General features: G+C 42.9%; 10 protein-coding genes across 24 annotated transcripts in view; 9 read left to right on the forward strand and 1 right to left on the reverse strand.

Moving 5' to 3' along the window:
* Positions 1 to 43,664, forward strand: part of arhgap32b (Rho GTPase activating protein 32b) — a 166,336-nt gene extending 122,672 nt beyond the window's left edge. For 9 of the 10 annotated variants that reach the window (XM_079508347.1, XM_079508349.1, XM_079508350.1 and 6 more), the window contains 12 exons: positions 16,707 to 16,856; positions 24,538 to 24,640; positions 28,283 to 28,427; positions 31,502 to 31,584; positions 32,385 to 32,492; positions 32,664 to 32,809; positions 34,382 to 34,583; positions 35,755 to 35,900; positions 36,471 to 36,545; positions 37,108 to 37,977; positions 38,431 to 39,089; positions 40,066 to 43,664. In XM_079508347.1, coding sequence (XP_079364473.1) covers positions 16,707 to 16,856; positions 24,538 to 24,640; positions 28,283 to 28,427; positions 31,502 to 31,584; positions 32,385 to 32,492; positions 32,664 to 32,809; positions 34,382 to 34,583; positions 35,755 to 35,900; positions 36,471 to 36,545; positions 37,108 to 37,977; positions 38,431 to 39,089; positions 40,066 to 42,573 — 5,195 coding nt within the window. In that variant the 3' untranslated portion in view covers positions 42,574 to 43,664. Of the gene's footprint in view, positions 1 to 6,121; positions 6,298 to 16,706; positions 16,857 to 24,537; positions 24,641 to 28,282; positions 28,428 to 31,501; positions 31,585 to 32,384; positions 32,493 to 32,663; positions 32,810 to 34,381; positions 34,584 to 35,754; positions 35,901 to 36,470; positions 36,546 to 37,107; positions 37,978 to 38,430; positions 39,090 to 40,065 lie in introns of those variants that run through there. The other variant, XM_079508355.1, reaches the window with a different exon arrangement.
* An 8,123-nt stretch (positions 43,665 to 51,787) lies between these two features.
* Positions 51,788 to 58,220, forward strand: h3f3c (H3 histone, family 3C). Of its 2 annotated transcripts, none has more exons than XM_079508369.1 (5): positions 51,788 to 51,945; positions 54,391 to 54,536; positions 55,348 to 55,501; positions 56,404 to 57,817; positions 58,066 to 58,220. In XM_079508369.1, the coding sequence occupies exons 2-4, from the start codon at positions 54,409 to 54,411 to the stop codon at positions 56,530 to 56,532; spliced, it is 411 nt and encodes a 136-aa protein (XP_079364495.1). In that variant the 5' UTR covers positions 51,788 to 51,945; positions 54,391 to 54,408; the 3' UTR covers positions 56,533 to 57,817; positions 58,066 to 58,220. The 2 variants fall into 2 exon arrangements, with proteins under 2 accessions (XP_079364495.1, XP_079364496.1); XM_079508370.1 differs by having other exon boundaries at positions 56,404 to 57,775; positions 58,023 to 58,220.
* A 20,499-nt stretch (positions 58,221 to 78,719) lies between these two features.
* On the reverse strand, positions 78,720 to 82,537 carry LOC306928500 (homeobox protein otx5-like). The gene is made up of 3 exons (XM_079508670.1): positions 82,051 to 82,537; positions 80,759 to 80,910; positions 78,720 to 79,591 (listed from the first exon to the last, which is right to left on the reverse strand). The coding sequence occupies exons 1-3, from the start codon at positions 82,142 to 82,144 to the stop codon at positions 78,965 to 78,967; spliced, it is 873 nt and encodes a 290-aa protein (XP_079364796.1). The 5' UTR covers positions 82,145 to 82,537; the 3' UTR covers positions 78,720 to 78,964.
* Positions 82,538 to 96,422: 13,885 nt separating this feature from the next.
* kptn (kaptin (actin binding protein)) lies at positions 96,423 to 109,966 on the forward strand. The gene is made up of 12 exons (XM_079508669.1): positions 96,423 to 96,748; positions 98,040 to 98,122; positions 98,272 to 98,356; positions 98,594 to 98,648; positions 101,909 to 101,987; positions 102,494 to 102,567; positions 102,743 to 102,849; positions 104,581 to 104,685; positions 104,774 to 104,837; positions 105,727 to 105,862; positions 106,087 to 106,263; positions 109,469 to 109,966. The coding sequence occupies exons 1-12, from the start codon at positions 96,538 to 96,540 to the stop codon at positions 109,643 to 109,645; spliced, it is 1,353 nt and encodes a 450-aa protein (XP_079364795.1). The 5' UTR covers positions 96,423 to 96,537; the 3' UTR covers positions 109,646 to 109,966.
* Positions 109,967 to 112,517: 2,551 nt separating this feature from the next.
* Positions 112,518 to 154,005, forward strand: nova1 (NOVA alternative splicing regulator 1). The gene is made up of 4 exons (XM_079508668.1): positions 112,518 to 113,336; positions 125,755 to 125,898; positions 146,707 to 146,873; positions 148,409 to 154,005. The coding sequence occupies exons 1-4, from the start codon at positions 113,141 to 113,143 to the stop codon at positions 149,429 to 149,431; spliced, it is 1,530 nt and encodes a 509-aa protein (XP_079364794.1). The 5' UTR covers positions 112,518 to 113,140; the 3' UTR covers positions 149,432 to 154,005.
* Positions 154,006 to 160,704: 6,699 nt separating this feature from the next.
* Positions 160,705 to 174,433, forward strand: capns1a (calpain, small subunit 1 a). The gene is made up of 11 exons (XM_079508671.1): positions 160,705 to 160,863; positions 162,591 to 162,646; positions 162,971 to 163,007; positions 164,640 to 164,732; positions 164,848 to 164,905; positions 165,181 to 165,245; positions 166,209 to 166,281; positions 167,176 to 167,250; positions 172,156 to 172,272; positions 172,399 to 172,457; positions 173,026 to 174,433. Exons 2-11 carry the CDS (start codon positions 162,600 to 162,602, stop codon positions 173,050 to 173,052), a joined length of 651 nt encoding a protein of 216 aa, XP_079364797.1. The 5' UTR covers positions 160,705 to 160,863; positions 162,591 to 162,599; the 3' UTR covers positions 173,053 to 174,433.
* Positions 174,434 to 175,114: 681 nt separating this feature from the next.
* On the forward strand, positions 175,115 to 180,926 carry LOC306927525 (uncharacterized protein). Of its 5 annotated transcripts, none has more exons than XM_079507293.1 (5): positions 175,115 to 175,271; positions 176,407 to 176,782; positions 177,320 to 177,769; positions 177,897 to 177,950; positions 180,244 to 180,926. In XM_079507293.1, the coding sequence occupies exons 2-5, from the start codon at positions 176,659 to 176,661 to the stop codon at positions 180,684 to 180,686; spliced, it is 1,071 nt and encodes a 356-aa protein (XP_079363419.1). In that variant the 5' UTR covers positions 175,115 to 175,271; positions 176,407 to 176,658; the 3' UTR covers positions 180,687 to 180,926. The 5 variants fall into 5 exon arrangements, with proteins under 5 accessions (XP_079363419.1, XP_079363418.1, XP_079363422.1 ...); XM_079507292.1 differs by having other exon boundaries at positions 175,204 to 175,346; XM_079507296.1 differs by having other exon boundaries at positions 175,207 to 175,346; positions 176,503 to 176,782.
* An 11,088-nt stretch (positions 180,927 to 192,014) lies between these two features.
* dlb (deltaB) lies at positions 192,015 to 198,364 on the forward strand (the record flags this gene model as incomplete). Its single annotated transcript, XM_079508967.1, has 7 exons — positions 192,015 to 192,102; positions 192,241 to 192,480; positions 192,627 to 192,684; positions 192,818 to 193,075; positions 194,104 to 194,465; positions 195,334 to 195,550; positions 197,625 to 198,364. Exons 1-7 carry the CDS (start codon positions 192,052 to 192,054, stop codon positions 198,362 to 198,364), a joined length of 1,926 nt encoding a protein of 641 aa, XP_079365093.1. The 5' UTR covers positions 192,015 to 192,051.
* Positions 198,365 to 199,674: 1,310 nt separating this feature from the next.
* ppp1r14aa (protein phosphatase 1, regulatory (inhibitor) subunit 14Aa) lies at positions 199,675 to 207,329 on the forward strand. Its single transcript, XM_079508082.1, has 4 exons — positions 199,675 to 200,366; positions 202,593 to 202,673; positions 203,435 to 203,467; positions 206,179 to 207,329. The coding sequence occupies exons 1-4, from the start codon at positions 200,166 to 200,168 to the stop codon at positions 206,362 to 206,364; spliced, it is 501 nt and encodes a 166-aa protein (XP_079364208.1). The 5' UTR covers positions 199,675 to 200,165; the 3' UTR covers positions 206,365 to 207,329.
* Positions 207,330 to 212,361: 5,032 nt separating this feature from the next.
* Positions 212,362 to 236,326, forward strand: exoc3l2a (exocyst complex component 3-like 2a). The gene is made up of 14 exons (XM_079508076.1): positions 212,362 to 212,476; positions 213,877 to 214,172; positions 217,898 to 218,456; positions 219,082 to 219,296; positions 220,342 to 221,107; positions 221,739 to 221,850; positions 221,973 to 222,083; positions 222,736 to 222,836; positions 224,058 to 224,168; positions 228,198 to 228,333; positions 229,774 to 229,896; positions 231,343 to 231,498; positions 233,033 to 233,154; positions 235,146 to 236,326. The coding sequence occupies exons 3-14, from the start codon at positions 217,924 to 217,926 to the stop codon at positions 235,498 to 235,500; spliced, it is 2,841 nt and encodes a 946-aa protein (XP_079364202.1). The 5' UTR covers positions 212,362 to 212,476; positions 213,877 to 214,172; positions 217,898 to 217,923; the 3' UTR covers positions 235,501 to 236,326.
* The last annotated feature ends 7,467 nt before the right edge of the window (positions 236,327 to 243,793 follow it).

The following is a 243,793-nucleotide window of genomic DNA, read 5'->3' on the forward strand; positions in this document are numbered from 1 at the left end:
GTGTTGTTTTTGGCAGCAAATTTTTATTTTAGTTTTTAGTCATTAGTCTCTTGAATAGCTTTCATTTAGTTTTAGTCACATTTTAGTCACCCGGAATGTTTTAGTGTTAGTCTAGTTTTAGTCGACTAAATATCATAAGATTTTAGTCGACTAAATCTACAGTTGATTTAGTCAATTAAAATGTATTTTGGCGGGCCTGGATGCCGTCGTAATGACTGATTTTACACTTGCAACCAAGTGTAAAATGACTTATACTTGTCCACTAGTCCCTTCCTAACATTTTAGTCTAGTTTTTAGCTGTTGACGAAATTGTCAATACATTTAGTCTTAGTTTTAGTCATCATAGCTTTAGTTTTCGTCAGTGAAAAAAGGTATAGTCGACGAACATTTTCCGTCTTAAAGGACCACTTCACCACTTTTCAACATCTCTTCATATAATTGGTCCTCACTAATGTTCATGATAAAACACCACAATTTTTTCCTACTCAGTCTGTGTCTCATAGGAGGGCTTTGGGCAGTTCGGACACCCGTCCACCAGTGACATCATCATTAGGCAGATTTTATTTTTAAACAAGATTTGTTTTAAAATATATTTAGATTTTTATTATCGTGAGAACGATGGCTTCAACTTTTCAGGAAAATAAAGCCTGCCGTTTCTATTAGCTTGGATTCACCATCGATGATGTCACTGGTGGACGGGTTTCTGAACTGCCCACAGCCTTCCTATGAGACACAGACTGAGTAGGAAAAAATGGTGGTATTTTATCATGAACATTAGTTAGGACCAATTTGAAGTGGTGAAGTGGTCCTTTAAGTTTTAGTCGACAAAAACAACACTGCTAGCATGTAATGGTCATGTCAGTCTACTGTACTACAGTAGAGTAAACGACTAAACATGTTAATTTAAGTTGGTGTGATGGATGGACACAGAGTCTACATCCATCAATAAGAGTGCTGGTCATTGCTTCTCCAGCTGGCCCTTATGAAACCTGCCAGGTGTTTTTACCCACATGTTGACTGACTGTCCACCTCTTTCCATCCTTTCCCTCCAAACTAAAGCCCGGACCACCTCGGTCAGTGTCTGGGGATAAAGTGATTTGGACAGCTGTGAGCGTATATGAGCCAAGACAGCTGGTTATGTGTGCAGGAGAGAAGAGAGACAGAGTGTGATTTGTCCCTCCTGTCCCTCGGGTGCTTAGACAATTTCCTGGTGCATATGGTCTGGGCTGTGAAACTATGCTAGGCACTGGGAGGAACTCGTGTGAAGTTGGTACTCCAGAGTGCAATAGTAGATGAGATTGTGGTTGAAAATGACAATTTATTTTCTCTCCTCTTTTGAAGCAGACAGGGCTACTTTTGTTTATGTGCATTCACCTGGTTGACTTCCCCCTGTTGTGAACACTTGCAGTATGTACTGTAGGACTTGTTACAAAATAATGCAAATTAGTATGTACACTTTAGCCTTTAGTGTAATGATGATACATTATGCAGAGTGAATCGAGAGGTGATATACTTTATTGTCCCACGGGGGGGGGGGATTTGTCTTGGGCAAAGTGCACTAGTACATCAACGTTTTAAAAAACACACACAGACGATACACAGATAGCAGCATTGTATAGACATTGCAGAGAGAGACAGACAACCCAAGCATAAGCCGTCTCCATAATAGGTATACTGTAATACATTAAGTAGAATGCAATTTAGCAATCAAGAGAAGTGTATGAATATAAAAATACCAAAGAGTATTCACAAGGTATAAATATTCACAAGGTATAGTAAGTGTGTAGTGTATAGTAAGTGTGTCACATGATAAAAAAAAAACGGTGCAAATTAGCAATCAAAAGTATACAAGAATAAGAACGATAAGTAATAGACAAAGTCAGGAGTCCCTATCCACTACGAGCTATATGAACTATGTGTTGGTTGTTCAGTAGAACAATTGAAGTTGTAAGATGTCACTCACTATCTTCACTGGTATCGCCACGCCCACAGCTGTGTGGCAGTATTGCAATGGTGTCCAATTACTATTAACGCACACTTGGCACAAACACCCCAAAGGGTTTAGTGGGACTTAAATCCATTTAATTTTCAATCTGCTTTGTATATAATATTATACCACCAGTGATGCAAATATCCTGCATTCTTCGACGCACTACATTGAGAGAGGACGCAATCATGTCACCCTCCGGGGGTCCTGGGTCACAATCGGTACTGTACTGTAATATAATTCCCGTTTTAAAAAAAGGGAATCGCGGTAAAACATATTTACCAAATCAAACATAGGGTTTTGACTGAGCCCACACCACAGTACACTACAGTACATTTAGATTTAGACCTAATTTAGACCTAATTTGATGGCTACAGTTTTAACTTCATGCGTAACTGAAGAAGCGTGAAACCCCTTTTGGTGTTAGCATTATGTTATGCTTTAGCTATTGAAAAATACCAGATCTACAAGCGCATAGCGCGCCACCGAGTAGCGCACTACGAGCTTGTAGGTCTGCTATTTTTGAAAAATCGAAGAACCACTGACATAGAAACATAGCTTTTTCAGAAAACTGTCAGGATTTAGAAGACATTTTTAGAATCTGATCTCAGGTCAAAATGGGTTAAATTAGAGAACCATGCGTCATGGTGTCTAAAATGACAGGTATTGAAATAGAAGACAGCAGAAGACATAAAAAAAGAATCATTCCACTCTTTCATAATAGTGCCATTAAATTTGAGTTGCAGTTGAGCCATTTCCAGACATAATATCCACATCCTTCCCATTTCTAAATGAATCATCCAGATCACAGTTAAAGTTCTATGTCAAGGGTCCTCAATAGGCGGACCGCGGTCCACGACCGGACCGCGGACCACCTCTCTGTGGACCCTGGGCAAAAAAATAATAATAACTTGACAAAATAAAAGTGTTCTTTGTGCCTCAACACAATACCTCTCATTTGCTGTGAATTTTTGGAGGGGAATATTTGTGAAACATTTTATTTCCATACTCTGCACCCCAGTATTGGTTGGTTGGGAGGGGATCCGATTTGTATAAGCTTGTCTTGGTGTGACTGTACTAAAACATATAGAGCCCTGCTCTCCGCTGGCCGCTGCCTGGCCCGCGCTGCGTGGCATGGGACCGGAACTTAGTCTTTCTCAAAAATGATTAGTGGACCTTCAGCATTTCTAGTTGAGGACCCCTGTTCTATGTAGATGCAAAGAAAAATGAGCAGACCATGCCTAGAGCAGAGCCTGTGGGGGACCCTGGCCCCACTAAGTAGACTATATAGTTTAACCCATTTAGGCCTAAAGAAAATGCCTTCTAAATCCTGACAGTTTTCTGAAAAACCTCTCTGTCAGTAGTTCTCAAACATATTCATGTCAAGGACCCCAAATATATTATGACATATGACATTGGCCCCCATCTGAAAATATGTTGTTCCAGGGACCCTCCCAGTAGCAAAGATATGAAATAAAAACTTGCTCTGTAACAATATATATTCAAAGATTCCAGGCGCTATGAGCTTGTAGATCTGCTATTTTTCAACATGGGGTTGGGGTAGCTGTCGCCCCGCTCCCCCCATCTCTATCCCCATTTCCTGTCAGACTACTTTCAACCTATCAATAAAGGCAGAAAAAGGCAAAAGAATATCTTAAAATAATAATTATTATTATGGTTGGTAAAGTCGCTCATGGCCACTCCCTAACTTACCATTTTCTTTTATTTTCTTTTAAGCTTAAAATGAGTTAGGCCTGCATCTTAAAATGAAAGCTCAATGGCATTACTCTGATCAAAGCCAAATAGATATCATGATAATATACATTAAAGTTAAAAGTTATCTTTGTACTGTATAAATGATGATGGTATATTAATATTGACCTTTTATCATCACACAATCACTCGAGCTCAATCACACAATTGATCGAGCTTGTCGTCCTGTCAAAAGTTCCACAACAGAAATGCCAAATGTACTTCCAGTGAAAACAGATGGGGGTCTAATCTATGGTGTGCCCGTTTGTCATCTACCTATGACTTGTGTGCGTGGCGTGCATGCAGCCGTTCACACGCGTGCAAAGCGAAGCCTACTTATTTGGCCTGGTCTGTGCACAAGAAATGTGTCGCTTTGATTGATTGATTGAAATATTTATTAACAGTTTGCAGAATTACAGTACATTTCAAGCACAAACTCAATACAAAGACTGTTAACTGTGAGTGGACAACCCAATTAAGCATTACACTTGTTTACAAGAGGGTCCACCTTGTTCAATTCATCAAAGATATGCCCAGCGGCCCCATGCAGCCCCAGGACAACCTCGTGTCACCAGGGTTTCCATGCCCGCCAGGGCCGCCAGACTGGGTACAGCCTGGGTTTGCGAAGGAGATTAGCTGCCCAGACAAGACAGTCCAATTTACAGAGAGAACTAGCATCAGACCCATAGACTGGATCAGACCTCACCTAATAAATGAGAGACTGACTTCCTTCAGCTCGCGGCTCACCTCTTTTCAGAAGCCATGCCATGCACACCGTGAGGTTCCAAACGGAGCTATAGCCGCTACTTGGGTTTACGAGGCTAGCCGACGTGACTTGAATTACTTCCATAGAATCAAACCATTGCTTTTCACTGCGTGTAAAGAAACGATCTTGATGAACTCAACAATCGAATAGAGATCTTGTGTTAACTTTGGATCTGTCACACGTACGTAGGTATAGGCCTATACGCCTGATTTATTGTCTCCACCAGGCCGAAGGCATGGGGAGAGAGTATGTTTTGCACTGTGTCCGTGTGTCCGTCCGTCCGTGTGTCCGTCCGTCTGTGAACAGCTAATCTCTGACACCGTTGGCTTGATCGCAGCCATACTCTGCACACACACTCCCTGAATGCCAGAGCTGAACCTCTGCTCCAATGTTTTCACATTGGCCTGTTATAGCGCCACCAGGAGGCCGCTTTGTGCAAAACAAATGTTTTGACAGTAAACCTACAGATTTTGTCCAAACATTACGCAAATTGGTACACAGTCTCTCTAGAGCCATTCAACGAAACGGATCTTTCAGATTTTTCAGACTCCATCCTGATTGGCTACGATTGGCTTCCAAAGTTCGCAGGAGTGCTCCATTTTAAACAAAATGCTGCAACATCGTGTGATTTCCGTGAAATCTTGCACGCACATTTCCACTAGGCCGAGGAAGAAATGCCATTTGAATATTTTCAACTCAGCCTCTTGGTGGCGCTATAACTGGCCGATTTGTGTTTTTACCTATAACTGCACCGATCTGTGTAAAACCATGTATGCACACTCCCTAGAGGCCAAGGAAAAACCTTTGCCTGGAATTTTTCACATCTGCTCTTTATAGCGCCACCAGGAGGCCGACATGTGTAAAAAACATTTTCTAATATTACTCCTTCAGATTTTATCCAAATTTCACGCAAATTGGTACACATGCTCTCCATAGTCATGTGATCATGTGATTTGTTTGATTTCTCATAATTATCCATCCTGATTGGCTAACTCCTCAACGCAGTGTCCGATTGCGGTGAAACTGTGCATGCCTATTCCCACTACTAGGCTGAGGAAGAAATGCCACTTGACAGTTTTCAAATCAGCCTCATGGTGGCGCTACAACAGGCCAAGTCGCGTCTCACACACACACACCCACACACACACACACACACACACACACACACACAAAACCCCAAATAAACATGTTTATATTACTCCTAAAGATTTTGCCAAACATCACACACACTCCTATCCTCCTGGTGGAGACCTGTGCCCAGAAGGGCACTTTTTCTAGTTGTAGTTGCGCTCCGTACGTCTCACGCCGAAAATAGACGATCTGCAAGCTCACAGGCGCGTTGCGATGCGACGCTTTATGAGCTTGTAGATCTGCGGTTTTCGGTGCGAGGCTTTTAGTTAATAGAGGCAGAGCCAAAGTGGTCAGACAGACAGACAGACAGAGCACAGTCAGCGAGGCGCGGCGGGGCTGCATTCATTTTCCACTGTGTGTGATAGTTAGAGATAGAGATACATGCTGGTCTGGACTCTAGTCGGGCTGTAAAACGATCCACCAGGGATCCACTAGCTGACAAGGCAAAGGGGAAAGATATTTCAATCTCTCTCTCTCTCTCTGAACGATAACGTTCACTTTCTATCTTCCAATAATTATCATCGGCGATTCTCGACTCGGAAGTTTCGGCGCTCTATTCTTATAGTTAGAGACAGACAGGACCTTATTGGCACGATAATATAAATTCACTTTGGATGTATTATTTCGAATCATTTAGCCGCAACGTTACCATGGGCCGAAGGTAAGGAAATGCGTTTGGAAAAAATGTTTAATCCCAGGCTATGTTTTCTTTGCGAGGAGGAAGACATCTCTTGTCTTTGCCTGCCTGCATCTTTCTACTAAAAAAATGTTTGAAATGTTGACCACATATTGCAAAGATCTCGAGGAATATGAAAATGCTATTTAGATTATTGCAATTAACATCTGCGCACAGTATACTTATTTGACAATTCAAAGTATGGGAAAAAGTAAGAAACTGTTTTGGCCAAATATAACTTTAGGCTATCATTTTACTATCAAAAGAGAATCATATTTTATATTGAATTGAGTTAAGTTTAATCTATTCATTAGGCTATGACTTGATTTATTATGACGCAGAGGATTGTTAGTTAGTTGTTAGTTTAAACCACCGCTTTGTTTTGATTGATTTAAGTATGTATCAACAGATTGGAGAATTACAGTACATTTCAATTTAAGCACAACTCAATACAAAAACTGTTAACTGTGAGTGGACGACACCATAAAGCATTTATACACTTGTTTACAATAGGGTGCAGCAATAGGGTGTTATGGCAACCCTGAATGGTGTGATAGCCTCCCTGAGTTAGTAACTGTATGCTAGTGTGTTGACGTTCGTTGTTAAACACAACAACAATAGTTCGGGGGTGCTTTCAATTCAAGCTTTTGTGTTTTCTATCTTCATTCATTTGTTGTTGCTTTCACCAAGCCACGCCCCCTGCTCTCCTCACAGACAGTACAGAGCATAGGGGGGGGGGGGCGGGGCGGGGTACAGAGCATAGAGGGGGGGGGGGTACAGAGCATAGAGGGGGGGGGGGGGGGGTAATGGTAGACTAGGCTAGAGGCTGATTACACATTACTGCTATATATGAAAGTTACTCATTACAGAGTTGAAAATAAACAGTTACTGATTACTTTTAAGATTACCCCACTTCTAGTCAGCTTGAAAATCATTTGATTAGTGAGTGGCTCTGATATATATATATATATGTGTATGTGTATGTGTGTGTGTATGTGTGTGTGTGTGTGTGTCTCATGTTGTCATGATTGAAAACATTATGCTCCCCATGATGTACATCTTAAAAAAACATTTGTGAAAATATAGGGCTATGATGATCCTTGTCTTTGATGTTTGATTTTAGCATTTGACATCAAGGTTTGTCCTATGTTGATTAATTTGACATCAAGGTTTGTCCTATGTTGATTAATTTGACATCAAGGTTTGTCCTATGTTGATTAATTTGACATCAAGGTTTGTCCTATGTTGATTAATTTGACATCAAGGTTTGTCCTATGTTGATTAATTTGATCAGGACTAACATTAGTATGAATGTGTGAATTGGACAAAGACATTGTGACGTGTCTTTTATTTGCCATAGTCATTATTAGGTGCGGTCCGGTGTTGATTTTGGCAGCACATTTAGATTTTAGTTTTAGTCATAGTCTCTTGGAATAGCTTTCATTTAGTTTTAGTTACATTTTAGTCACCTGGAATGTTTTAGTGTTAGTCTAGTTTTAGTCGACTAAATATCATAAGATTTTAGTCGACTAAATCTACAGTTGATTTAGTCGACTAAAATGTATTTTGGCGGGCCTTGATGCCGTTGTAATGATTTTACACTTGCTGAAAATAGCCACGTTGTGAGATTGTAGATCGGTTGTTTTCAGCATGCAACCAAGTGTAAAATGACTTACACTGGATCTCTTGTCCACTAGTCCCTTCCTAACATTTTAGTCTAGTTTGTATTTGTTGACGAAACTGTCAGTATATTTAGTCTTATAGTTTTAGTCATCGTAGCTTAGTTTTCATTTAGTTTCCATTTAGTTTTTGTCAGTAAAAACATGTAGTCGACGAACATTTTTCATCTTAGTTTTAGTCGACGAAGTCAACACTGGTGCGGCCACACACACACACACACACACACACACACACACAACAAACTGACGTAGTTGCTTTTGCTTTTGTTCCCTCACTTGCAGATGCGTTTAGAGAAGCAATCAAAGATGGAACAATAAGCCATTTTTCTCCTGGTACTACAACCACACCACTTGTGCTCTGTTGAGTTAACAAGGACCACTGTCTGTCACTCATGATGATCACATTTAGCAGGGAGACACTGTTCTGTTGTTTACTATGCGCTACTACTACACTAATTGGCACCTCTACAGATGCCAACGAGAGGTAGTTATGACAGCTAAACCTAACACATGTGTTGTGTTGGACACTGTTTACCCTGGTTCCACTGGCAGGGGAGCTTTACCCTGGTTCCACTGGCAGGGGAGCTTTACCCTGGTTCCACTGGCAGGGGAGCTTTACCCTGGTTCCACTGGCAGGGGAGCTTTACCCTGGTTCCACTGGCAGGGGAGCTTTACCCTGGTTCCACTGGCAGGGGAGCTTTACCCTGGTTCCACTGGCAGGGGAGCTTTACCCTGGTTCCACTGGCAGGGGAGCTTTACCCTGGTTCCACTGGCAGGGGAGCTTTACCCTGGTTCCACTGGCAGGGGAGCTTTACCCTGGTTCCACTGGCAGGGGAGCTTTACCCTGGTTCCACTGGCAGGGGAGCTTTACCCTGGTTCCACTGGCAGGGGAGCTTTACCCTGGTTCCACTGGCAGGGGAGCTTTACCCTGGTTCCACTGGCAGGGGAGCTTTACCCTGGTTCCACTGGCAGGGGAGCTTTACCCTGGTTCCACTGGCAGGGGAGCTTTACCCTGGTTCCACTGGCAGGGGAGCTTTACCCTGGTTCCACTGGCAGGGGAGCTTTACCCTGGTTCCACTGGCAGGGGAGGGTTTGTAAACATAGTGGTGGTGTAGTGGTGACCTCCCATTAACCTGTTTAGACCGGGGTGCATACTTAGTTTAGACTAGTCATTGGTTAGACATGGGTTAACCCATTTTGGACTGAGTTTGATTAAAAAAAAGGCTTCTAAATCCTAACATCTTTCTGAAAAACCTATGTTTCTATGTCAGTGGTGCTCAACCTTTTTCATGTCAAGGACCCCCAGAATTATCTCTATTGGGCCACACGGACCCCCATCTCAAAACATGTAGTTCCAGGGACCCCCCCAGAAGCAAATATTTTAGTTAAAAATGTTCGCTCTGAAATATATATTCAATGATTTGCGCCACATTTTAACGATTTTTCAATAGCTAAAGTATAACATAATGCTTAAAACACCAACAGGGGTTCCCGCCCAAAATGGGTTAAGGTTAGGTTTAGGTGTGCTGCCCCGTGGGAGGTTAGGTTTAGGGTGAGGGTTTGAGATAGGTTGTAGTTGTTGGACTAATGACTGGTCTAACCAATGACTAGTCTAAACTAAGTACTGCACCCGTTTAGACCTGAGGCAGATTCTAAAAAGAAATGTCTTCTAAATCCTAAAAGTTTTCTGGAAAAAAAATCTATGTTTCTATGTCAGTGGTTCTCAAACTATTTCATGTCAAGGACCCCCAGAATTATCTGTAATTGGCCACCGACCCCCATCTGAAAATATGTTGTTCCAGGGACCTCCCTTTGAGTTAAAAACGTTCGCTCTGAAAGAATATATATTCAAAGATTTGCGTCACATTTTCACGATTTAAAAAAAAATAGCAGATCTACAAGCTCGTAGCGCGGCACTCGGTTTTATGACTCATGTATTTTTGCCCCACAACACAGAGGTACATTGGAACTTAGTAACTTACAGCTGTATATACAATTGTTTGCTGAAATTAGCAGATCTAACAAGCTTGTAGATCTTGTTGTAGAGTAGACTGCTATTTTCGATTGATCGATTCGACACCATCGTATGAGTATAATCAGGCTTAAATTGGTCAGTTATTTATCAGTCACTTGGTAGAACTTTATTCTATCTGCTTTTCTTTATTTCTTAAATGAAGCCTGGTGGTGCACTCTTTGAACGTTGAGGGCAATTCAAAATATTAACACACATCTTTTAAATGAGCCATTTGCATTGAATTTGAACAACGCATTATCGTGCTGTCACGTGCGTAGTGGTTATCACTGTCCCTTTTTTGGGCATGTCATAATTAAGCACGAATTTACAAAAATGTCAGAATTTAGTGGTTAACCCATTTTGGGCGGGAACCCCTTTTGGTGTTTTAAACATTGTTATAATTTAGCTATTGAAAAATAGCAGATCTACAAGCTCATAGCGCGCCACCGAGTGGCGCGCTACGAGCTTGTAGGTCTGCTATTTTTTTTAAATTGTGAAAATATTTATTTCAGAAAACTGGAGGATTTAGAAGATTTATTTTTAAGGATTGGGCCTGTCTCTCTTTTCTCTTCATCCTCCTTCTCACTCTGGCTCATCCTTGACCTCCACACAGCCCTGTTGGTTTTCCCAGGCTGACACTGTCTGTTAAAGGGCCACTTCACCCCTTTTGCAACCAGATCTTATTTTAATGATGTTTGGGAGACAAGAAACACTTTCCTGGGGGTTTTTATGTGGGTAAAATGTGTTTTTAGATATTTCAGTATTTCAAAGTGTCCAGTGTCCATTTCCATTATTTCCTGGACTACATGTTGACAGCCCTCCCCCTATCCACAAGGAGGAGCAGTGGACCAAAGCAGTATGGGAATTGTAGTCCAGGAAGGAAGTGAGCCCAGTGTCCATGACATCATGGAGCCCATGGCCACTTTGAAATACTAAAATATCTAAAAACACATATTACCCACGTAAAAACCCCAGGAAAGTGTTTCTTGTCTCCCGAACATCATTCAAATAAGATCTGGTTGCAAAAGGGGTGAAGTGGCCCTTTAAAGAGGGAGGAATATGATAGGGACTGGACTGGAAGCAAGAAACAATTAAGATTTTCATAATAAGAATATTCAAATGTGTATAATTTGTGCCTACAGCAAAGACGAACAAACCCATTTGAGGTCATTTGCAATGCCAGCGTCAACACAGTGGAAAGCTGTCAGAATTCCCATAAACAGGACCTATAGTTGATTTATAGTTTTATGACTTCTGATAAGCATACAAATACCAGGCGGAGACAATAGGCCCTTCTTTCACTATCTGTGAACATTATGGCTGTCATTTCGCCGACAGAAGAGCCTTGAACAAGACGACCTGTTCTCACAATATGGTGCAAAGCTACTGTACATGTGTATGAAATACTGTTATACCAGTTCAAAGCTACTGTACAGGTGTATGAAATAATGTTATACCAGTTCAAAGCTACTGTACAGGTGTATGAAATAATGGTATACCAGTTCAAAGCTACTGTACATGTGTATGAAATAATGTTATACCAGTTCAAAGCTACTGTACAGGTGTATGAAATAATGTTATACCAGTTCAAAGCTACTGTACAGGTGTATGAAATAATGTTATACCAGTTCAAAGCTACTGTACAGGTGTATGAAATAATGTTATACCAGTTCAAAGCTACTGTACAGGTGTATGAAATAATGTTATACCAGTTCAAAGCTACTGTACAGGTGTATGAAATAATGTTATACCAGTTCAAAGCTACTGTACATGTGTATGAAATAATGGTATACCAGTTCAAAGCTACTGTACATGTGTATGAAATAATGTTATACCAGTTCAAAGCTACTGTACAGGTGTATGAAATAATGTTATACCAGTTCAAAGCTACTGTACAGGTGTATGAAATAATGGTATACCAGTTCAAAGCTACTGTACAGGTGTATGAAATAATGTTATACCAGTTCAAAGCTACTGTACAGGTGTATGAAATAATGTTATACCAGTTCAAAGCTACTGTACAGGTGTATGAAATAATGTTATACCAGTTCAAAGCTACTGTACAGGTGTATGAAATAATGGTATACCAGTTCAAAGCTACTGGACATGTGTATGAAATAATGGTATACCAGTTCAAAGCTACTGTACAGGTGTATGAAATAATGTTATACCAGTTCGATTTAAGAATGCACAGATAATTATCAGCCAGATAATTATCGGCCCGATATCAGACATTATGACATCGCCCCGATAAATTCGATAACATTATTAATAGCCCCGGTAATATATGGTAAATATATTCTTTATTTTATATATTTTCATATGCTTACAGACTGTTCTTTGTTTTATCTGCTGATTGTTTGTATCTGCTGACAAAGCACCCGCAGAGGTGTGTGTGTGTGTGTGTGTGTGTGTGTGTGTGTGTGTGTGTGTGTGTGTGTGTGTGTGTGTGTGTGTGTGTGTGTGTGTGTGTGTGTGTGTGTGTGTGTGTGTGTGTGTGTGTGTGTGTGTGTGTGTGTGTGTGTGTGTGTGTGTGTGTGTGTGTGTGTGTTTGTGTTTATTTGTATCGGTATCAATATCGTGATCACATCCCTGGTCCGATTAGTACTCTTTTATTACCAAACCCTTTTTTCTTTTCTTTTTTTAATTTTAATTTTTCTTTTTTTAATCATTTTCAGCAACGCCCTGCACATAGAAACACACACACATTAAAACCTGGGAGCTGACCAGTACAACCACAGTCTTATACTGTTACTCCAGGGGGAGCAATTGGGGGTTCAGTGCCTTGCTCAAGGGCACTTCAGCGCTGTTGGGTGAGTGATGACAATCACTTCCCCACCCAAATTTTTCCTGCCCGTCCGGGGAATCGAACCGGCAACAAGGGCGCTCCTCTAACCCTTAGGCCACTGCTGCCCTTCCTGATGTCTAGATGATACAGTCCCACCCTGCTTCAGAAATCCAAATGACTTGTGGAATGGTTGAAGAATGTGTTCTTCAACCATTCCACAAGTCATTTGGATTTCTGAAGCAGAGCAATAAGAGTCTGCCTCCCGGCTGTAGTCCTCGTTGACACTGAGCAGATCCACAGCCTGAGTCAGTTCTTCACAAACTGGTATTTGCTGTCAGCCCCATTACATCCAACGTGAGCTGATTTGTGTTTCTGAATAAAAGTGACAAGTCAGTGTAATCCAATATAGTTGCACAGTCAGACCCTACATGATATGGAAGGGCCTTTAGATACCTGCACATTTGGTAAACAAAACCTCAGCCTTCTTTCTGTCTGACGGAATGGAAGCACAAAGGAATTCACTCCAGAGGGGAAACAAAGTGAAGCTCCAGTTCTCTTGGAACACGAACAATGAATCTTATTGGTGAATGCTGTCCTGGGGGCAGCTTCTGGATTCTAAATGGATTTAGCTGCAGTCCATCCATTCTCTCATAACAAACTGGAACCGACGCAACAGAAACTCCCAAATGAAAGTTGTTTTGTGGACACATTGTTTACTTGGAATACTAAGAGCTATAGGTTTCCTGCTGCCGTGTGTGTGTGCCATTGAGACAATAAAATGTGTCTTTATTTGTCCGTCAGAAATTCAGTCCATACTAGTGACAACTGACAACAAGTGATCAACTTGACCACTTTCAGTTGGATATGTCAGTGGTTCATTTGTAGATAAATAAGGTTCCTAATCCAACAAAGAAATTGTTTTCATGGTGTTTGGATGCTGTTGCCAAAAGCTGTTGATAATTATAGTTTGGATTGACAAAGGGCTAATAGATCATAAAGATAATCGAGGGGCTTCTCACAGGGGAAAACGGAAAGCATTGTAGACCAAAACCAAGTTGAGGGGGCCTGCTTACAATGAGTAATACTTAAATTGTACAACTCATGAGGCTGTTTTTTCTCTTTGTTGATTGACAGCATGTACCCGTGCCGCGCTCGGGAATCATTTGATTAGTAGATTTGACCCCCGATCCAACCCATTGATGCTGAGTGCCAAGCAGGGAGGCATTGGGTCCCATTTTTACAGTCTTTGGTATGACCCGGCCGGGGATCGAACCCCGACCTCCCAGTTTCAGGGCGGACACTCTAACCACAAGGCCACTGACTGATATATAATATATTTTTTGTAACTGTTAGAATATGAAGTATTGTTTTGTCTTGACGTCTCCATGCATGCCCCAACAGCAAAACTATCTACAAAGAGTAATTTCCCATATTAAAGGACCACTTTTCAACCTATCTTCATATAATAGGTCCTCACTAATAATCATGAAAAAATGGCACGATTTTTTTCTACTCAGTCTGTGTCTCATAGGAGGGCTGGCGGGCAGTTCAGAAACCGTCTTCCAGTGACATCATCATTAGGCAGACCTTTTTTTTTAAACTAGATTTTCATTATCGTGAGAACGATGGCTTCCATTTTCGCATTGCAACTTTTCAGGACTAGAAAGCCTGCAGTTTCTATTAGCTTGTATTCCCCATCGATGATGTCACTGGAGGACGGTTTCTAAACTGCCCACAGCCGTCCTATGAGACACAGACCGAGTAGAAAAAAATGATGCCATTTTTCATGATTATTAGTGAGGACCTATTATATGAAGATAGGTTGAAAAGTGGTGAAGTGGTCCTTTAAGGAATAGAGAACATTTGTGGAGAAAGATGAGATTCTCTGGCCAGAGGAGGGATGGAAACTGTCGATTCAGAAAATATGTGGATAAATGAGTGCAACAGATGGTCTGAAAGTACAAAGAAAATGGAGATTCATAATGAGGCATCGCATGGAGTTTTATCGTACTCTGTTGGATTGACTGTTGTGGAGAAGAATGTGGGGCAATAAATAGTCTTTCTTTTTTCCAATAATCTAATGAATTTAGGGCAGTGATGTAAATAGGTTTTCAATGTAATGAGTCCCGGGATGCAGGGATGGTCTTTTAGATGAGTCCCAGGGACATTTTATGAGTCCCACTTCAACGACGTTAGGAGTCATATTTTTGCCATTTTTACAAATTGCAGCATTTAACTCCCATTTCATTTTATATGCTTATAATGTGGTTATATTCATGTAGAAAACAGAAGAAGAAATTATTATTATAACTAAAGCGATCAAAATAAACTAGAATCAAGTAGTAGTGCATCCCGTGGGTGCAGAGGTCATTGTTTTATTGCGTCCCTTAACTATAAACTGCATTTTGGGATGCAAAATGCACCCTATTTTAATCTCCGTTAGGGTAATACAAAAGCGCATGTTGCAGTGCATTTAGATTAGCCAATATCTCTACATTTGCAATGAATCAGGAAATGAATAAAATATGTTGGTCTGAAACATGATCATTGTTTATGTATTTTTTTTTTGTACAATTTCAGTGATGAAGAATCCTCAGTTGATGTTTGTAATTTTAATAGATTCCTTACAGAGCAAGGTAGCTAGGGGAAAACATCTCCTGCCTCTTTCTGAAACTTTCTGAAAGTTTTGCTTTTCCACATCATTCCAAAATGTCATATAAGCCTAAGAGGCTTGTATGACCTTTTCTCAGGCAGACACATTATCTGATTTATGCGGTTTTGGTTTTCAAATGGGTCTGGTTGGTATTGAATGAGGAAGATGCCTTTGCAGTTGCCAGGGAGGTCGTATTTAGGAGGGAAGCGTGTATATAATGGAAGGGTTTGCATTAGAATCACTGTTGTTTTTGGCAGCAAATTTTAGTTTTAGTCATAGTCTTTTGACAGTCACATTTTAGTCACCTGGAATGTGTTAAAGTGTTAGTCTAGTTTTAGTCGACTAAATGTCATGAGCTTTCATTCGACTAAGATTTCATTGTCCACTAGTCCCTTCCTAACATTTTAGTCTAGTTTTTATTTGTTGACGAAATCGTCAGTATATTTAGTCTTAGTTTTAGTCATCATAGTTTTTTCATGTAGTTTCCATTTAGTTTTCGTCAGTGGAAAAAGGTAGTCGACGAACATTTTTCGTCTTAGTTTTAGTCGACGAAAACAACACTGATTAGAATGAGGTTGAAATCCACTTTGGCACCAACTTGAGTAGCTTTTCGGAGGTTTCATACATTACAAGCTCATGGATAGAGGTATTCTCTGAGGTTTCGTACTAAGCTCATGGATAGAGGTATTCTCTGAGGTTTCATACTAAGCTCATGGATAGAGGTATTCTCTGAGGTTTCGTACTAAGCTCATGGATAGAGGTATTCTCTGAGGTTTCGTACTAAGCTCATGGATAGAGGTATTCTCTGAGGTTTCGTACTAAGCTCATGGATAGAGGTATTCTCTGAGGTTTCGTACTAAGCTCATGGATAGAGGTATACTCTGAGGTTTTGTACTAAGCTCATGGATAGAGGTATTCTCTGAGGTTTCGTACTAAGCTCATGGATAGAGGTATTCTCTGAGGTTTCGTACTAAGCTCATGGATAGAGGTATACTCTGAGGTTTTGTACTAAGCTCATGGATAGAGGTATTCTCTGAGGTTTCGTACTAAGCTCATGGATAGAGGTATTCTCTGAGGTTTCGTACTAAGCTCATGGATAGAGGTATACTCTGAGGTTTCATACAAGCTCATGGATAGAGGTATTCTCTGAGGTTTCATACAAGCTCATGGATAGAGGTATTCTCTGTTACGGAACATTGGGCAACAAATATGCAGGACATCTGAGATGATCACTAACATTTCTATGCGTTGTTTCCACAGTGTCTAAAAAGCACGGGAAGCTGATCACATTCTTGCGCACCTTCATGAAGTCGAGGCCCACCAAACAGAAGTTGAAGCAGAGGGGCATCCTCCGTGAGAGGGTGTTTGGCTGTGACCTAGGAGAACACCTCCTCAACTCAGGCCATGACGGTGAGTGTGACCTATTTGGAACATTTGTGACTACATTTGACTGAGGGACTGCCATTGGATTTTCTTTTCGTTTTTTCATGTCATATGAAAGCAGGGACTCATAGCTTCAAATTGACATATTGGTTGTTCAGTTTGGCCCACCAGTTTTGGAGATATGGCTTATAGAGTAATGTCTTGCAGAAAACTGCGAGTTGAGAAAACAAGCTTGAAAGGTTCACTTCAGTGGTCTCTAACATTACACCTAGCTACATGTTTAAGCATTTATTTCATATTTACATGTCGATTTCAGCTCTGACATTTATTTCAGACATGCTCTAGTATGTAAAGAGTCTGTCTGTGCTATTAACTCTTTAAAAAAAAAAAAGTTTTTCTTCTCTGGTGAAAAGCTGGAATTTGCGCGATGGCAGTCTCTCAGTCAAATCTGGTCACATTTGGTTCCATTTGTACATTATCTGAGTTACAGACCCATAAGGGTCCATTTGGTTCCTTATATCTCTAATTGAGCTAGGTACCCCCTGGAACTCCCTCAAGTACCCCTAGGGGTCCCCGGACCCCACTTTGGGAACCCATGTGCTACAGGTCTGCTCAAGAGGGGCGCGACAACGCAAGCGTAAAAAAAAAAGCGAAACAGAATCCAGGTCTGGTGAGTCGCGGGCGTGTGCATGTAACAAGCAACAAATTCACCGGACCGCGCTCACGTAAATACGCTTGCGTTGTTCTCCGCGCAAAAACGCAGGTCTCATTGAAAATGAACTATAGGCGCGTTCTATCGCTTCACGTTTGAAAGGCCCTTTAGTCTGACAAGGCTGACATCAGAGGCAGCCTAAAACCACCACAACTTGAACCAAACTTGAACAACAACATGCACATTTTTAAAGGGGCTAAAGTTTATTTCCTGTTGCAATGGATGACAGGAAATAAACGTGGGGGAAAGCTGCCCCGTAGCGACGCAATTCCACACATTCCTCCACACTGAAAGGGTCTCTATAAACCAAAAGATACAATATGTAAGAAATAATACTCTGAAGTGTATGTTATATAATGGAATTTGTACTGAGCCTCTGTGTCAACCATTCTGCACTTTGAAATGTACCTATACCATATAGTACAGGAAATCTATGGAAAATACAGGATCAACCTCTAACCAATTGCAAAAAAAACAAACTCAGCTGATTTTGCATCTTCAATATATCCTGAATAACAGAAAAAGAGTTGCCTGGAATTGTCTGAGGGGAAAGTGTTGAAAATGGCCTGTACAGTATGGCCACCATTGACATCCTATTATAAGGCAATATTTTCTAAATGTCCTTATGCTTTAAGTAGCATGTGACATATCAAACTAGGGGGTTTTCATGGTGCTGAATCCATTCCAAGCATTAGTTTTGCATAAAAACACTCATTGGGCTAAATTTGCCATAGCAACTTGCCCAAATGTGCTGACATCACATTTTGGATTTCTGGAAACTCATTCAGGAAATAAATATATTTTCCGCCTTTGTTTTTGCCTCTGAGGTTGGGTTGGGGCAACACTTATTTTGTTTAGAAACAGGAACTCTGTTTTGCTCCTCCACTTTCTTAGTCCACTTCCTCCCAGGTGCTTCTGTGTTATTTATTTTGGTATTTTTTTTATACCATATTACAGTCAATTGTCAAAGAGTAATAGTAAAGTATTTCATCATATTTACTTTTTTTTTTTTTTTTTTTTTTAATATTTACTATTTATGCTCATAGCCTTGTAGAAAGACACATCCCTTCAGGGGGGGGGGGGGGGGGGGGGGGCTTACAGAGTAAAAGCGGCCATATCTTACCGGCACCCCAAGCTTCTATAAAATAAGTGGAGCCGGGACAACGCTCCACACGTCCCAAACTCTTCTCCCTTCTGGCCCCAAAACTGTGGAATGCACTCCCCGTTGCAATCAGAACTGCAGCATCACTCCCAATCTTCCGCCGTAGTCTGAAGACCCACCTTTTCAAACTCCATCATGGCCCATAGCACTTATCCTACCCCCTTAGATAGCACTTTTTAGACTTAGATGGCATTTGAAACAGACTTATAGCATGTCATGTAGACAGCACAATAATTGCATTGTATGTAGTCATAGCACATCATAGAACATATGTATAGCATAGTATAGTATATATGTATAGTTAATATGTATAGTGTCATTATATAGTTATGTTCTAGTTACGTTCTTAGCTTACGCATGTTTCTTGATAAATGCATTTTATATATGTGATGTATTCCCATACTTTTGTTCTTGCTTAATGTAAATCGCTCTGGATTAAGAGCGTCTGCTAAATGCCTAAATTGTAAATTGTCTATTTTGAAAGAAATCCCAGCACTGATTGTGTTAAAAGGGCCAGAGTTGGGGCCCATTTAACAGCCCTGTTGCAACAGGTCTTACACAGGTCAAGGTCTTGGTATTGGCCTTTTCTCATTGGGCAGCTCACAGCCTCACACGTTCATGTTGAAAGAAGGCAGCCCTTCTCTGTAAACGTTGTCTTACAGTACCGTACAGTACCCTGACAGTTCTGGTTGTCTTACAGTACCCTGACAGTTCTGGTTGTCTTACAGTACCCTGACAGTTCTGGTTGTCTTACAGTACCCTGACAGTTCTGGTTGTCTTACAGTACCGTACAGTACCCTGACAGTTCTGGTTGTCTTACAGTACCCTGACAGTTCTGGTTGTCTTACAGTACCCTGACAGTTCTGGTTGGCTTACAGTACCCTGACAGTTATGGTTGTCTTACAGTACCCTGACAGTTATGGTTGTCTTACAGAACCCTGACAGTTATGGTTGTCTTACAGTACCGTACAGTACCCTGACAGTTATGGTTGTCTTACAGTACCCTGACAGTTCTGGTTGTCTTACAGTACCGTACAGTACCCTGACAGTTATGGTTGTCTTACAGTACCCTGACAGTTCTGGTTGTCTTACAGTACCCTGACAGTTCTGGTTGTCTTACAGTACCGTACAGTACCCTGACAGTTCTGGTTGTCTTACAGTACCCTGACAGTTCTGGTTGTCTTACAGTACCCTGACAGTTCTGGTTGTCTTACAGTACCGTACAGTACCCTGACAGTTATGGTTGTCGTACAGTACCCTGACAGTTCTGGTTGTCTTACAGTACCCTGACAGTTCTGGTTGTCTTACAGTACCCTGACAGTTCTGGTTGTCTTACAGTACCGTACAGTACCCTGACAGTTCTGGTTGTCTTACAGTACCCTGACAGTTCTGGTTGTCTTACAGTACCCTGACAGTTCTGGTTGGCTTACAGTACCCTGACAGTTCTGGTTGTCTTACAGTACCCTGACAGTTCTGGTTGTCTTACAGTACCCTGACAGTTCTGGTTGTCTTACAGTACCCTGACAGTTCTGGTTGTCGTACAGTACCCTGACAGTTCTGGTTGTCTTACAGTACGCTGACAGTTCTGGTTGTCTTACAGTACCCTGACAGTTCTGGTTGTCTTACAGTACCGTACAGTACCCTGACAGTTCTGGTTGACACAGAGATAAAGCATTCTGTCACACTTTCCTCGGGTCAAAGGGTCAGTTCTCTAGCTCCGTGCTCTTTTAACCCATTTAGGCCTGACCTCGAAATTAAAAAGAAATCTTCTAAATCCTCCATTTTCACGATTTTTCAAAAATAGCAGACCTACAAGCTCATAGCGCGCCACTCGGTGGCGCGCTATGAGCTTGTAGGTCTGTTATTTTTCAATAGCTAAATTATAACATAATGTTTAAAACACCAAAAGGGGTTCCCGTCCAGAATGGGTTAACCCATTTAGACCTGAGGACGATTCTACAAATGTCTTCTAATCATGACAATTTTCTGGAAAAACCCTATGTTTCTATATTAGTGGTTCTCAAATTATTTCATGTCAAGGACCCCAGACATTTTATGAAATTGGCTGCCGATCTAAAAATATGTTGTTCCAGGGACTCCCCAGAAGCAAGGATTTGAGTTAAAAAAGTTCGCTCTGAAAGAATATATATTCAAAGATTTGCACCAGATTTTCAGGATAAAAAGAAAATAGCAGACCTACAAGCTCGTAGCGCGGCACTCGGTGCCGCGCTATGAGCTTGTAGATCTGCTATTTTTCAATAGCTTAATTATAACATAATGTTTAAAACACCAAAAGGGGTTCCCGCCCAAACTGGGATAAACTGTAACACGTAGCTGAGAGGAGCGGTTTCAAACAAAACTTACGAATAATTCATAACTATGAAAACTACTTAGATCTTTAGAATATTGACATTTGAATAAGGCATGGAGGCACATCCTGGGGCACCGGTGTGACACGGGGGTATACAGTCTCCTGTCCACCACCACAGAGACGAGGGCTTTAATGAATCATCCGTGGTGGTGCCTCTGGCTCACCAGAGTGTACAGTATATATACGAGCACTGTTGAGTTTGTGGGAGGGAAGCCGGGGCGAGGAGGGCATTCTCTGTTGATATTATATACCAGCGATTGGGCGGTGCCTGCCTGGCAGTGGGGGGATGTTGAACAGGGAGGAGTAGGGTGGAGGCACCACACACTCCTGGTGAGGGCACCCAGCAGTGACAAGACTATTATATAATACAGAACAAAATGTGTGGGGAATTCATGAATTGGCATAACTATTCTAAATTTATGGTAATGCAGGAAAAATGTGTTTCATCATCAAACACGTCATTATTATTATTTTTATTCAAACAATGACCCTATTTCCCTGTACAGAATTAAAGCTGTAGACATTAAAAAAAAACATTGGCCAGAAATGTCAGTTGCCTGTAAGGCACGTTTTTAAAGGAATGTAGTTGTACAAGGATTTGTTTTATAATGCAGAGTAAAGAGGGTTTCAAAATAAGTATAGAGCATCTTACAAATGAAACCTACGTGTTTCTACTTTGTAACTCAGAGTACGGTATTCCAAATCTTGGATTTGGTTACATTTGTACACTATCAGAGTTAAATGAACCAGCTCAGTGGCCTTGTGGTTAGAGTGTCCGTCCTGAGACTGGGAGGTCGGGGTTCGATCCCCGGCCGGGTCATACCAAAGACTCTAAAAATGGGACCCAGTGCCTCCCTGCTTGACACTCAGCATCAAGGGTTGGATTGGGGGTAAGTCCCTGCGACATACTAGCGTCATGTCCAGGGGGTGTACTTGTACATCAAGATGCCTCACGCTACAGAAACAGGAGATAGGCTCCTGCCCTGTGGGCCTCATGGCTCTGCAGGGCTACTTACTTAGAGTTAAATGAACTGGGCACGGTGCAGGTCTGCTCTGTCAATGGATGCCAACAGATTAGCCTGTATTTGCTTCTCTCTCTCTCTCCCTCTCTCTCTCTCTCTCTCTCTCTCTCTCTCTCTCTCTCTCTCTCCCTCCTGTGTGCTTCTGCTATGCATGGAATGTGTCTGAACAGCTGCTTCGGCATGGGTCCCACTCTCTGTCATTTCTGTGAATGATGTGTGCAGAGGGGGGGGGGGGGGGGGGGGAGGAGGTATGAGAAACTCCTGGTACACATAGACATTCATTGTCTCTAATATACACACACGCACACTTTGTCAAGCACACCCACACACACCCACACACTACGAAATATGTTTCTTTAAATCAGTTTCTGAAGTCTAACGAGGAGGCTGTTTTTTCTAGGGGGCATTCTCTAGACCACAGAACAGAATAAGGCACTGTGCGGTAGATAGCTCCCTGGCCATGTTTATTTATGCCATTGCCACAGAGTACGCTCCATTCGTGCGACTGTGACTCAAGAGGTAGAGCAGGTCGTCCAATGATCCATGGGTCGGCGGTTCGAATCCTGGCTCCTCCTGGCTACATGTCGAAGTGCCCTTGGGCAAGACACTGAACCCCAAATTGCTCCCGATGTGCTGGTTGGTACCTTGCATGGCTTCCGCCGCAATCGGTGTATGAATGTGTGAATGTAATGCACAATATGTAAAGCGCCTTGGATAAAGGCGCTATATAAATGCACCATTTACCATTCGTATTGCCCATGGGATGTGCATTATTTTCAGATCACTGCTCTACACGAATGTACATAGTACGAAATGTACTGTATTAACTTATATTTTAGGCTAACAGTCTCATGTTGCCAGATGATCAGGGATATCCGTATACTGATACATCTTCTGGGGACATCTAATTTAACCCATTTTGACCTGGGATCAGATTCTAAAAATGTCTTCTACATCCTGACAGTTTTCTGAAAAAGCTATGTTTCTATGTCAGTCGTTCTTCGATTTTTCAAAAATAGCAGACCTACAAGCTCGTAGCGCGCCACTCGGTGGCGCGCTACTTTCTAGGTTATCCCATTTTGGGCGGGAACCCCTTTTGGTGTTAGCATTATGTTACGCTTTAGCTATTGAAAAATAGCAGATCTACAAGCTCATAGCGCTACGAGCTTGTAGGTCTGCTATTTTTGAAGACAAATCGAAGAACGACTGACATAGAAACATAGCTTTTTCAGAAAACTGTCAGGAGGATGTAGAAGACATTTTTAGATCTGATCTCAGGTCAAAATGGGTTAATTACTGTGGCTTCTCCCACTACTCTAGAGTAGTTAGATACCATTTATTCTGAGGGTAATGAAGATAGTACCGACACAACATTTCTATTCAAAGAGCATATTGACCCAAAATATGAATAAACAACGTTTATATTTCAATTGTGGGTAAGTTACTATACTAGGGTCGGCAACCGTTTTGACATGAAGTGCCAAGAAAATGAAAAAATTTTCTTGATATCCAGTGTGTCATATAATCAATTAAGTTGAGTTATTACACCACTTCACATCAAGATGTAATGATCATTGGACTTGAGAGAAGAGTTTGAATGAATGTCCTGCAGGATGTCATTTGTATATTATATAGATGTAAGGGGACTTAATTTAACTGACTAAACCTTGGAATATTCACTAGCATGTCTGAGAGGTCATTTTGACTGTTTTTTTGAGATCTTGAAGTTTATTATCTTTGCCCATGAAGCTTTCAGAAGGTTCCCCTTCCATGACCATCATCATCTATCACCATTCTATCATCTCAGACATTTTCTAAATATGAATTTAAGCACATGCTACTTGTGTCTCATTTTACTTCAGTCATGCTAGTGTTAAAGAAAAATAACCTCTCTCACACTTATGCCATGTGCGCCAGTGATCACCCTCCCCTGTGCCAATGTTGGCACCCGTACCTAAGGTGGCCTACCCTGCATAAGGAGCATAATCCAACTGTGAGCTGTGCAGTTATTGTAAAATTATGCACTTTGCGGAGGCGACGTTAATTAGCCTCCAGTGCATTAGGTTTTATATTAACTGCACGGCTCTCAGTTGATCATCCCTTACAGATCTGAGGCAGTGTGCATTTTAGATCCTGCTCATCAACGTGTGTCTGCTCTACTTTTAAACTGGGTGTCTTTAATAAAACTGTGAGTCCATAAACCAGCTTGCTGTTAAAGAAATACTATTACACTAATATAATAAAATGGTTTGTGGGACACGGCGCCTACAGACACCTTTCTGACCTTGTGCAATCAATGCTATTTGAACTCTGAGAGTGTGTCAGGGTTCAGTTAACTCTCCAGATTTCTACCGCGTAGCATTTAGTTTTGTGCAAACATTGACTGAAGGAGAAGATGTGATGTGATGTGATGACATGTTGTTGTGTGTCTGGTCCTGTAGTTCCTCAGGTCCTCAAGAGCTGCACGGAGTTCCTTGAGAAGCACGGAGTGGTGGACGGAATCTATCGCCTCTCTGGAATAGCCTCGAACATTCAGAAGTTACGGTGAGACCCACGGAAGCTCACAGACTCATACACGCACGCGCACATACGCATGAGGGAAGGTACTGTACTATAGGTGGGCTCTCGCTAGGGCATTCACTTCTAGTCATTTTTACTAGTTGCCTAGTTTCGACTAGTTGTTTAACCCATTTTAGGCGGGAACCCCTCTTGGTGTTTTAAGCATTATGTTACACTTTAGCTATTGAAAAATAGCAGATCTACAAGCTCGTAGGCTTGTAGGTCTGCTATTTTTGAAAAATCGTGAAAATGCGGCACAAATCTTTGAATATATATTCTTTCAGAGGACTTTTTTTTTTTTTTTTGTGCATCAGGCCTAAATGGGTTAACTACCTATTATTATGTAAAAAAAAAAACTTAAATAAATATTTGTACATTTAAAAACTGTGTACATTGGTGACTATAACTATAATCTACCTGATCTTGAGGCCTACAAAATCGGGAAAAAAATGGGAAAAAAAATACTTTTTATTTATTTTTTTCTTTTCAAATAGTCAACTAGTACCAGCAAGGTCGACTAGTGGATTTACTAGTCGACTAGTAAACTAGGTTCGACTAGTAAAGTAGTCGACTAGTTGCTTAATGCCCTAGCTCTCGCAAGCCTAATCTATTGTTTTTGTTATCATTTACGGACTGATAGCATGTGAAGTCTACACTGTATTACTGCCATTATAAAAACAAGACAATAGTTCCTGTTATCTTTGGCAATAAAGCATGACAGGGGGTTTCCACCTGTGTCCAAAAGGACAACATGGCATTCCTTGTAAAGATTGTTCTTCACCTTTATGTTTTTATCATACCTGAACAAGAACCTTCAACCTTGATAATCTGAATATTTAGCTGAAGAAAGGGGACAGACTGCCTTTTTTTTGTTTTGTTTGTATAAAACATTAACATTAAGCTTCATTCATCTGTCTAACTAATTCACCTTTAGCTAAGCCCCGCCCTCTCCCACTTAGACACTCCCACTTGGACACTTTCCAGCCGGGCTCATTCATTCCAATGTAAATATCATGGATTTTACACATTAAATACTGGCTCATTTTTGGAACCAGACTCTTCCAAATCTCTTCCAAATCCATCAATAAGGCCTGCCATTTGCACTGGAAAAATGTGTGTTTAATTTATTTTTTTTAAACAATGTTTTATCATAATTATAGGAAAACTATTGGTGAAGAGGTTTGTCTAACCAATGTTAGGCAGCGGTGGCCGAACGGATAGCGGCGCGGTCTTGATACCGGAAGGTTCCTAGTTCGAATCAGCCGTCCGACACGTTAAAATTACCACCGCTGAAGTGCCCTTGAACAAGGCATTGAACCACTACGATGAAATGTGTTCTATGAGCAGGGCCTGGCTGGAAACAAGTTCTTGAGCTTAGCCCAGATACCCTGGGTAAATATAGATTTCATTTCATTTGTTATGCTTAGCTGTGATTGGACCATAGCAGTTTGGGGAGGGGCTTAGCTATAGGTCAATTATAAATGCAGTCCACCAAGTCTCTCTGTGTGTGTGTGTGTGTGTGTGTGTGTGTGTGTGTGTGTGTGTGTGTGTGTGTGTGTGTGTGTGTGTGTGTGTGTGTGTGTGTGTGTGTGTGTGTGTGTGTGTGTGTGTGTGTGTGTGTGTGTGTGTGTGTGTGTGTACTGTTGTTATCTGCGTAACTTGAGAACCGTTCGCCCCACCGACTTCAAATTCAACACACGCGTTCCACACACAAGGGATTGTTTATATATGTAAAAGACTACACAATCCCCAGGGCCCAAGAGTTCAAGACTTTTAAGTGGATCAGAAGTTTGATTTTGGGTTAGCTCAACCCCCCCCCCCCCCCCCCCCCCCCCGCCCATTATGTCAATAAGAATATATATAAGTTTGATTAATCAAGTAACACCCCCCGAATTCAAATGTGATCTACTCGGATAGGGATTAAAAGTTTTGGGCCTCGAGGATTGTAAGGATTTAAGAGGCTTAAAAACTTCATTTATATTGGTTGTTTAGAAATGCATGTCCGACCGCATCTGCATAATTCCTTTCAGAGAGGGGGTATTACGACCCGGTCTAGGGCATAACAGGGGCTACACAGTCTCTCAAACTTACTGAAAATAGGCTGCAGTTATTCAATAGGTCGTGTAGGGGAACTTTGTGTAACAGTGGTTCTTAACCCATTTTGACCTGAGATCAGATTCTAAAAATGTCTTCTACATCCTGACAGTTTTCTGAAAAAGCTATGTTTCTATGTCAGTCGTTCTTCGATTTTTCAAAAATAGCAGATCTACAAGCTCGTAGCGTGCCACTCGGTGGCGCGCTATGAGCTTGTAGATCTTCTATTTTTCAACAGCCTAAAGCATAACGTAATGCTAACACCAAAAGGGGTTCCCTCCCAAAATGGGTTAAAGGAGAATGCCATGCTAAAAAGGCTTTCTTACCTTTATTTGTAGTGGTTACGTCCCCACCAAAGAGGTCCAGGTGTTGTTTTGTGCAAAAGCGCATTATTGGCTATTTCCCCTAGCATAAGCCCTCCTCAATGAATTTAATTGAATTGCATTGAATTGAATGGGGCATTGGGTTGTTTAGCTTATTTCCATCGCTCAAAAATCTCTGTTCAGCTCCCACTGAACAGGCACCCGGACCAACCTGTAGGTGGTGCTAATACCTACCGTCCGTGACAGCCAGAGATCACCCTCCCCACCTTGGAACATGACCAGTAGACTATAGTTCCGAATAAGTCCTGACTTTACAGTTCATCCATCAGCTTATCAATATAAGCCACCGAGTGGCGCGCTACGAGCTTGTAGGTCTGATATTTTTGAAAAATCGAAGAACGACTGACATAGAAACATAGCTTTTCTCAGAAAACTGTCAGGATGTAGAAGACATTTTTAGAATCTGATCTCAGGTCAAAATGGGTTAAGCATTGCAACACACACATTCTATTGCCACTTAGCATTCAAGCAGCGCAACTTGTATTATTGTATAAATAAACACAGTTCCTGAGCAATCAGGTATGTTGTAAGAATCGTGTAGCCATCCATCCATCCTGTGGAAGATGGGACCAGGACATGACATAAGCCATATCACGGGCCACGCTGGCAATTGTTTTGTCTTGCTTTAGACTTTTTGTTTGTTGTTGTTTTTTTGGTTTGTTTTAACCCATTTAGACCTATGTCAATGGTTCTCAAACATTTTCATGTCAAGGACCCCCAAGATTATGTATGATGTATTTGGCCGCCGACCCCCATCTGAAAATATGTTGTTCCAGGGACCTCCCAGAAGCAAAGATTTGAGTTAAAAAACGTTCGCTCGGAAAGAATATACGAGCGAACGTTATCGTGATATACGAATATATCACGATTTTTCAAAAATAGCAGACCTACAAGCTCGTAGCGCGGCACTCGGTGCCGTGCTATGAGCTTGTAGATCTGCTATTTTTCGATAGCTAAAGTATAACATAATGCTTAAAACACCAAAAGGGGTTCCCGCCCAAAATGGGTTAATCAAATTGTATCATAAAATATATCACACACATTTGTATTTGAGTGTATTGCACCACATTTCTGCGTCCAACACCTGCACTAGTTCATAATTTTCTGGTCTTTTAATGTATTTTTGCCGCCATTCCTTCTCTCTGTACAGGCACGAGTTTGACTCGGAGCAGATTCCTGACCTGACCAAAGATGTGTACATCCAGGACATCCACTGTGTGGGTTCACTGTGCAAGCTCTACTTCAGGGAGCTGCCCAACCCGCTGCTCACCTACCAGCTCTACGAGAAGTTCTCTGTAAGTATAGAGCGCCCAAGTCCTGACGTCACTCTCTCGTCCCCTCCATTCCCCTGGTTCACGGAAGTCATTTCTCTATGGAGAATAACATGGGCTCATCTTAAAATCGTCTACTATAGAGCGTCGCAGTCCCGCCCCCTTTCATGACGACGCCTGGCCCAGGAAATGAATCACAATGCATTTTTCCCATAGACATTTCAAAAAGTATTTATTTAAAGACCTTTTAAGCGTCGTACGAAGCCAACTCGAGTCGTGACAAATCATGACAACACACACAATATTTTGGACCAAACAAATAATTACATAGAAGAAAAACAACAAAAAAAGTGTTGTAACCTGCCGTTTTTTTCTACTTTCTAATTCTTTGTTTGGCCCGAAAAATTGTGTTTGTTGTCATGATTTGTCACAACAAGAGTTGGCTTTGTCCGCGGCGTAAACGTCTTTAAATACTTTCTGAAATGTCTATGAGGAAAATGAACGGAGAATAATTTCCTGGGCCATGGTAGGGGGCGGGACTGCGACGCTCTAAAAATAAAGGAGCTGTCTCAGCGTTATTGTCAGGGAGGTGTGTCTCTGTATGGTTTACGACCGTCAGGGACTCATATATGATACAGTCTGCTTCTAGCGGAAATGTAACTAATTCAGTAGCAGTAACAATAGCGTCTTCTCAGTTGATAAACCACTCCTTATTCTTAATTCTCTAGTACGAGTGTCAAACACAAGGGATTGTTTATATATGTAAAAGACAATCCCCAGGGCCCAAGAGTTCAAGACTTTCATTTTAATCCCTTGATACTGCTAATTCAGTAGCAGTAACAATAGCGTCTTCTCTCAGTCAGTTGATTCTTCATATCCATATGTACGTATACCGTCTACAACAAATGTCTTCGCCAATTAAGTAGCCGATCTACAAGATCACAACGTGTGCTCACAACACGATGCATTGTGAGCTCACAACACGATGCATTGTGAGCTCACAACACGATGCATTGTGAGCTCACAACACGATGCATTGTGAGCTCACAACACGATGCATTGTGAGCTCACAACACGATGCATTGTGAGCTTGTACATCTGCTATTTTGGTGAATGTTCCCCCCTCAGCCCAGAGTAGGGATGCTGGGGTTATACTTAGTTGCACGGCGGTGTTGCGCAACCCCACCATAGCCGATCTACAAGCTCACAATGTGTCACACAGCACTTCTCACCACGTGACCACGCCCCAACCAAGTATAAACTCATACTTTTTGACAAGGTCAAACGTACTTGGACAGAAGAGATCTGGAGCAAACCAAAATTACGCACGTACATATAGGGGAATCAAACATGACTATTATACCGAAAACTATGTTTTATTTAATCTGCCAAAGAAAAAAAGATCACTTTGTGCCCAGATTAGAGGAGGTATACTGCCACTTTATATTGAAACGGGTCGTTATGTTGTGCTAGAATGATGAGCTTGTAGACCTGCTATTTTTCAATAGCTAAAGTATAAATATACTACTTAAAACACCAGAAGGGGTTCCCCTGTCCTGAATTGGTTATGTTCCGTGGGTCGACACCCCTAAAATCATAGCATTGTGCTGAGCGAGCGCACCCTGTCATTAGAAACACAGCAGACCAACCACTCTAGCACGCCACACAGTGACATGGAATAGAAATCTCCTCCAAGCATAACAGAATGGCCCCTGAGGATCAAGTACATGTTTGCTGGTCGTTATGGCAACATAGCTGACAAGAGAGAGAGAAGAAATGGAGGAAAGGAGAGAAGCAAGCGTGTGGCTGCACAGTTAAAAACCCATTATTATTATATATTAAAAACCCCATTCATACTCATTCCTCTTCAGAAATCTCTCTCGCTCGTCAAAAATAGCTAACAAACAAACTCGCAAATGCTCGCACCCTTTTTGGTGTTTTAAGCATTATGTTATACTTTAGCTATTGAAAAATAGCAGATCTACAAGCTCATAGCGTGAATGGGGGCGCAAATCTGAATATATATTCTTTCAGAGTTCAAATCTTTGCTTCTGGGCGGGTCCCCTGGAACAACATATTTTCAGATGAGGGGGGGGGGGGGGGGGGGGGGGGTCCGGTCCGGTCCGCAGCCAAATTCACATAATTCTGGCTGTCCTTGGCGTGATAAAGGTTGAGCACCACTGACATAGGTTTTTCACATCAACACATCTGTATGGAGAGGAACAGCAGCACCTGAGTGTAGTAGACACACACTGATGCATACCGACCTCTCACTCTCTCTCTCTGTCTCTCTCTCTGTCTCTCTCTCTGTCTCTCTCTTTCTGTGCCTCTCTCTGTCTCTCTGTCTCTCTCTCTCTCTGTCTCTCTCTCTGTCTCTCTCTCTCTCTCTCTGTCTCTCTCTTTCTGTGCCTCTCTCTGTCTCTCTCTCTCTTTCTGTGCCTCTCTCTGTCTCTCTCTCTGTCTCTCTCTCTGTCTCTCTCTCTCTGTCTCTCTCTTTCTGTGCCTCTCTCTGTCTCTCTCTCTCTTTCTGTGCCTCTCTCTCTCTCTCTCTTTCTGTACCTCTCTCTGTCTCTCTCTCTGTCTCTCTCTCTGTCTCTCTCTTTCTGTGCCTCTCTCTCTGTCTCTCTCTTTCTGTGCCTCTCTCTCTGTCTCTCTTTCTGTGCCTCTCTCTGTCTCTCTCTCTGTCTCTCTCTTTCTGTGCCTCTCTCTGTCTCTCTCTCTGTCTCTCTTTCTGTGCCTCTCTCTGTCTCTCTCTCTCTGTCTCTCTCTCTGTCTCTCTCTTTCTGTGCCTCTCTCTGTCTATCTCTTTCTGTGCCCCTCTCTGTCTCGCTCTCTCTGTCTCGATCTCTCTGTCTCTCTTTCTGTCTCTCTTTCTGTGCCTCTCTCTGTCTCGCTCTCTCTGTCTGTCTCTCTCTCTGTCTCTCTCTTTCTGTGCCTCTCTCTGTCTCTCTCTTTCTGTGCCTCTCTCTGTCTATCTCTTTCTGTGCCTCTCTCTCTCTGTCTCTCTGTCTCTCTCTTTCTGTGCCTCACTCTGTCTCGCTCTCTCTGTCTCGATCTCTCCGTCTCTCTCCATTCTTCCCTTCTTTCTGCTCCTGAAGGACGCTGTATCAGCAGCGACAGACGAAGAGCGACTCATCAAGATCCATGATGTCATCCAACAGCTGCCTCCTCCGCATTACAGGTCAGTGTGGAACAACACTGCCCCCTGGTGGAGGTCCCAAGCTATGCCTACATAGAGCCACACAGTGCTATTATCTCTTCTATATTAATGTGTGTTCAGCGTTCTTGGTTTATTGTCAGTTCCATAGGATAGGACACACTCGGCATACGCAGTTGCAAAAGTACTGTTCTCCCCCGTGCAACATGCATGTAAACAACATCATTAAAATGCAAAAACAACATTATTATTATTACTTCTTCATTTTGATTTGATTGATTTGATTGATTTGACTTGATTTTGATTTTAAAATAACATTATTATTATTCATTTTGAGAACCTAGAGCAAGGCACAGGTGTGAGAACTCTTAAATACTGAACAAGTCACAGGATACAACCCGACTCCTAAGGTTACCATTTCCAACCGAATAGAGCTATTGGATTATCTAATGTTGCCTTTAAAAAATAAGCAATTTCAGCTGTGGTTCATTTAATGTCCTGTATTTTGTCATGTTTGTCATATTGGATGGAGCCCGCACACCACAGGTATAAGAAAGACGTTCTTTATTGAGAATTCTCAATAAAGAACGTCTTTCTTGTACCTGTGGTGTGCAACAGGGCTCCATCCAATATCTACTGAAGTTTCTTTAGCCCAGCACCCAGCCTGTCGATGTGCGTATTCTACGTCCGCTCATGTTTGCTCATAGTAACATATTAATGGTCTAAAGAGTCAGCCTCAGAAATATCATTATACCAAAGCCAATGAAAGAAAGCTGAATAAATGGATGTTTGATGAAGCGCCTTCCCTTCCTTTCCATTCCCAGGACGCTGGAGTTCCTCATGAGGCATCTGTCCCATCTGGCCACGTTCAGCTACGTCACCAACATGCACAGCAAGAACATTGCTATTGTTTGGGCTCCTAATTTACTACGGTGAGTTTGGGAATTATAACCACTTGAAAGTATAGATGGTTTACGTGGTTAATGTTTGACTCAGTCTCAATGTCTGTCTCAATAGGTAATTTCTCATAGACATAAGTTACATTTGATTTTCAAAGAAGCCATATTTATTTTTCCTCGTGTTGTGTGTCTCACTCTCACCAGGTCTAAACAAATCGAGTCTGCGTGCTTCAGTGGTACGGCAGCCTTCATGGAAGTGCGGATCCAGTCCGTGGTGGTGGAGTTTATTCTCAATCATGTGGATGTTCTCTTCAGTACCAAGCTCAGCACTCTCATCAGAGAGGGAGGAGGCACGTACCATGATATTGTTGCTGTATAGCTGGGAACTTGATCCTCTTATGAATCAAGGTGTAGGAGCCATAATGTGATCTATATGTGTTGAGTATGTCACGTTAGTGGACAGATTGGGCACTGCACTGGTAGTGGTGGTGGGCGTGATCACTGGGGCTGGGCGCTGTCACGCTAATAACTACACAGCGTTTACCTGGCACTAGAGTTGAGGAACTTGGGACGGAGAGGGGGTGAGCTGGGAGTCGGCATTTTCTGTTGACTATGTTGCGGCTGTAGGCTGTTCAAAAGCCGCGAGCCGAGGAGCTAAGCATGAATAAATGGTCAAACTGACAGCTTGGAGTGGACCTGAATTCCTTTGCGTGTGCGTCATACAAGTGTCGTATACTCTCATGCTTAGCTCCTCGGCTCACGGCTTTTGAACAGCCTACAGCCGCAACACAAGGTTTTATAAAAATTCACAAAATAAGATTTAACTCTTCCACAAATCCACAAATTTCTGATTTTTATTGAAGGGACAGCCCCTTGAGATGCAGCATCTCATTTTCAAGAGGGACCCATAAACAAACAAATACACAAAACATACAGTACACAGATACAAACGGATATACAAACACATACATATATACACAAATAGCTTGCTCACTAGGGCTGTGAAGTGGGTGTCCCACGATTCGATTCGATTCCGATTCTTGGGGTCACTCACGATTCGATTAAAAATTAAAAATGATTCTCGATTCAATACATAGGATTTCATCACAATCTACTCCAGCCAACTGAAGTACTATACTACAGTAACTTGAACATGACTGAAGACATGATGTTTACTGTGATTAGGGTGAGCTTACATTTCATATCACAAACACCATGTAGTGAAAACTCCTGTAACTGTAACCAAAAAATAATAATTATGAATCGATTTTGAATCGTTCATAACGGGAATCGCGATTCTAATTTACACCCCTATTGCTCGCCCTCTTCCACCAACCCCACCAACCACCACATCATCAGCAGCTGTTACACAATGGAGATAAGGTCACAGTGCAAATACTTCAGTGTCATTACTGGTTACCGTAAAGGTTAGAAGCATAGAGACAAGTTGAGTCTAGATGTGAATATAAGGAAGTCCTGAAGCTACTGAATGATGAGATGGATCTAAGGCTTCACTCACACCTTTTGATCTAGCATACAACATTGACGCATGCTATGATAGATGTAAACAAAGGTTAAGTGTCATGGCTGCCCCAATGCATTTCCAATGGAAGTCACATGGTTTGACACAACATTTTTGTTGTACGGCTTTCGGCTGTGTTTCGACTGCCCCCCACCCCCTCATACAACAAAAATGTTGTGTCAAACCATGTGACTCCCATTGGAAATGCATTGCGAGCTTGCATCAGTAAACAAGTCTCATGCATCAGCTATACATCAATCTGTTGTGAAGGTGTGAGTCAGGCCTAAGAGATCGAGGGAGATTGTTCCAATCAAATTTGGGGTCTCACAACATGCCTCCTGTGGGGGCCCTGCATCACTCATAATCATTAATTTCATATACCCCTCCCCACAATCCCCAGGTCACAACTCATTGTCGAGGCCCAAGTCGCTGCTGGTGTCGTCTCCCTCTACCAAACTGCTGAGCTTGGAGGAGGCCCAGGCCAGAACCCAGGCTCAGATCAACTCTCCTGTTACTGAGGACAGCAAGTACATTGAAGTGGGCGAAGGTCCGGCCGCCCTCCAGGGGAAATTCCACACGGTCATCGAGTTCCCCACTGAGAGGTGTGTTGTACTCCTAATCCTGTCCCTGCTTGTAACAAAAAGGAGATTGAATGTCAGCCATTTAACCCATTTTGGGGCGGGAACCCCTTTTGGTGTTGTAAGCATTATGTTATACTTTAGCTATTGAAAAAGATCAGATCTACAAGCTCATAGCGCGCCACCGAGTGGCGCGCTACGAGCTTGTAGGCCTGCTATTTTTGAAAAATCGAAGAACGACTGACATAGAAACATAGCTTTTTCAGAAAACTGTCAGGATGTAGAAGACATTTTTTAAATTTCGACGTCAGGCCTAAATGGGTTAAACCTGCAAAGAGGTGTAAAGAGTTATAAACCTACTTCTTCTTCTCACAAGGCCAAACGTGAAGAGATCATTTGTATTGGGTTTATACAGCTTCTTTACCGACATGAGGCAAAGTGTTGGACTATGACGCATACAAATCCTCGTTATGAATTTAACTTAAATGGAACAAAATCAAGCCATTCGTGGTCAGTTTGGTTCCATTTGTACACTCAGGGCTCCATTTTCGTCACCGCTAAACCCCTTATCCCTAAACTTCTTTGCCTTTTTTTACTATTTTGCAAAACATTTTTAATAGTTAAAATGGCCAGTCTACAAGCTCACAACGTGTCAATGTAGATTGGCTAGTTGAACTATTCAATAATGCTTTTCAAAATGGTAAAAAAAAAAAAAAGGCAAATAAGTTTAGGGATAAGGGGTTTAGCGGTGACGAAAATGGAGCCCTCAGTGTACATATGTAGTAAAGTAATTCAGTGTGAATACACTGAATACAGAGTACTTGTCTCACAAGCCACATGAGTTACAAGAGTGTCATTTACTACTTGCTCAGGCCAGTAATGAGACAAACTATGAGCTGACTGATGATATAATAGCATTGTTGTGCCATAGCTTTTCTTGCACCAAAGCCTGCAGATGTTGAAATGGAGAACTGTGATTAATGACCGTACCGTTTTAAGTAACCATAACTCTTTTCTTCCTCTGTTTCAAACACAATGAGCAGACAGAAATATGGCATAAGTATCTTGGATTCAGTCAGCCTTTAAATGAAATGTGTGAATATCTTACTAAGCCTCTGTGTTGTTGTGGTCACAGGAAGAGGCCTCCTATTAAATGATATATCTTACTAAGCCTCTGTTGTTGTGTTGGTCACAGGAAGAGGCCTCCTATTAAATCCAAGAAGTCTCCAGTGGGAAGCTGGCGTTCTTTCTTCAACTTGGGGAAATCATCGTCCATGTCGAAGCGCAAGTTGCATCGCAACCCCAGTGAGCCCAATGAGCTCAAGACTATGGCTCTAGCTGGTAAGACTTTTATTATGGCAGACATTTTGACAATAACCTCTTGGGTCTAAGTCAATGGTTCATCAACGGTGGGCTGTAGTTTTTTTTTTTATTATTACATTTTTATCCCTCGATTTTGTAACCCATTTTTTCACCCCTGTGCCAATTATCTAATGTGATCCTGGGCTCTCTACACACCCTCCGCCAGCCTAGTCCCCATATATGGGGGACATGGGGAGAGCAACGGACTTGAACTCTTGCTTCTTTCCTGCCTGAGTGTCCAAGTTGCTCCTTTACACGTGACAGGGGGGAGTTTCCCTGGTTGGACGTAGCGCGTGGAAGGAACACGTTATTCCAACCAGTTCCTTTCCCCTCCATCAGGCGCCCCGGCTGGCCAGGGGGAGGCAGTTTGTTTAGAGACCAGGATTGGGCTGTAGTTTTTTGAAAGATTTTTATTTGACTACGCATGTTTCATGATTACTACTTTTTATGTATGTGATGGATTGCCATGCTTTTTGTTCTTGCTTAATGTAAATCGCTCTGGATTAAGAGCGTCTGCTAAATTGTAATTGTAAATTGTGCTCGTTCCAGGCGGGAGAGGAGACACGGCTACATTGAGATCAGCCAAGAGTGAAGAATCGCTGACCTCCCTGCATAATGTTGAAGGTAATGTTTAAGTGCTTCTCTCTTTGTTTTGTACATCATAAGCAGCACAAAGGACTTCTTTAATTGGAACATAGAGATTACTCTTAAAAACTCTTAAAATTACTCTTAAGAAATAAATACATGGTCCCCAACCCTGGTTGTTGTACATTTGAGTTTAACCCATTCTGGACAGGAACCCCTTTTGGTGTTTAAAGCATTGTGTTGTGCTTTAGCTATTGAGAAATAGCAGACCTACAAGCTCATAGTGCGCCACCGAGTGCCGCGCTACGAGCTTGTAGGTCTGCTATTTTTGAAAAATTGTGAAAATGCGGTGCAAATCTTTGAATATATATTATTTCAGAGCGAACATTTTTAACTCAATTCTTTGCGTCTGGGGGGTCCCTGCATGGAACAACATATTTTCAGATGGGAGTCGGCGGCCAATTACATATATTTTTGTCATCCTTGACATGAAAATGTCTGAGAACCACTGACACAGAAACATGGGATTTAGAAGGCATTTGTAGAATCGTCCTCAGATCTAAATGGGTTTAAGCTGACGTGTCTCCGTCTCTCCGTGTAGGAGAGTCCAAGGTGTACCGCCCGCGGCGACCACGCTCCAGCAGCGACGCGCTGTCGGCTTCCTTCAACGGCGAGCTGCTGGACAGCCGGCATCATCAGCACTGCAATCCCTACCACCACCAGCAGGACGCCGGCGCGGAGGACAGCGACGGAGACAACGGACCCATCTGCGTGCCCGCCCTCATCTCCCCGCCCCGCTCGGCCGGCGAGGACGTGGACCTCAGCCCGCCGGACATCGGCATGGCCTCGCTGGACTTCGACCCCATGTCTTTCCAGTGCAGCCTCCCCGACAACCCCTACAACGCCTTTCCCCTAGACGACTCCTCCTCTCCGGCCGCCGGCGCCGAGGGGCTCAGCCTAAAGAGGAGCTCCGGTAGTGCTACCGGTAAAACCAGTTGCTCCGAGCACATCTCGCCGTGCTTCCTGGGCGACGTAACCGCACCGTTGCTGCCTCCTGATCTGGGCTGCGTGACCGCGGGGACGGAGAAGGTCGGAAACAAGAAGCTGACCACCTCCTACTCCTACACGGATAAGCCCACGCAGGCCGTGTCGCCTATTAAATGCCTGAAGTCGGCCAGTCTGGCCCCGCTGAACATCTTAGAGATGTTCCCCGCAGATGTACTACAAGACAAAGGTGTCCCTCCCAAGCCTTCGTCCCCTCCTCCCTCAGGACACAGGGGGGGGGACCCTCTCCCCTCAATGGGCGGCGTGCTGCCGAGGGTCAGCTCTCGCACCTCTCTGTGCGAAGCGTTCCAGATGGAACTGCACTGCAAGCTGGCCGCCCTGGACAGCGCAGAGAGCCGAGAGCAGGCGGGAGAGCAGGAGAACGCACAGCCGCGAGGAGCGCCCACTGGAAGTGAAGAACACAGAGGTGAGGCGGCGGCCGTATGGTGCCAATGCAGACGTATTCAAACTGTTCACGGTTCTCTTTCATTTCATTTGGCTTCTCAATTATCATATTCTGTCATGCTACCTATAATATCTATATATTTTTCTCACTTGAAATTAAAATGGATGCCTGCTTTTCCCCTAGGTTTAGTGTCCCAGCAGGTTCATGCCTTTAACAACTTGCATGGAGCCCAAAGAGATCTTATCGCGTGATGCCCGGCCGCCATGCTTAACGTTTCCCTCTCTTTCCTCCTCCTGAAGAGATGCCCGGCCGCCATGCTTAACGTTTCCCTCTCTTTCCTCCTCCTGAAGAGCCTTGACCTCCGCCTTGCCTTGCCTGCCTGCTCCTGTCTTGTCTTGTTGTGCACCACGTTGCCCTTTTCTCACTCGATCATTCTTCAAATGCAGTTCCCATGTCTTTGTCGCCCCTTCCCAGGAGCCGTAGCTCTGGACTCGTCAAAGGACCTCACCCCCGCTCACCCCCCCGTATCTGCCCCGCCCCCTCCCCCTCCCAAGAATGCTGCCCGCATGCTGGCCTTGGCCTTAGCGGAGTCTGCCCAGCAGCAGGTGTCTGTTCAGGCCCAGAGGAGGTCCTCCGGGCCCCCCACCCCGGTGTCCCCCGTCCGGCCGCAGGAGGACCCCTGGGATGCCGTGGACTCTCCCCCCTGTCCTCCTCCGGTGCTGCTGCAGCTACGCGTACACATCCAGGAGGTCGCAGGGGAGGAAAACCCCCCAATGGGAAACGCCACCACGACCCCGACCGCCGTCGCGGCCTCTTACCCGCCGCTGTCCCTCATCCCCCCGTTGAAGCAACCGCAGCCAGACTCCACCGGCCTCGGCAGCAAATGTTCCCCATCCACCCCTCCTGGAAGTAGGCAGGACCACATCACCCCACCCGCCACTCCTCTTTACCAGAGTGCTGCCTCCCGCTCCAGATCCCCCAGCCTGGTGGCTCTGACCCAGAAGAGAGCAGAGAGCCAGCAGCCTGCCATGGGTCAGGTAGCTCTCTCTACTAGCAAGTCCAGTCCTGCTCTGGTCAATATGTGCAGTAACGGCTGCAAGGCGACAGGAGGCTCACCGCAACCCGTTGCTGAGGTAAACGGCACAAGTTTTATGAATAAATGATTAGGTGTGATTATGTTGAACTGAAGTGAGTTCTATTTAATGAATACATTTCTTATACAACTATTTACATGTCCATATAACGTTACAGCCGTTATAGTCAAGAGTGACTTATACAAAGTGCAACAATAGAATACTATGTTCAGACTCGGAGGCATAGTGCTCTTAAAACATGTTCCTGTGATCCTAAAAATGAGAATAATGGAGAAGTGCCAATATAAGCAAAGACGAGAGACAATTCATGTTTTCTTGAGATCTGGATAAATAACCTTCCCTCAGGCAGAGAGGGGGATGTGAGCCAAACGGTGCCCGGTAGGCTTTAATACATAACCTTCCCTCAGGCAGAGAGGGGGATGTGAGCCAAACGGTGCCCGGTAGGCTTTAATAAATAATGGTGCTTGCTTACCTCGCTATGATAAAAGTCGCTCGATAATCCCTCCCGTTCATATTTGAAAACGAGAGGCATGTTGAAGTCAGAAATGAAGAGCTTAGTATATCCATCTGGTCAAAACCACGGAGAGCTCCCTAGATTAGGAGATACGAGCCTTTCTTTGTGAACGGTAAACAGGGAAGTGAACGACAACGCGCATGCGCAAACAGCAAGGAGTATGGTGCCGAAGGAGAGGCCAACCCCCCCCCAAAAAAGAAAAACAATCTGAATATTTTTCTCTTGTTTGATATCAATGGATTGCGAGGACGTGTGTAATCCATCGGTTGGATTTAGCTAGGACGGCTCCACACGTCCTATGGTCAAAATGGGTAAACAATCCCCTCCCTATCAGTAATGTGATCTATTAATGTAATGTGATCTATCACAAATCTTTGAATATATATTCTTTCAGAGGGAACGTTTTTTTTTAGTTCGACGTCAGGTCTAAATAGGTTAAAGAAATATGGTCAAGTTAATCTGAAATAATGGTTTACTAACAATATACTGTTTAATTTCCAGGTCAAGGCGGAGGAGACGGTATCACCCCCAACCTTTCCCAAACCGTCGCCCCAGCAGCCGCAAGCAGCTCAACAACAACAAGCTAGAAAGCAGGCACTGCCACAAACACAACCTCAACTACAGCCTCAACCTCACATTCTGGCTGATCCTCCAACACAGACTAACCCTCAAATAGAGTCCCGTTCACAGCCGCAGCCCCAGACACAGTTCCACCCTCAGCTGCAGGCCCAGGCCTCATCACAGCCGCAGCCCCAGACACAGTTCCACCCTCAGCCGCAGGCCCAGGCCTCAACACAACCTCAGCCCCAGACACAGTTCCACCCTCAGCCGCAAGCCCAGGCCTCAACACAACCTCAGTTGCACGCAAAGGCTAGTGCTAGAGTAGCCCCTAACTCAGCAGAGCCCGTTGAGAAGCCCTGGGAGGCCATTGAGAAGCCCTGGGAGCCCATTGAGAAGCCCTGGGAGCCCATTGAGAAGCCCTGGGAGGCCATTAAGCCAGTACAGCCCTGCGTTGAGCCTGTGAAACACAAGGACTCGTATGGACCCACGCCCCCGACCCCTCCCATCCGCTCCATCGAAAGCAAACTGGCCACAGCAGCACTCAGCCAGGCCAGCGAGGCCTCTTTCTACATCCAGTCTGATGCCTCTACGCCCGCGGATGCTCTGCCATCTCACCATCCTCCTTCTCCTCGCAAACCCTCTGCCCAGCAGCCAGCCTACCTGTACCACTCTAAAGGAGAGGGGGTTTCACTAGAGCCCCCAGGCGTTGCCTACTACCACCAGCAGCAGCGGCCCCTTCCTGTGGGTCCACAGTCTGTGCCACACCACTACCGGCCGGACAGTGTGCCCCCGCACCTCTCCTACGTGTCAACGTCTGAGCCTCAGATACCCTACACTAGCGCCCGTGCCGACAACCGCTACTGCACTCTGGGGCCCAGGTCCTACCACCACTCCATGAAGTCCCGGAGCAGGGGAGGGTACGTTTCTCCTGGGCTAGGGCACCAGGGTCAGGGAGGTTACGCCACTATGGACAGAGTCCAAGGATATCCCACCATCCGCAGAGTGCACTCGTTCCATGTCCCTCCCACTATCCGCCCGGTGCCCCTCCAGCGGACGGAGGTCCCCCCGCCTGAAGACGACATGTTCTTCTACCACCGGCCCATGTATCAGTGCAAAGCCTACCAGCAGCCGCCCCAGCAGCCGCCCCCGTCGCAACAGCAGTCCTCACAAAACGACTATCATGTCACCCAGCTGCAGCCTTTCTTTGAAAACGGACGGGTCCAGTACCGCTACAGTCCCTACTCGGGTGGCAGCCCTCTAGAAGCACCCTACTATGACGTGGACCCTTATGGGACCATACGCGTCCGGCACTTTCATTCCTACGGCAGAGATTCGGGATCCAATGGAAGCCGGCCAGCAGCAGCAGGCAAGGCGAGTGGGTACCACTACCTCTCTCGCCACGTCCTCCTACCCGGGAAGGAGCACAGTTTTGTCAGCAGGGACATGCCCCCCGGGCACGGCTCCAAGGGAGCTCCCGTCTACCTTTCTTGGGACCCCGAGGAATCGGAGAGACTTCGCATGCACTCCATCCGCAGGGAGAGCAGGGCGAGGCAGAAGATCAAGGGTCCAGTCCTCTCTCAGTACGACAACGTGGGCCTGTTCGCGCCTGCAGATATATCGGGTTATGACACCCTGCACCTGCGCAGCAAATCCGACCCCGGCAAAGCTCTCCTGATCGCAGCCGAGAGCAAAGACGGGAGGTACCACGCCAGACACTTGGACCCCGACGTCCTCCTGTATATGGATACTGACAAGCACAGTCAGCTCAATACGCTGAGTGACAAGTTGGACGGACCGGCCAAGCAAAGCTCCAAGAAATGCCAATCCTCACACTCCCTTCCAGCTGTCATCGTGAGCCACAACCTTTCCTACCAGCAGGAGAGCGGCCGGCACGAGACCAAATACGACCCTGGAGACGACAAGCTCAGTGGTGGAGGAGGAGGAGGAGGTGGTGGCTCCAAGCACTGGCAGCAGCAAGGGTACCCCAATAAAAGGAACTTCCAAACGCGGTACGAATGCCCCGATCACGACCACCACCAGAACAAGGTCAAAGCATCCAGTGGCTACCACAGCACAGATGAACAGGCACCGCTTCCCAGGGAGCCGGCCGCCCATTCCAAGCCTGAGAGATCACACAGTGTCCGACTGCAGCAGCAGCAGCACTACATCCAGGCCAACCCCGAGCTGGAGAGAGACTACTCCTCCTACCAGACACAACACGGCACCACCGCGGTGCCGTCCCACTACGACAACCTGGATGACTTCCACCCAGTACCTCAGCCTCAGGCCCCCCCGGGTCAGAACCGTGGAAGCTCTGGTTCCTTCCCCAACCCTGGTTTTACAGTGACCCACAACAACAGAGCGTACTCCACAGCCTTGGGACAGGGAGCCTTTCTTCAGACTGACCTGGGCCTCCAGAGGCCGGACACACAGATACACACAGAATGAAGAAGAGTGGTCAGTTAGTTTTGGTCGTTTAGCTACGTTAAAGAAAGCAAATAATAAGACTCCACTGAGCTAACTACGCAGCCTCTGCTGGACAGTGGACTGACGTTAAGACCATTATTTTTGTTCCTATGTATTTTTAATGAATTGTAAAGAAAATCTTAAAGAGACTTTATAGGGAAAGTACTGAATGTACCAGAGATTATGGTCTGGGGGATAGATGTTGTTCTGAATGATTGAGACGGTACCGAGTCATAAAGGTATATGATATTAAAGACATGGGGTACATTAAAACCAGGACCGCAAAAATGTAAAATATATGTATATGAATAGAATCACTAGTAAGAATGGATTTTTTTTTGTTTTTTGGGGGGGTTTTCTTTAGGAGCGGCGCAGGGTATGAGCATTAATGGGGATTAAGGTTTTGCATTTTAGAAATGCATGTTCTCTCTTTCTCACTTACAGAACAGTTCTGTGTACTTTGATATCCATTGTGTTCTATTGTGGATGTTGCAGCACAAGTCATTGAAGGAGGTAATGTATGTAAGTCATCACGGCCACCCTTATGCCCGGTTATACTTGGTTTTCGCGCCCAATATCGCGCACCAGAAATAGCCCGTCTACAAGCTCACAATACATCATGGCGCTTGTAGATCGGCCATTTTCAGCATAAGTCAGGTTTTACATACATAGCATACCGTATCGTGCAGTGTGTCCAGTCCACCTGTATGGGGTTGAGGGACTCCAGATTTGGATGTTTTGTCAAATAACTGCAATGGGTTACTTTAAATTAATATAGTGGGGTTATTAATATCTCATTTACTCTGTGACTGTGCCATTTTTATGTAACTTTGCTATAAACAAATTTAATTGAAATCCAATGGGATGTTTTGGTACTTTGTTTGTTCTTCATTGTAAGAGGGACCAAACAATATGGCGGTCACTCTGGACTCGTGGAAATATTCAGTACAGTATCTGAGTTGGAGAGAGGACGGACGAATGCCTGTTATACTTCTTTTGTGTAAGAGGGGTTTCCAGCTATTTCAAAGAACCAATGTGAACTGGAATAAATGAATAAAGTTAGCTGAAAATGTCATTGGCGTTAAGCACACCGTTGTTGACTTTTTGGGTTGGAAAATGAAAAAAAGCCTTTGTTTTTGTTCCTAGAAGTGGTATTTTTTCTACTTTTAAGTAAATGAGAAAGGTACTGCCTTCTCATTGCATAAACACCATGAACTTTTGATGAGACTCTTACTCTTGAGATAATTATTCTTGATGGTTAAGTTAAAACACTTTATTATAAGCTCATACTGTAGTATGCATATTATAACATTACAGGTCTTGTATGAGCTGTTATACCGATAGACATGACATTTATCACAGTATATGTATTTTCTTCATAAGCCATCTGAATGAAACCAAAAAGCACAAGTATATGTTTAATCAGGCATGAAGTACAGTAGTGTATCGGCTTGTTTTTCCCTCGTTTCCAATATTTTTTGCTTTTTGTTAACTGCTCAAGAACTATGAAACTCTCATACTTAATTCATAAACGTTATTATTTAAAGTAATATAACAGGGAAGTTAATATTAAGGGATTCACGATACCTCACAAAAAATACATAATCACTCAATATGATACCCTGCTAGTGTGGCAAAATAGAACTTAAACATTTCAGGTCATATATGAGTCATGATACCTCATAAATATGTCATGCACTTTTTTGCAAGTATAACAGCAATAGAAGACAATGACATGAATGTATTTATTATTTGTGTGATCAAAGTATCAAACCTGTGTGGCAGCTCAAAGAGTAGCTGCCTAGCCCCAAAAGGAGGAAGAGTTTGGTAACAATAGAATAGGAATCGAGACAAGCTTTCAAGTCCTGTGTATTGAAAATGCATATTTCCTCTATACTGACACACTACACACATCTACACTCCACATTAAAGACAGAACCAAGCAAACCTGTCGACTCAACATTTCTAATATTTCCAACATGCGCTGCAATTTATTGCATACAGTAATATTTTCTGCACTATATATATCGTCTGTCGGGTGGAAACCGCATATGTGACCAAATTTGACAGACTGCCATTGGATTTCTTTTGATTTTTTGTTTTTTCCATGTCATATGAAAGCAGGGAATCATAGCTTCAAATTGACATATTGGTTGTTCAGTTTGTCCCAGCAGTTTTGGAGATATGGCTTATAGAGTAATGTCTTGCAGAGAAACAGCGAGTTGAGAAAACAGGCTTGAAAGGTTCAGTTCTGTGGTCTCTAACATTACACCTAGCTACATGTTTAAGTATTTATTTCATATTTACATGTCGATTCCAGCTCTATTCTTCTCATTTTGAAGTTTTTCTCCTGGTGAAAAGCTGGAATTTGCGATGACAGGCTCTCAGTCAAATCTGGTCACATTATGTCCAAAACGTACTTTTCAAGATTCAAATTCAAAAATGGCAATGGCAGCAGATCTACAAGCTCAAAATGTGTTGCTAAGCCCCCGCGTTTGAAGCTTGTATATCTGATCATACTGCAGCTGTAGTATGATCAGGTAGGAGCATAATTCACGAAAAAACGAAAGGTTATAATATGGAGATATTATCTCCATATTCTAACCTTTAAAGTGGTTCCTGCCCGACAGCAACGATATGCTTTCCAACTATAACACCTTTCCATTTGTCACATAATTCTCAAAATGTTCTAAATCAGCATCAGCTGTATAAGTGCATTTTGTTCGGTATTGATGGCTTGTATTGTCTTAAAATATTGTAAATATATCTTCTGTATTAGTGGCGGGTCGTACTTGCCTCATGATATGGTTTATATTAGTCTTAAGACTGATGCAGTTACTACGCTGATAATACACTTACAAATTGTGCTTATAATAGGCTACAAATATGATGCATTACAATTCCTCATTCACGGGATCACAGCTATTCAAGTAATGTTACCAAATCTTAAAGGTGTTGCAAGTTTGTTTGTTTTTGTTCTGAGAAAGATAACTCCTTAAACAAGTTATTGATTCATTCGTTCTTCCACTATTGCACATGCCAGGAAGGTTGTGCAGCCTCCTGACAATACCTTTCATTGTCTAAAAAGAAAATGTATTCTGCTTCAGTTATATCTTCTATAGGCCTAGCTGCTGGCAGGTCTTTATATTGCATCATCTATACTATAGATGATGCAATATGAAAACCTGCCAGCAGTAGATTCTATAGGCCTGGCATTTTCATGGATGTTGAAATAAGGATCCGTGCTTGAATGAAAACAAGACTAGACTGCAAACTGGAGGTTTCTCAGAATAGTTCAAATAAAATTGTTAAGTAATAGCTATACTGTACAATCCTTGTCTATTAATATGTACTCTTGCTACAGATGCACTGTTGTAAATTGACTACTGCAACACCCATATATATCAGACTCACAGCAGAAGAACTTTGACGTTATCTGAATACCTTGTTTGGGGGGAGGTCATTGTTTTTAACAATAGATAAACATTCCTCAAGCTGTAATTTTAAAGGCTTTGTAGTTCAGAGCAAAAGGACGTTATTTGTCCAGTTAGGCGATGTTTACAATGGATCATTTCTGGTGGTTGGTCTGGCTTTTAGTTTCTCTATGAAAATATGGCCACCCCTACAGTAGGCCTACTTATAGCAATGGAATGGATGAACACAGTAACTAACTAAACTTTACCTGGTGAACATTAAGTCTACTAACTAGTGCCATTAACCATTATTAAAGGTGATGCAAGTGATTTATCTATAAAATCTATGATATAAAAAAAAATATATATATATTATTTTATTTTTTTTATTTACACTTAAAAATAAGAGTTCTTGCTTGTCATTTTTGTTGGACTGTCATGTTGAACTCTCAGCAACCTTAACCTTTTGTTCATCACACTTGCGGTGCAAGAAGACACAGATGAGGCATCTTGTATGTATAAGAACACGCACATCCACTCAGTGTTGGGCCGAGGTTAATATGATAGACAAAAGGTAAGGTCTGCACACTGGAATAATAATAAAAATATTTATTAAGGTTCCTTACCCATTTAGTCCTCAACACATATGCTGTCCACTATGGTGTAAAGAACCTTAATAAATAGTGTTAAGCTTTGGAGCTTATTCCAGTGTGCACAATAATCTGCACTGTGCACATCTTGTATGTCATGTGGAGCAGATTACTGAAACGATCGTTCACTTGATCATACAAGCACCAAATTTGTCACACAGGTGCTTCAGAACCTACTCTCTCAGAAAAGTACGTTGTCCACTTGAAAAAACAAAATGGCCACAATTTTTCAAGATGGCCACCTTTCAAAATGGTTTTAAACAGTGTTTGAACTATAGTTTGATTGAATAATCCTATTGTGATGGCCTATACATCGAAATGTATGTTTCTGAGTATGAGAAATCCAATTCCGCATTTAGCAAATCAAAATTATTGAATATTATGATGATACAATGGGAATTAAACGAAAAGCTGGGGCAGATTAAGTCAATATTTCATAAGAATCTTTCACTTGGTGGTACAAGCACCAGAATTGGCACACATTGGGCAGTATTATGCGTGTCTTAAGTACCAGGTCTTATGACTTAACTTAAGACCTGGAGGCGTGGTCAATGCTGTTTGGCCACTCAGAATAGCCAAATGGCATTGATCACGCCTCCAGGTCTTAAGTTAAGTAATAAGACCTGATACTTAAGACACGCATAATACTGCCCATTATGTCCAGGATGTACTTTCTATGAAAAGCACATTATCCAGCTGATAATCCAAGATGGCTGCCAGTTTTCAAGATGGCTGCCTCGTCAAATGCAAAAAACAAAACAAAAAGGTTTTCAAAGTAGAATTTAAATGTGTTAATGATTCAAACATCAAAATGAATTTATTCTGACTGTAAGAACTCAATGGTGTTCCAATATGGCCGCCAGTTTGCAAGATGCAGCTATTACGTGACTCAAAATTTGCGTTTTCGGAAGCTGTCTGACCACAGATATTGTTGAAGGGCAACATCATCATGCATTGAAATGCTGTGATCAAGCTCTATTGGTTTGTAATTTTGTTTTATAAGAGTGATGTCAAAGCACAACCAGGACACACTGGTTACATCACTGCTGTGAGACTCAGCATGGGGTTCAGTGTCTGCTTGTAGCGTATAGCTGTAGTTGTGGTTTACTAACTGTTGTAGTGGTGTACTCACTGTAGTTTGTAGTATACTATGCTAATTAGCCCCTGTATATATCTCCACTAGAAGTTTAGTTAGTTGTAGCATTGTAGTTGATAGCCGCACCTGAATTGACAAGATGTGCCAGCGTGGGAGAGCTGAGACAAGGGTAACAGGGCTTCAGTTACCTGGATGGTGTACAGATCGCACAGGACTTAAATGGCACTGGATGAACGGTCGTGCTAGGTGTAGGGCACCAGATGCTTGAACCTAGATCAAGGTTCAAGGTTGGACTTTATTGTTACATCTTGTGTACAGGTACATATGAGTAAAACCTATTTTTGTTTGGCCTCCTTACAGACGATGCAGCAGCATAGATAGCATAATATTCAAACAACAAAAAACACTGCACGCACAGCAAACAAAGGGATAGAATAAAGAATACTAGAAAAATAGTAACACATGTGCATGTTTCCCTGTAGTAGCAAAGTTAGGTAAACTTTCGCCCTAGCTGGTTCTTATCAGTTCGTTCATGTATCTGATTGTTTGGGGAAAGAAGCTGTCTGTTTCCAGTGGCTTTGAGACTGTGAAAACGTTTTCCATGTGGCAGCATCTCAAACAGTCTGTGGTTGGGATGGCTTGGGTCCCTCATAATTCCACGAGCTTTGCCGACACAACGATCGTCATACAGGGCTTTGATGGGGGGGAGATCACATCCGCTGCACTGCACTCTTTTAATTTTTGCGTGTCCTTCACCAGGATCATCATCATCGTGGAACGCTGGAGTTTCAGTTGCTAAACATTTGCCCGACAATTTTGGTGATACTTTGTACTGTTTTGCCTCAATGTATCCTCACTGCCACCTCCATCATCCAATCTGGATGAGTCTAACATGATGGGCAACAGGTGCATTGCCTCAAATACGGGGAGACTTCAACTCCTCTTTCGTATCTGTTTGACAGAGGAAACACTTCCTCCAATCAGTTTTAGTAGCAGAACATCTTGTGTTATACGGTTAAAGGCCAAGGGCTATATCCTTTTACCACCCAACCATACAAAACATCAAAGCACATTGAAATATGTTCAAGCATCTGGTGCCCTACACCTAGCCCGACCATTCATCCATTGCAAGTCCTGTGTTTGGATCAATGTGTGGATCACACATTTCTGTTCATTAAAGTTTTACTTATTCATTTGACGAGGTGGCCATCTTGAAAACTGGCAGCCATCTTGGATTTTCAGCTGTATAATGTACTTTTCTTAGAAAGTACATCCTGGACATCATTTGTGCCAAATATGGTGCTTGTACCACCAAGTGAAGGTTTATAATGGAATATGGACTTAATCTGCCCCACCTTATCGTTTAATTCCCATTGTATCATCATAATATAATAATTTTGATGTTCTAAATTCAGAATTGGATTTCTCATACTCAGAAACATATATTTTGATGTATAGGCCATCAAAATAGGATTTTAAAGCTCAATATAGCTCAAACACTGTTTAAAACCACCTCAAATGGCGGCCATCTTGAAAAATGGTGTCCATTTTGTTTTTTCAAGTGGACAACGTACTTTTCTGAGAGAGTAGGTTCCGAAGCACTTGTGTGCCAATTTTGGTGCTTGTATGATCAAGTGAACGATTCTTATGATATATTGACTTAATCTGCTCCACTACTGGAGAGAATACCTGGACTGGACACTTGTGAGAGATTGTTAATCACCAGAGGATGCCTTCTGCCACAGGTAGAAAATAAATCCATGTCTTGTGACTCTTGTCTGAAGTAAATTTAAAATATGCAACGTATTAAAGGACCACTTCACCACTTTTCAACTTCTCTTCCTATAATTGGTCCTAACGAATGTTCATGATAAAATACCACCATTTTTTCCTACTCAGTCTGTGTCTGTGTAGGAAGGCTGTGGGCAGTTCAGAAACCCGTCCACCAGTGACATCATCAAAGTGGAATCCAATCCAATAGAAACTGCAGGCTTTCTAGTCCTGAAAAGTTGCAATGCGAAAATGGAAGCCATCGTTCTCACGATAATAAGAATCTAAACATTTTTTTGTAAAAATGTAAAAAATAATCTGCCTAACGATGTCACTGGTGGAGGGGTTTCTGAACTGCCCACAGGCCACAGCCCTCCTATGAGACACAGACTGAGTAGAAAAAATGGTGCCATTTTATAATGATTATTAGCGAGGACCTATTATATGAAGATAGGTTGAAAAGTGGTGAAGTGGTCCTTTAAGTTTAAAGCACATGCTTTAATAAAACCATGTGCTTTTATTGTGTGCTTTTAACCATTAAAACCCTATTCGGCTATTCTCTGGAAATTGTGAAAATATTTGACCCCAAACCAACACAAACAGTGACGCCGGGGTTAATGTTGTTATAAGGCATCGTGTTATTTACGTTCCCAAAGTGGGGTCCGGGGACCTCTCGGGGTCCTTGAGAGTTCCAGGGGGTCCCCAGCTTTAGGAACCAAATGGACCCTTATGGTCTGTAACTCAGAGTATACAAATGGAACCTAACATTGATTCTACAATATAAATGTGGGTGCCAGAGATATAAACGCCATTAAATGGGGGTCCGTAGACTAATGCATGTCAAACTGGGGGGGTCCTTGAAATGAAAATGGTTGAGAATCACTGTTTAGACACGTAACAAAAATCTTCTCTTTCTGGGGTCCTTGGCATATATTTTCTAATGGGGGGTCCTTGGCATATATTTTCTAATGGGGGGTCCTTGGCATACATTTTCTAATGGGGGGTCCTTGGCATACATTTTCTAATGGGGGGTCCTTGGCATATATATTCTAATGGGGGTCCTTGGCATACATTTTCTAATGGGGGGTCCTTGGCATATATTTTCTAATGGGGGTCCTTGGCATATATTTTCTAATGGGGGGTCCTTGGCATATATATTCTAATGGGGGTCCTTGGCATACATTTTCTAATGGGGGGTCCTTGGCATACATTTTCTAATGGGGGTCCTTGGCATACATTTTCTAATGGGGGGTCCTTGGCATACATTTTCTAATGGGGGGTCCTTGGCATATATTTTCTAATGGGGGTCCTTGGCATACATTTTCTAATGGGGGTCCTTGGCATACATTTTCTAATGGGGGGTCCTTGGCATATATTTTCTAATGGGGGTCCTTGGCATATATTTTCTAATGGGGGTCCTTGGCATATATTTTCTAATGGGGGTCCTTGGTATATATTTTCTAATGGGGGTCCTTGGCATATATTTTCTAATGGGGGTCCTTGGCATATATTTTCTAATGAGGGTCCTTGGCATATATTTTCTAATGGGGGTCCTTGGCATACATTTTCTAATGGGGGTCCTTGGCATACATTTTCTAATGGGGGTCCTTGGCATACATTTTCTAATGGGGGTCCTTGGCATACATTTTCTAATGGGGGGTCCTTGGCATATATTTTCTAATGGGGGTCCTTGGCATATATTTTCTAATGGGGGTCCTTGGCATATATTTTCTAATGGGGGTCCTTGGTATATATTTTCTAATGGGGGTCCTTGGCATATATTTTCTAATGGGGGTCCTTGGCATATATTTTCTAATGGGGGTCCTTGGCATATATTTTCTAATGGGGGTCCTTGGCATATATTTTCTAATGAGGGTCCTTGGCATATATTTTCTAATGGGGGGTCCTTGGCATATATTTTCTAATGAGGGGGTCCGCGGGCTATTAAATTAATGTCAATTTGGGGGTCCTTGACATGAAATAATTTGGGAACCACTGAAAATTGATTGATTGAAATATGTATTAACAGTTTGCAGAATTACAGTACATTTCAAGCACAACTCAATACAAAGAGTGACAAGTTGTTAACTGTGAGTGGACGACACCAATAAAGCATTACACTTGCTTACAAGAGGGTCCACCTTGTTCAATTAATCAAAACATTTAGAGACGTACAAATAGACACTTCAAAATAAATGGTGTGTGTATTTAAAGATTAAAGAAAACGTCTTCTCTTCTTTCTTGTTGACAAAACGTTTTCACACACAGTTGCATTGTGGGAGACAGAAATGATTGACACCGGCAGCCATTTTCCTGCTGAACGCCCATTGTGTGATCATAGTAAACACTGAAACTAGCCACACGAAACCATAACACTTCATTTCCCCCCAGCGAACGAACCAAAAATCCTTTAAGTTCACCCCTGGTAAGTTCCAATTTTCTAACGGATTCGTCTGCGTGAAGCGACTAACGACCGTTTTAGCCAAAGAATGGACTGTCTAAAGTTCATTTTTTAATAGCCGTTTTATTTCGACGGTTGTAGAAATGGAGAATCCACTGAGCCGCGTGAAAACTGCCTCTCTCTCTATCTGTAGCAGCCACTGCAGGGCAGACAGACATATTCTCCACTTCCATGTTCATTTTCACCTCGGTTCTTTGCCCACATCTAACGCCTCTCGGCACAATGTGTGCAGCTCTCCCGGTAGACACGCTTGTCCTCTACCGTCTTTTGATAGCCGCGTGTGTACAGTACAACATTAGCCCGGTTTTTAGTTGAAATGTTTGAAAGTTTAATGTCCCGCCTTTGCCTTGCATATTTGGTAGGTTCATTTGGGTGCTTCTCGGTCTCGTCTGCGGCCATAATCCTGCGCTATGAGGCGGGGCGGGGCCTGTGATGTGACGGAGGAGTCATCGTCCCGCCCCCCTTTCTCTCTAGCTCAGTGGGTCCCAAAGTGGGGTCCGGGGACCCCCTAGGGGGCCCTTGAGGGAGTTCCAGGGGCGTCCCCCCCAGCTAAATGATAGTCTGGAACCAAATGGACCCTTATATGGGTCTGTAACTCTTGAGAGTGTACACAAAGGTTCCATTCGTACACTCTCAGAGTTAAATTAACATTGATTTTACAATATAAATTGGGGGTCCCAGAGATAGAAATGCCATTAAATGGGGGGTCCGTAGACTAATGCAATTTACAATTTACTAAATTGTAATTTACAATTTACAACTGAATACTAATGCATGTCAAACTGGGGGGGGGGGGGGATGGTTGAAAATCACTGCTAGAGCTGTAAAAAGCTTCTCTTATGGGGGGTCCTTTCCTTGGTATATATTTTCAAATAGGGGGTCCGAGGGCTAATGAGTATCATTTTGGGGATCCTTGCTTGACATGAAAAAGTTTGGGAACCACTGATGTGTGCGATTATGAATGTGATTGGTCTGGTTGGTACTTAGTCCTAGCCTGGTGAAACCACTCCCCCTGCTGGACAACATTTGCATTCTGTCCAGCATTGGCATGGCTCTGTTTGTTGGTGCTGCTGCTGCCAGATAACCTGACTCCGCCAGATGGGGCAGCAGAGAGTACATTGGGTTCCCCCCTCCTGCCAGACCCTTCCCTGGAGAAAAGGTTTCACCAGGTGGCCAGTGTTGTTTTTGGCAGCTAATTTTGATTTTTTTGTTTTAGTCATTAGTCTCTTGAATAGTTTTCATTTAGTTTTAGTCACATTTTAGTCACCCGGCCGGAATGTTTTAGTGTTGGTCTAGTTTTAGTCGACTAAACATCATAAGATTTTAGTCGACTAAAAAAATGTATTTTGCCAGGCCTTGATGGCGTCGTAATGACTGTTTTTACACTTGCTGAAAATAACGTGTCGCACTGCGACGCGTTGTGAGCTTGTAGATTGGCTATTTTCAGCATGCAACCAAGTGTAAAATGACTTATACTGGATCTCTTGTCCACTAGTCCCTTCCTAGCATTTTAGTCTAGTTTTTATTTGTTGACGAAATTGTCAATATATTTAGTCAATATATTCGTCAGTGGAAAAAAATAGTCGACAGACATTTTTCGTCTTAGTTCTTTTTTTAAATGTTTTTTTTTTGTGGCTTTCGCCTTTATTTTATATCTTTTATGGAGGGACAGACAGTAGGCTGACAGGAAATGGGGAGAGAGATGGGGGGAAGACATGCAGTAAAGGCCGTCGGGATCGGGAGTCGAACCCGCGGCACACTGCCAGACTGGATTACCAGCCAAGGTGCCTGGACCACTGAGCCATGGCCCAGGCCTTCGTCTTAGTTTTAGTCGACAAAATCAGCACTGCAGGACAGGTGGCCAACCATAACTTTAATGACTATCTTTAGAGTTTCACTGTGTGATAAATAATAATTCAACATTGGCAATTGGTTTTGTTTAATAAAATAAAACAATCCTACAATTACTTAAAATACATTAATTATTAGCTTTTGCCCTGATCATCATCAGCACACACATATACTCAGTGATGTAAATAGGTTTTCAATGTAATGAGTCCCGGGATGCAGGGATGGTCTTTTAGAATAGATGAGTCCCAGGGACATTTTATGAGTCCCACTTCAACGACGTTAGGAGTCATATTTTGCCATTTTTTACAAATTGCAGCCTTTAACTCCCATTTCATTTTACATGGTTATAATGTGGTTATATTCATGTAGAAAACAGAAGAAGAAATGATTAATATAACTAAAGCTAGCAAAATAAACTAGAATAAAAAAACAGTACAGTAGTGCATCCCGTGGATGCAGAGGTCGTTGTTTTATTGCGTCCCTTAACTATAAACTGCGTTTTGGGATGCAAAATGTACCCTATTTTAAATCTCTGAATACCACTACTTCTGTCTCTAGGTGTGATACCCTGTCGTCATGGCTCGTACAAAGCAGACTGCCCGTAAGTCCACTGGAGGCAAAGCTCCACGTAAGCAGCTGGCTACTAAGGCTGCCCGTAAGAGTGCCCCCTCTACTGGTGGTGTGAAGAAGCCCCATCGTTACAGGTAAAGTATTGATTGATCCACAAAACACCAATTTAATCCTTCCTGTTCAACTGTGACCCTCAGTTATAAATCCCATTTTGGGCGGGAACCCCTTTTGGTGTTTTAAACATTATGTTATAATTTAGCTATTGAAAAATAGCAGACCTACAAGCTCATAGCGCGCCACCGAGTGGCGCGCTATGAGCTTGTAGGTCTGCTATTTTTGAAAAATCGTAAAAATGCGGCACAAATCTTTGAGAAGACTTTTTTTTCCTTTTTTTTACGTCGGGTCAAAATGAGTTATCCTTTAAAAGCTAATAATATGTCAAAAAAAAGTAGTCTGTGACACATCTAGGGTGATACAAAGATGTTCCCAGAAGCTTTGTCATTGGTTGAAAAATTGGTCGAAATGACTAACCAATCAGCAAATCGACCAATGACAAAGCTTCTAGGAAAAAATCTTTGAATGCAGATTGTGGCCCCTAGATGTGTCACAGAGACTACATTTATTTGGGAGCGTTTTACCCATTGCTGGCTGTCTGAATACCATACAAAAAGAAAAAGGTCATTAAAGATTTGACATATTATTGCTTATAGCAGCTTAAAACCTCTGGAGTTTGAACCTTGGTGATGATGGTCACATGGATGGCATATAACTAACTTGTCATTTGGTCAATTGATTATTTTCTTTGGTTTAAAACAAAATAACGTTAATCTTGATAAATGAGTGATGGTTAGTCTAATTTATTCATTATTGAGATTCTATGAAAGCACCGTGCAGTAATAAGCTAGTAGGTATTGCTGGTAATGTATGTGGTTGTTGTTGTTTCAGGCCCGGTACTGTGGCTCTGAGGGAGATCCGTCGGTACCAGAAGTCCACTGAGCTGCTGATCCGTAAACTGCCCTTCCAGCGCTTAGTGAGGGAGATCGCTCAAGACTTCAAGACCGACCTCCGTTTCCAGAGTGCTGCCATTGGAGCCCTGCAGGTGGGTTTGTGTGCATGTCAGAGTGTAGAGTAGGAGAGTGCCTATGGTCTATAGTTCCAAACATTGCTCCTATGGCTGGAACTATCCCATTGAGATAGAATGAGCACTTCCGCATTCAATTGTTACAATGGGAGTGTTGCCACTCTCTTACTATGTTACATTAACCACTTAAAAACCCATTTTGGGTGGGAACCCCTTTTGGTGTTTGAAGCATTATGTTATACTTTAGCTATTGAAAAATACCAGATCTACATGCTCATAGCGCGGCACTCGGTGCCGCTACGACCACATCATGACATGGCCCCTAGAAATATATAATATAAATGTTTTTGGCCTCTGCGACTTCAATTAAGGTGACTTGATTGATTGACATCAAAAAGCGCCTGTCCGTCCGCTCAAACCCACAATGCAATACTTTCCACTTTCAAGAGAGTCGGTAGCATTACAAAGTTACTGTATATAAAAAAAATCTACCAATTCCTTTTTCCCCATCCATTTCCCATACCAAGTGCGTTTGTCTAATACGTCAACGACAGCGCTGTTATTCCTAAACTCCCTCGGTTAAATTTTTTAACTATTTTCAGCAATTGGATAAGTTCTTTAGTGGGTCGATCTTGTTGAGCTGGTCATTTTGAAAGTAGCTCTAATTTAGAAGTCAAAAAGGTGTGGGCACCCCTGACTTGAACCCTCTATACTTGGTCAAATAATACAGAGTTGCTTGGGGCCCTCCCTGGCCAGTTTCTTCCCCCTACAAGCCCAGAAGAGCTTGTAGCTCTGCTATTACTGGTGAATGTTACCCCCAGAATAGGAATGCTAGGGTTCAAGTGGTTTAAGATACCAATCTCCAATGTTGCATCACGCATCAATTCTATCGTTCACGGATATTTGCTTTCCCTCAACAGGAGGCTAGTGAGGCATACTTGGTGGGTCTCTTTGAGGACACCAACCTGTGTGCCATCCATGCCAAACGTGTCACCATCATGCCCAAAGACATCCAGCTGGCCCGTCGCATCCGTGGCGAACGTGCTTAGGCGGCCTGGACTCCTCTGTGTTTTACTTTTTCCATGTTTCAACCTCTGTACACTTTTCTTCTTTACTTGTCCAGTCCCCCTTTTTTCCTTCATTGTACCCCCACTTACCCCAGCCAAACTCCCTGCTTACTTGGTAGAATTTAGAGTAATCCTAATTATAAAGAGATTAGAAATATAGTTTTGTCTTCACAAGATGTTTTTAGGGTACCTTTATACCATGCATGTAATGGGGTTTTTGCTGATCAGACTTGTGCAAACACACACACACACACACACACACACACACACACACACACACACACACACACACACACACACACACACACACACACAAACAACGTTTGCTGTGTTTGGATTGCACTTCTTCAAAACACATTTAAGCTCTGACGACAAAGATCGGCGCTGGTTCTCTCTTGGGACTCGCTATATGTTCTTTATGTCACAAGAAGAGTGTGGTACCGAACACGACGACCTGTTAGACAGACAAAATGGAGGGGTGTGGCCCAGAGGCTAGTCTGCTTAAGGGGAGCAGCAACTTCCACAGCAGGGTGCTATTTAAAACTAGCCTCGAGGCCTCCTGTTGCCCTGTCCGAACACACTCCAAGCCTCTCGCCCACTCCGTCCCTCTACCCTTCAATACTAATACTACTTTTAATAGTTTATAGAGTGTCTCTCCCTGTGTCCATGTATGATCTCATCTATGATCGCTCTTTCGGCTACATCGATGGTGGAGCAGTGTGTTTGGAACTCCATTAGTCTCGTTGGCCCTGTTTGTGTTGTGTATCTGATCTGCTGAACCATTTGTATTCAACAAAGTATCTTTATGGCTGCTTATGAATATTCTCATTGTGGATATGGTGTTTTTTTTGTTTTTGTTTTGTTTCTATTTCCCCCCCAAGTATATAATTCACATGAATGTCTCTTTTCAAAAAAAAAAGTTGTCAAAAAATAAGTAAAATTAACACAAACACATGATGATCAATGCTTTATTATTTACAGTCAATCTATTTTAAAAATCGGAAAGGGCTTCTGAATATTTCCTAGAAGACAGCTAGCTCACAGTTCCAACGGCAGCCACACGGGGGCAGCGATTTACCAGCGCCGCCTCCTATTCAGTCTCTTACTTTGGATCATGTCATATTATTATAAAACTCTGGCTATCTATATCTCTTTAGTTTAGATAGACATTAGACACATAACGGTAGGAAGTGACATAACGAGAGTTATTACTCTGCATGCTTAGGTTCTGTCTCCTACTTCATGTATAGATATGATCATAGAATGAGTCTTAGGTTCTGTCTCCTACTTCATGTATAGATATGATCATAGAATGAGTCTTAGGTTCTGTCTCCTACTTCATGTATAGATATGATCATAGAATGAGTCTTAGGTTCTGTCTCCTACTTCATGTATAGATATGATCATAGAATGAGTCTCTTAGGTTCTGTCTCCTACTTCATGTATAGATATGATCATAGAATGAGTCTTAGGTTCTGTCTCCTACTTCATGTATAGATATGATCATAGAATGAGTCTCAAAAAAGTTGTGATATACACGAATATGACTTAATTTACTTTCTTTTATATTTTTTCTTATATTCCTCAATTTTTTCAGACGTATTATAAATAAGCTGATCTTTGTATTTTCCAAATTTCTTATTTTATGGTGGTAATAAATAGGTGTTAAAAACACATGTCTGGTTGATTTTGTTGAACGGCTGGGGTTCTTTTAACCGGCGCATAAGGTCATAGACGAGAATATGTGTATGTCTTTTTGGGGAATCAAGACTATACACTTGTTGTGTACAGGCAGTGGTGGAAGGAATATTTTTGCGACCACTGGTCTATGGAATCTAGCATTTCCCGTCGGTGTGTGTGTGTGTGTGTGTGTGTTTTGGTTGGTAATGGTCACCCCAGGCAAGCCCCCTATCCATCATTCCTCTTCGATGTCTCCCTTTTGACTGATACCAGTCCATTCAAACTAGACGGGCCTGCCCCAAAGTTATTAGTGCAGCCGCAGCCGGCGAAAACTAGAGTTCTCAACAGGCCGAATATTAAGGCCCGGCCCTACCCTGGGCCCTCATCAAACCCTGTACACTCAAGACATGCTCCTTATATGGCCAGTACAGAATTCATTCCATGTTGATCTGACCCCCCCATGCCAAAGTGCCAGCACTCGCCATGCAGTCTGCCGTCAACGAGGCGGATGCGTGCACGTGACCTGGTCGCTTCTCGCCCTCAGGCGTCTTACTTAACCATGTAGCACTCTGGGATTCCCTGTGAATGAAAAGTGCAATGCAAATACAATTCATTCTCTGGTGCAACGCACAAGTCCTGGGCCTCGTGAGAGCAGGAGTGGACCTGGTGAGACGTAGGAGGGTCCCGGACAGGAGTCAACCCACAGAGCCTAGTCCTTCCATGTGCCAGAAGCGTACCTCCCAGCCCTGGCAGAGTAGTTCTGGAGTATTTCCAACGGATTGTGTGGCCCTGTCTTTCCTATAATGGGACTGATCGAGGGTAGCTACTAGGACGTAAGTCGGCACTTGATCACCCCGGCTGGGTCACCTGATGACCTTGGGATACATCACTGAGGATACGTCCCAGGTGCATCTATGCAATGTTTTTTTTGTTATTATTATTTTATTACTGGTACGTAAGTAAAAGTAGCAATATAAAACGCAATTTCAACTTAAAGAGATTTCACTACACAGGACTGAATGAATGACGTTTATTACGAGAAGGGGATTACATTGAGAATGAATCAATGAATGAATGGAACATGATAAAGTCAAGAATGAATACAGTCCCGACCAGCAAAGGATCTGGTCGGGAGCCTCGGGAAGGCATAGGTGAGACAAGGAAGTAGGAGGCACCCTTTTAAGGGGCCCAGACGTGAGATGTACTGATCTGGTTGGAGCAGGGCCGAGGGTCGATTAGGGGAACTGAGTTGGGTGGTGGCTGTTCGTTCGTTCTTTCGTTTATAACTTACATATAAAATATAAAAAATACTTTGTTACAAGTAAGAGGCCTGTGTTCAAAATGTTAGTAAAAAAATTGGCATCAAAATACATTTCAATACCAAAAGTAAAATTATGATGATAACCCTTCCACAGTAGTAGCTTTTTCATATTTTCGATTATTTAGCATATTTTCCTACATAATGCCTAATTTGCATATTTAAAAATGTAAAATTTGTAATGGAATAAATCATTGTCTTCGTGTAAGTACTCAATTGGGGAAGTTTCATGGTGATAACAATCTAATATAGGTATGGTTTTGCTCCACTCAATTCATAATTAACGTTCCAATTTTGGAGCTCTGGCTCATGGACTAAGAACCACAAAGGACTGAACCGGTTCCCATTGGGAACCAACCGGTGGAAAAGGGGCCTCACAGTCACTGCACTACCTAAGAACGTTTTAAGTTGTCTCTCTTGCCCATGCACACCCCTGGTCATATTGGGCTCAAAACTATTATCGCTGTGTTGTGCTAATGCAGGGGCGTATCGGTTAATATCCTATTTACCTGATGTTGATAACAGTAGCAATGGAAAAACGACTGTTACATCACTGTCGATCCACAGGCAAATTAGAGCCTAATTAGTCAGACCACAGAAAACCCACTGCATGTTCGAAGTTCAGGTTCTTTGGGTGCAATTGAGGTCAGAAAACCTATAAAAAAGTAATAATAAAAAAAAAGATGTCACCAAACCACTTCGATATATTAAACTGAAATTGGTATGTACAGTATTTTAAATGTCTCTCCACATGACAGTAACATATTAATGCAGTCATAAATTGCTTTCACCAGAAAAGCAACAATAAACAAGGCATAACTACGAGTTTGGTATAAGTAAGAAAAATACATAAACATTTATTTCTTACTTTGAGTAAAATCGAATATATATATATTTAAACATATTGACATATATAATTAAGAGTCACAGTAAACAGCTTTTTTTTTATTGATTGAAATATTTATTAACAGTTTGCAGAATTACAGTACATTTCGAGCACAAACTCAATACAAAGACTGTTAACTGTGAGTGGACGACCCAATTAAGCATTGCAATTGTTTCCAAAAGGGTCCACCATGTTCAATTCATCAAAACATTTAGAGACGTACAAATAGACACTTCTATATAGACAAAGAACAGAACAGGAATTCATCATAATGGAGGTAAAAAGGGAAAATAAACATATACAGTGAGGGAAAAAGGGGGGGCGGGGGGGGGGGATTCAGATTTTACGGGGGCCAGTTTCGAATTGCAGCCATCCGTAGGTGCCCTTTGAGAGCGGTTTTGAAGGAGTCAAGGGATTCACATGTCTTAATTACTGTTGGTATGGCGTTCCACATTTTGGTGGCATAGGAGCGAAAATAATTTAGTCCCTTGTTTGTGCCGAATCTGGGTTGTACATGGTTCGTTGCACTCCCTCTGGTGTTGTGGGTGTGGACTTCGTTAACATTAAGGAAGTATCTAGACAGGTACATGGGTATCTTGGTGGTGTATCGAATCTTGTGGACCAGACCCATTGCAAGATGCTGTACTCTGTCGTCGACCCTAAGCCATTCCAGCCTGTCGAAGTGGGCAGGGGTGAGGTTGGTTCGGGGGGCGAGGCCAAGTAGGAGCCTGACCAGTTTGTTTTGGGAAGTCTGGAGCCTAGTTTTAAGGGCCTTTGAGGTGCTGTGGTACCAGGAGGTGCATGCATAGTTCAACCTGCAGTTTGTTCCTGTCCGAGTCTAGCAGTGCCGAGTCATCTGCGAACAGGAACAAGTTGCAGTCACAAGCTGAAGTCTTGTCGTTGACATATATTAGGAACAGTAAAGGCCCTAGTATGCTTCCTTGTGGAACGCCACAGCTCACTGGGAGGGGGGGGGGGGACAGTGTTCCATTCACCTCCACCATCTGTTCTCTCCCCTCCAGGTAGGATTGCATCCAGCTCACTGATGTGCTATCGAAACCAATTGCTTTAAGCTTGTTAACCAGTATGGAGTGGTCCAGCATGACCATGCCACAGTATTTGCCAGCATCCACCTCATGTTTGATGTGGTCGCTCAAATAGAGACGGCATGTGTCAGTGGAGTGGGATGTTCTGAAGCCAGATTGGAACTCGTACATTAATTTATTTGTGGCAAGATACTTTTCAACCTGTTCATAGACAATTTTTTCCATCACTTTCGAGATGGAGCTTAGAATAGAAATAGGGCGGTAGTTGCCGGGGTCTAATTTACTCCCTTTCTTGTGCAAGGGGGTTACTTTGGCCAGTTTGAAATCTTGGGGGACCTGTCCTTGTTTGATGGAGAGGTTTACTATGTGGGTGATAATAGCTATAGAGATGGCTGAGTCTCTGAGAAATTTGGAGGGAATATTGTCATGGCCAGTGGCCTTGTGGGGTTGGAGGGCACTCAGTTTCTTAAGTACCTCATCAGTTGTTACCATAACTAGTTTAAAATCATCTTTACAAACACCCAGGTTTCTGTAGAAGGTTTTAATGTGCTCTACACCAAAGAGCCCAGAGTGGGAGGGCAGTTTGTTAACCAGAGTTGTTGCTATGTTTGTAAAGAAGATGTTCAAGTAGTTGGCTACATCAAGCTGGTCAGTGATGAGAGTGTCGTTCGATTTGATGTTTATGTTTGAAAACCTGGTTTTTAGTTTCTGACCACAGCATAGTTGATTGTTTAGTAGCTTCCAGAGCTCACAAGGATTTTTTTTTTTTTCCTCTGCTTTATCATTGATAAAGTTAATTTTAGCTGATTTAGTCATGGAAGTTACAATGTTTCTTAGCTTGTTTTGTTGGGTTTTTAGGATGCCCAGTTTGGTTTGGAGATCACTGTCGAAGCGCTTGGCTAACTTGGACTTGCATTTAAGAAGTTCAGAGCATTTTTTGTCTCTGGCTTTCATTGCAGTCAGTATGTCCGAATTCATCCATGGCTCCGAGCGGGTTTTGGCCCTGATGGTACTCAAGGGAGCCATGGTGTTTAGTACTGATGTAAATTTGGTTTTGAAGCCAAGCCATGCTTCCTCGACTAGTGAACTCCTGAGTTCCTCGGACCAGCTGTGTTAGATATGGACTTCAGTATTGTTTAAACTTTGTTGAAATAGCCATGGCATTATGCACAGTGCGCTCAGTGGGCTATTTCCGAACGCGCCCGCGGTGTATACGACCTGGATTTCTAAACAAATTTGTTCAACGCAAAATGCTGTGTTCAAGTTCAGGAGACTCCGGGAAAAAAAGCCATTTTCCTGAATGCTGCCTTCATGGCATGGCATGGAAAGGAGAGAGGAGGGCATTTGCATTTCTTTCACCATGTAGTAAATGCTGCATTCGTGGTCTGGAAAGGGCAGTTGTTTTACAGACAGGGTAAAAGGGCAGGGGCTGAAGCCCCCTTTGATGTCTATGTGTGCACGTCCCTGCTGGCATATAGTTTGGATCAGGAGTATTTAACTAGCACGGGGGCCACAGCACGGGGGCCACAGTTGTCATATTACTAGGAGTATTTAACTAGCACGGGGGCCACAGTTGTCATATTACTAGGAGTATTTAACTAGCACGGGGGCCACAGTTGTCATATTACTAGGAGTATTTAACTAGCACGGGGGCCACAGTTGTCATATTACTAGGAGTATTTAACTAGCACGGGGGCCACAGTTGTCATATTACTAGGAGTATTTAACTAGCACGGGGGCCACAGCACGGGGGCCACAGTTGTCATATTACTAGGAGTATTTAACTAGCACGGGGGCCACAGTTGTCATATTACTAGGAGTATTTAACTAGCACGGGGGCCACAGTTGTCATATTACTAGGAGTATTTAACTAGCACGGGGGCCACAGTTGTCATATTACTAGGAGTATTTAACTAGCACGGGGGCCACAGTTGTCATATTACTAGGAGTATTTAACTAGCACGGGGGCCACAGTTGTCATATTACTAGGAGTATTTAACTAGCACGGGGGCCACAGTTGTCATATTACTAGGAGTATTTAACTAGCACGGGGGCCACAGTTGTCATATTACTAGGAGTATTTAACTAGCACGGGGGCCACAGTTGTCATATTACTAGGAGTATTTAACTAGCACGGGGGCCACAGTTGTCATATTACTAGGAGTATTTAACTAGCACGGGGGCCACAGTTGTCATATTACTAGGAGTATTTAACTAGCACGGGGGCCACAGTTGTCATATTACTAGGAGTATCTAACTAGCACGGGGGCCACAGTTGTCATATTACTAGGAGTATCTAACTAGCACGGGGGCCACAGTTGTCATATTACTAGGAGTATTTAACTAGCACGGGGGCCACAGTTGTCATATTACTAGGAGTATTTAACTATAGCACGGGGGCCACAGTTGTCATATTACTAGGAGTATTTAACTAGCACGGGGGCCACAGTTGTCATATTACTAGGAGTATTTAACTAGCACGGGGGCCACAGTTGTCATATTACTAGGAGTATTTAACTAGCACGGGGGCCACAGTTGTCATATTACTAGGAGTATTTAACTAGCACGGGGGCCACAGTTGTCATATTACTAGGAGTATTTAACTAGCACGGGGGCCACAGGAGTATTTAACTAGCACGGGGGCCACAGTTGTCATATTACTAGGAGTATTCAACTAGCACGGGGGCCACAGTTGTCATATTACTAGGAGTATTTAACTAGCACGGGGGCCACAGGAGTATTTAACTAGCACGGGGGCCACAGTTGTCATATTACTAGGAGTATTCAACTAGCACAGGGGCCACAGTTGTCATATTACTAGGAGTATTCAACTAGCACGGGGGCCACAGTTGTCATATTACTAGGAGTATTTAACTAGCACGGGGGCCACAGTTGTCATATTACTAGGAGTATTTAACTAGCACGGGGGCCACAGTTGTCATATTACTAGGAGTATTTAACTAGCACGGGGGGCACAGTTGTCATATTACTAGGAGTATTTAACTAGCACGGGGGCCACAGTTGTCATATTACTAGGAGTATTTAACTAGCACGGGGGCCACAGTTGTCATATTACTAGGAGTATTTAACTAGCACGGGGGCCACAGTTGTCATATTACTAGGAGTATTTAACTAGCACGGGGGCCACAGTTGTCATATTACTAGGAGTATTTAACTAGCACGGGGGCCACAGTTGTCATATTACTAGGAGTATTTAACTAGCACGGGGGCCACGGTTGTCATATTACTAGGAGTATTTAACTAGCACGGGGGCCACGGTTGTCATATTACTAGGAGTATCTAACTAGCACGGGGGCCACAGTTGTCATATTACTAGGAGTATTTAACTAGCACGGGGGCCACAGTTGTCATATTACTAGGAGTATTTAACTAGCACGGGGGCCACAGTTGTCATATTACTAGGAGTATTTAACTAGCACGGGGGCCACAGTTGTCATATTACTAGGAGTATTTAACTAGCACGGGGGCCACAGTTGTCATATTACTAGGAGTATTTAACTAGCACGGGGGCCACAGTTGTCATATTACTAGGAGTATTTAACTAGCACGGGGGCCACAGTTGTCATATTACTAGGAGTATTTAACTAGCACGGGGGCCACAGTTGTCATATTACTAGGAGTATTTAACTAGCACGGGGGCCACAGCACGGGGGCCACAGTTGTCATATTACTAGGAGTATTTAACTAGCACGGGGGCCACAGTTGTCATATTACTAGGAGTATTTAACTAGCACGGGGGCCACAGTTGTCATATTACTAGGAGTATTTAACTAGCACGGGGGCCACAGTTGTCATATTACTAGGAGTATTTAACTAGCACGGGGGCCACAGTTGTCATATTACTAGGAGTATTTAACTAGCACGGGGGCCACAGTTGTCATATTACTAGGAGTATTTAACTAGCACGGGGGCCACAGTTGTCATATTACTAGGAGTATTTAACTAGCACGGGGGCCACAGTTGTCATATTACTAGGAGTATTTAACTAGCACGGGGGCCACAGGAGTATTTAACTAGCACGGGGGCCACAGTTGTCATATTACTAGGAGTATTCAACTAGCACGGGGGCCACAGTTGTCATATTACTAGGAGTATTTAACTAGCACGGGGGCCACAGGAGTATTTAACTAGCACGGGGGCCACAGTTGTCATATTACTAGGAGTATTCAACTAGCACGGGGGCCACAGTTGTCATATTACTAGGAGTATTCAACTAGCACGGGGGCCACAGTTGTCATATTACTAGGAGTATTTAACTAGCACGGGGGCCACAGTTGTCATATTACTAGGAGTATTTAACTAGCACGGGGGCCACAGTTGTCATATTACTAGGAGTATTTAACTAGCACGGGGGGCACAGTTGTCATATTACTAGGAGTATTTAACTAGCACGGGGGCCACAGTTGTCATATTACTAGGAGTATTTAACTAGCACGGGGGCCACAGTTGTCATATTACTAGGAGTATTTAACTAGCACGGGGGCCACAGTTGTCATATTACTAGGAGTATTTAACTAGCACGGGGGCCACAGTTGTCATATTACTAGGAGTATTTAACTAGCACGGGGGCCACAGTTGTCATATTACTAGGAGTATTTAACTAGCACGGGGGCCACAGTTGTCATATTACTAGGAGTATTTAACTAGCACGGGGGCCACGGTTGTCATATTACTAGGAGTATTTAACTAGCACAGGGGCCACGGTTGTCATATTACTAGGAGTATCTAACTAGCACGGGGGCCACAGTTGTCATATTACTAGGAGTATTTAACTAGCACGGGGGCCACAGTTGTCATATTACTAGGAGTATTTAACTAGCACGGGGGCCACAGTTGTCATACTACTAGGAGTATTTAACTAGCACGGGGGCCACAGTTGTCATATTACTAGGAGTATTTAACTAGCACGGGGGCCACAGTTGTCATATTACTAGGAGTATTTAACTAGCACGGGGGCCACAGTTGGATCAGGAGTATTTAACTAGCACGGGGGCCACAGTTGTCATATTACTAGGAGTATTTAACTAGCACGGGGGCCACAGTTGTCATATTACTAGGAGTATTTAACTAGCACGGGGGCCACAGTTGGATCAGGAGTATTTAACTAGCACGGGGGCCACAGTTGTCATATTACTAGCACGGGGGCCACAGTTGTCATATTACTTGGGCCACAAGACAAGAACATTTACCATTTTACCAGAAACCTTTTTCATTGTATACATCTTCAATGGCACATCAACATAAAAGAGCACACCAGTTGTTTTGAGTACAGTTCGTACATTAGCATTAGCTCTATTTATAGCTACCTATATTTCTTAGTCACAACAAATAATTCTCCATCACATCCATTAGCTTTTACACCATTGTGTGTTTCACCCAATCACTAAATACTTTCCAGGGCTGAATGTGATGATGCCCTAATTAACTCATAACTAATGGTTCAAGAAATACAAGAGCCTGTGGCTGTGGCCACAGGCCAAATTGTTTTGTTGTTGTTTTTTTTTACAAAAAAAGACATTCATTGAAACACCTACTTCCTATTTTCTTCAAACTCAAAATCAAAGCCTGGGCAGTATAAAGGTCTGGCACAGAGTCCTTTCGTTTGTGTTCCAGGGCTGCAAGAAAACCCCCCAGGGGCTGAATTTGGCCCGCAGGCCGCCACTTGAATATCACTGATTTAGATAGTAGTCCATTGAAAAACGTTGTGATCCATTTGAGCAATGTGATTTGACATGCAGGGATCATATAGTCTTTATTTGGCCAGATGTATCAGTTGTGGGTGCGTTTTGATTCTCTAAAATAATTTAATGTGCTCACTTTTGAGCATTTTTAATCCGTTAAAACCGGGAACTGGTTGGCTATTCAAAAATAGCAGATACTTGTTTTATGCTGTTCTTGTCTTTTTTTTCTCAATACAAATTAATTGAAAAAAAAATCACACCGTGTGACGTGAGTGGTGCAACTCTGTGTGGGGGTCCCCGGAAGTTCCCTGGAACATCCAGACCCACATGACCACAGCCAGGGGGCCGGGCCGATTCCGGCGAGCCGCCCCACGTCTGAAACTGTTGAGAAATGACAGCGTTACCGTGTGGGGGTCCCTCTACTGTACTGTCACTGTACTGTACTGTCACTGTACTGTACTGGCACACCCAAAATCATCATATATACAGTTAATATGTGCGTGTGTGTTTGTTAGGTTGCGCACAGGTGGTGAAAAACAACCATGCTATTTTCGTGCTCATACCCAGCCAGCCACCCAGCCAGGCACCCAGCCACATACACATAGCTCCGTAAGGGGAAAAAATAGCAGATACAAGTTGGAGCTTGTACATGTGCTATTTTTGAACATTTTGAAACATCTTGAAAGTGTTTGTAAAATGTTGAATAATTTTGATTTTGTTTTTCTGGGGGAAAATGCGGCACAAATCTTTGAATATATTCTTTCAGAGCGAACGTTTTTAACTCAAATCTTTGCTTCTGAGGCCGGGGTTCCTGGAACAACATATTTTCAGATGGGTGTCGGCGGCCAATTACATATATTTTTGGGGGTCCTTGACATGAAATATTGAGCACCAGTGATACAGAAACAGAGGTATTTCAGAAAACTGTCAGGATAAATGGGTTAAAGGTTTCCTTCCTCAAAGAACTGGAGGCCTGGATGTTTTTGTGTTCAGTTCACCTTCCTCAAGGTCTGGCGGCCACCGGCCCTCCCCTCCCCCACCACACTGGCCCTCCCCCAGCACACCGTCCCTCCCCTCCCCTCCCCCACCACACCGTCCCTCCCCCACCACACCGTCCCTCCCCTCCCCCACCACACCGGCCCTCCCCCACCACACCGGCCCTCCCCACCACACCGTCCCTCCCCCACCACACCGGCCCTCCCCCACCACACCGTCCCTCCCCCACCACACCGGCCCTCCCCACCACACCGTCCCTCCCCACCACACCGGCCCTCCCCCACCACACCGGCCCTCCCCACCACACCGGCCCTCCCCCACCACAGCTGCTCCTCCCAAGGGATTACGTCTGACACTCTGTGCCCATGAGGAGGATTACAAAAACACTGCCCCCCCCAGGAGAGATTAACCAATCGGGGTACAGCGAGGCAGGGATTAACCAATCACAGCACAGAAAGGGAGGGCAAAGGGGATTAAAACTGGTGCACAGTGGGATTAGGTCAATGTGGAAATGGAATGCACAAAAATGTGCTTTGAAATGGCTTTTTTTCTTTTTACTTCTCAGAATGATGTTCAATGTAGCATCGGTATGACGTACGTGGGTTCAGGACAGCCATCAAATGGTTTATACAAGCCAAGCAAGAAGCATGTTTTTGTTATAATATGTTGGGTTAACAGGTGTATTATCTATTTTATTCCAACCATTTAAAGCATGTAGCTGACAACAACAATACCATAACATTTTTCCATTTCACCTTTTGGCCAAACCTAAATGCCAGTCACTACTGTATGCACGTACAGTACAGTACGGTACAGTACGGTACGGTACAGTACAGTACAGTACGGTACGGTACGGTACAGTACGGTACGGTACGGTACAGTACGGTACGGTACGGTACGGTATGGTACAGTACGGTACAGTACAGTACGGTACAGTACGGTACAGTACAGTACGGTGCGGTACGGTACGGTACGGTACGGTACGGTACGGTACGGTACGGTACATGGAGATTTGTAAAGACCTCTTGCCAAATACAGTTCTACCCACAGTACCGTGTGTGTCTACAACCAGGTCATGTAGGGATTAGCAAGTCATCAGAAGAGGTTGTGGAGAGATGCAATAATGTTGTGGCTGTGTGTGTGTGACGTGTGTGTGTGTGCGTGTGCGTGTGTGTGTGTGTGCGTGTGTGTGTGCGTGCGCGCGTGTGCATGCACACGTGCGCGAGGGGGGAGGTTACAGGGTGCATAAAGAGAAACTGTGAGCTAGTAGAAACATTCTGTCTATAAACTGATACTTTGAAAAACAATTGGGAGAAAATGTGGGCTAATTTGAGATGACTGTATGAGTTCCTGTTTATGGACACATCATGAAAGAAACTGACATTGTAAATATTATTTTAAAAGTCCTAACCAAATGGACCCATAATGGTCCATTTAGATTTGACTGTGCAGACACAGCAAGATATAGGTGAGGTTGAGAGACGGTTTGGACGTGTGAAAAGGAGGGCTGAGGGAGACAATTAGCCAAATTCCAATACCCAAAATCTGGGCCACTCGCTCACTCACACTCGCTCACTCACACTCGCTCGCTCACTCACACTCGCTCACTCACACTCGCTCGCTCACTCACACTCGATCGCTCACACTCGCTCGCTCACTCATACTCGCTCACTCACACTCGCTCACTCACACTCGATCACTCACACTCGCTCACTCACACTCGATCACTCACACTCGCTCGCTCACTCATACTCGCTCACTCACACTCGCTCACTCACACTCGGTCACTCACACTCGCTCACTCACACTCGATCACTCATACTCGCTCGCTCACTCTTACTCACTCACTCACACTCGCTCACTCACACTCGGTCACTCACACTCGCGCACACCCGCTCACTCACACTCGCTCACTCACACTCGCTCACTCGCGCACACTCGCTCACTCACACTCGCTCACTCACACTCGCTCACTCACACTCGCTCACTCGCGCACACTCGCTCACTCACACTCGCTCACTCGCGCACACTCGCTCACTCACACTCGCTCACTCACACTCGCTCACTCACACTCGGTCACTCACACTCGCTCACTCACACTCGCTCACTCACACTCGCTCACTCACACTCGCGCACACTCGCTCACTCACACTCGCTCGCTCACTCACACTCGCTCACTCACACTCGCTCGCTCACTCACACTCGCTCACTCACACTCGCTCACTCCAGCATGGCGGTGTTACGGTGAAATTGGTGACCTGCTGAAATATGTGACAATCGTGTTTGTTGACGTCACATAACGTCAGCGTCCGAATGTAAATCAATTTACAAATTACAATTACAATTTAGGCATTTAGCAGACACTCTTAATCCAGAGCGATTTACATTAAGCAATAACAAAAAGCAAGGCATACATCACATAAAAGTAGTTATCATGAAACATGCGTAAGCTAAGAACGTAACAGTGGAGTATCTATGTAATGAAAATATATATAAACTATACATACTATACTATATTATACTATACATATGTACTATAAAGTGCTATGACTACATAAAATGCAATTCTAGTGCTGTCTACGTAACATGCTATAAGTCTGTATAAAATGCTATCTAAGTCTACATGAAGTGCTATCTAAGGGGCAGTTTGTTCATTAGCAGAGTTCAACCTATAGTGGTATTCAGGCCACATATTTAAAGACCATGTAAGTTGTGTGAAGTCCACAAGATTGGTTGGTAACATATTTCAGCAGGTGGGGGGTGTCCATGAAATTAATGTTTCGGAATCACTGCTAGAGCCGTAAAAATCCTCCCTTATCGGGGTCACTGGCCGATAAGGGATGTGTTTTCAAATGGGGGGGGGGGGGGGGGGAGTCTGTGGCCTAATAAATGTTGATTTGGGGGTCCTTGACACGAAAAAGTAGACAGGTACCGGTCCGGGACAGAGAGGTGATAGAGAGGTATAGACAGGTACCGGTCCGGGACAGAGAGGTGATAGAGAGGTATAGACAGGTACCGGTCCGATACAGTGAGGTGATAGAGAGGTATAGACAGGTACCGGTCCGGGACAGAGAGGTGATAGAGAGGTATAGACAGGTACCGGTCCGGTACAGAGAGGTGATAGAGAGGTATAGACAGGTACCGGTCCGGTACAGAGAGGTGATAGAGAGGTATAGACAGGTACCGGTCCGGGACAGAGAGGTGATAGAGAGGTATAGACAGGTACCGGTCCGGGGCAGAGAGGTGATAGAGAGGTATAGACAGGTACCGGTCCGAGACAGAGAGGTGATAGAGAGGTATAGACAGGTACCGGTCCGGGACAGAGAGGTGATAGAGAGGTATAGACAGGTACCGGTCCGGGACAGAGAGGTGATAGAGAGGTATAGACAGGTACCGGTCCGGGACAGAGAGGTGATAGAGAGGTATAGACAGGTACCGGTCCGAGACAGAGAGGTGATAGAGAGGTATAGACAGGTACCGGTCCGAGACAGAGAGGTGATAGAGAGGTATAGACAGGTACCGGTCCGGGACAGAGAGGTGATAGAGAGGTATAGACAGGTACCGGTCCGGGGCAGAGAGGTGATAGAGAGGTATAGACAGGTACCGGTCCGAGACAGAGAGGTGATAGAGAGGTATAGACAGGTACCGGTCCGGGACAGAGAGGTGATAGAGAGGTATAGACAGGTACCGGTTCAGGACAGAGAGGTGATAGAGAGGTATAGACAGGTACCGGTCCGGGACAGAGAGGTGATAGAGAGGTATAGACAGGTACCGGTCCGAGACAGAGAGGTGATAGAGAGGTATAGACAGGTACCGGAACAGGACAGAGAGGTGATAGAGAGGTATAGACAGGTACCGGTCCGAGACAGAGAGGTGATAGAGAGGTATAGACAGGTACCGGTCCGAGACAGAGAGGTGATAGAGAGGTAGAGCTGAAGGAAGGTCACGTGAGGGAAAGAGACACTGAGATACTGAAGGAAATAAAGAATTAAAGCAGAATTCCATGCTAGAAGACTTTCTTATCTTTATTTGTAGTCGTTATACGTCCCCACCAAAGAGGTCCAGGTGTTATTTGTAGTTGTTAAGTCCCCACGTGGGGACGTAACAACTACAAATAACACCTGGACCTCTTTGGTGGGGACGTAACAACTACAAATAACACCTGGACCTCTTTGGTGGGGACGTAACAACTACAAATAACACCTGGACCTCTTTGGTGGGGACGTAACAACTACAAATAACACCTGGACCTCTTTGGTGGGGACGTAACAACTACAAATAACACCTGGACCTCTTTGGTGGGGACGTAACAACTACAAATAACACCTGGACCTCTTTGGTGGGGACGTAACAACTACAAATAACACCTGGACCTCTTTGGTGGGGACGTAACAACTACAAATAACACCTGGACCTCTTTGGTGGGGACGTAACGACTACAAACTAGAAAAAGTGCCATTCTGGGCACAGGTCTCCACCAGGTGACCTGTGTGTGTGTGTGTGTGTGTGTGTGTGTGTGTGTGTGTGTGTGTGTGTGTGTGTGTGTGTGTGTGTGTGTGTGTGTGTGTGTGTGTGTGTGTGTGTGTGTGTGTGTGTGTGTGTGTGTGTGTCGCGGCTTGGCCTGTTGTAGCGCCACCATGAGGCTGATTTGAAAACGGTCAAGTGGCATTTCTTCCAAAGCCTAGTGGGAATATGCATGCACAGTTTCACCACAATCGGACGCTGCGTTGAGTAGTTGTGGCGATTTGTACAAACCGGGTACAAAGCGGGCTACTTCTGAAAAGTTTAGAAGCCAATCGTAGCCAATGAGGGTGGATTATGAGAAATCAAACAAACCCGTCTTGATCACATGACTATGGAGAGCAGGTGTACCGATTTGCGTGAAATTTGGATAAAATCTGAAGGAGTAATATTAGAAAATGTGTTTTACATATGTCGGCCTCCTGGTGGCGCTATATAAAGAGCAGATGTGAAAAATTCCAGGAAAAGGTTTTTCCTTGGCCTCTAGGGAGTTGGCATACAAAGTTATCCACATAGCCGTGCAGTTAGAGGTAAAAACACTTTTCAGCCAGTTATAGCGCCACCAAGAGGCTGAGTTGAAAATGTTCATGTGGCATTTCTTCCTCGGCCTAGTGGGAATGTGCGTGCACAATTTCACGGAAATCACACAATGTGTTCATGATTTGCAGCATTTTGTTTGAAACTGAGCACTCCTGCAAACTTTGGAAGCCAATCTTAGCCAATCAGGATGGAGTCCGAGAAATCTGAAAGACCTGTTTCGTTGAATGGCTCTAGAGCATGGGTTTTCAACAGGTGGTCCGTGGATCACTGGTGGTCCGTGAAGGTGTTGCATGTGGTCCCTGACCATGCATTTAGTAATGTAGGAAAGTGAAGATTTATTGCATTGACCACAAGTTAAGAAACAATGCAGTAAATGATCTGGTGACAAACGATGACATGTCGATGTTGTCAGTTACTGGGAAGTCGGATGTCAAGAACTTCCACAGAAAGGTGAGTTAGAATCTCAAGGGAAACCGTACCGGTTTGCCTGGTTGAGTCACCATTATAAGGAAATGTGCCCATAATCAATCGCAAGTGTCTGCTTACTCATAGAGTAAGCAGACACTGATAACAAACTATCTTTACACCTGGGAAAAACTGAATCCATTCTCTTTGGCTCTAATAGTAATCTCAGCAAGGCAAATGGCTTCTTGGTTAGAGTGGGTGACAATGTTATCACACGTAAAGATGAAATTACCTACCTAAGTTCCATCCTGGAGGCTAATCTTTCCGGTGATAAAATGGCCACCAACGTAATCAAAAAGGTCAACCATAGAACAAGATTCCTTTACAGGATCTCCTCACTGGTCAACAAAAACACCTTGAAGACCTTAACAGGAGCCCTTGTACAGGGTTTCTTTGACTATGCATGCACCTCCTGGTACCACAGCACCTCAAAGGCCCTTAAAACCAGGCTCCAGACTTCCCAAAACAAACTGGTCAGGCTCCTACTTGACCTCACCCCCCGAACCCACCTCACCCCTGCCCACTTCGACAGGCTGGAATGGCTTAGGGTCGACGACAGAGTACAGCATCTTGCAATGGGTCTGGTCCACAAGATTCGATACACCACCAAGATACCCATGTACCTGTCTAGATACTTCCTTAATGTTAACGAAGTCCACACCCACAACACCAGAGGGAGTGCAACGAACCATGTACAACCCAGATTCGGCACAAACAAGGGACTAAATTCTTTGCGCTCCTATGCCACCAAAATGTGGAACATGGTGGACCCTATTGGAAACAAGTGTAATGCTTAATTGGGTCGTCCACTCACAGTTAACAGCCTTTGTATTGAGTTTGTGCTTGAAATGTACTGTAATTCTGCAAACTGTTAATAAATTCTTCAATCAATCAATCAATCAGGTTAATTTCTTTCCCCCACACCACGCCCATATCCCCCCTCCCAACACAACAATGGTCCCCAGGTTAATTCTCAGTCAGGGTGGTGGTCCCCAGGTTGATTCTCAGTCAGGGTGGTGGTCCCCAGGTTGATTCTCAGTCAGGGTGGTGGTCCCTGGTTCATAATCAGTTGAAAACCCTTGCTCTGGGGAGACTGTGTACCAATTTGCGTGATGTTTGGACAAAATCTGTAGGTGTACTGTCCAAAAACTTGTTTTGCACAAAGCGGCCTCCTGGTGGCGCTATAACAGGCCGTTCTGGAAATCTTGGGGCAGAGGTTCATCGTTGGCATCCAGGGAGTGTGTGTGCAAAATTTGGCAACGACCGGGTTACCGGTGCCGGAGATTAGCTGGTCACAGACGGACGGACGGACGGACGGACGGACACACGGACACACGGACGGACGGACGGAGTGCAAAACATACTCTCTCCCCATGCCTTCGGCCTGGTGGAGACAATAACACCTGGACCTCTTTGGTGGGGACGTAACAACTACAAATAACACCTGGACCTCTTTGGTGGGGACGTAACAACTACAAATAACACCTGGACCTCTTTGGTGGGGACGTAACAACTACAAATAACACCTGGACCTCTTTGGTGGGGACGTAACAACTACAAATAACACCTGGACCTCTTTGGCGGGGACGTAACAAATAACACCTCTTTGGTGGGGACGTAACGACTACAAATAACACCTGGACCTCTTTGGTGGGGACGTAACAACTAACAAATAACACCTTTGGTGGGGACGTAACAACTACAAATAACACCTCTTTGGTGGGGACGTAACAACTACAAATAACACCTGGACCTCTTTGGCGGGGACGTAACAACTACAAATAACACCTCTTTGGTGGGGACGTAACAACTACAAATAACACCTGGACCTCTTTGGTGGGGACGTAACAACTACAAATAACACCTGGACCTCTTTGGTGGGGACGTAACAACTACAAATAACACCTGGACCTCTTTGGTGGGGACGTAACAACTACAAATAACACCTGGACCTCTTTGGTGGGGACGTAACAACTACAAATAACACCTGGACACCTGGGTAAATGGTAAAATGGTAAATGGTGCATTTATATAGCGCCTTTGTCCAAGGCGCTTTACATAGATTGTGCATTACATTCACCCATTCATACACCGATTGCGGCGGAAGCCATGCAAGGTACCAACCAGCACATCGGAAGCAATTTGGAGTTCAGTGTCTTGCCCAAGGACACTTCGACATGTAGACAGGAGGAGCCGGGATTCGAACTGCCGACCCATGGATCATTGGACGACCTGCTCTACCTCCTGAGCCACAGTCGCCCCGGGGGGGGCGACTACAATAACAAATAACACCTGGACCTCGACTACAAATAACACCTGGACCTCTTTGGTGGGGACGTAACAACTACAAATAACACCTGGACCTCTTTGGTGGGGACGTAACAACTACAAATAACACCTCTTTGGTGGGGACGTAACAACTACACGGCGGGGACGTAACAACTACAAATAACACCTGGACCTCTTTGGTGGGGACGTAACAACTACAAATAACACCTGGACCTCTTTGGTGGGGACGTAACAACTACAAATAACACCTCTTTGGCGGGGACGTAACAACTACAAATAACACCTCTTTGGTGGGGACGTAACAACTACAAATAACACCTCTTTGGTGGGGACGTAACGACTACGTAACGACTACAAATAAAGGTAAGAAAGCCCTCTAACATGGAATTCTGCTTTAAAATGGAAGAGATCATAATGGGAGGCAAAGAAAGAGACAGACAGGTATGGAAACCTGAAGGAGGAACTGTGAAAAGAACATGTGTGCTGTGAAAAGGACACACACACACACACACACACACACACACACACACACACACACACACACACACACACACACACACACACACACAGGGACACAGGAGTGTAATCCTAACTAATTCACTTAGGACATTGCTGAAGGAGGACTAAGAGGATTGAGACACTCCCAGAATCAGATCAGTTAAAATAGCCAACAGCATCAGGGACCAATCGGAGCCATGCATGCATTGCTCGGCATAATGACAAACATAAAACTTCAACACGGTATTGATTACATTACAGCAGTAACTCACTAACTGAGTAAAACTGAGATTACCATCTAAAACTTTGTATGTTTTAGTCGATTATTAACTACAATTCTCAAATTTGAAAATACTGAACGCTATAACAAAAAACATCGCATGGATGCACCTGGGACGTATCCTCAGTGAGGTCATCTGGGGTTTCGGGTCTCGCGAACATCATACCCCTCACTCCGGTGACCCTGCAGCACCAGGCACTTCATTCAGGAGTTGTGGATTATAATGGCCCTCCTAAAGGCCTCACCAAGGGTTTTTGGGGCTTCCTCCTCACGGAGGACACAGGCTGGGGCGCTAACCCATACTACTCCCGGGGTACCGTCTACAGATCCGGCTGTCACCCGTCTCTCCGGTGGTCACCAGACTATACCTGGTTGTCACATAGTCTATTCCTATGAGTCACTATAAATTGAATGATTGTCAATGGACAACATGTTATGTTCAAGACGGCTTTAATATGTCATACAACTAAGCAAAAGATCTAACACTGTTGATAACACGTACAATCTGAAAATCTAACAAGCAACCAATGAAATAGTTTTAGCATACAATAATAATAAATCAATTGAAATAACTTCATCCATGGTTCTCTCAGAAGGAGGGAGTGACTATAGGAGCACTAGAGCTCATTGCTGTGATGTGTTTCTCCTAAATGATATGCTACAATATATGCTTGTGTTCATACTTCGTTGCACAGCCTTTTTGTCAAGCGACGTTCGACAAATACAATGAGATTTCAACTGAAGAAAGGGTTGATAGATACAAGGATACAACTGTGTTGAAGTTAAGGGTCAAGGAAAGTATACATTTGCATTAAATCCCTCCTGATAAATGCCAAATTAATGCTCTTTCTGTGTGAAAGAAGAGATAGTTTAATCACTTAAACCCCATATGATTGCGCGGAGTCCCTCAGGGCTCTATGCTAGTGTGTTTTATGTTTTCGCTCTACATTATTAAATATCTTCTCTTGAAAATAGGCCGATCGTCGAGCTCACAGCGCGTTGCGGTGCGACACGTCGTGAGCTTGTCGATCAGCTATTTTCTGCTGAAGTTTTCACAGAATACGGATGCTGGGGTTTAACCCATTCTGGGCGGGAACCCCTTTTGGTGTTTTAAGCGCCATTATGTTATGCTTTAGCTGTTGAAAAATAGCAGATCTACAAGCTCATAGCACGGCACCGAGTGCCGCGCTACGATCTTGTAGGTCTGCTATTTTTAGAAAAATCGTGACAATGTGGCGCGAATCTTTGAATATATACTTTCACAGAGAAGGTTTCTAACTAAAATCTTTGCTTCCCTGGAACATATTTTCAGATGAGGGTCGGCGGCCAATTACACAATAATATTTGGGGTCCTTGACATGAAATAGTTTAGAGAACGACTGATATAGAAACGTAGGGTTTTTTCCCCGAAAACTGTCAGGATTTAGAAGACATTTTGTAGAATCGACGTCAGGTCTAAATGGGTTTAACCCATTTTGGGCGGGAACCCCTTTTGGTGTTAGCATTATGTTATGCTTTAGCTATTGAAAAATAGCAGATCTACAAGCTCATAGCGCGCCACCGAGTGGCGCACTACGAGCTTGTAGGTCTGCTATTTTTGAAAAATCGAAGAACGACTGACATAGAAACATAGCTTTTTCAGAAAACTGTCAGGATGTAGAAGACATTTTTAGAATCTGATCTCAGGTCTACATGGGTTTAAGTGGATAAAACTAACTGTCCGTTGGTGGGACTCCAGTGGAGGAGGATCCACTCACTGTCCATTGGTGGGACTCCAGTGGAGGAGGATCCACTCACTGTCCATTGGTGGGACTCCAGTGGAGGAGGATCCACTCACACACATCGTACTTTTAAAGGCTTTGTTCTCTTACATGCATGAAGAAGAAACCACAAAAGCTCTGCAGTCAGGAAGCATCAATGATAAATTACCCTCCCTCCTTATCTAAACTTAATAAATAAAATGCACATTCTACAGAGACTGCCTTTAGAAAAAAATCATTTAAAAAAAATAACAAATAACAAAAAAAAACAAAAAACAAATTCTCCTTGCAAAATTGTTTCATCCTATATCTTACACATTCAGATAAAAGAACTCATGTTGTGGGTTTTTTTGACACAACATTTTTTTTGACACGACATGTCAAAAAAACAGCAGCCATCTCTCTCTCTCTCTCTCTCTCTCTCTCTCTCTCTCTAGAGGACCTGAAATTTCCAGGAGTTCTGGTCTTTGTGGTCCGGAAAGTCCATAGTGGTGAAGCCCAGCTTCCAGGCCTGCTGGTCCTTGTAGTCCAGACAGTCGACCGAGGTGAAGCCCAGGGACGCGGTGCCGTAGCCCTGGGAGGACAGCGAGGCCGGGGACTGGCTCAGGGAGCCTCCCATGGAGGGCACGGTGATGGGGCTGAGAGCTCCGGTGCCTGACAGCTGGTGCATGGGGGACAGATAGGCACTGCAGTCCAGGCCGGTGAAGTATGAGGTGGTGCCGGCGTAGCCCTGGCTGTAGGCCGACGGCTGACCGTAGCTCATGGGATAGGGCGAGGGCCTCTGCATGCATTGGGCCGAGGACGCCAGGGGGTCCGGGAGAGGTGAGATGGCCGGGCTCCAGATGGACACGGATGCGTTGCCATTGCCGGAATGAGGAGCGAGGATGGGGCAGGATGGTGCAGGGGAGGGGCTGTAAGCACCAGCCGGGTGGTGAACGGGGTCAGGGGCACTTTGTTCCTGGGCTGGCGACGCCTTCTTTTTGGGAGGGCGGGGCTTAGCCTGGCCGGTGCTTTGTTGCGCCTGCTGACGGCACTTGGCACGGCGGTTTTTAAACCATACCTGAAGACAGTAAACAGATGCAGTCATTTAGCAGCACGCGGTTTCCCCAAACAGTGGGTATAGAGACCCGTTTCCCCAAACAGTGGCTATAGAGACCCGTTTGTGGGTCACGGTTCGAGTAAAAAACCCAATTTTCTTTCCTACATTTTCTTTTCCTACAATCCATCTTCAACCGCTTATCCTTATTATAAACCAACAAACAAACAATTCTAAGAAAACACCATGAATAAAAACATATACAAGCTCGCAATGAAGCGACGCGTTGTGTGCTTGCTTGGAGATCCGATATTTTCACTAGTTTGGGTCAAACGTCTATTAATCTCTCTCTTTTGGGTCTCTTTGGGTCTCGGCCTGAAAGGTTTGAGAACCACTGATGTGTATATCTGATCGTATGGGTGATTTAAAGGACCTGGCAATGTTAGTATAGGCTGCATGTCCTCAAATTGATTTGATTTGGTATTTTGAAGCAACATTCTGAAGCATCATCTCCACGCAGAATGGGGTAGTTCTGTGACTGGTATATGTTAGGGATACATTGCAAGAAGCACCGAGCTGAACAGATCCATATTATAATAATGTAAAACCTTTAAGTGAATCGATGTATGCCCTTGATGATATTTACAGTAGACAAGAGGCCAGACTTTTGGCCATCATATTGAGTCATCTCATCTCATTCTATAGACGGGAACCCCTTTTAGTGTTTAAAGCATTATGTTATACTTTAGCTATTGAAAAATAGCAGATCTCTCTTGACCACATGATGTAAGGTTGTTCACTATGCTTGTACACAATGACCAAAAGAAAAACATAATTTCCAAAAAGAAAAATAGCAGATCTATACAAGCTCGTAGCGCGGCACCAAGTGCCGCGCTACGAGCTTGTAGGTCTGCTATTTTTGAAAAACCTTGAAAATGTGGCCGCGAATCTTTGAATATATATTCTTTCAGAGCGTACGTTTTTTTTGTAGAATCGTCCTCGGGTCTAAATGGGCTGTTTGTGTACATCTCGTTTAACAGTGGCTGGAGCTATAGTTTCATACACGCAACCAAGAACATAATTCACAAATACATTCGTTCTCCGCTATGAGTGTGTCAGTCAGACATGTCAGTCCGTATACCTGGACACGTGACTATGAGTGTGTCAGTCAGACTATACCTGGACAATTACCTGGACACGTGACTCGGGCAGGTTGATCTTGAGGGCCACCTCCTCCCTCATGAAGATGTCTGGATATCTGGTCTTGGAGAACAGGGCCTCCAGGATGTCCAGCTGTGTGCGGGTGAAGGTTGTGCGTTCTCTACGCTGCTTCCTGGGAGTGGCTACAAAAAAAAAAAAAAAGACGAAATTGTTTTATATAAATATACAGTATATATGTGTGTGTGTGTGTGTGTGTGTGTGTGTGTGTGTGTGTGTGTGTGTGTGTGTGTGTGTGTGTGTGTGTGTGACTGACTGTGTGTGTGTGTGTTTGTGTGTGTGTGTGTGTGTGTGTGTGTGTGTGTGTGTGTGTGTGTGTGTGTGTGTGTGTGTGCGTGTGCGTGTGTGTGTGTATAGCAGCTAGCTACAGTAAGTCTGTTGTATGATCCAGTTGTTGTTTATAGGATGTTGTTCATATTAACCACATTGACTAATATTATTAAATTATCTAATATAGTTGTGTTAATAATTATGTTATGTCAATACTGCCAATATGTGACTATACAGGTTCTTCATTTACAATATTCACTTTACCAGTTGGCTCGTTCTGTTTCTATGCCAAGATCATGTAGGCATTTGGTCCAAATTAATTCCATACAAAAGTAGTGGTTTTTATTTTATTTTATTTTATTTTATTTTATTTTATTTTATTTTATTTTATTTTATTTTATTTTATTTTATTTTATTTTATTTTATTTTATTTTATTTTATTTTATTTTATTTTATTTTATTTTATTTTATTTTAAATATGGTGAACGGTTTGAGGACCACCAACACTAACAGGTCTGCAGGTGAAAGACAACTATAGGTGCACTGAATGAAGTTACCTTTCATTTGAATGCAATAAAATGCAGATAGTTTTGTTGCTATATCTGAAATCTCATGAGTTTTCAAATGTAGCCGTTTATAAATGCTAATAATATAATATAAATAAAAATCAACAAAACGATTTAAAACCAGAAATAGAAAGGGCATTCACAACCTGTAAAATTGTGCTGTTATCAGTGAACGACGACCAATGATGATCATTATATACTCACACAATATTATTATTTCATCTCATCGTCAACATAGCCCTTTATACCTTAAATTCACTTTTACCACAGAACTTTACGCACTAGGATACATCATTTTATCATGGATATAGCTATAGGCTACTTTTTTCATTTCTCTTTTTTCTTTTAGGCTCTTAAATAACAGACCGAATAAAACTATTAAAAAAAATATGGACGTAAACATAATGTATAATAATAATAAATACTCACATGGATATGCGATAGTGGTGTGGAGCAGATCCATCCCTGGGCCATTCATTAACCCGTTCATGGTGTAATGGGGTTGCTTAATGTAGGACATCATGGTTGCGCAGGCTTTTATTAAGTCCTCTCTCTCTCTCTCTCTGTGTGACTGCTGTGTTGTTGTTGTCGGGACGCGACACGCACAGCACTGTCTGTCTGTCACAGTGTCACAACAGCCCGGGCTGGTCCAAGCCCTCCACCTGCTGCGTAAAGCAGGGACGCGCCGAGAGGTGGTGGTGGTGGTGGTGGTGGTGTGTGGAGGAGTTGTCTGGAACTGGAAGAGTTGTTGTTATTCTTTTAGTTTGATATAGTTGTCCTCCTCCTCCTCGTCAACAGAACAGCGACTTTTCTTTTGCCCAAGTTCACTAGCAACGCGTTAACGCACGGATCACTCGAGTCTTAACTCACTTGTTGAAGTTGTTACATGACCAAAAAGGTGCTGCATGCAGCGCTGGCTGGCCCTTCTCTGCGTCTTGGCGCGCTTGGCACCGTCCGGTGGAAGGATGGAGGGATGGAGGGAGGGAGGGTATGGATGGAGGCCCCTGGTCTGGCGAGACGTCCTTCGCGCTTTGGTGCTCCTGCTCCACTGAGGTCTTCTTACTGATAGACTGCTAATTAAGAAGTACAGAGTTGCTCCACCATAACCCCTCCCACACCGTATGTGCACACAACAAGTGGCACACACACACGCACGCACACACACACACACACGCACACACCATCGTCACACACGTAACACGACAGGTACATACACGTCCAATGGACATCATAATGAGCTACACTTGTGGCTCTATCACAAATGTAATAGTGACACACATTTCCACTTCCCCATGTCCTAAATTGAGTCTTAAATAAAATAAAATAAAATAAAATAAAATAAAATAAAATAAAATAAAATAAAATAAAATAAAATAAAATAAAATAAAATAAAATAAAATAAAATAAAATAAAATAAAATAAAATAAAATAAAATAAAATAAAATAAAATAAAATAAAATAAAATAAAATAAAATAAAATAAAATAAAATAAAATAAAATAAAATAAAATAAAATAAAATAAAATAAAAAAATACAAACAAACAGACATTTGATCCCATGCACCCAGGAACACTTTAAGCACTATTTAAAAAATGTCGAAAATATATAATTGCTTTTTTCTTTTTCTTTAAATTGCAAAATTATTTGCAATATTGGTAATTTTGCCTTTAAAAAATAAAATAAAATAAAATGGTGACTGCAAAGGCCATAGCTGATAGCATAATATGATTTAAATTATTTTAATTTCTCATCAAACTATTCGGTCGGTGTCCCCTCCTGCCCTATAGTATATGGATTAGCTATTGAAAAATAGCAGACCTTATACAAGCTCATAGCGCGGCACTCGCTTGTAGGTCTGCTATTTTTGAAAAATCATGAAAATGTGGCGCAAATCTTTGAATATATATTCTTTCAGAGCGAACGTTTTTATAGAAATGCTTCATCGTATATTAGGATCCCTCAGAATAACTTTGTATTGATTTACATTGGCCCTTCACTCTGGGGCAGTGGTTCCCAAAGTGGGGTCCAGGGACCCCCGGGGGTCCTTGAGGGAGTTCCAGGGCGTCACCAGTTAAATGATATAGTTTGGAACCAAATGGACCCTTATGGGTCTGTAACTCATGCAGAGAGTGTACACTCTCAGAGTTAAATTAACATTGATTTTACAATATAAATGTGGGTCTCAGAGATAGAAATGCCATTCAAAGGGGGGGTCCGTAGACTAATATGCATGTCAAACTGGGGGTCCTTGAAATTAAACAGGTTGAGATTGAGAATCACCGCTAGAGCCGTACAAATCTACACTGTATATACAGTACTGTAATATATAACCAGGGGGTCCCTGGCATATATTTTCTAATGGGGGTCCGCGGGCTAATTTTGTCAATTTGGGGGTCCTCGACATGAAGAAGTTTGGGAACCACTGGCAGAACAGAGCTACTGTATAGGGACTAATCGGTCTTTGTGATGAGGTGGTAAAATATATGCACTATTATAACAAAGAAATATGTATAGCTGTAGGCTATATATTTGTATAGCTCTGTGGACTGGTCTTTCCTAAGATTTATATAGTGTACTCTGTGTGTGTGCGTGCGTGCGTGCGTGCGTGCGTGCGTGCGTATATATATATATATATATATATATATACTGCACACCCACCCACCATATACTGTATATCTTTTATTATTCATATACTGTATATTAAATACAGTATATCTTTATATAAACATGTTTTTGTGTGTTGTTGTGGTACGACTGTGAACTGTTTCTTCTCCACAACTCACTAATATTTAGCTCCATATACAGGCCTACATTTTCTTCAAATGAGAAGACCGGCAAAGATTTGCAGACGGTCCTACAGATTTGCAAATGGGAACGCACGGGAGAGGACTGAACATTCATAATCCCCAGCCTGTCCTCCCTCCCCCATATACGCACGCACACACACACACACACACACACACACACACACACACACACACACACACACACGTCACACACACACACACGTCACACACACACATGTAGGACATAGTGTGCATGAGTCAGATGAGAAAACAGAACATACTACGTGGTCAACATTAAGCCTACATCTCATATAGTTCTCAGAATGGGGGCGGGGCGGGGACCCCCCCCCCCCAGTGGCCCCAGTTGGGAGGGTCCCCAGACAACATTTGTTAGATAAGTTGCACTTAAACCCTATTTTATTTTATTTTTATTTTTTTCAACAAATATTTGAAAAGAAAATAACACAAATCTTCTCTTCTGGGGGTTCCTGGCACAAAATATTGCCAAATGGGGGCCCACGCCACACATATCCAATGTGGGGGACAGAGTGAGTGTGACAGAAAGGCAAGGAGAACAAGAATAGAGAGATGGACAGGTCTTTGGGTATGTGTGACAGAAAGGCAAGGAGAACAAGAACAGAGAGAAGGACAGGTCTGGCAATCAGGTGAAAGAAGACAGACGAACAGCGGAGTAGCCTATGGCCTCACTCAGACCTTTACTGCATTGCTGTATGCTTGTTGGATGAATGTTGTGTAGTGTCATGGCCGCCCAATGCATTTCCAATGGAAGTCACATGGTTTGATACAACATTTTGGACTACAAGCTGTTGTATGGCTTTCGGCTGTGTTTCGACTGCCCCCCTCCCCCTCATACAACACAAATGTTGTGTCAAACCATGTGACTCCCATTGGAAATGCATTGGGGCAAGATGTATCACACCCTTTGTATACAACAAGCATACATCAATCTGTTGCGACCGTGTGAGTCGCCCCTTAGTAAAAGTCTGGAATTCAAACTGTACAAAAGTATTGGCATCAAAATGTACTTATAGTACCAAAAGTAGAAAGTATACCCACTGTCCCATTTCACTGTCCCATTTCAAGTTTTCAAATAGCTTCGGTGAATTGAAAATGGTGGGCCCTATTGGAAACACGTGGTTAGTCTTTGTGGTGTCGTCCACTCACAGTTAACAGTTTTTGTATTGAGTTGTACTTTTTGAAGGGAAGACCTCCGCACACTCGACTTACTATTATGACAGGTGCGTCGACGACAAAGCAGCAGACTGCAGACATGTAGAGAGGGAGGGAGACCCTCACACTGTCATTGCTGGTTCAAGAGCTTTTTATTTAATGTCAAATACAACGTTTCGGTCTTTTGACCTTCCTCAGCCTATTCTGAATCATGCCTGAGGAAGGTCGAAAGACCGAAACGTCGTATTGAGTTGTAGCAGGGCAGATAACTTGCAAATTACAGGAGAATCGTTCACTTGCGGATACAAGCACCAAAATTGGCACACATACTCCTTAGGGGTTGCTCTTTTGAGAAAACCACTGTGCCAAAATAAATTTCAAGATGGCGGCCATATTTCAAGATGGCTGCCATTGAATATACAGTAATATTGCATTTCGCAATAAAATCCCATAGACTTGTCCTATTTGAATGATCTTGGTGTCAAATCATACATTTTCCACTATGTAGATTCCAAATTTGGACCCATGGACTTACTCACTGGCTTCCTTGTACCATATATCAGTCCCGGAACCCTAATATTCTGCTAAATTAGAGGTTTGTGTTATGTCTGACTCCGGTAAAATGGATGGCAGTTTATATCTTAGTATAATTAGATGTTTAGTATGTGTGTGTGTGTGTGTGTGTGTGTGTGGGGGGTCTAATAAGCCCTGCATCTTTTAGCTAGTGTAGATTACATGTAGTTTACCATGTATGATCAGTTAGACAGCCGCGCCTGAATTGACAGGGTATGCCAGCAGGGGAGAGCCGAGCCAATGGTAAGGGCTATACATGACTTATTCATGGACTTACCAACATGGTGTATAGATCACACTGGATTTAAATAATACTGGATGAACGATCGGGCTAGGTGTAGATCATATATTTTATTGTCGAACCTAGTCATATCCCATACCTTATTGTGCATGATGGCGGTAAAAGGATAACCCCTCTGCCTTGATTCACTGAATACAGATAATGGTCATACTGTGATACCTTGATTACCATTCACCAAGATGTCTAATATAGACCCAGGACCGCCTATATTCAAGACTGACTGGAGCAAGTGTTGTCTTTGCAAAGACAAGAATAGTAAAGAGCTCTCGTCACCACATGCAAGACAATCACAACATGATGGCTACACTATGATTGCAACTAATATTCCCCTCTTTCACACAATGAATGAGATGCATATTAATTAAATGGATCCAGACAGACTTGATGATCGTGGTGGCATTGAAGAAAATCTGAGGAGGAACAAGGCGCAATATCACAAAAGTTGTCGCATTACGAAACTGGAGAGTGAGAATCACAAAACGAAAAGCAGAGTGCGCTCAGCCAGTGGAATGCAGCTGGGTGTTGATGCATCTGCTGTCAACTCCACAAGACTGAAGGAGAAACTGCTGTCAGAAATACCTGAGTTGGAGGCTCACAAGCAGGGAAGGGATGTTCATTTGGCTTTCCAGAAAGATGTAGGCTTTGGCTTGTCAGAAGCCTCTGACTCTTATAGTGAAGCTATTGTCCTTAGCAAAGCAGCTAACATCTTGCAACGACATATATGCTGGACCACAAGTCCCTCCAAAGCAGGTATTTCTTACAGCAGTTTTTCATTCAGTCATGTGGAGTTGACAGCTGGTCCATCAACACCCAGCTGTTCCAGGCACTGGAATAGCACGTACAGGTGAACTATATGTCTGCAAGTCGAAGGACTGAAGGACCCTCACCAGATCTGGTGGTCTCCACTAGATATGTGACTAGCTCTGAGATTTCCTGTAGGTGGGCAACTGGGCATCCTCTTCGGTTGAATGTTCCTTTTCCAGTCTCTTTGTGGTTGTGAGGTACAACCTCTCTATTGTAAAGGTCTGCCAAGCATGCAACATGGAGCTCCTGTGCAATAACATCTCCACCACTGAGTCTTGCAAGAAGTTTTCCGTCATTTAAAGTTTCGGCACATTCATTATAACTCTTATTGAGATTCACCGTCATAGCTTTCTATGACGACGCATACCCTGAGTTCAGAGTATGCAGCATCTTTGTCACATCTGAAACATGGTTGGCTTTGAATGCTGGTTCTACTCCACTCTCTGCTTTGAATGCTGGTTCTACTCCACTCTCTGCTTTGAATGCTGGTTCTACTCCACTCTCTGCTTTGAATGCTGGTTCTACTCCACTCTCTGCTTTGAATGCTGGTTCTACTCCACTCTCTGCTTTTCATTTTGTGGTTCTCACTCTCTCCAGTTTCGTGTTGTTGAACATAATGCGACAACCTTCATGATATTGCGCCTTGTTCCTCCTCAGAGTTTATTCAATGCCACCACCAGGGGAATATTAGTTGTTGTTGTGATTGTCTTGCATGTGGTGATGAGAGCTCATACTATTCTTGTCTTTGCAAAGACAACACTTGCTCCAGTCAGTCTTGAATTTAGGCGGTCCTGGGTCTATATTAGACATCTTGGTGAATGGTAATCAAGGTATCACAATATGATCATTATCTGTATTCAGTGAATCAAGGCAGAGGGGTTATCCTTTTACCGCCATCATGCACAATAAGGTATGGGATACAACTAGGTTCGACAATAAAATCTACACCTAGCCTGATCGTTCATCCAGTATCATTTAAGTCCAGTGTGATCTGTACACCATGTTGGTAAGTCCATGAATAAGTCATGTATAGCCCCCTTACCATTGGCTCGGCTCTCCCCTGCTGGCATACCCTGTCAATTCAGGCGCGGTTGTCTAACTGAACATCATACATGGTAAACTACATCTAATAATCTAATATTAGATATTAATATTAGCTAGTGTAATCTACACTAGCTAAAAGATGCAGGGCTTATTAGACAACATTTGGGAGTCATAAAGAACAAAAATACTTGGATGCACCGGGACGTATCCTCAGTGATGTATCCCACGGTCATCAGGGTTTCGGGTCTCACGAACATCATACCCCTCAGGTGACCCAGCTTACGTCTCAGTAGCTACCCACGATCAGACCCACTAGGGAAAGACCAGGGCCACACAATCCGTTGGAACTACTCTGCCGGGACTGGGAGGCACATAATTCTGGCATGTGGAGGGACTAGGCTCTGTGGGTTGACTCCTGTCCGGGCTCCTATGTCTCACCAGGTCCACTCCTGCTCTCACCAGGAGTACCGCCAGGACCTGTGCGTTGCACCAGAGTCCCAGCACCAGACACTTCATTCAGGAGTGGTGGTTTCTTGAGCCGCAATGGTTCTGCAGGCTCCACCTGGGCAACGGTTTATTTAGCTACACCAAACAAATTACTCAGCTGATACTGAACGGTGCGAGCGGTACCCCCCCCCCCCCCCCCCACACACACTTACACACACACACACACATACTAAACCTCTACTAAGATATAGACTACCATCCATTTTACCCGAGTCAGACATAACACAAACCTCTAATTTAGCAGAATATTAGGATTCCGGGACTGTTATATGGTACAAGGAAACTAGTGAGTAAGTCCATGGGTCCAAATTTGGATTCTACATAGTGAAAAATGTATGATTTGACACCAAGATCATTCAAATAGGACAAGTCTATGGGATTTTATTGCGAAATGCAATATTACTGTATATTCAATGGCAGCCATCTTGAAAAATGGCCGCCATCTTGAATTCTTTTTTGGCACAGTGGTTTTCTCAAAAGAGCAACCCCTAAGGAGTATGTGTGCCAATTTTGGTGCTTGTATCCGCAAGTGAACGATTATTTCCGCTATCTGCCCCGCTATTGTACTGAAATGTACTGTAATTCTGCCAATTAATAAATACTTCAATCAATCAATCAATCAATCAAAAAGATCTGCAAGCATTTCGTCAATTTTCAAATGGCCGAAATGTATAGGGCTGAAGTGTTTAATGTATGTTTTGTAATAATAATCAAAGTAACAGTAACTACAAATTAAATGTAATCGAGTAAAAGTGCCGCTGAGATGTATAGTGGAGTGGAAGTAACAGTATTGGGAAATGGGAAATACTCAAGTATTTAAGTATACAAATACCTCAAAATTCTACTTTCAAGTACGAGCCTGCATGGTTAACCACTCCCCCTTGAAAACATTTCATAATGAAATGTTTTCAAGGGGGTGTGGTTAACACAGTACTCAAGTAAATGTACTTAGTTACTTTCCACCACTGTAGATGGTGAAGGAACCAGCCGGCAGGACGGATGGCCTGGTCTCTCAGCAGGTGAAGGGGCAGAGGTTGGAGGAGGGTCCGTCCGGGGCAGGCCAACGGCGGCCCCACACACACACACACACACACACACACACACACACACACACACACACACACACACACACACACACACACACACACACACACACACACACTGACACACACACACACACACACACACACACACACACACACACACACACACACACACACACAACACAGTCTCTAATCCAGATTAGAGGGGCTAAAACGGGCCGACTAAATCTGCAGGCCAGCCAACAATATAGAGGCTGCTGTCAGTCTCAATCACTCACCCCCCCCACACACACACATGCATACGCACACATACGCGCACACACACACACACACACACACACACACACACACACACACACACATGCACACACACATGCACATGCATACGCACACATACGCACGCACACGCGGTGCACACACACAGACAGGGGGTCTCCCAGCTCTCTCCATAGCTTTTAAGTAACAAACATAATACACATACATTTTCAGGTCAGGATACCCTATAGACAACAATGCCGGCCTGACGGCGTGTCGCGGGTTCGAATCCCGATGACCTTTGCTGTGTGTCACTCTCTCCCCATTTCCTGTCACTATAGTCTACTGTCCTATCAATGAAATGCATAAAAGCCCCCCCCCCCATATGAAATTAATACATGTGAAGACTATATTGGAACTGGAACACAAGATGATACATTGTGGGGTTCTCTTTCGTGATTGGATGAAATGTGTAACCTATACCTGGAAATAAATATATATATTATATTTCGGAATATAATATTTATTTTCATCTCATCAGTATGACTGAGGGGTCATCCCTATGTTCCCCAGGGTCTATGTTCCCCAGGTTCTATGTTCCCCACTTACCTTATGGTTTAGGGTTAGCGTTAGGTTTCTGGTTTAAGGACTTCGGTGTTTTGTACAGAACAAAGAATGTTTATTTTTGCCATCTTTGTTGAAGAGTCTGAGCAATTATGTTTTAGTTTATTTTATGCCAGTGTTAATTTTTAGTTGGCTAAGACTAGATAGTTTTAGTAGCCTAGGCAGTCCAAAAGTTCAATGGATTGTTCGAAGACTGAGCTTAAATCAGAATTTGCTACTAAAAGTAACACTAAGTATACTTTTAGTCTTACTAGAATTACTAAAATTACTAGGTTAGGTTTCTGGTTTAGGTTTAGGTTTATTCTAAGTGGGGAACAAAGAACCTTTTTTGCATGGTGGAGAACCTGGGGAACATATAGGTACGCTCCCGAACATAGAACCTGGGGAACATAGGTACGCTCCCGAACATAGAACCTGGGGAACATATAGGTACGCTCCCGACACTGATAATCATTGTAATTGTAGCCCAGTAGAAGTTGAGGCATTCAATTATGTTTGACTCTCTGTTCCACAGAACCACTTTCATATATTATTACCGGTATTTGACAATTTGCCAATTTACCAGTTTTTATACTCCTATAATATACTCCAAAATTATTTTTGGTTAAAACAAAAATATTTGTATTAAAAGGTTGTGGGGCGGCTGTGGCTCAGGAGGTAGAGCAGGTCGTCCAATGATCCATGGACGACCTGTCCTTGGGCAAGACACTGAACCCAAAATTGCTCCCGATGTGCTGGTTGGTGCCTTGCATGGCTTCAGCCGCAATCGGTGTATGTATGTATGTGTGTGTGAATGGGTGAATGTAATGCACAATCTATGTAAAGCACCTTGGATAAAGGCGCTATATAAATGCACCATTTACCATTTACCATTTTACTATATTCTGATAGTAATCTTTGCTATTAGCATGTTTGTTCAGTAACAGTCTCTCCAGCTCAGTCGTTCTCAAACATTTTCATGTCAAGGACCCCCAAATTTACACTAATTAGCTTTATATCTGTGACCCTGATTTATATTGTAACATCACTGTTAATTTAACTCTGAGAGTGTACAAATGGAACTAAATGGACCCGCCCAGTACCCCGCCGGATGGCCTGCCCAGTACAGAGTAGTTCTGGATCCAACGGATTGTGTGGCCCTGGTCTTTCCCTAGTGGGACTGATCGAGGGTAGCTACTGGGACGTAAGTCGGGACTTGATCACCCCGGCTGGCTCACCCGAGTGAGGGGTATGATGTTGGAAGACCCGAAACCCTGATGACCTTGGGATACATCACTGAGGATACGTCCCAGTTGCATCCTAGCGATGTTTTTTAGTTCTTAGTTCAGAGTGTACAAATGGACTTATGGGTCTGTAACTCTGTACACTGACAGAGTTACAGACCCATAAGGGTCCATTTAGTTCCAAACTATCATTTTAGCTGGGGACCCCCTGGACCTGAGAAAGGCCTCAGCCCCTGAGGCCGAAACATTGGATTGTCTTCCGCTCTGTTTTTGTTTTTGGGAGATTTTAAAACGGTGTGCGGATCTCCTCTTTCCTTATTCTTTCCCTCAAGGATCCCTGGGGGTCCCCCAGACCCCACTTTGGGAACAACTGCTCTATAGCAATGAGTTGAGTACTGTCCCGACATAGAGCTCTTTAACACTTATTTTAACTAAAGAAAATCACTTACACTACCTTTAACCCTGTATTATACTTTGTTGTACAACGGTGTGGCGTGCAATGACAGTGAAATGATTTGATCTACAAGCTCACAAGCGTAACACATTGCCATGCGGTGTCAGCCTGTAGATCTGCAATTTTCAATATTGTTTTTGTTCTTATAATCATTCATTCATCGTAATTGACGCAAAGGTTTGACATAATCGTGATATTGATTGGAAGTTATATCACCCAGCCCTAGTGTGTGTGCGCAGCGTACATACTACATACGCACATACTGTAAATGCATGGATGTGTGTGTGTGTGTGTGTGTGTGTGTGCGTGTGTGCGTGCGTGCGTGCGTGCGTGCGTGCGTGCGTGTGTTTGTGATGAGTCAGAAGTTGCAGTCTGAGGGGTGGACCATGAAGGTGTCCAGGTGGAGGTTGAGTGATTACTGTGGACAGTAATCCTGCAGAAGGATTAGCAGCAGGTGGTATTAGGAGAAGTGGGGATGTGGTACGAACTGAAGAAGCTACTGCTGAACTGCCACAATATAGACCAACAGGTTGTGACCACCAGGGACGTGCAGAGAGAGTTAGAGAGGGGCAGGGGCTGAAACCACGTTAAGAGGGCACTTTTGGACAAAAATAGCAGATCTACAAGCTCACGCGCTGCGACGCGTTGAGAGCTTGTAGATCAGCTATTTTCGGGGGGCGCAACCCAGCACTCAACAAAAAATACTGTGTTCAAGTTTATCAGGAGACTTCGGGAAAAAAAGCATGAAAAGGAGTGGCATTTGCACCATGTAGTAAATGCTGCATTCGTGGTCTGGAAAGGGCAGTTGTTTTACAGACGGGTAAAAGGGCAGTTGTTTTACAGACGGGTAAAAGGGGCAGTTGTTTTACAGACGGGTAAAAGGGCATATTGTCTTACAGACGGGTAAAAGGCAGTTGTTTTACAGACAGGTAAAGGGGCATGTTGTCTTACGGACGGGTAAAAGGGCAGTTGTTTTACAGACGGGTAAAAGGGCATGTTGTCTTACGGACGGGTAAAAGGGCAGTTGTTTTACAGACGGGTAAAAGGGCATATTGTCTTACGGTCGGGTAAAAGGGCAGTTGTTTTACAGACGGGTAAAAGGGCAGTTGTTTTACAAACGGGTAAAAGGGCAGTTGTTTTACAGACGGGTAAAAGGGCAGTTGTTTTACAGACGGGTAAAAGGGCAGTTGTTTTACAGACGGGTAAAAGGGGCAGGAGCTGAAGCCCCCTTTGATGTCTATGTGTGCATGTTCCTGGTGAACACTGCCACATAAATGTGTAAAGAAATGTATTTCCTGTCCTGCTATGAGAATTAATTGAAAGATAATGAAACATAACATACTTGGGTTAAAATATGGTTCAATATTTAAAACCCGGGCTGAAATGTAGTGTATGGAAAATTAGTTTTCATTGTTTTGTTTTGTGTAGTTAAACCATGTATGGTCATTCATTTTTCTGTTGTGTAAAGGTTTGATCGTAGGGGGAGCTGTGGGGAAAAAAGCATGTTGGCAATAGTTCCAGGAAGTGAGGTATACCAGGAAGGAACATCTATAAAAGTACAGGAAGTGAGGTCGCCATTTTAGGTATCAAGGTGTTTGGTTGTGATTTGTGAAGAGAAAGTACTGCCGAAGCAGACAACGCACAACACTGCAGGTTAGAGAAAAAGATCCTTCTAGGTGCAAGGCTCGAAGATACATGATAGAATGAAGAAAATGCCAGCACTAGAGCACTTAATACATGTCCTTTTTGCATGATTTATTTACCTCTGAGGCTTTGACCTTAGAGTATATATTAATAGAGACGGCACCCGGAGGACAGCGAACACGCTTCGGTCTAGTTGTCACGCTGAGGAAGGCCCACTAGGCCGGAAATGTATTGAGTGCTGGTTGTGATTTGTCAAAGAGACTCTTTTAATGATGGTTTAAGAAATTAAGACCAATTCTAAATAGCAAAAAAGGCTGAACAAACCGCCGAAAGACACGCTGCCGGATCAAAGACAGTCATAGAGTAAGAATGAAAAAGTCTGCACCCCAATTTCAGCTCCCAATTTACTTTTAAAGGTGGTAACATTTCAGGCACAAAGCCCTTCCCTGGGATCTATTGATCATTAATCAAGCATTCACATTGCATTAGCTGTTTTTCTAAAAGATTTGGAGCAACACACCTGGAATGAAAGGCTGTGTGAGGTTTGGATAAATTAACTCATACTGAATTTCAGCCTACCTTATGAAAGCCAGCAGCTAAATACCAACAAGCTGGACAGTGGTCACAAATGAATACTTCATAGAATCACAGCTCACTGTTTTCATTAAAAGCTTATATTTTCTGTTGGACATTTAATGCCAACTGTAGGCCTACCAAAGATGATGGGGAAACGGCAAAAACACAGAAAGGTTGGATGATGGGGAAACGGCAAAAACACAGAAAGGTTGGATGATGGGGAAACGGCAAAAACACAGAAAGGTTGGATGATGGGGAAACGGCAAAAACACAAAGGTTGGATACCAGTGGTTCTCAAAAGTGGGGTCCGTCCAATGATCTTGAAATGACCCTTTAGTTTAACAGGTAAAGGGTCCATTTGGAACCCTCAGGGTTCCATTTGGGGGTTCTAAATAGCAACTCTATATTATATTTTTATAATGGGATGAATCTAGAGTTGCAATACCCTCCATTGACTCCCCACTCATTCAATTTTCATCTGCGATCTGCTTGTATTAAACGACGTTAAACTCACCAACATAGCAGCTCTAGGCCAAGCTTGAATTATCCTCTTTCAATCTGCCGAGCTTTTGTGTCATAAAAATCCACCGTAGACATGTTATGACTTATGAGCTACTTTCTGTCAAGAAATTCTGTGCAGGTGATTATTTTTCTAAGTGATGGAGTTTGGAAGCACGTTTTTATTAACGGGTCGCGCTGCTGCCTCCTGCAACAGGTGGTACGCTGGGCCGTTCAGTGACTTGCGACCAGTGCTTACAAACTCCAGCACTTAGAAAAAATATCACCTGCACAGAATTTCTTGACAGAAAGTAGCTCATAACATGTCTACGGTGGATTTTTATGACACAAAAGCTTGGCAGATTGAAAGAGGATAATTCAAGTTTGGCCTAGAGCTGCAATGTTGGTGAGTTTAACAGCGTTATGAAATTTGGATGAGTAGGGAGTCAATGGAAGGTATTGCAACTCTAGATTCATCCCATTATAAAACAATCTAGAGTTGCAAATTGGTTCCAAATGGACCCCTTAACAGGACTGAAAGGATCCGGTACCACAGACAGCACCTCTAAGGCCCTTAAAACAAGGCTCCAGACTTCCCAAAACAAACTGGTCAGGCTACTACTTGGCCTCAGTCCCCGAACCCACCTCACCCCACGCCCTACCAACAGTCATTAAGACATGCAAATCCCTTGACTCCTTCAAATGCGCTCTCAAAGGGCACCTACGGACGGCTGCAATTCGAATCTGGCCCCCATAAAATCTGATTCCCCCGGCCACCATGCACCCCTTTTTCCCCTCACTGTATATGTTCCCCCCCCCCCCTTTTACCTCCTCTATGATGAATTCCTGTTCTGTTCTTTGGCTATATAGAAGTGTATATTTGTACGTCTCTAAATGTTATGATGAACAAGTGTAATGCTTTATGGTGTCGTCCACAGTTTAACAGTTTTGTATTGAGTTGTGCTTGAAATGTACTGTAATTCTCCAATCAATCAATCAATCAATCAATCAATAAATCAATCAATCAATCAATCAATCAGTTTAACTGTAAGGGTCCTGTTTGTGGTTTGGACAGAGTGAACACATTCCATTTGTACACTCTCAGAGTCAGAGTTGAAGTTCATGAAGTTTTAGTCATTTTCTTGTGATAAAGTTGAGAATGTACATATTCGCCTTTCCAGTAGAGGGCAGCAACACATTGGAGACGCCTTGCATACCCGTCTCTGTCAAGTAGGACGTTCCGTTTCCCATTGGCCGCTGATTGGCCGACGATAGGCCTGGAAGCTCCTCCTACACCCGGATGTTTTGCTTACGGTTTTCCCTGCGAATGGCATGGCTACGGCAAAAATCTAATTTCTTCATGGAAACGGTGACTTTTTAACGATCTGTAGCCATGCTCAGCGAGTCGAGGGAGCCCTTCCCCTTCGTGGAGGACAGCTTCAGCCGTTTCATGTCGCAGAGCAACATCTACGGTCTCTGCCAGGCTGGGGACCAGGAGCTGCTGGCTGCCACACTCAAAGGAAAGGTGGTCTGTTTCAGATACCAAGATCTGCAGCACAAGATCAGACCGGTGGCCAAGGAGGTGCAGTTTGCCTACATACCAGGTGAGCAGTGGACGAGGCTTCAGTTTGAGTGTTTCTGTGTAATGATGATGTTCTAATGTTGAATTGAACAAGGTGGACCCTCTTGTAAACAAGTGTAATGCTTTATGGTGTCGTGACTGTCGTCCACTCACAGTTAACAGTTTTTTTGTATTGAGTTGTATTGAGTTTGCAAACTGTTAATACTAAATACATACTTCAATCAATCAATCAAAGCCAGCAAGTTTACTGTACAGAAGCTGTCCAAGTAACACAGTTAAAATATTAGCAGAATATATTATCCCTAGAAAGTCTAGGGCTAAGTAAAGATGTGTCAGATTTACTGCTTACAGTCAGTAAGTAAATCTTTATCAAGTTACACATTGAAGGAGAATGTTTCATCTGATCAAAACCAAGCAAAATATCAAATGACCATTAAACAAGTTGTACTCCAAATTTTAGATTTATATATTTGTTATTGTATTGATTTATTTGTTTATTTTTAGCATAGAAAAAAAGGAGGAAGCTGCCAGTCACAGCTTTTGGTATGTACAGAGAGACGTCACAGACTGGCACTTATTTTGCAGGAAATATTGCCGTCCTTTTTTAACTTAAATATAACAATATGATGTCATGTCAGACTGCTGTTGTATACTAGCTGACTGTCATTATCTTGCAGCATATATAATTAATTATTGTCAACTATTTCCATGAGAGGGGGGGAGGTGGTGGAGTTAGCTGTTTTAGCAGTTTGAGGGTCCAATGGAGTTAAGAGTTTTGTTTGTGGTTTGCTTGTGGCTTTCGCCTTTATTTTATTTTTTTATAGAGGGACAGACAGTAGGCTTTAAGGAAATGGGGAGAGAGATGGGGGGGTGACATGCAGTAAAGGCCGTCGGGACCGGGAGTCGAACCCGCGGCACACTGCCAGACTGGACTACCAGCCAGGGTGCCTGGACCGCTGAGCCGCGGGCCCAGGCCCAACGTGCTTTTTACTACTTTTCATTGGTTCAATATTTTTGAAACAACATACATACGCAAAGGATGTTCAATAGCTCTGATTTATGAAAATAATAATAATTAGGTGGTTTCCTCCCGACAGCAACGATATGCTGTTTTATGAAAGGGAACGATATTCTGATCATGGTTTTCTTTTTCTTTCTTTTTTTTCAGTTTATATATAATCAGGCTCCTCTGGTATTCCTAAGACTCCCCAATGTTGTCTCATACATCTTAATTGAAATTCAAGTTCACATCATTTGGATATTAATGTCTTGGTACTACAAACTGTCCATCCATCCTGTTGTCTTTTTCTCAGTCGATGCAGAGATTGTATCAATCGATGCTTTCAACAAAACTCCCCCCAACCGAGGTCTAGTCGTGGGGATCACATTCATAAAGGTATTTTGATGCAAAAATCACAACGTCAAAAACTACATACGTATGCTGTTGTATTTTCATACAGATGCTGATGCTGTCCTTTGTAATAATACTACTAATACATTATAATGATTATAAAAACTATCATATTTGAACCTCTCATCCCTCAGGACTCAGGAGACAAAGCCACCCCTTTCCTTAATATCTACTGTGATTATGAACCTGGTTCAGAGTTCAATCTGGAGTCAATTGCACGTAAGACACTCCAACCACATATACAATGTTCAGCTCCTTATAAAGCCTGATTTGTGCCCAATTATGTGCTAGTGTCATGCTGAAAATAACTGCTCATAATGTGGCACAGCGCCACAGACACGTGGCCTTGCAGATTGGCTATTTTCGGTGTGCAACTCCATGCACAACTATGTATAACTCAAACTTAATGGATTTTTCTTGCATGAATGTGATTTTACTGCTCCATGTCTTGGACAGAGAGCTGCCTGAACCTGGAGTTGCAGTTTACTCCCTTCCATCTTTACCACACTGTGTAAGTCACCCCACTCAGACAACACTTTACCACACTGTGTAAGTCCTCCCACTCAGACAACACTTTACCACACTGTGTAAGTCATCCCACTCAGACAACACTTTACCACACTGTGTAAGTCATCCCACTCAGACAACACTTTACCACACTGTGTAAGTCCTCCCACTCAGACAACACTTTACCACACTGTGTAAGTCATCCCACTCAGACAACACTTTACCACACTGTGTAAGTCATCCCACTCAGACAACACTTTACCACACTGTGTAAGTCCTCCCACTCAGACAACACTTTACCACACTGTGTAAGTCATCCCACTCAGACAACACTTTACCACACTGTGTAAGTCCTCCCACTCAGACAACACTTTACCACACTGTGTAAGTCACCCCACTCAGACAACACTTTACCACACTGTGTAAGTCATCCACTCAGACAACACTTTACCACACTGTGTAAGTCATCCCACTCAGACAACACTTTACCACACTGTGTAAGTCATCCACTCAGACAACACTTTACCACACTGTGTAAGTCATCCCACTCAGACAACACTTTACCACACTGTGTAAGTCATCCACTCAGACAACACTTTACCACACTGTGTAAGTCATCCCACTCAGACAACACTTTACCACACTGTGTAAGTCACCCCACTCAGACAACACTTTACCACACTGTGTAAGTCATCCCACTCAGACAACACTTTACCACACTGTGTAAGTCACCCCACTCAGACAACACTTTACCTCACTGTGTAAGTCATCCCACACAGACAACACTTTACCACACTCTGTAAGTCATCCCACTCAGACAACACTTTACCACACTCTGTAAGTCATCCCACACAGACAACACTTTACCACACTGTGTAAGTCATCCCACTCAGACAACAACAACATTACCCTCATAATAATAATAATGTCTTACGTGTGTGGGGAACAGGGGAGAGAACATGGAAAAGGACAACTTTATTAGGAAAAAAACGAATAAAAGATAAGATTTAAAAGAAATTAAACAGTAAAAGTAACAAGTGGAAATCAAGTCAACTTGGAAAGGCTAGTCTAAACAGGTGGGTATTTGAAGGTAGGGAGGGAGGGAGGGGGCATGTTTGGGGAGTGCATTCCAGTGGGAGGGGGCAGCCACACAGGAGGCTCTGTCGCCCCATGGGTTTTGCACTTGATCTTTTTTGGGGACCTCGAGGAGGTCGGCATCGCTGGACCTGAGGGAACGGGATGGTACACGTGGCTCGTGGAGGGCGGAGAGGTCGGGGGGGGAGCCAGGTTGTGCGGTGCTTTGTAGACGGTGAGGAATATTTGGAAGTTAATTCACCCTTTGTCAGCCTTCTGATTGGTCCCTGACTGACTAACCAGCAGGCTCTTCTGCCTTGTTCCGCCCTGGTTCCGCCTCGTTTATGTTGAATTTTCTAAAACGTCATTTTTGGAAAAAACTAAAGACAAACGTGATATGCCCTGCAGTCACCATGCTGCACCTGTGATGTTCCTTTTTACTGACAAGTAAAGAATTGAACGCACAGAATATCAATACTCGACAAAGGATGAATTCTTTGTTTGACAGGGAGCCAGTGGAGGTCATGAAGGACTGCTGTGATGTAGTCTTTGGAGTGGGTGGAGGTGAGCAGCAGGCGGGCGGCTGAGTGTTGAACGTATTGGAGTTTATTGAGGATTTTTGAGGTAGAGAATTGCTATTGCAATAGTCCAGGTGGGATGAGATGGAGGTGTGGATGAGGGTTTCGGCAGCAGAGGGCGTCGGGGAGGAGCGGAGACGGGCAATGTTTCTGCAATGCTATTACCCACTTTCAAACTGGAGACAATATTCTGGGCATGCCATTACAAATATAAAATTTAAATCAAATTCAACATGTTCAAAAATAGCTGTTTTACCAGCTCACAACGTGCCACACTGCAACACATTATGGGCTTCTAGATATGCTAGTTTTGGTATTTGTTTGATTTTTGCACAAGTACAGTACATACAGTATATAGATTAAGTGATTAGCTTTCATAACAGGAAACAAGTCAGTGATGGAAATAGGTTTTCAATGTAATGAGTCCCCGGGTGCAGGGATGGTCTATTAGAGTCCCAGGGACATTTTATGAGTCCCACTTCATGACGTTAGGAGTCATATTTTGCCATTTTTACAAATTTAGCATTTAACTCCCATTTCATTGTACTTTTTTATTTATTTAACCTTTATTTAACCAGTTAAAACACATTGAGACTGCGTCTCTTTTACAAGTGGGAACTGGCCAAGAGGCAGAAATAAAATTACACTTCAATACCACATCGTCAATGTTACATTTAGGACCAGCAAATACAACATCCAGAATACACCTTAAAGTACCTATGAATAAATACAAAAAATCCCCAGTCCTATTTTTTAGTAGCAGGGCAAAATACAACATACACAATCTACACGATCTGAACCAATATAATAAATATATAGGCATGAACATAGGCTAGTACATATCCAAACATGTGCAGGTGTTTGACTGTACATCAAAGATGATCCTTTTGAAACTTCTCAAGGGAACTTTCAAAGCCAATTTTAGTCTGGACTGTAGATCATTCCACGACCAGGGGCCAAAGAAGGCCAGACATTTTTTACCCCCCTCGGATTTGAATGCTGGTACTACACACGCACACACGTACTACACACGCAGCCAAGCATTTGACCTAAGGTTTAGGCCGTTTTGGACCAAGTCGAATTTGGATGAAATGTAAGACGGCAGGTCACCCAGAATGGCTTTATAAATGAAAACATGCCAATGCTGAAGCCTGCGAGATGCCAATGAGAACCAACCGACTGCAGCATACAACGTGCAGTGATGTGTTCTGAAAGGGGAGTTAGTTATGAATCTCAATGCAGCATGGTACATGGTACAAGGGATCCAATTTGGTCAAGGTTGAGGAGCAGGCAAACCTGTAAATGGTATCACCATAATCCAATTGGGACAGAAAGAGACCAATGACCAGTTTTTTACGAGCTGAACAAGCAAAACAAGCCTTCAATCTGTATATGGTTATAATGTGGTTATATTCATGTAGAAAAGAAATGAAGAAGAAATTATTATTATAACTAAAGCTAGCAAAATAAACTAGAATTAAAAAACAGTAGTACAGTAGTGCATCCCGTGGATGCAGAGGTTGTTGTTTTTTTTGCGCCCCATAACTATAAACTGCGTTTTGGGATGCTAAATGCACCCTATTTTAATCTCTGCAATGTCTTTGTCCTTTAGTGTTCAGTGTGGAGAGAAAGGCAGCGAGACAGTGTTTCTGTTGAGTGGTCACGATCAGAGGATCCACCTCTACAAAGAGGCAAGTTGAAGTGAATATCTATGGCAGGTCAATACACTTCATAATGTCTGTAATTATACCACAGGTCGTTTCGAGGAAGCAATCTGATTGGTTGAAACAGCCTTCTAGCCGCAAAAGAATTCAGCTGCTCTGTTCTCCCAGAGCGCTAGCAAACTCGGTGGCTAGGCTAGCTAGTTTCTTGGGACATTTGTGGTCGTATTGACTACATCTGTCATTAAAAAAATATATTTTTTCAGCGATTTTCTTAGTTTAGGGTAACTGTTGTATAATTGCAATATTACACTCGAGGGTGTGGTTTAACGTGATTATTGCCACTTCAGTGATGCTTGCGGAACTCGACTTCGTCTCGTTCCTGACCGCATCACTGTCGTGGCAATAATCACGTTAACCCACACCCTCTCGTGTAATATTGCTTAACTATAGGAAACCTCCATTCACATTGATCCATTATTCAAATTGTCAGATCTTCATCTATCTCTTTTTTCCTTCTTTTTGTCCTTCAACAGAATGCCTCTCTTCATCAGTTTGAAGAGCAGCCAGTGGAAATACTCTTTCCTGAGCTACAAGAGTTGCCTAGCAAGTTAGTTGATCTGCTTTAATATTGCGTGATGCGCAGGCACATGCATGCGCAGGCACATGCATGCGCGTGTGTAACTTTGTTACCCTTTTGTTATTGACAAACAATTGTTTGGAACCAGCTTGAGAATGCTGCTCGTTGTCAACATTTTGTATTTTTTTGTCCCTCTTCTTTCTAGTGTAATATGGCTGGATATGCTGAGCATTCCTGGAGGACGCCGTCTCTCTGCATTTGGCTGTCAGAATGGCTGTGTTGGTCTGGCTGTGGTCAAACAGACTGAACCAGGTACAATTTACAATTTAGGCATTTAGCAGACGCTCTTAATCCAGAGCGATTTACATTAAGCAAGAACAAAAACATGGGAATACATCACATATGTAAAATGCATTTATCAAGAAACATGCGTAAGCTAAGAACGTAACTAGAACATATATATATAATGACACTATACATATAAACTATACATATATGCTATACTATGCTGTACATATATACTATGAAGTGCTATGACTACATACAATGCAATTATTGTGCTGTCTACATGACATGCTATAAGTCTGTTTCAAATGCTATCTAAGTCTAAAAAGTGCTGTCTAAGGGGGTAGGGTAAGTGCTATGGGCCATGGTGGAGTCTGAAAATGTGGGTTTTCAGACTACGGCGGAAGATCGGGAGCGATGCTGCAGTTCTGATTGCAACGGGAAGTGCATTCCACAGTTTTGGGGCCAGAAGGGAGAAGAGTTTGGGACGTGTGGAGCGTTGTCCCGGCGTTTCTAGTGAGGGTACTTCCAGCTTCCCTGCGTTGGCTGATCTGAGTGCGCGGGAGGGTTTGTAGGGTTCAATCATGCTTGCAAGATATGGGGGAGCCATACCTTTGGTTGCTTTAAATGCCAGCATCAGAGTTTTGTATTCTGTGCGGGCAGCGACCGGGAGCCAGTGCAGGGAGCGGAGCAGGGGGGAGACATGTGAGAATTGTGGCTGGTTGAAGACCAAGCTGCGGCATTTTGGATCAGTTGGAGAGGCTTAAGTGCACATGCCGGTAGGCCAGTGAGGAGGGAGTTACAATAGTCAAGTTTTGACAAGACTGCTGTCTGGATTAGGAGCTGGGCTGATTCCTGGGTGAAGAACGGTCTAATTCGTCGTATGTTATAGAGTGTGAACCTACAGGATCGGGTGACAGCTGTGATGTGAGTTTTGAACGAGAGCTGACTGTCCAGGACAACACCAAGGTTCCTGGCTGTTGGGACGTTACCAGGGCGTTGTCTATGGAAATAGTTAGCTCCCGCATAGGGCAGGACTTAGCTAGTAGCTAGGTAGAGCTAGTAGACAACAAAACACAATTTATGACTGGTGGCTCAGCGATATTTGTCAGGGCTCTGATTTCTTTTTTGATTTTACTTTACTTTATTAGTTTATTTAGTCGGGACAGTGTATATTGATGAACATTACATTACAAATGCAGTGTAAATATACCAGATTTAGCAAAACATGCTAATTTCCATCTGCAGTCCCCAATTTGATTTGATTTATTTAGAAAAGCAATCATAATCACAACATTATAATCAGCGATTCAAGGATTTCACAGTAAAGTCCGAAGACTTATTTCCACTGAGGTCCTCTCACACTGAACGGTACAATACTTTAAAATACATCACAATACATACACATAACAGTACATATACATTACATACACAACACAACATGTACGTCCTTATCCTTCCCTCTAAGATGACCCTTTATAGGGGAATCTTTTCCATTAGCCATAATGGAAAATGTATCTCATTGCTTCTCTAAAGCCTCTTTTGACATTGAGCCTTTGTACTTCCTCCTATGGGATCCTTTCTCCTATGGGATGCTACACTGATGTGAAAAGATACTTTTTGAGACAAGATAGGACTTTAAATTCATTAGGCTGCCATTCTTTCATGTTTCAATTTTGACATTGGTGTTCTTGTATATTATTTATAATTGGTAGGAACATGTTTCTCATAAGGATGTTGTGTGTGTATTCGTCTCAGCGGTGTTGCAGAGTTGGCGGGTACAACTGGACAGCCCCATCTCTTCAGTGCTACTTTTCCCACTGAGCTGCCAAACCGAGTCCACCCAAACCCCAGGAGAGAAAAGTATGTGATGTGCTGCTGGTGCCTCTTTAGTTTAAGCCTTTAACATTTTAAATTTGGCATGATTGGGTGACGATTGTTTCTTTTTCAGGTGTGGCACTGGAAGGCTACAATCTTCTGGTAACCAGTGCTATAGAGATGGCGGTCGTCTACAGGTCAGCCTTAAGTAGCTCTCTATAGAGCGTCGCAGTCCCGCCCCCTACCAGGGCCCAGGAAATGATTCTCCGTTCATTTTCCTCATAGACTTTTCAGAAAGTATTTATTTAAAGACGGTTACGCCGCGGACAAAGCCAACTCTTGTCGTGACAAATCATGACAATAAACACAATGTTTTGGGCCAAACAAAGAATTAGAAAGTAACGGCAGGTTACAACACTTTTTTTGTTGTTTTTCTTCTTTGTAATTATTTGTTTGGTCCAAAATATTGTGTTTATTGTCATGATTTGTCACGACTGGAGTTGGCTTTGTCCGCGGCGTAACCGTCTTTAAATAAATACTTTAAGAAATGTCTATGGGAAAAATGCATTGGGATTCATTTCCTGGGCCTGGCGTCGTCATGACAGGAGGCGGGACTGCGACGCTCTATAGATTCCATCCATTGGTGTAATAATAACCATTTAATTTGGTCATCTTGCTGCAACACTGTTCAGAGTTCCTATAGAACATGGCAGCTGATTGAGATTAGGTGTTGTGTGTTCTCAGAGATGTACAGGAACATGGTATGTCCCATCCAGTGTGTGTGTTGTTGTGTGTTCTCAGAGATGTACAGGAACATGGTATGTCCCATCCAGTGTGTGTGTTGTTGTGTGTTCTCAGAGATGTACAGGAACATGGTATGTCCCATCCAGTGTGTGTGTTGTTGTGTGTTCTCAGAGATGTACAGGAACATGGTATGTCTCATCCAGTGTGTGTGTTGTTGTGTGTTCTCAGAGATGTACAGGAACATGGTATGTCCCATCCAGTGTGTGTGTTGTTGTGTGTTCTCAGAGATGTACAGGAACATGGTATGTCTCATCCAGTGTGTGTGTTGTTGTGTGTTCTCAGAGATGTACAGGAACATGGTATGTCTCATCCAGTGTGCCTTGCAGAGAGTGACCAGTTTGATGCAGTACTTTGTGCTTTAGTCATCGATTTGGACTTTGACGGACACAAGGAGGTGCTGTTGGGCACCTATGGACAGGTCAGTGTGGAGGGGGTGCCTTATGTTGCAATGAAATGAAACCACTAGCTTTATTCATGAAGTGTATGAATTGATACAGTTAGTAGATGTGTCTCTAATATTTTCCAGGTAGACCCGACCCAACTTTCTAGAGTCTAGACAGCTTAAAAAAAAGGGGACTGGTTTTATTTAGTACGGCTCTAATGAAGTTATAACCACATTGTCTCGTCTTTCTGCCAAAAAAGGAACTGCTTTGTTATAAGCTGGAGCAGCCAGCTGTGTGCGGGGCAGATGGGCGGTTTCAGCTGCTGTGGAGGCGGAGCTTCAAGAGCCCCCTGCTGTCCATCATCTACTTAGATTTGACGGGGGACGGCTTGAGAGAGCTGGCTGTCCTGACACTAAAGGGACTGCACATTTTGCAGGTAACAGTAAGTGTAATATGCAGCACGGGTGTCATTTGGCATCCAAGGGGATGGCAATTTTATTGTCTTTGTTTTACGACCACGGATATGCTCTGGTTTGTAAGTGGTCACTTGTCTTGCCCTCTAGTTCTTTCTGAAATTATGCCTGATAGGCAGCGGTGTTGTTTTCGTCTACGTAAAACTATGACGAAAAATGATTCGTCAACTAGTTTTTTTCACTGACGAAAACTAAATAAAAACCAAGCCATGACTGTCATACTGTCGATTTTGTCAACAAATAAAAACTAGACTAAATGTTAGGAAGGGACTAGTGGACAAGAGATCCAGTATAAGTAATTTTACACTTTGTTTGCATGCTGAAAATAGCCGATCTACAAGGGGTCACGAATCCTGTGCCGTGATAGAAAATTGTGCTACCTTACATACTAAATACATTAAAAAATATACTCTTCTGAAATGTCGGAAAAGTTAAATTTTATTCGCCAACTGACTGAATTTTCACGGCATTTGGTGTCATGTGCATGTGCTCACTACTATACATACATACTCATAACGGTACAAGGAATAGGCAGGAATAATGATAATGAATTTATTTATATAGCACATTTCAAGACATAGTCACAAAGTGCTTTACATAAAGGGTAAAAAGCAACAACGTAATCACAGCTACAACAAGATATCAGTGAATAACAGCAAGCACAAAATGACCATAAGGTATGCAAAAGGAAATTAAGTCTTAAAGGGATAGTTCAGATTTTTTGAACTTAAGTTGTATGAAATACTTGCCATTAATATAGTGGTTGCAACTGTATTAATTGATTGCCCGAGTCCCGTGGTGGGAGTTCTGCTCTGGTTTTGGTCAATATTAAGTAGTTCCGGTCATTTTGTGGGGGGCACTGGGGCCACGCAGTAAAAGTAGATAAATCCACAAAACGAACGTAATTTGTATTGTTGACCTATTTCTAAAATATTAGCGCGACTTTCGTTCAACTTTGACCCCTCTATCACATGGAACTATTTTTTGGGCGTAGTGATATGGACACAAAAAACATAGTTCTGTGTGATAGAGGGGTAAAAAAAGAACGAAAGTTGCACTAATATTTTAGAAATAGGTCAACAATACAAATGACGTTAGTTTTGTGGATTAATTTACTTTTACTGCGTGGCCCCCAGTGCCCCCCACAAAATGACCGGAACTACTTGATATTTCACCAAAACCAGAGCAGAACTCCCACCACGGGACTCGGGCAATCAATTAATACAGTTGCAACCACTATATTAATGGGAAGTATTTCATACAACTTAAGTTCAAAAAATCTGAACTATCCCTTTAATGCAAGTCTTAAATTAATAGGTAGGGCGTTCCAGAGTTTGGGAGCCCGAATTGCAAATGCCCTGCCACCCTTTGTGATGAGCTGGGCTGTGGGGGTCTCAAGGAGGGCTTTGTCAGAGGACCTGAGTGAACGTGTAGGCTTATAGGGAGCCAGCATGTCAGAGACATACTGGGGAGCCTGGCCATTTACAGCTTTAAAAGTAAAATCTTAAAATCAATTCTATAACTAACGGGTAACCAGTGAAGGGTGGCTAAAATGGGGGTGATGTATATGTATAGGTACTATTAGGTACACTACAATGCAAAACAAGGTGACAGAAGTGGTGTCATCTTATGTATCTATCTAGGGCGGCTGTGGCTCAGGAGGTAGAGCAGGTCGTCCAATGATCCCTGGGTCGGCGGTTCGAATCCCGGCTCCTCCTGTCCACATGTCGAAGTGTCCTTGGGCAAGACACTGAACCCTACATTGCCTCCAATGAGTTGGTCGGTGTGAGCTCGCCACCATTGGTGTGTGAATGTGGGAAGTGAGGACGCTGGCGTCGACTGTTCGCCGCTTCACCTCCCAATGTATGAATGAATGAATGAACCATTGTAAAGCGCTTTGAGCACTTGGAAAAGCGCTATAAAATGCAATTAATTATTATTGTATTATTTTAAGCTCCATATTGAACATCTAGCAAGTGAATTTTGGAAACATGCTTTGCACTATGCTGCACCAATCTTTTGGAATGTACTACAAAAAGGTTTTAAGCTAGATTCCCTCATTTGAATTGCTCATTTTAGGGAACAAATTGGATACCTGCTTTGTGCTTGCCAAGGAATGCTCATGTTTTATAATTGTCTCTACTTTTCAGATATTGTGCACTTGCATTATCTTGTAGATTATTATTTTTTTGTTATTTTGTGTATGTGAAAAAGCTACATGAATTTCACCCTCTTGGCCAAGGCCCACTCGAAAAAGATGAAAATCTCAACGTGGTTTTACCCTAGTTAAATATAGATCTTAAAAATAAATACATGATAAATACATGCAGAGGTATTATGTATACACGCTGCAGGGCGAACCAGGCAGTTATTGTGGGTATAATGTATATCTTTTAAACAAGATGGACTACCAATACACCAAAGAATACTCATAACGGAGGAGTGTATTTATTTTAGCCTGTAAACTGCATCAACTCACAGCACAACAGCGACCCCAGCTGGAGAACTGTAGCCTGGAAACCAGATGAATTTGCCAGTGCAAAGAAATGCTGTGATATTAGTGTGGCCAGGCTAGGAGAACTAAGCTAATTATTAAACTAATAATAAGTAGGCAACAATATTATAAGTATAATTTGCTCACAAAATAATATATAATGATAGTATAATTTGCTCACAAAAGGACAAAATCTTCCTCTCAGAGCCAGGCTTTTGTCCACAAATTGTTCTTCCAAGTCTAACATTTCTACCAAAGCAATCAGTTCAACATACTTCTTCATAACTCTTTCTCACATTCACTACAAGACTTTCAAAGACCAAGTGACCACGTGAACAATGTTATGTTTTTTCTCGTAAGACCAATACCGGATGGTTGAAACGTATGTCCTGCCTGCTGTGATTGTGAATAAATACTTGGAGCATTACAAAGTGAGTTGCGAGCCCTTTGCTTTTCTTCATGATATCTGTTAGTTTAACAGTTTGGCTCAGCACCAGGATCGGAGGACGTGCGCTGTTTTATTTTATTCTGATGGTTTTACTGTACACAATAAATTCCTCAGTGTTATTGGATCCATTTGTAACTCTTGAGAATGACCCTTACGGGTCCATTTTGTTACATTTGTACACTCCCAAAAATTAAATTAACTCTTTGACTCCCTTTTGAATTTTCAGCATAGTTTGACCAGCACTGCTGACCTGGTCCTTGAACGACTGACAAACAGAGTGTCGTCGTTGCTGACGACGGACTCTGACTCTGAGCAACGGTCAGCCAAACGTCAACAGAGTGAAGAGAAGGAATATCTGGCCGACGCAGAAGAGCGTACTGCTCCCCAGCCACTGTTGAGTTAACCCATTCTGGGCAGGAACCCCTTTTGGTGTTCATAGCTATTGAAAAATAGCAGATCTACGAGCTTGTAGATCTGCTATTTTTGAAACATCGTGACAATGTGGCGCAAATCTTTGAATACATGCTTTCGCAGAGAAAGTTTTTAACTAAAATCTTTGCTTCCGGGAGGTCCCTGAAACAAGGTATTTTCAGATGGGGTCGGCGGCCAATTACATATAATTATGGGGGTCCTTGACATGAAAATGTTTGATAACGACTGACATAGAAACAAGAAACATGCGTTTTTCACATTTGTAGAATCGTCCTCACGTCTAAATGGGTTAAAACCCAACTCTGAACTTTTTGTTTACCTGTGCCAGAGACAATTATTTAAAGTGCAGTCAGTGTGAATGATTACACAGCACTCAGTAGTTAAAATTAGAGGTGATGACGACACATAAATGACAAAACCGTGTGTATTTACGTAAGTAGTATAGTTATCATCTAATGTAATCTAATTTGTAGTTTGATTTGCCTGGAGATGCAATACAAAGAGGCCAGAAAAAAACATGAAGCAGCGCAGGCATGGTAGGCCACACTAGTTCAATCAAAACGACATGTAAATATTTACATTTTCTATTTTTAGTCTGTTGGCCATAGTTAGTCATTTATTAAAGCGCCACTGTTGGCAGACAAATACGAAGAATATAACTTTGTAATGGTAGCCGTCATGAACAGACTACTGCAGTGATTCTCAAACGTTTTAATTTCAAAGACACCCAGCTTAACCCATTTTGGGCGGGAACCCCTTTTGGTGTTAGCATTATGTTATGCTTTAGCTATTGAAAAATAGCAGACCTACAAGCTCGTAGCGCGCCACCGAGTGGCGCGCTACGAGCTTGTAGGTCTGCTATTTTTGAAAAATCGAAGAACGACTGAAAAACACATAACATAGCTTTTTCAGAAAACTGTCAGGATTTAGAAGACATTTTTAGAATCTGATCTCAGGTCAAAATGGGTTAATAGGTATAAGGCCACGTCCCCCCCCCCCCCCCCCCCCGTCCCCCCATTTGATTTAACACTGAGTTACAGACTCATAAAGAGTCTGTTTGGTTCTTAACTGTCAATCATTTAGCTTGGTACCCCCTGGAGAGACACACAATGGCCACTGGGGGTCCTTAGACATCATATTGAGACCCACTGCTATACTGCATCCATGTGTATGTATAGGCCAGTGGTTCCAAAACTGGACCCCCAAATTGACACTAATTTGCCCCGCGGACCCCCATGGGATCCCCATAAGAGAAGATGTTTACGGCTCTAGCAGTGATTCTCAACCCGTTTAATTTCAAGGACCCCCAGTTTGACATGCTTTAGTCTACAGACCCCCATTTAATGGCATTTCTATCTCTGGGACCCCCAATTTATATTGTAAAATCACTGTTAATGTAACTGAGAGTTAACGGGTCCATTTGGTTCCATTTGTACACTTTCAGAGTTACAGACCCATAAGGGGCCATTTGGTTCCATTTGTACACTCTCAGAGTTACAGACCCATAAGGGGCCATTTGGTTCCAAACTATTATTTAGCTGGGGACCCCCTGGAACTCCCTCAAGGACCCGGACCCCACTTTTGGAACCACTGGTATAGGCCGTCAGAGAAATGGGACTTCTCAAGTTCTCAGAAATGATTGTCCATAAAAAAATGTCACCAGGGACATTTTTTTTATGAGATAAAATACAACTGATTAAAAGAAAGAGCAGATAGCTTCAGGGAGATAGTTTAAATCAACGATTGAACCAAATGGCAATGAACACATTGCATGGCTTAACTTTAATAGTGTGTCCTACAGCTAATGTGTTAATGTTATCATGTCACAGTCTATGTGAATTTAAATACCGTTGGGACTGGAGTGTGTACAGAAATGTTCTGTAAATAATGATAATAAAAAATGTCCATGAGTTTTCATTGGGTTCCCTTTTTATGACTAAAACAGAAGATTTCTGTAATTATAAAATTCTATACTTTGAGTTCATAAGAGCTTGCATATTGGTAGATTGAGATTGTAGTGTTTTTTTGTAGTTGAGATTGACATGTTTTGGAACGTGGAAACATGAACATACATCAGTGAACTGACTAAGGTAGATTTCAGGTTTCCCTTTTTATGACAAACAATATTTCTATAATTATAAAATGCTATATTTTGAGTTCATAAGAGCTTGCATATTGGTAGATTGAGATTGTATTTTTTTGTTTTTTTTGTAGTTGAGATTGACATGTTTTTGGAACGTGGAAACATGAACATCAGTGAACTGACTAAGGTAGATTTCAGGTTTCCCTTTTTATGACTAAAACAATATTTCTGTAATTATAAAATGCTATACTTTGAGTTCATAAGAGCTTGCATATTGGTAGATTGAGATTGTAGTGTTTTTTTGTAGTTGAGATTGACATGTTTTGGAACGTGGAAACATGAACATACATCAGTGAACTGACTAAGGTAGATTTCAGGTTTCCCTTTTTATGACAAACAATATTTCTATAATTATAAAATACTATATTTTGAGTTCATAAGAGCTTGCATATTGGTAGATTGAGATTGTAGTTTTTTGTTTTTTTTGTAGTTGAGATTGACATGGAACGTGGAAACATGAACATCAGTGAACTGACTAAGGTAAGATGCTGATTCACTTGACTTTAGGTAGGATGCCCTGAAGCTCTGGTCGGCCTCCTCTCTGGCCGGCCAGTGGCAGTGTGGCACTGTGGTCCACCCTCCCTCGAAGCTTTGAAAGAAACATTTCCCTCTGGAGTCTTCCCTAATCCCTAGTCTTGCCTTACAAAAGGCAACAATAACAACAGCTGCACTTATCATTCACTAACCGACCTGGCTAGAGAGGACTCAAGCAGAACATGTTCTGGGAGATGACCAACATATTTTCCATTGCCTTGCTCTAAGAAGTCTAGATACTATGAACATGTTCTGTGCTGTTTCATCATAGTTCACGATCGCACCACCACGCCGAGTAGAGCAGCAGCAGACTGAACTGGGGCTGTGCTGTGCGTGAAGAATTGACCGTAAAGACCATGCTTTTGAAGTGTCACACTGATATGAGTGCGCTGCTATAATGAATGCATTTCACTCAATGGATTTTTATATTTAGCTTTGTGTGTGTGTGTGACTGTGTGTGTCGCTCGATCTGCCAACACTCGAGGAGAGCAGGAACAGCGGGAGCGAATTGCGGGGCTTGTCTGTCATTCTGCAGTTGTTTTTTTGGAGAAACATTTGAAGATTAAAACGGGGCAAAAAACTTGTCCTTTTCGCGGAAAACTCGCTGCTTTCGCCGTGTGAGTGTGTAATATGTGTGTGCGTGTGGTCGTGTGTGTGTGTGTTATGTGGTGACTGGTGGTGGTTGGTTGGTTTTGGTGAGGACGCTGCCTGCCTGCCTTGCTGCTGCTGCTGTTGGAATATATAGCGCACATTTTTATTTTTTTTATTTTAATACCGCTCGGGGGAAAAATGATGATGGCCGGTGGAGCACTGCTGGAACACAACGGGATCTTCTCCTCCTCCTCCGACTCCGATCCTAACCTCCACAACAGCCACATGGAGGATCAGTCTGATTCCCCCGACTCTCGCAAACGACCACTGGAAGAAACTCCGGCTGAAGAGGCCGGTGGTGCGGGCTGCACCACCAAGCGCACCAACACGGGAGGTAGGAGTCGTTTTATAGAGTCGAGATCAGATACACTTATTACTCCATCCACACACAGCACACACAATATCATCCAACCTTTTTGTAAAACATTTATTTTTTATTACATTTATTAAAATGTCATTTTCTACGAACACATTAATGCTGTCATTTAAATAACACATCTGGACTAAAATGGTTAACTGATTGCTGTATTTCTTCTCCGCGTGCAAAACATGCACAGCTCATTGTTCAGTTGTTCACACATGATCACCAAGCCGACAACATACACCTGTGTGCACTTTCAGTTTCAAAACGAAATATATATATTTATTATAGGCTATAGTCCGCGTCGGTTATGTAATGGCATCTAACATTGTCGGGCGCGTGAGCTGAATAATAATAAACCCATGCAGAGACCATGCCATGACACAGAAAGAGTGTACCAGCAAACTTCCTGTATCGGTCCGAGCGAGGCAGGTTGAATGAATCATCTTGACTTGACCCCTTGTCACCTTTTGTGTTTTACATCTGGGGTTTGGTATGAAGGGAGGGAGGGAGGGAGGGAGTGGCGTGGTGTGATGGGAGTTCAGTTGGGACTTCTTGAGAGGTTACACAATACTGTACAGTGTACAGTCAGGCTGGGGTGTTAGTCCTTACCAGAGAGGACCGTGGGGAGCGATTGCTGTAGCAACGTACTCCTTGTTTACAAAATCAACTCTGAGCATGTTGCCATATTATGTAGGCCTGCGTGTAGTGTAGTGTAGTGTAGTGTAGAGCCCATGTATGCAGGCCTGTTTTCATTTGGAAGTAACAGCACAGTCTAGAATGATCAATAAGGTTTCTTTTGTGAAATTATAGAGAGAATAATCAGAGCTATAATGTGGTACGTGCCATTTGTAATAACCATAAATATGATGTCAAATAAGGCTTAAGTTTTATGAGAGGGAGATGGAATGTGTTTTTCCGACAATACCCAACAACAAGATGTTTATGGGATTGTTGACACGTACAAAAGCATTGTTTCATTCATATAACCAAACACCATTACAATTACAAAGCAAAGCAATGTTCACAAAGTGCACAAATCAGCCTGCAATTAATTGTGGAAAGGTAGGAGACCTGGGACTGTATGGTAGAGTCAGGCACGTGCAGAGAGTGTGAGGCAGGGGCTGACATCCCATAAAAGGGCCCGAAATAGCGAAAATAGCAGATCTACAAGCTCACAACGCGCCGCGCTGCGACGCGTTGAGAGCTTGTACATCAGCTATTTTCGGGGCGCAACCCTGCACTTTTCATCTACTGGAGATGCGGTGTGTACGACATGGATTTCGAAACAAATTAGTTCAGGAGACTTGAATGCTGCCTTCCGGCATGGCATGGAAAGGAGAGGAGGGCCATTTGCATTTCTTTCACCGTGTAGTAAATGCTGCATTCGTGGTCTGGAGAGGGCAGTTGTTTTACAGTAAGACGGGTAAAAGGGCAGGGGCTGAAGCCCCCTTTGATGTCTATGTGTGCACGTGCCTGAGTAGTAGGCCCATGTGCATGTGGGAAAACATACTAGACCCTTTACACTCAAATCTTCTCCCCCGTATCAAGTAGGCTACATTTTAGGGTGACATATTTCTGTATACAGTAGGTAGGTATAGGAAGGTTAATTGTCTCTTGGATTTGGAAGAAATGTGTGATAACAAACAATTTTGGACAAATAGAATTATAGTAGATATCTATAGTTATTAATTATAACTAAATAAATTAGATTGGCTATTAATAACATCAGAAACCACAAACATAGAGATATGAGACAAGGACCCTTTGCAGTGGCATCAAGTATTGATAGTAAAAGTACATTTACCAAAAGTAGAAAGTACATTTCACAAGTTCTTTTGAAAATAGCAGATCTATACAAGCTCGTAATGTAATGTGCAACGCACTGTGAGCTTGTAGATCAGCTATTTTCAAATGTCAAAAATGTATACTTAAATGTACTTACTTACTTTACGCCTGGGGGTCCCCAGCTAAATGATAGTTTGTAACCAAATGGACCCTTATGGGTCTGTAACTCTGAGAGTGTACAAATGGAACCCTAACGGTTCCATTTGTACACTCTCAGAGTTAAATTAACATTGATTTTACAATATTAATTGGGGGTCTCAGAGATAGAAATGCCATTAAATGGGGGTCTGTACTGTAGATTAGACTAATATGCATGTCAAACTGGGGGGTCCTTGAAATTAAACGGGTTGAGAATCCCTGCTAGAGACGTAAAAATCTTCTCTCATGGGGGTCCCTGGCATATCTTTTCAAATGGGGGTCCGCGGGCTAATACGTGTCAATTTGGGGGTCCTTGACATGAACAGGTTTGGGAACCACTGCTTTACGCTACTGTGACTCATTAGTATCAACTTAGAGAACAGTCACAAAGAGTGATGGCAGATATATTAGTCCTTCTCTAGTCTCTTCTCCAGAATTTGATTATTTTGGTATCACAAGGAAAAGACTGCTAGGCCAGCTTATAGGAAACACTTATTTGATTAGTTTTTTTTTTTATACTAATTGAATGTCCAAGTAGAGTTGGCAGTTAATTCACCATCCTGAATGCCAATTTACTTTGGCTATCTTTGCACCAAGCACAGTCGGTAAGTAACTGGACCATAACAGCATTATATAGTTTACAGCTAATAGTATGGCTGCAGAAGAAATGTAAACAAGATCATTCATTTTACTTTGTGCGAAATGTGCTTCTTTAGAACCAATGAAATTCTGTGAAGCATAGAAGATGGTTTCCTTGTTTCTAGAGAAAATTGGATTCTTTATTTGCATAGAGATGTATGTATGTATGTAGACACACGACTGGTATATGCGACTGGTTTATGCGACAAAATTACAGATTACTATGATATCTATTATCTTTATAAATGCACCATGTCGCACGGTGGCACAGTTGGTAGTGCTGTCGCCTCATAGCTAGAAGGTCCTGGGTTCGATTCCCGCTCGGGACGCTGTGGGTAGCTAAAATAAATGCACCATGTCTCTGTACGTCTGTGTGTACGTCTGTAATCCACGTAACTCGAGAACGACTTCAAATCCGACACATCCGTTCCACACAGTGCAGAGTGCAGTCAGAGTCGGTCGGTCGGACCCACGGTTGTCCAGAACCGCCACAAAAGGCCTCTGCCCGGGCTCTGGACCATATATGGAGCTGGCCTGTTCTGACATCACATCACTTCATATTTTGGGGCACGCCTGAACACAGAACTACATACGTAGGAATAAAGGGACACAGAGAGACAGATCAGAAGTGACCCAGACAGATGGGTGGAACGGGTACTCTGACGCGGGTACTCTGACGCGGGTACACGTGGTATTGCATAGCCGCGTGGGGCATGGATCTCCAACTTCCATCCTTACCGACTCGGTGCTCTACAGCCGGGCACTAGTAGTAGTAGTATACAGAAAATAGTGAAATTATATCATTTTCATAACCTTCTTCAGAACCAGAACCTCTGGCCCTTTTTAGGCCTTCATGACATCTAGAAGTACTGCAGTCACACAGTATTTCTACGATTCCACTGCACGATGAATGAAAAAGTGACATTGACCAGTTCAATTTCCAACTCCCAAGAAAATGTCATGGTGATTCACATATTATGTGAATTGACTGACTGACTGACTGAATGATTCATAGGCCAGAGCCCCTGCAAATATTATGAATCATTCAATCATTCTGTCAATCAGTCAATCAATCAATCAATCAACTACTGTACACATGAAGTATTAGCATCTTATTGGTTCCATACATTTCAGAAATGTATGAGAATAATGCAGGTGTACAACAGCTGATTTGGAAAAATATCAAATCTGCAATATGAATTGAGTAGAAAATGTATCTTTTTTTCCCGCTCAGAGCCATACACATATTAATCGTCCTGAATCAATTAGGTATTATTTTACTATAAAAATTCTAGATTTTTGCTCATTTAAATAATATATTAGACATGCTCACGATTAAGTATTTGGAAAACTTGTTATCGTTAAGTTGTTCAGGACAGGCGAATTGCATCGTAAAGTGTAGCCTAATATTTGGGCATTTATTTTGTTTACTTGCAATGCTGTCTTCACACATTCAGCCCGAAATGTTGCATCATTGGTGTTTGCACAAAATGTCCACTGGGATCAGCCTGAATACATTGAAGTAACAGTGAGAACCTTCGGTTTAGATGTTATTGCTTTTATTTTTTAATGCTAAATATATTTTTGAATTGAATATATCTCAGAGATTGAGAGCCTTGGGTTCTGAATTGTAGCCTACTGTAACCATGAAATTGTGCACTCCACATGATTGTATAGCCCCAACGTTCTGTCAATTATTATATAGCTATGTATGTATGTATACATAGCATGTATGTATGAGCCCTCCTGGATGTCCAGGCACATGTTGTCATTTAGGCATTGATCGCGTTGGTAAATTATCTTCTGCTCTCTCCAACTGAATAGATACATACTGTAGATTTTAAGGCCATATTGCTAAAAAGGAAACCTTGCTTTACGGCTCTTTGAGCATGATGATATTAAGGTTGGCGAGTCATTTTGGACTGCAAAATGTTAGGTTTACCGAATTTGCTGTGGTGTGTGTGTGTGTGTGTGTGTGTGTGTGTGTGTGTGTGTGTGTGTGTGTGTGTGTGTGTGTGTGTGTGTGTGTGTGTGTGTGTGTGTGTGTGTGTGTGTGTGTGTGTGTGTGTGTGTGTGTGTGTGTGTGTGTGTGTGTGTGTGTGTGTGTGTGTGTGCGCGATGCGAATGTGCGCATTGTGCGAATGTGCGTGTGTGCGCATGATGCGAGTGTGTGCGCATGATGCGAGTGTGTACGCATGACGCGAATGTGCGTGTGTGTGCGCGCAAGATGCGAGTGTGTGTGTGTGTGTCTGTGCGTGTGCATGATGCGAATATGTGTGTGTCTGTGCGTGCGCATGATGCGAATGTGTGTGTGCGCATGCACGCCTCTGCTGCAATTTAGCATCCTGTGTGTATCCAGAGCATCTTCTCAAAAGCCTTACTGTGCACCATGACGCGTGCACACACACACACACACACACACACACACACACACACACAGCACCATGACACGTGCACACAGTCCAGCACACACAAGATATAGCGAAGAAGAAGACAGAGAAGTGAAATGGCAACCAGTGTTCTTGTTTGCAACACAGTAAATAGTTTATGAGACAAACCTACCAATAGACCCTCCCTGGATACATGGTATAGAGATACAATACTGACAACCCACATAAAGCAGGATGTTTTACGGCAATGTGGGCTTATATGTTCCATCATTATCACTAGTAACCTTTCATTTTATGATTCTTGACATATCCCATTTTGACCTGGGAACGATTCTACAAATGTCTTCTAAATCATGACCATGATCTGAAAAAAAAAACCCTGTTTCTATGTCGGTGGTTCTCAAACATTTTCATGTCAAGGACCCCCAAGATTATATGTAATAGGTCGCCGACCCCCATCTGAAAATATGTTCTTCCAGGGACCCCCCGAGTTAAAAACTTTGTCTCTGAAAGAATATATATTCAAAGATTTGCGCCACATTTTCACTATTTTTCAAAAATAACAGACCTACAAGAGTGCCGCGCTACAAGCTTGTAGATCTGCTATTGTTCAATAGCTAAAGTATAACATAATGCTTAAGAAAACCACCAAAAGGGGTTCCCGCACGAAATGGGTTATACAGCAGCATATGTTCACATGTCCCCAGTATTTGGTCTGGAGGTAGCAGCGGTAATCCTCCCCATCCCTGTAATCGCCAACCCCTGGACAGTGTGGCTGATATTGATCACACTATTCCTTCTGAATTGATCATTAACATGACTGACAGCAACAACAAAGAGAGAGGAGAGACTGTGTGCTCTTTTCAAAGCGAGAGTCCCTTGTTGTGAATTTACGGCCAGCTGGACAATTGAGAGTGGAATTCTCTCCTTTTTTTTTATATTAATCAGCGTCCTCCTTTTCTTCCTCAAAATTAACATCTCTTTCATTCATGTTTGTCTGATGCTAATTTAACCTGTAATTACCCATATTCTGAGCCCACGGTGCTTTAGTGGGAAGTCAGTGCTTCCGAAAGCTTATATTGAGGAAGGATTGAGTTGGATAATAATGTGGAGCTGGTGTTTTTTGGGACTGTGTGTGCGTGTGTGTGCGTGAGTGTGCGTGTGTGTGTGAGTGTGTGTGTGTGTGTGTGCGTGCGTGTGTGTGCGAGAGAGAGACACAGAGAGAGAGAGAGAGAGAGAGAGAGAAGGACACAGGTGCCCTTGTAGAGCGATGTGACGTGAGTAGACTGTGAATTTGCCAGGTGGCAGTGAAAGAGAGAATGGGGAGGAAGAGATATAGATGAAGAAGGAGCCAGGCAGGCAAAGAGAACGGGAGATAGACAGACAGTCAGAGAGAGGGAGTGGCGCCTAGAGAGGGAGACCACGTCCGTCCGTTATATATTGGAGAACCTGACAATGGATAAGATCGACTCATTAGCGTGTCATTCTATGGGAACACGTTCAAACCCCGAAACACTATTTTCGGCGCACAATAATATAGTTCTTGATTTTTTTTGAAAGACCTCTTGAAATTGACGCCGAAAATGAAATTGGGCTCAACAAAATGGGAGTCAGCGTTTCCCCAGACAATCTATAGGAAGCACTACTGAGTGAAGCTGACTGCCCCTCATCGACACGCACGCACGCACGGGCACGCACGTACGCACACATGCGTTGCAGATTTTGCACACACACACACACAGTCTCATACAGGATACCTCTTGTATAAGATTTATAGGCGTAGTGATTGGCTTCATCACCCCCCTCCACCATTCTGCGGCACTGCCATTTGCAATGGTTGATGAGCCCCTCCGCCCTCTCAAACATGGCCGGGATTGGGGGTGGGGGAAAGGAGGAGAAAAAAAGCGGAGGTGGGGTGGAGGGGCGGAGGGGGGGGGCGTAAAAGGCACGCTCTTCCTGATCACTCCTCCTCCACCTCCTTTCCTCATCTGGTCATGTTAACCCGTTCCGGACGGGAACGTCTTTTTGGTGGGTTTTTTTTAAGCATTATGTTATACTTTAGCTGTTGAAAAATAGCAGATCTACAAGCTCATAGCGCGGCACCGAGTGCCACGCTACGAGCTTGTAGGTCTGCTATTTCTTTGAAACATCTTGAAAATGCGACACGAATCTTTGAATATATATATTCTTTCGGAGCGAACGTTTTTAACTCAAATCTATCCCTGGAACGGCATATTTTCAGATGGGGGGTCGGAGGCCAAATGCATATAATTCTGGGCGTCCTTGACATGAAATAGTTTGAGAACCACTGACATAGAAACAGGGTTTTTCAGAATATTGTCTATTTAGAAGATCTTTTTTTTTTTTTTAGAACCGGCCTCAGGTCAGAATGGGTTAACTACACACCTCTCCAGCCGCCGCTGAAGGTCACCCGACATGCTTTCCCATTCACCGGTCGAACCCGCGTCTCCTCCAGCCTGATTCACCTTTTTGTCGCTTTTTTCGCAACGAAAATCTTCGGAGTGAATGGACCGCCATACTTTATAGTGCTGCGTCAAAAGAGGCGGAGTAGGGAGGGGAGGGGCGGCGGGGGGGGGGAGAAAATTCAATTTTTTTGGGGGGGGACCGGCATCGGGGGGGGTGGGGACGTGACGCGGCGTAGCAGAGGAGGCTGCTGATTGGCTCGGCGCGGTGTCAGTCCTCCGTGCTGCTGCAGACGGACAGGCCACTCGATGAATATGGATGAGAGCAATGAAAAGGGTGATGCGGCAGGGAAGACCCCCCCCCCTTCAAACCGATGCAGGCTCGAACAATGCGTGCCGTCTTTCACTGAAAACACTCAGAGCCTGCATTAGCATTTTCTCAGACAATTGAGGCTCGGGCCAGCTGCAGGCATGGCTCGGATGCTGCGGTGAAATCGCTTTTTTCCTTTTTTTTTTGTTGCACACCCGCTGATGAATTAGACCTCGTTGAAAAAAAGGTCGACCGGCCGCATTCCTCAACACCACCATTGCACCTATGCCTAGCCCGACGTTAAGATACCCTTTAGAGATTGTATACCCCCGGCATTGATGGCGATCTGACACAGAGGAAGGCTTGAACCAGGAGATCTCAGAATGGGTAAGAGAGAGGCGAAACTCTTTTTGTTCTGACTTGACTTGTTGAATTTATGCGTATTGTGCTAAAACTCTTTGACAATTTCGTGCACCTAATAATACTCCTCGGTTCATTCATTACCGCTCATTTTTTTTGTTCCATCGTCCTTGCCGCCTGTCAGCATCAGGTTGGTCTATTGAAATGCAGAGAGGGTACTTGGAGGGGTAGTGGGGAGGAGGAGGAGGGAGGGAGGGAGGACGGTCACAAGGCATTTCCTTCTGACCCACCCCCCTCGAGTGACTTAACTAAACACGCTTGGCTCCGTGTCCATAGTCTCGCTCCTCCAAGTCATCCCTCCAGTATTGCAAACAGGGGTTTGAACTAACACCCCCACTCAGCTTCCCCATTGCTCCCATTCCCTTGGCGGCTTGCAGCAACAGATTGCCATGTTTACTCTACCACATGACGCCATTAAAACCTGTTACTGTGATTTCAGACACTAGGACAGAATTAATTATTGACTAATGACAGCACGCGCTGCTGCGAGGGGTGATGGAGGGATTCTCTGTGTCTTGCTCTCACGCTGGCTTCTTGCTTGGTTCTGGTCGGAAATGGAATGTAGAGAAAGGTAGAAAGTTACGCAGTGGGGTTTGGGTCTTGCCTGTCTGTCAACAAGTCTTGGAATATTGTGTTTTGCAGTTGAACTCTTTTGATCAACCATTGTCCATGAATTATTGTTCTTTAAGGAGCCTTGGTTTCACATGTCTTCTGACAGCAATAAGGACTCAACGGCTCTATGATGATTCTGTCAAACAGTCATGTACTTAATTTTTTTTCACCAAGGTCATTTTATTGTCTTTCATTGCTAGTTAAATAAAGAGATGCCTGCAGTACACCACATACATCCAACAAGAAGAAAAAGGCCTCATATGAACATAACAGGTAGAATTGATTGGAATGGTTTAGATCCCATTCTAGTTTCTAGATTGTTCTTTGAAATACTGCCATATTGAGCTGTTCACACACGCACACACGCGCACACACACACACACACACACACACACACACACACACACACACACACACACACACACACACACACACACACACACACACGTGTGTGTGTATATCAGCATGTGCTGTATTGTAGTGTGAGATAGATGAAGCATTCACTAAGGGTCTCTATGACAATGGCATGTCAATGAATGTCAGTCAAAAGTGAAATTCCATGAACAGACAAGCCCATCGTATAATATCAGAAGGACCACTGAGAAGGTCTTTTGTTTGCCCAAACAGACCAGGTACTACAAATACACCACAAATGGGGCATATTAGTGAAATACAGCATGCATGAGTTCAACATGTAAGCTGTGAAATCCCCACATGTCGCCGTGCCATGTTCATTATGATCTGCATCTAATGAGTCCATCACTCAGGCAACAGGTTAGTCCTCAGCGCAGGGGCCATCGTACCTTCCTCCATCCATCTTCCCTCCCCTACGACTCTCTGGACAAGCCCCACATTCATTACCCCACATGAAACACAGAGGTTTGTTGCGGCAGCACATTCACAGACCCTGTGGCTCCGGCATCCACCGTACAACACCAGAATTGGTCTCATTCGTCACTTGAGAAAAGCTCCTCGTCGCACGCAAGGAAAGGACGGACAGTTCCTTTAACGTTTTGCTCAGCGGAATGACATCACCCTTCAGGCTGGCTGAAGAGATCCAAGTGTGACGTCATTGCATCTGTGCACCTTTTGCAGAAGAAAATATTTGACATCCACGGTTACTATAGTCATTTTAAAGTGCGATACAAGCAATACAAAAGCATACATTTTATACAGTGGATGCGATATTTGCCATTCAATAAGAGTCATAGTGCGTGAATAGGTTTGATCTATTAATTTGACATGTTTGACATGACCATGACCAGACAGACACTGATAGCTTTGCCTGTGGAATCGGGGAATGGCACTCTCACTGTGATTGGGCTTTCGTGGATGGTGTCGTCGTGGCTCACCTTGGCGCTGATTGCGTCTTGATTAGCATTGCAGGACGGGGAACTTTCCCCAAATGAAAGGAAGAAGAAACCGGTTCGGCCGCAATTTCTTTTGACATGCTGTCATAGTCACTTGATTAGTACAAGCCTGCTGTAAGCCATTGAAGCCCCTTTTCAAAATGGACTACACTGTCTTGGCAGCGTACTCTTTTTAACAAATCTGTGGGATCGTATCCCGTATGCTGTGCTCACTTCCATTCATTACTCAGGATAACACTGCTATCTCTCATGCAGTGTCATTTGTGGGACTGGGATAGATGTGTCATGTGTTTTGAACTTGGCCCGTCACTCAGTGTGTAGTTTAATAGAAAGCTTTTAGGCATATTTTTTAAAATACTAATTTCGTTGGACTTGGGTTGTCTCTCAAACTGCCTGGTATTTTGTCAGAGGTTGCTAAGCCTCCTTGAAAACAGTTAAAATTAGACCTCTGCAAGCTGGAAAGGAGGTCATCATTTACTCCACTAAAAAAATCTGGGACAGAATACAGAACGTGTCACCAATCTGTGATAAAGAATGTGGCACTGTGAAGACTGCACTGTGAAGACTGCACTGTGAAGACTGCACTGTGAAGACTGCACTGTGAAGACTGCAAAGAATCACACTGTGAAGACTGCACTGTGAAGACTGCACTGTGAAGACTGCACTGTGAAGACTGCAAAGAATCACACTGTGAAGACTGCACTGTGAAGACTGCACTGTGAAGACTGCACTGTGAAGACTGCACTGTGAAGACTGAAGACTGCAAAGAATCACATTAGAATGTGGCACTGTGAAGACTGCAAAGAATCACATTAAGAATAAAGAATAAAGAATGTGGCACTGTGAAGACTACAAAGAATCACATTAGAATGTGGCACTGTGAAGACTGCAAAGAATCACATTAAGAATAAAGAATAAAGAATGTGGCACTGTGAAGACTGCAAAGAATCACATTAGAATGTGGCACTGTGAAGACTGCAAAGAATCACATTAAGAATAAAGAATAAAGAATGTGGCACCGTGAAGACTGCAAAGAATCACATTAGAATGTGGCACTGTGAAGACTGCAAAGAATCACATTTGTGAAGAAAATAAAACACACAAATGTTCATGAATATAAAATCTTCAGACCCTAGATTACCCACCCTAAGGATACAGAAACAAGCAGTGCATTAGCTGCCTGTCTGTCTTCTGACATAACTGACTGTATATCATATCATGCTTCCATTGATAATTTTCTGCTTGTTCAGGTTAGCAGGATAGGATAAGGTACCCTTACACGGGTTGTGTTTATAACCACGCCCCCAGGCAAGTTAAGTTTACTGACGTTAAGGTTAGGGTTAGGTTTAGGTATAGTTTTCTTGAGGTTAAGGTTAGGTTTCTGGTTTAAGGACTTCAGTGTTTTGTACCATACTATTGTATGAGTACAGAACAAAGAATGTTTGCTTTCGCCATCTTTGATGAAGAGTCTGGGCAATTAAGATTTAGTCTTACTAAGGTTAGGTTTAGGTATAGTTTTACTGAGGTTAAGGTTAGGTTTAGGCTGTCAATCACAGCCAATGGCCAATCACACCGCGGTCGACTGCACAACCCGTGTAGGCTTTGGTATGTTGCTACCCTTACAGATTGTATTTATGATGTGTGGAGCGCCACTTTCGAGGAATGACCCTCTCCTTTACGTGTGTGTTTCCTCCTGTTCTATTCTATGTGCGTGTGTGTTTCCTCCTGTTCTATTCTATGTGTGTGTGTTTCCTCCTGTTCTATTCTACGTGTGTGTATGACACTCTCCTGTTCTATTCTGTGTGTGTGTGTTTCCTCCTGTTCTATTCTATGTGTGTGTATGACTCTATTCTGTGTGTGTGTGTTTCCTCCTGTTCTATTCTATGTGTGTGTATGACACTCTCCTGTTCTATTCTGTGTGTGTGTGTTTCCTCCTGTTCTATTCTATGTGTGTGTATGACACTCTCCTGTTCTATTCTACGTGTGTGTGTATGACACTCTCCTGTTCTATTCTGTGTGTGTGTATGACACTCTCCTGTTCTATTCTACGTGTGTGTGTATGACACTCTCCTGTTCTATTCTACGTGTGTGTGTATGACACTCTCCTGTTCTATTCTACGTGTGTGTGTATGACACTCTCCTGTTCTATTCTACGTGTGTGTGTATGACACTCTCCTGTTCTATTCTACGTGTGTGTGTATGACACTCTCCTGTTCTATTCTGTGTGTGTTCCCCCCCCAGAGGAGGGCGAGTACTTCCTGAAGGTGCTGATCCCCAGCTATGCCGCCGGCTCTATAATTGGCAAGGGCGGCCAGACCATCGTACAACTGCAGAAAGAGACGGGTGCCACCATCAAGCTGTCCAAATCCAAAGACTTCTACCCAGGTGAGAAAGAACTAAACGCTCCTTCATAGTCTGGATTTTCAGGTGGTGAGGTGACCACCGCTCCGTGGTGAGGTGACCACCGCTCTGGTGGTGAGGTGACCACCGCTCTGGTGGTGAGGTGACCACCGCTCCGGTGGTGAGGTGACCACCGCTCTGGTGGTGAGGTGACCACCGCTCTGGTGGTGAGCTGACCACCGCTCTGGTGGTGAGGTGACCACCGCTCTGGTGGTGAGGTGACCACCGCTCCGCTCCGGTGGTGAGGTGACCACCGCTCCGCTCCGGTGGTGAGGTGACCACCGCTCCGGTGGTGAGGTGACCACCGCTCCGCTCCGGTGGTGAGGTGACCACCGCTCCGGTGGTGAGGTGATCACCGCTCCGCTCCGGTGGTGAGGTGACCACCGCTCCGGTGGTGAGGTGACCACCGCTCTGGTGGTGAGGTGACCACCGCTCCGGTGGTGAGGTGACCACCGCTCCGGTGGTGAGGTGACCACCGCTCTGGTGGTGAGGTGACCACCGCTCCGCTCCGGTGGTGAGGTGACCACCGCTCCGCTCCGGTGGTGAGGTGACCACCGCTCCGGTGGTGAGGTGACCACCGGAGCTGAAATAACGTTGAGCGGTGGTTAGTAAAAACAGAGAGAAGGGCTGGGGGGCGGTTGGCGGTGGTTTGCTCTTCACCGCTGCTCGTGACGTCATGTTGTAGTTCGGTGGTCACCTCACCACCGACTATGTATGAGCCTTAACAACAATCGCCAATTACCAATTGTTTGAAATATGTACTGTACTTTATAATATCAATTAGGTAAGTTATTGCTTAGTTCAAAGGCCAGCACCATGGCATAAGGAGGCGTCACGTTTCCTAACTTGGGGGGGGGGAATGATTACAGTTAGATTTGAGTCACAGAGTAATTCTTTAACTCTTTAAAGTAGATTATCACAGTGCCCTTGGAGGGAGTAAACTTGCAGCTGTCTGATGCAGCAGCGTTGAAATCTGCAGGCAATTCCACTTTCAATTTGGCTGTCCTTGTGGCACGGTGCCAACCTTAAATATAGGTGTGTTCATTTTGGTACACTGTTCATTTGTATTCCTTTTTTGGTGCATTACACAATTACAATTTATACTGAAACCATTTCATTCAGGGCAGGGAGAACTGCTTCTGTGATGCCGAGAGAGAGCATGCAAGGAAGGCCCGCTTTAACACATTTTGGGCGGGAACCCCTTTTGGTGTTTTAAACATTATGTTATAATTTAGCTATTGAAAAATAGCAGATCTACAAGCTCATAGCGCGCCACCGAGTGGCGCGCTACGAGCTTGTATAGGTCTGCTATTTTTGAAAAATCGTGAAAATCTTTCTTTCAGAGCCAACGTTTTTAACTCAAATCTTTGCTTCTGCGAGGGGGGTTCCTGGAATATCATATTTTCAGATGGGGGGTCGGTGGCCCAATTACATATCATTTTTGGGGTCCTTGACATGAAATATTGAGCACCACTGATACAGAAACATGAGGTATTTCATGAAAACTGTCAGGATTTAGAAGATGTTTTTTTTAATTTCGACGTCGGGCCTAAATGGGTTAAAAAATAAAGAAGGGGAGAGAGAGGGAGAGGGAGAGAGAGAGGGGGAGAGAAAGGCAGCTTGGAAACGATGCTCAAATGCTCATTTCAGTGAACCCCGTCTGATGGAGGCCACAGCTCTCCTGGGTGGATGCAGAAGCACCGTCCCCTGAAAAGAGGAATGCCTGAGAGTCTGGGACAAGTCTGGGGTGTTTGTCCTTCATGGCTCAGTGAAGGGAGGCTTCAACCTGCTGAAAAATAACAGTTGCTGAGCGTCTCGCTGATGATTAGCTCCAGATGTCTTCTTTGATAACTGCTGGAACCCAAATGATCTATTTGGGCCGATGCCACGCAGGTTTATATTTACATTTCTGTAACGTGGGAAATGTGCAGTACTATAGTACATTGACTTGAATAAAGCGATGTGATTTAGCACCAGTTAGGTTGCTGATTTGCCTTGTTCAAATATTTTTCTTATAAACATTGGAAATAGGTGAGACTCGTTGTTGAGAACTCGTGCCTTGAGATGGGCTCAGAGTCAGAGACTATAGTGGAAAGAAATCTGTCAATATAATGTTTTTTTTAATGACAAAAAGGAAGCATTATACCAGCAGGAGGAAACTGACCTTTTTTTGTGGGAGTTACTCATGATAGTTACTCATGATATATTGCAGCGTGACTGAACTGCTGGCAAACAGTGGAAGAAGTATGAAGCGTGTTTATGGGTATTCCCGATATCTATCTCCTGTGCCCCTCCCTCCTCTCCAACATGTTTCTGTTTGCAAGGATGAAAGCCCAGATGCGTATCGATATGAGGACGCCTAAAAAATTCCCTGCACTATTGCCCAGAGGTGTCTGAGAGAGTGAATTATAGCTACTTTGCTGGCATAGGGTACATGTGGAAGGAGTTATGATGTATCCTTACTTCTCTCCTTGGCTCCTTGTGGATGTATGTGTTCATAAGGCAACCACCTGCTATGCCCAACCCCCCTACTCATTATCGTGATGAGTGAGAAGGGGGTTCGGAGAGAGAGGGCGCTGGCAAGGATTTGATTGGGTGTATATACGGGCTCCACCAAAAGTAAACTTGAAACGACTGTTACGATGCACTGCACAATGGTCTGTATTATTAACCCATTTTGGGCGGGGATCCCTTTTGGTGTTAGCATTATGTTATGATTTAGCTATTGAAAAATAGCAGATCTACAAGCTCATAGCACGCCACCGAGTGGCGTGCTACGAGCTTGTAGGTCTGCAATTTTTTTTTAAATGGAAGAACGACTGACACAGAAACATAGCTTTTTCAGAAAACTGTCAGGATGTAGAAGACATTTTTAGAATCTGATTTCAGGTCAGAATGGGTTAAGGCCTGGGGAGGCCTAGTGATATCATCTCTTGATGACTTCACATTTAAATGAGAAAAGTCCAAATAACAATCGCAGTGTTTATTGACAGTGTGTGTATCCATTACCTTACCTTCCTTCAGTGTGATTTATTTTTATATATTATGCAAAATAGTCAATTTGTTTTACACTTTCAGAGTGAAACAAAACAAACTCTCTGGAATTTGTACTGTGGATGTAATTTGTGCCCCGATCAACGTATCCAGCAGCAGGCTGGGCACGCTCCCAACGACCAATCAGGGTGACAACAACAGGCCGGCGGCCATTTTCCTCCACAAAAGCGGTGCTTCGGTTTCCGTTCTGACGGCTCACTCGGGAGAGAATAAGCCCACCCACACCGCTATAGCCGTGCCATCCGTCAGAGCAAAGTGGAGATACCATGAATCTGACGGTCTTGATGGGAGCTGTACAACTGGTCCGTGCCGCGGCAGACTGAGATGGATGTGCTGGAGATAGTGAAGGGTGTGGATGATGCATGATTGTGTGTGAGGGAGGGGACAGGACAGCGGGGGGGGGGGGGGGGGGGGGGTGGGGGGCGGCCCCCAGAAATAGCCTGTTTCAATCTCTCTCTATGGACGTGACCCTTCCCCAGCTGTACTCAAGCTGCTCTAACATAAGCCAAGTTTCCTCTTCGGTGCTCATAGTTTCTGTTAGATTCTCTTCCTGATAGCATGGTGAGTTATAGAGCAGAAGTGTGCGTACAGTAACAGTACGCATCGCTCTTACAACATGTTTGTTTGTTTTTCAGTGAATCGTACCTTTTGGAACCCTTTCATAACAACATAACAACCCCAGTCTCCCCACACACTTTTGGAATGCTTTGCATTCACATCTTCATGCTGCACATTCACACTGCATACGCAAATCCACGAATGCATGTGACAGAGACAGACGTATGAATGTGCACTAGCTCTCACTCTATCATTCACACACACACACACACACACGCACACACACGCACACGCACACACACACACACACACACACACACACACGCACACGCACACTGTTCAGCAGCTGCAAAGAAAGCTGTGAGTTCATGATTTAACCCATTTAGACCTGATATTGAAATTTTTAAAAAGGCTTCTAAATCCTAACATTTTTCTCAAAAACCAATGTTTCTATGTCAGTGGTGCTCAACCTTTTTCATGTCAAGGACCCCCAGAATTATCTCTATTGAGCCACGGACCCCCATCTCAAAATATGTGGTTCCAGGGACCTCCCCAGAAGCAACTATTTGAGTTTAAAAACGCTCTGAAAGAAAATATATTCAAAGATTTGCACCACATGTTCACGATTTAAAAAAAAAAATAGCAGACCTACAAGCTCGTAGCGCGCCACTCGGTGGCGCGCTATGAGCTTGTAGATCTGCTATTTTTCAACAGCTGAAGTTTAAAATTGTGCCGAAAGTGGTTAAAGAAACGCTATAATGTGACACAGATGCGGCGTCAGTTCTAAATGGGTTAAGCTCAAGTCTTGGAAACAAAACTCCCAAACCCTTTGCTTTGTGCTGCTGGCTGTTGGCCCAGCCAGTGTATTGTGTTACCCTGCGTGTACGGCCCCTGTACAAATGAACAAGTCGTGATGTCATAGAAATATCCGTCCAAAGGCTTTAAAGGTTCTCGGGTTGTTTCGAATGTGTTTGGTGATTGTATTGTATCATTGAACACATTGTGCTGTGTTATTGTTTAATCAAATCTACAGTCTTGTCAAGTAGATATTATTATTGTTATTATTCACAAGAAATGCGAGAAGTTTAGAGAAATCCTGTAAACTCTGTTAAACCATTTTATACAGGAACCCCTTTTGGTGTTTAACTTTTAAGCATTATGTTATACTTTAGCTATTGGAAAATAGCAGATCTACAAGCTCATATCGCTGCACCGAGTGCCGCGCTACGAGCTTGTAGAGCTGCTATTTTTTTAAATTTGTGAAAATGAGGCGCAAATCTTTGAATATATATTCTTTCAGAGCGAACGTTTTTAACTCAAATCTTTGCTTCTGGGGGGTCCCTGGAACAACATATTTTCAGATGGGAGTCGGCGGCCAATTACATATAATCTTGGGGGTCCTTGACATGAAAATGTTTGAGCACCACTGACATCGAAACCATGAGGTCTTTCAGAAAACTGTCAAGATTTAGAAGGCATTTGTAGAATCGTCCTCAGGTCGAAATGGGTCAAACCAGTTTGACTTGGAGTTCACTTCAGGATGCACATTTCTGAGGTTTACCATTAAGACCCCCCCCCCCCCCCCCCTGGCCTGGGGGTCTGCTGGTCATTACCTGCACCTGGGGGTCTGCTGCTGCTGGACAACATCAAATGAAAACGCCTGGGTTTCCGAGGCTACCTACTGTGTAGCTCTCAATATTAACAGCTTTGAGCTTTTGTGTCTGAGGCACAAAATGGATATATATGAATTTCTCTTTCCTTGTTACAATAGGTAAAATGGCCTTGGTTTTTCCCAATTCAATTACCGCAGATTTCTGCTCCACAGTGTTTTACACTGATAAACCCCTCCAGAAGTTTATGCACTTTAACCCATTTAGGCCTGACGTCGAAATTTAAAAAATGTCTTCTAAATTCGGACAGTTTTCTGAAAAACCTCATGTTTCTATGTCAGTATGGTGCTCAATATTTCATGTCAAGGACCCCAACAATTATATGTAATTGGCCACTGACGCCCATCTGAAAATATGTTGTTCCAGGGACGCCCCCAGAAGCAAAGATTTGAGTTAAAAACGTTCGCTCTGAAAGAATATATATATTCAAAGATGTGCGCCTCATTTTCAGGATTTTTCAAAAATAGCAGATCTACAAGCTCGTAGCGCGGCACTCGGTGCTGCACTATGAGCTTGTAGATCTGCTATCTTTCATTAGCTAAAGTATAACACAATGCTTCACCAAAATGGGTCCCCGCCCAAAATGGGTTAAAGTGGAAATTACTCAACGAATGAAAATCACCTGAAAGAATTGTAGTCAAAAGCTCCTGAATGGAGTTCATTTTCCATTCAGTCCTGAAAACACTGTTGATGGAGAGATTAATAACCTCCGGTCCCGTTTCTTCCCCTTTCTCTCTTCATTTCACAGCATGGATCGACACTCTATCTGTCACCTGTCACACAGTTGTACAGTACTTCAACCAGTGTGCAATTTAGAATTGAACTACAATAGACTATATTTGGTTGTCATAGTTTTAGCCCATTTTGTGCGGGAACCCCTTTTGGTGTTTCTAACCCATTTTGACCTGAGATCAGATTCTAAAAATGTCTTCTACATCCTGACAGTTTTCTGAAAAAGCTATGTTTCTATGTCAGTCGTTCTTCGATTTTTCAAAAATAGCAGACCTACGAGCTCGTAGTGCGCCACTCGGTGGCGCGCTATGAGCTTGTAGATCTGCTATTTTTCAATAGCTAAAGCATAACATAATGCTAACACCAAAAGGGGTTCCGCCCAGAATGGGTTAAAGCATTATGTTATACTTTAGCTATTGAAAAACAGCAGATCTACAAGCTCATAGCGCGGCACCGAGTGCCGCGCTATGAGCTTGTAGGTCTGCTATTTTTTTTAAATCGTGAAAATGGCGATCATGCGTTAAGGTTGGCGAACATGCGTTTAGGTTGGCGAAAATGCGTTTAGGTTGGCGAACATGCGTTAAGGTTGGCGAACATGCGTTAAGGTTGGCGAACATGCGTTTAGGTTGGCGAACATGCGTTTAGGTTGGCGAACATGCGTTTAGGTTGGCGAACATGCGTTAAGGTTGGCGAACATGCGTTTAGGTTGGCGAACATGCGTTAAGGTTGGCGAACATGCGTTAAGGTTGGCGAACATGCGTTTAGGTTGGCGAACATGCGTTTAGGTTGGCGAACATGCGTTAAGGTTGGCGAACATGCGCTGCTCCGTGCTTGCGGCTAAAAGGGTGGGGTGTCATGTCAGGGCCCTGGACTGAACAACACAGGGGTGGTTAGGACTCCGAGTGGGGGACTGAACACTATGGATGGTGTTGACCAGGCAGGAGCTCAGGACGGGTCTTAGAACGCCGGACAGAACAGACAGGCCAAATTAAAAGCACTGGACAGAACCGGTAATGACTGGAGCACAGCAAGACGTAACAGGACTGGAGAGGCACAGCAGGTGAGGTAACTGGACGGGCAGTCAGGTGAGGTGACACACTTAATGGTCAGGCAGACACGGGACTAACAGACAAGCAGACAGACAGACAGAGACTAACAGACAGAGACTAACAGACAAGCAGACAGACAGACAGAGATTAACAGACAGAGACTAACAGACAAGCAGACAGACAGACAGAGACTAACAGACAGAGACTAACAGACAAGCAGACAGACAGACAGAGACTAACAGACAGAGACTAACAGACAAGCAGACAGACAGAGACTAACAGACAAGCAGACAGACAGACAGAGACTAACAGACAGAGACTAACAGACAAGCAGACAGACAGAGACTAACAGACAAGCAGACAGACAGACAGAGACTAACAGACAAGCAGACAGACAGAGACTAACAGACAAGCAGACAGACAGACAGAGACTAACAGACAAGCAGACAGACAGACAGAGACTAACAGACAAGCAGACAGACAGACAGAGACTAACAGACAGACAGAGACTAACAGACAAGCAGACAGACAGACAGAGACTAACAGACAAGCAGACAGACAGAGACTAACAGACAAGCAGACAGACATTCATTCATACACCGATGGCTGCGGAAACCATGCAAGGCACCAACCAGCACATCAGGAGCAATTAGGGGTTCAGTGTCTTGCTCAAGGACACTTCGACACTAACTCTGGACCCGGGCTCCCCCAGAGACACTAAAGGTCCCCACACACCGAGCTTGTCCCCCACCCCCCCTGAAAGAATATATATTCAAAGATTTGAGGCACGAGCTTGTAGATCTGCTATTTTCCAATAGCTAAAGTATAACATAATGCTTTAAACACCAAAAGGGGTTCCCGCCCAAAATGGGATAATATGGGTATAGAAGAAACGCAGACAGATTCGCCCTACACCTGGCTTGTATCGCTCGTGTTTCTCTTGGCCTTGTGTGAGTTTTACATGCAAGCATTGCCAGCCCAGCGATTTCATCTTAATAAAAGGATGTTAGAACGTTTCTGTCGAACTGCATCTATATGGCTGACCCCTTCGGTGCTGTCGGCAAAACCGCCGACCTCTGCATAACATGCAGATATAGACGCCAGGTTCACACCAGTTGATCGGTCGGGCTGTGCTCGATGTATGCGTGGGACGGGGGACTCCCTTTATTTGTATCGCCCAGGTGGGCATATAGTTATATGCCTAAACCTAACCTCCAAACCACGCCCGCCTGAGAGTCCGGTGTAAGACAGACGTGCACGTGTCTGTCCACCAGAAGAGAGAGTCCAGTGTAGGACAGACACGTCCAATTGAGTTGTCCAGAAGTTGTTATTGTGCACTACCACGTACAGTATATTGGTACAGCGACACAAACATCAAACAAAGCCTGGCCAATCCGTGAAGCCGATCAGAGAAGCCAGTGCATGTTCAGAGCAACACACACACACACACACACACACACACACACACACACACACACACACACACACACACACACACACACACACACACACACACACACACACACACACACACACACACACACACACACACACACACACACAGAGAGAGAGATTCAGTACGTCCGTCAGGGACTCCTTAAGTACTTCTATAAATTATGCAAATCTCAGTGTAACTGTCCTTTGCGTATCGCAAGAAACGTACATGGCACATGTATTGCGACAAGGACCCCCGAGGGAGTGTAGTGTCCGGTGTGATGATCCGATATGCCCATACAGGCGTATACGGAGGTCTGGTTGTCCAGAACCGTCAACGGACCAACATGCCCATGACATCTGCAGACAGACAGATACAGATCTCTCCTTATATGGGCATAAAAAAGACACAGACGGGCGGGTAATACTGGTATGATGCTAACAATGAGGGACTGAGTTGCTGCACTGGGCAGCTCAGGTTATGAGTTGTTAGGGTCCTGGGGGCGCTGGGCAGCTCAGGTTATGAGTTGTTCAGGTCCTGGGGGCGCTGGGCAGCTCGGGGTATGAGTTGTTCGGGTCCTGGGGGCGCTGGGCAGCTGAGGTTGTGAGTTGTTCGGGTCCTGGGGGCGCTGGGCAGCTCAGGTTATGAGTTGTTCGGGTCCTGGGGGCGCTGGGCAGCTGAGGTTATGAGTTGTTCGGGTCCTGGGGGCGCTGGGCAGCTCGGGGTATGAGTTGTTAGGGTCCTGGGGGGGCGCTGGGCAGCTCGGGTTATGAGTTGTTAGGGTCCTGGGGGCACTGGGCAGCTCAGGTTATGAGTTGTTCGGGTCCTGGGGGGGCGCTGGGCAGCTCGGGGTATGAGTTGTTAGGGTCCTGGGGGGCACTGGGCAGCTCAGGTTATGAGTTGTTAGGGTCCTGGGGGCGCTGGGCAGCTCAGGTTATGAGTTGTTAGGGTCCTGGGGGCACTGGGCAGCTCAGGTTATGAGTTGTTAGGTTCCTGGGGGCGCTGGGCAGCTCAGGTTATGAGTTGTTAGGGTCCTGGGGGCGCTGGGCAGCTCAGGTTATGAGTTGTTAGGGTCCTGGGGGCACTGGGCAGCTCAGGTTATGAGTTGTTCAGGTCCTGGGGGGCGCTGGGCAGCTCAGGTTATGAGTTGTTCAGGTCCTGGGGGCACTGGGCAGCTCAGGTTATGAGTTGTTCAGGTCCTGGGGGCACTGGGCAGCTCAGGTTATGAGTTGTTAGGGTCCTGGGAGCACTGGGCAGCTCAGGTTATGAGTTGTTCAGGTCCTGGGGGCGCTGGGCAGCTCAGGTTATGAGTTGTTCAGGTCCTGGGGGCGCTGGGCAGCTCAGGTTATGAGTTGTTAGGGTCCTGGGGGCACTGGGCAGCTCAGGTTATGAGTTGTTAGGTTCCTGGGGGCGCTGGGCAGCTCAGGTTATGAGTTGTTAGGGTCCTGGGGGCACTGGGCAGCTCAGGTTATGAGTTGTTGGGGTCCTGGGGGCGCTGGGCAGCTCAGGTTATGAGTTGTTGGGGTCCTGGGGGCGCTGGGCAGCTCAGGTTATGAGTTGTTCAGGTCCTGGGGGCACTGGGCAGCTCAGGTTATGAGTTGTTAGGGTCCTGGGGGAACTGGGCAGCTCAGATTATGAGTTGTTCAGGTCCTGGGGGCACTGGGCAGCTCAGGTTATGAGTTGTTCAGGTCCTGGGGGCACTGGGCAGCTCAGGTTATGAGTTGTTAGGGTCCTGGGGGGCGCTGGGCAGCTCGGGGTATGAGTTGTTCAGGTCCTGGGGAACTGACAACAGGGAACGACAGTTTTCTACCTCTGGTCTGCTTTGAGGCAGGACTCCAGAGAAGAAGGGAAGATATAACCTCATTGTCGGCTCTGTAGCAGTGGCCGGCAAACTGTGTTCTTCTGGATCGGACTAGTGAAGAAACACAGGGAAGGTTGTCGTATATTAGATTAGATTAGGACACATATAGGGACGGGTACAGACAGGACTCACCAGGAAGACTTGTGGGACCATCGAAAAACAGTAGAGGCTAACAACAAGACATAATGGAGTACCGAAGTCCTGATGTCACTCGTTCATACCCTGGGTCACGAAAGTGATTTCTCTATGGAGAATAACATTGGGTCATCTTAGAATCGTCTCATATAAGAATTGTGGTCCAAAGATTTTTCGTCGGTAGGGAGGTGGCTCTGTATCGTTTAAGATAGTCACTCATATTGACACAGTCTGTTTATGGGGAAAATGTAACTAATTCGACAGCAGTAACATTAGCGTTTTTCCCGACGTCAGTTATAAATGCTTAATATCCATATGAGTCAAACCGTCGGGCTTAATCATTTATTTTTGGAACCCAGTTCTTATTTGACGATATTTAACAAGTCTATGGGAATTCAAAATGGGGGAAAAAACTTAACACAGGTAGACTTTGGTGCTCTCTATGACATGTAGATGACGGGGAATATCATGGGGCGGGAGGGACATCTGCTGGACAGGTAGGAGTGGCACAGCCTTGACATTGGGCAATAATTAGTAGGTTAATTTCTCAATTTCGGTAAGACAAATCACAGGTTTTAAATCTGCACTTATTCTGGGCGGGAACCCCTTTTGGTGTTAGCATTATGTTATGCTTTAGCTATTGAAAAATAGCAGATCTACAAGCTCATAGCGCGCCACCGAGTGGCGCGCTATGAGCTTGTAGGTCTGATATTTTTGAAAAATCGAAGAACCACTGACATAGAAACATAGCTTTTTCAGAAAACTGTCAGGATGTAGAAGACATTTTTAGAATCTGATCTCAGGTCAAAATGGGTTAACACACACTGGGTATTTAGGCTACCAAGTGCCAAGAAAGGGGCTGGCAGCACAATGCCCCCTAAAGGTGTCTCTTTCCTAAACAGATTCTAGAAAGTAGATTATGAGGCTTTTCTTGTCTTTATATAATTAACTTGGCATTTGCACCAAGTTATCACAGATTGCCTGGTTGATGTCCTGGTTGGCCAATGGCCATGCAGGTTATTGCATGGATGAAATGGGCTCTCTCTCCATTTCCCCTCTCCCTCTCCCTCTCTCTTCCTCTACCTCGCTTTCCCTCACTCTCCCTCTCTCTCCCTCTCCCTCTCTCTTCCTCTACCTCGCTTTCCCTCACTCTCCCTCTCTCTCCCTCTCCCTCTCTCTCCCTCTCCCTCTCTCTTCCTCTACATCGCTTTCCCTCTCTCCCTCTCTCTTCCTCTACCTCGCTTTCCCTCTCTCTCACTCTCCCTCTCTCTCCCTCTCCCTCTCTCTTCCTCTACCTCGCTTTCCCTCACTCTCCCTCTCTCTCCCTCTCCCTCTCTCTTCCTCTACCTCGCTTTCCCTCACTCTCCCTCTCTCTCCCTCTCCCTCTCTCTTCCTCTACCTCGCTTTCCCTCACTCTCCCTCTCTCTCCCTCTCCCTCTCTCTTCCTCTACCTCGCTTTCCCTCACTCTCCCTCTCTCTCCCTCTCTCTTCCTCTACCTCGCTTTCCCTCACTCTCCCTCTCTCTCCCTCTCCCTCTCTCTTCCTCTACCTCGCTTTCCCTCACTCTCCCTCTCTCTCCCTCTCCCTCTCTCTTCCTCTACCTCGCTTTCCCTCACTCTCCCTCTCTCTCCCTCTCCCTCTCTCTTCCTCTACCTCGCTTTCCCTCACTCTCCCTCTCTCTCCCTCTCCCTCTCTCTTCCTCTACCTCGCTTTCCCTCACTCTCCCTCTCTCTCCCTCTCCCTCTCTCTTCCTCTACCTCGCTTTCCCTCACTCTCCCTCTCTCTCCCTCTCCCTCTCTCTTCCTCTACCTCGCTTTCCCTCTCTTTCCCTCTCTCTCTAGTTTGTTTGATGTTAACACACACTGGGTATTTAGGCTACCAAGTGCCAAGAAAGGGGCTGGCAGCACAATGCCCCCTAAAGGTGTCTCTTTCCTAAACAGATTCTAGAAAGTAGATTATGAGGCTTTTCTTGTCTTTATATAATTAACTTGGCATTTGCACCAAGTTATCACAGATTGCCTGGTTGATGTCCTGGTTGGCCAATGGCCATGCAGGTTATTGCATGGATGAAATGGGCTCTCTCTCCATTTCCCCTCTCCCTCTCCCTCTCTCTTCCTCTACCTCGCTTTCCCTCACTCTCCCTCTCTCTCCCTCTCCCTCTCTCTTCCTCTACCTCGCTTTCCCTCACTCTCCCTCTCTCTCCCTCTCCCTCTCTCTCCCTCTCCCTCTCTCTTCCTCTACATCGCTTTCCCTCTCTCCCTCTCTCTTCCTCTACCTCGCTTTCCCTCTCTCTCACTCTCCCTCTCTCTCCCTCTCCCTCTCTCTTCCTCTACCTCGCTTTCCCTCACTCTCCCTCTCTCTCCCTCTCCCTCTCTCTTCCTCTACCTCGCTTTCCCTCACTCTCCCTCTCTCTCCCTCTCCCTCTCTCTTCCTCTACCTCGCTTTCCCTCACTCTCCCTCTCTCTCCCTCTCCCTCTCTCTTCCTCTACCTCGCTTTCCCTCACTCTCCCTCTCTCTCCCTCTCTCTTCCTCTACCTCGCTTTCCCTCACTCTCCCTCTCTCTCCCTCTCCCTCTCTCTTCCTCTACCTCGCTTTCCCTCACTCTCCCTCTCTCTCCCTCTCCCTCTCTCTTCCTCTACCTCGCTTTCCCTCACTCTCCCTCTCTCTCCCTCTCCCTCTCTCTTCCTCTACCTCGCTTTCCCTCACTCTCCCTCTCTCTCCCTCTCCCTCTCTCTTCCTCTACCTCGCTTTCCCTCTCTTTCCCTCTCTCTCTAGTTTGTTTGATGTTAAACACCTCTCTTGACGCCACTACCCACCCCCCCCCCCTCTCTGGTCTGACATCATACCCGCAACTTGAACCTTACATTACATAGTAGATATGTGAGGTGATGAATGAATGATGTCTTATGTCAACAGATAAGCTTTCCTAAAATGTGTGCCACTTTTGTTAAACGGAGCTCGTGTTTTTGTGCACACAAACACGCACTGCAGTGGCTGCAACTTGAGTGCATGTCTTGCATTTTGATATGCATGCTACAGTATGTAGATCATATACACGACATGTAATGGCAGTTCCAAGAGCAGGAATTAATGTCTTGTTCTCCAAGAAGAATTTCCCTCAACGTGGCCACAGCGAGGCTCCTTAACCCATTTAAGCCTGACGTCGATTTTTTTTTAAAAAAGACAGTTTTTTGAAATACCTATGTTTCTGTATCAGTGATGCTCAATATTTCATGTCAAGGACCCCAACAATGATATGTAATTGGCCACCGACCCCCATCTGAAAATATGTTATTCCAGGAACCCCTCAGAAGCAAAGATTTGAGTTAAAAACGTTCGCTCTGAAAGAATATATATTCAAAGATTTTCACGATTTTTCAAAAATAGCAGACCTACAAGCTCTATGAGCTTGTAGATCTGCTATTTTTCAATAGCTAAAGCATAACATGATGCTAACGCCAAAAGGGGGTTCCCGCCCAAAATGCGTTAAGTAGGAACAGACCAGCCAATTCATCTTGTCTGATAAATCTTACAAATGATGGAGTTTTCCAGGGAGTTAAGACCTGAGAAAACAACAGCCTGTCGGCTGCAGTAAAGCTTATACAGGTGCCTTGGCTGAGGTATAATGAAGAACGTTCACTTGCTGCACACAATAGCCATTGAATAGAAGCCTCGTTATTAGGTCAACTGAGTCATTCAGTTAACCCACTTAGAGCTGAGAAAAGATTCTACAAATCTACCTTCTAAATCCTGACAGTTTTATGAAAAACCTCATGTTTCTATGTCAGTCGCTCTCAAACATTTTCATGTCAAGGACCTCCAAAATTATATGTAATTGGCCGCCGACCCCCATCTGAAAATATGTTGTTCCAGGGACTCCCCCCAGAAGCAAAGATGTGAGTTAAAAACGTTCGCTCTGAAAGAATATATATTCAAAGGTTTGTGCCACATTTTCACGATTTTTCAAATCCGAGTGCCGCGCTACGAGCTTGTAGATCTGCTATTTTTCAATAGCTAAAGTATAACATAATGCTTAAACACCAAAAGGGGTTCCCGCCCAGAATGGATGAATTAAATAGGTCGTTGGGCTGAATGGCTGGCAGGCAGTACAGATATAGAGAATCACACCATGTCCTTCTGTAAAAGTAGTAGGCCTGTAACTATGTCATCTCTCGGAAAAATGCATTGATAAATATTTCTAAATTCTTACTGAATAATTATGTAGGTCAAGTTGACTCGAGTCACGTGGCTTGCATTTAACCCCCGACTGCTTTATTTCTTTGCCTATATTTGTTCAATTCATTGTCCCACCATTGTACCAATAATATCAACAAAATGACATATTTTGTTGCATGACAGGAAAATCAGTTATTTTACTGTTGTCTCTCACAATTTCCAAATTATTTCATCATTTACAGTGAGTCTGGAGCAACGGAAAAGCTGAGTTAAACTATAAAGTGGAAGTGGAGCCTCCTCCCCACTTCCGTTTCGTCTTTACAGTCGCGCACGTTTATCCTAATATATATAAATAGAAATCATCTAAGTGTAATATATAGCCTGCTGCTTAGCAGAAAAAAAAGGAAAAAAAAGCTTTAAAGATATTTTAAAATATATTTTCGTGAGCGGAAATGGCAGCTTTCCTTACTTGGATTTCGGGAGCTGTAGTTCCAGATATGTTCGATATATTCGCATTCGGAGATTGTGGAATAGTTGTCTGCCCTACACAAGACCAGAGTGTAGAGTAGGAGAGTAGCGACACGCTTTGATCTCGCCGCAAAGCGGGTCCCTTTATGGGCTATAGTTCCACACATTGCTCATATGGCTGGAACTATCCCATTGAGATAGACTGAGCACTTCCGCATTCCATTGTTACAATGGGAGTCAACGCTAGTGTCGCCACTCTCTTACTATGTTACTCTGCACGAGACTAGGGTCAAATTGACACTTGTCACGCAACAAAGTATTAGACTCGCTCCGAGTAAGGAAAGCTGCCATTTCCGTTCACGAAAATATATTTTAAAATATCTTTAGAGCTTTTTTTTTTTATTTCCTTTTCTGCTAAGCAGCAGGCTATATATACACTTAGATGATTTCTATTTATATTAGGATAAACGTGCGCGACTAAAGATATTTAGCAGAGATGGGCCGATGTCTTTGCAGTCACATTTTGTCAATGTCATAAAACATCTACTACTACTGTACGTTGTACATATACAGTAGCTGCAAAGGACGTTTCAAATGTCTCTTTTGTAGATGATGGATGGAGCCCTGTTGCACACCACAGGTACAAGAAAGACCTTCTTTATTGAGAATTCTGACAACGTTTCGATCTATTTGATCTTCATCAGGTCATCTGAGATCAAATAGATCGAAACGTTGTCAGAATTCTCAATATAGAACGTCTTTCTTGTACCTGTGGTGTGCAACAGGGCTCCAATCCATCATCTGCTGAAGTTTCTTTAGCCCCGCACCCAGCCTGTCCATGTGCGTATTCTATGTCCGCTCAAGCCCAGTTTATCCCATTCTGGGCGGGAAGCCGGGAACCCCTTTTGGTGTTAGCATTATGTTATGCTTTAGCTATTGAAAAATAGCAGATCTACAAGCTCATAGCGCGCCACCGAGTGGCGCACTACGAGCTTGTAGGTCTGCTATTTTTGAAAAATCGAAGAACGACATTTAGTAGAAGACATTTTTAGAATCTGATCTCAGGTCAAAATGGGTTATACAGCTGACGTTAATATGTTTCTGCATGACATTTTAGGAGGAAAAACTGACGGTCAGTCCATGTCCCTTTTACGCCCATATACTGTATATGGAGTTCTCTGTATCTGTCAGCCCGTGGCCACTTTTACACCCATATATGGAGATCCCTGATGTAATTGGTATATGACCTTATATGGGCATGCCCCTTTTGTGTCCAATGATATATGGAGATCTCTGATGTCATGAGTATAATCATATGGGCATGTCCCCTGACGACACATCAAGGTTAGACGACACACTCACTCTATATTTGGGCGTAGCTGCATTGGGAATATGATTATATGATTATGGCTGAGTCATGGTGACATGATCATTCATGACCACATCAGTGTTTATTTCGTCGACTAAAACTAAGACGAAAAATGTCCGTCGACTACCTTTTTCCACTGACGAAAACTAAATGGAAACTAAATGAAAACTAGGCTATGATGACTAAAACTAAGACTAAATATACTGACGATTTCACCGTCAACAAATAAAAACTAGACTAAAATGGCAGGGACTAGTGGACAAGAGATCCAGTATAACTCATTTTACAATTAGTTGCATGCTGAAAATAGCCGATCTACAAGCTCACAACGCGTCGCACTGAGACACGTTGTGGGCTTGTAGATCGGCTATTTTCAGCAAGTGAAAAAAAAGTAGTCATTACGACGGCATCAAGGCCCTCCAAAACACATTTTGTTCGACTAAATCAACTGTAGATTTAGTCGACTAAAATCTCATGATATTCAGTCGACTAAAACTAAAACACTAAAACATTCCAGGTGACTAAAATGTGACTAAAACTAAATGAAAACTATTCAAGAGACTAATGACTAAAACTCAAAATGTACCGTTCCAGACTGTCAAAAGAGCAGAATTTCTACATTCTGGTCTTGTTCTCATTTCATTGCGGCCACTCTTTGTTCAACATGATCTTGTTGGTGTTAGTCCATTTGGGAACTATAGGAGGTGTTATTTCAATAGTTTTTTCAGATGTAAACAAGCAGCTGGTTATAAGGCAGACATACATGTGTATATATGTTAGCTAATCCTGTAAGTGGGGATGTATGTAGCCTCATTATGGTGATACATTCTCAAGCTGAAGAAATGCAGGGTTGCTGGAAACCATCTGGCAAGTCAGAATCCGCTGGTGGTTCCCTATATGAGTTGCTTTACTCTGGTTCCCTATATGAGTTGCTTTACTCTGGTTCCCTATATGAGTTGCTTTACTCTGGTTCCCTATATGAGTTGCTTTACTCTGGTTCCCTATATGAGTTGCTTTACTCTGGTTCCCTATATGAGTTGCTTTACTCTGGTTCCCTATATGAGTTGCTTTACTCTGGTGGTTCCCTATATGAGTTACTTTACTCTGGTTCCCTATATGAGTTGCTTTACTCTGGTTCCCTATATGAGTTGCTTTACTCTGGTTCCCTATATGAGTTGCTTTACTCTGGTTCCCTATATGAGTTGCTTTACTCTGGTTCCCTATATGAGTTGCTTTACTCTGGTTCCCTATATGAGTTGCTTTACTCTGGTTCCCTATATGAGTTACTTTACTCTGGTTCCCTATATGAGTTGCTTTACTCTGGTTCCCTATATGAGTTGCTTTACTCTGGTTCCCTATATGAGTTGCTTTACTCTGGTTCCCTATATGAGTTGCTTTACTCTGGTTCCCTATATGAGTTGCTTTACTCTGGTTCCCTATATGAGTTGCTTTACTCTGGTTCCCTATATGAGTTGCTTTACTCTGGTTCCCTATATGAGTTGCTTTACTCTGGTCCCCTATATGAGTTGCTTTACTCTGGTTCCCTATATGAGTTGCTTTACTCTGGTTCCCTATATGAGTTGCTTTACTCTGGTGGTTCCCTATATGAGTTGCTTTACTCTGGTGGTTCCCTATATGAGTTGCTTTACTCTGGTCCCCTATATGAGTTGCTTTACTCTGGTTCCCTATATGAGTTGCTTTACTCTGGTTCCCTATATGAGTTGCTTTACTCTGGTTCCCTATATGAGTTGCTTTACTCTGGTTCCCTATATGAGTTGCTTTACTCTGGTTCCCTATATGAGTTGCTTTACTCTGGTGGTTCCCTATATGAGTTGCTTTACTCTGGTGGTTCCCTATATGAGTTGCTTTACTCTGGTTCCCTATATGAGTTGCTTTACTCTGGTTCCCTATATGAGTTGCTTTACTCTGGTTCCCTATATGAGTTGCTTTACTCTGGTTCCCTATATGAGTTGCTTTACTCTGGTTCCATATGAGTTGCTTTACTCTGGTTCCCTATATGAGTTGCTTTACTCTGGTTCCCTATATGAGTTGCTTTACTCTGGTTCCATATGAGTTGCTTTACTCTGGTTCCATATGAGTTGCTTTACTCTGGTTCCATATGAGTTGCTTTACTCTGCTAATGGGAAACATTGCCAGCGTGACACTTTTCTCTCGCAGGTTCATTAGATTCCATGTTGACTTAAAGGAGCATTCAGTGATTTGGAAAAAACCCTGGTCCACCCCGGTAACAAGATGTGCACATGCACACACTCTACAGTGGGGGGAAGTGCAACAGGCCAACAGCGTGTGCACCAAGGCCCGCCCCACTCGATCATGATTGGAGGAAGGCCCCTCTCATCCTGATTGGATGAAGGCTTTGCCACCCAAAGCCCAAACCGAAACTAGGGTTTTTTGACCCCAGGGGCTCACTGGGGACAGGGAGGAACTCCTTATATGGTCAGCACACTTTATAGTAGGGAGGATTATCCAAAAAATAAGAAAAAATAAGTGATATTTGAATTAAGTGAAATCACTGAATATACCTTTAACCCATTTAGGCCTGACGTCGAAATTAAAATATTGTCTTCTAAATCCTGACAATTTTCTGAAAGACCTCGTGTTTCTATATGTCAGTGGTTCTCAAACGATTTCATGTCAAGGAGCCCCAGAATTATATGTATTTGGGCACGGAACCCCATCTGAAAATATGTTGTTCCAGGGGGACCCCTCCCCTCAGAAGCAAAAATTTGAGTTAAAAAACGTTCGCTCTGAAAGAATATATATTCAAAGATTTGCACTTACATTTTCACGATTTTTCAAATAATAGCAGACCTACAAGCTCGAGTGCCGCGCTATGATCTTGTAGATCTGCTATTTTTCAATAGCTAAAGTATAACATAATGCTTCAAACACCAAAAGGGGTTCCCCGCCCAGAATAGGTTAAAAGTTAACAAAAACGTTACTAATTGCAAATGCAAAAAAAAGAAAGAAATGTAAGTGCTGGTCGTGGTCGTTAGTCGGCACACAAGTATATCAAATTTTAACCCATTTTGGGCGGGAACCCCATTTGGTGTTAGCATTATGTTATGCTTTAGCTATTGAAAAATAGCAGATCTACAATCAAAGAAGATCAAAGAACCACTGACATAGAAACATAGCTTTTTCAGAAAACTGTCAGGATCTAGAAGACATTTTTAGAATCTGATCTCAGGTCAAAATGGATTAATTAAATGGATAAGAAGGTGGGAGAAGGTGCTATGAAAGAGGAGTAGTAAACAATGGAAGCATACATGCAATACAAAAAAAGGTCTCTCTGTTGCGTTACGTCACCGTCGGAGAGAAACCGTATAGAACACCCCCTCGCAAATTAATGCCCTACTTTGTCATTCTACAGTGTCACACAAAAGTAGCAAAAATGTTCTAATTTTGAAATGTTTTCAAGTGAAAGTGGTTAAGTGTGTCTGTGTGTTTTTATGAACATTGAACCAAAGAAAAAGTATTAATAAGAGCTTTGTAATAACAGCATTTCCTTATAAAGTAACAATTTTTGGACATACAAGGTTTTTACATCAACGATCATTCGATCACCTGTTTCTATGGCATGGCCCCTTAACCATGGCAACGGAATGTTAGTAGGGCTGTCAATGTGGCTGCAGTACGAAGAGGAACAAATGTGTGTAGTCAAGGCAAGGACAGGCTCAGTGTTCTAAAGCGCTGAAAGAGTTGCGTCATTGAAGAAGAATGCTTTATCCCCCCCAGTGGCTTGCTAACCCAAGCTTGTCTTTTTCTTTCAGCTGTTTCCCCCCATTGATTGTGTAAATGGACGAAGCAAAGGGGGATAGCTGAGCCAGTTGGGCCTCTTTGTAAAAATGTTGAGACTTTTTTTTTTGGTGTGCCCCAAAAAACGTTAATAATATGAATATAATACAGATCATGATTGATTGATCTTGAGTAAAAAAAGGCTGAACTAGTCTGTCCCCTGTACGGTAAAAGACATTAGAATATAAATGCTCTTGTGGAGATATTTGTTCTTTTTAATACTGGAAGATGTTGTGGGCATGTGCCTATATCAGGTATAGGTCAAATAGATGCGTGTATAGAAATGCACACATCACCAGGGACAGCCACACCTTACGTTGGGTATTCGTCATAATAATGTCTTGTAAAAGTGTTAAGGTGTCCAACATAGGATTTTACTGTGTGATGATAGCAGTACAATGCGGGATGTGTTACTAATAACTGATCAAAGGCGATGTTGTGTGTTCTCTCCCTCTCTGGACACACAGGAACGACAGAACGTGTTTGTCTGATACAGGGGACGGTTGAGGCACTCAATGGCGTCCACAACTTCATTGCGGAGAAGGTCCGTGAGATGCCTCAGAGTGCCCAGAAAACAGAGCCAGTCAGCATACTACAACCCCAGACCACTGTTAACCCTGACCGCGTCAAACAGGTAAGACTTCGTCACTGTGGTTGCAAGACAACACTGACAATGTTTTTTTTTTTTAAAGGTTGTTACATTCCCTTATATGTCTAGGGGTTATTAAAGGATTCCAAGTGAACTGAGGTTTATTCACGGTGCTTCAATAAGGTTTATACAAGACAGAAGATATGCAATAAATTACAATGAGTATACATATATAATATGGGAGTATATATCTATAATCTTATCTAGACAACCTGCAAGGACTAATACCTATAATTTAATGGGTTTCCAACCAAATCAAATACATGGGCTGAGCCCTCTACTCGAGCCGAGTCGAGTTACAAGTTCAAGTTAAATGTTATTTGAATTATATAATAGCCAAAAATGGCTGTATGGGGCAACCCAGAGAAACAAACAAAAATAACTATACCGACTCTAAATGCCAAAGAACCCTCTACCTAAACCTAACCAACAAAAGGAAAAGGGTTACAAATGATAAAACTATATAAACTCTCTACTCTAACTAATGCCTAACAAAAGAATGACTGTTACAAAAAGCAAGCTCCCATACTCCTTCAAATTATACCTTACCACTTGTGTTCTCAGTATGACTGACTGAGTCACAATGCCAACAAGCTCACATCACAGCTGCGCTTAAGTAGGCTTCCACAAGCTGGCCCTCTGATCGATGATAGGCTCACGGTGACGAGGTGGGCAGGTGGAAGGTGGATGGTTCTCCGCCTCCGAGCACCGCAGCATCAGCCAGACCTGTGACTGAGAACTTCAATCAGCACTCTATACAATATATAGATATAAATATAATCACTGTATAATATATCATATATATATATATACAATCACCGATTATGTAACAAAGGTAAATTGTGCGCTGTATGTTAATGTTTGACTTATGTCGGTGTTGACATAAGGCTTAGGAGAGAGGGTGTAGTCACTACTACATTATGAAAATGCATGTTAGTCTATTAGTTACCAGTCTATCTGGTTCTGTGGGCCATGACCCAAAGGTTCTATTAGTTACCAGTCTATCTGGTTCTGTGGGCCATGACCCAAAGGTTCTATTAGTTACCAGTCTATCTGGTTCTGTGGGCCATGACCCAAAGGCCTGGCAGGGGTCAGGAAAAAGTGAGGGTATGGGGTTATTTTTACCTCCAGTCTTCCATAGCTAGACAGAGCTGGGTGGCAGCTGCAGCCTAAACCCCTGGGATTAGCAAACCGCTGAGTAGGGTAAGTTAAAGGGCTAGTAAAGTAGACTGAATGAGTGAAAGACATCTTTATCTCTTTCTTTCTCTCTCTCTCTACCTACTCTTCAACCTCTCTGTCTTTCTCTCTCTCTCTACCTACTCTTCAACCTCTCTGTCTTTCTCTCTCTCTCTACCTCTCTCTTCAACCTCTCTGTCTCTCTCTCTCTACCTCTCTCTTCAACCTCTCTGTCTCTCTCTCTCTACCTCTCTCTTCAACCTCTCTGTCTCTCTCTCTCTACCTACTCTTCAACCTCTCTGTCTTTTCCGCTCTCCGTTTTGAATCCTTTTATTTCTCTGCAGGCTAAATTGATCGTGCCAAACAGCACCGCTGGGCTGATCATTGGCAAGGGCGGAGCCACAGTCAAAGCTGTGATGGAGCAGTCCGGGGCTTGGGTGCAGCTCTCCCAGAAACCGGAAGGCATCAACCTGCAGGAGCGCGTGGTCACCATCAGTGGCGAGCCCGAGCAGAACCGCAAGGCCGTGGAGATCATCGTGCAGAAGATCCAGGAGGACCCCCAGAGCAGCAGCTGCCTCAACATCAGCTATTCCAACATCTCCGGCCCCGTAGCCAACTCCAACCCCACCGGCTCCCCATACGCCAACTCCGCTGAAGTGCTGCCCAACGCGGCCGCCGCGGCCGCCACTGCCTCCAGCCTCCTGGGCCAGGCCGGCCTGGGTGGCATGGGTGGCTTTCCCGCCACCATGGCCAGTTTCTCTGGCAACGACCTGCTGGCCATCACCTCAGCCCTCAACACACTGGCCAGCTACGGCTACAACACTAACACCCTGGGCCTGGGTCTCAACCCCGCGGCCGCTTCTGGAGTCCTCGCTGCCGTAGCAGCCAGTGCTAACCCGGCCGCCGCCGCCGCGGCTAACCTCCTAGCCTCCTACGCTAGCGATGCTTCCGGCGGTGGCCTAGGCCACCACGCCGCCAGTCTCGGTGGCTTCTCTCTAGGTTCTCTGGCCGCCGCCACAGGGGCTTCCAACGGTTACCTAAACGCCTCATCCCCACTGATGGCCTCGTCTCTGCTGGCCGCGGAGAAGCTGGGCGACGGGGCCAAGGACGTGGTCGAGATCGCCGTGCCCGAGAACCTGGTCGGCGCCATCTTGGGAAAAGGAGGGAAGACGCTGGTAGAGTATCAGGAGCTCACGGGAGCCCGCATCCAGATCTCCAAAAAGGGAGAGTTCATCCCTGGTACGCGGAACCGTAAAGTTACCATAACAGGGTCGCCGGCCGCCACGCAGGCAGCCCAGTATCTGATCAGCCAGAGGATCACATACGAGCAGGGCGTGCGAGCTACCAACCCACAGAAGGTGGGCTAAAAAGGAAAAAAAAAAAAAGAGGAGGAAGGAAAGAAAGAAAGAAAGGATGAAGACAGAGGTGGATTGGGAATCAAGAGAGGGTCACCGACGAATATAAAAAAAATAAAAAAAGAAAGAAACGTCCAAAAATCTGTTCAATATTTCAGTATCAAGTGAGAGTCACAAAAAGGAGGAGGTGGGGGAGACAACCAAGATGAGTGTGTGTGATATGTGAATGTGTTTTTAGGACTGACCGTCCTGATGTTTTTTAAAAGTTTGTGTCAAGTCCTTTTGATGACGGTGATCAGAGTAAGCTGAACTGGTCCACTGCCAAGCTGCAGATTCAAGGGTGAGGTTTCAAGTTTTCACCCTCCTCCAAAACCTCATAGCTGTTTTATTATTTTATTTTTCTTCTATATTGTATTATTTTGTTAAAAATTTTCAGTTTTGCAAACCTCAGCTCCCGGTGAGTTGAGTTGTCAGTTGAAGTTCCAGTTCAGCTAAACGGAGCTGTTTCGCAAGCCTTGCTCTTTGTATTCAATGCAAAAGGCTTTGTTCACACAGGGGAAAAGCTCTCTGATGGGCACCTGAGGTCATCTCAGACTATGGGGGAGCAATCTGAATTTGATTTCTTTTAATGATCTATTTTGACTTATGTTGAATTCTGGCTCATATCATAATTGAAGTTCTAAAATTTGGGTATTTTATATTTTCATCCATTATTTATTGACATGATCTCATTCGAACATAAGTAGATTATTTAAACCTGTGAATTGCAGGTTGATCTGAATGTAAAAACAATATTAGCCTATTGCTATTTTTTATTTACAGGGATCAACTATTGTGTTGCAGTGAAAGAAATGTATAATTCATACCCAGGCTGAACTGCACAGTTACTGTCTGCGAGTAAAGTTCAGGGGTTAAGTAATCAATGTGAGAGGATAGCGGAGACACACAGGAATGTACAAATATATTTTACATTAACACACATTGAAAATCCTCCCACAAACGCACAGATACTATGAAACATGCTAGCATAATCACTCAAACACAGCCACATTTAAAAAAAACACTGCTTAACCCTTTCTTGGTGCTATGGGATTTAGGTTTTTATCGCCTTGAAAATAAATGGCTAGATCAAAATCCTTTTGGCAATTACTCCCGGCGGTATGTGATCCAAAAATTCTAATGTCGACCAAGCATTTTGTAACTAGACCCCATCCAACTGATAAAATGGGTTTGATTTCAACATTTTGTGATGGAGATCAAATCCAGTCTTAAATTTACTATATTCACACGGTGGCAATTTTGCTCTCATATCATACACAATCCCTACCCCTCTGAATACGATGTAAGAGTGAAATGGCTACCCGAATATGGTCAATACTTAATCGTGTCACGGTGATATGTCAATTCCCTTCTATCTCCTGACGTTCCTGGCGCTAGAAATCACGGAATATTCTTGAATTGGTTTTTCTATAGTAATTGACCTTGGAGAGTTCTATGTAAAGCCCCCTGAGATAGCAAACAGCTAGAGGTAGTTCAGACTGCCTTTCAGCTGAAAGCGACATCTAACAGCTACAGTTCCCAAAGGAACAAAGTATTTCAAAAAAATGTTTTGATGAAAGAAGAACGCTGTACGAACCAATATCTGTGAACAAAAGAAACTATTGCCTTTACATTAAGGACATAACAATACTTGGGAGACTAATATGATAATGAGAGGGAAATAGAGTGACACTTGGAAGAAGATATGGGCACAGATGTCTGTGAACCATCCTTTCTAATTTGCATTAAAACAAAGGGATTCTGCTGTTGTTACAGACAGCCTGTTCTATCTCCCCTGAAACAAACATTTACACTCACCTATATATTGGATGTACACCACAATAAAAAAAAAACATCGCAAAACTGTTTTGCCGTTGTATCTATGGACAGTTTTTTTTCAAACGCAGGGTTTGCTAATTTGCGCGGAAACACATTTTCAAAAAACACATTTTCAAAGATTTAACCCTGGCTTGCTTCTATGCTGCTATCCATGGTTTTCACCCTGAGTACACTGGGTCTCGGAAGACTGGCACTGTGAGATATGACGAATACCCAACGTAAGGTGTGGCTGTCCCTGGTGGGATCTATTTGACCTATACTTGATATAGGCACATGCCCACAACATCTTCCAGTATTAAAAAGAACAAATATCTCCACAAGAGCATTTATATTCTAATGTCTTGAGATGTATTTGTTTACTAATATTGCACTGCAGAAAGCTGCTATACCTACTTATATAAATGGACGTTTCTGATCAGTTCTAATCATATAAATCCCAGATACTCACATTTTCCCGCACTTGCATTGTCCAATCTTATTCTGGTCCTCTCCCCACTCCAAAGTCATCTCTCAATAATGTCCCCCATCAACCCAAGCTCTATGATCAGCCTTCAAAACAAATGGCTGTGAGGGTTGGTGCTGAAAAGGTTCAAGAAATCTGAAATCGGAACCACGCTTTCTATGAGAAGTTGAAGGAGTAGCTATTGCTGTAATTCACGATTCACACGGAAAACAATGTTAAATTGTTGGAATTAATTATTTGTGTCCCGAACATTGTGCATTGCAACAGTTACCCTCGCTTCCTAATTGAAGATGTTCCTTTCGCAATATATCTGAAAGAGCTTCAGAATGGCCCATAAATGAAATCTGGCCACTAGTGAAAAGATAACGTTTCACTGCCCAAACATTTTAGCATATGTTAAGATACAAGCACAAAACGACATGAAGTTTATCGATGCAACCAGACTGCTTGACTACAGAGAATCCTCCTTCAAAGCTGTCTGATCAATATGCTGTGCCAAATACTGTTTCTCTCTGCCCTCCATTAATGTTTCTCCTCTCAGCATTGGATTCCCCTGCATGTACTTTGTGTTTTTCACAATTCTTACGATTCGTTTTATGTCCCAAACTCTGTCCGTGTTTCTTCCTACACTCAGCTCTCCCCCTCTTTCTCCTTCCTCCTGTCTTGTCTTCTCATGGTTGCCAATGTGTGGGGTGCAGGCTGTGCTGATACGAGTTATGCACTATAGGTCAAAAGGGTACAAAAATATTTACCCGGGCCATAGAGTTTAAAAGGCTACAATGCGCAGACAACACCTGCCCCCAAAACTGTGACACCCACAAGACCAACCAGCAACATTAGCTCACAGTATCAAATTCCCTCTATAAGAAGAACAAGTAGGATTTAGAAAGGTTGGTTTATACCATGAACTATGGTGGCCTTTTAGGGAAGGGAAAGAGTCCTTTCTTTCCTGACAGAAGATGAAACATGAAGGCAAAACAATAGTTGAACGACTATTGGTCTGTTGGCTGAACAAACTTAGCTTGTACTTCGGCCTCTAAACAAAACATAGCAAAGACAGAATGCATAAGAGAGTGAGAGAAAGGTAGGAACTTGTTTGTGACCTCAAGCCGAACTAATGACATCCTTTATGCATATCCTCTTATCTGAAAATGACAAGAATTCATTTCTGTGGAATACAATATGTCATGTCATATGATCTATATGTACTTTATTGTAGCTATTCTAGTTTGTAGTCCAAATGCAGTCCAGCGTTGTCGATACAATGTGAACTATGTTATATTTGTGTGGATGATGAGAGTGCCAACTAAGCCTGATTAAGATTAGCTTCGCAATTTGTTTGTGCATTATGATGACTCATCATCAACAGGTGGTGTCCATATTTCTGTCATTGATGATTTAGTTTGACAGTAAGAAAATGTAAAGAATATTGGAAGCAATATAGTAGCATGTTGTCCTGTTTTGTGTTTTATGTCTGTTGTATGAACCTTTGAAATTACTAAGATTTTGAATGAATAGGTTTACATGTACTTTTTGTAAGTTATGAAAATGCTGCTATTTGATAAGTAAAGTAAACTATACAAAATATTTTAGTTGAAAAGATGTCTGGTCTGTTGATTAGAAACATGCTCTAAAAGGTTGGAGCATAAAACGAGGTGTATAGAATACTATACAGTATCGATAAGATAGTAAAAGTAATAATAGACTCCATAGCCAAACTAGACCTCTGCAGCTTCTGAAATTGTAGATGTGCGATCAAATGTTAGATATCAATAACTTGTTTAGAAGTGCTGATCAAGTGCCAATCAAACACTGTCTTTTAAGTTAAGAAAAGATAATCAAATACATTACTTAAGAAAACAAAGGACAAATACCTTGTTGTGCATTGTTTTACCCCATAGGTACATAGATTAAGAGTTAAAGATTGTGATTTTTATGGATTCATGTTTTACACTCCATGCATCCCTTGTGTGTTTGTTTGACCTGTGGCTTAAGTACTGCTGTTTTTTCACAAAATGTCTGTATAGGCCAGCATGGACTAAGCATAACATGTTATAAGCATTCATAACATAGCCATTAACAATCAAAAAATGTGTTTGTGGAGTTAGGTGTTATCTTTTTGCACGTCTTCTATTGCATGGTATCAAAGTGAATTATGGGGGGGTGGGGAAAAAAAAGTAACAAAAATTTGCGAGATAGTCTCTCGCAAACATTCAAAGACATTAAACGCTGCATGCAGTCAATTGTAAAGCACTTAAGTTTACTCACCTCATATAAAAAAAAAAGTTGTTTCTTGTACGTTGGGAGGGAGCCCATTATTGTCATGTTGGCCCTAAAAAAAACACACCTCAATTTCCATCAATCAAGTCGTTTTTGTTTTTTGTTTTGTTTTTTATATCAGAAAGAAATACTTAAATATTTAGGTAAAGTGAGGAACATTACTACAAATGTGAAACAAGCAAACGTGAAAATGTTATTCAGTGCATTGGCTCCATGTGTTTTGCTTTATTATAGGCATCAGACAGACACGCATTTAGTCAAAGTCAGGTTGAACCTTATTGCATATAACCTGTGGCATCATTTTCTTTCGGATATTATTTTTACCACAGCTTTGAAAGCCCAGATCTAATCTATGAATGTACCCATATACTCTTCTGTTGAATGTTATTGGTCTTTTAATGTAACTTCAGGGCAGGAATGTCAACATACATGTAGAGTAAATATCTATGTCAATAACAACTTTTCAGCTATAGTCAGGTAGGCCAAACAGGGCCACGGTCATAACCCAGATGTGTTTTAAACCAACTTCCGATTCGCTGTCAACATTATCCTGTTTGTTTTGGTGTTGCATAAATGCACTTTACTGATCAATGGGTCCTATCTTTTTACAAATAACATCTCCTATTATCTGCTGTGAAACGAAGCGAACCATGTTGAATTTCTACAGTTTCTGCCATTCTTTGCTGTTGCTCTGATGTTTTCGTATTGCTTTTTTATTATTTATTCCCTGATTATTTGGGTCTCATGAATGATGGAAAGGGTTGGGATATCACTCACAATAACATAATACATTGTTTCCTCAACTCCAACGCCCCTCCCTCACATTCCTGTCGGCAGAGGATTGTGTCAATTATTGCACAAAATATTTGTAAATAAATATGCACAGGTCCAAGGTCACGGTATCTTTATTGTTAAATCTTTTAGGATAAAAGAGGAAAAGCTAAGAGAGTCTAAGAGGTCTGACTGTGCCATTTCGCCCTTTTTATATTGTGCTTTTAATAATAAAATACAATTGGTATATAAGCAACACAATAGATTCACTGCATAATGCGGGGAGTCATAGGACGCTATCTATAGGTCTTACTAATATATCTGAGACAAAAATGGCACCAGCAAAATTATGTTTGCCTCTGCCATGTCAAGGTATTATAAAATTTTAGTACAGGAAAATGTCAAAAGTATATTGCTATAAGGCAATATTTGTGTTTCATTATTTAGTGTTGCAACCCCCTGTCACTGTTGTCGCTGCTCAACAACAAATTCTTGTTTGAATGTCAAACAAAAACGATATCATTCCAGAAGCCTTTTCTTTTTTCCCCACCTCAAATGTTTTTGTGGACATTCATCAAACCCCTTTGGAGCCCTTTCACAAGAAGGCTATAGGACTGACTTTAAACGTTACAAACGGCTTGAAGCGCATTTCATAAAACCTCTTCTACCCAAGTCTTTTTTTTCTCCAGCCTATATACACTATCATGATTTGTATTCCTAAATGTTATATGCGACTGCTACTGAATTCACCCTTTAAATGGATTGAGATAATCTGAGCCCTTTTGTCTGAGAAATACAGGATTTTTTTGCCAACCAGACATGAGGCCATTTTTGTCTTTGACTCTCTGAATCTCCCTGAACATAGTTGACCTTTTCCATCCTCAAGAACTCATTCAAAATGTTGAATATTCTACACCACCTTACTGTCAGATTTCATGAGACTGTTCTTACGTTATTGTTTTTCAGTCAGTTCTGCAGGGTTGACAACTTGAAAAAGTGTTCAACAGGAAGAAAAAATAGCTTGACAACACCTTGCAAAGTTTGTTTTGCTTCATTGTAAATATCTTTTGGGGATTATATTTTTCTTTGTCTGTTTTTCCATCTAAAAAAATGGACTGACAGCATAAAATCATATTTTCGAATATGAGCAAAGTGATGTTTTTTGGATTAGAAACATTTCTCTTTGATATCAGTAATCATCACTGTTAATTCTGTCTGTTTGTGACAAGGAGAATTTGTGAAAGTCCGACGTTAACTAACCCAAGGGCTTTCTAGGACAGCATTTTTATGTATTTTAAAATGATATCCTCTGAATATAAATAATGAGAGAACAGTGTCTACTAGTGCCATTACATTGAATAGTGCTAATGATAAAGCTTTTCATGGCAAATATTTGTCAGCATTAAAGCGAGCGTGCCAAATAGTTCCATACTGAGCCAAAGGCAGCCAGCCTTCATTCTAAGTGTTGGATCACTGAAACGGTTTCCATCCACCGCACCCAAAAGATCACCCTAATTGTATGACATTTAAGCTCATGTAACTTTATTGATATGCTGCCAGTCTGTTTTCTGCTTTTGTCAGAGAAACCTCTCGGAAGCAGACGTTTCTCTTCCAAATGATTACACTGTTGATGAAAAACTAAAACAAAAAACAACAGCAACTATGGCGAGGGACTGAGAGAACTTTAAGTGTCATTTGTGTTTCTATTAGTTTTTTTTCCAAGCATCATTCATTAATAGATTTAAGGGTAATGACTATTTAATGTAACTGTAGTACTGTGTTTGTAAAAGAAATTCAGTGAGTTGTGTTTTATGACTCGTGGACAACCCGTGAAGTCAGCATTTCAGTGTTAATAATGGAATTGTTTTTTAAAGATTATTTTTGCGACGGCAACAAAAAGTCATTATAAATGTTCATTTTAACATCACTCGTCTTGCGTTCCTTTTATTCGTCACCTCTTCCCTCTACTATGTCTCATTTGAGCAAATGGTCACGTGTTCATACTGTTGTCACGACCAACACACTAGTAGTCGATCAGTTTCCTATGGAGTGCTGAATCGTAGCACACACTGAATGACTAGTCTGTGAGACGATAAAAAGCACTCTTCCATCAAAATAATTCATTTTACCATGCATGCTCTGCACGAGCTCTGTGCACGGTTCCTTGCATTTCTGACCCTTCAAGTAGTACTATATTTAGTGAGTGGATACATACAATGCACCAGTGTTTTAAGACATGTTATAGACTGCCATGATTTTAAGTTGACTGATCCATGTGCATTAAGCACAAAAACATTCCTCCTACCTATACACCTTTTCACATTTTTCTCATTTTTCAGAAGGTAAAAAAAAAAAAGAAGAAATCTCCAAATGTTCTTTTCAAATAAAGCCACATCTAATTAAACAGATTATAGGCTGAACCAATTTATGAAAGAGTCACATCAAATAGGGTCACTGACTGTGTCTAAAGTTACCATGTAGCTTGCATGACGCTTATTTACAAATATTGATACGCAAGGCTGCATGGCCAACAACATGGCCTATACATGCAAGTCAGTGGTATTCTTTTTAAACTGGAGGAAACGTTGCCAATTTTAAGTTTTAACGCTTAGCTTTTGCTGTTGCTCTGATATTATAGTTAGTTTTATTTTATTTTTTTAATGTTTTTTTTGTGGCTTATGCCTTTATTTTATATATTTTATGGAGGGACAGACAGTAGGCTGACAGGAAATGGGGGGGGAAGACATGCAGTAAAGGCCGTCGGGATCGGGAGTCGAACCCGCGGCACACTGCCAGACTGGATTACCAGCCAAGGTGCCTGGACCACTGAGCCATGGCCCAGGCCATAGTTAGTTTTCTTTATTTTCTTTTTTTTATTCCCAGATGTGTTGGTTCTCATGCATGAGGGAAAGAGTTGGAGCATCGCTCATAATAAGGGATAAAACATATTGTGACACCTGCTTCCTCACTCCAAGGCGTGTCCCTCACATTGTTGTCAGCAGAGGTTCAGCTTTGTGTCAATCACTGCACTTTGTTTGTAAACTTGCAAAGCAAAAGCAAAGCAAAGTTCTTTGTTTACCCAGGGTGAATGGACTAAGCTCAAGATGCTTGTTTACAGCCAGACCCTGCTCATAGAACATTTCATGGTAGGGGTTCAATGCCTTGCTCAAGGGCACTTCAGCTGTGGTAATTTTAACAAGATAACAAGACCGCTCCGCAAACCGTTCGGCCACCGCTGCCCATATGCACAGATCCAGAGGACTGACTGTGCCATTTTGTCCCATTTATATTCTCGTGGCATTCAATAATAAAATACAATCTGTATTAGGCAACAGATAAAACTGGATAAATTGGGAGTCAATATAGAATATAAATATAGAATATAAATCTTAGTTTTACTAATATACTAGTTTTCTGAACCAAGATAAAAGAAGGAGACACATATTAGAAAGGCTCACTGTGTAAAGCTTGCAAGTAGCAACGTATTTACAAATTGATAAGCAAGGCTGGCCGACGACAAGACGTAAATGTATGTGCTGATGTCACTGGCATCATCTCTAATTGTGGGTTACATATTTGCCAATTTAAAGTTTTAAGTCATGGCTTTAATTCCCTTGTATATTTCCTTGTTCCACCAGTGGGAAAATATATGGATTTCATGCAATATTAAGAACAGGGCATTAAAATTTGATGTCGTATTTTTCACAATAAAATTTACAAATTAAGTTGCTATAATGTATTATATCAACATGTGATGAACAATATAGTTGAAAGTAACCATTTTAACGTTGTAACGTGTGCCTTCATCATGCAGTATCAGAATTAGAATCGATCAGTTTTATTTGTGTAAAGAGGTGGGTGAAATATTTTTTTGTGCGCAGTCCATCATTGTGTAGTATTGTGCAGAGATAGCATAGACGTAGAGTGAGAAATAGTTAAATCAAACATAGATAGTGTACGTGATAGCATGTCACATTATGTTTAGAACAGATGTTTAGCAGGCGTGTATGTACGTTTTTTTAAAAACCATTAAATATGCAGGTGTAGATACAACATTATTTTACAAACATTAGCAACAAACATTACAATGTACATTTTGAGTGAATGACCATTTGTACCTTAGTTAACATCAATAATGCGAGTCTAGTGATCTCAATGTTAAATTATTTGAGTTGATCCGAGTTCTCCTTTCTATCTTGGCCTGGCTGGTGTACGTACGGACGCCTGCAGCAGTTTAAGGCCCATTTGATTCCTACTGTGGGAGAAGGTAGCAATGGGCTTGAATGATAAAACTGCGTTGTCAAGGTAACAGGATGTTCTGGAGACTGCAAATATGTCATATTGGGGATGCTCCTATACAAAGACTCGACCTGCAGCCTTGGAAACTCTGCACACACTGTACACATGCATGTACACTGTACGCCTTGTGCAGACCTGTTATTTCCAAAAGGCTAAAACATTTGAAGAATCTATTGTAATTTGAAATAAGTCTGATACATTTTACACACAAATCTGCTCTTATATGGGTTTCTCTTTTATAAGTCTTTTCAAATGGTGGTTCCGTGCATGCAGGCCAAATGCAATCAATGTATAACAAGAACATTTTTGAGACCCACTGCTCGCAAATGATGGAGGAGAGAAAAGGTGGAACTTAGTGGAGAATCTGGCACAGAGGCACCACATATAACATGGCTCCTGATGTAACCATGGATACCTCTATTTCATGGTTGAGGTAATTTTAGCTGGAGTGGAATTTGAAGGGAAGATATCTGTTCCTATACAGAGCCTGACATATAGTGGCGCTTTTTTAAATGTATATGCATATATACATCCCAATAAGGTGAGTCCTAAAATGAGTTAGCAATTTATATGTAGTACAATGACGTGTGTGCGTGTGTACACTGTGTGTTTGTGCCCTGTACACACACACACACACACACACAATTTGGACTTCAATTTGCAACAAATATGCATCCATATATAAAAATGGACTGCATATAAATAAATGCGTAGATCAATTGAGCAGTTGAGACGAATAACAGGTCTTCACACTAATTATCCATAATGTATAAATCATGTATAAGGGGTCAATCTTGATTGATTGAATATATTATTAATAGTTTGCAGATAGTACAGTGGTACACAAAGCACAAAGGGTGTGTTTCCATCGAGGTCCTATATATTCAATTCATTGAGACATTTTTAGCCTAGCCTTATATATGCAATATTTATTGCCAATAATATACAATAGTATGTCAGATGAATTGATTGAAGTATTTATTATCAGTTTGCAGAATTACAATATATTTCAAGCACAACTCAATAAAATTAGGTTTCTCATTTTGTTTGTACACGTCTTGTAACAAGACGTGTACAAACAAAATGAGAAACCTAATTTTAAACTTGCTGTATAGAAGAGACATTTTAATCTGCAATAGGTTAAAATAAAATAATGTGTTTCTATTTTCAGTACATCGATGTTCTGTTTTTGGCTAGAAGCTTCAATGTGTATATTTGTACATCTCTAAATGTTATGATGAATTGAAAATGGTGGGCCCTATTGTAAACAAGTGTAATACTTTATGGTGTTGTCCACTCACAGTTGACAGTTTTTGTATTGAGTTGTGCTTGAAATGTACTGTAATTCTGCAAACTGTTAATAAACACTTCAATCAATCAATCGATTCGATGGTGTACTGCTGACTGGTGAGTGAGGCTGTGAGGGACATGGGTAACATTTTGTTGTTGTTGTTTATAGTGATATTATAATTTATTAGTGATACTTTTGATATGCTACACTAAGAAGAAGAAATATGTGAGTTGTTGTACAGTATATGGAACCAAGTGGACCCATAAAATGGATACTACACCCTCCGACTCAGGAGGGGGCGCATTGTGTTTACACAGAGCACTGAGAGCAGAGCAGAAGAAGGATCCAGTCCTCTGTGGTGGGGCGTGTTGATGACAGTGTTTTGCATACCAGTCCAGCAGCACTGAGGCCTCTCTCTGCGTAGCGACGAACCTATTTGTTACTTTCATCAGCCTCAAAAAGGTTGGTATTTTACATCAAATAATGAGCTATTATGAAGTTAATTATCAGCTAGAACTGACTGACCAGGCTCTGTTTCCTTTGCCTTTTCGTTGATATTGACATATAGCTGTTGGACTGGTCTTCAGCAGGACGAGCTTCCTGACTAGGAAATAAAAATACTTACTTTACATGCATAGGCCTACTTGTATTTTATGTGTAACTGTGTGTAGGCTATTAGTAGGCTACTACCACACCGATTATATACCCAGTTTTGTGTGTCATATCATATTGACTGTCATTGTGTTAACATTGATCATGATGTTTGCGATTTGATGGCTCACCTAAAAAAAGTTACCTAAGTGTGCTATGCCCTGCCCCAGTATGCGACATCCATGTTGAAGTTGAATTGCTAGCTTGTACAACAGATTAATTCATGTGTAAAATATGACTATTAAATATACACCCACTGACTGGAATTAATATAAGATCATAGTATACACTGGGATTAATATGTCAGATTCAAGTCTACTTGGTAACACTGGAATTAAACTGTAGGCCTAAAATGCAGTTAACACAGGAATTAATTATGAAATATATAAAATAACACCAGTAATAATATGTTGTTAGATAACACTGGAATTGACATGTAAGGACTGGAATTGTAAATGTGCTGTTTTTAATTTTTTAGTTTGAACTTTTCCACGAAACTGAAGTAGAAGAATGTAAACGTTAGCTTAAAAAAAAAGTGAAAGCTTCCCCAATGGGTGTGTCCTGTTGGCTACAGAACAAACATTCCATTTAATCTTTAAGTTGCACAGTTGCACACTGATAGAATGAAATGGAATGCACACTCTACAATACTGTGACTTATTTTGTCTTGGCACAATATCAGGGGCCACATCCATCACAGATGGATGTATTTAAGTTGGTTTAGGCTTAATTAATCTAAATCTATAATGTATTACTTTATTTTAATTTAATTTCCTTAGCTTTTCTTTCTTTATTATTTTATTGACTGCTAGTGTAACCTCGAAAGTTACTTACATTAGTTACATTAAGGCAAACTTCTTCATGTCAAGGACCCCCAAATTGACACTGATGAGCCCGTGGACCCCCATTTTAAAATATATGCCAGGGACCCCCATAAGAGAAGATGTTGACGGCTCTAGCAGTGATTCTCAACCTGTTTAATTTCAAGGACCCCCAGTTTGACATCCATTCCCTTTGAGGTATCCTCAGGCATCTCTATAGTACATTCTAAATCTATGACATCACTGCATTCACAAGTACAACTAAATAATGACACAGACTGCAAAGGAAGACATTATTTTAAAGTAATTGCAAATCTTTTGACTTGGGCAGAAAGGCCTAATTCTGAAATATAATTAGGCATTGTCAAAAAAAAAACATGGCTAGATTAAACATAACAAAAAAAGTGAAGTGCAATTTTTCTTCATTTGAGGCAAAGTTGTAGCCACATTGGACATAGCAGATTATACTGCGATTTTGGTTGTAATAATTATATGAATTGTGCTGCCCTGTATGTATGGCATGTTTTAGCGATATCCAGAGACGAGGGGTATTGCTATTTGTTTTCCCTCACTGACAGTGAGACAGTGACAGTCCGTTAGTTGGAACATTCCTGTACAGCTTAATGTTATAAAGTCTAAATAACCTAAACCTAAATAATCAGAATCGTGAATTTGAAAAAGGTATGGCTAATCTGTGTTCTTTCTTTGCATTCACAGCTGACAAAGATGAATTGGGTTGGGAAAATAATCGGTGGCATCATCGATGTGGCCAGGTGAGAATCTGCACAAATGTCTACAGTATCTAATGATCCCAAGTTCTTCTCTCTGTGGCTTAACCCATTTTCAGCGGGAACCCCTTTTGGTGTTAGCATTATGTTATGCTTTAGCTATTGAAAAATAGCAGATCTACAAGCTCATAGCGCGCCACCGAGTGGCGCGCTACGAGCTTGTAGGTCTGCTATTTTTGAAAAATCGAAGAACGACTGACATATAAACATAGCTTTTTCAGAAAACTGTCAGGATGTAGAAGACGTTTTTAGAATCTGATCTCAGGTCAAAATGGGTTAACCTGTTTATCTCTGAATCTCTCCCGGCAGCAACATCGATCCAGGCATGTTCGTGCCCTCTGAACCTGTGAGTAACTGCTCTCTAACATTGTTCAGCACCACATTAATACAACATGCTCCTCCATCTCCTTACCTCTGTAATTCTGCAGTACGGTAGCACTGGATGCTCTCAGTATTTCTCTATGTCTCTGTAGTACTACAGTACGGTAGGCAGCACTGGATGCTCTCAGTATTTCTCTGTGTCTCTGTAGTACTACAGTACAGTAGGTAGCACTGGATGCTCTCAGTATTTCTCTATGTCTCTGTAGTACTACAGTACAGTAGGTAGCACTGGATGCTCTCAGTATTTCTCTATGTCTCTGTAGTACTACAGTACAGTAGGTAGCACTGGATGCTCTCAGTATTTCTCTATGTCTCTGTAGTACTACAGTACAGTAGGTAGCACTGGATGCTCTCAGTATTTCTCTGTGTCTCTGTAGTACTACAGTACAGTAGGTAGCACTGGATGCTCTCAGTATTTCTCTATGTCTCTGTAGTACTACAGTACAGTAGGTAGCACTGGATGCTCTCAGTATTTCTCTATGTCTCTGTAGTACTACAGTACGGTAGGCAGCACTGGACGGTAGTGGTGGATATTGCTTGAAATCTCATAATAGATATGAATCACGATACGATATATATATCGATACATATCGATTATACGTTTATTAAAAAAATAATGACCATGTTGCACAAATACGATAAAACACTTTCAGGCCCACAGAGATCTTTAAATTAAAATAATTGTTAAAATAAACATCCTGCCCGGGCGGTTAGCCTAACCATCTGGGCACCTAGGGCTCCATTTTCGTCACCGCTAAACCCCTTATCCCTAAACTTCTTTGCCTTTTTTTACTATTTTGCAAAACATTTTTGAATAGATAAAATGGCCAGTCTACAAGCTCACAACGTGTCAATGTAGATTGGCTAGTTGAACTATTCAAAAATGTTTTTCAAAATAGTAAAAAAAGGCAAAGAAGTTTAGGGAAAAGGGGTTTAGCGGTGACGAAAATGGAGCCCCTAGGCTGCTGAGCCAGCCTGACGGCGTGCCGCGGGTTCGACTCCCGATCCCGACGGCCTTTGCCGCGTGTCTTTCCCCCCCATCTCTCTCCCCATTTCCTGTCAGACTACTTTCATCCTATCAATAAAGGCAGAAAAAGCCCCAAAAATATATCTTAAAAAATACAAATAAACATCCTAACAAGGGGTCTGGGACGGGAGTGCATAGCAACTTCCAGGATAGGGCTTTGATAACGTTAAACAGAGGTACGTTTGGCAACACTGCGTCACCCAGATAATTCATGTCGTTTATTGCCGTATCGATACAGCAGCCTCTCGATCGATTCACCGATCGTCCGGATGTTCGATCGATTAATTGAATGCACCACTATTGGATGGTCTCAGTATTTCTATTTTAGCACTGGATGGTCATTGTTGGTCTATTTTAGCACTGGATGGTCATTGTTGGTCTATTGTCTAGGCCCGTCACATTTATTAAATAATGGGCTATTCGCCATTATTTGAGACAATCGCAATTACTTTTCATAATTGACACAATTGTTTCCATGTTGACAATTATTTATCTGACAATTCATCATCAACTTAAAATGTGTAATCGTCACAGCACAGCCTATTTCTAAGCTATGTCTCTGTACTGCAGCCTCCACCACGCAGACCGCTTGCATATGCAGAACAGAATGAGAGCGATGAGGAGAGACAGTTTCGCGGGGTATTCAAACAGCTTGCTGGAGAGGTGAGTGAACTATATGAAATCGCCACCATTACTTATTTTTCTATGATCATTCTTAACATGAGCTCAGCCATAAATACTTGACATTTGGTCAATAAAAACAATCTTGGTGATCTAGGACATGGAGGTGAGCCCAACTGAGCTGATGAACATCCTGAATAAAATCATTTCCAGACGTAAGACCCGTTCCTTTCTATGTTGGTCTCTAGTCCATCTTTATAGTCATGACTCATGTATGAGATGGTGTTTCTTTTCAAATGGAAGTTGCAATATTTTTTATTTAGTGTTAGTTTCTTTTATGTAAATGTTTGTTGAATATTTGACGTTGGTAGTGCTGCTGCTAACCTGGACAGAGCTCCCTTGGAAAAGAGGGGATTCGACCTAAATGTTAAAATAATAATACATTTTTGCGTCATCATTTCTTTTGACCGGGTTTCTGTTTGAATTGTAGATGCAGACCTGAAGACCGATGGGTTCAGTATTGAGTCTTGCCGGAGTATGGTAGCAGTCATGGATGTATCCTTTCTATCATTACAAGAAGCATTTATGTGCTATACAATCTAGCCACGATAAGAGTTGAGACAGAGTGGGTAAGATTGAATCAACATGCCAGTACCCGCAGCACACTCACTGGTGGTTGAAGTTAAACCAGTTAATGCATTGACCACCTAACCACACTATAGTGTGTGTGTGTGTGTGTGTGTGTGTGTGTGTGTGTGTGTGTGTGTGTGTGTGTGTGTGTGTGTGTGTGTGTGTGTGTGTGTGTGTGTGTGTGTGTGTGTGTGTGTGTGTGTGTGTCACAAGTGGCACCACAACCTTTCGCATTGAGCTGGTGGTTCATACATGTTGAAATCAAATATAGAACATATACACCTCACCAATTCAATAAAAGGGAATGGAATAATAACAGAAGTAAGAAAAGTCCCCTTGGCTCTAGTTAAAGCATAGTTTCTATGGTACATTCTGGAATAGTTCTATATGACGGCAAATAATCTCCTTGGCTGTAGTTAAAAGCATAGTTGCTAAAGTACATTATGGGATGGTTACGTATGACAGCTAATCTCCTTGGCTCTAGTTAAAAGCAGCCATAGTTACTATGATACATTCTAGAATAGTTACAGATGACAGGTGGCCATTCCCTACATCAAATTCCTTGCATCATCAATAGAGGGTATGTGTGTGACATCATCATCAAACCCGGAAGTTATGCAGGAATGCCTACTGAGTGGAAAAAAACTATTTTCTGGCCTTGAAACGCATGCATCCAAACAGAAAAGTCCTATCTGATTGAATTAAACAACGTTAAACAATGTTAAACTCACTTTGCATGTTGCTTTGCCACTTGATTTGCCACTCGATGTGCCATTCACTTTAAGCATGCGCATACCCTCTATAGGACACAAGCACACCTTAGGTAAATATAGTATGCACAATTAATAATGCCAAAGCCAATATTATAATCCTTAAGTGTTGTTTCAGAGTGACAGTACTGGCAAACTTGGATTCCATGAATTCAAACATCTGTGGAACAATATTAAGAAATGGCAGGCAAGTGTTTTGGTCTATTTTGTTTTCCCTTTTGCATCAGGATGAAAACTTATTTTTGTGGAGCACAATACGATTCCTGTGGTTAATTATCCCTGCAACTAAGATTGTAGCTACAGGGAATATGTCATTCTGTCATTCTAGCTTTGGAATCAAAGCTATAGGCTTGAAAACTGGTTTAGTTGGGATGTGCCACACCCTTCTATGCTTTAAGACCTCCCTTAGTTTTTGAGGTAAACAGCTCACCAATAGGGTCGATTGGTGGTACTACCATTTAATTTACATATTTTTTGAAGCTATACAACAATATTCTAATTTACAGTTTAGGCATTCAGGAGCCGTTCTTATCCAGAGCAACTTACAAGTGCAAGTTCAGATCACTACACGCATCTGTCTAAAGAAAATGCTATCTAAATAACATTCTTAGCATTTCTGGTCAAGCAAACCGTAGGTTTTATATGAACAAGTACACACAACATACAGCTGCATAGTAGTATCTATCAATCAAACACAAATATGCGAGACAAGAAGGAATGAGGAGTGCGAGAGGGGGTAAGACGGAGTCTGAAGAGGTGAGTTATCAGATTGTGACAGAAAAGGGGGAGTGAGTCTGCAGTTCTGACTGAGTGGGGACGCTGTGGGGACACAGCTTGGGAGTAGGAGGAGGGAGGAGCGGAGCATTGGCCAGGGGAGATATGGACAGACTTCCGGTGTTAATTTGATGCGTGGGAAGGGGGCGTAGCAGGTGTTGCTCATGTCCTGAAAGTAAGGGGGTGCCATCCATGCCTTTTGATTGCAACCCAGAAGACGGTGAAGTGTAATTCTGTCAACATCCTGCTAACCTTTTCTCCCGTTGGTTGGTTGCTGTTCCGTTACAAACTGTTCTCTGTCTATTAGGGAGTTTACAAGAACTATGATGCGGACGGCTCCGGGGTCATTGGTGCAGATGAACTGCCCGATGCGTTCAGGGCTGCTGGTAAAGATGTCTTTCTCTTTGTTACAACGGGTGAAAATATTTTCAAATAGGTTTTAGGCGAATAAGCTTCTAGTCCAGGCATTCTAGCTCATTTTGGACCTAAAAGCTAAAGTAATTGTAACACAAGATTTGTTTTCACAGACCATTTCTATGAGGTCTCCGGAACAACATACTAAAAGTCCCAAGAAATCCCAGTTGGGGAAATATGTTTAATTGGCATCAATCCAAGATGTCCGCCAATAAGACTATTCTCAGAAACTGCATAGACAATTACCAATCTTGGAATAAATTCCTTACCAATAAGTAATTGAAACAGATTTATTTTCACAGACCATTTCTATGAAGTCTCCAGAACAACATATCAAAAGTCCCAAGAAATCGTAGTTACAGAAATAGGTTAAATTGGCATCAATCCAAAATAGCCGCCAACTGGGACTATTATGAGAAAAATGGCCAAGAAAAATGGCCAATCTTGGAATAAATTTCTGACCAAGAGTTAATTGTAACAGATTTTTTTTCTTCACAGACCATTTCTATTAAGTCTCCAGAACAACATACTAAAAGTCCCAAGAAATCCTAGTTGCGGAAATATGTTTAATTGGCATCAATCCAAGATGTCCGCCAATAAGATATTCTCAGAAAATGCATGGCCAATTACCAATATTGGAATAAATTCCTTACCAATAAGTAATTTAAACAGTTTTTTTCACAGACCATTTCTATGAAGTCTCCAGAACAACATATTAAAAGTCCCAAGAAGTCGTAGTTGTAGAAATTTGTTAAATTGGCATAAATCCAAAATGGACACTAACTGGGACTATTATCAGGAAAGAATGCCATATAAATATAAACATAATTTCCTTCTTCACAGACCATTTCTATGAAGTCATCAGAACACCATACTAAAAGTCATAGGAAATCCTAGCTGTGGAAATATGTTTAATTGGCGTCAATCCATGCAGGATGTCTGCCAATTAGTGGCTCAGCAGCAGTGGCTCAGAGGTAGTGTGGCCGGTTCCCAGTTCGAACCTGGGCTCCCCCAGAGTTAGTGACGAAGTGTCCTTGAGCAAGACGCTGAACCCCTAATTGCTTCTGCAGGTTGGTGCCTTGGATGGTTTCCTCCACCATCTGTGTGTGAATGGGTGAATGTAATGCACAATCTATGTAAATGCCATGGATAAAGGCACTAGGCTATATAATATTTACCCTTATCAAATTATGATGGGCCCAATTTCCATTCGTCTGAGATTTCAATTGACTTCCAAATATATTTTGAGCTGAGGATATTCAGATACAATACTGTGCATTTTAGCCATTTTGAACCAATATAACTGAAGGCTGTTATTATCATGTTCTATCTAGACTATAGAACACACTGCCATCAGTAGACCTATACACGATCATAATTTTGTTTAGCACATTGTTCGTTATAAGCTAACAAGCCAAATGGGCATTACATTTATAACTAACATTAATGTTAGATTAATGTTAGATTAATAATGTTAGATTAATAATCGTTATCATTTTTCCAGAAATCCAAACAATTTAGTTGCCACTCACCTTTGAATTACTTTCCAAAACTGAAACTAAATAAGAATAGTTACAATATAGTAATAATAATAATATTAATAATACTCAGTTTCATCGACTTCAAAGACATTTGACTCGATCTACAGAGGCACAATGGTGAAGATCCTTAAGGCCCACTCCGGGCGACCATATGCAGGAACAAGGGCCAAGCTGGTGACCCCAGATGACAACAGCGAGGAGTTTGACATCCTGGCTAGGTTAATGCAAGGGAACAAACAACCTAGCCCCCTTCCTCTTCATCATAGTCCTGTATTATGCACCCAGGAAGGCCATCAGTGGACGAGAGCAGGATCTTGGCTTTACTCTAACGCCAAGGAGGTCGAGATGACATACCAAAGTAGTCCTGACAGACTGTTGTTGTCCGCACAGACTAGACTATGCGGACAACATCAGCCTGCTCTCCGACAACGTGGAACAAGCACACCTTTTTTCCAACAGTACTCCTACAGATGTTGTCCGAAAAACATGCAAATGACATAAAAAACAGCCCATCTACGAGGTCATGCTGCAAAACTGTATGCACCAAAAACAGCCGATCTACAAGATCACGCTGCTACACGGTTATCACCTATAACATCTCACCGGAACATCCACCTCTGACAACAGGAGGCACTGTGCTGAAGGAAGTCAAGGACTTCAAGTAACTGGGCTCATGGGTCAACTGAACGGAGCAAGATCTGAAAGTGAGGGAGGCACTTGCATGGAGGTCCTTGAACGGCATGGCCAGTGTATGGATCTCCCTCCAACCTCCCCTGTGAAATCAAACTCAGCTTCTTCTATGCAACGGTGGAGTCTGTTCCTCTATATGGCAGTGAATGCTGGACCCTGAAGCCAACCCTGCAGAAGTCTCTAGACGGGTGCTACACCAGAATGTTGCATGCAGTTCTTAACTTCAACATGTTACCAACAAGATTCTGTAGCCAGTCACGTTACCAGTCGACTAAAGAGCCATGGCCCAATGGGCGAGTAGTAACGCAGCACCGTATAGCCTACAGTTGTCCGCCCCACATGGAAGCGCGTCCACGCGTGCCAGCCAGGAGCTAGGCTCGACTGACTGGGGGACCTCCACCCCAGGGAGACTGACAGAGCTGCCGACTACTAGGTTAAGGTCTGTGCCGCCTGCGGGAACATACTTGTAGAGGTTACCCATACACACCGCTGCACCAATGTAGCCACGGCCGGGGCGGGAGACGAACCCGGGTTCCCCATTCCACAGGCACATACGTTACCAGTCATGGACGAATGAGCCATGGCCCAATGGGCAGCTTGAATTCTTGTAGGACTCTGACTAATACATTTGTAATATAGTTCGTCAACCAACAATTGGTATGCTGAAAAAAACATTGCACAAATTCCTATGAGCTGGGGGCTCTAAATGTATCTAATCAAACTGCAACCCATTTTGTATTAACCACTCTGTCCCAAAATAAATAACTTAAAATCATTCAAATGTATGCCATTTTATAATAAAGTGGTGGCTATTTTGGATTGATGCGAATTAAATTATGTGTGGTAAAAAAATCCTGTTACAATTACCTTTTGGCCAGGAATTTATTCTAATATTGGCAATTTTTCTTATAATAGTCTCAATTGGTGGACATCTTGGATTGATGCCAAATTAACATATTTCTGCAACTAGGATTTCTTAGGACTTTTAGCATGGTGTTCTGGAGACTTCATAGAAATGGTCTGTGCAGACAAAAAATCTGTTACAATTACCTCTTGGTCAGGAATATATTCAAAGATTGGCCATTTTTCTGATAATAATCCCAATTGGCGGCCATTTTGGATTAATGCAATTAAACATATTTCCGCAACCGGGATTTCTTGGGACTTTTAGTATGTTGTTCTAGACACCTCTCAGAAATGATGTGTGGTGTAAAAAATCCTGTTACAATTACCTCTTGGTCAGGAATTTATTCTAAGATTGGCAATATTTCTGATAATGGTATTATTGGCAGACATCGTGGATTGATGCCAATTAAACATATTTCTGCAACTAGGATTTCTTAGGATTTTTAGTATGGTGTTCTGGAGACTTCATAGAAATGGTCTGTGCAGAAAAAAATCTGTTACAATTACCTGATGGTCAAAAATGTGTTCCAAGATTGGCCAAATAAGCCCAATTGGCGGCCATTTTGGATTAATGCAATTAAACATATTTCCCCAACTGGGATTTCTTGGGACTTTTAGTATGTTGTTCTGGAGACCTCATAGAAATGGTCTGTGAAGAAAAATCTTATTTTACAATTACTTTCTCGTGAAATGCTATTTTGCCTGGACTATTCATAGAGGACCATGAATGGGAAACAAGACCAGGCAAGCCCCGTACCCTGGATACAGCCATGTTATTATATGATCTAATCTCTCTTCTTTCTGTTGGCAGAAATCTGGCAAACAGGACGTTGAGTCATTCTTTATGAAAATGACTGTTCACTGTTTCAATGTGAATGTGTTAATCTTGCCAATGCCAATGTACAGGACTTTCCTGCTCGACGTGACTATCTATAGAACAGAGTAGGAAGGGAAGGGTTGACTTAATTAAACATTATACTGACACGATTGGGGACAACATCATGCAAAATCAGACCAAAGGAATATATTCCAGAACATTGTCTCGGTTATGTCTCTTTAAAATATGAAATGCTTGCACTGGAAGGCAGGACTAGGAAATGTGATACCGGTCTGGCACGTTTCTGTCTGTTCACAGTGTGAGGGATTATCAATGTCATGACATGCATGCATGTTCATTGTTTATATAATGTACCGTAAGTCCCCCAGGGTTCTGTACTTGCTCCCCTCTTTTTCCATATCTCTTTGCCAAAACTAGCTACTGGTATTCCTACTAGGATTACTGATTTGGTGCCATTTCACATTGCAAAAGGGTGGAGGAAGAGTGGGCTTAAACATTGTGGGCACCTCGTTAAATTGGCAATGTTCTTCTAAATTGAATAAATAAAGGAATTTGGATAATGTCTGTGTAAATTATACTTGATTTGAACATTTTGGGAAACGAGCCAATTTAACATTGAGGTGTCCACTCTCCAGGTTAACTTTCAGGGTGAAATTCATCTTTATGTGGTCAGAGCAAAGACATTTTCTTTCTTTGTTTGTACTTTATTCCCAAATAGAAAAATGTTCCTTTGTTTGCAATTGTCTTTTAAATAAAAACAACATATTTGAAACAATTACCAAAAAATCGAGTAAATAAATCAGGATTTTATTTTGAGGCAAAATGGAACAGCCCTAGTTCAACTAAGTGAAATGCAGTATGTGTGGTGTGATAATCACTGATCTGTTCATTCCCTTCCTTAGGTTTCCCCCTCAATGACCAGCTGTTCCAGATGATCATTCGCAGATACAGTGATGAAAATGGGAACATGGATTTCGACAACTACATTGGGTGCCTTGTAAGGCTGGACGCCATGTGCCGTAAGTGTCGAAGCTTGAAATGTCAAACTAATTAAAACGAGTTGGTTTTGATTTCACATTGTGTTGTGTAATAGTGTTGCAATCTATTCTATCGAGGAGCAAGTCTTAACCACTTTTCCGATTCAGGTGCTTTCAAAACCTTGGATAAGGACAACAACGGGACTATCAAGGTCAATGTGCAAGAGGTAAGCCAATCAGTTATCTTCTGGGATATTGTAGATTTGTGTGTGGAGTTGAGACATTCGAAACCATTTAGACCCGAGGACGCATCTTAACCACTTAACCATTATTTTAAACTTTAACTGTTGAGATCTACAAGCTCATGCACCGAGTGTTGAGATCTACAAGCTCATGCACCGAGTGTTGAGATCTACAAGCTCATGCACCGAGTGCCACGCTAGAAAACGTGTGCAAATATTTGAATATACTGCATGTATATTCTTTCACAGTGAACATCTTTAACTCAAATATTTGCTTCTGGGGGGTCCCTGGAACAACATATTTTCAGATGGGGGTCGCGGACAAATACATATAATTCTGGGGCTCCTTGACACAAAATAGTTTGAGCACCACTGACATGATAGAATCATTTGGTTTTTCAGAAAACTGTCAGGATTTAGAAGACATTTTGTAGAATCTATAGTGGCAGGTCTTAATGGGTTAAAGAACGGTTATTCATGAATCATGATACATAGGAACAGTTTGCATCTAAATTACAGGTTTACTACATTTGTTTCTGTATTGTCTTTGCAGTGGCTTCAGTTGACCATGTACTCTTGAATCAGAAGTGACTCCTCTGCTTGTTTAAAAACCACTTTGTTTTATGTCTACACAATGGATTTCGACCATACTAATATCCCTCTGTGTTTATCAACCAATCCCTTGTGTATGCAGGGTTTTTTTTTGTGTGAATGTGAACACATTTCATATTGCAGAATACATGTATGGGATGTTTCACTGTCCCAAAATGGCTCAAAAAAATACAACTAATGCTATTGATAGTGGCAACAACAAAGTAAACCTGCACACGCAATGGAACATTTATCTAATATTTGCTTATTGACGGCTTCTGTAAATAGCTCTGGGAGTGCCATTGAATTCTAGATGTGGATATGGGTGGGGGAAGCCACAATTTTAAGGAGAAAGATCATCAGTTTAAAATGGTTAAAACAGGAAAAGTCAAGTGGAGGTGGCGGTCATACATTATGTTTCACTTGGCCTTATATACCCTATTGCGACTCAGTCAATGCAATAACTTTATTGTTTAATCCAATCTCACCAGTGCATCGCTATTTGTAAACTCCATATTTGTTTTGATACCTGAATGGTGTGGCACTGATTTATGCACAACTGTAAAGGACCTTACTGGTGGTAGCTATGTACATGAATGAAACCAAATATTCAATAGTGAAATATAGAAAATACTTAAATATTCTCTACATCCTAGTTAAATATGATGTTGCAAGTTTACTTTGACAGCTCAAGGTGTGTGTGTGTGTGTGTGTGTGTGTGTGTGTGTGTGTGTGTGTGTGTGTGTGTGTGTGTGTGTGTGTGTGTGTGTGTGTGTGTGTGTGTGTGTGTGTGTGTGTGTGTGTGTGTGTGTGTGTGTGTGTGTGTGTGTGTGTGTGTGTGTGTGTGTGTGTGTGTGTGTGTGTGTGTGTGTGTGTGTGTGTGTGTGTGTGTGTGTGTGTGTGTGTGTGTGTGTGTGCGTGCGTGCGTGCGTGCGTGCGTGCGTGCGTGCGCGCGCGTGCGTGCGTGTGCGCGCGCGCGTGTGCGTGTGTGTGCGCGCGTGTGTGCGCGCGTGCACGCGTGCGCGCGCACGCGTGCGCGCGCGTGCGTGCGCGCGCTGTGCCATCTAATGCCAGTGTTGCACTTGGATATATCCGTTTACCCTTTTGTGCTTAGTGCTAATGATAATTTCACTGTTTCATCATCATGTACCTATTCAAGATGCCTACCTACACCCAATAATGCCAGCACAATCTGAAAAATGATATATAGAATGGATGCCATATCTGCATGTAGCCAACACTAGAGAATATTGCCATGATTTAAAAATAATAATAATAACAGATGTTTATTATGCCACTGTCAATGAACTGTTATTGCAATGTCTTGTAACAGATAGTTGTCATATTTGGAATAAAAGTTACCGAATACATATTTGTGTCTGTTTTGCATGTAGACCTATGGTAGGCCTATGCTGTAGTCTCAGTACAAACTTAAGCCGGGGCCCTAACATTTACATAGTAGCTACTAGCTAGGCCTATTACTGTGTCAGTAACAACTTTCAATGAGTATAGTAGAAGCAATCACCTATTTAGCAATGGAGTACATGACATGACGGCCTAATAAAATGTCAGGGGTAAAAGTATGGCAAATAAAGCTAAGATTTTTTACTATTTTCTTCAATCATTGTTATAGTGCCATACCAAGCAATTAAATGTATTGATGGTCCAAAAATGTAAAATATTGAACTATTTATAGCTGTGTGTGTGTGTGTGTGTGTGTGTGTGTGTGTGAGAGATTGTATCTCTCACACACACACACGCACGCGCACACACACACACACACACACAGAGCCGGGGGTCCTCCCACATTCATGGAAGGCAAAAAAGTTACTTCACTACAAGCGCCATTTGTGCTTGGTGCTGCCTCCCTCCATCCTCACAAGTTTCCGCAGTACCCTGGGGAAGCCTGGTTTCTATCTCATACTAATAACCTAATCCTGTCTAGAGCGGATACGGAAACATGTGCATGAATATGTTTGTGTGTGTGGGGAAACCACCGGATATAGTAGGCGGGCTCGAGACCGGATCACCGACCTGCAGGTGTGATTGGATCCCAGACAGACAGTCTACCTGAGGCTCCGAGGAGAGACTTGTGATTGGCCCTCTCGCCTCGCTGGCGCTGAAGAAGAGAGAAAAAACCCGACAGTCTTCTGCAGCTGGATGCCACTGGTTGGTTCCGAATGGCCGACACTTCCCACTAATGTGGCGGTAAATAAACGTTAATCAAAGTATATGTTTTTTTATTTTGGAGTGGGGAGGAAAAAAAACATGTTTTTGTGGCAGGTAAATTAATCGTCATATTATACAAGATATCGATCAAAGGTCAATATACCAAGCAGAGTCTTTGAGCGTGTGTTGGGGTTAGCATTAGCATTAGCTAAGCTATTAGCTTATACTTGCAGTCAGAGCAGCAGAGCGTCCATTGTTGTTGCCATCTGTCTAAAATACACTGTCGCTAATAATGGACTGGAACTGGTTTGTTCAGCATCGGGCAACTTGCCTGTTTGTTGTACAGAATTGGGAGGAATTATATATTTTCAGGCAAATAATGTCTTTGTTTGACATTTGACACATCTATTGAAGAGTTGAGCTAGCTAGCAAACCGCCTGGTTTTAGCTACATGATAAAAGTGTATCCTACATTTGTAGCATGGACTTTATTCACCCCGTTTCTGCGTAAACGTGAAGAAACGCCTGTAGTATTTTCCATTGTTTCAAGGAACTGTAGTACAGACAGTAGTCTAATAGACTCGTAGTCGGATGTGTTATGTAAGGTCACATGTGGGAAATGTGGATGCTTCTTTGAGCTCTACTAGTCTAGGAATGAAGTGTTCGGCTTGTAGTCAGACTGAGTTGACAGTTACTTTGACTTCAAATTATTATAGTGCCTTTCTTTGCAAAAATCTAATGTGCAGCAGCATTTGTTAACTTCTCTTTTGTAACATCATGCATCATACACTATGTTGTTGTAGAATAACTGTAGATTAACATTTTGTATTTGTTTTTGATTGACTTTATTAACAGATTGGATAATTACAGTACATTTCATTCAAGCACAACTCAAAACAAAACTTAACTGTGGACGACACCATAAAGCATTACACTTGTTTACAATATGGCCCACCATGTTCAATTCATCATAGTTGTTTGATATATGTTGTGCTTTGCATTTGACTGTAGATTGCCTACATCTGTAATTTGTGTTTTAGATATTTTTGCACAATACTGTGGAACCGTATTATTTGTATTCTTCGCCTACATATTATACCTGGTGTAAACTTGTGACGTGACGACAAACTTCCAAGTTTTACTAATACAGCATTTGCCTTAAATGTCTTTGGCAGCCTAAGAAGTGGACACTAAATGTCTTTGGCAGCCTAAGAAGTGGACACTAAATGTCTTTGGCAGCCTAAGAAGTGGACACTAAATGTCTTTGGCAGCCTAAGAAGTGGACACTGAATGTCTTTGGCAGCCTAAGAAGTGGACACTGAATGTCTTTGGCAGCCTAAGAAGTGGACACTGAATGTCTCCGGCAGCCTAAGAAGTGGACACTAAAGCGGATCACTTCCACTTGAGAGGGGACACTGTCTTTGTGGATGATGTCTTCACCATTAAACTATCTAGACAGTATTCGCTTAAGGAAAAGAAAGGCCCGCTTCAGTTTTAGTGAAATCCACATACTGTTGGATGAAGTGAGAAAACATCGCTCGCTAATTGTAGGTATGTGCATTTCTTGACTTTGCCACCCAGAATGTAAATATTTGTAAATGTGTAAATATTTAGAGGTATTGTGTTTGATGTAATGGGCTTCGCCTTCTGAGTGTATCGTTTATGCAACCAGGAATTTTAGTCCTGTTGGAAAGTAGCCTGGGCACCATTCCATTCCGGGTTTATGAACCAGTCGGGAGCGGGTGATATCGCTATACGTCATGTTGTAGTATTGTTTTGTAGTCATCAATCTTCCGGAACTTCCTTTTCCCTCAAACCGATTTTTCTCAATAAAAGCTGCAGGCTACGAGAGATTTTATTGTTATCCTTCCGGTTTGAGGGAAATGGAAGTTCCGTTTGATTGTTCCTGCCTGATGACTACAAAACAATACTACAACGATATCATCCGCTCCAGACCGGTTCACACGGCACTTTTGGAACCGAGACCAGGCTTTCCTCCGAGGTGGAAAGCCTGGTGAGGCGAGGTTAGTTGGAAAGTCATTCCCGGTGCTATAACAAAATGTTGCATTTTCTCTCTGTGCTTCAAAGGCAAATTCAATCGTGGTGTGCCAACGGACGTCAAGAAGCGCACATGGGCAGAAATCGCTGCACGCGTAAATGAGATCGGAGAGTGCCAGCGCGAAGTCATCGAGGTGATCAAGAAGTGGTCGGACCTAAAGTGTGACACCAAGCGGAAAGTCTCTGCTATGCTGAGAGGAGCTCCACCCAATAAGGTGCTCCTCTCTCGTATGACCCGAGACCTCACTCAGGTAGAGAGAATAGTACACCAGATTCTGATGATGGAGAACAAGGGAGATCGCAGCGGATTAGGACCGCTGGAAGACGACGATGACGGGCCTGAGGATATTGACGACTTCGAAGACGACATGATGGGATTGTCGAGTTCCCCCAACGGGATGGACACGTCTGCTATGCCGCCGCCGCCTCCCTATTCCACGGACACGCTACCACTGCCCGGTGCCAAAGAAGATCAGTCTCGTGAGTATTTTCAAGTTACATGACAGAGTTTTATGGACTTTACAGACAGGATTTGGAAACATCATTTGTATTGAATATTTATTTATTATTGATGTGCCTTTTTCCCATTTCCCACCCCATATTGCAGGGGATTCATCACAGCCCTCCTTGGATGCCCAACATGAAGTACCTGTTACTGAAGGTGAGTTAATTAACACCCCGAACATCCAGGGTTATTTAATCCGTTAAATCAGAGCGCCCAGTGATTTATAGCAGCGGACTAGGTGCTATCCCGGATGTAGCTTGATGTAGCCAAAACACTCCGGATGCGATCGACAACAACGGGAGGTATGATTTAATTCTAACGCGACGGGACAGCTATAGGCCGTCTAACGCATAATCTTTGCTTAGAATTGGACGGAATGATTTAGATCAAAAGTTATTCACGTTTTAAGATTTTCGGTCTCGTCGGCTAAAATGGGGGGGAAACATTTTCGATGACGTCCCACCGGAAAATAACATGAATGAATGTAGCGCAACAGACGCTCCCAGGCTGTGGAGCGATGTGATCGGTTTTGATATCAATAATCTCCCTCCTTTTTATCAATCTCCGTCCTGAGCACTGGGCGTTAATTGATTGAACGGAGAACTCAGTCAGGGTGTTAAAGGCGGAAACATTTTCGATGACGTCCCACCGGAAAATAACATGAATGAATGTAGCGCAACAGACGCTCCCAGGCTGTGGAGCGATGTGATCGGTTTTGATATCAATAATCTCCCTCCTTTTTATCAATCTCCGTCCTGAGCACTGGGCGTTAATTGATTGAACGGAGAACTCAGTCAGGGTGTTAAAGGCTTGTCATAAGGCTTGTCATATGACTATTTCCAATTTAATAACAATCTATTGGTATTACTGTTTATTTCATAACATTATGACTGTGAACATGCGTGGTGGCATATCGATTACTTTGGTCACATACATTGTCATTTTTGACTTTGTATATTGCCCAGCTGAGATGTCAAATGAGACGTGCACAAAGTCAACATTTTCCTCAACATTTTAAGCACTTTGGGTGCTCTTGAATATTATTGTATTGTTTGTGTCCAGATGATTAAAGAACAGAAGAAAAAACCATGCTACTAAACTCGGCAACAAAATTTCGGAAACGTAACTTTGGTCCATTATTTCTCCACTTAAAACAATACCAATCATTATTGTATTTTATATCATTTTAATTGTTGATTAGTCACCTTTAAAACGAGGTATAGATTGTAAGGATCGGGCGTTCGTGGAATGGACAACACAGCTAAACGTGTGGGTAGAGCCTCCAAAACATTTGCCAAATTGGCAAGTGGTTGGTATTCAACCCTTGCTTTGACTTGCTTAGTGGATGGGATGATTGCACTCTTCCACACTAGTAATAAGGAAAAAGAGACACACATTATTCATTTTACACTCAGTGTTGGGGAACTCAGTAGCGGGTGGAAGATCCAAAAGCAGCTGCAACAGCTTGGCACCATGCTGGTCAACCAACCTGGCCACTTTTTGATGTTTTATGTGTTTTGAGTGTTCAATTGGGTTGAGGTCTGGACTCCTCACGGCAGGCCATTCCATCCTCTCCACTCCCAAATTCGGGAGGTAGGCTACTCTGTGATGATCCTGGCTCTGTTGGGGGGGGCGAGCGTTGTCATCCTGGAGGATGGCGTTGGGTCCCAGATTCTGAAGATATGGGATCGCCACTGGCTCCAGAATCTCATCCCCATATCTCGCTGCATTGAGATTGCCTTCAATGATGACAACTTCAAGTTCTGTCTTGCCTGTGACTGTGAGACAGATACTGCCCCTGCGCCCTATACCATACCGTGGTAGTGGCTGCGTATGGGTCTTCCAGACGGTACTGAGTTCCCTAACACTGAGTGTAAAATTAATAAAGTGTAAAAATTGCCAATATGTGCATTTCATTTGTTTATTTTGTTTTTTTTCCTTATTACTGTGGGAGAGTGCATCATCCAAGCAACTCAAAGCAAGGGTGATTTTCTTTGGAGGCGCTACCCACACGTGTTAGCTGTGTTGCTCATTCCACGAAAGCTTGATCCTTACTGGCTCTTTAGTAAACTCATTTTATTCAATTCAGTCCAATCAGGAGAGAGAACTCATACAGCATAAATAAGCGTATTTAGGAGTGATGAAACAAAAGTAAGCAGACACAAATTGGAACTGGAATACTATAAAGGTTATGTTGATAAATGGTTTTCTCTCCCCTGGTTGGATGAAATTGGTGTCCCAATGACCTGAGAATGTATTTTGCTGTTTACTAAAGAGCTGAAGAGTTGGGGAAACATCTACCGAACAAACACTTAAACAAAGACTACTAACAGAATATAGAGCTTTAACCTAAAACATTTTTGTTTGAATAAAAATAATGATAATATATCACCTTTTTATGCTTTTTGTGTCGATTGTCTATAATGTTGCATTTCTCCTTTGATTCAAGATGCCGAAACGCAATTTTTGGACTCTGACGATGAACAAAAAGACGATACGTTGCCCTCCACTCAGACAGCGAAACTTGCAGGGGATCACCAAAGAAATAACGGTGTCCCTCGACACAACTCGACAGCCTTTCCCACTCCATCATCCTTCTCCGCCACGCTTCCTTCGTCAGGTGGTCAAACTTCACATAACCAGAGGCACGGCGTGCTGCAGAATGCAGCGTTTAGCCTCCAAGAGCAGCACGCCACCAACATGCTGCTAGAGACGGTGTCACGCTCGCTCGAACTTCTGTCCGAGTCGGTGCAGCAGTTGGCCGAGACTCAGCATGAGTTTATACGCGAGTCGTTGCAGCTCCAGCGGGAGACGGTGCAGGTGCTCAGAGACTTCACTGGCGGGGCAATCGCACTAGTTCATGACAAACTCAATGGACGGCCAGCTTTATAGGATATTGTGCTGGACTGAGCCGGCGGGCGGCATCGCTCTTTTGTCACGTTTATGCTATTGCTTTCTTTTTTTCAGTCCTTCAAGTACAAGACTTGTGAGTGCCCCTGTCACAGGATGAGTCTACCTTTTTTATAGTTCTTGTACAGTTTTCATGTGGTTGTATTTTGACACCTTGTCATGGTCCCATACTGTTAGAATGATGGTCAAAGTGGACAATTAAACAAAGAAATTAACTGTTAATATGACCGGCTGATTATTTATACTTTTTTTTCAATACCTACTGAAATTGGGAACCCTGTTAATTTGTGATGCCAAAATTATTTCTTAACATGCAAACACTGAGCCAGAGTTGAAGTTGATGCAAAAATATATGGAATGATTTCTTAAAATATCACAAGAATCACAAGCAATTTCTATGCTGCATGACCATAATTTTTAGCGAGCCTAAAAACTACAGAATTAACTCCTTCATGTAAGACAACAAAGTCAGTTGCTTAGCCTACCAAGTGTCCATCTATAAATGAAGCAATATTAGATAAGGGTGTGCTTTACCGTGATTATTAGCATGACGGCATTGCTGCAGGAACCAGGCTTTATACCATCAATTAGAAATTTAGCAGGCACATACATTGAGACTACTGGGGTTCAACATCTTTCGCATCACATAACTAAGAGGAAACAACTCCTGCACACTGTCTTCAAATGCAGTTGATTCGACCTCATCAGGCTATCTTTGTCTCCATCAGCCGAAGGCGCGTGTGTGTGTGTGTGTGTGTGTGTGTGTGTGTGTGTGTGTGTGTGTGTGTGTGTGTGTGTGTGTGTGTGTGTGTGTGTGTGTGTGTGTGTGTGTGTGTGTGTGTGTGTGTGTGTGTGTGTGTGTGTGTGTGTGTGTGTGTGTGTGTGTGTGTGTGTGTGTGTGTGTGTGTGTGTGTGTGTGTGTGTGTGTGTGTGTGTGTGTGTGTGTGTGTGTGTGTGTGTGTGTGTGTGTGTGTGTGTGTGTCATCAAGGCCACAACCTGGCCTGGTGGTGACCTGTGTCCGAGGGGCACCTTTTTTCTAGTTTTCTATCTTTTTACATCGCAACTATAAAAGCCACTCGTCTAAAGCTCTCTGCCCAGACATCTGTGTTTGATAGTTGAGTCCCCATAATGTGCTGTGTTGTCGAGACTTGAGTTGACAACCCACTGCAGAGCTTTATGTTTGGCACTGGAGCAGGTGGCATGCCGCTGTGCAACAGTGAATACATTTACATGTACAATATTTCTTCATTCAGAATTAAATTCCAATCAGAGATCCCAACTTAACCCATTTTGGGTGGGAACCCCTTTTGGTGTTTTAAACATGTTATAATTTAGCTATTGAAAAATAGCAGATCTACAAGCTCATAGCGCGCCACCAAGTGGCGCGCTACGAGCTTGTAGGTCTGCTATTTTTGAAAAATCGTGAAAATATTTATTTCAGAAAACTGGAGGATTTAGAAGATTCTTTTTTTTTAATTTCGAGGTCAGGCCAAAATGGGTTAACTGTTTACATGGACGCTAAATAAAACCAATTTCCGTTTACATGCCTCAAAGCATTTCATCAGACTATTACTTTTGGCAGCCATGCACAGAAGTGGTTCTGATGATTCTTGGGGTTGAAGGACAGCTTTTTCTCAGGTTTTATCCTAACAGTTTAGTCGTGTTTAAGATGGGATGAAAGCGTGCAGAAACATGTTGTCCACTAAACATTTTTAATGGCAGCCAAGAATGTAATTGACCGTTTGTAATTATCATTTGTAATTATCTTTTGTACATGTACGAGCTATGGCACTCCACATCTTTCAGACAAACTGCAAACTGGATGACATCAACAATGTCTCCCCACTCAGTCATCTGCAGGCCCTTCTGACACAATACAGGCTTTCCATTAATCTGATTGACCAAAATACTACTAATCTTTGTCAACTGCAGAGATAACAATGCGTTAAAGGTATATTCAGTGATTTCACTTCATTCAAATACCACTTATTTTTTCTTTTTTTTGGATAATCCTCCCTACTATAGAGTGTGCTGACCATAGGAGTTCCTCCCTGTCCCCAGTGAGCCCCTGGGGTAAAACAAAACCCTAGTTTCAGTTTTGGTGGCGGGTGGAAAAGCCTTCATCCAATCAGGATGAGAGGGGCCTTCCTCCATCATGATCGAGCCTTGGTGCACATGCTGTTGGCCTGTTGCACTTCCCCCCACTGTAGAGCGTGCATGTGCACATTTTGTTACCGGGGCGGACTGGGTGGTTTTCCAAATCACCCAAATCACTGAATGCGCCTTTAAGTGATGAAAGAAGTAAATGAAACATTACAATTTTACCTGGGCTTATCCCACTGGTACCTACATTTACATGACCAATGGAATGACCCATGGCATTGATCAGCATGTTCAGTTTTTGCAATTTGGTGCCAATACCCCCATTGGCCAAGTTAATACTTGATTCGAATAGACTCTCTCTGCCTAACCTTCACTGATCAGGCTCTGGTCTATGTTACACAACCTCCCTCTTTCCCTCTGAGGTGGAATGCCTGGTGGCGTGAGGTTAACCTCCCTCCCGCACTCTCCCCCCCCCCCCCCCCCCCCCCCCCACGGTGACCCCACCACCACCACCTCCTCTCTCTCTTGCTGATTGAGCTATGTCTGATGTCACACACAGCAACAGCAGCAACATTTGCATAATAGCTATTTGCGGCAACATCAAAACTTTGTCCATGTTGTTTTGAGTGCATGTGTGCTGAGTGCTGACATCAACCGTTGGCTAATAATGCTGTTTTGACTGAGCCAATATTGGGCTCAGGCAACTCTATTGGGCATAATCTGCCTGCGGCCCCATCACAGACAACTTGAACTTTATATAGTTCATATTTTCTCAATATTATCAAGGGTAGAACATTTGTTTTCTTACTTTTCTATCTTGTATCTTTTTTTCTAAACCATTTTAGAAACCATTCTAAACCATTGACTGTCAATTCGTTGTCTGAATTGACAGTCAAGCTACATCCAAGTGACTGGCATCAACTGCCTGTGAACGCTGATCAATGAGTATGAGCCAGGAGAGGGCAGTATTGTCACAAAAAGGGATCAACTACTGTCTAACTCCATACATTTGACAAAGCAAAAAGGCACCAAAGTGTCAAGACCATGAATTCTGAATCTGATGGAGTGACAACTACTGTACGGTTGCTCCAGGGATCTATGGACCAGTTGTTTTATTACTAAAGTCTGACCTTCCTGTCCGTCGTCAACCTGATAGCCTGTGTTCTTTGTCACAAGAGAAGAGAGTACTTGCTTGACAAGCTGGGCAGAGACCTAAAGGACTGTTAAGTGTATACTCATTCAATGTAATGATGATTAAGCTTTCGTCATTAAACAACCTGCAATTGGAACACAATGAATTCTGGTAGAGCAAGGTGGTTATAATAATCTCAATCTTTTCATTTATATTATAAATACCTCTTTGATTGTTTTTAGCTCTATTTTCTCTTAATTGTCCTTTAAGAACAGTGCTGTATATATTTTTTTACATGCAGATGCTCATTGCTCATCTCTTGATCGGTTAATTTCCACTATAATATGCCAGTCTTTGCCTGGCTTTGATTTTAAAAAAAAGATCAGTTATTTCAGCCTATTTCCGCTGTAGATTTTCAGACAAAGAACGGATAACTATATGTAAATTACCAAATTAACATCCATGTTACCGTCTCCCATTCTAAATGTATGGGTAGGATGGGGGGTAGTCGGCATCTATGCTGCACAATTAACTAGAATGGCATTGTCTGCCAGCCCTCGTGTCTCAGCAGGCGGGTTAAACAGCTGCTGAGGCTGGTACCAAGGGATGGGGAGTTTTGCGGTCTGGTCGGTGGGGGTTTGTCCATAGCTGGAAGGCAGGGGGCAGTATGTCTGGTTAGGGGGCTGGGCCTGCACTGAATAGCCAGCTGTATTCACACTTTGAGCTTGTCTCTTACCTTTTTTATTTTATGGTGCACTTAAGCCAGAGTGGAAAAGTGTCTCCTTAAAAGATATATTAGTCCCAAGATTCACTGAGTTTCAACAAATTGCTATAGTGCACACGTTTGTGTCCTTTCTCTATGTTTGTCTTAACTGAAACACAGACATTACTTGTACTTTCCATATATTTTAGTGACTTTAATCGTGTAATTCCTTGTTTTTTGTTAGAATGTCTTCCCACATTTTACTGCACTGTTCAGCAAATCTTATTTCAGTGGTGTAATTTAAGTTGGATCCTTAGGTTTAGTTTAGTTCATCGAATATGTTGACTAGTGACTGATCACTTTCTCTCAAGTACGATTGATACTGAAACATCTCACTTTGACTCATTCTCCTGCATGTTTGTAATGTTTCATTCCAACCCCAGACCCCAGACATCCATGTTCCGTTACTCTCCTCTCCAGACACTTCTGCTAGTCTGCTATACAGTGTTTTTTAGCTGACATCTGGTCAAAAGAGATATAGCCATCGATCTGTCTTCCAAGTTCCAAGTAGGTTCCCTCCTGCAGTTCACCCAAGTGCCCTTTCTTTTCTTCTCTCTCCACCCCCACCTGTTTTGGTTCCCTCATCCCTCTACACCCCCCTTTCATCTCCCATCTGCCACAGAGGCTCCAGGAGGAGAGAGTGTGGGCCGGGGGGTCAGAGAACAGAGAACAGAGGGGCTGGGGGGGTTGGGGGTAAAGGTATTGGACTGAAGGCAGGCAGGCAGCTCTGTCCTCCACCATCGTTAGAATTAAATTATCATGCCTGTGTCCCCCAACGACGGAGGAATTATGCATCTGCTGCTGCTGCTGCTGCTAAGCCAAACCATTCATTTTCATCTAAATTTAAGCATATTATTCACTGCATATTGGGGGCCTGGGAAGAGACCAGTGCGCTACAGAATCATTGATAAAAAAGAAGAAAATATGTTTTGTACACAATTATATTGTACAAATTCTATATTGTCAAAATATAGTCAAGCTTGAAGTAGATGCTGCATAACGAAGAATGTTAACACTGTATCCAGAATCCAGTCGTATTATACCGTCATTTGGATGTAGATCAGTGGTTACAATGGTCTTTAAAGATTTCTTTAAAGTTATATTATGAATGGTAAACTGCACTATACCAGCCTAACATACCCATAATATATCACACACGTGTGTACGTGTGGAATATAAATGAGCCTGGACCCCAACCAAATTATATCCACATATGCAGGGCACTGTTTGGCAATGTACCCATTTGCAGTGTGTACCAGTGTTGCCAACTCTTGTGAGAGAAATAAGCCAACCCACCTACAAAAACAAGCCCAAAACAAGCCAACTCTTGGTGAGAGAAATAAGCCAAATCTTCCCTCGGAAACAAGCCAAAACAAGCCCAATAATATCGCCATATAATACTAATAACTAAATATTTGATGCATTTATCATTATAAATTATATGTATGTCTATAATTATGAATGTTTTGGTCATTTATTATACTATTACACACATAGTAGAGACACCAGACCGATTCTGTCACTCAATGTGATTCATACTCCCCCCAAACCTATGGTTATTTATAGTATATATACATCAAAGAAATGTTGGCTTGTTTGATATTCAAAACAAGCCACCAAATCTTTAAAACAAGCCCAAAAAAACGCAACAAGCAGACTTGGCAACCCTGGTGTGTACACACACACACACACAACACACACACAAGCATTGTGGCTCAAGCAGACATCGTTGCCGCACCTCCTATTGTCCCCCGAATCAGACAGCAGGCTGGGGCTGAGGCAGTGGCCACAACAGCCTGACTTCTCCCCTGAGGGCCAGCTAGGGTTTGATTTGCACCGAGCTCCATCTCCCCTTAGGGGGGGACGTAGCTCTGAGGCAGATGCTGACCACTCTAGGGGAGGGCCGGGGGATGACATGACTCCTCTTCGGTTCCCATGCCCCGTGGCACGCTCGTGTCACACACCCTTCCAAGTTGTACACGGATGATAACAGCAGAGAGAGAGTGCACTGTCCATCTGCTCTCCGTGACACAAAAGGCTCCCATATCCACTTCCATGGCGATATGCACCACATGCATGGGCGGCAGTGTATAGGTGGCGTTCCCCCAAAGGACACCATATGATGTGACCTAAAGATGCATATAGCATATAAGGGTTGGGGACCAGAGTGCTCAAGCTAGGAACAAACCGGGCATGCAGGTGGTCATAACACCATGGTCAATTTATTGACACCCCACTATTATTTGAGGGGTGTTCAAATATTGAGCTTATATTTGTTATGTTCTATAGGCTATAGGGCCAGGCCTATTCATTCAAGTTTTATTTATTCTCTAAATGACACTGAGTAGGCCTAATCAAACTCATTCTCAGCGTCATTGAGTAATACAATCACATCACAATACATCAGAAGATCAGGAAAAGAAAAACAAAGGGTGTACATGTGAATTACATATAGGTTTACAAATAAAAAGCTAATACAAATTTCAAAACGATCTAAAAACAGTTACATATTGTGGGGGTCTGTGTGCTCACCAAGGTTTTAAAACTGCTCAAGGGTATACCAGTGTGGTCAATTTTAGGGGCGCGTTCGGAAATAGCGCACTGAGCGCACTGTGCAATGCAAACTAATAGGCGAGTGCGCTCCCGGTGCGCATTTCCGAACGCACCCTTAATGTTGTTTGTAGGTCGTTCCATGTATACGGCAACAGAAGCTAAAGGCAGATCTACCAAGTTCAGAGTTAACTTTTGGTACCTTGAATTTGGGGGAATTACTTGACAGGGTGTGTGTGGTAGGGTCCCATTTCAGGAAAGATGATATGTATTTAGGACAATCTCCAAGTAACAGGTGCCAATGTAGTTTGGCACCTGTGTCTATAGATCTTCTGTCACATCTATTATCTATAAATGCACCACGCCTCTGTCTGTACGTATGTAATCCACGTAACCCGAGAACCGTTCGCCCCCACCGACTTCAAATTCAACACACTCGTTCCACACCCCCACAGGGAGTGCAGTGCCCGGTGTCGAGTCGGTCGGACCCACGGTTGTCCAGAACCGCCACAAAAGGCCTCTGCCCGGGCTCTGGATCTGATTTCCATACAGAGCTGTCCTGTTGTCATTCTGACATCTGCATAGACTCCATATTTGGTCATGCCTGACAAAGAACTCCATATGGCCATACAAGGGACACACACATAATAACTGGGTGGGGCATTCATTTCCAACTTGCATCGTTCCAAGTAGGTCAATGCCCAATGGGCACCGCTCTAGAGGCTCTGGACAGGGCCCAAATTAGCCAATCACACCTGATCACCCCTAGATCTCCATATATGGAGCTGGCCTGTTCTGACAACACAATGGTGTTCTGACATCTGCATGTCTGTCTGTACGTCTGTACGTCTGTACGTCTGTAATGCACGTAACTCGAGAACCGTTCGCCCCACCGACTTCAAATTCGACACACGCGTCCCTCACCCCCACAGGGGGGTGCAGTGCCCGGTGTCGAGTCGGTCGGACCCACGGTTGTCATCTTGTGACTCGACGCCACCGCAATCATCGCTTCGCTCATGGACCAATCAGGGCTCGCTAACATCGCCACGCCAGGCCAAAGACATCTGACAGCCCGGGACATGGACAATCCTCCTCCAATGCCAGGCCAAAGACATCTGACAGCCCGGGACATGGACAATCCTCCTCCAATGCCAGGCCAAAGACATCTGACAGCCCCGGACATGGACAATCCTCCTCCAATGCCAGGCCAAAGACATCTGACAGCCCGGGACATGGACAATCCTCCTCCAATGCCAGGCCAAAGACATCTGACAGCCCGGGACATGGACAATCCTCCTCCAATGCCAGGCCAAAGACATCTGACAGCCCGGGACATGGACAATCCTCCTCCAATGCCAGGCCAAAGACATCTGACAGCCCGGGACATGGACAATCCTCCTCCAATGCCAGGCCAAAGACATCTGACAGCCCGGGACATGGACAATCCTCCTCCAATGCCAGGCCAAAGACATCTGACAGCCCGGGACATGGACAATACTCCTCCAATGCCAGGCCAAAGACATCTGACAGCCCGGGACATGGACAATCCTCCTCCAATGCCAGGCCAAAGACATCTGACAGCCCGGGACATGGACAATGAATGAATGAAAAACTTTATTCCGAACATGATAAAATTAGACAAAAGTCAAAGAATTAAAATAAGTGCAATATAGAACAAATAGAATAATATTCCCAAAACAAAAACAACAAAAAAAAAAAAAACAAGCCTCACTGGCTGCAAGTATAATTATTTTTATTTTTTTAACTTTTATATGTTCGGAAAGGAGTAGGGAGTAGACAACATGGCGTCATTTTGACTATAATTGTGTTATTCACGGAATAGAAACTTCATCCAGGACTCAGGAAGGGACTTTGTAACAATATGGAATAACGCTATATGTAAAGCCTGGATCTGTAACAACTTTTCATTGAGAATCTATTATATAAATTCCCCTAAACTTTATAATTTGTTGTCGTCTGAATCCTTGCGTCTTCCAAAATTATACTTTTTATGGGTCTCTTCTATTTTTGGGTTTAGGTTCTAATCCATTGCCTGGATTGTGTTAAGGTAATATTGATTGATTTGGCTCCAACTCTGGGTTTTCTATAAAATGGTAGCTTACTTATTGTCTCAAACTGAAAGTCCTACATTTTATATTATGATAATTTCTTTGGGGTTTTTTCATAACATTTTCTGGTGGTCTGGACATATTATTATAGCCTAATTTGGGGTCCTGGTTCAGATTTAGGCCTACATTATTCCCTTATTTATACTGTAAATATAAAATAAAAACATTCTCATCATAGTTAAATCAGAACCATCATAACTAACAGCCAAATTAGTCAGAAGCTACTAGCCTACAGAATATATATAGTTAATCTAGTAATCTAGCCTCTGTAGAGCCCTTGATTACACCCATCATCCAATGAATATGACAATGACAAGTCACACAACTTTTGCCTTTTTACATGGTTTAAAAATGTGTAAAAGCGCCCTAAACAACTGGAAGAACATTGTCTTGGAGAATAATTGGCTGCCTAAATAACTAGGCTACTACTGCTCCTCACAACTGAGTGTTATTATTTAGAATAGACTTCGATTGGAACAAGTCAGGGTGATTTATTCTTCATTCAGTCCTTGTCATTGCGTGGGGAGGAGAAGCGTGTCAGGAAGGATGTGACGGCCACTTGAGACACGCGCCCCCTGGCTGCTCATTAGAATATCAATACCCCCCCCCCCCCCCAGCACACACGCGCGCCAACACCCTCTCCTCCTCCCCACAGACTACTAGGCTGCTACCGTATACATACATAAACAAACACCACATGCATGCTTTGGAGTCTTGACCTCCACAATATATTTCGGAATTCGCGATTTCTACTAAGGCTATGTGAAGAAATTACATTATATAAGCCTAAACGCACGGAGGGACGCTGCTTTCCATCAGCTTCTTGTTAATGAATGCAGTCATTCATCTTTGACTTTGCTTAGTTGTAGAAAAATAGCACACACTTCAGATTATTGGAGATTTGTGAACTCTTAGGACAATTTCATGTAGCCTATTATAATTTAGCAGGACAGGATAGCCCAGGCATTAGGTAAGCTAGAGTTAAACTGTATAGCTTTTATTGACAACTGCACAAATGAATAGACCAGGCTGATGGAGAATTTTAACAAAATTCTATGATAATTTGTTTGTGATGTGTTTTCCATAAAAATAGTTAATTATAAGACCAAATAAAGTCTCAGTAGCCTAGTAGGCCTACACTAGGTCCATTCACACGGACAATTGGGCCTATATGGGCATATATACTTTCATATAGGCCTTCTTTACAATCTCGACTATAATCCATTGACCTTAACATTTGCCATAAACGTCCTAAAAAAGCTGAAAAGCTCGTCGTATATATGGCTAACCAACTCCTCCCAGAAAGATCGATATATATATATGTGCTCATTGTGCTGCAGCAGCGTGGAATTATGTGGAATTATAGACGGTTTGGGGAGACAATAGCCACACGGACGACCATGTGCCGGTCATTATCATACAGCTGTTCCATGAGGTCCAGACAAAGGCAACGCGATATACCCAAACCCAGCCAGTCCTGGAGGAGCCCCCCCACCCCCTCGAAAACAGAACAAAAGACCCCCCCCAAATATCCGACAACGAGAGGTCTTATCCGTAACCTGCCCACTGTTGTTCTCCTGCACGCGTCAGAGCAATTAACAAAGGAAAGAAAGACGAAAGAACATGTTTATTCTTTCCACTTCCCTCTGATCAAAGTTCAGCTCCTTTCAACAAAAAAAACCCCCCTGCAGAATATAACCTACACCCATGTTGTTTGTGGAAGGTTATTTAACTTATTTAGCCTATGTGTTATATGGCCCTATACCACACGTTGTAATTTGAATTTTATATTGATAGGCGCTATACACACGTTGCTTTATTGGGCTACTTTTCAGTGAGAATTCCCCTCCATCACTTTCGTTGTGGAAGATTTAGTTTTTCCTTTTTTTTTTTTTTTTTTAACATTTAGGCTACTGAGATATAGCCAGGCATATGTTTGTTTAGCTTTATTAATTTAAATGGAATGCATATATGTGATACATGATCCTTAAATCTTAATTTAGCCCTGGCCCCTGCAATGATCCAGAGTTATATAGTTCTCGTCTTCTCGAGTCTAACCGTGCCTGTGCCAACTGTTATTTGACATTAGACTTAATTAGTATAGGCCTACTTTTGGACGTCACCCCTAAACTTAAACTGCATCTGCATCACCTCCAAATCTCCATATAGCGGCCCCGGACGGTCCCACATGTCCCCAAAGGAGCAGGTTAGATCTATGAGCAGGTTAAATCTCCATATAGCAGCAGCCCCAGACGGCCGGTCCCACATCATGTCCCCCAGAGAGATGTCCCTATACCCCTATAGCTAGAGGAGCAGGTCCCTGGAGGTCTCCCCTGGCCCCTCCTCTTCACGTGACGCGGAGCAAATCAGACGTATAAAAGCACCACTCACTTTCATGACACACCAGAAAGAATCCAATACAAAGTTCACCAGCGGCGAGGAGGAGGATTTATGATACAGATTAGAAAACAGGGACTTTGTATTGAAGTTTAGGGCAATTTTAGGCAATGACCATTGGAGGCCTACTTTAAAACGTTTTTTTTTTTTGCTTTGTTTTGTTTTGACATTTGGACCGTTTCCTTTAGCGTCTGCATGCGCGTCTTTTGTGGAATATTATTACGCGTATATTAGCCTCCTGCACTTTTAACTCAACCCCCGGGAAGAACGAAATGGCCTACCTACATCTGAGATACCTTTTCACGTTGGCCTTAGTACAAGTGGTAAGTAGCCTACCGTCAGTGTTATTTAAAGTAAACTATTAAACTGTTTAAAAAATTAGGCTAACATTCATAATGTTGCAGTGACCTGTCCCAGGTGCACGTCTGATCAATATATTTTTTATTTTTTTTGCCGTACAGGTTTTGTCTTCGGGTGTGTTCGAGTTGAAGATCAATTCATTCCACACGGCACACCGCATCTGCAGGCGACGCAGAGACTGCCACATGTTCTTCAGGATCTGCTTGAAGCACCCGGAGGATGTGATCTCCGCAGAGCCCCCTTGCACCTTCGGAACAGGTCACACCAACGTCATCCGGGCCGATCACACTTCCATCTCTGCTAGCGCTCCTATCAGGGTGCCTTTCCACTTCAAGTGGCCGGTAAATAGACTACTACTACTACTACTACTACGAGTTTATATAGTGCTCTACTGATACAATATAACATTTCACAAAATAGAGATAGGCTACATCTTTGTGCAGGTGCTTTCTTTTCTGAATATTAAATAAATCATTTCATGTTTAAGGGGACGTTTTCACTGATCATTGAGGCCTGGAATGCAGAAACTCCAACAGAATACACAGGTAAGCTATAAGTAGGCTACAGTACACACAATTTACACAAACAGTTACATTTTTACTCATCATGCAAATATGACAAAACAAAAACAAAACAAAACAAAACAAACATTAATAACTAGATATGTCTTCTCTGTAGACAACCAAAACAATTTGGTCAATCGCCTGGCAACCAGAAGAAGACTGTCCATCGGAGAGGACTGGTCTCAGGACGTCCACTTTGGAGAGCAGAGTGAGCTGCGGTACTCCTACCACGTGTTCTGCGATGAGTACTACTTTGGTGACGGCTGTGCCGACTACTGCCGACCCCGTGACGACACGCTGGGACACTACACCTGCGACGAGGAAGGCAACCGCATCTGCCTGGAGGGATGGAAGGGCAGCTACTGTTCTGAACGTAAGTAGTAGCCATGCAGTCAAATCCTAAACACTGTAAGACATGTTTAGGATTTCTACAGAGTAGTAGAACAGAGTTGGTGTCGAAGTGTCCTTGAGCAAGACACTGAACCCCTAATTGCTCCTGATGTGCTGGTTGGTGCTTTGCATGGTTTCCGCCGCCATCGGTGTATGAATGTGTGTGTGAATGGGTGAATGGGTGAATGTAATGCACAATCTATGTAAAGCGCCTTGGATAAAGGTGCTATATAAATGCACCATTTACCATGTAGGAATGAAACCAAATCGATCTATAAGGGTGTACTCGTGCACAAATGGGTAATTAATTAACAAGGTGGATTAAAAAAAAACAATACAGTTAGCCTTGCTGTCTCACAAGCAAGTGTTTTAAAGACAGCGATGTATGGCATTGCATCTCATTTTTAAAACACATTCACATTATATGAAGTCGGGCAGGTAGCATTTGTACGAAAGTATTTTTTTTAATCCTCCCACGGTCCCACCTATGATTGAACTGAAGTTCCTAATGCAGATCTATGCTCTTTATCTGGGAGATATCTTTACAGTATTATGTTTTTCTCAGTAGTGAGAAGGCTTGCAGTCTTCCATCTGGCCTTTGTTCACTGCTACAATGGAGAGAAAAAACATTTGTCAAGTGTGCGCGTGTGTGTGTGTGTGTGCATGTGTGTGTGTCTATGTGTGCATGTGTGTGTGTGTGTGTGCGTGCATGTGTGAGATACAATAGCAAGGAGACAAAAAAGCATTTGTCTTCAGCAGTGTTGCCTACCACCTGCTTGGCTTAATACTTAACCAATAGTGGAGTCTGAGACATGGCTAGGGTCAGACAGGGTGCTCTGTGTGTGTGTGTGTGTGTGTGTGTGTGTGTGTGTGTGTGTTGTGTGTTGTGTGTGTGTGTGTGTGTGTGTGTGTTGTGTGTGTGTGTGTGTATATGCACGTGTGTAATGTATTGGAGAGGGCGTGCCCATTGTATTCACACACCCCCCCTCCCTTCCCCTCTCGCCTCTATAGCCATCTGCTCAGCGGACTGCAGCGAGAAGCATGGCTACTGCGAGGCCCCAGGGGGCTGTAAGTGTCGTATGGGCTGGGACGGCCCCTCCTGCGTGGAGTGCGTGCGTTACCCGGGCTGCCTCCACGGGACGTGCAGCCAGCCGTGGCAGTGCAACTGTCAGGAAGGGTGGGGGGGCCTCTTTTGTGACCAGGACCTCAACTACTGCACCAATCACAGGCCCTGTGCCAACGGCGCCACGTGCACAAACACCGGCCAGGGCAGCTACACCTGCACCTGCCGGCCCGGATACGGAGGCACCAACTGCGAGCTGGAGACCAACGAGTGCGATAGTAACCCGTGCAAGAATGGCGGTAGCTGCAATGTAAGTATGCGGAATAAACGGAATGTGTACAATTTTATAATAGTGGTTCTCGAACCTTTTTTTCTTTTATTTCAAGGAAGTCCTGACTCCTGAGTGTGTACAAATCAGATACAGATCCATTTGGTTACATGTGTACACTCTCAAAGTTACAGACCGGCAAGGGTCCATTTAGAGCCCCCTCAATGAAACCTGATGGTCCCTGGACCCCACTTAGAGAACCACTGATTTACAATATATTAGAGGAGCAACTAAGAACACAAATCAAAAGAGTGTTCAAAACATTGTTTGAGGGATTTTAGAGACAACAGTGAATGACTGAAGCAAGGTGAATGAATTTAGAGTATTAGGCGACAGTTGGAAGAATGCCATGTTTGTCAGGCAACATTTGTCGACACAGCTGTGTGACAAAGTATAAATGAAAGCTTTTACTTATAAAGACCCTAGCTGTAACCATGGCAACGCCTCAGTCTCAGAAGGGCAGCACAGATTGCACCATAGTGTTGAAGTAAACCATTCTTTCCTCAGCTTTTGTGCAAAATGCCCTTGCTGTTGGTGAGAATGAACACAAAAAAAAGAGGAAAAGGGGGGTGGGGGGGGAACAGACATTGCAAAGTCTTTAGCTGTAATTTTATGAAATAGTCAATGGATTTTAAAAGGTCTTTTAATACTGGTTAGGTAGGCTATTACTGTTTGGTTAGCATAAATCACTTGGCTGTCATGATCTGACTGTCACCATGTTTTTTGTTATTTCTTATTGTAAGTCGCTCTGGATTAAGAGCGTCTGCTAAATGCCTAAATTGTAAATTGTCAAAATGTGTGTATGAAATATTAACGGAAAGTATTCTTTTCCTCTTTGTCTCCCATATAGGATCTGGAGAACGACTATTCCTGTACCTGCCCACAGGGTTTCTATGGGAAGAACTGTGAGATCCTCGCCATGACGTGTGCTGACGGGCCCTGCTTCAACGGCGGCACCTGCATGGAGGCGCTGGCAGGAGGCTACACCTGTCGCTGTCCTCCCAACTACACTGGCTCCAACTGTGAGAAGAAGCTGGACCGATGCAGTAACAGTCCATGTTTAAATGGTGAGTCAGTGGCATATTCTTGCACTGCAGTGGAATGAATGGAAGACAGGTGTACTGTTGGCGACATCTAGTGGTTTAAACTCACGCCAGCAGTCTGCCTGAATAATGTTAAGTCATTTGTTATTGATTAAGTATTTGGCACAACCTTTTTTGACGTTTCCATTATTATCATTTATTAATGAATCGCCCCAGGATATTGAAGATCAGTTTTTGTCATATTTCATGTTTAATATATTTTGATTAAAAGTCCTGATTTGGGTTGGTAAAAGTGGATAGAAGACTCCAGTGGAGTCTTCTGTCTGTTGGCTCCCTCTGTTGGTTATCAGGGAGTAAAACACCCAGCAGGGGTTAGAAATCAATAACTCATCCTGCAGTGCTTACGTGATCTGGCCGTAGCCAAATACTGCACCACAAAAACAAAATGACATATGGACTGCTAATCATAATGGAATAGATTAAAGGACCACTTCACCACTTTTCAACTTCTCTTCCTATAATAGGTCCTAACTAATGTTCATGATAAAATACCACCATTTTTTCCTACTCAGTCTGTGTCTCATAGGAAGGCTGTGGGCAGTTCAGAAACCCGTCCACCAGTGACATCATCGATGGTGAATCCAAGCTAATAGAAACGGCAGGCTTTCTTTTCCTGAAAAGTTGCAATGCAAAAGTTGAAGCCATCGTTCTCACGATAATACAAATCTAAATATATTTTAAAACAAATCTTGTTTTTAAAAAAACCTGCCTAATGATGATGTCACTGGTGGACGGGTGTCCGAACTGCCCAAAGCCCTCCTATGAGACACAGACTGAGTAGGAAAAAATGGTGGTGTTTTATCATGAACATTAGTGAGGACCAATTATATGAAGAGATGTTGAAAAGTGGTGAAGTGGTCCTTTAATAGAAACCCATTTAAAAAATCAAATCACTCTGAACCATATGATCATTGATTGATTGATTGAAGTATTTTTTTTTGGTAAACTTTATTTTTACATTTTGATTGAAGTATTTATTAACAGTTTACAGTAGCCTACATTTCAAGCACAACTCAATACAAAAACTGTCAACTGTGAGTGGACGACCAATAAAGCACTACGCTTGTTTACAAGAGGGTCCACCATGTTCAATTCATCATAACATTTAGAGACGTACAAATATACACTTCTATATAGCAAGGGAAAAGAAAACATATACAGTGAGGGGAAAAAGGGATGGGTGGTGGATTCAGATTTTACGGGGGGCAGTTTCGAATTGCAGCCGTCCGTATAGGTGCCCTTTTGAGAGCGGTTTTGAAGGAGTCAAGGGATTCGCATGTCTTAATGACCGTTGGTAGGGCGTTCCACATTTTGGTGGCATAGGAGCGAAATGAATTTAGTCCCTTGTTTGTGCCGAAACAATTAGTGTAGCCACTGGCAAGCGTTTCTGTTACTCTGATATGCATTTGCAACCTTCAAGGTGCACTTGATACTTACTGGGGAGGGACGGTACAGGAGTTGAAACAAGGAAATGGGAGATTTGATTTGTAAAACACTGCATGTGTCCACTGTATACCACGGCGTCGGTCGGTAGAGAAAAGGACTTTTCCATTCACAGACAACCTTGAGACGGTGTTAAATGTAATCCTATTAACACTCCCTTCTGAAGCCTGCGGGATGGTCCTCCCTGATCTGCAGGCTATTAATCCAATTAGACCCGCAACGCGTCTGTGTCACGTTAGCTTCTAACCACTTTAACCATTATTTAAAACGTCAACTGTTGAAAAATAGCAGATCTACAAGCTCGTAGCACGGCACCGAATATCGTTGAATATATATTCGTTCAGAGCGAACGTTTTGAACTCAAATCTTTGCTTCTGGGGGGGTGCCCGGAACAACATATTTTCAGATGGGGGTCGGCGGCCAAATACATATAATTTTTGAGGTCCTTGACATGAAATAGTTTGAGCACCACTGACATAGAAACATAAGGTTTTTTGTTATTATTATTATTTATTATTATTTTTAAGACAGATTTGTAGATTCTGGTCTCAGGCCTACATGGGTTAAATAGAGCGGTGTCCTTTCTCTCTCTCAGGTGGCGAGTGTCTGGACCTCGGCCAGAGTGTGTTGTGCCGCTGTCAGGTGGGTTTCACCGGCGCCAACTGCCAGGTAAACGTTGACGACTGTGCCCCGGGTCCCTGCCAGAACGCCGGCACCTGTCAGGACGGCGTGAACGACTACACCTGCTCCTGCACCCTGGGCTACACGGGCAAGAACTGCAGCGTGCGTTCGGACGCCTGCGGCGCCCGGCCCTGCCAGAACGGGGGCACCTGTTTCCTCCACTTCAGCGGGCCTGTGTGTCAGTGCCCCATGGGCTTCATGGGCCCCAGTTGCGAGTTCACGCTCCAGCCCAGCTTCAAGCCCGCGTTGCTGCAAACCTCGGAGCCGTCGTCCGCCACCGTCACCGCCTCCTGCGTCCTGGCCGTCCTGATGCTCGTCCTGGTGGCGGGCATCATGATGCTGAGGAGGAGGCGGCGCATGCAGGGCAGGAAGCAGCTGAGCGACAAGGCGGTGTACAACGACCTGGAGGCGGTCAACAATCTGGGAGGCAGCGAGAGGGACGCCTTCCTCCTCGGCCCCGGCAGCCTGTTCAAAATCAGCAACAGCACGGCTCGCCTCAGCCTCACGCTCAACCCGGACGGCAGGTCTGGAGGATACAGGCATACCCCCGTGGAGAGCAGCCTCGCCAGGGGGGAGCGTCACTCGCTCTCACCTGGACACGAGTATCTGTGGAGGGAGGAGGCTGGCCTGGGCACTGGGGTGGGTCTTAGATGAGACATGGTCTGAATACTGACTGACTGGACAGTCATAGGATGGGCACTGGGGTGGGTCTTAGATGAGACATGGTCTGAATACTGACTGGCCTGGGCACTGGGGTGGGTCTTAGATGAGACATGGTCTGAATACTGACTGACTGGACAGTCATAGGATGGGAAATTATACTAGCACTTCTGTTTGACTCTCTTCAGGAATAGTGAAGGTGTGTGTGGGGGTGGGGGGTTTATGAGTGGCTCCACTCATAACGTAGAATCCACTAATTCTATGTTGAACATGTAAACAAAAGAAACCGCGTTTTGGGGCAAAAAATACAAACTTTTTTAATGAAGATTATTTGACTGTTGAAAAATCTATATGGGGAACAGCTCTTATGACCCAAAGACGCAACTGTACCACTACCAATAAACCGGACCTATACAACACGTACCAAAAACAAATGACCTTCGATAAAACCACCAATAATATCTATTTGTTTTCTTTTATATGATCACTGTATGTAATGTGTTTGCTTTATTGTTTTTTACACTGAATCACAATTTCTTTTTTTTTGTCTTTTTTTGCATTTCAATCATTATTTCCTTATTATTTGTACGTACCATCATTTTTTATTGTTTACCTTATTTATTTATTTTTTAAATGTATGTTTATATGTCTTCACTCTGATTGTCATAAAATGATATATATATATTTATATTTATATGGTGCTAAATAAAGTGATGCTATGGATACTTTGTTGGCTGTATGAAATACCCCAAAGATATTCAGGGCAGGGGATACAAGAATATTTGATTTGTCCTGCAGACAGAGATCACACTGCTATTTAATTGTCTTGTCTGTCATTTTGATTTTATGTTCATGCCAAAGTTTGTTTAAGTTATACATTTTCATTATTTAATTTCATCATTGTGTAAGTGTTTGTGATGTGGAATAAAATATCTACTCTAATTTGATCTGATTTTGGAATTGAAGCATACTATATAAACACTACTTCAGCATTTATTAAGCCAGTTAAACCAGTGGCTACACAAATATCTGTAAAACTAGTATTATGTGGACACAAAAATCAAGTCCATGATTTAATTTCAATGGGACCTTTCTTAAACAGAAACAAATATGATCTGAGACCATGCCCAACTTGGTACATAGGCCTACATGGTAGCCTAAACGGATTCATTGACTGAATTATTTAGTTTGATGAATTAAAATAGGCTACAACAGATATAGGCTTTGAACAGGGCAGGCTACACAAATTCACAAAGATATATTCACTAATCACTAATCACCGTCACAGTAAGGTCACAAGACTTGGCCTATTTCCAATGAGGTCCTTATCCAGCCGTGATAAGTCTACTTTACTCTTTACTGTAGGCTACAAAGTACAAACTAGTGGAACAATGATGATTGTTTTGATCAATTATAGCATAATGTCAGAGAATACTGAAAATAATAAGCCTACTCTTGGCTACTGAAGATAAGAAGGAGGGCTTAGCCTACATGTTTAGCCAGGCTATCCTATAGCTAAGTGCTGAAAAGTGTGTCAGTCTGTTTTTATAAACTTTCCTCCCCCATGTGGCCTCTCCAGTGGAATTTTGTCTCTCCGGTGTGACCTGCAGTGATAATATGCTGTAGAATAGGATAGGCGCCCCGGAGGAACGAACGAGTCAATCCAGATACACTGCAGTCTCAACTGTTGAGCTGTCAAGAGTCGACTCCTTTTGTCACCACCATCCAGCCTCACACACCCAGTGCACTGACTTGCACTTCACTTTTGTTTGAGAACCAGTTGGACGAGAGGCATATGGCAGCCGACGGGACCATGGCGACACCTGAAGATGACGCCTCGTCGTCCGATTTTGAATCTTTGGAAGACCACGGTGGATCATGCGGTATCCAGAGAAGAGCCCGGGTTACGGTGAAATACAACAGAAAGGAGCTCCAGAAGCGCCTGGACGTGGAGAAGTGGATCGACGAATGCCTGGACCAGCTCTACTCGGGGAAGGTGCGTTTGGTTCTAACATATATTATGACCACACGAGGTCGAATCAAGAATTAGCTGAGTCTTACCAACTGAAATGGGATTTTTACTGTAGAAAGCACAGCCTACCAATTCAATACTTGAATTAATTTAAAGGCATTTTAAAGTTATTGGCCATATATAGGCCTAAACACTGTTTGTGGCTTAAACGGTTATTCTTTCACATATAAGACAATAGAAATTGGATTATTTTGTCAGTCAAATTATCTGAGACATTACGTTTTTAGAATTGGAGTTGCATCAGATTTCAGTAAAGAGCAGATCTCAATCTCATGCAGTTCTCCTTAAAAGGCATGAAGCACCCCAGAGAGAAATAAAAACCTACACAGCTGCTATCATTATTCTCAGTGATGTAGTCCTACATGCATACATGTGGCTGCAGATGCTTTGCTGAGTTTGCTCGCCTTACATGGGCAGTGTTTTGGGGCCAGAGAGGAATGATGGATGGTAAACAGGAAAAGGGCAGGTCTTCCATCAGGAGGTAAACACCAGCTAGGCTCCAGTGACATAATTGACAGGACCTTTTACACAAATCTCTGGTTGATTCGACCTCATTTAACCCTGATGTCGAAATAAAAAAAAAATGTCTTCTAAATCATGACAGTTTTCTGAAAATACCTATGTTTCTGTATCGGTGCCGGTGGTGCTCAATATTTCATGTCCTTACAAAAAGTATATGTTATAGGCCGCCGACCCCCATCTGAAAATATGTTGTTCCAGGGACCCCTCAGAAGTAAAGATTTGAGTTAAAAATGTTCACTAGTTTGAGGCACTGCATTTTCACGATAAAAAAAAAAAAAAAGCAGATCTACAAGCTCGTAGCGCTATGAGCTTGTAGAGCTGCTATTTTTCAATAGCTAAAGTATAACATCATGCTAGAAACACCAAAAGGGGTTCCCGTCTTTAACTAAGACTGTACAAATAATCCCATACTGTACTAGGCTAGTATGGTCTCAGGGAGCAATTACAGTAGGCCTACGGGGCCCATAGATGGGGCTGTGATGAAATACAAGGTTGTGTTGAAATATGTGAGAAAAAAATTAGACAGAGTACAGCAACAGAATTGAGATGGCGATAATCTGTTGATATAACAGTTCTCGAATGCTTATGGGGCCAATCAGGGGCCCGGCAGCATTCACAGACCTCTGGTTTCAGGCCCATTTCAAGATTGCAGAGTGCACTTTTCATGAACTGAAAGTAAAGTAAAGTTCTTATTTTGCAGCAGTAAAGTGACTGTAAAGTGTGTTGAGGTTTTCAGGCAACACGAAAAAAAGATTACAAAGAGGTTTTCAGGCAACACATATGGGCCCTATAGTTATTTCATTTCTTTAGAGAAATGAAGCAGCCAGGGCTGCTGGGAGTTGAAATTAAGTATGCACCAAAGCACCAAACCAGCCAAATGAAATGCAGTCTGGTGCTGTGGATGGACGAGTGCCTAGTGGGACTTGCCTCTCCTCCTTCTACTGAGCTTGTTGTACAATGTGCCTTTTGTTCAATGTGAGCGTGCAACTGTTACAGTATTACATGGACATTGTTTGTTTGTTACGCCTCAGCCCTCGGCCCCATGATTGAGATGCATTTGTGTGCTGGGCTGAATCCTAATATTTTGTTGTTATTGTCGTGGGTCACTTGGGTGGACAACGTGTACGTCCAAAACTGTTCTGAAAATGTACAAAACTAATAATGATAACACGTGTTGGATCTACTGTAATTATTATTTAGCCACAAGATCTTGTTAATACTTTTCATTGGTTCAATATTTATTAAAAACCCACTGACACACTTAACTTAATTTTTGTTTTCCAAAAATAGATAGATGTACAATACTTTTCAGGGTCATTCATTTATTAGAGTTAAAATATGGAATAACGTGTTCCTTCCACGCGCTACGCTACGTCCGGCCGGGGAAACTCTCCCCTGTCAGGTGAAAAGAAGCAGCTTGGACTCCTCATGCATAGAAGGAAGCATGAGGTCAGTGTAGCACCCAGGATTACATTAGCACCCAGGATTACATTAGATAATTGACACTGGGTGAAAAAATGGGTTGCAAAATCGTGGGAGATTAAAGAAGATAAAAAAAAAAAAATAGAGTTAAAATATGGCTGGACGATTGAAAAAAATATGTCATTTTCATTTGTATTGGGAACGTTTTCCACTCAAACTGTATGTGTGTGTGTTTGCACACCTCAGGAGGACGACATGCCAGATGAGGTGAACATTGATGACCTGCTTGACCTTCCAAATGATGAGGAGAGGGTCATCAAGTTAAAGGTAAAAGGCTACCTGATGAGTTAATTATGTTAATTATTTGTTAACTCATGAGTTAATTATGTTAATTATTTGTTAACTCATGAGTTAATTATGTTAATTATTTGTTAACTCATTACTAAAAGTTTACACATTTCAGAAAATGTTGCAGAGTCATGAAATGTATTGCAAATAAAAGCATATTATCATTATGTGATCTTAAATAAAGAGAAGCCAGTCTTGCAAAAATCATAATTTCTACTAGGATTAAAAGATGAATTCTACTTTCCTGTGAAGGTCTGGTTGTCCCTATTCAATAGAAGTCTATGTAGAAGAGCCCCATGGCCCCATGAAGTGAACAGAGTTGTTGTACAGTAACTCTGTCTTACTCTATGACTCTGATGTGAATATACTGTACAATAAATGTACACAGTACATGTGGCTGTTTGGTTACAACAGGGGGGCCCACACTTTTTGACTTGAGAGCTACTTTCAAAATGACCAGCTCGGCAAGATCTACCCACCAAATCAATTATTATACCATTGCTGAAAATAGTTTAAATATGTACCTGTGGGGGCTTCGGAATAGTAGAGTTCGTGTTACATTCTGTACAGTATAAGACAAATGCACTTGGAATGGGAAATAGAGGGGGAGAAATGTTTTTTTCTTTTTTAAGGGGCATGTCATGTGATCTACCTGCACAGCCTTTGTGATCTACTGGTAGATCGCGATCTACCTTTTGGGCACCCCTGGGTTACAATGTTCTTTTTTTCCTTCTGAGCAGGAGCTTCTTCACAAGTGCAGCAGCGACACTGAGGTACGTTTAAGTTGAGAAACAATAAGGACATGTCATTATGTTGATGATGCTGTTGCTGTCGGGCAGAAACCTCGTATCTCCATGATTGAATGTTTAAAGGGCCTTGCAAACGGCGAGCGATAAAACACACCTATAGTTCATTTTCAATGAGACCTGCGTTTTTGCTCGGAGAAGTCGCGGTGCGACAACGCAAGCGTATTTACGTGAGCGCGGTGAATTTGATGCACGCGTGCTCGTTACGTGCACACGCCCGCGACTCACCAGACCTGGATTCTGTTTAGCTTCTTTTTTTTTACGCTTGCGTTGTCGCGCCCCCTCTTCAGCAGCCCTGGAGGAGACCTGTGTTGATCCAGACCTGGAGGAGACCTGTGTTGATCCAGGCCTGGAGGAGACCTGTGTTGATCCAGACCTGGAGGAGACCTGTGTTGATCCAGACCTGGAGGAGACCTGTGTTGATCCAGACCTGGAGGAGACCTGTGTTGATCCAGGCCTGGAGGAGACCTGTGTTGATCCAGGCCTGGAGGAGACCTGTGTTGATCCAGGCAACAACGCCTGCGTTCCTCGCTTCACGTTTGCCAGGCCCTTTATGCATTTTTTTTTGCTGCCTTTATTGATAGGTTGAAAGTAGACTGACAGGAAATGGGGAGAGAGATGGGGTGGGGGAAGACACGCGGCAAAGGCCGTCGGGACCGGGAGTCGAACCCGCGGCACGCTGTCAGGCTGGCTCAGCAGCCTAGGTGCCCAGACGGTTGAGCTAACCGTCTGGGCCTGCATTTTTTTTAAATAAATTAATGCCCTTCTTCAAGAGTGTCGCACAAAAGTTGTGAAAATAGCCGATCTACAGGCTCACAACGCAATGTGACACATTGTGAGCTTGTAGATCAGCTACAATTTGTTTTAAATAATAATTTAAAAAAATGAATGGTTTTAGACATACAAGGTTTCCAACCCACCCGACACGACAACAGCGATAGTCATGGTGATGTGCATGTTATGCACATGACATTGACCACCCACTCTAGTCTACATACTGTAGGCTTCCCTGGCCTCCTGTACGCAGTGCTTTTAGCAGTGTCTGACACGACCTACCGCAGACACTCCGCGTAAACAATGGCGATCTGTGTACACCCTCTCTTTTTCTCCCTCCATTTCTTTTCCCGAGGACAATGAGTCTCTTGGTGAAAGTGTAGGGCCTCAGAGAGTCCAGTGCAGACTTACACAAACACAGGGACAAGAGCAGGCTAATCAAATTGTGAAGGCTGGTTTTCTTTTTGTCTCATCTGGCATATATATATAAAAAAAAGAATTGTTTCTCTATTTCGTTCTCTCAACTAACGTAACTCAACACTGAGGAAACAATTTAAATAACATGACAACACATCAGCTCCAGCACGACATTCGTAAGCAGTGTTGTTTTTGTCGACGTCGACTGCCTTTTTTCACTGACGAAAACTAAATGGAAACTAAATGACAACTAAGCTATGATGACTAAAACTAAGACTAAATGTATTGACAATTTCGTCAACAGATAAAAACTAGTCTAAAATGTTAGAAAGGGACTATAGTGGACAAGAGATCCCGTATAAGTCATTTTACACTTGGTTGCATGCTGAAAATAGCCGATCTACAAGCTCACAACGCGTCACGCTGAGCTTGTAGATCGGTTATTTTCAACAAGTGTAAAATGAGCCATTACGACGGCATCAAGGCGCACCAAAATCTATTTTAGTCGACTAAATGAACTGCAGATTTAGTCGACTAAAATCTTATGATATTTAGTCAAACTAGACTCACACTAAAACATTCCAGGTGACTAAAATATGACTAAAACTAAAATCGAAATTTTCTGCAAAAAAGCCCACTGTTCAGCAGAGTGCAGAACTTCCTCTGGCATGGCCTGTCAGGTCATCCTCCCACTACTCTCCAAGGTTCTCTGCAACTCTCAGAGGCCTCCTTTCCATTTGGGACATTTATAAAACACAGAACCAAAAATAGTTAACATTTTCCTACGATTGACACAACTTTCTGTTGTCCCCAAAATGTTTTTTTAAGGTCCCAACATCAGTGAAAATATGGCAGAATACTTCATGGTGTGTTTTAAACTGGTATCATGACTTGAAGCAAACCAACATTATTTTATAATATTCTTTTCCAATGATAATTCCACGGGGCTTCCAACAAATTGGAATGTTAAATGGCAAACAACTTCATCACTTGTTGTTCCTCCTGTTTTATCTGCAATCCTTGCTATTCACTGTCTTGCTATTGATGGAGCTCATTAATAAATAAGGCACAGCTATTTCTGCCCGGCCTCAGGCTCTAAAAAGGTTTTCGGAAAAACCTATGTTTCTATGTCAGTGATGCTCAACCTTTTTCCACGTCAAGGACCCTCAGAATTATCGGTATTTGGCCACGGACCCCCATCTGAATATATGTTGCTCCAGGGACCCCACCGGAGGCATACTGTAGTTTTGAAAAATGTCGCGCGGACAGAATATATATTCAATGATTTGTGCCACATTTTCACGATTTTTCTAAAAAATTGTGAAAATCATGAAGATCTGCTATTTTTCAATAGCTAAAGTATAACATAATGCTTTTAAAACACCAAAAGAGGTTCCCGTACTGAATGGGTTTCTCACGTGGTAGCCTGGGCATGCTACTTATTGAGCTTCTATGTGTGTTGTAACTTGTTCTGTTCTGTCCTTCAGGCTTTCATCAAGGAGCTGGTGGGAAGTAAGCTGGAGGGGCTTCACAAGCAGGACGAACTACAGAGTGAGACCATCGAGCACCCGGCCATCTCCCACAGCCACTACCACCACGAGCCTTATCACTTCAACAGTCCACATCACCACCAGCAGCAGCAGCCTCCTCGAAGTCACAACCAGACGCTCTGACCTCCTCCTTACACACAATGCTGCAACAACATAGACATCAATACACACCACCAACATGATGTGTACACTAGGGCTTTCACTTCTAGTGATTTTTACTAGTTGACTAGTTACCTAGTCGTCTAGTTGTTTAACTAAAAAAAAAGCTTTATTTTTATTTTTTACATTTGTACATTTAAAAACTGTGTGACTATAATCTAGACTTCTATCTGATCTTGAGGCCTTAGCAACTAGTCAACTAGTACCAGCAAGGTCGACTAGTGGATTTACTAGTCGACTAGTTGAATAGTCGACTAGTTGCGCTTAAATCCCTAGTGTACACATGCCCAAACAACTCAAGCTTGACTTGGACCCTGATGTCCCATTTCTGGGCATGTCGTTTTATACAAACATTAAAAAGAAAGCAGATTTACAATTGATGTCAAGGGAAAAACAGAGAAGACCAAGTTCATGCCCCTGGGGCACCGCAGTCAACTAAGTATATTATAGGGACTAAATGGTCAACTTGGCAGAGATAAAGATCAGGTTAATGTGTGAAATGTGATCCAGATTCATTCTTATACATAATAAGATCCTAGAAATCAGTTTTAGAGTAGAATACAGAACAGTATAAGTCACAGTGAGCCAAGGCAGGGCATGAACATATAGTTACACCACAGCATTGTACACATGCTTTCCTACCAAGATACTGAAATCAATGGATGAGCATACCGACATCACACCAAATTAATATGGTCATTAATTCTTTAATTTATTTATTGTTGTGATCACAGCATCACAGTTTGTTGTACAATACTGAAATCAACCATGTAACATGCATACTGTACCTACTAGCTATAGCATTATGCCTGTGAATACCTTTTAATTCTAATAATTCATCTTACATCTAACAACATTTGACTGAGAAGTTACTACGGTTTTAAAATGGTCTGCTAAGTCTGATAAAATAAAGAATATCAATCACTGGATTTCCATTGTTTTTGTTTTGTACAGTAGACATACTGGGCAGTATTATGCGTGTCTTAAGTACCAGGTCTTATTACTTAACTTAAGACCTGGAGGCGTGGTCAATGCTGTTTGGCCACTCAGAATAGCCAAATGGCATTGATCACGCCTCCAGGTCTTAAGTTAAGTAATAAGACCTGGTACTTAAGACACGCATAATACTGCCCAACGTATGCAAAAAGATTAGGGAAAAGGTTGAGGTCATTTATTGAAAATGATTTATTGGTTCAAGTGTTCATGTCAGATACTGAATGTCTCTTCTGTCAATCTAACTATATATGCACCAAGTCTCTGTACGTCTGTAATCCACGTATTCAAATTTGACACACGCGTTCCACACCACCACAGGGAGTGCAGTGCCCGGTGCAGAGTCGGTCGGACCCACGGTTGTCCAGAACCGCCCCAAAAAAGCCTCTGCCCGGGCTCTGGACCGGGCCCCTGCCCAGGGTCCATATATGGAGCTGGCCTGTTCTGACCTCGCAACACTCCAAATTTGGGCATGCCTGACACAGAACTGGCCTGTTCTGACCTCGCAACACTCCATATTTGGGCATGCCTGACACAGAACTGGCCTGTTCTGACCTCGCAACACTCTATATTTGGGGCATGCCTGACACAGAACTGGCCTGTTCTGACCTCGCAACACTCCATATTTGGGGCATGCCTGACACAGAACTGGCCTGTTCTGACCTCGCAACACTCCATATTTGGGCATGCCTGACACAGAACTCCACAAGCTGGCCTGTTCTGACCTCGCAACACTCCATATTTGGGGCATGGCTGACACAGAACTCCACAAGCTGGCCTGTTCTGACCTCGCAACACTCCATATTTGGGGCATGGCTGACACAGAACTCCATGTATAGGAATAAAGGGACATAGAGACACATACAGAAATCTGACATCATTCTGACGTCGGGCACAAAAGGGACACAGAGATAATATCTGGGTGGGGCATCCATTTCCAACTTGCATCGTTCCAAGTAGGCCAGTGCCCAACGGGCACCGCCCTAGAGGGCCCCACGCTCACCTCTAGTTTACTACAAGTTCAAGTAAATGAGCACTCGAGTATCATCAAATCAAACTATTTTGGACTGAGGTCGATTAAAAAAAAGGCTTCTAAACATTTTTCTGAAAAACCCATGTTTCTATGTCAGTGGTGCTCAACCTTTTTCATATATCAAGGACCCCCAGAATTATCTCTATTGGGCCACAGATCCCCATCTCAAAATATGTTGTTCCAGGGACCCCCCAGAAGCAAATATTTTAGTTCAAAATGTTCGCTCTGAAATATATATTCAATGATTTGCGCCACATTTGAATGATTTTTCAAAAATAGCAGACCTACAAGCTCGTAGCACGCCACTCGGTGGCGCGCTATGAGCTTGTAGATCTGCTATTTTTCAATAGCTAAAGTATAACATAATGCACACCAAAAGGGGTTCCCGCCCAAAATGGGTTAATAAAATGTAAGTATACATTTATACAAGGATAAAGTAGAGCAGAACAGTGGCCGTGGTTTTCTGAACCCACTGAAAAATCTGCCATTAATTTTGCCCCATAGAGATTTACAAAAATATTTACATCAATTATTTTAAGCCTATAGAATCAAGCCATCCAGGATCCTGGTGAATCATGACCATAAAAACCTTTGATTCTATGAAATAATAATAATCAATAATACTACATTTAATAAATATCCTTTGTTTAGCTGTTTTCATTGTTCTTTCTTCACAGAATCAAAGGTGAAAATACCTCCTCAAACAGAACAGATTCTACAAATGCCTTCTAAATCCTGACAGTTTTCTGGAAAACCTATGTTTCTATGTCGTTCTCAAACATTTTCATGTCAAGGACCCCCAAAAATATATGTATTTGGCCACCGACCCCCATCTGAAAATATGTTGTTCCAGGAACCCCCCAGAAGCAAAGATTTGAGTTAAAAACATTCACTCTGAAAGAATATATTCAAACATTTGGGCCACATTTTCACAATTTTTCAAAAATAGCAGACCTACAAGCTCATAGCACGGCACTCTGTGCCACGCTATGAACTTGTAGATCTGCTATTTTTCAATAGCTAAAGTACTATATAACATAATGCTTAAGACACCAAAAGGGGTTCCCGCCCAGAATTGGTTAAAAGAGAGAGAGAGGATCGAGACAAATTACAGACAGTACTGGTATATATTTAATGTAGATGTAGAGAGATAGCTGGAACTATTGTTCCAGCTGTTGTGGAGATAGTTGTTATTGGAAAAAATACTGCATGGTCCTCTGAACGTCCACAACAACAGTGGCATGCTGAGAGAGAGAGAGAGAGAGAGAGAGAGAGAGAGAGAGAGAGAGAGAGAGAGAGAGAGAGAGAGAGAGAGAGAGAGAGATTACAGCATCAAAATCATTAATAGTCACATTTATATATAACTACTGGAGGCAATGCAAAGGAAGGCATTTTAATTGTTTGTATATGTAGCACTTCCCCTTTAAGGGTAGTGCATAAAAGGGGTGACCAGGTTTGAGGCCTCATGTTGTCGGAATTTATTGAGGTGCCTTTTGGCAAAGGGGAAGCTAAGGCCATACTGAAAAAAGAGCTTAATAAGAAATGGCAGAATAGATGGGACAATGACAGTAGAGGAAGAACATACTATAACATACAGAAAGGTATTAATGCAAAAGGTGTGAGGAGAGGATTCAGAAGAGAGGAAACAGTCCTGACCAGACTAAGGTTTGACCACACTGGCCTAAATAAAACCCTGTTCATGGTAGGGAAAAGCCCCACTGATCGATGTCCAGAGTGTAATGACACAGAAAGTGTGGAACACGTTATTATGCACTGCAAGAAATATGGGGAGGAAAGGACAATTCTGAAACAGAAGATGACCGAGGCAAAAAGACAGTGGAACCTACCAGGTATCCTGGGAACAAAAGGAAACGGAGTCTGGATACAAAAAGCTGTGATTAACTTTTTACTGGAGATAGGGATCTATCACAGGATCTAGGGTACAACACCCCACAATATTCAATACTAGTAGGCTATAACATATAAGGAATAAGGTGCATGGAGTTGGACTTTACACTCCGGTACAGTAGGTGGCGGTATACACCTGGAAGGATTTGGTTGCAACCCGCCATTAACCCTAAAGAAGAAGAAGAAGAGGCCTCATGTTAGGCCAGATCCTGATTTGAGTGTTTGTTGGGGACCTGGTGGCATGTACAACTACCTGGTGGCATGTACAACTACCTGGTGGCATGTACAACTTACATGTACTTCGGTCTGCAACCGTGACTGTGGAGCCAGGATCGGACTATACAGCCACCAGAAGACTCACAAATAGGAGAAGATGGTCATCATCGGACACGATGGACAACCGCAAGCAAGCAAGCAACACACACACATGCAGCTCTTCATGCGTTTAACATATTTATTCCACCATTCAGTGAGTACAGCATCAGATCTGCGATTTCAGAAGCAAAACATATAATTAGAATAGATTACAGAAAACAGATATTTCAGACTGAACACTGACAAACATTTCGCTTCACAGTATTTGAAAGTGCTGACGTACCTGCGGTCAGAGCCATTTGCCCTTCCGGGTCAATCCTCCCTCACCATGCCCGTGAACTTGACGCTTATGTAAACAACAGCGCCACCCCAAGGTTACATGAATGTGTTTGACATTGGTGGTCATTTGGCCCTTACAAATGTTGATGCTTTGATAATTCATGACATTTTTTATATTCCATTTTAGGGAGGGGGAGCTGGGACGTTCCTATACTCAATGGGGAGCCTTGAGTCTAGTGAGACTGGGTTTTACCATATTGTTTGTTGGGCCATCCATTAATATTGCATGGTTTGGATTTTGTTTGCTGTGATGTCATAGGAATAGACTATGTGAAGTTGTACGTGTATTACTTGTTTTGTTTTCTTTATTCATTCATGGTGTTAACATGTTTGATTGTGCTATTTTGTCTTAAATAAAAAACATTTGATAACAAAAAAAGGACTATTTGACAACCAGGTATAGTCTGGTGACCACCGGAGAGACGGGTGACAGCCGGAATGTAGACGGCACCCCGGGAGCAGTATGGGTTGGCGCCCCAGCCTGCATCCTCTGTGAGGAGGAAGCCCAAAAAACCTTTGGTGAGGCCTTTAGGAGGGCCATTCGAGCAGCAAGCGGAGCCTGCAGTACCACTGTTGCCCAGGTGGAGCCTGCAGAACCATTGCAGCTCAAGAATCCACCACTCCTGAATGAAGTGTCTGGTGCTGGGAGTCTGGTGCAACGCACAGGTCCTGGCGGTACTCCTGGTGAGAGCAGGAGTGGACCTGGTGAGACATAGGAGGGGCCCGGACAGGAGTCAATCCACAGAGCCTAGTCCTTCCACGCACCAGAATTGTGCCTTCCAGTCCCGGCAGAGTAGTTCCGGAGTGGTTCCAACGGATTGTGTGGCCCTGGTCTTTCCCTAGTGGGTCTGTTCGAGGGTAGCTATACTGGGACGTAAGTCAGGACTTGATCACCCCGGCTGGGTCGCCTGAGTGAGGGGTATGATGTTCGAGAGACCTGAAACCCTGATGACTTTAGGATACATCACTGAGGATCCGTCCCAGGTGATGACCTTGGGAAACATCACTGAGGATACGTCCCAGGTGATGACCTTGGGATACATCACTGAGGAATCAGGATACGTCCCAGGTGATGACCTTGGGATACATCACTGAGGATACGTCCCAGGTGATGACCTTGAGATACATCACTGAGGATACGTCCCAGGTGATGACCTTGGGATACATCACTGAGGATACGTCCCAGGTGATGACCTTGGGATACATCACTGAGGATACATCCCAGGTGCATCCAAGCGATGTTTTTTTTTTTTTTATAGTCTGGATGTCTGGATAGCCCATCAGTCTGGATGAGTTCAGTAGATTGTGGTTCGATGGAAGTTGATATGTTTCATCTTTGCAGAAGCAGGTTCGGGAATGGTTTGGTTTGTGACCCAAAACAAGGACATATAGGCTGTAAGCTAAGATGTCTGATGTCTTCCCGAGGACGCCAATCGCCAGTCCATATCACACAACTGGGAGAGCCAGAGACGCATCTTCTGTACAGTGGTGAGTGTCAACTACACGGCCAAGGACAGGTTTAATATGGTGGAGTACAATATTTGGTCTTTCACTGAAATCTACACTAGAGGGCAGAAAGTGACAGTAAGTACAGCTACCTCTGGGAAACATTTGACTGCTGGTAGATCTGGTACAGTGCATCACTTTGGTGCGTGAACAGCTAGAGGCCTTTGTTTATTTAGAAATGTAGTACATACTGTACAGTACGTGCTTATTGTCACACATTCCTGAAAGTAACTATTCATCTTAGCATTGTTTCCAGTATGCCATTAAAATACCTACCATGCTAACCTTTGACCTTGAAGAGACGGTAGAAACAAATACAACGTACATGTAACTGACTGTACTGTAGAAGCAGTGGTGCAACCACTTCCTTAAGTGACTATGTGTGGGTGGGTGGCTGGCTGGGTGTCTGGGTGTCTGGGTATGAGCACGAAAACAGCATGGTTGTTTTTCACCACCTGTGCGCAACCTAACACACACACACACACACACAAACACACACGCACATATTAACTGTATATATGGTGATGTCAGGTGTGCCAGTACAGTACAGTGACAGTACAGTACAGTACAGTGGAGGGTACAGTAGAGGGACCCCCACACGGTAACTCTGTCATTTCTCAACCGTTTCCGACGTGAGGTGGCTCGCCGGAATCGGGCCGGCACCCTGGGTGCGTTCCTGTGGGTCTGGAACCCCACCCCCCACACGGAGTTGCACCACTTACTTCACACAGGTGTGATTTTTTTGTATTGAGCTGTGGGCGGGCTTCAAATGAAGTTTATTTCATGGAAAATACACTATAGTTCTGTCTGAATGACAGTATTACTCAAGGCTCCTAAACAGTGAGTATAATTGAGTCTCTGGTCAGAGACCCAATCTGGTTGGAGCAGAGAGTTCGTCCTCTGTAGTGAGGGGTGGAATACGATCTCTTGAAGTAGGCGATTGATCTAATAGTTATCTGGTAGTTATCCGTAAAGTATAGTATTATAACCAGAGTCAAAGCTTAAACTCACCCTTGCCTACCAGGCTCTCTCCCTTTATAGTCTAGCGATGTCGCCTCTCACTGCTGTGACGTCAGAGTGACATCTCACATCCTTCGTAACAGTGAGCATGCATGTCTCTTACTGTAAAGTAAACGGATCTTTACAATGCTACGTTGCAGCCAGCAGGCAACAGAACAGAACACAATAATCTAGATATGTAATCTCTACATTGATTTGTCTCACTTTGTCTCTTCAGTCTTTCTCCCTTGCACGCGTCACACACACACACGCACACACACACACACACGCACACACGCACACACGCACACGCACAGAACTATGAAACATTGCATGCATCAAACTCCTATTCAGCAGTTAATGCAATTAGTGTAATTGTAAAGGGTCCCTGGGGGAGTTTGGCAAGAGGAACAGAGGGGAGAAAGGACAGGACGGGCATTTCCTCAGGAAAGCATATCACCTTCTGCCACAATAGACCCCAGCCAGGAAACCGTCCTCCGGCATCCACGACATGCACAGTGCTCTCTGGAGTCACTGAGTACATAGAGAGACACACTCACACACTATCACTCACTCCTCGCATGCACGCACACACCATCAGCTCCGCAAGCCCATACATCCCAGACCAGCATTCACCAGGATGACACTGCACTGAGACGTTGCACAGCCATCGCACCAGGTAAGAGGCATTCGCTCGACTCCTGCACCATCCATAGCCCACTTAGAGTTAGAATGTTGACTCTCCAAATGGCTGATCTACAAGCTTTACGGGCCTTAAATGGTTATGTTAACTGTGATGCTCAATGCAGTCAAATCCTGATCCAGCTTTAATTTCAGCTCTAGTTTAAACTTTCATAGTTAAATTAACACTTAAATTAACACAGAATCTGCTGTGTGCCATTTATTGCACATTTTAAATGTGTCAAGTTTGTTTTGTCCTGCAATTTGTCATAACAGGTAAAATAATACAATATTAGTGAACTGACTGTAGTGGTTAAATTCATCATGTGGTAAGAATTCTTCATTCATCTACCATCTTACTCACAATAAAAGTCAAAATATATTTACAAACAATTTCACTATTTGTTCATCTAGGTTGAATATGCAAGCAGCATTATCACATATTTAATTCCCTTAGCAAGATTATTTCATTTCTTCATTATTTATATATTGATGCAATTCTGCAAAGTTCAATGAAATATTACAGAGATATACAAGTTATCATAGAATTACTAAAACGGCATTATTCTATTTACACATTTGAATTAACTTGAATGTCATCAATACCCCAACATGATAATATCATCCAATTATCCTGATAGCAATAGATTGATTTGAAAATAGATTCAGTAGACTTGGGGCTTAGCCATGCTAAACCAAACCTCTATTTTCATCAATGCTAAACCAAACCCCTTATCCCTAAACTGCTTTGCCTTTCCTTTTTGTTTTACTACTTTGAAAAACATTTTTGAATAGTTCAACTAGCCAATCTACATCGACACGTTGTGAGCTTGTAGACTGGCCATTTGAACTATTCAAAAATGTTTTTCAAAACAGTCAAAAACAAAAGGCTAAGTAGTTTAGGCATAAGGGGTTTAGCATGGACGCAAATTGAGCCTCTTATATTGTTGCTTCCGTTAAAACCAATGTCGTGCATATCAGATATTGGGCTTAGTTCAGTGGCTATAGATGGGCTAGAACACAGGAAACCTAGAATAACTGAATTAGGGGTGTCAAAAAAATCGATTCGAATTAGAATCGCGATTCCGTTATGAACGATTCAAAATCAATTCATAATTTCCAAAAATCAAAAATTTTCACTACATGGTGTTTGTGATATGAAATGTAAGCTTACCCTAATCACAGTAAACATCATGTCTTCAGTCATTTTCAAGTTACTGTAGTCACTTCAGTTCAAGACTGGAGTAGATTCTGATGAAATCCTATGTATTGAATCGAGAATAATTTTGAATAGAAAATCGTTTTGAATCTGGAATTATTATTTTTTTAATCGTTTTTGGATTGAGAATCGATTTTGAATCGAATCGTGACCCCAAGAATCCGAATCGAATCGAATCGTGGGAGACCCAAAGATTCACAGCCCTAAACTGAATCTTTCTTTCTTTCCAGAATTCATTCATTCTTTCATTCTTTCTTTCCAGAAATAACCAAAGAAATGCCACAGACAAAAGTAGTATTAAACCACAACATATAGCACACAAACACAGATGAACACATCATGAGAATCTGCTCTCTTACAAAATACTGACACCTACTTCTAGACAATCACAGATTTCAATGAACACTTGTGTGTGTGTGTGTTGTACAATTACTACTTTAAAAAAAATAATCATCTTTTTTCAGTATTTTTATATACGTTCCTTTCATTTCAGTCATTGCCCATGCTAGTGTTTAGATATTAAATGAGTTTGCGACAGGACAAGGTATTTGTTTAGGCGAGATCTGTATTGCAGGTCTCTTAAAACAGGCAGCAGCCTCTAAGGTTAGTGACCTTGCAGGGTCTGGGAAAAGCTGTGAAGAAAAACAACTACAGTTGACCTGCAGCCCTTCTTGAGCAAATAGACTGATCCCTGTTGTCCAACTGAGAATTTAGGTCATACAGCTGAATTCCCTGGTGTGAATTATGTGCAACTGTTTAAACAAATAAATTATGTTGAGGAAAAAAGAGAATGCTTGCCAAGCAATATCTTCCATTGCATGAATACAATGGTTTAAACAAAGTATATTAAATATCGGTAAAAACTTGTGTTTTCCAGTGAAGGCTCTTCTAACTGCTTTAGTTTATATTCTGACCTGAGAACCAAAGGTGACTCATTGAACAAATTACCATGTAGGCAATGCACTCAAAAAATAATTCTCTCCTAATAGGATATTATTGTAATATTTCTTTGGTTTATTTGCAGGAATGCAAAATTGTGAAGTGTGTATTTTATTTTATTTTTACTTTAAAAGCAGCATTGTACAGCATTTGACAAAGTACAATCAAATACGTAAATATTATTTTAAAGAAACATACTTCCCTAAAGAGGTGGGAATAGACCATGGATGACTATTCCAATGTCTATGGGCTGAAATCTGAGAGCACATGCTACTCTGTTTGGATCTAATATTATTACAAATGAATTAAATGCCAAAGGTGGATGCACTAAAAATACTCTAGTATGGAATATCAGGTTCATATTGATTGCAATCAATTTAAGTCCTGAAGGTTTATAAGAAAACATTGCTTTGTTTTGGGAATATGGGATAACTTTTTTTTCTCACCTTACAAATGTTGACTTTCTTTTTCATCAAAACATTTTGGTAAACATTTAATGTATTCGTTGCAAAAAGCTTCTATGTACTGTAGATGAACTGAATCGCATTAGACGTTAAATGTAATTGATCGTGGAGAAAAATAATGGATCAGGGAGAAAAATAATGGATCATGGAGAAAAATAACATTATGCAAATGCAATGCTTCACACCAGCTTGGCTTTTTCCTAAAGAGGTTACGTAGCTGTAGAAGAATGCCAGAATATAAACTAAATTTGACTGAGGGACTGCCATTGGTTTTTTCATGTCATATGAAAGCAGGGAATCATAGCTTTAAATTGACATTGGTTGTTCAGTTTGACCCACCCGTTTTGGAGATATGGCTTATAGAGTAATGTCTTGCAGAGAAACAGCGAGTTGAGAAAACAGGCTTGAAAGGTTCACTTCTGTGGTCTCTAACATTACTCCTAGCTACATGTTTAAGCATTTATTTCATATTTACATGTCGATTTCAGCTCTGACACTTATTTCAGACATGCTCTAGTATGTGAAGAGTCTGCCTGTGCTATAAACTCATTTTGGGAAAAATAATTTAAAAAAAAGTTTTTCTCCTCTGGTGAAAAGCTGGAATTTGCGCGATGGCAGTCTCTCAGTCAAATCTGGTCATTATTGCCAGTGCATATTTTCAACAAGCTGAATATAAACTGTGATGCAAATCCACATTCATGTACAGTACTGTATGTCCATTTGGTCACGAACACCATTGTTTATATAAGCTCACAGTTCAACATGTGTACATACTGTCATAATAATATACACAACATTCTCTAAATACAGGCAATATTTACATGACATATTTCCTGGATGGCTATGTTCTAGAAAACGTGAGAGGATGTTATGCATTTCAGCTATTATAAACAATGTCAGGGTGGCACTTGTATATGAACATATTAAAACATAGTCAAAGCATACACAGATACATTGTCCTGCTTGTCATACGTTTTAAGTGGTTACACAGAAGGACTATAGCATTGTGTCATTCATCTTAAATTGCTGGAAAACTGAAAAAGAGATTTAGTCACTGAGTGATTGTATTTCATCCTACAGCGTTGTTTATTTGTTTTACAGATTGTTAAGCCCCTATAACTGCAACCATGCCCATTTTAAAGAAGCTCCCAGGGCGGTCGAAGAGCTGCCGTGACTTCCCCAGAGTGGACGGAGCGCTCATCCTGCCCAGGATGGACCTGAACATGGCAGACCTGAATGACCTGAACGATCTCAACGGTCTGAAGGTGCTGAAGAACAACCTGAACCCCTTCGAGGAGGTGGACCTGGACGAGGAGAGGAACGAAGTGGGCCTCATCATGGGTGACGTCAAGGGCAACCTCCAGCACAACAGAACCACATCCCGGGACGGAGAGGAGGAAGAGAACGAGGTCAACGCCGAGAGGCACGGAGCAGGGCAGCCTAAAGGGATGATGCCCCTGAGGGGGACCCTGGAGCGTATCTGTGGGGTATCACCCATCAAGACCCTCGGGAAGCTGGGGAAAGGGCTCCGCTTTCCGGGACGCAAATGCGGGACCCTACCTGCGCAACGCAGCCTCCCAGAGACCGACGCATTTCCACCAGTGAAGGAGAAAAGGAAGGGATTACGCAGAAGCTCAGAGGAAATCATGACTCTACTCCGGTAATGAGCTGAGGAAATATGAAACACCTCAACAATATTGGTGATATTGACATGTTTGTTTTCCAAGATACTAAAAAACAGGGCAATCACAGGTCATAATTTGACAAGTCAACGACGATATGGGAGAATCAATTTTAAGATAATCTTTGTATGTGCATTGTATATTAGTGTCTGATGTGCTGGGGTAGAAATAGAGAGAGTTCTATTGTAAGTGAAAAGCATGGCTCAAAACATAGTAAGTGTGATTGTTTCCTGTTGCCTTAGGTAATGTGTTTACCTGTTTATACACAGAACTCCTTTTGTTTGGCTGTGCTGTTTATTTTGTGTACTGTCTGTGTGAAAGGTGAAAGGTGAAAGGAACTATTTATAACCAAATCATTGTTTACCACTGTGTTTACCACAGCAGCAATAGTTTAACAGATGTAACATTACGCATTTCTAACATTCCAATCATGGGTGCTTCTTTTTTAAACTCTCCATAATACATTCCCCCATGGCCTGAACTCTGATGCATCTGATGCATGCCATGCTTGATGAATAACTGCCATTCATAGTCGTCGATTTATGTTATGTGCAATAATGGGAATTATTCACATTTGTTGTCTTGCTCCGGTTGTCTCTGCAGCTTTACAGGCCGTCGTAAGGAGATGCGCAGAGAAAGCCTGCCCTGCGGGGACCTGATCACCGATGGAGAGGCAGAGCCGTGCCGACGTCCCTCCTTCCTCAAGATGGTCAGCTTAGGCAAGCTGAAGAGGGACTCCTCTTCTGACCGCAGCTCCCTAGAGACTGAGGACGAAACCGTGGAGGAGTCGGTGCTGAAACCCAGAGAGCCTCTTTCTGGTAAGACGCATTCTGAGGAGACCAAACATGAGGAAACCAGGTCAGAATATCAATCACATTTAGGAGAACCCTCAGAGAATGTACAATGTCCACAACACACAAGGAGTTTCCTCGTGTGGTCTGTTGACTGAGAACATAAACACTTCCTGGTCAGCTCCAAAAGTATTTCCTCCCAATCCCAGACCTTTCTGGTGGAGCTGAGAGGTCCACAGTCCCAGAGTCACTGGGTTCAATCAACACCAGACTGTGAAATCAGGAAATGACCTTGCTTCCTCTGCACAGGTCCCCCCAGATAGAAGTTCAACCATGCTACTGTTCACACATATCTCCACAGGGAGGGAACAAGGCCAGGAATAGGACGGGAGCAATAAATAATTATTCAATTCATTTTCAGTAACCATAACAAATTCTTACTTCCCAATACCTTTCGGTTGATTCATATAGAATAACAAATACAATAACATTTCATTCATATTGATGATGCGCCCCAAATGAAAGTGAATTAATTTTATAAAATGTTATAAATTGTTATCGTGAAAGAAATAGCAGATCTACAAGCCCACAATGTGTTGTGATGCGATGTGCTATGAGCTTGTAGATGGGCTATTTTCAAAATAATTGTCAACTTTTCTTTAAACATTTCTTAAGTGATAACTCTGTTTTCTTTTTTGCCAGCTCCCTGTGAATCAGTGAACATAATTTGCAATATATGTTCATCACACTACACAAGTCATGATACCCTTGTGTAGAAATGTTGTTTATATGCATATTTACATACTGTAAATGCATTAAAGATATATCTAGGCCCGGGCTGGCCCAGCGGTCTGGGTACCTAGTCTGCTGCTAATCCGCGGATTCGGCCGATCTTGACGACCTTTGCTGCGTGTCCCCATCTCTCTCCCCCCATTTTCTGTCAACTTACTGTACATTATCAAATAAAGGCAGAAAAACAAAAAACAAAAAAGAAATATATATGATATCTATGATAATGTCTATGATTATGCAGGGCATCAGACTGAATCATTCGTGCCCTTATTCCCCTCAGTGTTGGAGATCCTACAACTGGTGAACCACCGGGATCTCCTGTCAGCCGACACTCACATCCAAGAGCTGGAGAGAGAATGTGACGTTCTGGCACACCTGCCCGCCACGTCGAACCCCACCCCACCCCCAAGCTTCGGTCCGAGCCCCCCTTCCAGCAGGACCTCCCTGACGCTATCCCCGTCCCCGGACGACCCGTTCAGTCCCAACGCCACGCTGGACTCGGGCCGACGGAAGGCCAAGGACGTGGAGCTTCTGTACGAGGCCCTGCAGAAGGAGATGTGGGACGTGGTGCGGGAGTCCCTCCGTCAGCCCAGCGCCGGACCCAACCTGGGACTGGTGGTGCTGGTGATCCAGCAGGAGGAGTACGCCGACGCCGCCTGGGCCGTGAGAGAGGAGAACAAACCGCAGCACGAGAGTGGTCCCCTAGGGACCACCCCGCATATAAGCCATCGCCCTCGCCGGCTGAAGCTGAAGTGGAGGCAGGCCGTGGCGGAGGCCGCCGACTGGAGCCTGCCCCAGCAGGTGGACACCCGGGCTGGCCAGCTGGCCTGCTACCTGGAGCGCCTAAAGAGTCGGATGGTGGAGGACCTGGACGCGGCCAGAAGGAACGCCGTGTCCATCTACCCCGAGGAGTTCGCTGCCTTCCAGGTGTACGTGGAAAGCTACCACCGGGCGGTGGCCAAACGTCTTCGGACCATCACCAGTTGCCCACTTCAGATCACGGATGTCTACTCACTGCTGGATTGGTTCTACAATATATACAACAGGTATGCCTCCAAGGATCATCAGACAATCAATGTTGTGGGGGGCACGGTGGCACAGTTGGTAGTGCTGTCGCCTCACAGCTAGAAGGTCCTGGGTTCGATTCCCGCTGGGGACGCTGTGGGCGCTGGGGGCGTGCTCCCTCCTCCGCGCCATCAGCGCCCATACCCGAGGTGGGGTTGGCGAAAGGGCCTTTCTGTGTGGAGTTTGCATGTTCTCCCCGTGTCCCCTAGGGTAGGTACCCTCACAAAAACATGCAGTAATCCTGGTCTCTAAAACTACCTCCCCCTGGCCAGCCGGGGCGCCTGATGGAGGAGAAAGGAACTGGTCGGAATAACGTGTTCCTTCCACGCGCTACGTCCGGCCAGGGAAATTCCCCCCTGTCAGGTGAAAAGAAGCAGCTTGGACTCCTCATGCATAGAAGGAGGCATGAGGTCAGTCCGCTGCCCCCCCCCCAGGTTGGCAGAGGAAGTGTAGCGCCCAGGATTACATTAGATAATTGGCACTGGGTGAAAAAACTGGGTTACAAAATCGTGGGATAAAAATTATTAAAAAAAAATAAAAGACAATGAATGTTGTAAAATCAAACTTGTAAAGTAGGCATAGGCTATAAACTAATTTCTGGTTTTCCATCAGGGATGTCTTAGGTAGCACTGGCACCATGACCATCAACTATGCCGCACTGGAACCAATTATACAGCAAGCAGCCGTAAACAGGCTGGAGCAAGACTGCCTCAGTATTGTCACGGTAAAATATGGCTTATGCATCACTTCGTCTTTTTTAATTAAATATGATGATACCGTTTGCAGCATTTTTTTTTTACAATACAATGTTGAGATTTCTTTTGCATGTATAATGTTTTTTTCCAGGAGAAGGTGACGACAGAGCTCACTCAGGTTCTGGACGAGGAGGAGAGACGATGGGCCCAGACGTTGCACATAGAGGAGTATCAGTCTCATCTGGCTCGCTCTGTCATCCAGGTAGACATATTTATCTATTGTGGAACACGTGTAGGAAGATGTTTTCAGTTATGTTATTATATTGGACTTTGGTCAAAGAGCCACAAAACAACAGGCTTCTTTCTCATCAGTGTTGTTTTCGTCGACTAAAACTAAGACGAAAAATGTTCGTCGACTACCTTTTTTCACTGACAAAAACTACATAAAAACTAAATAAAAACTAAGCTATCATGACTAAAACTATGACTAAATATACTGACAATTTCGTCAACAAATAAAAACTAGACTAAAATGTTAGGAAGGGACAAGTGGACAAAAGATCCAGTCCAAAAGATCCAGTAAGTCATTTTAAAATCAGTTGCATGCTGAAAATAGCTGATCTACAAGCTCAGATAGCTGATCTACAAGATCAGCTATTTTCAGCAGGTGTAAAATCAGCCATTACGACGGCATCAAGGCCCGCCAAAATACATTTTGTTCGACTAAATCAACTGTAGATTTAGTCGACTAAAATCGTATGATATTTAGTCGACTAAAACTAGACTAACACTAAAACCTTCCAAGTGACTAAAATGTGACTAAAACTAAAATGAAAACTATTCAAGAGACTAGTATGACTAAGACTAAAATCTAAATTTGCTGCCACAAACAATAGGCTTCTTTCTCATTGCAGAGGTTGAAGGAGGACCTGGACCGCTCCACGGCCGTGAACCAGTTCCTGGGGGCCAGGGTAGCGTGTTGCAGTCTCATTGGCCTGGCCGACTTCCTCTACAGGTGCGGATAATTGATTGAGGATTGATTTCAGATCAAATGTCCTGCACCAAGACGCTAAGTTGGATTGTGGACAATTTTATTTTCTTAACTACTGTACATTACAGATTTCTGATGACCCATTTTGGGCGGGAACCCCTTTTGGTGTTATGTTATAATTTAGCTATTGAAAAATAGCAGATCTACAAACTCATAGCGCGCCACCGAGTGGCGCGATATGAGCTTGTAGGTCTGCTATTTTTGAAAAATCATGAAAATATTTATTTCAGAAAACTGGAGGATTTAGAAGATTCTTTTTTAATTTTGAAGTCAGGCCTAAACAGATGTCAATGTTGTAATCATGTTGTGTTCCCACTTGAATGATCAAACTTAGTGAGGCAATCTGACGTCAGTGATTCAGTTGAGTCAGTGCAGTTATAGGATGCTCAGAATGTGATTGGAATCATTTCAGTCACAGCGTCATTTTACTAGATAGTGCAAGGAATGTAGATTATCCTCATGTAATGTACTGTGGGTTCTTAAGGTTGTGTTCATAGTACAGCTGAAGTACAGCTAAGGGTCCAACCTATGTTCATAACAATTTAGTCTTAAAACTATGCAATTTATATCAATCTCTAAATAATATTGCATTTGCAACTGAGCATTGGTCATCAACTGTAACCTGTGCTATAGCAGCCATAGATGTGTCCACAAAAAGTACATGTTTATGACCATAATCCATAATGTTTGTATTAACAAAATATTTGAAGAAATGATTTCATTCAATGTATCAATGTTAAAGCTATAATAATAATAATAATAATAATAATAGTATAGAAATTGCATGGATTTTTACAACAGTATACAGATATTCAGTCAAGGGGACACTTTGGAACACTTTGCTGGGGTTTTTATGTGTGTACTATATGGTTTTAGATGTTAGTGTCCAGACGCTGGACTCACTTCCTTCCTGGACTACAATTCCCATAATGCTTTGGTGCACTGCTCCTACTTGTGGATATGGGGAGGGCTGTCTTACTGAGACAACATGTAGTCCAGGAAGGAAGTGAGACCATGGACACTGCTAACATATCTAAAACCACATATTACACACATAAAGACCCCCAGGAAAGTGTTCTAAATCTTCTAAACATCATTTTAACATTTTTTTTCTTTTTGCAAAAAGGGTGAAGAAGTGTCCCTTTACTTTTCGCTAGATACTCATGGAAAATCTATTCTGTCTAGTTTTCAGAGGAAGGTGGAGATGTTCCACGACACTCAGGCAGAATTTGGAGATCGCGGCGATGGATATGTTTCCAGGACCATAGCTCTGGTCAACTGCTGCCCTCCTCTCAGGTATAGATGCACATAGAAATCCACTTGCAATATCCTCATGATCCACCAGTGGGCACTGGCTCACAGGTTGGGAATTGCTCTATAATGAATAGAATGTTTCTGAAGTCATTTTTCACTATGATCAGCTTTATAAAACATTGTGTGAATATATTACCAGGTCCTTTGTGCAGTGCTGCAGGCAGTGTGACCCACTTTGAACAGCTTCATAACTTTGTGTCAGTGTTGATTTCGTCGACTAAAACTACGTTCGTCGACTACCTTTTTTCACTGACGAAAACTAAATGGAAACTAAATGAAAAATGAAAGACTAAAACTAAGACTAAATTTATTGACAACTTCGTCCACAAATAAAAACTAGACTAAAATGTTTGCAAGGGACTAGTGGACAACAAGACATCAGGTATAAGTCATTTTACCCTTGGTTGACGCATTGTGAGCTTGTAGGTCGGCTATTTCCAGCAAGTGTAAAATCAGCCATTACGACGACATCAAGACCCGCCAAAATAAATTTTTAGTCGACAGAATCAACTGTAGATTTAGTCGACTAAAATCGCATGACATTTAGTCAAACTAGACTAAATGAAGTTTCAGTCCAAAGACTATATGACTAGACTAAAATAGAAATTTGCTGCCAAAAACAACTGCTTTGTGTGCATGTACACCAGGTCCTTAATACTTTGTGTGCATGTACACCAGGTCCTTAATACTTTGTGTGCATGTACACCAGGTCCTTAATACTATGTGTGCATGTATACCAGGTCCTTAATACTTTGTGTGCATGTACACCAGGTCCTTAATACTTTGTGTGCATGTACACCAGGTCCTTAATACTATGTGTGCATGTATACCAGGTCCTTAATACTTTGTGTGCATGTACACCAGGTCCTTAATACTGTGTGTGCATGTATACCAGGTCCTTAATACTTTGTGTGCATGTATACACTATACACCAGGTCCTTAATACTTTGGTGCATGTACACACCAGGTCCTTAATACTTTGGTGCATGTACACACCAGGTAATTAATACTTTGTGTGCATGTACACCAGGTCCTTAATACTTTGTGTGCATGTATACACCAGGTCCTTAATACTTTGTGTGCATGTACACCAGGTCCTTAATACTTTGTGTGCATGTACACCAGGTCCTTAATACTTTGTGTGCATGTACACCAGGTCCTTAATACTTTGTGTGCATGTACACCAGGTCCTTAATACTTTGTGTGCATGTACACCAGGTCCTTAATACTGTGTGTGCATGTACACCAGGTCCTTAATACTTTGTGTGCATGTACACCAGGTCCTTAATACTGTGTGTGCATGTACACCAGGTCCTTAATACTGTGTGTGCATGTACACCAGGTACTTAATACTTTGTGTGCATGTATACACCAGGTCCTTAATACTTTGTGTGCATGTACACCAGGTCCTTAATACTGTGTGTGCATGTATACACCAGGTCCTTAATACTTTGTGTGCATGTACACCAGGTCCTTAATACTGTGTGTGCATGTACACCAGGTCCTTAATACTTTGTGTGCATGTATACCAGGTCCTTAATACTGTGTGTGCATGTATACCAGGTCCTTAATACTGTGTGTGCATGTATACCAGGTCCTTAATACTGTGTGTGCATGTATACCAGGTCCTTAATACTGTGTGTGCATGTATACCAGGTCCTTAATACTGTGTGTGCATGTATACCAGGTCCTTAATACTGTGTGTGCATGTACACCAGGTCCTTAATACTGTGTGTGCATGTACACCAGGTCCTTAATACTGTGTGTGCATGTACACCAGGTCCTTAATACTGTGTGTGCATGTACACCAGGTCCTTAATACTGTGTGTGCATGTACACCAGGTCCTTAATACTTTGTGTGCATGTACACACCAGGTCCTTAATACTTTGTGTGCATGTACACACCAGGTCCTTAATACTTTGCGTGCATGTACACCAGGTCCTTAATACTGTGTGTGCATGTACACCAGGTCCTTAATACTTTGTGTGCATGTACACCAGGTCCTTAATACTTTGTGTGCATGTACACCAGGTCCTTAATACTTTGTGTGCATGTACACCAGGTCCTTAATACTGTGTGTGCATGTATACCAGGTCCTTAATACTGTGTGTGCATGTATACCAGGTCCTTAATACTGTGTGTGCATGTATACACCAGGTCCTTAATACTTTGTGTGCATGTATACCAGGTCCTTAATACTTTGTGTGCATGTATACCAGGTCCTTAATACTGTGTGTGCATGTATACCAGGTCCTTAATACTGTGTGTGCATGTATACACCAGGTCCTTAATACTTTGTGTGCATGTATACCAGGTCCTTAATACTTTGTGTGCATGTATACCAGGTCCTTAATACTTTGTGTGCATGTACACCAGGTCCTTAATACTTTGTGTGCATGTACACCAGGTCCTTAATACTTTGTGTGCATGTACACCAGGTCCTTAATACTTTGTGTGCATGTACACCAGGTCCTTAATACTGTGTGTGCATGTATACCAGGTCCTTAATACTGTGTGTGCATGTATACACCAGGTCCTTAATACTTTGTGTGCATGTACACCAGGTCCTTAATACTGTGTGTGCATGTATACACCAGGTCCTTAATACTGTGTGTGCATGTACACCAGGTCCTTAATACTTTGTGTGCATGTACACACCAGGTCCTTAATACTTTGTGTGCATGTACACACCAGGTCCTTAATACTTTGCGTGCATGTACACCAGGTCCTTAATACTGTGTGTGCATGTACACCAGGTCCTTAATACTTTGTGTGCATGTACACCAGGTCCTTAATACTTTGTGTGCATGTACACCAGGTCCTTAATACTTTGTGTGCATGTACACCAGGTCCTTAATACTGTGTGTGCATGTATACCAGGTCCTTAATACTGTGTGTGCATGTATACCAGGTCCTTAATACTGTGTGTGCATGTATACACCAGGTCCTTAATACTTTGTGTGCATGTATACCAGGTCCTTAATACTTTGTGTGCATGTATACCAGGTCCTTAATACTGTGTGTGCATGTATACCAGGTCCTTAATACTGTGTGTGCATGTATACACCAGGTCCTTAATACTTTGTGTGCATGTATACCAGGTCCTTAATACTTTGTGTGCATGTATACCAGGTCCTTAATACTTTGTGTGCATGTACACCAGGTCCTTAATACTGTGTGTGCATGTACACCAGGTCCTTAATACTGTGTGTGCATGTACACCAGGTCCTTAATACTGTGTGTGCATGTACACCAGGTCCTTAATACTGTGTGTGCATGTACACCAGGTCCTTAATACTGTGTGTGTGCATGTATACACCAGGTCCTTAATACTGTGTGTGCGCGCATGTACACCAGGTCCTTAATACTGTGTGTGCATGTACACACCAGGTCCTTAATACTGTGTGTGTGCATGTATACACCAGGTCCTTAATATGTTGTGTGCATGTATACCAGGTCCTTAATACTTTGTGTGCATGTACACCAGGTCCTAATACTTTGTGTGCATGTATACCAGGTCCTTAATACTTTGTGTGCATGTACACCAGGTCCTTAATACTTTGTGTGCATGTACACCAGGTCCTTAATACTTTGTGTGCATGTATACCAGGTCCTTAATACTTTGTGTGCATGTACACCAGGTCCTTAATACTTTGTGTGCATGTACACCAGGTCCTTAATACTTTGTGTGCATGTACACCAGGTCCTTAATACTTTGTGTGCATGTATACCAGGTCCTTAATACTTTGTGTGCATGTATACCAGGTCCTTAATACTTTGTGTGCATGTACACCAGGTCCTAATACTTTGTGTGCATGTATACCAGGTCCTTAATACTTTGTGTGCATGTACACCAGGTCCTTAATACTTTGTGTGCATGTATACCAGGTCCTTAATACTTTGTGTGCATGTATACCAGGTCCTTAATACTGTGTGCATGTATACCAGGTCCTTAATACTGTGTGTGCATGTACACCAGGTCCTTAATACTCTGTGTGCATGTACACCAGGTCCTTTGTGCAGCGCTGCAGGCAGTGTGACCCACATGGCAGTGAGGCATCGGCGCAGAAGGCCAACCATTCTCTGGACAGGATCATCAACCAGTCGGTGAGGGTTCTGGTGGACAGACTGTTTGAGCACATCAGGGTGAGTTTTCACTTTTTTTCCTTTTTTTTCTCTTTTAGCCTATGGGCGTATCTTCCAATTAACCCATTTAGACCTGACGTCAAAATTAAAAAAATGTCTTCTAAATTCTGACAGTTTTCTATGTCCGTGCTGCTCAATATTTCATGTCAAGGACCCCAAAAATGATATGTAATTGGCCGTCGACCCCCATCTGAAAATATGTTATTCCCCTCAGAAGCAAAGATTTTAGTTAAAAACGTTCACGCTGAAAGAATATATATTAAAGATTTGTGCCACATTTTCACGATTAAAAACAAATAGCAGACCTACAAGCTCGTAGCGCGGCACCGAGCTTGTAGATCTGCTATTTTTCAACAGCTAAAGTATAACATAATGCTTAAAACACCAAAAGGGGTTCCTGCCAAAAATGGGTTAAGAGTCCAGTGAGAAATAAATAAAAACATTACAGAATACATTGCATTACAACAATACATTAACAGAATACACTAATGATAATTATCACAGCATATATCAAAATATGTCATAGTACTACTACTCACTCACCCACCCACCCACTAACTCACTCACCCACCCACCCACTCACTCACTCACTCACTCACCAACCCACCCACCCACCCACTCACTCACTCACCCACCCACCCACCCACCCACCCACCCACTCACTCACTCACTCACCCACTCACTCACTCACTCACTCACTCACTCACTCACTCACTCACCCACTCACCCACTCACTCACTCACCCACCCACCCACTCACTCACTCACCCACTCACCCACCCACTCACTCACTCACTCACTCACTCACTCACTCACTCACTCACTCACCCGCACACGCACCCTCCTACACACACACAAACAAAAAACTATTAAAGGTCCACTTCACCACTTTTCAACTTCTCTTCCTATAATTGGTCCTAACTAATGTTCATGATAAAATACCACCATTTTTTCCTACTCAGTCTGTGTCTCATAGGAGGGCTGTGGGCAGTTCACGATAATAAAAATCTAAATATATTTTAAAACAAATCTTGTTTAAAAAAAAATCTGCCTAATGATGATGTCACTGGTGGAAGGGTGTGCGAACTGCCCAAAGCCCTCCTATGAGACACAGACTGAGTAGGAAAAAATGGTGGTGTTTTATCATAACATTAGTTAGGACCAATTATATGAAGAGATGTTGAAAAGTGGTGAAGTGGTCCTTTAAAGAAAACAAAACAATAAATTACAAAATAATAATATATCACTCAATAAAAAGCAATCCCAGCTATCATATAACTGCCCTAAAAATAAAAAGATCGGCTTTTGATACTAGTTATATACTAGAAGAAGAAAGTGAGAAGAATTATCTAAAAACAAAACATCTAAATATACCAGTTAATTTCATGCATGTGGAATATTTACTCTATTAATAATCAGAGTGCATCTGTTGCTGCTCTAGCCTTTCTTTGACAAGCTGGTCAAGAGGAAATGGTTGAACAACCAAGAAGCATTTGAGGCCATCGAAGCCAGTATCAAACAACACTTCAAGAAGTTCAGAAGGATGGACCCCCCACCATATCAGGTATTTGTTGTTTCACTAACTGCTTCTCATACATCAAAATAAATTAACGTTTTGTGCACCCGTTCAGCTTGATTACTATATTTACTGTTCGACAGACTCTAGTGGGTGAAGTACACAGGCGGGTTCTGGTTGAATATGTCCTATTTACTGTTCGACCAGACTCTAGTGGGTGAGGTACACAGGCAGGGTTCTGGTTGAATATGTCCTATTTACTGTTTGACAGACTCTAGTGGGTGAGGTACACAGGCGGGTTCTGGTTGAATATGTCCTATTTACTGTTTGACAGACTCTAGTGGGTGAGGTACACAGGCTGGTTCTGGTTGAATATGTCCTATTTACTGTTCGACAGACTCTAGTGGGTGAGGTACACAGGCGGGTTCTGGTTTAATATGTCCTATTTACTGTTCGACAGACTCTAGTGGGTGAAGTACACAGGCAGGGTTCTGGTTGAATATGTCCTTACTGTTCGACATACTCTAGTGGGTGAGGTACACAGACGGGTTCTGGTTGAATATGTCCTATTTACTGTTCGACAGACTCTAGTGGGTGAAGTACACAGGCGGGTTCTGGTTGAATATGTCCTATTTACTGTTCGACAGACTCTAGTGGGTGAAGTACACAGGCGGGTTCTGGTTGAATATGTCCTATTTACTGTTTGACAGACTCTAGTGGGTGAGGTACACAGGCAGGGTTCTGATTGAATATGTCCTATTTACTGTTCGACAGACTCTAGTGGGTGAGGTACACAGGCGGGTTCTGGTTGAATGTGTCCTATTTACTGTTCGACAGACTCTAGTGGGTGAGGTACACAGGCGGGTTCTGGTTGAATATGTCCTATTTACTGTTCGACAGACTGTAGTGGGTGAGGTACACAGGCGGGTTCTGGTTGAATATGTCCTATTTACTGTTTGACAGACTCTAGTGGGTGAGGTACACAGGCAGGGTTCTGATTGAATATGTCCTATTTACTGTTCGACAGACTCTAGTGGGTGAGGTACACAGGCAGGGTTCTGGTTGAATATGTCCTATTTACTGTTCGACAGACTCTAGTGGGTGAAGTACACAGGCAGGGTTCTGGTTGAATATGTCCTATTTACTGTTCGACAGACTCTAGTGGGTGAAGTACACAGGTTGAATATGTCCTATTTACTGTTTGACAGACTTGGGTGGGTGAGGTACACAGGTTGAATATGTCCTATTTACTGTTCGACAGACTCTAGTGGGTGAGGTACACAGGTTGAATATGTCCTATTTACTGTTCGACAGACTCTAGTGGGTGAGGTACACAGGTTGAATATGTCCTATTTACTGTTTGACAGACTTGGGTGGGTGAGATACACAGGCGGGTTCTGGTTGAATATGTCCTATTTACTGTTTGACAGACTCTAGTGGGTGAGGTACACAGGCAGGGTTCTGGTTGAATATGTCCTATTTACTGTTCGACAGACTCTAGTGGGTGAGGTACACAGGCGGGTTCTGGTTGAATATGTCCGAGCCATCATGCGCGGACGGCTCATCTGCACCTCCCTGAAGATGAGGAAGAGGGTGGCTTTCCGGTTGCAGGATGAGGCCAAACAACTCAAAGGACTCTTCAAGGATTTGGTGAGTTTGCTCTTCAGATAAACCATATTCTGCCTCCACACTGAGTCCACACTTTGTTCGTTTTTCCTCTCTGTTAAAGTTTCGACCCTCTCGTTTGTATGCGAAAGCTGGCGAGAACTTCTGGGAACTCACATTAGGCTGACCTTATCCTAACCCTTGGTGCAAAATAGCTGCTCACAGTGAGCCTGCAGATCAGCTATATTCAATGAAGATGTTGATGAATGGAACCTGACCCTGGCAGGTCAGGGATAACTGATAAAAAGAATGGCTGCCATCACCGAGATGGAGATTGATGAAGTGAGCCTACGTTGGAGCTAACCAGAGAGGGGAAGAGGTTACTAAAAGGAACTGGGCCTGCCAACGTGGCATTTTGCCCTTTCTGCGTTTTGAGTTCAAACAAGTGTCCGTCACCTCGGCTGACAACAGGAAGCCTCTGTGTCCAGGAGGAACTTCCTGTTCCTGTCAGCTGCGCTATGCTTTGATGTGGCTCTTGGGAACGTGGCCTTGATGGCCCTTCTCTCGGTGAAGAGCAGGACGAAGTATCTGTGGAAATGGCAGGAGGATGCGGGTTTTAATGGCTGGCTAAAAAAGAAAAAAAAACAACAGAGATATTTTTAGTGAAAGCCAAGCCAAAGTTACTTGTCTTTTCTTTTCTTTTTTTTCTTGAAGGGGAAAAAAACAACCTGGAAAGACAAATGTAATGGGGCTCGGGCCTGTGTTATTGACTTATCTGAACTAAATATTTAGCTAACCTAATTGTTCACAGTTCATAGCTCTAATCTGTGCTCTGTCTTAAATTTAACATGTTCAGCAGATTGTGTGACCGCAAGGTTGCCAATTCGAACCCAGGCTCCCCCCAGAGTCAGTGTTGAAGTGTCCTTGAGCAAGACACCGAACCCCTAATTGCTCCCGATGTGCTGATTGGTGCCTTGCATGGTTTCCGCCGCCATCGGTGTATGAATGTGTGTGAATGGGTGAATGTAATGCACAATCTAAGTAAAGTGCCTTGGATAAAGGCACTATTAAAATGCACCATTTACCATTTAGAGTAGACGGTACAGAGCTACTGTACTGTAGTAATTTCATGTTAACATTTAGCTCGCCAAAAATCTGCAATGACAGTTATGATTTGATTATGGTGATGGGTGTTTAATTGCTACACCCGCTGTCCTTTGATAACGTTAATGGTTGCTAATACTTGTTGGGCGGCTGTGGCTCAGGAGGTAGAGCAGGTCGTCCAATGATCCCTGGGTCAGCGGTTTGAATCCCGGCTCCTCCTGTCCACATGTCAAAGTGTCCTTGGGCAAGACACTGAACCCTACATTGCCTCCAATGAGTCGGTCGGTGTGAGCTCGCCACCATTGGCGTGTGAATGTGGGAAGTGAGGACGCTGGCGTCGACTGTTCGCCGCTTAACCTCCCAATGTATGAATGAATGAACCATTGTAAAGCGCTTTGAGCACTTGGAAAAGCGCTATAAAAATGCAATTCATTATTACTTGCTAATCAAGTGTGTTAATTCATACCTCTTGCAGGACTCGAGCTCCGCCTGGCTGGACAGCGTCATTGGTCACCTGGCTGACATCATCCTCCTGGAGGACACGCCGTCCATTCAGATGGAGGTCGCAGTGCTTGTGAAAGAATTTCCAGATATACGGTGAGGACTTTGTGAACATGTTTACTATAGTGGTGGTTATTTCCCGGGAATTGGGTTAAGAGTCATTCATGAAGACACGCTATCCCCAAAGGATCCATGTTCTTTTATGGTTCCTCCTACACATTCAGTGCTGTTTTTGGCACATTGCCTTAAGGTTGGGAAATCGAAGAGAGTGTATAGCGCTTTTTTTTTTCTTTTTTTCTTGGTTGACACAATAGATCAAAACAAGGAAAAGAAGCACGGAAACATATCTACATTAACGTGGCTATTTCTGGCATGGAATGAGGGTGTTTTGAGAGTGGAAGAGATGGAGGGGCCTCCAGGGGGGAGTCCCAAGCCGCTGACTGTTTGTGTGCTGCTCGGGGGCTCAGGTGATAGTTGGCAAAGCACCACCGTTGTGTGACGCATGACCAAAAACGCTGGAGCAGACAGGAAGCTGCCGCGGAGTACTTCCGGTTCCTGCCAGCCTGCAAGGAGACAGTCTGGTGCCACGCATGGAATCAAAGAGGGGGAGGGGGGTTGGGTGGGGGTGGGGGGTGTTGAGAAGGAAAGGAAAACAGCCGTTCAGACCTCAAGTGATGCTAACTTAAGGATCTGCTTACCTTGTTTGTTTACATGCCTAGCATCCTCAAACATCCTCCACTGGTATTTTTGGAGATCAAAGACTGATAGCCAGGGTTGGCTTTGCCAACTGTCTCAGCCCATGTTCACGGCACGCAAGCACACACGCATGCGCACACACACACGCACGCACGCACACGCACGCGCACACACGCACACGCACACGCACACGCACACACGCAAGCACAGGTGTGGATACACTCACACCGAATTTTTTTTTTCTCACTCTTCTCCCTTTACTTGTCCTTGAGTTGAACGTTATGTTCCTTCAGTCAAACAGATTATTAACCTTTTTCATGTCTCTCCAGTCCCCAGCTTAGTCGCTGCCAATTCTACTCATTTAGTCCTCGCCACCGCCAACCCCTAACTTATTTTCACCTGACAGTGTGGCGTTTTTTAAAAGGGAGGACGTAACAACACATCCCAGTTCCACTTCCCAACCAAGCTGTAGAAGTCGCTATTTCAGTGACAGAGATTTACCATCCCCTGCCGAATACTCACCCGTAAACATGGGCAATTGTGTTCATTGGACCGTCCGGCCAACCCAGCAAACACGGTCAGGACCTGGACCAATTAGTGACGTCTCTATTGCAGCCAGATCAAGTCAAACCAAGACTAGTCAGATCTGGCCCAGAATATCATCTGATTTCAACCAACATAAATTCTGCCCATTGACCTGAGATCAGATTCTGAAAATGTCTTCTACATCCTGACAGTTTTCTGAAAAAGCTATGTTTCTATGTCAGTCGTTCTTCGATCTTTCAAAAATAGCAGACCTACAAGCTCGTAGCGCGCCACTCGGTGGCGCGCTATGAGCTTGTAGATCTGCTATTTTTCAATAGCTAAAGCATAACATAATGCTAACACCAAAAGGGGTTCCCGCCCAAAATGGGTTAAGACTGACGTCCCTGGATGAATCGGAGAGAGTCCGATTGAGGCCAGATCAACTTAAGTCATATTCATAACTAGTCAGATCTTTGCCCGGAATAAGCTATATTATTTAAACTGGTGAAGACATCCTGGAAAGGACATAAAGATCATCCCCATATGGGCTGTGATCTGGCCTATAGTCCCGAACGTCACCGGAGGAGGTCATCATAACGTTATCATGACGTCATTTGGCTTGCTGGGAAGCCGGGGTCACTGTGGAGGAATCTAACCCCATGTCTCCACTGTGGCGGGCATGATGTACATTACCCTGTCCGGCGCCACCCGGACGGTTACCCCACCAAAAGAAGATGACTGGCACATTTGCGAATGATATCAAGACATATCCTATTTCAATTAACAATAACCCTCCATCCCTCCCTCTTCTATTCCTCCATTCCTTCCATACTTCCCCTCCTTCCCTTCCTACTTCCTTCCCACAGGAAGAAGCACGTCTCCACCCTGCTCAACGTCCGAGGGATGATGCGGCCGGCGGAGCGGCAGGAGATCCTGAACGTGGTCAAAGACTTTGAGTGCAGCACGGCGGCGGCCCTCATGTGCAGGGACCACGCCCTCTTCTCGGACATCCCCATCACGTCAGAGGTCCACTGCATCAGCCTGGGCTTCCTCCGCCTCGCCATGAGCATCAGCAACTGGTTCTCGGAGCATCGGCCCAGACAGCGCCGCCGGGCCAGCGCCAACAACACCAAGAACACCCCAGTGCCCCCCCACCCCCAGTCCTCTGAAACTACCCAAACTACTGCGGAAGACACACATAAAGTTCACAGGGAGGACTAGCCTTTAATATTCAGATGCTTTATTGAGACAAGGAATCACAGAGATACTGTGAAATATACAGGCGATGTTGTGTACTATTATTATGCACCTTGACAAAAGAATAGTTGTACCAACTATTGTTTCCAAAAGAGTGACAGCATTATGAAAACCATTTAATGTAACGTCGTAAATGAATAAACTTGACCTCAGGTACTGTACACGCTCACTGACTTTCAGACAAACCCAGAACAATTGTTTTAGATTAGCGTTTTTGATGGACACGTGACATAGACTGTATATACCTAGATCAATTTATTTAGTTCTAGCTGTTATTCACATTCACACACACACACACACACACACACACACAAAAATCTAATTATGCTTCATTATTTTACAATGTAGATTTTTCAAGTTTTTCATAATTGTATACCTCCAAACAATAACAGTAGAGCTTTCTGTCAACCAGTGCAATGCAATATGGTCAACAGTATGCTGTTTAACCATTTGAAGCCTATTTCAGAAATAGTGAAACGGTGAAAGTCATGATGTATTGTTGTGAGCTTGTAGATCTGCTATGTTCACTATTTTTTGAAAACCTTTGTCTATAATGAATACGGACGCCAGGATGAAAGTGGTTAAGATATTATTTTGTCACCAGGCCAAGTAACTTGTCCCTCTGAAAGTGTTGTGGATAGGTGATAGTGCACAGCCTTCCTATGCTACATATGGCTAACAATACAGTTATGTTGATAGCCTATGGTGCGTATGTTAGGATATTCTATGGAACTTGTTTAAAATGTTTTGAACACTCACTGTGAATCATGGATCTGTTGCTGGAAACGTAATAAATAACCCATTGATTGGGTACACTAAACAAACTGTACAGATTGTATGACTATTTGGATTGTTAATTTATAGACCCTAGTCCTTACCCGATCTATGAACACCAAATGATGTAGGCTACAGTGTGGGTAATGCGATTTAATAGATCATATTATTGATGTATGTATTTTCAGGTGTAGGCCTACTCTGTCTGGGGCTGGCAATGGGGAGGGAGTTAAGGGATGAGCTTGTAAAGTTGGGATGGGCACAAAATTAATATTGTTATTAGGCAGGTGGTCCGCGGACCCCCAAGTGGTCTGAGCGCAAACTCTGGAAGCCAATCTTAGTGAATCACGATGGAATATGAAAAATCTGAAAGACCCCTTTCGTTTAATGACTATCGATACTGTCGGCCTCCTAGTGGCACTATAACAGGCCCATGTGAAAATGTTGGTGCAATCCAGCCAACGGTGCTGGAGATTATCTGATCACAGATGGACGGACACACAAGGTTTACAGCAACTATAGTCGCAAATACTTGCAAGTCCTTGTAACAAAACAGTTTTAAGGACATAGTCACATGTCTTCGTTCCTACTCTCACCTATGGTCATGAAGTGTGGGTAATGACCGAAAGAATAAGGTTGCGAATACAATCAGCCGAAATGAGTTTTTTTCGATGGGTGGCTGCATGGCATCTCCCTTAGAGATAGGGTGAGTTGTTCAGTCACACGAGAGAGACTCGGAGTATAGTCGCTGCTTCTTCGCCTGAAAAGGAGCCAGCTTAGGTGGTTCGGGCATCTGGTTAGGATTGCCTCTCGGGGGTCTCCCTATAGGGAGGTCCTCGAGGCATGTCCCACTGGGAGGAGAAGACCCCGTGGCAGACCAAGGCGCAGTTGGAGGAAACAAATCGACTCACTGGCCTTGGAACGTCTCGGGATCCCCCAGGAGGAAGTCACTAATGTTTGCTCTGGAGAGGGAAGTCTGGAGCACTCTGGTGGAGCTGTTGCCCCCCGTGACCCGACTACGGATAAGCGGTTGAAGGATGGATGGATGAGTGTCATTATTAGTCCGACGGCTCATTGTTCCGACAGACTTGCGCATTACTAACACTAACCCTAACCCTAACCACATGTGACGCGCATAGTCGGAGTAATGTGATGTTGGAGTTATGGGCAGTCCCCGGGGGTGAATAGAGCGTCGCAGTCCCGCCCCCTACCAGGGCCCAGGAAATTATTCTCCGTTCATTTTCCTCATAGACATTTCAGAAAGTATTTATTTAAAGACGTTTACGCCGCGGACAAAGCCAACTCGAGTCGTGACAAATCATGACAACAAACACAATTTTTTGGGCCGAACAAATAATTAGAAAGAAGAAAAAAACGGCAGGTTACAACACTTTTTTGTTGTTTTTCTTCTTTGTAATTATTTGTTTGGTCCAAAATATTGTTTGTGTTGTCATGAGTTGTCACGACTCGAGTTGGCTTTGTCCGCGGCGTAACCGTCTTTAAATAAATACTTTTTGAAATGTCTATGGGAAAAATGCATTGGAATTCATTTCCTGGGCCATGGTAGGGGGCGGGACTGCAACGCTCTATTGGCATCTTAGATAGTATAACTCTATGATTGACATTGGTATGTCTTCAGTGACTGTTGGTGCATGACTCAAGGAAAACAAACAAAAAACAAATCAAAGAGAGGGTCTATTTTTGGGGCACAGGAAGTGGGGTGCTGAGGGCACTGAAGCACCCCCTGGTGGTGGTGTTGGGGGGGGTTGTACAAATAATAAATAAATAAATAATAAATATATATATATATATATATATATATATATATATATATATATATATATATATATATATATATATATTACAACAACAACAATAATGTATTTAACTTGGGGGAATAAAATACATGAAAAAGTTGTTTCTTTGAGTAATATGTCTGTTGCCTAGGTCGTCGTAGGAACCTTTGTAACAGGTACTGCGTGACACAGGGACCTGTTAATGGTTCCACCTCTGTTCACATGTGGATGGTTGGATAAATTCATGGGGAAAGGGAAGGCACTTTCTTCCAAATATAGGTAAGACATGTACATTATTGTTCATTGCTGCTGCTGCTGCAATGAAACTTGAAAGCAGTTTTGAAGAGGTCTTTATATGATCAATTATTTTTTAACTGTCAGATGGGGGATTTCCTCCTCCTTGGGTTGTCGAGGTGTCCATCCTTAGTGCCTTATACACCTGTGGAGGTGGGGAGAATTATGTTTACAACTTGGCTTTGACATTTTGGGCAGTAGTAAAGTAGCCTAGCCTACCTCTGTTTGGTTTGTTGTGCTGACCATATAACCTTATTTTCATGCAGTGTCCAAAGTAGTGGTTGGTTGGTGGTGGTAGCCCAAGATTTAGGTTCATCTTGGTTTTCTCTCCATTGTAAATGCGCAACAGAACCCTGGCCGCTAGGGGCGCTTAACAAGATGGCCGCCAGATTCCGGTGGATTAAAATACCTTTTTTTTATTGAAAACTACGGTCGTTCGGTGTGTAATTGTTTTGCGTACACCCACCGGACAAGTGGGGCAAAGGATAAAGGAGCTTAGATTTTGCATTTGTACAAAAGGTAAGAGTGATTTTGAGGCACAAACGTTCGCCCCGGGTCAAGCATTTGGCAGTAGAGCCGCTTAGACTCTCGTAGAGAGATTCGTCAGAATCTAAAATACTCTACAAGAGTCTAAATATATTGGGCTAGGTTCAGGTTGGTGGTCCTACTCGTTACACATTCTCCTTGGGTCCTCCCCCTGCTTTGTCTTCATCCGTAAAAGTAAAATGCTTCCTTTTACTTGTAGGAGTGTAGGAGGGGAACTTTGTGATTGTTTTTGGGGGGTGGTGGGGGGGGGAGGTGAAAAGGTGACCACCAAAATGGTGGTTGTATATTTTGGTGGTCACCTTAAAGGACCACTTCACCACTTTTCAACCTATCTTCATATAATAGGTCCTCACTAATAATCATGAAACAATGGCGCAATTTTTTTTCTACTCGGTCTGTGTCTCATAGGAGGGCTGTGGGCAGTTCAGAAACCGTCTTCCAGTGACATCATCGATGGGGAATACAAGCTAATAGAAACTGCAGGCTTTCTAGTCCTGAAAAGTTGCAATGTAAAAAATGGAAGCCATCGTTCTCACGATAATGAAAATCTAAACATTTTTGTAAGCCTAATGATGATGTCACTGGAAGACGGTTTCTAAACTGCCCACAGCCCTCCTATGAGACACAGACTGAGTAGAAAGAAATCGTGGCATTTTATCATGATTATTAGTGAGGACCTATTATATGAAGATAGGTTGAAAAGTGGTGAAGTGGTCCTTTAATCAGCTAAAACTTGTTATGAATTGGCACAAAAAATAGGGTGATGATTGGCAAATGTCACATTGTCTTAATCTTATGAAGTGGGTCACCGTTTAGGCAAATAGTCTAAACTCTCTTTTTCTCATGGTTTTTCCAATTCCAACCCTTAAGCAGTAAGCTCCCCCCCCTGAAGGCAAGTCACCATTTTGGATGGGAGGGGTGAGCTGGGAAAACAGTCCACAAATACCTCTGTCATGATGATGGCGGCAGGATAATCCTGTCAGTGACAGGCGGGCCCGTGGTGGTTGCTGATACTGCGGAAATGGCTAAAACATAGAGGCAGCCTCATGCTCCTCCAATTGACACTATGAATGTTCGGCCGACCCAATGAGTATAGTTAGGGATCAAGCAAATGTCTCACCGATGCCATGGGATTTTTGAGTGGTGCAACCACTCCAAGGAACAGCAATGTCCGTGTTTGTTGTTCACCTATATGAGAGAGAGAGAGAGAGAGAGAGAGGAGAGAGAGAGAGAGAGAGAGAGAGAGAGGAGAGAGAGAGAGAGAGAGAGAGAGAGAGAGAGAGAGAGAGAGAGAGAGAGAGAGAGAGAGAGAGAGAGAGAGAGAGATGAGAGAGAGAGAGAGAGAGAGAGAGAGAGAGAGAGAGAAGAGAGAGAGAGAGAGAGAGAGAGAGAGAGAGAGAGAGAGAGAGAGAGAGAGAGAGAGAGAGAGAGAGAGAGAGAGAGAGAGAGTTCACACGGGTGTGATTTTTTTATAGAAGTGTAGGATGATCAGCGGTGGCCGAACGGATTGCGGAGCGGTCGGATACCGGAAGGTCGCCAGTTCGAATCAGCGGTCCGACACGTTAAAATTACCACCGCTGAAGTGCCCTTGAACAAGGCATTGAACCACTACGATGAAATGTTCTATGAGCAGGGCCTGGCTGGAAACAAGTTCTTGAGCTTAGCCCAGATACCCTGGGTAAATATAGTAATCATTTCATTTCATCACACACGCCTAAGCATGATGCTCAGGGACGTGCAGATAGTGTTGGAGGGGCAGGGGCTTAAATATCCCGTAAGAGGGCACTTTTGGACAAGAAAATAGCAGATCTACAAGCTTGTAGATCAGCTATTTCAGGGTCCGCAACCCAGCACTCTTTAGCTATAGAGATGCGGTGTAACGACATGGATTTATAAACACATTTGTTTCAACGCAAAATACTGTGTTCAAGTTCAGGAGACTTCAGAAAAAAAGCAATTCTCCTGAAGGCTGCCTTCCGGCATGGCATGGAAAGGAGAGAGGAGTGGCATTTGCATTTCTTCCACCATGTAGTAAATGCTGCATCCGTGGTCTGGAGAGGACAGTTGTTTTACAGACGGGTAAAAGGGCAGTTGTTTTACAGACGGGTAAAAGGGCAGGGGCTGAAGCCCCCTTTGATGTCTATGTGTGCACGTCCCTGATGATGCTAGAGCAGGGGTGGGCAACTGGCGGCCCGGGGGCCACATGCGGCCCCCACCTTCACTTAATGCGGCCTCAGGTAATATTGGTTTCAGCCGTTTACAATTCCACAACATGCAAACATGACCCGCTTTAATTACTTCAGTCTAAATTAGTAGCTCATTGCTCAACACACGTATAATTAAAGGCATTTGAAATTACATAAAAATGATAATTTTCAGGATTCCAATTCATAGCAAAAAAATTATTCAAGATTTCAATTTGAAAATAGCAAAAATAGCCGATCTACAAGCTTCAAAACGTGTCGCAGCACGACGCGTTTTGAGCTTGTAGATCGGCTATTTTGCTACGACAGTAGCCTAATATATGGCCCTGAGTGAGTGTGGAAATATAGTGGCCCTCTCCATCGTCAAAGTTGCCCACCCCTGTGCTAGAGCGAGGGCATCCATGGAATCTCCCAGGGACCTACGGATGGACACTTGACCAATATTTGACGAGTTGTGAATGAGAATGAGCAGATATCTATTAATTACAATCAGAGGCGGATTTACCGTTGGGCTAGGGTGGGCTGAAGCCCGGGGGCCCCCGACTAGGGGGGCCAAAAAAATAATATATATATATATATATATATATATATATATATATATATATATATATATATATATTTTTTTAATTATAAAATTGTAAAGTGAAATCCAATTCAAGTGAAATGTGTGTATTGTTATTGTATTTAGTTGTATTATGGTTAAACCATTGAGAGCTTCTGCCTGCCTGCCTCTCTTTTTAGGGGCCTGGGTACCCCAAAATGAAAACAAAATAGCCCAACTGCTTTCCGGGATGCGCTGCTCCGCCGCGCGCCCCAAGGGGGGCCCTCAAATTTGCTCCAGCCCGGGGGCCCTCAGCAAGGTAAATCCGGCTCTGATTACAATTGTCGGATTGACTTCGAAAACGGAAGCTCTGTGGCTGTCCATTGGAAATAATAAAAATATGAAGTCAATGTGAAACAATAAACACTAAAAGGTGACATGTCACTGGTGGTGACATAACACAAGGGTCTGACGCAGAACCTTTTTTAGAACGTCCTATATGCATACATACTTCTGTCTTTGTTGTTTGGCTTTGGGGAGTTACGGCATCTTTGTTCAGTCAAGTGAGATCTTGAAATACTGGGCTCCCACAAGGCTGACTGCGTGACGCTTGCTCGCTGAGCGACTGGTGGTTCATATACCCCCCCAGGGGTCGACGACAAGGGGATGTTTTTCGATAAACAAAGATTTCCTGTTGTCCACACAGAGGTGCAAACGGATGCTTTTATTGAAGCCAAGTTTATGCCATGCGCTAGGAGGGAACTTCCCCTCCAGTGGTCGGAGCGGAGCTTCAGCGATGGCTGATTCTTTTTCATGTCTGAAACACACGCTTGCTGCGAGCTAGTGAAAACAAACTCGGCCGACTTCAGCAGGGGGTATTGTTGTATGCTCACATACTAGGGGCTCCATTCTCGTCAGCTAAACCCCTTATCCCTAATCTTCATTGCCTTTTTTTCTTTTTTCTTTTTTTTTCTTCTTTTTTACTATTTTGAAAAACTTTTTTTGAATAGTTCAACTAGCCAATCTACATTGACACGTTTGTAGACTGGCCATTTTAACTATTAAAAAATGTTTTGCAAAATAGTAAAAAAAAAAAAAAAAAAAAAGGCAAAGAAGTTTAGGGATAAGGGGTTTAGCGGTGACGAAAATGGAGCCCTAGGGCAGGGGCTATAGCTTAAAGGGGAAAACCACTAATTTTCAACATTTTACAAAAGTCCCCCCATTTTGTGTTTCCTAGAACTGTAATTATGAAAAAAATCATTAACATGGTGAAACACATCTTGATGACATCATCAAGATGTGTTTCACCATGTTAATGATTTTTTTCAGACCTCTAGTTCTAGGAAACACAGAATGGGGGAACTTTTTGTATTATTTCCACACAACAGCTCTAAGGTACATTAATGACATAGTAAAATGTTGAAAATGAGTGGAATGCCCCTTTAACCCTTATCCCTAAACTTATTTGCCATTTTCTTTACTATTTTAAAAAACCTTTTCAAATAGTTCAAATAGCTGATCTACAAGCTCACAACATGTAGTTGTAGATCGGCTAGTTGAACTATTCAAAAATGTTTTTCAAAATGGTAAAAAAAAAGGCAAATAAGTTTAGGGAAAAGGGATAAGGGTGGCACAAGATGGAGCCCTAAGTCTGCTACATACTGATCTCTCTCTCTCTCTCTCTCTCTCTCTCTCTCTCTCTCTGAACTATAGGTACTGGTAGGTGTATCTCTGACCTTGTTAGTTTCTTCTGTTTTTTCTTCCTTTTTTTGAGGGGCGCGATCCCCTCCCATGCTTCTATCCCAGATTTGTCTGTTTGTGTGAACACAAGCACGATGATTTCATTGGCTGATCACCCCACACAGAGCGATGATTTGATTGGCTGAGCAAAGTATACATATTGAGGATAAAAGTGAGGGCGGCAAAGTGAAGGCGCCAAAAGTGATTGATTTCATTGGCTGAGCACGGAATGTGATGTATGATAATTGATTGATTGATTGATTGATTGAAGAATTTATTAACAGTTTGCAGAATTACAGTACATTTCAAGCACAAACTCAATACAAAGGCTGTTAACTGTGAGTGGACGACCCAATTAAGCA

This window comes from Electrona antarctica (genome assembly GCF_951216825.1).
Source record: "Electrona antarctica genome assembly, chromosome: 8".
Taxonomy (NCBI): domain Eukaryota; kingdom Metazoa; phylum Chordata; class Actinopteri; order Myctophiformes; family Myctophidae; genus Electrona; species Electrona antarctica.

What these genes read in the sequence shown, in the direction of transcription:
- h3f3c (XM_079508369.1), top strand. Translation starts at nt 54,409, where the DNA reads ATGGCTCGTACAAAGCAGACTGCCCGTAAGTCCACTGGAGGCAAAGCT. An exon ending in AAGAAGCCCCATCGTTACAG is followed by an intron (nt 54,537 to 55,347) that starts GTAAAGTATTGA and finishes TTGTTGTTTCAG; the next exon opens with GCCCGGTACTGTGGCTCTGA. An exon ending in CTGCCATTGGAGCCCTGCAG is followed by an intron (nt 55,502 to 56,403) that starts GTGGGTTTGTGT and finishes TTCCCTCAACAG; the next exon opens with GAGGCTAGTGAGGCATACTT.
- LOC306928500 (XM_079508670.1), bottom strand. Translation starts at nt 82,144, where the DNA reads ATGATGTCCTACATTAAGCAACCCCATTACACCATGAACGGGTTAATG. An exon ending in CACCACTATCGCATATCCAT is followed by an intron (nt 80,911 to 82,050) that starts GTGAGTATTTAT and finishes TTTTTTTTGTAG; the next exon opens with CCACTCCCAGGAAGCAGCGT. An exon ending in TGCCCGAGTCACGTGTCCAG is followed by an intron (nt 79,592 to 80,758) that starts GTAATTGTCCAG and finishes TACTGTCTTCAG; the next exon opens with GTATGGTTTAAAAACCGCCG.
- kptn (XM_079508669.1), top strand. Translation starts at nt 96,538, where the DNA reads ATGCTCAGCGAGTCGAGGGAGCCCTTCCCCTTCGTGGAGGACAGCTTC. An exon ending in TTCCATCTTTACCACACTGT is followed by an intron (nt 98,649 to 101,908) that starts GTAAGTCACCCC and finishes TTTGTCCTTTAG; the next exon opens with TGTTCAGTGTGGAGAGAAAG. An exon ending in TGTTGGGCACCTATGGACAG is followed by an intron (nt 105,863 to 106,086) that starts GTCAGTGTGGAG and finishes CTGCCAAAAAAG; the next exon opens with GAACTGCTTTGTTATAAGCT.
- nova1 (XM_079508668.1), top strand. Translation starts at nt 113,141, where the DNA reads ATGATGATGGCCGGTGGAGCACTGCTGGAACACAACGGGATCTTCTCC. An exon ending in CAAGCGCACCAACACGGGAG is followed by an intron (nt 113,337 to 125,754) that starts GTAGGAGTCGTT and finishes TTCCCCCCCCAG; the next exon opens with AGGAGGGCGAGTACTTCCTG. An exon ending in ACCCTGACCGCGTCAAACAG is followed by an intron (nt 146,874 to 148,408) that starts GTAAGACTTCGT and finishes ATTTCTCTGCAG; the next exon opens with GCTAAATTGATCGTGCCAAA.
- capns1a (XM_079508671.1), top strand. Translation starts at nt 162,600, where the DNA reads ATGAATTGGGTTGGGAAAATAATCGGTGGCATCATCGATGTGGCCAG. An exon ending in TATTAAGAAATGGCAGGCAA is followed by an intron (nt 166,282 to 167,175) that starts GTGTTTTGGTCT and finishes TCTATTAGGGAG; the next exon opens with TTTACAAGAACTATGATGCG. An exon ending in AAGGCTGGACGCCATGTGCC is followed by an intron (nt 172,273 to 172,398) that starts GTAAGTGTCGAA and finishes TTTCCGATTCAG; the next exon opens with GTGCTTTCAAAACCTTGGAT.
- LOC306927525 (XM_079507293.1), top strand. Translation starts at nt 176,659, where the DNA reads ATGATGTCTTCACCATTAAACTATCTAGACAGTATTCGCTTAAGGAAA. An exon ending in ACATCGCTCGCTAATTGTAG is followed by an intron (nt 176,783 to 177,319) that starts GTATGTGCATTT and finishes TGTGCTTCAAAG; the next exon opens with GCAAATTCAATCGTGGTGTG. An exon ending in TGAAGTACCTGTTACTGAAG is followed by an intron (nt 177,951 to 180,243) that starts GTGAGTTAATTA and finishes CTTTGATTCAAG; the next exon opens with ATGCCGAAACGCAATTTTTG.
- ppp1r14aa (XM_079508082.1), top strand. Translation starts at nt 200,166, where the DNA reads ATGGCAGCCGACGGGACCATGGCGACACCTGAAGATGACGCCTCGTCG. An exon ending in ACCAGCTCTACTCGGGGAAG is followed by an intron (nt 200,367 to 202,592) that starts GTGCGTTTGGTT and finishes TGCACACCTCAG; the next exon opens with GAGGACGACATGCCAGATGA. An exon ending in AGTGCAGCAGCGACACTGAG is followed by an intron (nt 203,468 to 206,178) that starts GTACGTTTAAGT and finishes TCTGTCCTTCAG; the next exon opens with GCTTTCATCAAGGAGCTGGT.
- exoc3l2a (XM_079508076.1), top strand. Translation starts at nt 217,924, where the DNA reads ATGCCCATTTTAAAGAAGCTCCCAGGGCGGTCGAAGAGCTGCCGTGAC. An exon ending in TGGCTCGCTCTGTCATCCAG is followed by an intron (nt 222,084 to 222,735) that starts GTAGACATATTT and finishes TTCTCATTGCAG; the next exon opens with AGGTTGAAGGAGGACCTGGA. An exon ending in GACTGTTTGAGCACATCAGG is followed by an intron (nt 228,334 to 229,773) that starts GTGAGTTTTCAC and finishes TTGCTGCTCTAG; the next exon opens with CCTTTCTTTGACAAGCTGGT.